Consider the following 288,358-nt stretch of genomic DNA (forward strand, 5'->3'; position numbering starts at 1 on the left):
CTCCCCCTAGTGGTAGCTGTATAAATTATATGCACTGAGAGCCCCCTAGTGGTGACTGTGTAAATCCAGAGCTCCCTACTTGTGGATGCAGGCAGCAAGAGCTTTATTTCTTACAATGTGAATGGTAAAAGGGAATTTATGTTAAAGGGGTTATATTATCTTCTTCCTTTAGGAGCGCACCACTCCCCTGCCCTCAGATTGCCAGGGGTGGGTACGCTCCTTAACATTGACTTGTTTGGACAGTGGCATAGTCGCAAGACTGGCCCGAACTGCGCGCTCCACCATGTTTCAAGAAGAAGGACCTTCATACAGCATCAAAAGAGCGTGGGGTCACTGAAGCAGGCCAGATCTAAAGCTTAGCACCTGTAGGTGCGCATTACTTGCTGAGGAAACAGGCCTCTATTATACTACAAAGTTATGTGTCGTGACCACTGTAGCCAATCAATGGCAGATTGGCTGCAGTGCTCACAGTTGACAGAAGCCCATCAGTGGCAGCAGGGCTGGCATGACACAATGTCACATGACCAGTGGAAATGCCACACTGACATCACCGGAGCGGTGGGAGTCACACAAGTGGGCCACCCCACCATAAGTGTGTGATTGCAGAGACCACACTGATCAGGAAAGTGTGAGACCTCCAGTGCTGGGCATGATAGATGCCAGGATCTGGCTATAGCCATCACTCCCTGAGAGGGGGACACCCTGTACATGAAACCCCTGTACATGAAACCCCTGTACATGAAACCTGTGTTTCCATTCACTGACAGAAAACAGAGCTCCTGACAATGGTGAGGAGCAGGCGCACAAGTGGTGCCAGAGCAGCCACCCTACACAAGTATACATATCTATATGACATGAGCCTGTACAGACACCGGCAGACTAGCGGTGGTCGCACGGCGGCCCCGGCCTCACCTCGGCCCACCTTCCCGGTCCCGGCCCTCCCCCGGGTGTTGCTGCAGTGTCTGCTCTGGGCGGGTCTGCTCCTGACGTCGCTTCCTTCCAACATGGCGAGGAGAGGAGCCGAGCTTCCCTGAGCACCGAGCCCCGTCACTGACAGCCGCCACCGGACCCGGTATACTGATCTGCCTGGGTCCCCTCCGCCGCCAGTGACAGGTGCAGCCCGGGCTGTGATGGGGCGGCCTCCACCCGGAGACCAACACACTGTCCGACATTAGCAGGGAGATAACGCAGCGCCGAGCCGGAGGAGGCGCATTACACAGCGGAATCACAACATGTTCCTGACCCGGGCCCTGGAGAAGATCCTCAGCGACAAGGAGGTGAAGAGGGCGCATCACAGTCAGCTGCGCAAGGCGTGCGAGGTGGCGCTAGGTGAGCAGAGGGCGCCGGGTGTGAGGAGGTGACAATGGGGAACACTGTCCGTGCCCTGCCTGTGACTGACGGGAGGAGGGGCGTGTGCTAGTGACAAGGGGAGACAGCACTAGTGTGTGTGTGCTAGTGACAGGGGGAGACGGCACTAGTGTGTGTGTGTGCTAGTGACAGGGGGAGACGGCACTAGTGTGTGTGTGTGCTAGTGACAAGGGGACACAGCACTAGTGTGTGTGTGCTAGTGACAGAGGGAGACGGCACTAGTGTGTGTGTGCTAGTGACAGGGGGAGACGGCACTAGTGTGTGCGTGCTAGTGACAAGGGGAGACAGCACTAGTGTGTGTGTGTGTGTGTGCTAGTGACAGGGGGAGACAGCACTAGTGTGTGTGTGCTAGTGACAGGGGAAGACGGCACTAGTGTGTGTGTGCTAGTGACAGGGGAAGACGGCACTAGTGTGTGTGTGCTAGTGACAGGGGAAGACGGCACTAGTGTGTGTGTGCTAGTGACAGGGGAAGACGGCACTAGTGTGTGTGTGCTAGTGACAAGGGGAGACGGCACTAGTGTGTGTGTGCTAGTGACAAGGGGAGACGGCACTAGTGTGTGTGTGCTAGTGACAAGGGGAGACAGCACTAGTGTGTGTGTGCTAGTGACAGGGGGAGACGGCACTAGTGTGTGTGTGTGCTAGTGACAGAGGGAGACGGCACTAGTGTGTGTGTGCTAGTGACAGGGGGAGACGGCACTAGTGTGTGCGTGCTAGTGACAAGGGGAGACGGCACTAGTGTGTGTGTGTGCTAGTGACAAGGGGAGACAGCACTAGTGTGTGTGCTAGTGACAGGGGGAGACAGCACTAGTGTGTGTGTGCTAGTGACAGGGGAAGACGGCACTAGTGTGTGTGTGCTAGTGACAGGGGGAGACGGCACTAGTGTGTGTGTGCTAGTGACAGGGGGAGACGGCACTAGTGTGTGTGTGCTAGTGACAGGGGGAGACAGCACTAGTGTGTGTGTGCTAGTGACAGGGGAAGACGGCACTAGTGTGTGTGTGCTAGTGACAGGGGGAGACGGCACTAGTGTGTGTGTGCTAGTGACAAGGGGAGACGGCACTAGTGTGTGTGTGCTAGTGACAAGGGGAGACGGCACTAGTGTGTGTGTGCTAGTGACAGAGGGAGACGGCACTAGTGTGTGTGTGCTAGTGACAGGGGGAGACGGCACTAGTGTGTGCGTGCTAGTGACAAGGGGAGACAGCACTAGTGTGTGTGTGTGTGTGTGCTAGTGACAGGGGGAGACAGCACTAGTGTGTGTGTGCTAGTGACAGGGGAAGACGGCACTAGTGTGTGTGTGCTAGTGACAGGGGAAGACGGCACTAGTGTGTGTGTGCTAGTGACAGGGGAAGACGGCACTAGTGTGTGTGTGCTAGTGACAGGGGAAGACGGCACTAGTGTGTGTGTGCTAGTGACAAGGGGAGACGGCACTAGTGTGTGTGTGCTAGTGACAAGGGGAGACGGCACTAGTGTGTGTGTGCTAGTGACAAGGGGAGACAGCACTAGTGTGTGTGTGCTAGTGACAGGGGGAGACGGCACTAGTGTGTGTGTGTGCTAGTGACAGAGGGAGACGGCACTAGTGTGTGTGTGCTAGTGACAGGGGGAGACGGCACTAGTGTGTGTGTGCTAGTGACAGGGGGAGACGGCACTAGTGTGTGCGTGCTAGTGACAAGGGGAGACGGCACTAGTGTGTGTGTGTGCTAGTGACAAGGGGAGACAGCACTAGTGTGTGTGCTAGTGACAGGGGGAGACAGCACTAGTGTGTGTGTGCTAGTGACAGGGGAAGACGGCACTAGTGTGTGTGTGCTAGTGACAGGGGGAGACGGCACTAGTGTGTGTGTGCTAGTGACAGGGGGAGACGGCACTAGTGTGTGTGTGCTAGTGACAGGGGGAGACAGCACTAGTGTGTGTGTGCTAGTGACAGGGGAAGACGGCACTAGTGTGTGTGTGCTAGTGACAGGGGGAGACGGCACTAGTGTGTGTGTGCTAGTGACAAGGGGAGACGGCACTAGTGTGTGTGTGCTAGTGACAAGGGGAGACGGCACTAGTGTGTGTGTGCTAGTGACAGAGGGAGACGGCACTAGTGTGTGTGTGCTAGTGACAGGGGGAGACGGCACTAGTGTGTGCGTGCTAGTGACAAGGGGAGACAGCACTAGTGTGTGTGTGTGTGTGTGCTAGTGACAGGGGGAGACAGCACTAGTGTGTGTGTGCTAGTGACAGGGGAAGACGGCACTAGTGTGTGTGTGCTAGTGACAGGGGAAGACGGCACTAGTGTGTGTGTGCTAGTGACAGGGGAAGACGGCACTAGTGTGTGTGTGCTAGTGACAGGGGAAGACGGCACTAGTGTGTGTGTGCTAGTGACAAGGGGAGACGGCACTAGTGTGTGTGTGCTAGTGACAAGGGGAGACGGCACTAGTGTGTGTGTGCTAGTGACAAGGGGAGACAGCACTAGTGTGTGTGTGCTAGTGACAGGGGGAGACGGCACTAGTGTGTGTGTGTGCTAGTGACAGAGGGAGACGGCACTAGTGTGTGTGTGCTAGTGACAGGGGGAGACGGCACTAGTGTGTGTGTGCTAGTGACAGGGGGAGACGGCACTAGTGTGTGCGTGCTAGTGACAAGGGGAGACGGCACTAGTGTGTGTGTGTGCTAGTGACAAGGGGAGACAGCACTAGTGTGTGTGCTAGTGACAGGGGGAGACAGCACTAGTGTGTGTGTGCTAGTGACAGGGGAAGACGGCACTAGTGTGTGTGTGCTAGTGACAGGGGGAGACGGCACTAGTGTGTGTGTGCTAGTGACAGGGGGAGACGGCACTAGTGTGTGTGTGCTAGTGACAGGGGGAGACAGCACTAGTGTGTGTGTGCTAGTGACAGGGGAAGACGGCACTAGTGTGTGTGTGCTAGTGACAGGGGGAGACGGCACTAGTGTGTGTGTGCTAGTGACAGGGGGAGACGGCACTAGTGTGTGTGTGCTAGTGACAAGGGGAGACGGCACTAGTGTGTGTGTGCTAGTGACAAGGGGAGACGGCACTAGTGTGTGTGTGCTAGTGACAGGGGGAGACGGCACTAGTGTGTGTGTGTGCTAGTGACGGGGGGAGACGGCACTAGTGTGTGTGTGTGCTAGTGACGGGGGGAGACGACACTAGTGTGTGTGTGCTAGTGACGGGGGGAGATGACACTAGTGTGTGTGTGCTAGTGACGGGGGGAGACGACACTAGTGTGTGTGTGCTAGTGACAGGGGGAGACGACACTAGTGTGTGTGTGTGCTAGTGACGGGGAGACCACACTAGTGTGTGTGTGTGTGTGTGTGTTTGCTAGTGTCGGGGAGATGACACTAGTGTGTGTGTGTGCTAGTGTCAGGGGGAGATGACACTAGTGTGTGTGTGTGTGTAAGCTAGTGACAGGGGGAGACGACACTAGTGTGTGTGCTAGTGACAGGGGGAGACGACACTAGTGTGTGTGCTAGTGACAGGGGGAGACGACACTAGTGTGCGCCATTGACTGGGGAGACGGCACGTGTGCCAGTGACAGGGGAGACTTCACTAGTGTGTGTGTGTGTGTGTGTGTGTGTGTGCGTGCTCCAGTGACAGGGGGAAGACAGCACTAGTGTGTGTGTGTGTGTGTGTGTGTGTGCGTGCCAGTTACGGGGGGAGACTGCACGTGCGTGTGTGTGTGTGCGTGTGTGTGTGTGTGCGCGCGCCAGTGACGGGGGGAGATGGCACTAGTGTGTGTGTGTGCGCGTGTGCCAGTGACGGGGGGAAACGGCACTATTGACAATGTGTATGATCAGGAGCCAGCTTTCATTCTTGCAGGGTCCATATATGAGGGGTGGACTGTGATTTGGGGTGTAGTGTCTGTGTGATCACCACATCAGTGAGGGGCTTCTTCTGTCCTGACTGATGTGACACAGGGGGGCTTTCTGCAAGTTTCTGTCCCATCCTGCAACGTCAGGCGATGGCGGCCTTGTCACTTGTAGGTTTGCTGATCAGTGGGTGCCGGGTGTTGGACCCTCGCCGATCTGATATTGATGAGCTACTCTCAGTGAATGTCATCAGTTTGCTATGACCGGATGTCCTCTGTAAAGTTTGTGGTAGTATTGGCTTCATGGAGGAGCCATCTCCCAAGTCATGGCAGTGGTAACAGCCTGACACTGTTGCTCCTCTTCTCCAAGGTTTTCATTGATTCAATTTAAAGAAGAAAAAAAACAAAACAGAATTTATTTTACACAGTTTACAACTATTTAGAGAAAATCCTGTGACCTGTGTTTTTAAAAGGCATTCTCAATTTTACACAGGGCTCTTTGTAGAGGTACAGAGGGTGCATTCACCTCTGCATAAGCCCTATCAGAACTCTATTCATAATGAGCCTTTAGACTTTATTAACATGTTGATGCTGTGTTGTTTTAATTTTTCTGTGAATTTCCAATATCATGGCAAAAACACTGCAGGTCTACCGAAATTACCCCCCCCCAAAAAATGCAACACGGCCTTAACTCATGAACACAGCCTCAGTGCAAGGTCAGACGCTAGTTTGGCTCACCAGCCATGATGTGCGGCTTGCAGCTGTCCGCCAGCTTGGTGCATCAGCACCTTGAGTAGCAAACAGTTGTGAAGAGCAGATCTCCAGGTGGTGGGAAAATGTTATGATACGGCCAGTTAGAGGGGTGCTTGGACTGGTTGCGATAGTGTGGTGAGCAGGGCTGTGGTGTTGGAGTTTGTGCCCATTTTGGTGGAGTCGGAGTCAGTATAAAATGGACTGCCTCCTAAAATGTATAATAAATTGGGTACAGTAGCACAATGCAGGGTGTGCTGTACATTTTTTCATAAGAATTTGGGATAGTTATGAAATGTCCTATAAATATCTTTTCTGTTCCTGATCTCAGGATCGCGGCTTTTAGTTGAGATGAATCTATGCTGCACTTTATGTACACGCTCAGTAGTGAGGCAGTGCTGTGGAGTCGGAGTTGTGGCATCAGGGAAATTGAGGAGTCGGAGGTTTGGCTTACCAACTCCACAGCCCTGTTGGTGAGTGTACTTTATGTAAGAATACTGGATTGGGGGTAAATTGGGTCCTCCTGGATATAATTATCCTGCCTATAAGGAAGGGGCACAGAATCACAGTGTGCTTTTTGTGGCTTTAGCTGTATTTATAACGTATCACTACTGTGGGGGAACAGGGTGCTGAACATGGCACTCACGGTAAGAACGGTTGGGGAGCGCTACCTTATGGAGTCACTGTAGTAGGAGGTATTGAGTACTGCTCTGCCCGGCCATTGCTCTTTCTCTGCATACCTTGCTGTGGCCTTCCTTGCACTTTGGCAGCTTTAGGGCTCTGACCCGAGCTTTACACCGTTATAGATGTATATGAAGAGGCCATGCTCTGGTCAGGAGACGCGCACAGTCCATGCATTGCGATCCAAACTATTATCACAGACTTCTGAAAGAGCCCTCAGGCTACGGCCCCACTATCAGTATTTGGTCAGTATTTTTTCTCAGCAGTGGGAGCCAAAACCAAGAGTGGGTGATAAATGCAGAATTGGTGACTTGTTTGTATTATACCTTTTCTCTGATTGTTCCTCACCTGGTTTTGGCTCCCACTCCTGAGAAAAAAAATACTGACCAAATACTGATAGTGGGGCCGTTGCCTTACTTGGTCTCTTTACACCTCCTTGCTCTAGTACAGGTGATCAGGCCATTTAGCATTATGTGCTTGTTATCTGACTTAAGCGATATTTTGGCCCATTTCCCTCTTTGCTGCGTCACCTATCCCAAAGACTGTCTTATATAGGGCAGTGGCAGTATGACGTTGTAAATGACATTGTTGTTGTACCATTTGTATGTTTTCTGACACCTGTACCTGTTGTATTATTGTTCATATGCATTTTCCACTTTGGAATTTTTAGCATATTTTGCCATGGTTTTTATTCTATGTATTAGGCCTCATTCACGTGTCCATGAAAAACTGTTGCCTGTGTCATCAGTGTACGGTCCGGTCCGTGTGTCCGTTTTTACCATCAGTGTCATCAGTCATTTTTCCTGGATGGATAAAGAAATAAATTACTAAGCTTCTCCTACTACTCCTATTTCTCCTGTACGCTGATTCCGTACGTGTTTCACGGACCCATAGACTTGTATTGGGCCTTATCACCCGTGATACCGGAAAAATAGACATGTGAGTTTTGCATGGATACACAATCTGTGAAAAAACATGGACATGTGAACAGCACCATAGATTATAATGGGTATGTGTTGTATCCGTGAAAAAAATAAAATAAAATGGGTACAACACGGACATCTGGATGAGGCCATAGGGCGCGATCACACGTTCAGTATTCGGTCAGTATTTTTTCTCAGGAGTGGGAGCCAAAACCAGGTAAGGAACAATCAGAGAAAAGGTATAATAGAAACAAGTCACCAATTCTGCATTTATCACCCACTCCTGGTGTTGGTTCCCACTCCTGAGAAAAAATACTGACCAAATACTGATAGTGGCCTTAGGGTATGTGCACACGATCCGGAGCCACTGTGTGTTTGAAGCTGCGTATTTATGCAGCGTCAACCCACAGCCGTCAGATGTTACCTCATAGTAGATGGATTTATAGAAATCCCATGTCCACTTTGCATCTCTGTGCACCTGCGGATCACCCACGGATCACCCGCGGAAACTGATATGCGTCGCGTCTTTCAGACCTGCAGCATGTCAATTTCTCTTCCGGATCCGCATGTGGACTTTCCCCATAGACTTAGGCTGTGTGCCCACGATGCAGAAATGCTCCGGATTTTTCCTGAGCGTTTCTGCATCTCCCTGGCAGAAAAAACGCATGCGGATTGTACATGCATTTTTCCTGCCAGGGGCAAGCGTAAGTGAAGCGTTTTTCACCTGCAATTTCGCATGCGAGTTGTCAAGCGCTTTCCAAGCGATTTTTCAGCATCACTTGGAAAGTGCTTGACAACTTGGTCACACTATATAAATCCATGCAACCGGCATGGATTTATATAGTGTGATCAAATTATAGTAAAAGAATGGTAAAAAATAAAAAAATAAACATTATACTTACCTTCCGATGGCCCCCGGTCTCCTCCGGTGTGTCCGGTGTGTTGGGCGGCTCGCAGTAGTCTAAAAGGACCTTCCATGACGTCATTTAGTCATGTGACAGGTATGTACTATTTTTTTTTTTTTGGTATATTCTAGCAGTTGTGAAGTTTAGGAGATCTTCCCAATTCTCACCCACATGCTGCCATTTATACAGTGGATCCGCCATACTTCACTTTCCTTTGGTGACTCTATTGATTTGATCCGTAATAAGGACAAATATTGTCCTGTAATTCTCCCTGTATTTAATATCTGCAAACCTAGATGGAACATGTGCATCATCTGCAATATTGTGGATCTATCCTTATTCACTGCAGGGCGTGAGGTTGTTATGAAGGGGGTTATCCTCTACTTTAAAAGTAAAACCTAATGGGCCCAGGTGGTAAAAAGAAAAGAAAAATTTGCTTGCTTCCCCAAAAAATGACACCATTCCTCTGCACCCAGTATGCTGTCCCATGCATCTTGTCTTTCATAAATATCCAGTGGGGATGGGTCACATTACCATTGTAGCCAATCAGTGGCCGCTGATTGTCTGCTGCTTTCACATTTTGTTTGAACAGGAAGAACATCTCTATTCTGTTCGGGCGAAAAGTGAAGGCTGCAGACAATCCGCAGCTGCTGATTGGTTGCAGCAGTCACTTGAAACACACAATTATCATTTTCAGAAATGATAGCTATTTATTAAAAACTGTTAGACAAGCCGATGGTTAGTGACTTTCTGTGGACGTATTGTGTTCGCTTTTAAACAATCCCAGAATTACGCAGAAGATTATGGCAAATTCTCATCAAAATAGTGCAGCTTTGTCATTGTGGATTGCATATAATAAAGAAAAATAACTATGCTCAAATTCCCTGGATTTTCTGTGGCCTCTTTAGTATGCCGACCTCGGTACACCGTCCTCCAGTCATGGCATGACCTCCCATGAGACCACTGCAGCACTATGGATGGTTCCTCACTGGAGGACGGGTGTACCGACCACACTGTGCTTTTTGTGGCTTTAGCTGTCTCTTTACCTGGTACTGGGCATCAATACTGTGGGGGGCAGGGCGCTGAATGGGGCTCTCAGGGTAAGAAAGGTTGGGGAGCACTGCATTAGGGGATCACTGTGGTGAGAGATATCCGGTACTGACCGGGCCTTGCTCTCAACACAGATCTTCCTTTCATTTTGTTCCTTGGCAGCATTACTTGGTCTCTTCACACCTCATTGCTCTAGTACAGGTAATCAGGCCATTTGGCATTACGTGATTCTTATATGACTACAGCGATATATTGGCCCATTGCCCTCTTTGCTGTGCTCTCCTAACCCAGTGACTGGCATATACAGGGCATTATGATGCTGTACATGACACTGTTCTCTCTAGTGCCATGTGTGTGTTTTCTGCCACCTGTAAGATCAGTGTAATGTGTGGTTTTTTTTTTTTTTTTTTTTTTTTTACCTTTTAGGATACTTTGTCCAGTACTTTATATTAACCCCCCAATGTATCCCCCCGTGGGGGATAGCACCGCTCACAGGCATCACGTGACCCCCAGCTGCAGCCGGCTCTGACATCCGCTGACGTCATGACAAATGCTGGCAGCAGCCGGGGGTCTCTGTCTTCTGCGGTCCACGGTGGATGCCAGGCTGTGGGTGGGGTTACCCCCCCGCGTCACACCCGGCATCCACCGCTCGCTCTTCCTCTCCCCATTCATTGGGAAAGCTCGCGGCGGATGCTGGGTGTGATGCGGGGGGTAACCCTGCCCACAACCCAGCAGCCACTGCGGGGACCCCAGCGCTGAGTCACGCCTCACTTGTCGTGACGTCAGCGCAGGGTCACGTGATGTCTGTGAGCGGCCACCGATAGCGCCGCTCACAGGCAGAAACAGCAGCGTAAGGTATTTACAAAAATCCTTAGGGGCCCCGGGGGGATACATTGGGGGGATAATATAAAGTACTGGACAACTTCTTTAATGACCACCAATACGTGTTTTTACGGACTTGCGACATAAGAGACTAGCATCCCCCTGATGGGTGACAATCCTGTAGCTATCAGCTGTACACTATAGCTGACAACTTGCTGCAACAGCCTTGATCAGTGTTTGGCGCCGACCATGGCTGTTTAACCCCTTAGATGCTGCTGTCAATAGTGAATACAGCATCTAGATGGTTAACAGAGTGTGGAGGCTCCCTCTTTAACCTCATCGGCACCCTTAGATTATGAATGTGTGCTACTGATGTTTGCCATGGCTATTAATAGCCAAATAATAGCCTTCGAGTCTGTCGGCTATAGAGACCTGTTCAGAAATTAGCATTATTTAGGTGGTACTGTACGTGTTTTTCATGGATCCATAGACTTAGGCTATTCATGCAAGAGAATTGGAAGATTATGCTAATGACAATCAGCTCAATCTCAGTTTGATCCGAGCGTCATCGGAGTGTGATTTGATTTTCTCGCATCTTCTCCATTCTCTGTGAGCGTACACCGGACTGCACTTGGATGGCATCCGAGTGCAGTCCGATGTTTCACACGTACTCATAGACTTGTAAAGGGTGAGTGTGATCCGAATTCCAGAGCAACTCTCGGCATGCTTCAAATTTTTTATTTTTATTTTCCAAATCAGCATGAGAAAAAAAATAGCTCCACTGCCCCATAGTATAACATTGGGCTGAGTGCTATCCGCTAAAAAAACAGATAGCACTCAGCCATGTTATACGCTCGTGTGTGCGAGCCCTAAGATGCTAGCCATTTACAATCCATGTGTTCAAGCTTTTTTTTGTGTGTGTGAATTTTCCTGCGGCTTTTATTGAGAAAGCAGGGAGGGTCACAGCGGAGATCCTGTGTGCTCGTAGCCTAATCTTTGCTATGCCTGTAAATGCTGGAGATCCTCTGATAATGTTACTTTGTGCATAAGGCTTTATTCATATGGGCGTCCACATATTCCCCCCCCCCTCCAAAATAATTGCAAAAAAATGTTTTAGCTAAGCAGCAATTGTGATAAAATAAAAATAACAAAAAACTGCAACACGGTCGCAACATGTGAGCACAGACTTGGGGCTCATGAAGACGACAGTTTTTCTTGTAGGAGTATTTTCTGTTTTTCACAGAACTTGTCTGCGGCCCTGAAGTGACGCCTCTGTCCACTGCCCGTCTTGGGCCTCATTCAGACATCTGTTTTTCACATACATGTCCTGTGTGTTCACACGCTGAGTTATTGATGAGTTTTTGACACTGTATTTTTGTACTTATTATGTAACTTAATTTACATAATGGGTGCAGAAAATCTGGAACATCAAAAATTCACCAAATGCTCATTGCGGAAACGTAGCTTTAGGCCACATTTATACATTCAGTATTTGGTCAGTATTTTACCTCAGTATTTGTAAACCAGAACCTGAGTGGACGATAAATGCAGAAATGATGAAGTGTTTCTATTATACTTTTCCTCTCATTGTTCCACTCCTGGTTTTGGCTTACAAATACTGAGGTAAAATACTAACCAAATACTGAACGTGTGAACATGGCCTTATAGCCTAAGGAGCTTTTCACATGTCCATGAAAAATCACAGAAACATATGATTTTGATCCAAGTAACAGTTCAAAATCACCCACCCATACAAGTCTATGGGTCCGTGAAAATTAGACCACAAATGGATGCCATCCTCCTGTGCTTCTATTTAATATTGAATTAGGTTACAATTTTTTTTAATTTTTTGTGTATGAGAAAAATGACTGGCGGACAACCCCAAAAAACCTCTTTACGCAAATTCTGCAAATACTTCTAGGCCTATTCACAGGAACTATGTGTAGGTGCGAGTGACGATTGGACACCACTCTGCCCAAACATTGATTTACTAATAGGCTGACTTCTACGTGGGATTTTCTGTGACGTGAGGAAATAGAAGCATCCATTTTTTGGAAAAGACTCCTCTCCCCCTCACCGCCCACCCCAGTCAATGGGTCTGTGTTCGACATGGGCACTAGCATAAAAACTGATGGACAATCCTTTTTTTTTTTCTACTAAAGAAACAGATGAGTTTTACATAGCATTTCAGAATGCAGCCAAATAGTTAATTTTTTGCTTAATTAAGCAAAAAAACAATAAGGTATCCCTAATGAGAGAAGCTTTGCCTTCTGGTCCTGAGAAAATGTTTGTATGGACTTGACGCGCCCCCTGTGCCAGTGTTGTTTGGGGGATACCCGGAGCCGGATCAGATGGGGGTTGTAGTCTCCGAGTGGCGGTGACCCGGTCCGTGCCCAGGGTGTCAAGCTCAGTGTGTGGCAGTCCTACAGATGTTGCTGGATGTTCTTTAGTGTCGACTACGCCACCCGTTGATTTGCGGTCACTACGGCCGCCGCTGCAGCAGGGTCCGCTGAGGCTGGTGGTGTGTGTGCAGCTCAGGTAGTATAACCCCCAACGGGAGGGGTATAGCCTCAGGGGGTCAGTTGTAGAGGGTGGTGGTTGTGGTGGTGCAGTGAGAGTGGTAATAAGACTCCGAGTCGGGCTGTGCAGTTCAGGGTTTTACTTACTGCTTTTGTGTTGGTCACTCCGGCCTTGAGTGACCACCCGAGCCGTGCTGCGTCCACCAGGTCCTGGACTCGGCCAACCCCCAGGTGATTCTGGAGCGTGGTCCTGAGCTCCCTTTCTGACTTGTCCTTCTCTCTGGCCTTCCCCACCAGGGATCCACCTAAGTCCGGCTCCCTCGGGCCTCTTGTTGGTAAAACCCTTGTCTCTGGGTTCCCTGACCCTATTCTTGGTTTGCCTTCCGGGTGGATTTAGTGGGTGGTCGTGGCAGATCCTGCCCACGACCTCCGGTCTCTGGCTAAGGATTAGGGCCCTCCACCAGCTTGGGATCCGGTACCCTTGTGCCAACTCTTCACCCTCTGGTCTAATTTTGGGTTCTTGGAGTTCCCTCTTCTCCCCCTCTGGGTCCTTTTTTCTCCTCTCTCTCTCTCTTGGCCTTGGAGCTGGCTGAGCTGCTCTGCTTCTCTGACTCAACTCTGACAGACTGACCCTGATCTAAGATGGTTCCCACCTTATATACTCCCTCTATGTGTGAGCTCAGGTGACCAGCACCCAATGAGCTCCTAGCATTACCCAGACTGCTCCCCCTATCTGCCCCTACACTACTGGGATGTTCCACCCCCCTCCCACTCCAGCCAGGGACAGACACTGTCGTACCTGCACATTTCTCTAGTGGGAGTACCATTGGTCTGTCCCCCGGAAATGGGATGTATGTAGTGCATGCAGCCTACTGAGCTCAGTTCCACACTCCATCCTTACCCGGGAGTGGAATACCACACCTCTGGCTTGAGGTGTAATACCCCTGTAGCAGCCGAATCCTCAGGGTGCTACATTCCCCCCTGGTAAATCACAGCACGTCCTCGGGCTGTAAGATACAAAAACATCCAAAACATACAATTTTTTTTCATAAACATAAACATATAAAACATCACATAAAACTTTTCATAAAAACTCTTCATAAATAACGTCCTTGTAAACACTCTTGCTCCTCCGGCCACGGTGCAACTTGTGACCGGGAAAAGCGCGACAGTCTCTTTAAGAAAAACAACAGTTTACTATAAAACCGGTAGGGGGCGCCTTAGGAAGCGCAACTATATACAAGGGGAATATGGCCGCTCTCAGTCCTCGGCCAGGTAATGGGAATAGGGACACACGGGTTAACAGTTCACTCTTGTCCCAACGGGGACTTATTTAAAGCAGCAACAGTTCACTGTACCCCGATGGGTAACTATTTACAGTCTCTTTACCGTACTTTAACGACGGCGTCCTCCTGCTCCTTCTTTGGATTTAGACCCGTCCGGGTCCTCCTGCTCCTCCTCACACCGCAGCTCCTCCTCCGTCAGGCGATGTACATGGAGGGCGTAGGGTCCTTTGGCACACTTGTGCCGGGTGAAGGTGACCTCGTCCCCTACGTACAGGTCACGACCTCTGTGTCCCTCCGGCAGATGGCTTTCTACGTCTCTGCGTGTGACAAAGACGTCGCCGGGGGTATGATGGTCTTTTATGAAGCCCCACCCATGCTGCAGGTTGAATTTAATCACAGTCCCGGTGGTACGGGGACCATGAGCTGCACGGGGGTTCCTCCTGGTCCGGCTCTTCTGCTCCGCGCTCCTTATCTGTGCTTGCTGTTCCCGGACCCGCCTCTCTCTCCGCTCCTTCTCGAAGACCTCGAGCTGCTGGTGGCAGCACTCTGCACGCTCCGCTGCGGCCGCCCGAGTCTCCTGAGTGAACCCCATGAGGTCTCCTCCGGTGGGGTCCCACTCAAACTGTGCCTCCTCTAGCGGGGGCTGGGTCCTCCTGACGGGCTTCGGAACCGGAATCAGGGGTTCATCTAGGGGTCTTTCTTTCCGGAGTCGGGGATGGTGAAACTCCGGTGGCCATATGAAGGGCTGCCCATCCGGGCACGTATGCTGGGCGAACAGGTCCTCACCCAGGTGCGGTACTTTAGGTGTTATGGGCGCTGTGGTGGTAGCGGCGCCCGGGTTGACCAGGCCTTGCGACCAGGCTTGGGGCACGCTAAAGGAAAAGGGCACCGTAAGAACGGCGGCGCCCGTGGTTACTCGGCCCTGCGACCAGGCTGGTAGCTCCGCGGAGGTAGGGGGCGCTGTTGGAATGGCGGCGCCCGGGGGTACTAGGCCTTGCGACCAGGCTGATGGTATTTCCTGCTTTGCCGCGCTCAGGGTCGAAGCGCGTGACGTCACAGGGGTCGCGGCCGCGGGTTCCGGTTGAGGCCTAGTCTGCGGCGGTGACGATGCAGCGACGGGCACGGCAGGGGGAATTTCGGGCTCTGCGACGGGGAGCTGGGGCAGGTACACGGTTTCCCGGCTCGGGGTAGAGACGTCCCCTTTACCTGCCTCCGTCCGTTCAGCTCCCTTCTCGGCGCCGTCTCCGGCCTTCAGTTCTCCTGCACCATCCTCAGAGGCGGTCTGTCTCCTCGTCTCGGGTGGCGTGCTCCGCTGACGGGTTCCGGTCTGCTGGGCCATCTCTCGGCTCCACTCCGCCAACGTCTCTCGCTGCACCCGGGCCATCCTCCGTGCGAGGCCCTCCAGCGCAGTCTGTGCACACTCCCGGTCTCGGGGGAGCTGTGCCAGGACCTCCACTAGGCCTAGTGGGGTTGTTGCTTGCAGCAGGCTCCTGACCACTGGGTCGGTGCTGCCTGACTCTCCCTCCATCTCCGGGTAGGCTTTCTCTGGACTCCTCTCCAGACTTCTTGTCTCCGGGTGCGCTCTCTCCAGACTGCTCCAGGCGACACCCATCTTTGCTCTCTTGTTCTGTCTCCGCCCACATTGAGGGTGGTCCCGGGGCAACTTTGTGATTGTCAGTTCCAGGGGCAGTTCTCTTACGCTGATGGACACTTCCAGCATCACAGTCTCTGTTGGTGGGCGCGGTTTCCGCTTTTGGCGCCATTCTTCGACCTGGCCCACGATGGGAGGTGGCCTTTTGCCACCCTCTGGCACGCCCATAATGGCGTCCGCTCTTCCAAGGCGGGAAATCTTTGAAAATGGCGGGAATCGTCTCCCAGTGGCGGGAAACTCCATGGATGGCGGGAAAAAGCTGCAAATGGCGGACAACCGGCGGGAAACGACCTGTGATGGGGTCCGTTGGCGGGGACCCTCCGGAACCGGCGGGAGACTTCTTTTTAAGGTAACGGTGAACTTTTCTTCAGGCACGCAGTACCCGGTTGTTGCGGGCACGTAATCCTGCCGACTACGCGAAAGTAGACGCGCCCCCTGGGCCAGTGTTGTTTGGGGGATACCCGGAGCCGGATCAGATGGGGGTTGTAGTCTCCGAGTGGCGGTGACCCGGTCCGTGCCCAGGGTGTCAAGCTCAGTGTGTGGCAGTCCTACAGATGTTGCTGGATGTTCTTTAGTGTCGACTACGCCACCCGTTGATTTGCGGTCACTACGGCCGCCGCTGCAGCAGGGTCCGCTGAGGCTGGTGGTGTGTGTGCAGCTCAGGTAGTATAACCCCCAACGGGAGGGGTATAGCCTCAGGGGGTCAGTTGTAGAGGGTGGTGGTTGTGGTGGTGCAGTGAGAGTGGTAATAAGACTCCGAGTCGGGCTGTGCAGTTCAGGGTTTTACTTACTGCTTTTGTGTTGGTCACTCCGGCCTTGAGTGACCACCCTAGCCGTGCTGCGTCCACCAGGTCCTGGACTCGGCCAACCCCCAGGTGATTCTGGAGCGTGGTCCTGAGCTCCCTTTCTGACTTGTCCTTCTCTCTGGCCTTCCCCACCAGGGATCCACTTAAGTCCGGCTCCCTCGGGCCTCTTGTTGGTAAAACCCTTGTCTCTGGGTTCCCTGACCCTATTCTTGGTTTGCCTTCCGGGTGGATTTAGTGGGTGGTCGTGGCAGATCCTGCCCACGACCTCCGGTCTCTGGCTAAGGATTAGGGCCCTCCACCAGCTTGGGATCCAGTACCCTTGTGCCAACTCTTCACCCTCTGGTCTAATTTTGGGTTCTTGGAGTTCCCTCTTCTCCCCCTCTGGGTCCTTCTTTCTCCTCTCTCTCTCTTGGCCTTGGAGCTGGCTGAGCTGCTCTGCTTCTCTGACTCAACTCTGACAGACTGACCCTGATCTAAGATGGTTCCCACCTTATATACTCCCTCTATGTGTGAGCTCAGGTGACCAGCACCCAATGAGCTCCTAGCATTACCCAGACTGCTCCCCCTATCTGCCCCTACACTACTGGGATGTTCCACCCCCCTCCCACTCCAGCCAGGGACAGACACTGTCGTACCTGCACATTTCTCTAGTGGGAGTACCATTGGTCTGTCCCCCGGAAATGGGATGTATGTAGTGCATGCAGCCTACTGAGCTCAGTTCCACACTCCATCCTTACCCGGGAGTGGAATACCACACCTCTGGCTTGAGGTGTAATACCCCTGTAGCAGCCGAATCCTCAGGGTGCTACAGACTCGTGCCATGTGGCGGGCGAGCAGAGCGTCCCCACACCCTGCGTCCAAACTGTGTGGATGTGACGTCCCGGAGGGAATACGTTAACCTTCAAAGGCCTGAGGTAACAGGTGGAGCAGGTTGTGTGATGAGTAATGTGCAGCACCATGGCGACGTCAGCGACGCCTACACCTCACCCCAGACCTAGTTTCTTTTATGACCAAGCAGCTCTCCATACTTAGACATGACGCTGCTCATTCTCTCAGAAAATACCAAGTGGTTGTAAAATTTTAATTCTTATTGACTGTGCTTCAGTTTGCTTTGTCTGTATTGTACAATCACCTGATGTGAAAAGGCTATGTTCACACTGCGGTCTTTTTCAGTAGTTGAGAAACCGTCCAAGGAAACGCTCCCGTTTTGGAGGAGTTTTTCTTCTCCTGTAGATAATTTGGAAGAGTTTTTTGCAGCCACTGGACAATGTCTAGTTCGGAGAGGGTTCCTTCAGGAGCTTCTTCAGAGACGTGACCTTCTTTTCTCCCACCAGGGCCCTGATTCATCAAAGCTCGTAAAATGCTTTGAAAAATCGTAAAATTTTGGCGCAATGAGAGCCTACACTAAGATTTGCAATTTTTGCCAATCTCACGCCATCTTTGCCCAGCTCCGACTAAGTGGTCTCCCGAAGCTTCGATGGGAGCGTGGCAACCCCCGCTCGTCAAATTCATCGTTTTTTTTTTTTTTTAGTTGCTACAATACTGCAAAAAATGCTGCAAGTAGTGATCAAAACATAAAACGGTATACTCTAAATAAAAATCTTGTTTTTTCCCACAAAAAAATAAGCCCTCACACAGCTCTAACAACCAAAAAGACATCACGAGTCTCGTAAAATGACGACAAAATAATTTTTTTTCTTTTCAAATTTCTTCGTCATAGTCGTACTGATGAGGAGAGTCATATTGCCAGGTCATTTTTACCACATGATGCTTTTGGGAATTGTTTTTATACTGTACAATGTCAGCATTTCTCCTCCTGTTTTCCAGTGCACTATATGGTAAAATGAAAGTGTAACTTGTTCTGCAACAAACAAGCCCTCATATGTTTCTATTAGGCTATGTTCACACATGTTGGGTTTTTCAGCGTTTTGTGCTGCAGATTTTTATGCAAATTTTCAGCTGTGTTTTTTAGTGCCAGCAAAGTCTATGAGAAACCAGAATTCTCCTTTCACACATCGTGTTTGTTTTGTTTCTGTGTATTTTGTGCCTTGGTTGGGTTTTTGGAAAATCTAGCATGTCACTTATTTCAGCGTTTTTTCACCCATAGGAAGTAATGGGTGGTGAAAAAACGCACCAAAATTTGCATCCGCGTTTTTTCAGCGTTTTTGATGGCAAAATAGATGGGGTTCTTTTTTTCACAGAACTTTATGTACATGCATAAATAGAGACAAAAGGGCAGTGAAAAAAATGCATAAAAAAGTAGCAAAACCTGCGTTTTTGACGCAGCTGATTTCCTGCCAGAGATTAAGTTTTGCTGCAGATTTGTGATGCTGAAAAATCCAACATGTGTGAACATAGCCTTATACTTTTCCTCTGATTTTGGCTTACAAATCAAATACTGATGTAATATACTGATTGTGTAAAAAAAAAAAAAAACTCCCAACGACCTCTCAAATGGAAAACAAAGTGTATTTCCCACAGAAATGAATTGCAAGTGTTTTTTTAATCCGTTTTAGATGGGGATTTTGGAGAGTTTCTTCTCAAAACCTCCCACTATGGCTTTGTTGCACACGGTGTAGTTTAGATGCCAAGGCAGCCGCTCAGTTTTCCCAGGTGAAGCCGCTTCAGGAAAAAGTTGGCGGTCATTTTCCGGCTTCTCAGGTGGCATGTTCACATGTAGCAGATTTGCTGCTGAGAAATCTGCACCAAATCTCCATTATAATCTGTAGCAAAATCTGCGTGTGTAGATTTTTCTGTGAATTTTGTTTCAAGTTTGCTGCGGATTTCACCCTTTACACTGCAGTAGCTGAGGTAAAATCTGCGAAAATTCAGCACAAGGAATTGACAAGTTACAGATATTAAAATCTGCAATGTGTATCAAATTCTGCATTGGATATTTCCGTAATGTAAAGGTGAAACGTAGAAATCTCAATTTTATTTATTTTTTTTCATTTTTTGTTCTGATGTGGATTTTCTCCACTCAAATCTGCGAGGAAAATTTTGCAGCAGATATGCAATGTGTGGACAATAGCATAAGGGGGTTGAGATGCGGCGCTATTGTAAAATCCATTTGGAAACTTTGCTGCGTATTACGGTATTAGACCATGGCCCCACTATCAGTATTTGGTCAGTATTCGGTCAGTATTTTTTCTCAGGAGTGGGAGCCAAAACCAGGAGTGGGTGATAAATGCAGAATTGGTGACTTGTTTCTATGATACTGTTTCTCTGATTGTTCCTCACCTGGATTTTTTTCCCACTCCTGAGAAAAAATACTGACCAGATACTGATAGTGGAGCTGTGGCCTTAGTGGGGAAAACTCGCAACGTAAGGCCGGATTCATACATCCGTGTTTCTGGGTCTGGGTAAGGACTGTGATGTCTGGACCGGCCGCACGTCTACTGACCTGAGCTTGACACCCTCATTGGCATATGTGAGGCTGCTGAGCTCGGATTAGGAGATGTGCCGGTGACCTGAGCATCGCGGTTACTAAACATGGATGAATCCGTCCTGCATTCCCTGACTTGATATTTGCCACAGATCTCATCTTTTGCAATATGTCGTCAGTTTTGCCACCACATTTGTGCAGCGCCTCGGCCGTACCAGCACAGTTCAGTCCAAATATTGCTGCATGATTTTGCTGTGGAAATTCCGCAGCAAAAAATGTGATGGTTGCCCTGGGATGGTCAGGGGGCTCTCACCACTTATTAGAGGGGTCTTTATTCCGCATTACGGTGTTCTGTGTTTCACGTGACGCCATATATATTTAGTGCCTCACTTGTGATACGAACAAGGTTTATAAGACACGGCAGGTGAATGGAATCAGGGAGAGGTCGGAAGAGGGAAGGAAACAAAGGGACGCGTCGCTCTGTACTTTCATTTAAAATTCATGCTTGGTATCAGGTATACGAGGCCGAGGTGCTCTGTACACTGGAGAGAGGCACATCAGTGGGGCAGGAGGACAAGGCTTTGTGAGGGCCGGAATTCGGGAAGGAGCCGAACAAACAATGCTGCTTTTATCAGCTGCTCTCATGCCCAATGTGCAGCCAGATTGCAGTAATACAAGGACGAGTGTGCGGATGAGATCTGGGGATGTTTGAGGCTGGCTTATATAGGAGCGCTGTAATAATTTGGAGAGGATATATATGGGCTTCTGCAGGCCCTAGAGCAGGAATTATGGGAAGAAAAATAAGGTTGCGAGCTCTGTTGGTTGGAGCTGTTGATGTCTTTTTTTTTTTTTTTTTTGTACAGTGCTGCAGATATGTTGGTGCTATACGGAGATTGTGTATTTTCCACAGTGGATAAGAAGCTGAACGTCTGCATGAGTAGATATAGTGTGCGGGTTTATTTCTAAGCTGGTTGTGTTTCTTCCCAGCGGAGATTTATATTAACTAGTGCTTACTGTGTACAGAGCCCTTCCTAATGCTGATATAATTATGAGCAGCAGACACAGCTTAGTGCCGTTCTGTGGCTCTAGTTTGTACAGTAAATTGGAGTTATAAATGGCCCTTTTCCTGTGCTGGGAGCAGTAAATAGGAGAAACCCATACAATGTAGGCTGGGTGCATACAGGGACATGGTGTGAGGTGGAGAAATGCAGCAATAAAGTCCTATTGTGTTACCAGGTATTACTAATACTCATGCAAAGGTTATTAGTAAAGAGTTATTCCACAAATGTTCTGTCATTCCTTATCCATATGGGATAATTTGGGATCGCTGGAAGTCTAACTGCTAGGAACCCTAAAAATCTAGAGATCGTGGCCCTGGGATCCGGGTATGGGTCTCTGCAGAGCCCTAGACAGAGGGTCGAAGGTGCATGCATGCGCGACCTCTCCTACATTCATTGTCTATAAGACTGCTAGAAATTACAGAGTGCGGGGCTATCTCTGGCAGTCCCATAGCGGACTCATGTTCCCAAAGTAAACTCCGGCCTCCAGATTGGGAAAGTCTTCCTCTAGTGTTATGTGCTTGAACTTCATAATCTGACGTGATGGAGCAGCTTGAAGAAACACCTCTGTCTAAAATTGCAGATGTTCAGAAATGCAGTAAGGTTTTTTTTTCTAGATATATTGGCAGTGCTAAGGCTCTTATTAGACCATAGGCATCTGGGGGAAGACAATGTTGCCTACCTTTGGCAGTATATATTTGGGTGGGATCTTTTGATTTTACTGTATCAGCTGCTTCTCTATTCCATACAGCACCATCCAGTTAAAAAGAAAGTATATTGCTTAGTATCTTTTTTTTTTTTAACATTTTAGTGTTCTAGGTGATGAACCACTGCTTCTAGTAAACGTATATGTTGGGGGCGGGATGCAGCAGCTATGGCTCAATACATAATAAAAGCTTCAGTTGGATTAAAAAACACCTCAAATAATAATAATTATAATAATCTTTATTTTTATATAGCGCTAACATATTCCACAGCGCTTTACATACATTATCGTCGCTGTCCCCATTGAGGCTCACAATCTAGATTCCCTATCAGTATGTCTTTGGAGTGTGGGAGGAAACCGGAGAACCCGGAGGAAACCCACGCAAACACGGGGAGAGCATACAAACTCCTTGCAGATGTTGTCCTTGGTGGGATTTGAACCCAGGACCCCAGCGCTGCAATGCTAACCACTGCGCCACCGTGCCGACTATGTTCACACGACAACTCTTAGATGCCGATGCAGCCGCCAAGTTTTCACAGGCAAAGCAGCTTTAGGAAAATGCTGGTGGTAGTTTTGCAGAAGTGGTTTCGCCAGCGGTCTTGCTGTCGTTTTTTGTGGCAGCGTCTTTTGCTGTATGCTGTGAAGCCTTTAGAAGAATGAACATGTCCTATCTTTTAACCTAAAATTTGTGAGAAGATGGAATGTGCACAGCAATGTCATTTTCAAATTGCAGTGCATGATGTTCATTTTATGTGGTCACTTTGTGATGCTTTTTCAGGTGGAATCCGACTGAAATAGACACCGTGAGCTTATATCCTTAAACTGGTTTCACACATCAGGTTTCGGCTCCTTACCGTGAATGTGCCATTTCACGTCATCGGTCTGCAAAAAAAAAACCAAACCAACCAGAGACATGTTCTACTTTGATCAGTGTTGCAGATCGAACTCGCCAATGCAAATCAATGCTCTCCCCCGCCGTGATAAAGACCAGATAGCACAGGGATGTAATCTGTGTGTTGTCTGTATTTTGCTGTATGACTGGTAGGAGACGCTAAGAATCCCCCCCACTCCCTCGCCCATCTCCATCAAAAAGAACGGAAGCAGCAAGGATTGTAAACACTGCCATAATCCAAAAAATGGATGGAGCACACTGGAACAAAATAGACCCTTTTTGTCACGTATGAGAAAAGCTTGTGCTTAACCATCCTTACTGATACACACATGAAAAGTTTAACTTTTTCCCAGTCAAGCCAGAAAAAAAATTTGTAATAGAAAGATTTAAGTGGCAAATAAAATCTTTTGGTAGGTGCCTTATTGTTTTATGGGAGATAAGTCGCATAAAGCGTTAGAAAGCAGCGTGTTGGCATTCTGATTCCCATCTTCATAAATGGGTGTTGTCGGAAAGTGCTTGTAAATGTAAAAAAATGTACTGCTTATTAAAATATTCAGCTGTTCTTAAGATATTAACACTTTTCTTTTGTTAACAGCTTTTTGCCATGGAAACCGACAAAGGCTGCTGGACCGAATATGTACAGTGCTTACAAGCTCTTTTTTATAGAGCAAGCACTAAAGTGTTACTATCTCAAGAACAGCAGCAAATTTTAGTTAGCAGTAAACTGAAAAAATGCTTTTTTTTTGCAAGCACTGTGTCCCCGATTCATCGAAGCTTTCACTTCAGATTTATGGCGTAAAAGCTTTGAAAAGTCACAATATTTTGCAACGTTTGGCGCCAGTTTCTCCCAGCTTCACTGAAATGGGCGGTGTGCAAGGGGGTGCACGCCGCTTGTCAGACGCTCCAAATTAGGTGTGCACCCCTTCATGAATCAGGAGCGTCTGACTCCAGCACGCCCCCTCATGAAGACTGGTGTGAACAACCCTGGTCTTGATGAATCGGGCCCTGTGTGACATTATCCGTCTAAGATGGGAATAACCCTTTAAGGCTACGTTCCCATGAAGAGTACTTATTGAGTTTTTCATGTTGCCGATTTTCTGCACATTTTGTGTTTTTTCCATATGTTTTTTGAGTGCACTTTAGGTTTTGATCTTGCGGTTTTTGTTTCTTTTTGGTATGTTATGTCTTACATTAATTAAGCAGCTTTGTTTTTTATACTTTTTGGAATTTGGCTTTGACAAAACTTCATCGATAATCATGGGAGATTTTAACATCCCAATTGGCGATTCTCTTTCCCCATCTGCCACGCATCTTTTATCACAAACCTCCTCCTTCGGCCTTTCACAGCTTGCTAATTCTCCTACACATGAGGACGGGAACACATTGGACCTGATCTTCTCCCGGCTTTGCTCAGTACATGACTTTACTAACTCTCCCCTTCCACTCTCTGACCATAATCTTCTTTCATTCTCTGTCAAGAACTGTGACTCTATTCAAGACACCCCCACTTTCCACACTTATAGAAACATATGCGCCATTAACAGCCAGAAATTTATGAAAAAGTTGCAATCATCATTGGCCCCAATCTCCTCCCTCTCATGTCCCGACTCTGCATTGAAGCATTATAACAAAATAATGCTATGGGCCCTGGATGAAGCTGCACCTCCTACACAAAGAAAAATTCAGCATAGACTGCGACAACCCTGGCACACGCCTCAAACACGCCTTCTCCAGAGGTACTCCAGGTGCGCTGAACGGCTGTGGAGAAAATCAAATCTGCCCGAAGATTTCCTCCATTATAAATTTCTGCTGAAAACATATAACTCTGCCCTTCACCTCTCCAAACAAACCTACTTTAACAACCTCATCATCTCACTTTCCAATAATCCTAAACGACTCTTTGACACGTTTCATTCTCTCCTCAATCAAACAACACAGGCCCCGACCACCGACCTCAGCGCTGACAATCTGGCCAATTATTTCAAAGAAAAAATTGACCATATCCGACAGGAAATTTTCTCCCAATCCCCAAATGTTATACATGCTCTCCCCCGCCACATTGTATCTTTCTCAGTTTCTGACTTCGAACCAGTCACGGAAGATGAAGTGATCAGGCTCCTTGCATCTTCTCGCCCTACCACCTGCACCAGTGACCCTATTCCCTCACATCTCCTTCAGTCCCTTGCTCCAGCTGTCACCACTCACCTAACTAAAATTTTCAACCTTTCCCTCTCATCTGGTATCTTTCCCGCTTCTTTTAAACACGCCATCATACAACCATTACTTAAAAAAACATCCCTTGACCAGAACTGCACGGCCAACTACAGACCTGTTTCCAATCTTCCCTTTATCTCTAAACTCCTGGAACTCCTGGTCCACTCCCATCTCATCTGCTATCTCTCAGACAACTCTCTTCTTGACCCTTTACAATCTGGTTTCCGCTCTTTACATTCTACTGAAACTGCCCTCACTAAAGTCTCTAATGATTTACTAACAGCTAAATCTAATGGTCCCTGCTCCCTGCTGATTCTCCTGGATCTCTCTGCAGCATTCGACACTGTGGATCACCAGCTCCTCCCCTCTGTGTTCCGCACTATTGGCCTCAAGGACACTGTTCTCTCCTGGTTCTCCTCCTATCTCTCTGACCGCTCCTTCTCTGTGTTTTTCGCCGGCTCCTCCTCCTCCCTACTTCCCCTTACTGTCGGGGTTCCTCAAGGATCTGTCCTAGGCCCCTTCTTTTCTCCTTATACACCGCTCCTATTGGATAAACAATCAGTAGATTCGGTTTTCAGTACCATCTCTATGCTGATGACACCCAATTATACACCTCTGCTACGGACATCACCCCTGCATTACTACAAAAGACCAGTGATTGTCTTTCTGCTGTGTCTAACATTATGTCGTCCCTCTACCTAAAACTGAACCTGTCAAAAACTGAACTACTCGTCTTTCCTCCCTCCACTAACCTACCTGTGCCCGATATTGCCATTTCCGTTTGTGGCTCAACCATTACTCCCCAGAAACAAGCCCGCTGTCTTGGGGTCATTTTTGATTCAGATCTTTCTTTCACTCCTCACATCAAATCACTCGCTCGTTCATGTCATCTACACCTCAAAAACATCTCAAGAATCAGGACTTTTCTCACCTTTGACTCAGCAAAAACTCTTACTGTAGCTCTTATTCATTCTCGTCTTGACTATTGCAACGCTCTACTAATCGGTCTCCCTCTTACTAAACTCTCCCCTCTCCAATCCGTCCTTAACGCAGCAGCCAGGATCATATTCCTCGCCAACCGCTACACCGATGCCTCTTCCCTGTGCCAGTCATTGCATTGGTTGCCCATCCAATATAGAGTTCAATTTAAACTAAACAATTTAAACTTATCACGCTTACCCACAAAGCGCTCCATGCTTCAGTACCCCCCTACATCTCCTCTCTTGTCTGTCTACCACCCTACACATGCCCTCCGTTCTGTAAATGACTTAAAACTAAAATCCTCCATAATCCGAACTTCCCACTCCCGTCTCCAAGATTTCTCGTGTGCTGCGCCAATTCTTTGGACTGCACTACCCAGGACAGTTCAATTAATTCCCAATACCCACAGTTTCAAGCGAACCCTAAAAACACATTTCTTTAGACTGGCGTATCACCTAAACACACTCTGTCCGTCTCAGTTTTCCCCTATATTAAAATCTTCTTCAACTTCAGGTTCATACCAACCATGCACTTAATAGCCTCTATCAGGACTGTACACATACTGGCTGGCGACCAGTCCATGTATTATTATTTATCCTATTTAGTATATTAAGGCTGCATTATACAATATATGTACTTTTTACCTTTTGTGTCTCCCCCATTTCCTCATAGACTGTAAGCTTGCGAGCAGGGCCCTCGCTCCTTTCGATATGAGATATGCTTATTCTGCATTGTCTGTATATGTCCCCCTTAAAATTTGTAAAGTGCTGCGGAATATGTTGGCGCTATAAAAATAAAAACTATTATTATTATCGATAGTCGTGCATATTACATGCATTTTTTTTTTATACCTGTGAATTTTCCACCTCTAATGCAATTGTATGAGGAAAATCAGTGTACCCGAAAGAGAAATTGACGTTACAGATTTCATATACGCACCAATGGTCAGTTTATGCTGCATTGAAAAAAAAAGCCCGCAGTGGCCATGAGATTCCTATAAATCTCCTCCACTTTGCTAGAACTGGAAGACCCTGCTTGGCTGGGATAGTATTGTGTTCCCGGATAAGTTTGTGTGATACTTTTTGGAAGACTACTGTAAAGTTGTGGAACCAGTTATTAGCTGGCACCATCCATCATGTAACCTGTAGAAACTGAAGCCACTATGTCAATATGGAGAAAAACAAATGGTGCAAGGTAGTTGTGGATGGGATCAGTTTTTACCTATCAGGAAAAAATGTTCAGGAAGTTTTCTTTGTATACCCGGTGAGATAAAACTTCCTTGTGTCATGGGCTAAATGTTGCTGACCTTTCCTTTCTCTGATTTGTCATGTGCAGGGCTGTCCTGGTACCACGTATGGTTTTAGTACGTTCACAACTAATTTACGGAAGGCTCCCGACACATTAGGTGAATGAGGCCTATGAATACACTCTGCAGACAGAATACCAAAGGGCGCTGGCTTTTCTGGTGGGGAGAGAAGACAACAATTTAGATGTAGCCTTCACTCCTTAACTTTCCTTGTGACTCCAAATATGAGACGAGTAGCGTGATTTGGCCAAGTTTGAGGGGGGAAAAATGACAATCCTCTGACGTTGTTTATGTTTTAAAATGCCTAAAAAAGGTATCAAATTTCCAGCAAGGAAAAATTGGAGTCTCTAAACTTTGAATGGCCATACAATGGCACAGATTTGGGGCCTTGTGTCAGAAGTATACACATCGGGGAATACTGATGTATATGTCTGATGGAAAGCTCAGATGTGATGTGATCAGACCTTAAGATGGCTGAATCAAAGCTGTTGCTCCAGAATTCTAACTGAAATCACTTTGAAAAAAAAATGCAAAATTTTACATTTTCACTCGAGTTTCTACCAGCTTCGCCAAAACAGGCAACAATTCATGACTAGCTGTGGTGTACCTTATGGCAGAAATCTTGCTCCAGTCCTTGACTGGAGTAAGCTTTGTATTGAGAGATACGACACTTATCAGACATTCGCGTGCGCCTCTTAATGAATCAGGAGCGTCTGACTCAAGCACGCCCCTCATCTGGACCAGCGTGAGAATCGCCGAGCTTGATGAATCTGGGCTTGTGTGTTTTTATAAGGGTCCTCGTCATGTCACCGAACAGCAGAAATCCATTTTATAGTTAATTTTCATTGAGTTTTGCCAATTGTACCGTAATATCTGTGGGCCGCTCAAGTCTATCTGGTATTTGGTAGTTTTTGTTTGTTCTTTTAGGCGATGTGCCCACGTTGCAGAAATGAAGCAGAAAATTTCTGCTTCATTTCCGCATGTCCTCTCCCGGAAAAACGCATGCGGAATTCCGCACGCGTTTATTGCGCGTTTATCGCGCGTTTACCACATGCGGAATTGCCTTGCGTTTTTAATGCATTGCACAAGGCAATTCCGCTTGCGGAAACGCAAAATTAATGAACATGCTGCGGATTTTTGAACGCAGCATAAACGCTGCGGAAAAATCCGCAGCGTGGGCATAGAACTTGCGGAATCCCCTTGGGGACCATGGGGAGCGGATTACCTAGCGTTTAACAAGCGTTTACGCTGCGGAAATTCCGCAGCGTAAACCCTTGAAAAACGCTACGTGGGCACGGAGCCTAAAAGCGAATATTCTGGAGTATATTTTCTTCTAGCTCTGTGTCACAGCTTTCCGCTGTTATTTACCCCCCACACTTTGAAGAGTAAAAGTATATTGACACATGGGTGTTGCCATTCTTTGTCCAATCAGGGCTGAATTTGTGGGCACACCCCACAACTGGTAACACCCAGTCGTCAATTTATTCATAAGTATCTAGGAGGAACAGCAGAGTAACAGCTCGGAGGTATAAGGAGAGATGCTCCAGAACGGTTATTTCAGGAGGATTACAAGTCCTCACTAGTACAGATGTGTCAGCGGTGTCTGACCTGCATCCTCTGTACACGTGGAGATATTTATTTCCAGTTGAACAGTAAAGCTCCATTACCTCCCGCACTGAGGTCTCCATCTGATCCACACTTGTACTATGATTGTGAGCACAGCGATCAGGGATGTTTTTCTGTAGGTCTGATAAATGATTACTGCAGATTATGATTATTTCTAAATCTCTGCCTACATTTACTAAACTGCTCCATTACATGTAACCAAGCTGATAGTTTTCAACATTTCTAATAGAAGCAGCTGATGAGATCACTGCCTTTACCTCGGCTTCTGCTTTAGGATTTGTTCACACATTGTGTTTTGGGGTGTAACATATGCTGCATTATACAGTACCAGCATAATCAATGAGATTTCTGAATTTAGTTTCCTTGCGTATTTTGAGCCCTGCTGTGTCTTTGACAATTCTTTCAACGTTTTTGCAGCACCTTTCACCCATTAAAATGAATGGTTAAAAAACGCAACCTGTGAACATACCCTTACTTGTCTGGTAAATGGTGGCTTATCTTCTATGGACACCACACTGGATTGGAAAGAATTTATAGCTGAGGATTTACTCCTGAAAAGATCTAATTTATATTAGTTTTTTTTGTTTGTTTGTTTTTGTTTTGGGCATTCTAAGAAGCTAAAGGAAGATACGTTTTTTCCAAAAGGAAATTGAGCGTTTTAATTCCTCAATATGTACTTATTGGAAATATAAGGGACAATTAAAAACCTGTGTATATTAATAATAGAAAATGCAAGGAATTCTGTTATATAGGAATGGCACAAATACCAGTTACTGCCTCCTCTGCTCCGGTTCCTCAGGACGGCCGGTCCTTCTCTTGACCTGCCGTGACGACGTGCCATACATGTGCATCAATGCAAGACGAGAGGAACCGGCAGAGGGCAGGAGGATTAATGGGTGAGTGTAAGTATTTTACAACACCCCCCCCCCCCCCTTTTTTTTTTTTTAAATATATCCTCCACAACTCTACCAGGGAATTGCTACATGTGCTTTTATTAAAAAAATGGGCCATATAACTACAGTACCATCCACAGACACTGGCTCTTTTGCCATATTTATGCAATGTATGTTATGTGATACACGATGGTTGCGGGGCTGTGTGCTACATAATGTAAGGTGTGTTGTGTACAATATTATTTATTATTATTTATTTACCGTGCCGGCAAAAAAAATCTTTACAAGTTCAATGAAACCACAAAATCTTAATATTCAAGTGGATTCAAGTGTTTTATTGTGGATATTTTATTACAATTAGTATTTTGTCATGTCACCCTTACATTTTATCACCATCACACTGTCAGGGTGTTTAACAGTCTTAACTGCATATTTTGGGTCATACCGTGACACGGTACTCGGACGACGCACAACCTTTGAGCCTCCCCTGACCAGCCTGAAAGTGCTCTCATCACTAAACATCACTTTCTTCCACTCTTCAGGTGTCCAATCTTGATATTTCTTACAAAAGGCAAGCCTTTTCTTCTTCATTGCTGCTGTGAGCAGGGGCTTCTTTGTGGCACGGCAACTTGGTAGACCCATGTCCTTCTGCAGGCGGTGACGAATTGTCCTAGTTGCGATGTTCTGGAGGAGCAATAGGGTACTTGTTTTTTAGTTCAACGGCAGTTATAGAAGGATGTGACATCACTTCACGCTTCAGAAGCTTATCAGTCCTTGGTGAAGTCTTCTTAGGTGTGCCAGAGCCTGACTTCCTCTGCGGTACCATCCCAGGAGGCAATGATGCCGCCAACCGCTTCAGTTGATAAATTGCTTCTCTTGACACTCCCAGATCTCTAGCTACAGCAATCACCGAATCCCCCTTCTCGAGCAGAGTCAAAGCACTGGTTTTCTCTTCCATTTTAAGCTTATTTTGACCCATTGTGGGAGATAATAAAAAACTGAGGAAGATAATAAAAGACTGCCTAATAACAAAACTGGCTGAGCTGCACATAACAACCAATCAGAGTGCAGCTTTCGCTTTACCAAAGAAGTGAAAACTGAGCGTTGATTGGTTGATATTTGCAACAAAGCCAGCTTTAATATTAGACAGTTTTTTATTATCTCCCCCATTGTGTACACTTTTAAAAAGTGAAATTATGATGTGGATTTTATATGTAAAGTTTTTTTTTTTGCTGCGCAAGTGTAAAGATTTTTTTTTGCCGGCACTGTATATAGCACCATTGATTCCATGGTGCTGTACATAAGAAGTTCATGAAGCTGAATGTTATACAAGTGACATCATTATTTACCACACTGCTCATTACCCGAAAACAGTCACATATACACAATGTGCATTATTATTTACCTCAGTCATATACAGTGTAACCCGGCCATGAGAGCGCACGGCCCCACAATCATCATGTATGGTATAACACAGCCATGAGAACTCATGTCCCACAATCGTCATGTACGGTGTAACATGGCCATGAGAACGCACGGCCCCACAGTCGTCATGTATGGTGTAACGCGGCCATGTGGTCGCACGGCCCCACAGTCGTCCTGTACGGTGTAACGCGGCCATGAGAGTGCACGGCCCCACAGTCGTCCTGTACGGTGTAACGCGGCCATGAGAGTGCACGGCCCCACAGTCGTCCTGTACGGTGTAACGCGGCCATGAGAGTGCACGGCCCCACAGTCGTCATGTACGGTGTAACGCGGCCATGAGAGTGCACGGCCCCACAGTCGTCCTGTACGGTGTAACGCGGCCATGAGAGTGCACGGCCCCACAGTCGTCATGTACGGTGTAACGCGGCCATGAGAGTGCACGGCCCCACAATCTTGTATGACGTGATGAGGCCAGAAGCTGTTGCAGAGATTTATCCACTGTCTGCCATAGACACGATCCAGTATGCCAGTCAGCTGCAGTCAATTCCAGGAGCACAAACAGCTCGTTTCATGGGGTTTGTGAAGTCTTTTTCTGCTTTGCTTTATACTTCAAATACCCTTTTGCTCTTTAATTAGTGAAAGCTGCTTGACAGACTGCCTCTTCATGGTCTTTAAGCCACGGCCCCACTATTCAGTTAGTATTTTTTCTCAGGAGTGGGAGCCAAAACCAGGTGAGAAACAATCAGAGAAAAGGTATAATAGAAACAAGTGCACCAATTCTGCATTTATCAACCACTCCTGGTTTTGGCTCCCACTCCTGAGAAAAAATACTGACTGAAGACTGATAGTGGGGCTGTGGCCTTAGGGTGACCCAGCCCAAAAAAACCCACCAACAGGTAATTTTACCATGGATCGTTTCATTTTTCAGTTTGATAGTTAAAGGGGTCGTCTACCTTTTGGGATTTTTTTTCCTTAAAAGCATACATTTGGGGCTAAAAATTATTTTGCATTTCGGTTTCATTTAAAATTTGCATCGTTTGGCTTTTACGGACTCTTTGATTCCTGCACATTCAACTTTAATGTAGTCTGTGGCCATATATCAGCTGAGAGGAGCTCTGTGAGACAGATGAGAGGTTACAAATAGTGTTGAGCGAGTATGTATCATTAAGCCTTTCCGGCAAGCACGCTCGGGTGTTAGGCTTTTCATTCACTGTCGCCGCGCCTGGAATTGTCACGCTGTTAGACAGCTGTGACACATGCAGGGATTGCCTGTCTGACAGTCAATCTTTGCATGTGTGACAGCTGAGCGTAGATGGAAAAGGTCCGACTCCAATGTGCACTTCATTGCATTCAAACAGTTCCTCACTACCTTCAAGTCCACACTCACTACAGCAAAACAAACATACTTCTCATCACTCATATCCTCCGTCTCCCAACCCCAAACAACTATTCAACACCTTCAATTCTCTCCTCTGCCCCCTAGCGCCTCCTCCCTCTCCTCTCATCTCAGCCGAAGACTTTGCCTCATTCTTCAAGCAGAAGATTGACATCATAAGACAAAGTTTTTGCCTTAAGTCCCCCCAGCCACTCCTCACACCTACTCAATCCTCCACCACAACCAGCTTCTCCACCATTACGGAAGATCAACTTTCCTCTTTACACTCCAAATCACACCTCACCACCTGTGAACTTGACCCAATCCTGTCCCACCTCATCCCCCAACCTTACCACTGTCTTCATCCCAACCCTAACCCACCTTTTCAACCTGTCACCAACAACTGGTGTCTTCCCCTCATGCTTCCAACATGCCTCGATCATACCCATCCTCAAAAAGCCCTCCCTTGACCCATCCTCTCTGACTAGCTATCACCCCATATCACTTCTCCCCTATGCCTCAAAACTACTGGAACAACATGTCCACTTTGAACTGTCATCCCACCTCTCCTCCTGCTCTCTCTTTGACCGCCTCCAATCTGGCTTCCGACTGCACCATTCTACTGAAACTGCCCTGACTAAAGTCACCAACAACCTACTAACTGCCAAATCCAAGCGACTCTACTCTGTCCTCCTCCTCCTAGACCTGTCATCTGCCTTCGACACAGTGGACCATTCCCTCTTACTACAGACTCTCTCATCTCGCGGCATCACAGACTTGGCCGTATCTTGGATCTCTTCATACCTAACAGACAGGACATTGTGTCTCCCACTCACACACCACCTCCTCATCTCGCCCCCTATCTGTCGGTGTCCCTCAAGGTTCAGTCTTAGGACCCCTCATCTTCTCAATCTACACCTTTGGCTTGGGACAGCTCATAGAGTCTCACGGCTTTCAGTATCACCTCTATGCTGATGACACACAGATCTACCTCTCCGGACCCGGCATCTCCTCCCTACTAACCAAAATACCACAATGTCTCTCCGCTATTTCATCCTTCTTTGCTAGATTTCTAAAACTTAACATGGACAAAACAGAATTCATCATCTTACCACCGTATCATTCATCCTAAAAACTGACCTATCCATCAACATCAATGGCTGTTCACTCTCCCCAGTCCCGCAAGCTCGCTGCCTTGGGGTAATAATGGACCCTGATCTCTCCTTCAAACCACATATCCAAGCCCTTTCCACGTCCTGCCGACTCCAACTCAAAAATATCTCCCGGATCCGCACATTTCTCAACCACGAATATGCAAAAACACTAGTGCATGTGTAGCACCCTGAGGATTCGGCTGCTACAGGGGTATTGCACCTCAACCCAGAGGTGTGATATTCCACTCCCGGGTAAGGATGGAGTGTGGACCTGAGCTCGGTAGGCTGCATGCACCACATACATCCCATTTCCGAGGAACAGGCCGACGGTACTCCCACTTAGAAATGTGCAGGTACGACCGAGTCTGTTCCTGGCTGGAGTGGGAGGGGGGTGGTACATCCCAAGTAGTGTAGGGGCAGATAGGGGGAGCAGCCTGGGTAAAGATAGGAGCTCATTGGGTGCTGGTCACCTGAGCTCACACATAGAGGGAGTATTTAAGGTGGGCACCATCTAAGAACAGGGTCAGTCTTTGCAGAGGAGTCAGTCTGTCAGAGTAAAGAAGCAGAGGTCCAGATGAGCCTGCAGAGAGAGAGTGGAGCAGAGAAGGAAAGACCCAGAGAGGGAAAAAGCAAGGACTCTGAGAACCCAAATTCAATCCCCGGGTGAAGAGTCGGCAATAGGGTACCGGATCCCAAACTGGTGGGGGCAAAAGCACACCCTAGCCAGAGACCGGAGGCCGTGGGCAGCGTCTGCCACGGCCACCCACCACATCCACCCCGAAGGCAAACCACGTGGAGGGTCAGGGAACCCAAGGCCAAGGGTCTCCCAACAGAAGGCCCGAGGGAGCTGGACCTAGGTGGATCACTAGTGGGGACGGCCAGAGGAAAGGACAGAAGGAGAGCTCAGGGTCACGCTCCGGACTTGTTTGGGGGTTTGCTGAATCCAGGACCTGGTGGACGCAGCACGGCTCGGGTGGTCACTTGAAGCTGGAGTGACCGGAACATCAGCAGTGAGTAAATACCTTAAACTGCACAACCCGACTCTGTCTTCACTTAACATCTATGCTGCACCACCACAACCCCCATCCTCTGCACCTGACCCCCTGAGGCTATACCCCACCCGTTGGGGGTTATACTACCAAAAGCTGCACCAACACCATCAGCCTCAGCGGACCCTGCTGCAGCGGCGGCCATAGTGACCGCAATACAACGGGTGGCGTAGTCGACATAAAGAACTTTATAACATCTGTAGGACTGCCACATACTCTGAGCTTGACACCCTGGGCACGGACCGGGTCACAGCCACTCGGAAGACTACAACCCCCATCTGATCCGGCTCCGGGTATTCCCCTAAAGAATATGGCCCAGGGGGCGCGTCACATGCCCTCATCATCTCCCGCCTCGACTAGTGCAACCTCCTGCTCTGTTGCCTCCCTTCCAACACTCTTGCACCCCAATCTATCCTAAACTCTGCTGCCCGACTAATCCACGTGTCCCCCCACTATTCCCCGGCCTCTCCCCTCTGTCAATCCCTTCACTAGCTCCCAATTGTCTAGAGACTCCAGTTCAAAACCCTAACCTTGGCATACAAGGCCATCCACAACCTGTCTCCTCCATATATCTGTGACCTAGTCTCCCGGTATTTACCTGCACGCAACCTCCGATCCTCACAAGATCTCCTGCTCTACTCCCCTCTTATCTCCTCTTCCCACAATCGCATACAAGATTTCTCCCGTGCATCCCCCTTCTCTGGAACTAATAAATACTAATAGTTACAAACTCTCCATCAGACCATCATAGTGAGCCAACTGACAGATTCTCAGGTAACTCATTCTGAAGCCAGCAATAGACAGCACAACACAGAGGCTATAGACGGCCAACAGTGCAACATTTTTAATGAAACCCTACTGGAAAAATAATTCTTTGCTCCAATTGCATGCATTTAAGTAAGAAGAAAAAAATTTGCCAAAGTTGTATGACCCCTTAAAGATGGCATGATTTGGCAAAATTGCTTTTTACCCACCTTCCACACGGCCATTGTCGTCAATTCCTTTGTGAGCTTGTAGGCACGATTTTCAGTAGTGTCTTGGCCACTGTGCTTGTCTGTACTTTTAGGCAATGGGCTAATTCACACAACCATATTACAGTCATATTTTCAAAACCAGATTATAGCAGTATAGACGTTGCTGCAGGTCGCATATCCAGAGGTCAGGCCAGTAATTGATCCCTGTAATATATGGCCGTAATATGGGCGCGTGAACTTTCCGTTGAGGCTTTAGGCTTTTTCTAGTTACTTTGATGTAACTTCTTGATTTTTAATGCAAATATTCCCTAATGGCTTCTGATTCTGCCCCCATTAGATCTCAGCGCAGTATAGCAAAGCTGAGCGATGCTCCTAATCCATGTTTGACCTCAAGGCTTGTCCTGGAGGCACGCTGCAGAGGACATGTCTAAACATTGCAGACGGAAAATATTAGCCCGGGTCCTCTCTACTTCATATTTAGGATTGATGCGTCCTTGAGGCACATCCCATGCATAGCCGGTGCATTCATTAATACATTAGTAAAAGGCTTACTTGACACCCGTGTACAATGCTCACAGGTTTCGGGGATCAGACGTATAACAGAAGAGGGTACTTTTGCATACATCTGGAAGCTTTACACCTGAATGGTTTTCAGAAAACCACAAAATAAAGTGTATGTGAAAGTCAGGCCTGGTCACACTGTATTTCTTGAAGGTATTCATCTATAGGGCACCGTACATATTGAAAGTTTGAATGCTGGATTGGTGCATGATGAACTGTCGTATATAGGATGCTGCAATGCCCTGTATAGATGAATGCTGTAAAAATATTCTGTGCCGTATACACGAAAGATGGGTGACAGACGGCTTTTTGAGCAATCAGACCAGAAATAGTTATGGACCAATCCAGGACCTTCATGGCTCCCCTTCATGGCTCCCCTTCATAAAAACACTTCAGAAATGCTACATGGGAACATAACTTGTGTCTCTACTGTAGTGATGGTCTATTTTGAATTGTGTAGTTAAAGGGAATGTGTCATCCAAAAATTAAATAGTGTTTAAATGAGATTTAACATAAAAAATAATTTTTTAATATGTCCTATATTGCTATCTGTATTGAAAGTATAAATACCCTGATGTTTTTCGATTATTGGGCTCATACTTCCTGTTCTGTACAGGTCTTTTTTTCTGCAGCCGTATGGACATAGTCCGCAATGGATCGGCTCTAACTCATTGATTTCTACAGGAGCGCTCTCTAGGCATGCTCTGAAGTCGAGGAGAGATGAACTGTGATATCACTTATTGTGAATGGTAGATCCTGCGTTAGTAAAAGGAATCTGTTGGTAATATCAAGACAGCCGACTGTCAGTCATTACATGTCTCACACTGGTAACGCACCTTTCATTTAAAATAATCTCTGGAAGCAGATTCTCAAGGAGCCCACAGATCTTAACAGCTCATTTTACATATGAGAAAAACGTGATTTCCCTGGAATAAGATATCGAATCACAGATATCAAGGTATCATTTCATGCAGCTTCCTATGACCTACATGCCCATATAGACGGTTTAGGAGAGATGATCCTACTGACAGATTCTCTTTAACCCCTTTCTAGCCCATGACGTATTAATACGTATCTGTGCCCTGGGACTTAAGAGCCAGAAACGTATTAGTATGTCATGGTGATTTCGCCCCCACTCAGGCTGTGTGGGCGAGAACGCCGCCGGGTGTCAGCTGATCGGCACAGCTGACACCCGATACTATGTGCAAGGAGTGGTCCAGCACATTAACCCCCGAAATGCTGAGATCGAAGTCGATCGGAGAATTCCGGAGGTAAGCGCCGATACTCGCCTCTTCTCCGGCGTCCCGTGCTGTCTGAGGTCGGGTCCTGTGGTTGTCATGGTGACCCGAATGTCATCATGACAACATCCGGGTCACCAGACGCAGTGCACGATCAAAGTATCTTCTGCTTGCAGCGCTAACAGGCTGCATATAACATAGGGATTCTGCTGCATTCCTATGCTAAATAGCCGATCAGGCTGTAAAAAGTGAAAGTCCCATAGTGGGACAAAGTGTAAAAGTAGGAAAACTGTCAAAAAGTGAAAAAAAAAAAAAATTGTAAAAATATTTTTTTAAAAAAAGATCCATAAAAAATAAAAATAATGTACCCATCAATAAATATTATTATGAAAAAAAACAAACATAAAAAAGTACACATATTTGGAATCGCCGCGTCCGGAACGACCTAACCTATAAAAGTATCCCACTAGTTAACCCCTTTAGTGAACACGGTAAAAAAAACAAATAAAAAAAACAAAGGACAAACGATACTTTATCATCATACCCCAAACAAAAGATGGAATAAAACGTGATCAAAAAGACGAATGTAAATAAAAATGGTACCGCTGAAAACGTCATCTTGTCCCACAAAAAACAAGCCGCCATACAGCTCCATCAGCCGAAAAATAAAAAAGTTATAGCTCTCAGAATAAAGCGATGCAAAAAATTATTTTTTCTATAAAAGTTTTTATTGTATAAAAGTGCCAAAACATGAACTATATAATTGTGTCAGAAAAGCTGACTTATCAATTTCACCACACGCGGACCGGCATAAAAAAATAAAACAATTCCTGAATTGTTGGTTTTTGTTTATTCTGCCTCCCAAAAATCAGAACAGAAAGTGATCAAAAAATGTCACGTACCCGAAAATGGTACCAATAAAAACGTCAACTTCTCCCCCAAAAAACAAGCCATCACATGACTGTCGGACAAAATATGGAAAAATTATAGCTCTCAAAATATGGCGATGCAAAAACTAGTCTTTGCAAAAAAAAAGAGTCTCTTAGTATGTGACAGCTGTCAATCATAAATACCTGATATGAATCTGGTATCGCTGTAATCGCACCAACCCGAAGAATAAAGTCGTCTAATCAATTATACCGCACGAGGAAAGGCGTAATAAATAAACTCTGGGGAGAGGGTTGTGCTGGGGTTAGGTTTGTGCTGGGGTTAGGGTTGTGCTGGGGTTAGGGTTGTGCTGGGGTTAGGGTTGTGCTGGGGTTGGGATTTTTTCAAAAGTAAAGAAAAAAAAAATGATGACTATATGGGGACTAGTGTTGAGCGCAAGTGCTCGCTACTTGAGTTTCCATTGGGTGCTCAGGTATGCACCGAATATAGCGGGTGCTGGAGTGACATGCTCAAGTCTCTGCCCCATATGCTTCGCGGCCAAAAAAAACCTCGCTGGGATTGCCTGCCATGCACGAGCGATCCTCGCATGTTTAGTTTTGAGTGTCTAACAACTTTGAAACATGCAAAGCGGGGACTCGAGCATGTCACTCCAGCACCCGCGATACATACTGCATACCCGAGTACCCGATGCAAACTCAAGTAGTGAGCACTTGCGCTCAAGACTAATGACAACTTATTCAATATGATGACCTAATGTTATCAATTACTGTGTCGTACCTCTGGGTTAAAATGTTCACTATACCCCTTGATAAAATCCTTGAAGTGTCTAGTTTCCAACATGGGGCCACTTGTGGGGGTTTCCACTATTTAGGCGCATCAGGGGGCTCTCCAAATGCGACATGGCGTCCGCTCTCAATTCCAGCCAATTTTGCATTCAAAAAGTCACTCAGTGCTCCTTCCCTTCTGAACCCTGCCGTGCTCCCAAATAGTGTATTTTCCCTACATATAGGATGTCGGCGTATTCAGAAGAAATTGCACAAATGTTTTTGGGGTCCATTTTCTCATCTTACCGTTGTGAAAATAAAAAATTTGGGGCTAAAACATAATTTTTATGGAAAAAGTTTGATTTTTATTTTTTTTATTTTCACAGCTCCATATTATAAACTTCTGTGAAGCACCTTGGGGGCTCAAGGTGCTCACCACACATCTAGATAAGTTCCCTTAGGGGGTCTAGTTTCCAAAATAGTGTCACTTGTGGGGGGTTTCCACTAGTTAGGCACATAAGGGGTTCTCCAAATGCAACATGGCGTCCGCTAATTATTCAAGCAAATTTTACATTCAAAAAGTCAAATGGCGCTCCTTCCCTTCCGAGCTCTGCCGTGCACCCAAACAGTGGTTTTCCCCCACATATGGGGTATCGGTGTGCTCAGGGGGAATTGCACAAGAAATTTTTTTGTCCATTTTTTCCTGTTACGAAAATAAAAAAATTTGGGTCTAAAGTAAAATTTTTGTGAAAAAATTTAAATGTTCATTTTTTTCTTCCACATTCCAAAAATTCCTGTGAAGCACCTGAAGGGTTAATAAACTTCTTGAATGTGGTTTTGAGCACCTTGAGGTGTGCAGTTTTTAGAATGGTGTCACTTTTGGGTATTTTCTGTCATATATACCCCTCAAAGTCGCTTCAAATGTGATGTGGTCCCTAAATAAAATGGTTTTGTAAATTTTGTTGGAAAAATTAGAAATTGATGGTCAACTTTTAGCTTTCAGCTTCTGCTGTAAATTGAATTTACCTTGGTGCAACACTGGTTATGGGGTTTAATGACGGAACGTGGTGCAATATATAGAAGGAAACAGGATTTCCTATTTGCATAGCACAAATGTTTAGCGGACACTAGAAGGTGACCAGAAACCTATTATGGATTATGCATAAAATCTACATTCGCCTTTAATAATTTGTTTCATTAACTTGTATAGTAAGTTCTTGGCCACCTTTGGTGTAAAAATAGATTGCAATATAGATGATCCATGTTAATTATATATAGTTGTGTATAGCTACATACATACATCGGGTGAAATAAGTATTGAACACGTCAGCAATTTTCTAAGTAAATATATTTCTAAAGGTGCTATTGACATAAAATTCTCACTAGATGTTGGTAACAACCCATCCAATCCACACAGTCAAAGAAATCAAACCATAGCTGTCCATAAATTAAGTTGTGTATTATTTAGAAAATTAATGTGTTCATTTCTTACACACAAAGCACTTGTGTATAATGTGTATATAATTATGTATATACAGTATGTACTGTGTGTGTGTGTGTATATAATACATAATTTTTTACAAGACCCAAGAAGAGAAACCAACAAAATGAGCATATACCCTGTAGTAAATGGTAATAGTACATGTAAATAACATAGGGTACTTGGTTAACACTATTTTGATCAAAAAAAGTGTAAAAGCCATCCCAACGCGACAAGGTGTACATAATTGGGACGGTCCTATCCTATCTCTGTATTTAACCTCACTTTGTGTCTGCCGACCTCAATATAGATGGGTCAGAGTAGGACAGGGACCGGACTGTTAACACACCTGCCCATGGGAAGCTATATAGAGGAAAGGCCTAGCTCAAAAAGTGGGAGTCACCTGTTTGTACAGAGTACAAGAAACTACAGCAAAACCAAAGAAATGAGCCGGAGTATAAATTGGTCATAGTAGTAGTAGCACGTTCACACTATGACCATTTCACAGACAAAACCCAAGAAGAAAAAAACAAAACAAAATGAGCATATATCCTGTAGGAAGGTAATAGTAGATGTAAATAACATAGGGTACTTAGTTAACACAATTTTGATTAAAAAAAAGCGTAAAAGCCATCCCATGTGACAAGGTGTACCCACTTTTTTTTATTAAATTTCGACCTGGGTAGAGTCCCATCGTCATAAATCATGTCCACATGGTAGGAAGAATGAGCCCAGGAGTTTGCACTTAAGGGTATGTGCAGATGTTCAGTACTTGTAGCACAAAAATCTGCTGCAAATATTGATCTATTGGCAGGAAAAATGCAGCATAAAGTGCATGCATTTTGACGTGGTTTTTGCACGCGCTTTCTCTTTTTTCCCCTATTCATTGGTATAGATAAAATCTGGAGCAAAAACGCTGACCGAATTGACATGATGCAGATTTAAACCTGCTGCAAATCTGCAAGGAAAAAATAAACAACATGTGCATGAGACTTCAGGGATCTCATTCACCTTGCTGCTACTAGGCAATCCTTCAGGATTTGTGACGAAGCCGCAATGTGTGACTAGACCTTAACAATAAGGTATAGCTGGCAAATTAGTGTGCTTAGTGGCTGTTCTGGTTAGCACATGTCTGCCGCGTCCTGAGACGGGACCCTTTACATTACACTGAAAGTAGTGATTGGCCAAAACTTTTTAGATGAGATACCTTCTGGGAAGTTTACATATACAACAAAGAGAATCTGTTACCAGAGTTGTCGTGACCCCTGATCCTGTTGTAGTTTTCATAAAACGACTGTTTTTCACCACCAGAAGAAAAGCTGCCGTCTTCCCCCCTATTTATGAGCAGCGGCTTTTCCACCCGTTCGTCCGCTGACTGTCCGCCTTCTCCTTGTGCATAGAGCGCAAGCTGTCAGTCAGCGATGGCAGAGTCATGAATCCTAGATTTCAGCGCTCTGCCCTTGAAAAACTATACATGACAATAAGTAATTAATACAGCCCTGGGATGAAGCGTGTGTTTTTTTTTTCCTTCTTCTTCCTACAAATATTGCTGCACTTATACATGTGTTGCCTAATATTGGAGCACAGCTTTACTGTAGTGAATGGAGATGAGCTTCAATGCTAGACATGACCTGTGTACAGGTGTGGCAATGTTTTTAAAGCAAGCAGCCATGTTTTTCTTCTCCTGGTATGCAAGTGGCTTCTTCAGAGGAAGATAACCGAGTCTATAGAGTTACTTAGAATATGAAGCCAACCTAGAATCTCTATTTGTATTCTGCTGTTTCGTGGCTCTTGCCCCTCATCAGTACAAAATATACTGCTTGGCTTGGTGAGAGGCTTTTGACTATGGGTCGAAGGAAAATAGTTACTTGTCAAGGAGACCAGCAATCTGCAGTAGGTAGATATAAGCAGTGATCCTTTGTAAAATAAATTATGCAAATAGCCTCTTTCTGGACAACCCCTTTAATTCACTCTTTCATTAAGGTCCCATACACATTAGACTAAAGTTGTCCTAGCCCGCCTATATCTGCAGACAGTCTGTGTATGGGGGCCTCCCGATTACCCACCGACAGATGGTATACTCATGAGCTCTCCACTGAGCTGAACGTTGTGTTTGGAGGAGGTGGGAGAGATGGCTGCCGGACAAATGAGTGCTCGCCTGTCTATCGGATGTGTATAGCAGCTTAGTTCTTGGAATGGTTTCATGGCTTTATTACTAGTCTTATCTACTGCACCATGAAAGTTGTCTCCCGTATTCTGTCTTTATGTATTACACAGCATTTACTGTTCAGGTGTGGACAAGGCGTCTATGATAAACTTCTGCCGATAGAAATGTCGTCATTATTATCGATGTAGAAGTATCTACAGCTTGATCAAAGAAAAATTTCCGCACTGCCTCAAAGTCCACAGCCTCGGGTCACGTGCTGCCATCTTGACTTCTATTCATAAGATTGTGCCGAACTTTTATCTCAGTCGCTAATCTGTCATTTTGTAGCTTCGCCCGCAGTGATGTTGCTGTAAAATATTAATGTTCAACCACGTTATGTGAGGGCTGATATCTCTGATTTCCATTTCTAGCAGTTATTACATTTGTCCATCAGGAAATTGAACCCTTTGTTGGCTATAATATTCAAAGAACTTGTCTACAAAGTCAACATTTTGTCACAATGCTACTAATAGGTTAAATAGGTGCCAGACTTAAAGAGGTGGTCCACTACATTGTATAATGCCCCCATCAGTTTACATCTTTTAACTAAGTATGTATGTAAATACCTTCTGCTGCCATATGTGCCTGAGAGTGGCGCTATCGCTGCTCGCTCAGTCCGCATCACGTGACCCCCGGCTGCAGCCGCCGCTGATGTCGCATGAACTTCTGGATTTCCTGGATTCACCCAGGAGTGACCCAGTCGCACGCATCTTCCCTGATTGACTGGGCTGTAGACGGCGTTTCACATCACAACCCAGTATCCAGCATGATGCTTGTTTTTTTTTTTTTCTTATAGCTGTACTAGGGCAGCCATAGAGATGCCTAATTGACCTCTAACTGTAGCACTTCAACAGGGAAAAAAAATGGTGACCTGCTTCTTCGGAGATTATCTCTACCCAACTGAGCCTGTTTGGCAGCGCACAGCACGCGTGCATCTTAGTGCATTCATGTGCTGCCATACTGTGCACTGTGTACTAATCCTTATGTATGTAATGACCCCTGTGGTGATGACACTTCTTTCTCAAGTGTTACTATAGAAATAATCACCTAATTCAATATACTAGGGCTGCAAGTAGACTTATCAACTGGTGCAAAGAAAAAGTGGAGTGGTTTCCCATAATAACCAATGTCATTCCTCCTCGAATTTCCCAGAGGCCCTGTGAAATTGGTTACTGTGGGCATATCCTCCACTTTTTCTTTTGTACCAGTTTTGATAAATCTGGCACAAATGCAGAGAAGCTTATCTTTTGCTTCACTTGCTCCATTTTTTAGTAAAATGTGTGAGGCAGTGAACGGGATTGTATACAAGGGACGTTATATATCCCCCAGAATGTGTACAGAGACCTATTAAATCCATTGGAGTGCATTGCAGTCACAAACTCACGTGCGGCTGCAATGCAGAAATGAAGGCCCTGCCAGGTTTTACTTAATCTGCCTTAGCCAGGTAGTCTGACCAGGTCATTGCTCACCTTCATTCCTGCATTGCAGGCGCAGGTGAGTTTGTGACTGCAATGCACTCCAATGGATTTAATAGGTCTCTGTACACATTCTGGGGGATATATAACGTCCCTCGTATACGATCCCGGTCACGGCCTCACATATGTCACATATCCCTTTTTAGTAAGCTTTAAAATGTAAAAAAAAAAAAAAAAAAACTGGACAGATTTTGCACTCAGTTAGGGTCCTGGAGTACAATGGCGCAAAAATTATGTAACATTCCAACAAGTCTCAAATGAGGAATTGGCTGATTAATATTGGGCAAATTGTTGGGCAGAACTAAAAAATGACAATGGACTTAAAATATGAACGTAAAAATTGTGCAAAAGCCATAAATAAATTGGTCTCTCAAATAAAAAATGACAACGTCCAAACTTGAGAATATAATTATCACCTATGTATTGGATGGGGCATATACCTTCCACTTGGATCTCTACCGATCCTGACTAATTGAGGCTCAGAAGAACCTGGTGTGGATGGTGCAATGGCTGATCATGCGCACTGCCGCTCCTTCTTATGGGAGTGCTGAAAAGCATCTGACACAGGGCTCAAATGGCGACCTCATCAGAGGCACTGACTGGGACCGCTTCCCTCCCACCACCTGACTGCTGCAGGGTTTAGGTTGTTTGTTAAAAAGTGTTCCTTGGCTGTTTTATTGGTATTGCCCGCCTGGGTTTCAGATCCTTATGTTTGTGCCCTAACATGTTGCAGAATCTCACCACCTTGGGGTCCTTCATGTCGCTCACTGTTCTTCACATTAGACTAAAATACTGCATATTTTGAAGCTTTATGTTTCCATTAGAATTGGGTTGTTTTTCTCCATATGCTAAGGCTGCTCATCGGAGCAGAACGTTATCACAGCCATCTCTCCCTGGTTGTTTGATGGGTATTAGGTATGCATGGTAGATGCTGTGGCAGGGCCGTCCGCAGGGGCTTCTCCTCCTCATTATTGTGGAGCTCCTTATAGCTCCTTATAGATGTGCCGATTAGTGCTGGATAAGCATATTGGACATACAGTAATGTGGCTGCTCGCCCACCTCTGTTTATAGTTAGAACATTACCAATATTAGTCAATGGGCGAAATGCAGCGCTGCCAATGCACATGAAACAGAGGAGAGCACAGATGGTGCTGCCACTTAGTAATGCCAGTTGTATTAACACTCAATCCTCAGGAGCTGAGCTCCTTGCTGGGCGCAGCTGTGTGTATAATACATATAGGTGGGGTCCATCAGCCATTACAGGTTCTGTGCATGTCCAGCTAATATCTGTCAGATGGAAAGACCGCAGCACTGGGCGAGCAGTGGCCTGTATGCCCACCAGTGTCAGGGCTACCCGGATGGCCTCGAAGGCTTGCAGTGGAAACGCCTGAGCATAGGAGCGGTGGCACTGCCTGCAATCTCTGCACGCCATATTTTGTATGTTTTGGATACATGTGCTTTTCCAATAGTCGTCAAACAATATTGTATTACAGGTATATAATTTGCAATGTGGGGGCAGAGTCTGTATCTGCATGCAGCTATACTCAGACAATGGCAGAAGAAGCAATGCATTCTGGGAAGGGAGAGCAAAGTCATTTTCAACACCTAGAGTGCTGGCAGTATGCTGATGAAGAGGATTCACCCACACAGATTGGCTGGCAAATTAGAGTATGAGATCAGGACAATTCCTGGATGTATTGGACTGGTTTGTGCATCAAAAACAACATTATCTTGTTATCAAGATTGTGCTTTTCTGCAGGTTTTCTGTGACCGGAAGGTATGCTTTACAAGGGTCGTCCCCTTTCAGAGAGAATTTTCATATGTGCTTCAGTAGTCTTCTTTTTTTTTTTTTGTCTTTACTCGCCCTGCCCTGGTCCAATGTTGAGTCTCTGCTGCTGCCTCCATTGTGTGTAGCACCGATATGTCCACAGCGCTGCCGCTGTAGAGGGCACAAGCCGCTGAACTCACTGATTGTCCGCACATCATGTCTTCAGCGCTGCTGACAATAATGGGCACCTGGAGCAATGGCGGAGACTCAACGCTGCACCTGGGGAGAGGAGGTAAGGCCAAGTTTATTTTTTTACAACTAGTGGGAGCCTATAGGAAAAACTTTTCTAAAAGGGGACAGCCCCTTTAAGCCTTTCTTAGAGCTGTGTGCATAGAAAAAAAGCAGCAGCCATTAGAGACCTAAATGGGCACCCCTTCATTACTGTGCCAGGTTTTGCCATCCAGGACTGACTGGCTTGGTGTTTCTCAAGAATAAGGTGAAACATCCAGGCTTTCACCACCCATTAGCTGATGGGATGGGCCCAATCTCTGGTGGTTGCCCTCTTAGGGCGCCCATCTGTGGTGTTTCTTGGTGCTGGTGACAGGGAATCATTCTGTACACAGACATAGACGTCAGTTAGTGCAGGGATTAGAGAAGTGTCGTGGCTGCAAAGATTCTCCTGTTTCCACCTATGGCTACAGAGTGGATCCCAGTAATTCAGTATATAGTGACTGGTTTCTTCGTGCTGCACGCTCACAAGATCAGCAATATAGACAGCAGAGGCGTCGGCTCTGCTGCATCTTACATGATAGCACTCCTGTGGATACATCTCCCCACCTGCTCCTACATTTTTTCAGGGTTCTGTCCGTGCAATGCATGTTGTACCATGTGCTGGTTTTCTGGTGTATGTGACTTGTGTCCTATAGATTTTCCCTCAAAAATTGCCTGTTTCTAGTGTCTCGCCACATTGAGGGCTTTATTACAATTGGGGTATTTTGTGTACAATTTTCGTAGACTTTTAAAAATCACTAGGAATTTATGCAATTTTTCCAAGCATTTGGTTGACTGGTTTTAATATTTTTTTATTTCCTGTGGAGAAGACTATTGGGAAATACCAGATAAGTGTCACCAAAAATGCAAAAAAATGCTGTGTGAAGGCATCTTCTACACCTGGTTCAGGTATAGGTCAGAGTCCACAGTCCAGGTTTTGGATATATTTAGATGAGCTCTTATAAAATCTCCTGTATTTGCCTTTCTGCACCTACGGTACATGAAGACGTGTGCAGTCTGGGCTACTTCTGTAGTGCAGATAGAGGGAAACACTGTCCGAGAGGTCGCAGCCCACGGAGCGAGCGCCCAGCATTAACATCGACATTGCCAAGGTCTGATTCACCCATTCTCCTCAGTTTTGCTATTGTCAGTAGGCAATGCTGTGTGTTTCTCCAATCTGAGACAGTCTTCATTATCCGATACTCAGGTGCTAGGGCTGAGCAAGACTTATCCTGTACAGCAGCCATATTTCGCTAGCTTTAGCAAAGGCTGTCCGCTTAACACCAATGGTTCACACATGTTATAGAAGTTTTTTACATTAAAATATATTATTTGTTATTGGGGAAAAAAGACTGATTCCTATGCATTCAGACCCCGACCGCATCCCTAAATGTATTCAGATCCAAAAGTTCACTGACACCCCGGCTAGGTCCCTAAATTCACTGGCACCCCAGGCTAGGTCCCTAAATTCACTGGCACTCCAGGCTAGGTCCACAAGGTTTTTATCCACAATTTGTTTCACCGTTGTATCGGCGCCTTTATCAAGTTAAAAAATTTTTTTTTTCACTTGATAAAGATGCCGATACAGTGTTGAAATGCGTTGTGAATAAAAACACTTATTCTCACCATTTTTGATGAATTGATTTACTCCAGCAGCGCAGCCCATCAATGTGTTCATCCAACTGGATCCAGTATCTCCTGGGGGATTTATCCACCAGCCACGGGGCAGCAGCAGCTGTGTTTCTTCAAGCCTACATAGGCTTTGTGCCTGCCACAACTCCACCAGGTGAGCGTTACCAGCCCTCTCTACTCTCCCTCCTTAGGGTATCACCTTTTGTGCGCTCTGATTTCCATTTCTAGATTTAATCAGTCATTTATGTGAAATTCTACGTATGTTCTTACAAAAAAAATTAAAACATCGGACGCGGCATCAGACGTGTGAGAGTCTTACATGACAGCACTAATGTTCTGCCATAGACTTTGTCTTGTGCGAAGCCGGGGTTATCTGTAGCCGGTCGTCCTCTGTATATTCATCTGTACATGATGTGTAGTACAGCAGTCGGCGTCGTGTATTTCTAAGGTTTGTATGAAAACAGTGATTCGCAGCAAAAGTCAAAGAAGAGGTTATAGAAAAGATGTCAGATCTGGTGGCTGCCGCTATTACAGCTCTTCTTCACTCCTGTCCTCATGTCACATAGGGCTCATTTATTGCAGGAGCCTTAGAGCTTATCAGAGCCCGTCTTTAGGTATTAATAGCAATGAATATGAATGATGCAGATTTTTCTTTGGGCTCAAAAGTGTGATAAAAGCAGGGCTGTGGAGTCGGAGTTGAAGCCCATTTTGGTGGAGTCGGTATAAAATGGACCAACTCCGATTCCTAAAATATATACTAAATTGGGTACAGTAGTTCAATGCAGTTTGTGGAGAATATTTTTTCATAAGAATTTGGGAAAGTTATGAAATGCCCTATAAATGTCTGTCCTATTCCTGATCTAAGGGTCTAGACTTTTAGCTGAGATGAATCTGTGCTACAGTAAATTTATCACTTAAACATGAGCCATGTATGAGGGAGTCAGAGTCGGAGTCATGAAGATTGAGGAGTCGGAGGTTTGGCTTACCGACTCCACAGCCCTGGATAAAAGTGGAGTAAACTTCATAACATTAATAGTTAAAGAGGATGTGCAACCGATTGAAAAAATAGCAGCACCCGCCTCTTAATTTCCTCACCTATCCAAAGGCTGAGGCTTGCTTCCCAAGATCAGAGTATTGATGGCTTATCGGTAGGATGGGCCATCAACATCACATCAGTAGGGTCCAGCATTCTGAAGGGGATGTGCTACCCGTGTGCACTGCTGCCTCCTCACTGTCTATATTGCTCCATTACCTGCACAACGTCTACATGGTAGCAGCGCTGCAAGGTAAGTGCTGAAGGGACAACACTGCGGTGCCCATCATAGCTGCTACCCGGGTACGATAGATTGTAGAGCGGAGTAAGCAATGGAGAGGTTTCAGAGCGTGGCTGATCTGCTGTTCGATTCCCAGTGATGGGTCATCAATATACTGATCCTGGAAAACCCCTTTATGACTTTCTGTATAATAACAGCCAGTATATAATATGTGTATTGTATGCACATTAGCCAAATAGAAGAAAGCCAGCTCTCTAGTGCCATCTATTGGAGGAAGCCACGAATAGGTCAATGTCGATCCTACAATGAGCCTCTCCGTATGACTTGGTATTTTCAGTTAAACCAGAGTCTTCTGCAAAAGGAAGAGACCTCCAACTCCAGGGAGAATATCCTAAAATTGAGTTTTTTAGAATTAAAGGGGTGTTCTAGCTACACCGGTTATTACCACCCCTCAAAACTCGGAAACAGGGCACCCGTGGCAGCTTTCTCTCGCAGTTCCATAGAGAATGATGGAGAGGCGATCTACCATGCACAATGCTAGTGGATTCAGACAAATATAAAAGATAGTGTTTCCAGGGATCTATTAGGATCTCAGAGGTCGGGGCCCCACAGATCCTATTTTTGTGGATAGTTGATGACTTCTTGTAACTATAACCAGAATAATAAAAATGCAACAGATGTTGGGATAAAGGTGATGCAAATAGAGAAGATAACCTGCTCACCTGTCTGTGAGTGCAAGGGATCCTCAATCCAAGATCTAGCAGCTGATCTAGCTCCTCAATAAAATCCTAAACTTTTATTTTCATCCAGTTAAAACATAGTATAGGATGGTAAACCCAAATTCAGAGGAAAAAGTCCCACTAAAGAACATACAACCTCTGGCAAAAATTATGGAATCACCGAGCTCGGAGGATGTTCATTCAGTTGTTTAATGTTGTTGAAAAAAAGCAGATCACAGACATGGCACAACACTAAAGTCATTTCAAATGGCAACTTTAGGGCTTTAATAAACACTAAAAGAAATCAAGATTAAAAATGTGGTACTCAGTAAGTGTAATTTTTTTCAAACCAAGCAGAGGGAAAAAAATATGGAATTACTCAATTCTGAGGAAAAAATTATGGAATCACCCTGTAAATTTTCATTTCCAAAACTAACACCTGCATCAAATTAGATCTGCTCGTTAGTCTGTATCTAAAAAGGAGTGATCACACCTTGGAGAGCTGTTGCACCAAGTGGACTGACATGAATCATGGCTCCAGCACGAGAGATGTCAATTGAAACAAAGGAGAGGATTATCAAACTCTTGAAGGTAAATCATCACGCAATGTTGCAAAAGATGTTGGTTGTTCACAGTGTCTAAAATCTGGACCAAATGCAAACAACATGGGAAGGTTGTTAAAGGCGAACATACTGGTAGACCAAGGAAGACATCAAAGCGTCAAGACCTGAAACTTAAAGCAATGTGTCTCCAAAACAGGAAATGCACAACAAAACAAATGAGGAACGAATGGGAGGAAACTGGAGTCAATGTCTGTAACCGAACTGTAAGAAACCGCTTAAAGGAAATGGGATTTACATACATAAAAGCTAAACATAAGCCATCATTAACACCTAAACAGGAAAAACAAAGTTACAATGGGCTAAGGAAAAGCAATCGTGGACTGTGGATGACTGGATGAAAGTCATATTCAGTGATGAATCACGACTCTGCATTGGGCAAGGTGATGATGCTGGAACTTTTGTTTGGTGCCGTTCCAATGAGATTTATAAAGATGACTGCATGAAGAGAACATGCAAATTTCAACAGTCATTGGTGATATGGGGCTGCATGTCAGGTAAAGGCACTGGGGAGATGGCTGTCATTACATCTTCATTAAATGCCCAAGCTTACATTGATATTTTAGACAATTTTCTTATCCCATCAATTGAAAGGATGTTTGGGGGTGATGACATCATTTTTCAAGATGATAATGCATCCTGCCATAGAGCAAAAACTGTGAAAACATTCCTTGAAAGAAGACACATAAGGTCAATGTCATGGCCTACAAATAGGATCTCAATCCAATTGAAAATCTTTGGTGGAAGTTGAAGAAAATGGTCCATGACAAGGCTCCCACCTGCAAAGCTGATCTGGCAACAGCAATCAGAGAAAGTTGGAGCCAGATTAATGAAGAGTACTGTTTGTCATTCATTAAGTCCATTCCTCAGAGACGTCAAGCTGTTGTTAAAGCCAGAGGTGGTGCAATGAAATACTAGTGATGTATTGGAGTGTTCTTTTGTGTGTTTGTTTTTCATGATTCCATAATTTTTTCCTCAGAATTGAGTGATTCCATATTTTTTTCCCTCTGCTTGGTCTGAAAAAAATTACCCTTACTGAGTACCACATTTTTAATCTTGATTTCTTTTAGTGTTTCTTAAAGCCTTAAAGTTGCCATTTGAAATTACTTTAGTTTTGTGCCATGTCTGTGATCTGCTTTTTTTCAACAACATTAAACAACTGAATGAACATCCTCCGAGCCCGGTGATTCCATAATTTTTGCCAGGGGTTGTATTAATCAGGTTAACGCGTTTCGAATTATAATATATAATGTTCTTCAGTGGGACTTTTTCCCTCTGATTTTGGGCTTACCATCCTATACTATGTTTTTACTGGATGAAAATGAAAGTTTAGGATTTTATTGAGGTGCTGGATCTGCTCCTAGATTTTGGATTGCATTAAAGGTGATGTGCGACCCTCAGATGGTGTGTATGACTCCCAGCAGATTAACCATCACCCCTCTTCTGCCATCTCTACAAATTGCCTCCAAATGTAAAATCTGTGTCCAAGTGGATCACACCGCCGCAGCTTCCTGCAAACTCAATTTACAGACACGTGTAATGGTGCTGACATTTCTTACAAGTTTTTAATTAAAGTGAATGGTGTGATGTTCCAGGGATGTGGAATCAGAAGTAAATAACCAATCTGCGGAGACTTTAATTAATCCTGAACTTATTTCAGTTAACACATCAGAAACGAGCAATTTGCTTATATTTACTGGATTTAGGAGGCGATGCAGGATTTTGGGGGGTTAATTACATAATGTCTGAAACGGCAGTCGCAGTCGACCACGATATAGAATATTTAGGTGTTATTAAAGACTTAACACAGAACTGCTGTTATAGAAATCCATAATATAGATCTTTTCTCCATTGTTTTCTTGTGGAACAGGAATCACAAGAACGGCGGCACCAAAATACTGTGTGTGAGTGAAGCGCTAGTGAGCATGTGCGACCATCGCTCCATTAATGACATGCCAGAGCTCCCCGAATAAAATAAGAAAACCTTACACTGGCCCTTCCACACAGCTGCTGTGTCAGCATTGCCAGCCCCAGTCTCCCAGTGTCCGCATTGCTATGCCACTTGAGCGCTGCAGCCAATCAGCGGCCACTGGTTGGCTGCTGCATTTAATGTTTTGTTGACGGAGCATTGATTAACAGCAGCTGATTAGCATCCGGTAACTGGCTGCTGGGCTCACGTGACATAACAATATTATGCAAGCAGCGGGACACTGCGCCAACATTGTTGGAACGATAAAAGGTTTTCCTATTTGATTCAAGTGACTTGGATAACCCCACCTGAAATGCCCAAGTAATGAAGAGCCTTTTTAACCATTAGCCATCGAGTGATGAATAATTTAGTCAGGTGGCAAGTAGTAGAGGTCAGAAAGGTACGGTGACTGCATGATCAGACTACAGAGAGCTTGTTTGTTGTCTGTTACCTAGGAGACACTTGCGTCAGCACAGGAGCTTTAGGACGAAAACAAGAAGCTGTTTCTAAATGCAAAATTGCTTTATTTTTAACTTTAAATGCATTACTACAATTTAAAAGGGAAGCACATATAGCCTAAGCGTACTTTATAATACTAATTAAAAAAAAGCCCAATGCAAAAATAGGTAAATGGCACAAGCTTTACTGTAAACTTAGTGCCACAAATTGAATAGGATTTTGGCAGAATTTTTTTATTTTTTTCTGGATAAGTACCTATGCTTGGCCCCTATGTCTTCGTAGACGTTAATGTGTTTTTGCATAAAATGTATATTTAGGGTACCTCTACGCGGGATGTATCTGCTGGTTATTGCGACAGGTGCGTTGTGCGAGGATCTGGATCATACGCGGACATGCTAAAAAATGTTAATTTCGTGAAATCTCATCCACATCGCCGATTCTATAGAAAATCGGCAGCATATCCTGCCAGTGTGAACAAGCTCTTAGTGTTATGAACAAGCCCTTAGTGTTACATACTTGATCTGATTTCTTCCTAATGGGAATAGGAAAATATTTCCCAGAAGGAAAGCTTTTGGACTAGCCTTCTGATGGACAGAGCCCCTCTCATGTCTTTACATGGCTCCTGCACAGTCTTCATCGGTGACCGGTCCTCTCTGCTCGGTCCTCTCTGCTCGGTCTTGTGAAATCCTAATAACCAAGCATTTCATTTCCTCTTTTTCCTCCTGGTTTTATTATCCGAGCGCTCCTGCACATGAAGCGAACAGATCCATTAACAAATATATTGGCAAATTGCTGTTTATGTGCGGTGGGCACCAGCAGGATGGCTGGGTCCGATTATACTGAGCCTTTATTTTCTGACCACTGGACTTAGGAAAACGAATGGATATGGTAATGAGTCGGCATTGTTAATAAATGAATAGCTTTGTCCTATTTACGGTGGTGTCATTGTGGTGCTGTAACTGTACTCTGGCTCCTTATTAGCAGCTGTACAGAGGGACACAGCCATGGTGCATTATTCATCATTTTCCTTTCTAGCTTGTCACTTCTCATATTCGTTCTGGTATCCGGCTCTTCAGAAGCCACTTTTCTATATGTTGATTGCATTGTGCTGTTTTACTAGTGGATTTTCTCTAGGAGAAACCTGAAATAATGACACTTCATCACCAGTAGTAAATACTAATCCTGTAAAAAATGTTCCCATCTGTTATTATACTAAAAAACATTTATATTTGTGGCCATTTCTCTCGTCATTGAGTGCCTGCTGCCGTGAACTAATATGTTTGCCTGAGGGACCTAAAAAATTAAATTTCTATAAATTTAAACAGTGCCACACTTGTCTATTGGTTGTGTCTGGTACTGCAGCTCGGCTCCAATCAACTAAATGAGCTTTAATGGCAAATGCAACCTAGTGTTTGTAATTCCAATCTACTAAGCTAAATGCAACAGGTATCTAGGAGGATTTGTGGTGAGAAAAACTCTTACCAAGCCTTGCGCCACATTTAAGTGTTTTGAACTTTTTTTTTTTTAACGATTCAACGGAAAAGCGGGACAGCTTAAGAAGGAGTGTGATATCACATGAAAGAGGCATGGCTCAAAATGTGAAACTCTGCACTTAAGCCAGAGAGTGGATGGTGCAAAGACAAGTATCTAAAATGCAACAAATTTATCCTCCAACCTGAGCCACTGAGACTAGCTTGTCACATTTTCAGATCGTGTAGTCTAAAAATAAGTAAATTTGCCCCGTGTGTCAATATTGAGTTTAGTGTATCACTTTATGCAGATAGATCCTAAGTTTCTTCTGGTGACTGTCGGGTATAGTCTTCTAAATGAATATCTACACCTGCTGGCCCCTATTAACATATATTAAAGGGAACCTGGCCACTAAAAAAACAAACTATATTCAACTCCAGTCATAGTGGTAATCTGCAGGTAAACAAAAAGTTTTAAAGACGCGTTCCCATGAATATTTTCCTTTCATTAAATGTGTGTATTTGTGTATGGTGCAAGTGTATTAATATACTCGCCTACCGCTCCTTTCTTCGGGATCCAGCGCTGTTCTGATCCTTTTCTCAGTGACCTCACCGGCTCTGCAGACTCTCCAGATCTCTGTGTGAGCCAGAAGTGACTTTATAATGTAATTCTCCAACTCGTCAGAAGGAGGCCCCATAGTCTTACATTATGAAAGAGACTTTCATCTAACACACACAGCACAGAGTGACCCGGTGACATCATGGAGAAGAGAAGCAGAAAAGCGCTGGCTCCCAGAGGAGTAGGCGGTAGGTGAGTATATTAATACACTCAAATTACACGCCATGCACATTATTAATGAAGAAAAATATTCATGAGTGCTTCTTTTAAAGGGACTGTCTGCACAGAATGACTGTTCAAACCAAGTGCAGGCGCTCGGTGCTTCACGGCATGGCCAATCATTTATATACACCTTCCCACCTGCTTGTTTTCCCTCTATCTAACACAAAGCTACCACCATTGATTAGCTGTAGTGGCCACATGTCCATTCAGACAGACCAGGACGTACAGAGCTGCTCTTCGTAGTTACAGCTCCTTTTAGATAGACACTAGCTATTGAACCCGTTCTACGCCCGGGTGGCGAGCATTTTTATTGGTATATGGTCTCCCATGTTGGTATGTGCTGCCCCCCTCCTGGTATTTGTGCTGCCCCCACCATCCTATCCCGGTATGCGTGGCACCCCTCATCCCCAATCCCGGTATGCGTGGCACCCCTCATCCCCAATCCCGGTATGCGTGGCTCCCCTCATCCCCAATCCCGGTATGCGTGGCTCCCCTCATCCCCAATCCCGGTATGTGTGGCTCCCCTCATCCCCAATTCTGGTATGCGTGGTACCCCTCATCCCTATTCTGGTATGCGTGGCACCCCTCATCCCCAATCCCAGTATGTGTGGCACCCCTCATCCCTATTCTGGTATGCGTGGCACCCCTCATCCCTATTCTGGTATGCGTGGCACCCCTCATCCCTATTCTGGTATGCGTGGCACCTTTCATCCCCAATCCTGGTATGCGTGGCACCTTTCATCCCCAATCCTGGTATGCGTGGCACCTTTCATCCCCAATCCTGGTATGCGTGGCACCCCTCATCCCCAATCCCGGTATGTGTGGCACCCCTCATCCCCAATTCTGGTATGCGTGGTACCCCTCATCCCTATTCTGGTATGCGTGGCACCCCTCACCCCCAATCCCAGTATGTGTGGCACCCCTCATCCCTATTCTGGTATGCGTGGCACCCCTCATCCCTATTCTGGTATGCGTGGCACCCCTCATCCCTATTCTGGTATGCGTGGCACCTTTCATCCCCAATCCTGGTATGCGTGGCACCTTTCATCCCCAATCCTGGTATGCGTGGCACCTTTCATCCCCAATCCTGGTATGCGTGGCACCCCTCATCCCCAATCCCGGTATGTTTGGCACCCCTCATCCCCAATCCCGGTATGCGTGGCACCCCTCATCCCCAATCCCGGTATGCGTGGCACCCCTCATCCCAATCCTGGTATGCGTGGCACCCCTCATCCTCAATCCCGGTATGCGTGGCACCCCTCATCCCCAATCCCGGTATGCGTGGCACCCCTCATCCCCAATCCCGGTATGCATGGCTCACCTCACCCCCCCACTATACACACATCCCCAGAAAAATAAACAGCTATACTCACCTTTCTTCTCTGCTCCAGCACTGCTGCGTCCTGTTCTGCCGGAGGCCGGGGGAGGAGTGCGGCGACAGCACCGCGCTGTCCGGCGCCATTTTGCTGAATACACACTGTAAATGTGTCTCCAGTAAAATGGCGCCGGATAGCGCTATGCGCACACGCCGATCCGACGTCTCACTCCGCCCCCGGTCTCCGCTGAAGAGAGGCGCCGCGGTAACGCTCTTCCCGGTCAGGTAAGTATGTAAGTATGGCGCCGGAGATCGCAGTGTGCGTTCAGTGCCTACGCATACCGCGCGATCTCCGACGCCATACACCTCCTCTTACCTGTAACGGCTGGATGCGGTCTTCTGTCTGGAGCCAGACTGCGCGTCACGCATGCGCAGTCTTTCGAGGCTTCGGACAGAGACACGCATCCCCGGTTATATTATAGATGTCACCACTGCTAACCAGTCACTCTGCAATGGTGACCAGCATTTCACCACAATAACCAGAGATTGGCTGCAACGTTCTCTTGTCCACTTGTCCATCTTAATGGAGCATTAAGTGCAGAGACTCGATCAGTATGGTATTACTTGTTTTACTTTATGCGATTGTGACAGGTTGTTTTTTTTTCTTATGAAGTTGGCTGGACTACCCCTTTAAATCTGCATGTATTTTGTCTATCCTGCGTAGATAGATTGTTGCAAAGCAACCATGTCTGCTGGTGGGCTGGCAGGAAAGCTGGGGGTAGTTTGGTTTTCTTGCATCTTCGTTGTACAATCAATCACAAGGGAGCTGTACTGATCGTAGACAATTATTGGGGAATTGTCATATGTGCGATTTCCTCATCATAAATTCACATCCGCCTGCATTAGACTTATATGCGCTTTTGTGATTTGGGAGCTGCCAGTTTCTTTATTGAACTGGTAGAAATCAGTGGACGTGAATCCTAAATGACTGTTTGCAGCTCGCTTATTTACAGTCACCCTCATTATTAGGTGTCAGATGTGTGCAAGGCTCAGGTATTAGTCCCACCTCGTGGCAGTCTGTATTCTGCCAGGAACTGTCCCTTTTTAACAATATTGGGCGATGATGTTCCCTTCATTCGACCAGCAGTATATTTGCCTGAGCTGTAAGAAAACTTCCATTGTTTGTATTGTCCGATAGTGGAAACACCAGATATTCTTGTTTTCTTAGAACAGGTTCTTACTTGTATATTGCATGTATTACATGTGTATTTAATCTGGTGCATCTCCCTTTATAATTGTATGGCATAATAATGAGGTTACGGTAATTAATTTGTTCTTAGATCTCTAGGTCCCCTAACAATTAACAATTTCTGCATTTACCATGGTGTCTCAGCCCTTCTTAATGTATCCATCATGGAGGCCGCACTGTAACATTATGCTGCAGAACTCCCTTCATGGTGTTTGAGGGAAAAGGATGTTTATGTAGCTGACATAAATTTAGAAAACAGTTTACTGGGTTGTACCTGGAGAGGAACACTAAAGATAGAGAAAAGAAAGCAGGAGATTGTCTGTCAGTCTGCAAGGTTTTCAGCATGTTCCTGAAACTGTCTTTTAAGTCCTGCAGAAAACACAAGGATTTCTAGATTCCTAAGGCTAAAAAAGAGCGGGCATATAAATAGTTTTTATTTAGGAGTTATTTAGATATTGTTGGAAAAGGTTCAGTATATTAATCTACTCTATACTATGCTGCCTGCATATCGGACACAGTGTTCAACGTAACAGGTTCTCCTTAACAATTTGTGTTTCGGCTGTACGCTGCACAATTATTGAGCAATTTGTATTTTTCAAGATTAATAACAATTAAACTACAGGGTGGGCCATTTATATGGATACACCTAAATAAAATGGTGCTGTTGGTCAATCCAAAAGGTTAATAAACCTGAATTCTAAATGTTTAAGAAAGTTAAAGTGAGGTTTTGTCTTTCTAAGGTCATGTTCATACGTTCAGTTCTAAAAACTGGCAGTAGGTTTGAGAGTTGATTTTGAGTCCATCTTCAATCCGAAATGGTCGATCTAGGTCATCGTTAATAATACCAGCCCATAGCAGTACCCCACCTCCACCTTGCTGGTGTTTGGGACGAAGTAGAGGTCTGTGGGCCCATCCATCTAGTCCGTCAAGAGTCACTGTCATGTCATCAGTCTATAAAACCTTTATAATATCTATCTTCAGATATTTCTTGGCCCAGTCTTGAGGTTTGAACCAATGTGTCCTGTTGAGTGGTGGTTAGGTTTCAGCCCTCCTTACCTCGACCTTGTCTCTGTGCCCTGACACCTTGTACTGCTGGGCCTCCAGGGAGGTTGCAGTTCTGGAATATGACAGCACTGGAGGATAATGGGATCCTGGTCGCTTCACATTGGATTCTTCTCAAATCCATCACCTGATCTACTTCATCCAATAAGCATTCAACTTTATTCAGTTTGGAGTTGAAAAATCTGCATAGAAATGATGATATAGTCAAAATACTCACTTGCCTAATAATTGTGCACAGAGTGTATAGGGGGAGGCTCCTACTGCAGCTAGTTGTCTCACGGATAGGCACAGAATGGTGGGTAGATTTCTTTTTAAATATTTTCTATAAGGGCTGTTTGTTGTGGTTCCCAGCAAAGGGACACTGATCAGTTTGTCGCCCTTCTAATAAGGAGGGATGGTGCAAGTGGAGAACCCCTTTGTTGAATGTCTTCGGTTGTATACACCTGGTTTAGCCTGGCAGCAATACATAGTTTACCAAGCACTGCTGTTGTATGACAGAGCGCACTGACTTTGTCTGATCATTACTGTCAGTGGCTGTATCTTGGCTTCACTCGGCTTTCCTCTGTCTTATGGCAGATGCTCTTGTACAGAAGCTCCCTCTGCAGATACACAGGACACCGGCATCAGACTGGAGATAAGCTGGAGGGGAAACTATTTGTCTAGCAACATCTTTTAATAGATTTTTTTTCACAACCCTTTTTCAATTTTACTTGTTTTTAATAATTGCAGTACTTCAAGTTCTAGCTTTCATCACTTTTACTTTTCTTTTGCCAGAGTGCTACTTTTTCAAAAATTGTTTTTTCTAGCAACATCTCAGTAAAGTCACAGAATGTTTTTTTTTGTTCATGCTGCATTTGCAAAAATGTTTTAATATTGTAAGTCATATAAAAAGAAGGAACATTTGTAAAATACTGGTTTCTAGTAGATGTTAAAATGGATATTAAAAAGATATTCTGAAGTTATTAAATTGCTTTAGTTTGCATGAAAATAAGCAAATTTGACTTGCTTTTTCTATCTGCTGTCATACTCCTGCAGTGAGAGCTTTTATCTTTCATAATGTACTGTTGGTTTCCATGGAGTTCAGCCACCAGTGCCTGCCCAGACCCTGGCAGAGAGCGCACAGTAGGTAGAGTCCAGGACAGGAGTCAACTCCTAACATACCAGTCAGCTCTCTCCAGGCAATTGATTTCTATACAGCAGTTAGCTGCTCACCTCCCTCTCAGCTCCTCATGACCTGCTTTTATAAAACTTGCAAAATCACTAGCCCGCATCTTCTCATCAGTTTTTGGAAAAAAAAATCGGCCATTGAAGTCTATGGAGTTTGGTTAAAACTACTGATATCTGTTTTAAATCCTTTTTAATAGATTTGTTGCTAAGTGCCATTTGAGAATAAAGATTTTACGCAGTCTAATGCCTTTTAGTTTTTATAGGAGGTAGCGGCTGCTACAGATACATTATTGTGATACAATTCTAACAGTCCGTCTTGACTGAATACAGATTTTACCTCCTGAATTGAGAATTTTGATAATGACTGATCAAGTTTGAAAAGTTGATTAGAAAGTTGCTTATTTTCATGTGTACTATGGTTACTCTTTAAGGCCTCATGCTCGTGGGTTTTGCTCACAACCTCATGTCTATGGGGGACCCATAACAGTTGATGGTCGGGGGAGTTAACAATCCGGCATATCTGATTTTGGACTGCCAATCTTTTTCTATTACTAGAAATGAGCTGCTGGCGGCTGCTCTCTCATGGAGAAGACTTGATCCTGCGGTCAATCGAGCGTTTCTGTGCACGGAAGACCCAGCCAAGATGGCTCCCAACCGTACAATTGGTTGAACCATTGTTTGCCACAGCTATCTAATGTGTATGGGGGTCTTAGCTAGGTGTGACGTCCTCAGAGCGGATGGTTGCAGGAACTACCTGCACTATGGACTAGAATAGACAATGCTGGGATTTTTCTCAGGTTTGCGTGGCATATCTCTCATGTGCACTTGTTCACCAGCTACCATTGGTCCAGGCTGTCCATGAGCGGTGCATTGCACACATGGATACAGAATACTCCTGTCTGAATGAGGCCTAAAACATGTAAAGGCACTATACCTATGTACAGAACATCCAGGCTCACCACTGGTGTAGTGTGAACGGTGTTGCGGCTCATATCAGTGGGTGTGCTCATCCCGCCAGTGACTGTCACCTTTACCATCTCTGACTGAAATAGTTGCCCCCCAGTTCTGGACTGAGGTCATCTACTTGTGGTTAATCTGACACACAAAAGGCCAGTTATTTTGCACAGGGTTATACCGACGGCATGGATGTCCTTCATGTATCAGTAGAGCTGTTACTTAATCCTGTCTTGCTCAGCCATGTGTAATTATAGAGGAAAGATTATTTTCTTATAACTTTGCTGCTCAGCATCAGCTGTAGTCAAATCCTGGACGTTACGTGGAAATCATAGGAAGCTTTATTCTTGGGGCTCATTTATGGCTGCTTCTTCTGATACTTATAGGGAACCTGACCGTGACTACATGCTGACCGAACCACGAGCAACGTGTATCTGACATCGGCTGTATGATTTCAGCCACGTATGTTTGAGTCTGAATTGTTGCAGCATTTCAAAGTCAAACATAAAATTATTATTTCTATAGCGCCAACATATTCCACAGCACTTTACAGTTCAGAGGGAACATGTGCAGATAATATCAGACATTACTGAGAAACACATACCATATTCTGAGGAAAATTTAGGAAGGTCAATAATGGAATAGTTATATTAGTAAGGTGAGGCGATAGGCCAGTCTAAAGAAATGCGTTTTTAGGGCACGCTTAAAACTGGATACTGGGAAATAATTGAATTGTCCTGGGTAGTATATTCCTGAAAACTGGTGCAGCATGAGAGAAGTCTTGGAGATGGGAGTGGGAGGTCCAGATTGTTGAGGATGTTATTCTAGGTCATTAACAGAACGGAGGGCATCGGTGGGGTGGTAGACTGAGACGAGGGAGGAGATGTAGGGCTGTGCAGAACTGTGGAGAGCTTTGTGGGTGAGAGTGATAAGTTGATATTGAACTCTGTAGCGCAGGGGTGTGTAACCTCAGGCCCTCGGGCCATTTACGGCCCTCATTGACCTTTTATCTGGCCCCCGGGCCGATTCCCGGTGACCGCAGTGCTTGGGCCGGCAGCTGTATTTTGACGGCCGTTGGCCCTTTTGGTTTCTGCTGGCTCTGTGAGCGCACGTAGTGTTCACTTCAGAGCACTGAGGCACGTGCAATGAAAGATTATGTCCTGACACCAGTGCCAGCGTCGAGATGTACTTTGTGGGCGGAATTACCTCACGATTTTTGAGGTAACCATATTGCCCAGAATTACAAGTGTAACAGTGGGGGGAGGTGAATTGTTCAGGAATAGTTTACCTAAGACACTGGCTGTGCATTGAGTTTGTAGGACACTATTTTAACTATATAGTCTGCCATTGAGTTGCTCAGATATTGTTCAATTTCACACCTTCATGGGCCACAGGTATTGTTCAATCTCACACCTAGTTCAGCCAATTCTTACATTGTACACATTACTAATTTAATTAAACTGTACTAATCCCAACTGCCATCTCATTGACCAAGACAAGATGGTAAAATTAAAAAAAAAAGCGTTTCACATACTGCTGTACTTTTTTTTTTCTTCTCACTAAAAATGCAGCAAAACCTGATGGCTATGTTTACACTAGGTGTTTTTTTCACCACCTATTACTTTCAATGAGTGAAAAGCGCTGAAAGAAGGGACATGCTCTATTGTGCGAAAAGCCTTGCAAAACACAAAATACTGATGACACAAAAACCAATGTGTGGGCATGAGATTTCTGAAATATCATAGACTTTGTTGGTACTGTAACACGCAGCTGAAAATTTGCATTAAAAAACGCCTAGTGTGAACATAGCCTTAGTCTTAAGTTACTAGTATCCAATAGACAGAGGCTCATAGTGGGAGACCCCTCTTTTCCTGAATAACAAGGCTTGAAGACAATATGTGGATTCTGAAGAACTCCTCAAGCATCAGAGTTATCCATTTTCTTCTGGGGGACATGAATGAGGAAGAAGAACGCTTAGTTCTCATCCATAGTTCTGTCCATGTTACTGTCTTCATAGTAATGTAATCATATAATATAAGACCGAAATATTACATTTGGAAAATGGTCTAGAGCTGCCCATTGAGGCAAATTTATCAAGCTATATGTGGCACAATTCTGGTAATTTGTGCTGAAAAAAACTGTCTTTAATGGCTTGCTCCTTATTTTAGATACTTTTTACAACTTGTCTGCCAAGAGGGAGTGTCCTTGCTGAGAAGGGTGTGGCTTTTAGGAAAATGGGCGTGGCTAGCACACAATTCAGCGTAAACAAAGTTGCCAAAATTGTAGTGCGCATTTCTAGCACAAAGTAAGCGTACTGACGGGTGGTGTAACCCTAGACCGACAGTCTTAAAATGAGTCAGATTTATCGAACAGCAGGAACCACTTTGGCGCATTTCAAGACAGTCAAATCTAAGTTTGCACTAAGAATTAGACATTTGTGATATGTCTGCCCCATGACATGCTACTTTCTATGTATTCTGTATGTAGACTTGTACATGTAGGTGTCTGTACACCCTCTCAAGTGTATAGTGATGGCTCTTGTACAATCCTCTTTATGAATACATCATATGAAGTATAGAATATTTTTCGCCTTTCTTTTTACTTCTGCACCTCTGTATAGAGTCTCCGAGTCACTCACATTTCCCGGTGAGCACAAGGCGATGTGTGATTATGTCAGGTCACTCCAACCTATTTACACTAGAGAATGATTTGTGTGTGGCGATATATTAATAAAAGTATCAGACCTTGAATGACCGGACTTCCCACCATATGATATACACGGTCCAAAAAGATGCATTAGGTTGTATGTACAGCGGGTGAAACAGGTATTGAACAAGTCACCAATTTTCTAAGTAAATATATTTCTAAAGGTGCTATTGACATAATGGCTGTATAATGCCAGATCTGTCAATCAAAGAAGGGGGGCAGAGATAGAAGGAAAAGAAGTACATCGAAGATGCACTTAAAGGGAACCTTTCATGGGAAAAAACGCTATTAACCTGCATGTATGGGGTTAATCTGCAGGATAATGGTGCTCTGAACCCGCCCTGTGCTGATTCAGTCACTGCTCTGTGTATGGAGCGGTAGCTGTAACCGCGCACTGACTGACTGATGGCTGGCTCTATTGCTGATCCTGCTGTCAGTCAATGCCGGGAGCGCAGTTACAGTCTCCGCTCACTATACACAGAGCGTTGATTGAACCCGCATCGGTGCCACCCCTTTGACTGAAACCCGAACGCTGCCGGGGGGAAAATAAAGTTCATTTTCTCCTGGCAGCGGGACTCTCAGTGTGGACATTGAGCAGATTCAGAATGCTATTAACCTTTAGATTAACCCATATCTGCAAGTTATTAGCTTTTGTTTTTTTTCACGTTACAGGTTCCCTTTAGATGTTTGGCTGCCTTACGAATCTTGTGCTTTACTTTTAGGCTAAGTTTAGATGAGCGCTGAACATTGTAGACCAGTCATGTCCTCAAATTGTGGTCACAGCTGGCCCCATATGAAGCTCCGCTTGCTTTTCCACATAGTGGACGGGCGCAGGGCCTGTCTACATGCACTAGTCTGGTGCGTAAATGGGATACGACTAACACATGCTGCAATATTTTTCCAAAGTTGGTTCATGTGACGGCACGTTTAGGGCCCAATTCATCAAAGCTTTTACGCTGGTGTAAAACGGTTTGAAAAGTCACATCATTTTCGTGTGACTCGAAGCACATCTCACACCATTTTAGGCCACCTTCGACAAAGTGGATAGAGCTGGGGGGAGGGCGTAATCAGTGTCGGCGTTTGCTGTGCCACATATCTTACTCCAGCAGCGAGTGGAGTAGGATTTGTGGTGAGGCGCGTATAGAGGTGCACACTACTCTTCTGACCCTCCTGATTCATGAAGAGGCGAACGTCGGGTATCAGGAACCTCTGACTCCAGCACATCTCCTCATAAAAACCAGTGTGACAACGCCAGTCTAGATGAATCGGGCCCTTAGTGTCCACATTGTTGAGTATGACTAAGATTTCAGCTTATTTTGTTCTCGGCATTGTGGGGTTCCTAGGAATCAGATCCCTGTGACCGTTAAGTGATGGCATATTCTAATGATGAGCTTATTGCTTACTGAGATGGGAATAGCCCTCTTATCGCAGGCGCTATAGTCGTACAGCCTGTCTAATCTGTGAGCCATTCAAGGCACCACCAATCCCATCCCTGCAGCTTCTGGATTATATGGGTGAGTCTATGGCAGTCCATGGTCTGTAGAGCAGGGTGTGAGACTGATCAGTGATGTCTACATCATGTGGAGCTCTCCTGCATCTACTAGGAACCATAAACCCTGGCATTTCAGAATTGTATTATTATTCTTGTAAAGATTTTATCTGTGGGATCTGAAAGAAGAGTCCCTGCAGTAAAAATACAGCATCGGTGCTCCTGAGATCTCCCTGGCAGCTGTCAGACGATGCCATTGACTCTTCTATAGAAGCGCAGTGTTTAGTTATGGAGACGACTTGTCAGGGTGGTAATGCTGGATATGAGAGATAAGGAGGAGACGCTATATAATATATTCTGTATCTATTGTAGTGTAAGCTACCAGGCTGCTCAGTGATCCCTGGCGGTGAGCGTCCTGCTACACAGTGACGGACATCTCCCCTGTATACACACTGAGGACTTATAAGCTTCACTGCCTACCTTATAGAGATAACATGGCCGTCTTCTTCACATTAGTTTTCCTCGTTTATCACATACGACCAGATAGTGCAGCGTAATCACTGTGGCGGTTCTGCTTTTAATAACAGATGATGCTGACAAGTACGAAAGGAGTTTGGGATCATAACCCGGTGCCAGAACCACAGATATTTCTAGACTCTGCAGATCACTGTGGGATCGGGTGTGTGATCAGCCATGGACATTTCCTCAGTGCAAGGGCTCGTGCACATGGCTGTATTTTCGGTCTAAGTTTGATCCGACAAAACATCGGATCACACTCAGACCAATGTTGGTCTATGAGGCCGTGCACATGTCCGATACTTTAATTATTTATTTATTTTTTAACCTTTCCTTGGTTCGAGGAAAAAATGGCAGCATGTCCGAGTTTGATCTGATATTGGAATTGCACTCGGCCATGCAAGTCATTGAGTGCTTGGAGAACATCGGACTGCACTTGCATGTCATCAGAGTGCAGTCTGATTTTCATGGACTGACAGAGTGGAGAGGATGGAGACATTTTATTTTTTTAATCTTCTCCTCCTTCGAGAGAATCAGATCCCACTCTGCCCTCATTCTGATTTGCATAATCAGCCCGATTTTCTCTGATCAGGGAATACAGTCGTCTGCACCTAGCCTTAGCGCCAGAAACACTAAATAGCTATCTATATTAACCAAAATGCTTCAGTACAAGCACTACATAATAAAGCATTGTCTGAATAATGCCATAATACTACCACCACATAGTGAGAACGCCACCAGTTTCATTTTTTTTTATTATAATTTTGTTCATCGTTGAAAGTCATGAAAATTGCAAATTGATAAGTCCTTTCCAAACCCCTGCTTTTCTTCCCCGTCTCTTCGCTTGCCTTCAGTTGCATTGATACCAGGACGTACTCGTGTGAGGTCATAGAGGTTAAGGCTGTGTGCCCACTATGCTTTTTTTAAGCGTTTCCGCAGCGGCAATTCCGCTGCAGAAACGCTTAAAAAACGCTTGGTAGAAGATCTGCCATGTTCCCCAATGATAATCCGCATGTGCTGTGTACATGCCGCGGAAATTTCCACTGCGGATTATCATTGCGGAAAAATATGCAGCACTACCAATTATTTTGCGGAAGCGCTGTGTTTTTGCCGCCATTGACTTGCATTGGAACGCATGTAATCCGCATCACTACATCTGTACATGCGGAATGCATGCGTTCCAATGTGTGGATGGTACCCGGGTCTGGAGAAGAGGAGACTCTCCTCCGGACCCGGGTACCATAGAACCTGTAAAAAAAAAGAATAAAATGAAAAAAAATTATTATTATTAATATTATACTTGCCTTCTGATGGCCTCCGGTGTGCTTGTCTCTGCTTGCCGGCAGATCGCGGTGGACTCAAGGACCTGCCATGACGTCATTTAGTCATGTGACGAGTCATGCGACCGCTGACGTCGGCAGGTCCTTCAGTGTACCGCGAGCTGCCGGCAAGCAGAGACTAGCACACCGGGGGCCATCAGAAGGTAAGCGTTTATTTTTTATGTTTTACCATTCTTTTACGGTCACACTATATAAATCCATGCCATTTGCATGGATTTATATAGTGTGACCAAGTTGTCCAGCACTTTCCACGTGATGCTAAAATCGCTTGGAAAGCGCTTGACAACCCGCATGCGGAAATATATGTGAAGAACGCTTCACTTCCGCATGTCCCTGGCAGGAAAAACGCATGTACAATCCGCATGTACAATCCGCATGCGTTTTTTTCTGCCAGGGAGATGCAGAAACTCTCAGGAAAAATCCAGAGCATTTCTGCATCGTGGTCACATAGCCTAATAGCAGTGAAAGGTTCATCACCTGTGTCTTCCAATGAGTCTTGTGCTTATCGGAGCAATCTTCTGCAGCAGCTTATTCCCAGTCAGTGAGACACACATGCTTCGCTGCCCCATCACTGCCATCATCTGTACAATAAGTATATTTTAATACCAATGCAGCTGAAGGCCAACAAACTGGGGCAAAGCAGGGATTATAAGCGACCTACAAACATGCATTTTTTAATATAGAAATTAAGACAAATCCCCTAATAACGCGATCTTCAAAGTTTAATAACTTTCCATGCCCAACAAAATTATTATAAAAAATAATCTTTTAGCATCATATATGATCCCTAAACACTGATCTCATTGGCGACCATTACACCAGCATTGGTACATACATCTATAGAAGTTTATGCTTCTGTTTTAGTAGTTGGAAGTTTTTGCCCAAACGTGACAACCGTTTCCCTAAGGCTCTGTTCACACCTTGTATGACTTCATATCTGTCGGGGGTGTTCAATGGCATTTACCACTGACGGACCGCTTCAATGCATGCCACGCTGTGGTATATGTCACCAATAGGCTCCAATGTAAAAAGTACAGCACATAGTATACACCATTTTGCATAGTTAGTTGGACTGCTTTTTCCTCTGCTGGATGAATGGGAGCCCATGGATACATTTAGAATATATGTTAGAAAAACTGGCAACAGAAATGTCAAATTTAAAGGCAAAATACTACATGAACGTAGCCTAAAAAAATCTGCCTCCACACAGTTTGTTCCCCAATAGTTTTCAGCGCTGCAGCAAATCGTACACCATACAAAGAGGGTATAGAAGTCCAGTGTTCTCTTGTAGTTTCCGTTCTGGCTGTACAGTGCAGGGGTGGGTGTACGGGTGCAGGGGTGGGCGTGTGCGGGCGCAGTGCAGGGGTGACTCTGCGGCCGCAGTGCAGGGGTGAGCATGTGCGGGCGCAGTGCAGGGGTGGGCGTGTGCGGGCGCAGTGCAGGGGTGACTCTGCGGGCGCAGTGCAGGGGTGGGTGTGTACGGGCGCAGTTCCGGCGGTGATTCTGCGGGCGCAGTGCAGGGGTGAATCTGCGGGCGCAGTGCAGGGGTGGGCATGTGCGAGCGCAGTGCAGGGATGGGCGTGTTTGGGCGCAGTGCAGGGGTGACTCTGCGGGCGCAGTGCAGGGGTGGGCGTGTGCGGGCGTAGTGCAGGGGTGGCTCTGCAGGCACAGTGCAGGGGTGGGCATGTGCGGGCGCAGTTCCGGCGGTGATTCTGTGGGCCTAGTGCAGGGGTGACTCTGCGGGCGCAGTGCAGGGGTGGGCGTGTGCGGGCGCAGTTCCGGCGGTGACTCTGCGGGCGCAGTTCCGGCGGTGACTCTGCGGGCGCAGTTCCGGCGTGACTCTGCGGGCGCAGTGCAGGGGTGGCTGTGCGGGATGGTGATTTATTACACATCTCATCTGATACACAATTATTACCTGTATAGTAATACTGCAGTCCCACAGACTGTGGTTGTATACGCGGTAGTGTGTGTGGCTAGCATTAATCTTTAATTTTGTGTTGCCTACAAATGAGGGAGAGGTGCATTACCTCCGCCGGAATAGTCCTCTCCGGGGACAGATTGGGATCTGCGGAGCTGGAAGCCTTGTGTTCCCAAGACGGCGCAGTAGTCTGACTAATGAGTCACCGCCACATAGTCCTTTATTCAAAGCTCTTATCCCCAGTGATGCACTGAGAGGTAGCAGGAATAGTCTACACTCGCGGTACAGACGGGATGTTTTTTCAGTAGTAAAGGACAGATCACAAGGAGTTTTGTAATATCACCGGCATTGATTGTGTGATAATCCCCGGCTGCATCTCTGAACACAACAGTTCTCCCTAGTTGTGGATTCTTACACTGGTAGCCCATATTACAGATTACACTTTACCATCAAGCGGACAGAAAGCAGTGGTTGCTGTCACAGGAGCTGACCAGTGATGGCTGACTGTCTCTACGATGTGTCCGTATTGTTGCTTATTTTCCTTCTGATTTGATTGCTTTTTATTGCTTCTTTTTTTCGTTCTAATTTTGTGCTTTTCTTTCTTTACAGAGGAGATCAAGTGTGAAGCCGAAAAACAAAGGTATTGTATATTGTTTGCATTTTACAAGTTTTAGGGCCCAATTCATTATTGCATTGGCGCCTGTTTTTTGTTGTCATCTTTCCATTTTCACCTCTTTTGAAGTCTGCTTTATGTGTTCGCCTGCTTTTTTTTTTTTGGTAGGCACGGATTAGTTTCCAGATATTTTCACCTGATTCATCATTTGCGACTATTTAAAGTTCCAAAATTTGTCTCAAACTTGCTCCAATACTACCCCCCCCGACCAGCACCGAGTTATTTTCTGTACATTAGGAATTTTTGAGCAATTTTTGGAACATTTTAAAGAAGATACGACTTTTGCTCTGTATGTCGCAAAAAATGGTGAAAGGCAGATAAAAAGGCCTTTTTTTAATTTGGGCAATATTCTTCAAGTTCCTGCAACATGTTGATGAATTTGGAGCAACATATGTCAGCAAAAACTAGATTAAAAAAAGAAAAGTGACTTAAAAGAAAACAAAATGGTGAATCAGGCCCATAGTGTTTCTACCTAAAATCAAAAATAACCTCAAAATATCTGTCCTAGAGTTGTCCAATATATTATTTAGTTAAAGGGGTCCGGTATGCGATATGCGTAGTCCCAGGCAGAACCCAACCCTAGAAGGGTTCTGTCTGGGAGAATGCATATCGCATACCTGACCGCCCTTCCCGGGGCAGAGAACAACGGATCCTCGCTGTGCTTAGTGCCTGCGCTGGGAGGATTCACAAGTCTGCAGTCACACAGAGAGACTTATGATCATACATTGTATTTATATCGAATATCATGGGGAAACGTATTTAAATAGATTTGTTTGTACATTTTTTGCCATAGAAATGGATACACCAAAACACCACACAAACTTGTTGTGAATAAGGCCTTACATGCCCAATTTCATAGCAGCTGGTGTATTAATTCTGTAGGTTTGGCTTTAGTATATGCATGTTTTGATTCTATATTAGAGGTTTCCTTGGTAGGGAGTGGTCCCTTGTGTTTCACTATAATGTGGTGATGTATTGCAGGACACGGGTGGCATGTTGGGCATAGACCATGTGATGGCGCACATACAGAGAAATGGGCTGCTTACTAATTGTCACTTATTTTCTTTCTATTCCCCCAGTCCTCCCCAAGGAGATGGAAAGGCCGGCTCCAGTACCCTCCCACCTGTAAAGTCAAAGGCAACTTTTATTGAAGCCGACAAATACTTTTTACCCTTCGAGCTTGCATGCCAGTCCAAATGCCCCCGCATTGTAAGCACATCTCTGGATTGTTTGCAGGTCTGTATTTTGCTTTCATTTATTATCCTGATTTTGTTGATCAGTCTTTGGTTTTCAGAGGAGTCTGTCTCATCTTCTTTATGATCACAAAAGCAATTACCGTGTTGCTTACAGTGATAAAACTCAAGTAAAAATACACTTTTCCCCCATATATGCATTTTTAATTGCAGAGAAAAAAAAAACTTTAATGCTTTATGCATATGTATTGTCAGTTGCTCTGAAGGTGGGCCTAACTTGGCTAATGCTCAGGGTCTCCACAGTAAACTCCACCACACACCTCCCCATTGGCTTTGATTGACTTTTGTACAATTCCCATAGGTTATTGTGTTTGATGTGACTACAAGAGCAGGTTTCACTGCAAGTGATGCCTTCAGAGTCAGAGTGATGCAGAGTTGGAGTCCTGTGCATGCACCAGGCAATGAGCTCATGGCGTGTGTATGAAAGACCTAGTGGACCTGCCCAGTGTCCGTCAAGGCCAAAGGCTGGCGCTAGGCCTTTAAATTTATTACATTCCCATATTTCTGCAAACTGCGCAACAGAACAACTGGCTAATTGTAATACACTCTTCAACATTGGAATTGTAACACTAAGAAGGAAAAGTTGTGGAATTATGCGAATCATATGATGGATAGACAAGTTTGTGATATGCCAATAATGAAGAAACAGAAAACAACATTGTCTTAACCTTTCAATTCATCAAATATTGAGTATGAGCACCATGTGCTGCGGGAACATGACATTTCTCCAAAGTGTCCCAGGATCTGTTCATCAGAATGACTACTCCAGGCCGCATGTTGCTTGTGCTACTGTGAGCAGCCTGTATGGTCTAAATGGGCTGCAGCATCTCCAGACTCCTCTCCCATCAAACATATCTAGGACATCATAGATCAGCAATTACAAAGGGAACTGCCATCCTGACTATTTGCTTGCCTATTTCCATTATTCAGCATTCCAACAGACAACCATTAAAATAGAGCTCCAAAGACCTTTTTTTTTTATTTACCTAGACCTATATAGACCTTTATCGTCTTGTCCTACTCGCCTGCCGTCGTCTTGTCCTACTCGCCTGCCGTCGTCTTGTCCTACTCGCCTGCCGTTGTCTTGTCCTACTCGCCTGCCGTCGTCTTGTCCTACTCGCCTGCCGTCGTCTTGTCCTACTCGCCTGCCGTCGTCTTGTCCTACTCGCCTGCCGTCGTCTTGTCCTACTCGCCTGCCGTCGTCTTGTCCTACTCGCCTGCCGTCGTCTTGTCCTACTCGCCTGCCGTCGTCTTGTCCTACTCGCCTGCCGTCGTCTTGTCCTACTCGCCTGCCGTCGTCTTGTCCTACTCGCCTGCCGTCGTCTTGTCCTACTCGCCTGCCGTCGTCTTGTCCTACTCTCCTGCCGTCGTCTTGTCCTACTCGCCTGCCGTCGCCTTGTCCTACTCGCCTGCCGTCGCCTTGTCCTACTCGCCTGCCGTCGCCTTGTCCTACTCGCCTGCCGTCGCCTTGTCCTACTCGCCTGCCGTCGCCTTGTCCTACTCGCCTGCCGTCGCCTTGTCCTACTCGCCTGCCGTCGCCTTGTCCTACTCGCCTGCCGTCGCCTTGTCCTACTCGCCTGCCGTCGCCTTGTCCTACTCGCCTGCCGTCGCCTTGTCCTACTCGCCTGCCGTCGCCTTGTCCTACTCGCCTGCCGTCGCCTTGTCCTACTCGCCTGCCGTCGCCTTGTCCTACTCGCCTGCCGTCGCCTTGTCCTACTCGCCTGCCGTCGCCTTGTCCTACTCGCCTGCCGTCGCCTTGTCCTACTCGCCTGCCGTCGTCTTGTCCTACTCGCCTGCCGTCGCCTTGTCCTACTCTCCTGCCGTCGTCTTGTCCTACTCGCCTGCCGTCGTCTTGTCCTACTCGCCTGCCGTCGTCTTGTCCTACTCGCCTGCCGTCGTCTTGTCCTACTCGCCTGCCGTCGTCTTGTCCTACTCGCCTGCCGTCGTCTTGTCCTACTCGCCTGCCGTCGTCTTGTCCTACTCGCCTGCCGTCGTCTTGTCCTACTCGCCTGCCGTCGTCTTGTCCTACTCGCCTGCCGTCGTCTTGTCCTACTCGCCTGCCGTCGTCTTGTCCTACTCGCCTGCCGTCGTCTTGTCCTACTCGCCTGCCGTCGTCTTGTCCTACTCGCCTGCCGTCGTCTTGTCCTACTCGCCTGCCGTCGTCTTGTCCTACTCGCCTGCCGTCGTCTTGTCCTACTCGCCTGCCGTCGTCTTGTCCTACTCGCCTGCCGTCGTCTTGTCCTACTCGCCTGCCGTCGTCTTGTCCTACTCGCCTGCCGTCGTCTTGTCCTACTCGCCTGCCGTCGTCTTGTCCTACTCGCCTGCCGTCGTCTTGTCCTCTTACAATGTAGTGTTGCTTCGTTCTGACACTCCATAGACTTACATTATAAAGTCACGTCTGGGTCACACAGAGCCAGTGTTATCTGGATAGTCTGTAGAGAGGTGACGTCACCGAGAAGAGGAGCAGAACGGCGCTGGATCCCAGGGAAGATGGCGATAGGGAAGCATATTAACACACTGACAGTACATTACATATACAGATTTAGGGGGAAAAGAGTTCAAAGTTCACTTAAAGGGTATATCCGGGACTTTGTGAAGAACTAAAAAATCTGCCTAAGCACTAACAGGCAGGTAGTTGCTACCTATCTACCTGTTGTGTTCGGCTCCATTATCCGCTGGTAGAAAGCGGTCACAGACTTCGCTGACATCACGTCAGCAGAGCTGCAGTTTCTCTTCCTGTTGACAGGGCGGGATTACTGGCGTCCTGCTGATTGACAGCCTGCTCTTCACTGCCTAATTGGGGGAAGCCGGCTGTCAATCAGCAGGACGCCAGTAATCCCGCCCTGTCAACAGGAAGAGAAACTGCTGTTCTGTTGGCAGGGAGCAGCTGAATCTCTTGCAGGAGGGGTCAATGCCCGGCGCCGGGTACAACAGACAGGTAGCGGCCTCTGATACCAACTACATGCCTTTTGGTGTTTAGGCACATTTTTTTCCGGCTATATCCTTTAATACAATCATTGATGGCAGCCAAGATGTGTAAGTGTGGGGATTTCTGTGTCTAGTGCTCATACTCGATGGAAAAATGGGAACAACATTTTCAAACCATCTCAATTTATTCGGTATCAATTCCATATTATTTACTCGTCTATCCATCCTGTGATTTCCATAATTCCAAGGCTTTTCCTTTTTGGTGGTGTAATTTCTAAATTCCTGAATGAGAAATTAATATTTTACATTTCTGTATCCTAAAATCTGAATTGCTTAAAGAAGTTGTCCAACCATGAAGTACACTTTTTTTTTTTTTTTTTAAAGAGAATCTGTCACCCCCCTGGGCGATATCAGACCTCTACTATGGGCATACAGGTGATAGAAAAGTAAATCTGTTTTATAAAGTCTGTTTTCCAGAGGACGCCAAGCAAACCCCTTTTAATTAACTTTCCCCTGTTCCCTCCTTCTAAATATTATTCAGAATCTGTTCCCTTCTCTTCATCTGTCTACACACCCTCCAAGCAAGTACTTTTCACCTATTGTGTCCCCCCATTTCCTTGTAGAATGTAAGCTTGCGAGCAGGGACCTCACTCCTAATGTAACTGTTTAAACTGTCTTACCTTATATTGAATTTATTGTCTGTATATGCCCCCGCTTAATTGTAAAGTGCTGCGGAATATGTTGGCGCTATATAAATAAAAATTATTATTATTATTAAACCCCTCCTATCTCCTTACTATTCCCCCTAAATCACCACCTCTGTGCTAAATTACCATATTCCCCCCTCCCCTGCACATCACAGGACCTTGTGACGTGCTCTGCTCTGCCACCCCTCCCACGCATGCGCAAAGCGCCGCTCCCATGGGTCGCGCTTTGTTTCCCTCCGGCTGCCTCAGGGTCCCGCACCGCCCTGCATCTTTACTCCAGTATTGGAAATAACAGAGCAGTGTCCTCATCTGCGGAGAGCGGCAAAATCACTGCACTGCACATATATACACTTATACCACATAATACACCTTAGCTGCTGCAGAACCTGGATGGCTGGATGAGGGAGGGATGGATACACACAGCACAATATACTCACCCATGTAGAAAGCGAAGCCTTCTCTTTCCTGGTTCGTCCAATCAGCTGAGTCATTCCCTTGCTGTTGGACACTGTGAGCTGCATCGGAGGCTGGAGCCGGAGGCTGGTGGAGGGTCTGGCAGAGACTGGGGGAGATGTCTGTTGTGACCTCACCGACCAGTCTCCGTCAGACAGGAAAAGACTAGTCGAGGAATGAGCAGCTCCTCCAGAGTCAGGGGAGAGCTGCTCACATGACTAGGTGTGCTGGTGTCCTAACACCATGCAGAATGCTGACCAGGAGTATATTACAAACTGTCAGCATTCTGCAGCCTAGATACACACACAAATTATACAGAAAGCCCAGACAACCACTTTAAATGTAAGATTTTACACATTCTAAAGCACATGATGGAGTTCAATTCATATAATGAGTATTTTTTTTTTTTTTTCCCCTTTCCCCCCAGAAACTTATTGCATATGGACACTTGACTGGCAATGCTCCTGATAGCACAACACCCGGCAAGAAATTAATTGACAGAATTATCGAAACTATATGTGGCTGTTTCCAAGGCCCCCAGACAGATGAAGACGTCCAGTTGCAGATCATAAAGGTGATGTCCCTGGTGTAAAAGCTGCGGCTTCTCAGCTCTGGTCTGTAGCTTATGATCATCTAAAGTGGAACAGCTTTTCCAAAATGAATTTTTTATTTTTTTATTTTTTTCATAAAATAGTGCAAAAAAAAGTCCAACCTGTTTTGCTGTTTCTCCTGGGATTCGTGGAATGAAGTGTAGTAATGCATATTTAATAAGGACGTGTGTTTCTCTGTTCCTCAGACATAATAAGTTGTGATAATTGCAGCCGTGATGTGCTGTCATTTCATACAGAGAGCGCAGCTTCTCCGCGTAACAGAGCTGCGGATTTCATACAGACTCTGTTATCGAGTGTTACTTTTTGATCATAGTTTTGCGGGGCGTTACCCCAAAAAGCTGCACGAAGTTGTGCATCACAGAATGAATGTAAGTCATGACCTGAGATAAATTCACTGCATCTGTGCAAAACTGACACCTTGGTACGGTGTTGAACTTGATGAAGAATGGAGCTCATTAAAGGGGTCTTACATAGAATTGAAAAAAAAAAACGCATATATCATTTGGTGCCACCCAATGATCAAAGTTGGAAGCAATGTACATGTCCATATATTGATTATGGTCACACATGCTCAGTCCCTCTCTCACAGCCAGTTCTCGGAGTAGTGATCCCCTGATCCTGATCACTGCAAATCAGCCAATAAGAAAATCTTTCGCTCCTGAAGGAGTAGAGGCCCGGCATCAACATGACTGTACAGCTGAGAATATTCCTCCTGGGGAAGGAGGAAGAAGGGACTATATTATCAGCTGCCAGAGGGGAAAGGAGACTGATTTTGTCCACAGCCTGCCAGAAACAAACACCAAGGGATGTACATATAATTTTTTTTTTATTAAAGTTTTATTTCCTTTTTGCCGAAAACACTGTAAATTACTCAAAGATGGCTATTAATAGATGTTTGGTATAAAAATGATCCATTAATACCCCCTTTAATGAATGCATTATTAATGATCCCCAGGATCGTGCGCTCTGAGACTTATGGCTCACCTACTTGCTGTGTGTCTACCTACACATCCATTTTTCAGTGCATTTATGGATGCAATCTGTTCTAATTACCTTGATAAATAAGTCCCTCTGTGTTGGCGAAGTTATGTTAGGTAATGGCAGCACTGGCACATCCAGACCAAATTGATAAAATAGCAGTCAATTTCTTGTGCTAATCCTACTCAATTATTTTCTTTTTTCTTAGGCGCTGCTCACAGCTGTTACTTCACAGCACATCGAGATTCACGAAGGAACCGTACTACAAGCAGTGCGAACATGCTACAACATCTACCTAGCCAGCAAAAATCTGGTCAATCAAACCACAGCCAAGGCCACCCTGACACAAATGCTCAACGTAATATTTGCACGTATGGAAAACCAAGCGGTAAGTGTCTGAACTGGTCGTACCATGCGCGGGACATCAACCCTGCTCTGCATCACAGCATCTAGTACCCAGGTTCAGACGGGCACATCATTGTGGCTTAGGTTTCACAAGAGGGCCAGGCTGTAAAGTTGTCCCGTATACGACACGTGTCATGAAAGGGTTAAAGGGGTATTCTCATCTCCAAGATCCTATTCCAATATGTAGTAGATGTAATAATAATATTAGCAAATATATCCAATTAGAAATGTAGTATAGTTTTTCTGATTCACTGTGTCTCTTTCCTCATGTGCAGGCATTACAGAACCTTAGGTATCCATGGTTACGACCACTAGCAACTCGCTAACTCACTAGATCTGTGGTCGTAACCATGGATACTTAACCGGTTCCCGACCGCCCACTGTAGATAAACGTCCGCGCTGCCTGGGCTCTGTGCAGCGCCGACGTTTAAAAACGGTGGGTGGTCTCGCAGTGCTCAGGACCCCCAGGGTCCTGCAAGCACTGCGATTCCGGTGCAGAGCGTTAGCTCTGACAGGGTACATCATCGGGACCTGATTAGATCAGGTCCCAGTGATGTTAACCCTTTGCTGTCTTCTATATGCTGCGATCTATAGTGATTGCGGCATATAGGAGACAGCAAGAGGAGAGGGGGTCGTCTTACTTACCTCCGAAGACCTCCGTTTCGTTTGAGGACCTGGGGTTGCTATGGCAGCTGGAGGTCACATGACCGCCTCCAGCTCTGCCATATATGGTGTCCTTCCTGTCTGGCTTCAGCCTGTATGTAGCTGATTCCAGACAGGAGACTGAAAGAGTCAGTGAAGATCTCATGTAATGTAATATATGTCTATTACATTACATGAGATCAGTGATCAGAAAAATAAAAATTAATGTCCCATACAGGGACTAAGTAAAAATGTAAAAGAAAGTAAAAAAAAAAGTTTTTAAACTATTAAAAAAAAAAACCACAAAATAAATAAAAATAAATAAATAAAATAATAAACCAATAAATCCGCATATTATTACAAAACCAAAAAAAATACACATATTTGGTATCGCCGCGTCCGAAACAACCCGAGCTATAAAACTGTCACACTAATTAACTCCTTCTGTGCACACCGTAATAAAAATAAATAAAAAACGGAGCAAAAAAATATGCTTTTTCATCATATCGCCAAACAAAAAGTGGAAAAAAAATGCGATCAAAAAGCAGAATAGAAATAAAAATGGTACCACTGAAAACTTCATCTTGTTCCGCAAAAAAAAGCCGCCATACAGCTCCATCAGCCGAAAAATAAAAAAGTTATAGCGCTGAGAATAAAGCAATGCAAAAAAAATATTTTTTTTTCTATAAAATTGTTTTATTGTGTAAAAGCGCCAAAACATAAAAAAAATACAGTAAGTGTAGTATCGCTGTAAACGTACTGACCCGAAGAATAACGCTGCCTGATCACTTTTACTACACGCAGAACGGCATAAAAAAACCCTCAAAAAACAATTCCTGAAGTGTTTGTTTTTGTTAACTTTACCTCCCAAAAAACAGAATAGAAAGCGATCAAAAAATGTCACGTACCCAAAAATGGTTCCAATAAAAATGTCAACTCGTCCCGCAAAAAACAAGCCGTCACATGACTCTATCGGCCGAAATATGGAAAAATTATAGCTCTCAAAATATGGTGATGCAAAAACTAGATTTTGCAAAAAAAAGCTTATTTTAGTGTGTGACAACTGCCAAACATAAAAACCCGATATAAATCTGGTATCTCTGTAATCGCACCGACCCGAAGAATAAAGTAATCTAATCAGTTATATCACACTAGGAACGGCATAAAAAATAAATAAAACAAATATTATTCACCTGCTACTGATTTGTTTATTATGTCTCCCAAAGATCCCAGTAAGGCTCTGCCCACATTTATCCTGCGCTCTGCGCTGAGCACTTACACCAGAGTTTCCGTGTAAATCTCTGAAATACGTGATTCAGCCAGAACCCATGATGGAAGATTTCCTGTAATGAGGCAGATATAGGCCACTGTGGACGCCGTCTAGCCTGGGATCCCACGGTGTCATTTGTTTTAGGCGTGCATAAAAGTGCGGTTGGCCACAGTTTTGTGCACTTCTGAAAAAAATGACACCACTAAACAGAGGCCAGACGGAGTCCAGAGTAACTCTGCTGCCTCATTATAGTGAATGGATCCCGCAGGGGTTTCATCTGAATTACATCACTTGGAAATTTAGATGGAAACCCCGATGTAAGTGCTCAGCCTAGAGCGCCGGATAAATGTTACGTAAAATGTTCCCAATAAAAGCTTCAACTCAGTCCTCAAAAAAAGCTAGTCCCCACTCAGGTCCATCATCTGTTAAAAATATAAGGGACTTCCAAGTTACTGGTAGCAGAAAGGCTCTGGAAAAGCAAAATGGTCCTTGCCCCCCAAAAGAAATTCAGAAAATTTTGTGCTCCCAAATCCAAATGCCTATTCTACAATAATTTGTTCTCCAATTGTCAAATAGCGCTCCGTCCCCCCAGATCTCGCCATATGGCTGAGCGGTACGATACAGCCACATATGGGGTATTGCCACTTTTAGAAGAAATTGAGTGACACATTTCGGCACCATTTTTACCCATTGCCCTGTGTGAAAATGTAAAATCTGAGGGTAAAACATTTTTTTGTGGTAAAAATATAATTATGCTTTTTTCACTGCCCAATGGTATAAATTTAAAAATTAAAAAATGCTCACTACTTCCCTAGATGAATTCCTTGAGAGGTGTAGTTTACAAAATGGGGTCACTTGTGGGGGTTTCTGCTGTTTTGGCATGTCAACGACTCTTCAAATGTGACATGGTGTCTGCTGCCTATCCCAGCCAACATAGCGCTTCTTTCTCTTCCGAACCCTGCCGTACACCAAAGCAGTGGTTTTCCCCCACATATGGGGTATCGGTGTACTCAGGAGAAATTGTACAACAAATTTCATGGTGCAATTTATCCTGTTACCCTTATGATAATGCAAAATTAGGGAATGAAAAACATTTTTTATGGGAAAAATGTGAAAATTTTATTTTTACGGCTCAATATTATAAACTTTTGTGAAGCAGCTGGGGGTGCAAGGTCTCACCACACATCTAGATAAGTTCCCTAAGGGGTCTAGTTTCCAAAATGGTGGCACTTGTGGGGGGTTTCCACTGTTTAGGCACATTAGGGGCTCCCCAAATGTGACATGGCGTCCGCTAATTATTCAAACAAATTTTACATTCAAAAAGTCAAATGGCGCTCCTTCCCTTTCAAACCCTGCCATGTGCCCAAACAGTAATTTGCCTCCACATATGGGGTATCAGCGTGTTCAGGAGAAATTGCATGACAAATTTCATGGTGCAATTTATCCTATTACCCTTATGATAATGCAAAATTAAGGGATGAAAAACGGTTTTGTGGGAAAAATGTGAAAATTTTATTTTTACAGCTCAATATTATAAACTTCTGTGAAGCACCTTGGGGTTCAAGGTGCTCACCACACATCTAGATAAGTTCCCTAAGGGTCTAGTTTCCAAAATGGTGTCACTTGTGGGGGGTTTCCACTGTTTAGGCACATCAGGAGCTCTCCAAACGCAACATAGCGTCTGCTAATTATTCAGACAAATTTTACATTCAAAAAGTCTAATGGCGCTCCTTCCCTTCCGAACCCTGCCGTGCGCCCAAACAGTGGTTTTCCCTCACATATGGGGTATCAGCACGCTCAAGAGAAATTGCACAAAAAAATTTGGGGTCCATTTTTTCATGTTACCCCTGTAAAAATAAAAAAAATTGGGTCTAAAGTAACATTTTTGTGAAAAAAGTTAAATGTTAATTTTTTTCTTCCACATTCCAAAAATTCCTGTGAAGCACCTGAAGGGTTAATAAAGTTCTTGAATGTGGTTTTGAGCACCTTGAGGGGTGCAGTTTTTAGAATGGTGTCACTTTTGGGTATTTTCTGTCATAAAGACCCCTCAAAGTGACTTCAAATATGATGTGGTCCCTAAAAAAATGTTTTTGTAAATTTTGTTGGAAAAATGAGAAATCGCTGGTCAACTTTTAACCCTTATAGCTCCCTAACAAAAAAAAATTTTGGTTCCAAAATTGTGCTGATGTAAAGTAGACATGTGGGAAATGTTATTTATTAACTATTTTGTGTGACATATCTCTCTGATTTAAGGGCATGAAAATTCAAAGTTTGAAAATTGCAAAATTTTCAAAATTTTCGCCAAATTTCCGATTTTTTTACAAATAAACACAAGTTATATCGAAGAAATTTTACCACTATCATGAAGTACAATATGTCACGAAAAAACAATCTCAGAATCAGGGGAATACGTTGAAGCGTTCCAGAGTAATTACTTCATAAACTGGCAGTGGTCAGAATTGAAAAAATTGGCCCGGTCACGAAGGCAAAAACAGGCTCTGGCGCGAAGTGGTTAAAGCCCTACTACTCGGGTGTGGCGTACACTGCATCTCTAGGAGAACAATGGAGTATTCTTGCCCTACAGTCACTGAGTTTTTTTTGTTTTCAAGGCAGATCGGTCTGATAATGACTGCTCTGCCCATTGAAAACACTTGAAAGCTCAGGCATTGGGCGTCAATAAGATCATGATAGAAGTAGGGATGTTTGCTTTGTCTCGATTTTACTAAAAGCAATTTCACTTCATATTAAAACATTTTTTTTGTCTAAAATCTGAATAGTTTTTGTATAATATGATCTTTCATTTTAAGCTCCAAGAAGCCAAACACATGGAGAAGGAACGTCACAAACAGCAGCATCATCTGCAGCACTCGCCGCTGAGCCACCATGAGCTGGAACTGCCGCAGATGAGACACATCATGGAGCAGCCCGATCCGCTAAGCCGGGAGCAAGAAGGTGAAATGGACCACCATTCCTCCTATGTAGAAAACACTCTTCAAGAAGAAGCAGAACAGGAAAATGGATACCATGCTCAAACCACAGAGACGCCTGATGTGGATCAGTCTGCACACACTGAAGGTAGGAGGCCAAAACTTTCCTCCAGACCATGTGTGCTCCTGTGGCTGAGGGATGTCAAGTATGTAGAGATTGTTTAGTAACTAAACTTTACTATATTCAAGATTTATTAGCGCCGTCCATTCAGTTACTAAACGATGTCCTCATTACTAAGTGTAACCCCTTGCATTATTTTTCTTTTTAGATCACGCAAAATCAAATTTGGCTGTAGTGATAGATGGTGGTAATGAGCATGAAGAAAATTCCCAAGCAGTTATTCAGAGTATAATAGAGGAAATGCTTCACTCCGTAGTAGGAGGTAAGATCTGATATAAAGCTGTTGTGCTAGTCTGTAAAGAGGACCTGTCACTTTCTCACAAAAATTTAGTTGAATACTTTGTAAAAATCCCTGAGCTCCTCTGATTCTGCAGCATTTTTTTTCCATTTTTTTGTTTGTTGTCGCTCCACTGCAGAGATACTGCACTACAAAAGCAACAAATATGGGTATTGGAAATCTAAAAATACCCGGAAAAACCTCTTAAATAAAAGAGATATCAATTTATTAGAAATTCTATTAAAAATTAACGAAGGCAGAATGGCAAAACGTATCTTACGCGTTTTGACCACTCGGTCTTAGTTGACACATAGAATACACATGACCAATTTAAAGCCACTCCGCAAAGATGACCGCAAACAATTAGTCAACATACCTACAAATTAGAGCGAACCAGTGAAACATTGCACATTACTGATAAACATGCATTAAATCATTGCAGAAATTCATGCGCTGAGGGCCTCTAGTATTTAATTTCATTACCCATGTTGCCTCTAATCTTTAGCAGAACTTTTTTTACAATCCCCCCCCACAACCCCTCCCAGACACACTTTTAGGTTTATTAACTCTCCTTCTCCCAAAAAATGCAAAACAGTCGAAACCACCGGCAAGAACTTTCAGACATTCTTCTTATAGAGATCCGTCCTGCAATTCTTTTCAATTTCCTAATAGTGCCTCCAATATTGATTTAACTGCATTGTGTGCAAATCATCGCCTAAACACTGAGTGGTATCACAGGCGATAAATGAGTTGATATGGAACATTTTATATCTTTTGTTGTTAGTTATACCTGTTTTGGTAGCAAATTTGCACACATTGCACTTATTGACACTGCATTTAAAAAAAAAAAAAAAAAAAAGCCTGCGTAAGATAAGCACATTTTTTTGTTATTGATATTTGTACTGTCAAACAAACTTGGGGGAAAAATATCTCTCAAGGACCTCCCTTTTTTGACTATTACTCCAAAACCTAATTTGAGGATTTTTTCCAAAACATTACCTCTGTGAATGTTGTTATAGAGATATGAATTGGGGAACTGAAAATATTTTTTTTGCTGTTATGTGAAATTTCTTATTTCTGTTCAACTGGGCGTTTCTTCAGTCTTCTCTGTGGGCGATCGCTTTCATCTCTCCTACCTAGATGCTGCTCGGCAGCGCCTGAGACTGCCAGACCACCAGGTTAGCTGCTAAGCTGTGATTGGCAGTATCTGGGAAGGAAGGGTCAAAGCGATCGCCCACAGAGAAGACTGAAGAAATGCCCAGTTGTACAGAAAGCAGAGATTTCTCATACTGCACTCTAGAAGAATCAAATTTCAATATCTCTGCAATGGAGCAATGTAAAACAGAAAACAGTGGCAGAATCAAGGGCGCCCAGGCAATATTACAAGGTATTTTACTCAGTTTTTTTAAGCAGGCGCCTGGTTTTCTTTCATATTGACTATATATGTGGATGCTCTTGTTCTATTGAGGCGCCCATACATCTTCCAATACCTATTATTTCCCCCTCCATACACATGAAGGCTCATATATGCTTTCTCTATGAAGAGAGGAAATATGATGCTGTCAGACATCTCTGGTGGAAGCTTGTGACTTGTGGGAACAGTGGATTGGGTAACTTAAACCAATTCTTCTGCCGTCCTCATAAGTAGAACTCCAAACTTTTCTGAATTTGGCCTACTTTCCATGTGTGTTTGGTCACATTTAAGGCCCATAATGGCATTAACATAATCCAGATTGGGCATGTATTGCCAATAACTATATATGCTTTCTCTATGAAAAGAGGAAATATGATGCTGTCAGACACATCTCTGGTGGAAGCTTGTGACTTGTGGGAACAGTGGATTGGGTAACTTAAACCAATTCTTCTGCCGTCCTCATAAGTATAACTCCAAACTTTTCTGAATTTGGCCTACTTTCCATTTGTGTTGGGTCACATTTAAGGCCCATCATGGCATTAACATAATCCAGATTGGGCATGTATTCCCAATAACTATATGTTACGGGCATAGAGCAATCATTTTATTGATTGTTCTGTGCACTTGAGTGAGATGAGCCTGCCTACACATTCCTGTAAGCGATTGCTGATTGGCTTGTATATTGCCGATTAGTTGTCATTTTGTGGTCAGCAGGTGTAAATTTACCTTATGTACGTTTTATCTAGTATTTTACTTTTTAGACCAGGATTTCTTCTAATGTAAGTGGTAATGAGAAGATGCATCTTTAGCCATTTTGCCAATATGTAGTTGCTTTCTGCCCTCGCTCCCATAGTCATACCTTGTCTTTTGCACCTAATTGGGTTAGTACACTTGGTATTGAGCCCTGGCTCATTACACCAGCATCATCATGTCTAAGAGATGCATATAAAATTGTATTTAGTAATATTGTAAAATCTGGTGATAGATCATCTCTAAGTTCATTACAGACTGATTATTTTAATAAACCTTCATTTACTCCACTTTGCACTCAGGTGATGAGGCTGTCCATAATGAATGTACTGCAAGAACTACTGAAGACGTCAGCGATGGGGATGCTATTCATGCCAATGGCATTCCTGGCACACCGATATCTATGGCATATACACCCTCTCTACCAGATGACCGGCTTTCCATCTCCTCCAATGACACTCAGGCAAGGATGAGTTCTCTGCTGAAGTCCGTATTCAGAAGACAATACTGCTGCCGATTTTGGTATTGTAGATGCCTTTCTGTCCTCTCCTTCAGTGGGATGCTACGGTAGGAGAACACTCAGTCATACAGGCTTGCCCGGAGCAGTTTCAGTCACCGCTCATTGCACTGGTAGCGGCTGCTGTAATTTCACAGCGGGAATGATTGACAGCAGGCTCTACAGTGCTTCAGTGCGGGGCCGGCTGTCAGTCAGTGCTGGGGCTGCTTGGAGCAGTCGCTCTCAGTTCAACGAGCTGTGACTGGCATTTCTCTGGCCACAACTGTATAACTAAAAGCCGGCGGCTCCTGGGAGAAATAAAGTCCATTTTCTCTGGGTGCCGCACTTTCAGTACTGCGGCCGGGCACCTTTATAATACTATTACCCTGCAGATTAACCCTGTATCTGCAGATTAATTTCTTTTTCTGACTGTACAAGTCCCCATTTAAGTTAAAAAAAAAAAAAAGTCTCAAAGTGTTTATATCCTTTTCTAGCATTCGACCAGCGGTAGCCCTGTTTGTCTATGTACAGTTTTAGAAGAGATTATGGCTCTTCTCTAAGCCAAAGTCAGATTTCCCTGTACCTTAATAGTGAAAACGTAGTGGTCTGGTTTGTTAATACTGATCTGCTAAAATCATAAGGTGAAGCATTTCATAACATGAGCCTTTCTTCTTTATAGGAATCTGGAAATACTTCAGGACCTACTCCTGGTGCTAAATTTTCTCATATCTTACAAAAGGATGCCTTCCTAGTTTTCAGGTCACTATGTAAATTATCTATGAAACCGTTATCTGATGGGCCTCCAGACCCCAAGTAAGTATTACTGCGATTTCGTGTACTGAACCAAAGGTGTTAATCACTCATTTTCCTTGGCATCAAATGTATAAAAGTAAGTTATCCAGCGTTCATTGTCAGTATGCTGCCAATCCATATAGCTATTGTCATCGGACTCCACATTGGACTCCATACATTTGCCTATACCTTTTTAAAGAAAAAAAAAAATAACGATGCAAAGGAAACATGAGGGGATTCCTTTTAATAACTTTAAGTGCCAGAATACCAGAATACTTCTAATTATAAGTAATTGAAGCTTAATCAGTTACTAAACATTTGTGGAATTTTAGATATATTGTAGCCCCCTAAAAGACCTGTAGATCGGTTGTGGTGCGGGTCCTGAGAACCCAGACTGCTTGAACAACAGGACAGAAGCATTCAGCTCCTCTATAAGCATGCACACAGTGGTGTATGGACCATAGGCTCCTTGAGTCCATATACCACTGTGTGCGTGCTCGTGCATGAGCTGAGAACTCCTGCTCTGTGGTTTGAGCAATCAGTGGGGGTCCGAGGACTCGGGGCACCCACTGATATACAAGACTTTTAAGGGACTACTATATATCAAAAATGTTGCCAAAGTTTAGGTATACTTTATTTATTTTACTCACTCATTAATTCCACAGCGCTTTACAGACATTATCAGCACTGTCCCCATTGGGGCTCACAATCTAAGTTCTGTCAGTAGGAATTGTGAGGGAGGAAACCGGAGGAAACCCACGCAAACATGGAGAGAACATACAAACTCCTTGCAGATGTTATCCTTGGTGGGATTTGAACCTAAGGACCCCAGCGCTGCAAAAGAGTGCTAATCACTGAGTGTACCAAGTTGTAAAAAAAAAAATGTGCTACTGGTTTAAGAAAAAGATATCTGGAAAGGAAAAATGAAATAGTGGAATATGTTGGAAAGTCCTGAGTCAGTACTGTATTGAGTAATTCTGTTTTAGTGACTTGGTAGCATGTGGCCGTCCGTCTGAGTTGTGGTATCATGTCTTTTATACCTGGTGGCAGTATATTGGGCTGAGAAATCATCACTTCTCTTTGACAATCCCATACACAGTGATTGGGGCTGAGGTGAAGCATGAGCGCCACCGCACCATTTACACAGGGGACATGGGACCGGATAAAAAGACTTTTTACTAATATTCATCTATGCACTGGGCAAGTGACAGCTACTAAATTAGTGGTGGTCCAACCACTGGGCATAAAGTCTTTATAACCTGAATACCTCTTTGATTTCAATTTCTTCCTTTTCACTCTCTCCTTCAATTCTTAATGCTTGCTTGTCACTATCACTGTTGAGTCTACAATTTCATATTGGGAATTGATAAAGGGTTTCTTTGCTCATGAGAGATTGGTAACCTGTCCTTAGGAGAAGTCATCAATTTCAGGTAGGTGGGGGTCCGACACCTGGGACGTCCAATGACCACCATCCAGTGGTGTCAGGATGTAAATTCAAGAGCCTTGCCCTTGTTCTGCAGTACCCAGCGGTGACCTCTACACATTGGAGGAGGGACACATTGCAGCTTCGGCCATTGTGTTTACTTCCGGCCATGGTTATAGCTAATCAGTCATTTTTGTTCTTTTACATTGGTCTGTAAGCCCCCATTTAGCAATCTTTTTTCATTTTCCCTATGAAGCATATACAGTCATGGCCAAAAGTATTGAGAATGGGACAAATAGTAATTTTTCCAAAGTTTACTGCTTCATTTTTTGTAATGGCAATTTGCATATACTCCTGCATGTCAAAGAGTGATCAGCTTAACAGCAATTACTGTACTTGCAAAGTCAATATTTGCCCAGAAAATGAACTTTAACCCCCAAAACACATTTCAACATCATTGCAGTCCTGCCTTAAATGAGCAGCTAACATCGTTTTAGTGATTGATCCATTAACACAGGTGTGGGTGTTGATGAGGACAGGGCTGGCGATCAATCAGTCATGATTAAGTAAGAATGACATCACTGGACACTTTAAAAGGAGGCTGGTTCTTGGTATCATTGTTTCTCTTCAGTTAACCATGGTTATCTCTAAAGAAACACGTGCAGCCATCATTGCACTGCACAAAAATGGCCTAACAGGGAAGAGTATCACAGCTACAAAGATTGCACCTCAGTCAACAATCTATCGCATCATCAAGAACTTCAAGGAGAGGGCTTCCATTGTTGTCAAAAAGGCTCCAGGGCGCCCAAGAAAGACCAGCAAGCGCCAGGACCGTATCTTAAAACTGTTTCAGCTGCGGGATCGGACTACCAGCAGTGCCGAGCTTGCTCAGGAATGGCAGCAGGCTGGTGTGAGTGCTTCTGCACGCACTGTGAGACGGAGACTCTTTGAGCAAGTGCTGGTTTCAAGGAGGGCAGCAAAGAAGCCACTTCTCTCCAGAAAAAACATCAGGGACCGACTGATATTCTGCAAAAGGTACAGGGAGTGGACTGCTGAGGACTGGGGCAAAGTCATTTTCTCTGGTGAATCCCCTTTTCGATTGTTTGGGACATCTGCAAAACAGCTTATTCGGAGAAGAAGAGGTGAGCGCTACCACCAGTCTTGTCTCATGCCAACTGTAAAGCATCCTGAAACCATTCATGTGTGGGGTTCCTTCTCAGCCAAGGGAATCGGCTCACTCACAGTCTTGCCTAAAAACACAGCCATGAATAAAGAATGGTACCAGAATGTCCTCCAAGAGCAACTTCTCCCAACCGTCCAAGAGCAGTTTGGCGCCCAACAATGCCTTTTCCAGCATGATGGAGCACCTTGCCATAAAGCAAAGGTGATAACTAAATGGCTCATGGAACAAAACATAGAGATTTTGGGTCCATGGCCTGGAAACTCCCCAGATCTTAATCCCATTGAGAACTTGTGGTCAATCAAGAGACGGGTGGACAAACAAAAACCAACAAATTCTGGCAAAATGCAAGCATTGATTATGCAAGAATGGACTGCTATCAGTCAGGATTTGGTCCAAAAGTTGATTGAGAGCATGCCAGGGAGAATTACAGAGGTCTTGAAGAAGAAGGGGCAACACTGCAAATATTGACTTGCTGCATTAACTCATTCTAACTGTCAATATAACCTATTGGTACTCATAATATGATTGCAATTATATTTCTGTATGTGATATAAACATCAGGCAAACACTAATAAAAACCAGAGGCCAGCAGATCATGTGAAAATATAATTTTGGTGTCATTCTCAAAACTTTTGGCCATGACTGTAGATGTCACAGGAGCCCCCTCGCTGGTCATCTCCATTCTCGCCCCTGTAGCCTGTATGTTTATGCTGTAGTTTCCGTTTCCCGGCAGTGCAGACTGTTCTGATTGACAGAATGTGATGTAGTAAAATAGCAGTTATTGTGCTGCCGTTTATTACGGTTTATACGGTGATTGCAGATAATGCCGTGTCAGGCCGCGCTGCAGGCTGTGCTGTAAATAATAGGACTCGCTGATTGCAGGGTTATGGCTCACACCTGAGATAGGAAACCATTGTAATCATCACTTAGCAACCGCCATGGTCTTTTATCCTGTGGAAATGTATTTCATCAACTAGAGGAACGTTAATGCATCTCTTATCATTAGCCTTGAAGATCCGGATTGTGTACAGACGTCTGTGAGCAGCTTCAACCTTCATCAGAATATTTATTCTTAAGCTTTTTTCTCTCATCTATAATAGAATCTAAATGTAACTACATTAGAACTTCTTGTAGGATCCATTCACACCTGGGTATTTAGCCTTATTGGTGGTATGTACGTTGGGAATATTTCCCTGTGTGCAGTCACTCTGTAGCCATATGCTAACCACTGACTACTCCACACTTGTCTATGCACATAAAAGGATGCAGTACTAATTTATATTTCCACGGGGAGGTGAAAAGGGCACTTTTTTTACCTCTCTTTAATGAATTGAGCCCTATGGATGAACCAGTTTTGTTTATTCAGACTTACACAGCAAATATAGGGGAGAATTTCCTGATCGCTGTGTATCCGACTGCTGGGACCTCCATGGATCCCGAGTACCAGGGGTCTAAAGAGCCATGTGTGAATGGAGCAGAGGTCGATCATGCACACTGCTGCTCCATTCATTCCTAAGGGAATGCCGAAGACCAGCCGAGCTCAGCGGCACTCCCATAAGAGTGAATGGAGCATCAGTGCTCATGATTGACCTCCGCTCCATTCACACAGTTATTGGGATCAGTGGAGGTCCCAGCGATCAGACCGCCAACGATCTGGAATGGTATAGGGGTAGGGGATAACTTTTATTCTTGAGGATACCCCTTTAACAGAGGTTACCCAATAATTAAGGACCAAAAAAAATGTACTGTCGTAAAAGAAAAAATTTTTGGGAGAAAAAATATGTAGAAGTATCTTGTTCTAATTATTAATATTGCTATAGGTGATCAGATTGTAGCGCTATACTACATAAAGCTTTTATCATTTGAAAATCCAGAAGAGTAACATTGGCGCAATCACCTGGCTCTATTATACAATGCCTGTGTTAGTCATTTCCATTCTGCCGTCTTAAACACCTTCACCCGTCTCTTGGATTTCTTCACATCTGAATTACTTCACGCTTTAACTCGCCCAAGAATTGTTCTTTGCTGAATAAATATTTCACAAGATGCCGCATCTTTTTTCCTCTACATAAAATGATACGCTTTTATATGATTTACTTATCTGAAAAGAGGAGTTCAGGACATATTTAACAGGCATGTAATAGTTCACAATTCAATTATCTGAAATATTTCCAGGTTTATATAAAGCACTGATCATCGGTGAAACAGTAGATCGGGCATCAGTTACTACACTATCTTACAGTAGGGTCAGTGCCGTGCTGCGCTACAAGGGGATACAGCAGATTTGTTATCAGATTCCACAATAAAGGCTGCATACATTGTTAATTAGATCTCATCTGCCCGATGATGCTAATGTACTTACTATGTAAAATTCATATCAAAATGGCTAAATAATTCTGGTATGAAGATGAGCATTTATTGGGTCCAGCTAGACCTGGACTCCTAAAATGCTCATTTTGAGATCAGGCCGGACTGTACTGCCATTCAGATGTGGATTTTCAAAGTAAATATACCAGCCTCACGTTTAAGAGTTATCCAGTAAAGTGTGCAGTTTGTATTGTGAAAATTGACGACACATCTGCTTCTACAGAGGGACAGTCCTAAATTTGTGTGCTGCGTGACTGCTCCGTGCAACGTGGAGCTCTTATGTAGGTATGTGTATAAGACCCACGCTAAGGGACCCAATGCTACTCTAGAAAATTATTCTTATTTTTTTGTAATTTTTATTGTGCCACTGAAAGCGATTGACGCTTTGCCCAATTCTCATCTTGTTATATGGCCCTATTTTCTCTCTTGGTAGCATGTTAGTTTTTTGAGGCACTGGGAAGCTCTTTTGATGCTTGGGGTCTTTTCCCAGCATATTGTGAAATGTTTCTGCTGATTGTTCCCTTTTCCCACATGATCCGTTTGATGTGCTGCATTAGGGTATCTGTGCGCAGGAGAGCTGTGCGCATACAATGGATTTGTTCTGCACAGCTGGAAAGCCACAGAGCTGTGATGTTTCTCATTTGTATGCCGAAATGTTGCTTTGCAGCTTCACATCACATTTCATATAAACATTGGGGCCGTCCATTGGGGATAGTAATGGTAAACTGCTACCAATAATGCGGAGTAAATCACCAGCGACTCAGGATGTGACCAAATAGTGCTTCATATCCACAAAGCAAATATACTGCAAGCTTATAGATCTGAAACTTTGGCGATGACTATGCCTTGTTTCTTAGGATATAACCCTACTTTGCTTCATCCTAGGTCCCATGAGTTGCGCTCAAAGGTTTTATCGCTGCAGCTGCTCTTGTCGATCCTGCAGAATGCAGGCCCTGTCTTCAAGACCAACGAGATGTTCATCAATGCAATCAAGCAGTACCTTTGCGTTGCGCTCTCTAAAAACGGTGTATCCTCCGTCCCTGAAGTCTTTGAGTTGTCTCTTTCTATTTTCTTAACGCTGTTATCAAATTTCAAATTACACTTAAAGATGCAGATTGAGGTAAGGTAATATGTATGCTAATTAATATAATATGTGTGCTAATTAATACCGCAAAATTGGCCACATGGAGACAAAAGAGACAATACTGATCGCCAAATGTATCCAATAAACTATATACACTAGGAGCTTTCCTGTCACAGCAAACAAGATGTGACTGCAGCCTAAGGTGCAATTTCAATATACAACGCCAAAATCTATTGAAGCTCAAAATTTGGACACCCCTCTACCTGATCTCCCCAAAAACCCATTCCCACTGTCAAATGAGTGGTGCCGCCAATTACCGCTTTTTGTTGGAGTGGAGTGCCGTCCATAAAGCATGGTGATTCACTCACTGTGTTCATTAGTAAGAGCTACTTTTACGGTTTTACATTTTCTAACCATAATTAGGGTTAGGGCTATAGTTAGGTTTATCATTAGGGCTAGGGTAATAAAATGGTTACAGTAACAAGATGTATAAATGTAAAAAAAAAAATGTAGAACCTTTTTTATTTTTTTATTTTTTTACTTTTATTTCTGGTTTTAGGAAAAGTAGAAGAAAATAGAGGGTGAAACAATATTAACCCCTTCACGACATGCGCCGTACATGTACTGAGCATGCCGTGTCCCCCCCTTTGGTGCGGGCTCCGGCGCTGAGCCCGCACTTTTCTGGGCATATGTCAGCTGCTTCTTACAGCTGACATGTGCCCGCAACAGCCGCGGGTGGAGTTGCAATCCACCCGCGGCTGTTAACTAGTTAAATGCCACTGTCAAACTCTGACAGCGGCATTTAACTCGTGCATTGTTGGCTCTGCCCATCGACGACCCATTCAGAATTGCCTGATCTATCAATATAAAAAATAATTAATCAGATCAGAAACGGCGTAACGATAAAAAAAAATCTTAAAGCCATAATTACTTTTTATTGTCATCGTAACATTGCAGTAAAAATGCAATAACAGGCGATTAAAAGATTGTATCTACCCCAAAATGGTATCAATAAAAACGTCAGCTTAAGTGCAAAAAATAAGCCCTCAACCGGCCCCAGATCCCGAAAAATGGAGACGTTGCGGTTCTTGGAAAATGGCACCTTTTTTTTTAAAACAAACTTTGGATTTTTTTCACCACTCAAATAAAAAAGAACATATACATGTTTGGTGTCTACAAACTCGTAATGACTTGGAGAATCATAATGGCAGGTCAGTTTTAGCATTTAGTGAATATGAGGAGCAAAAAATGAAAATGCAAAAATGGAAAAGGGCTGCGGCATGAATGGGGTAAAGATCAGTATTTTTCTTAATATGCTGTATAATACATCTGCTCGGGGTATAAAGAGTTCAGTACTGGACTGGTGGAAGAGATTCGAGGAGTGCTAACAGTCAATGGGTTAAGGGGCACAATATATTCGCCTTGCCCCGGGCACTGGCAACCCACGCTACGGCCTGCCAGTTCATAGTTTTGCCTGGGCACCACCATTTGTCATGGTCAGAATGGTCACCTAGCTGCGCCACATCTCTTCGTTTAGACACGCTAATATAGACCATTGCTAGTTGGTAGATAATGCATGCAGGTTTACAGCACATGAATAATGGGGGAGACTGCAGACTGGCTGTGACATGCTTGCTGTGGTATACACACAGAGCTCAAGCCCACCACAGACATGCCATTCCAAATGCCCTGGTGATGCAATGGGCGGGCGCCGATGGGTTGTCTTGATGGTCAGTGATCTGCTGAAGATCCTGATGCCCCTCATGGTTCTCCTGTGAATTTGTACATACAGGTGCCTCTCACTAAATTAAAATATCATCAAAAAGTTTATTTATTTCAGTTTTTGAATACAAAAAGTGAAACTCATATATTATATAGAATCATTACAAACAGAGTGATCTATTTCAAGTGTTTGTTAATGTTGATGATTATGGCTTACAGCCAATGATAACACAAAAGTCATTATCTCAGTAAATTAGAACACTTGAAAAATGATTTTAAAATCCGAAATGTTGTCCTACTGAAATGTCTGTTCAGTAAATGCACTCAATACTTGGTCGGGGCTCCTTTTGCATCAATTACTGCATCAATGTGGCGTGGCATGGAGGCGATCAACCTGTGGCACTGCTGAGGTGTTATGGAAGCCCAGGTTGCTTTGATAGCAGCCTTTAGCTCGTCTGCATTGTTGGGTCTGGGGTCTCATCTTCCTCTTGACAATACTCCATAGATTCTTTATAATAGATCCTCTATATATATATTATATATATATATTATTAATTTTTGCCCTTTTTTATTCCAGGGTGCAGCCAGGCCCATCATTGCTGACATTGTAAACTAGGGTGTCTGTTCTCGTGGGGTGCACTTGGACAGCACTGGACAGCCCGCCTAATCTAATAGTGTGGGTGTAACTAATAGGCTGTAAGCCAGATGATGTGCACTACCCAAGTGTGAACAGCGCCCTATACAAGCCTCTTTGTGTGCGATCTTAATACTAAGCAATCACCCCCTCCATTAAATGGTAGGTTGTGAGTGATTGTCTTATCAGTATTTTGCACCTGTATAGCCGCCATCTTTGTTATATGGTTTTGCTGAATCCTGGTACTGCATTAGGTCTGAAGATCTGAGCAAGCATGAAGTGCTCTAAAATGTCCTGGTAGACGGCTGCGCTGACTTTGGTCTTAATAAAACACAGTAGACCTACACCAGCAGATGACATGGTTCCCCAAACCATCACTGATTGTGAAAACTTCACAGTAGACCTCAAGCAGCTTGGATTGTGTGTCTCTCCAATCTTCCTCCAGACTCTGGGACCTTGATTTCCAAATGAAAATTGGAGCTCTGGGACCTTGTGGAGTGTGTCAGTGACTGCCTTCTGGACATCTGTCAAGTCAGCAGTCTTCCCCTATATTGTGGAGCCTACTGAAACCGACTAAGTTAACTTTTTAAATGCTTAGGAAGCCTCTACAGGTGTTTTTTGTTAATTATTCTATTTTACTTAGATAATGACTTTTGTGTTTTCATTGGCTGTAAGCCATAATCATCAACATTAATAGAAATAAACACTTGTAATGACGCTATATAATATGAGTTTCACTTTTTGTATTGAAAAACTGAAATAAATTAACTTTTTGATTATATTCTAATTTAGTGAGATGCACCTGTATATATCTTGTCAAATTGTTGTCAAGACACATGACTGCCAGGCAGCCTAAACCACAGCCCACAGAGTATACCTTATTTTATGTTGGGGTCACAACTGCTGAGAAAATTGGGGTTGGGGGGTTTATTGCCATGCATCCCCTTCAGCACAGAGTGACTGTTCAAACCAAGTACAGGCGCTCGGTGCTTCACGGTGCGGCCAATCATTTATATACACCTTCCCACCGCTGTAGCCCAGGGACTTGGTTTAAACGGCCAACCTGTGCTGACGTCGTCCCTTTAATCTATGTTCTGTTGTAGCTGAACCATAATTGTGGGAATGGATTGTAATGTAAAATGTGGAATGATGACTATAAATCCCTGTCATTGTTGGGTCATTTCTGCATTGCAATGATGTAATATAATTTATATTTGCATATGAATACATGACATAACTCTGGGTTACATTGTATGGTTTCTAAATGCATGTTTTTTCACTTCTTTCAGGTTTTCTTCAAAGAAATCTTCCTTTATATTCTGGAAACATCAACTAGTTCGTTTGATCACAAATGGATGGTTATTCAGACCTTGACAAGAATCTGTGCAGGTATAAAATGCCCGTTCCTCCTACCCCCATCCCTGTTGTGTATGGTGAGAGTATGACTGGTTCTGATCCGCTTGGCACCTCATCTCTTACAGACGCACAAAGCGTGGTGGATATTTACGTCAACTACGACTGTGACCTGAACGCAGCAAACATCTTTGAAAGATTGGTTAATGATCTCTCCAAGATTGCTCAAGGAAGAGGCAGTCAGGAACTTGGCATGTCAAATGTTCAGGTATGTAATTGCTAGTTAATATATAATTTTTCCTGCACTTGACGTTTTTAGGCCAAACGCTTCAAATCTAAGGATTTCTATTAATTTTCTAGTCATTTTTATCTGGATGCCTGCAGAGCATTTCCATATGGGTTTTTAATTTTATGTGAAGGTCGGTTAATGATGCATTTCTTGTGCCTTGTATATTCCAGAGAAAAATATGGTGGAAAGAAAAATATGTTTAGCCATAGATAACCAACTACTTAATTTTATTGGGCATATTCCAATGGCTAGAAGGTCACAATTAAAATATTGTGCTTTGATTAACAGTCACAAGTTCTTAAAGGGGTTATCCAGCTCGGCAATATAATGTTGAAAATTGCTTAGAAGGTTATAATATAGTAAAAAAGAAGCTAAACTCGCCTTACCGATGCATCACCCCCCGCACTCTGGTTCCAATACTGTCAGTGTGCCCCGCTGCTCTGGTTCCTTTGCTTCCTAGGTCCCCCAGCTGTTCTGGTTCCAATGCTTCTGGGGTCCCAGCGCTACCCGCTGCTCTGGTTCCTATGCTTCCAGCACCCCCCTGCTGCAATGGTCACGCTGTTTTTAGAGACCCCCCCCCCCCCCTCAACAACTCCCCTCTGCTCTGGTACTGTTGCTTCTGGGGTCCCCGTGGTCCCCGCTGCTCTGGTTCTGATGCTTCTGGGGTCCCCCTGTTCCCCGCTACTCTGGTTCTGATGCTTCTGCGGTCCCACTGCTCTGGTTCTGATGCTTCTGGGTTCCCTTTGCTGCCATTGCTCTGGTTCTGATACTTCTGGGTTCCCCCTGCTCCCCGCTGTTCTGGTTCTGATGCTTCTGGGTTCACCCTGCTCCCTGCTGCACTGGTTCTGATGCTTCTGGGTCCCCCTGCTCCCTGCTGCTCTGGTTCTGATGCTTCTGGGTCCCCCTGCTCCCCGCTGCTCTGGTTCTGATGCTTCTATTTTCCCCCTGCTCCCCTCTGTTCTGGTTCCGATGGTTCTGGGGTCCCCCTGCTACCCGTTGCTTTGGTTCTGATGCTTCTGGGTCCCCCTGCTCCCCGCTGCTCTTGTTCCAATGCTTCTCAGGGTCCCCCTACTGCTTTAGTTCTGATGCTTCTGGGGTCGCTCCGCTCCCTGCTACTCTGGTTGTGATGCTTCTGGGAGCCCTGCTCCCAGCTGCTCTGGTTCTGATGCTTCTGGGGTCCCCCTACTCCCCGCTGCTCTGGTTCTGATGCTTCTGGGGTCCCCCTACTCCCCGGTGCTCTGGTTCTGATGCTTCTGGGGTCCCCCTGCTCCCTGCTGCTCTGGTTCTGATGCTTCTGGGGTCCCCCTACTCCCCGGTGCTCTGGTTCTGATGCTTCTGGGGTCCCCCTGCTCCCCGCTGCTCTGGTTCTGATGCTTCTGGGGTCCCCCTGCTCCCCGCTGCTCTGGTTCCGATGCTTCTCGGGGTCCCCCCTACTTCTCTGGTTCCGATGCTTCTGGGGTCCCCCTGCTCACCTCTGTTCTGGTTCCGATGCTTCTGGGATCCCCCTGCTCACCGTTGCTCTGGTTCTGATACTTCCGGCGTCCTCCTGCTACTCTGGTTACAATGTTTCTGGAATTTCCCTGCTGCTCTGGTTCTGATGCTCCCAGGGTCCAAAGCGGTCTCTGCTTTCTCCTCCAGCGATAAAGCCCCCATAAGTGACAGTCAGTGATCACAGTGGTGACCCACAGCTTTTGATTGGCTACGCTGATGACATCGGTGGCGCTGTCATCTCTGGAGAAGGAAGTAGAGACCGTGGAGGAATGGTGGGTCGGCGAGGTTAATATGGTTTATTTTGTTAATTTATAACCACCTAAGCTGTTTTCAAAATAATTTTGTGAGCTGGATTTCCCCATTGAAAGGGTTATTTTAATCTTACACTGTGATGGCATATCGGTGCCAAATCTGAGAAAATCTGGTAAACTTTCCACCATAGATTTTTATTACAAATCTTCAAAAAAAAAAAACTATAGCGATATCCGTATACAGATTTTTACTGGTGATTTCACACCATCTACATATGAAATATGTGACAAATCTTCAAGAAAATGAACATGTTGAGCAGGAAAAAAGTCAACTGCATATGAATAAGATTTCTAAAATCTCATCCACTTATCTGCCGGCATTATCCAATGCAGATTTTACTGGTGTGAATCTGCAGATTAAAGTGGTGGCAGTTCCATCCCATGTGAATTTACCCTTAATGCCTTTCCCTGTGTAGCAGGACTGGGGGCTTCTTCAGGTCCCCGCACTACCGGGAGCACAACCATGGAGGAAAGGGAGCGGTGCCACTCGGTCCTTTTACTTCTTTTCTGCACTCTGACAGTGCGGTCCTCCTAGAGAGGATATCATGTATAACTGATAGCGCTGTCCAGGGATCACAGCCCCGATGTAAGGAGGTGCCCCATACTAGAAAGAATAAAATGATTGCAAAGCTTTTGTCCTATTATATCTTCCCCCGAAGCGAATTAGGCAAAAAGCCTAAAAAAAAATTACTGAGAAATTGTGACAGATTACGTTTATGTAGAAATCCAGACAGTTGTTTCAGGATCAGCCTTTCCTTTCTGTACATGATATCAGACAGACTAATTACCGTGTTAATGGCGGCTTGAAGGGAGGTTAATGGAACGGCAGAGTGATTTCTGGAGATGAAATTGACAGTAATGTGCATGTGTTTGTTACAGAGTGATGGTGTTTTTACAACCGGTAATGCATTTATTTTTTTCCATTTTAGGAATTAAGCCTGAGGAAGAAAGGCTTGGAGTGCCTGGTTTCCATTTTAAAATGCATGGTGGAGTGGAGTAAAGACTTGTACGTGAACCCGAACTCTCAGACGACCCTTGGTGAGGATACCCGTACATGGGAAATTATCTGCTAGGATGGATGGTTTATGTGGGAGACTTCTTTAATCTGGGTTTTAGTAGGTGTCACTTTATTGAATGGTCGGAATGGCTAAACTGCCTTAGGAGGGTTTTCACAATGTATCTAATAGGGTTATAGGAAGTTTCGCCCCCAGCAGTTCGCCCCCATCATTTCGCCCCCAGGAAGATTCGCCCCCGCACGTTTCGCCCCCGAACATTTCGCGGGGCGAAACATCCGGAGCGAACTGGGGGAGATATGTGCCGGGCAAAACATCCTGGGGGCCAAATGCTGGGGATGAAATGTACCCGGGGGCGAACTGCTGGGGGCGAAACATCCAATTCCCATCTAAGAGAGTAGGAAGACCACCCTAAGCTCCAACAGTTGACCCTCTGCCCGAAAATGCCTGCACTAGAGAATGGCAGTGTAGTCATCTCTTATGTGCAGGGTCTGGAGGTGAAGTCGCCCGTCTCCCGAAGCCTGCGGAGACCTTATCCAGGTGGAGGACATGGCATCAGTGATCCGTTGACGTCCGCTCACATCACGCTTTCAGCCCTACATTTGTTGCATACACCAAATGTGTAAGTGGGGCTCCATTTACCTGACAGGGGCCACATACATTGTGTATATCAGAGGGCCCTTATCACGACCTGTTTGATGGAATGATCATGACATGATGTGCACAAAGCCTTCACGTTCCAGTAGGACTTAGTTACAGTAGTTGAAAGTCAGCAAGGTAGAGCGTAATATAAAATATAACTTTTAATAAGATATTTCTAAAAGAAGCCCTCAGGCTAAAAACCATATGCACAGACCATACACCACATAAAATGACAGAAACAAAAACCGAAAGAGCCCTCAGGCTCCATTCACAAAAATGTACGGAGACAACAACACATTTAAGTGACCAGCTAAGGTATAGGTAACAAATTCTCAAATTCAGCCGTAACGTCTGATAAACCAGACCCCTTTCGATTTTTGGTTCTTTCTCCCCTGAGGATTCGCCAGATAAAAAGCGTCGGAGGCACTATGGGGCATTCACCTATGTGTAGTGTTGAGCGATACCTTCCGATATCAGGAAATATCGGATCGGATTGGATCGGGCCGATACCCAAAAAGTATCGGATATCGCCGATTCCGATACCGGAAACCAATGCAAGTCAATGGGACACAAATATCGGAATGAAAATAAACCCTTTCTTTCCTTGTAGGTTAATTCTACATGAAGGAAAACAACTAAGAATAATGTAGAATGTATTGGGGGAGGTGGTTGCCCAAATCGATGGGAACATTGCTCACAGTGAAACATGAAAAGCCGGCAATTCAGCAGCGGCATACATCGGTACCCGACAATTTAGAACAGAAAGAATAGAGCTTCACACATAGATTAGATAGATAGAAACATGTCAGTCACATATATATGAAGTACAGTGACAGTGTTGCTTACTGTACTTGTCATTTAGTGTAAAGGATTTATTAAAAAAAATAATAGTGTTTTCATGCACCGTCTCTTTAAAAAAGCCGGCAGGCAATTCAGCAGCGGTACCCGACAATTTAGAATAGAAAGAATAGAGAATCACACATAGATTAGATAGATAGAAACATGTCAGTCACATATATAATAAGTACAGTGGTAGTGTTGATTACTGTACTTGTCATTTAGTGTTAAAATAAAGGATTTATTAAAAAAAAATTGGCGTGGGGTTCCCCGTAATTTTAGTCTCTAGCGGAGGTAAAGCAGACGGCTGGGGCAGATGTTTGAAGCCTGGGAAGGGGGTAATACCCACGGAGCTTCCCAGGCTACTAATATCAGCCCCCAGCTGAATACCTAGCCTTTACTAGCTATTAAAATGGGGGACCCCCCCAAAAAATGACGTGGGGTCCCCCCTATTTTAATAGCTAGTAAAGGCTAGGCAGACAGCTGGGGGCTGATATTAATAGCCCAGGAAGGGTGCCATGAATATTGGCCCCCTCCCAGGCTAGAAACACCAGCCGTCAGCTGCCCCAGAAATGGCGCATCCATCGGATGCGCCAATTCTGGCACTTAGCCTCGCTCTTCCCACTGCCCTGTAGCGGTGGCAGTGGGGTAATAGGGCTGGGGTTGATGTCAGCTTATAATGCCAGCTGACATCAAGCCCAGGTTAGTAATGGAGAGGCGTCTATAAGACACCCCCATTACTAACCCCATAGTCAAAATTAAAAAAAACACAACACCCAGAATAAAGTCCTTTAATTGAAATAAACACACAATTCTTTATTGTTCTAAATTAAACCATACTTACCATCACGCCCATTCCAGCTGAAGCAAACGATCTCCTGCAATAAAAGAAAAATAATAAAGCAACATCATCCTTACCTTTCCATGGTTCCCAGGATAGCTTCAGCTCTGCTACATCGAGATGACAGGCTGGACCGCAGCAGAAAGCTGCCATCCAGCCTGTCATCCCGCAGACACTGAGAAGAGCAGGCATGCTTGCGCTCCTCAGTGTCTGGCTGTGACGGCATCCAGATGAGCCGACAATGAACTCAGCTCACCTCATGCACGTCACTGACAGCGTGGGAGAATTCTCCTGCTCATGCGGTGAGCGTGAGAGACTCGGCTCATCTGGATGCCGTCACAGCCAGACACTGAGGAGCGCAAGCATGCCTGCGCTTCTCAGTGTCTGCAAGATGACAGGCTGGATGGCAGCGTTCTGCTGCGGTCCAGCCTGTCATCTCGATGTAGCAGAGCTGAAGCTGTCCTGGGAACCATGGAAAGGTAAGGATGAGGTTGCTTTATTATTTTTCTTTTATTGCAGGAGATCGTTGGCTTCAGCTGGAATGGGTGTGATGGTAAGTATGGTTTAATTTAGAACAATAAAGAATTGTGTGTTTATTTCAATTAAAGGACTTTTTTCTGGGTGTTTGTGTTTTTTTTAAATATTTTACTAGAAATTCATGGCGGTCATGTCTAATATTGGCGTGACCCCATGAATTTCAGGCTTAGGGCCAGCTGATAATACCAAGCTGGCCCTAACCCCTTTATTACCCAGTGTGCCACCGCACCAGGGCCCTGGATGAGTTGGGTACAGCGCCAGAAGATGGCGCTTCTATGAACGCGCCATTTTCCGGGGTGGCTGCGGACTGCAATTTGTAGCCGGTGGGGCCCAGAAAGCTTGGGCCTCCCTGCGCTGCAGATTCCAGCCCCCAGCTGCCTAGTTGTACCTGGCTGGACACAAAAATGGGGCGAAGCCCCACGTATTTTTTTTTAAATTATTTCATGAATTTCCTGAAATAATTTTAAAAAAATGACGTGGGGCTTCGCACTATATTTGTGTCCAGCCAGGTACAGCAGGCAGGAACGGGCTGCCCCCTAACCACCAGCTGCCTATTTGTACCTGGTTGGACACAACAATATAGGGAAGCCCTTTTTTCTTTATTATTTCATGAATTTCATGAAATAATTAAAAAAAAAAAATACGTGGGGCTTCTCCCTATTTTTGTGTCCAGCCAGGTACAACTAGGCAGCTGGGGGCTGGAATCTGCAGCGCAGGGAGGCCCGAGCTTTCTGCCCCCCCCCCGCTGCAAATTGCAGTCCTCAGCCACCCCGGAAAATGGCGCGTTCATAGAAGCGCCATCTTCTGGCGCTGTACCCAACTCATCCAGGGCCCTGGTGCGGTGGCTCACTGGGTAATAAAGGGGTTAGGGCCAGCTTGGTATTATCAGCTGGCCCTAAGCCTGAAATTCATGGGGTCACGCCAATATTAGACATGACCGCCATGAATTTCTAGTAGAGTATTTAAAAAAAACACAAACACCCAGAATAAAGTCCTTTAATTGAAATAAACACACAATTCTTTATTGTTCTAAATTAAACCATACTTACCATCACGCCCATTCCAGCTGAAGCCAATAATCTCCTGCAATAAAAGAAAAATAATAAAAAACCAACATCATCCTTACCTTTCCATGGTTCACAGGACAGCTCCAGCTCTGCTACATCGAGATGACAGGCTGGATCGCAGCAGAAAGCTGCCATCCAGCCTGTCATCCCGCAGACACTGAGAAGCACAGGCATGCTTGCGCTCCTCAGTGTCAGGCTGTGACGGCATCCAGATGAGCCGAGTCTCTCACGCTCACCGCATGCGCAGGAGAATTCTCCCACTCTGTCAGTGACGTGCATGAGGTGAGCTGAGTTCATTGTCGGCTCATCTGGATGCCATCACAGCCAGACACTGAGGAGTGCAAGCATGCCTGTGCTTCTCAGTGTCTGCGGGATGACAGGCTGGATGGCAGCTTTCTGCTGCGATCCAGCCTGTCATCTCGATGTAGCAGAGCTGAAGCTGTCCTGGGAACCATGGAAAGGTAAGGATGATGTTGCTTTATTATTTTACTTTTATTGCAGGAGATCGTTGGCTTCAGCTGGAATGGGCGTGACGGTAAGTATGGTTTAATTTAGAACATTAAAGAATTGTGTGTTTATTTCAATTAAAGGACTTTATTCTGGGTGTTGTGTTTTTTTTAAATACTTTACTAGAAATTCATGGCGGTCATGTCTAATATTGGCGTGACCCCATGAATTTCGGGCTTAGGGCCAGCGGATAATACAAAGCTGGCCCTAACCCTTTTATTACCCAGTGAGCCACCGCACCAGGGCCCTGGATGAGCTGGATACAGCGCCAGAAGATGACGCTTCTATGAACGCGCCATTTTCTGGGGTGGCTGCGGACTGCAGTTCGCAGCAGGGGGGGCCCACAAAGCTTGGGCCACCCTGCGCTGTGGATTCCAGCCCCCAGCTGCTTAGTTGTACCTGGCTGGACACAAAAATAGGTCGAAGCCCCACGTATTTTTTTTTTTTTTACTTATTTCATGAAATTCATGAAATAATAATAAAAAAAAAGGGCTTCCCTATATTGTTGTGTACAGCCAGGTACAAATAGGCAGCTGGGAGTTGGGGGCAGCCCGTTCCTGGATGCTGTACCTGGCTGGCATACAAAAATATGGCAAAGCCCACGTCAAAATTTTTGGGAAAAAATAATTAAAAAATAAATAATAATTTAGGGACTGCATCTTTATTAACCCCTCAAGTGTCATTTAGTGTTAAAATAAAGGATTTATAAAAAAAAAAATTGGCGTGGGATCCCCCATAATTTTAGTCTCTAGCGGAGGTTAAGCAGACGGCTGGGGCAGATGTTTGAAGCCTGGGAAGGGGGTAATACCCACAGAGCTTCCCAGGTTGCTAATATCAGCCCCCAGCTGAATACTTAGCCTTTACTAGCTATTAAAATGGGAGACCCCCGCCAAAAAAATGACGTGGGGTCCCCCATATTTTAATAGCTAGCAAAGGCTAGGCAGACAGCTGGAGGCTGATATTAATAGCCCAGGAAGGGTGCCATGAATATTGGCCCTCTCCCAGGCTAGAAACACCAGCCGTCAGCCGCCCCAGAAATGGCACATCCATAGGATGCGCCAATTCTGGCACTTAGCCTCGCTCTTCCACGCTGCCCTGGTGCGGTGGCAGGGGGTAATAGTGGTGGGGTTCATGTCAGCGCCAGCTGCCATGAAGCCCAGGTTAGTAATGATGGGCGTCTATAAGACCACCCCCATTACTAACCTACAAAGTGTTAAAAAGAAAAAACACACACTACACCCCGAAAAAAATAATTTATTTGAAATAAAACACACCATTTTATTTAATTCTTAGTTTACTAAAAAAAAATAGTTACCTGTCCACGTTCCTGCTCTGATCTCCCATGCACAGCTGTCACATCTGGAGATGGTGACAGCTGTGCATGGCTGCTGTAAGCTCACACTGCCGGGAACACGTCCGCTCCCGGCAGCGGGAGCCACTGACTGAGGTCACCGGAGTGCATTCAGTCAGCGCAGCTCCGGAGACCTCCTTTACGGCACTGCTGTACCGTGGGAATTTCTCACGGTACAGCAGGGCCGTAAAGGAGCTAACCGGAGCAGGGCTGCCTGAACTCCGGCGAACCCGCTTATGCAATGACGGGGACGCTTTACGGCCCCGTCATTCTAGCGGCGGCAGCTGTTCAGAGCGGTCACATTCTATGTGGCTGCTCTAAACTGGAGATCTTCGTGGGACACTCGTGGACTAATACGGAGGGGTAAGGATAAGGTTGTGGTTTATTATTTTATATTTTATTACAGGAGATCGATGGCTTCGGGGAATTAGGTGTCTAGGTGAGTATAGGTGTAGTTTTTTATTTTTTACTTTATTTTAGGTGGCGATCGGCGGGGACAGGTAATGTATTAACTAATTTATTTTAGGTAACCACTGGCCACCAATGACATGTATTTAAAATTTATTGGGGACCAAAAACAAATGTATATGGGGGCCTAAAAAATAAAACACTTATAGGGGCAAAAATAACACATGAGGCAGTTTAAATAGCAGGATCAGGCTGATGGGAACTACTGCTCCCATCAAGCTGATCCTGCTGGCACGAGTGGACGGGGGACAGACATAGGCCGATGGGAGTAGTAGTGTCACATCGGCCTATGTCTGCCTGCACGCAGACACCCACAGACATCGCACACACTCGCAGACATCGCACAGATACCGCGCACACACCAATCATGACCGGTCTGATGGTCTGGGAGGTGAGGCTGACCTGTGTGGCCGTGGGAAAGTTCATGTGAGTTCATGCAGTCAAGCATGAACTCACATGAACCCTCTGAGGGCACCGCGTCTACTTCAAATGAACAGCTGATCGGCATCACCTGATACCTCAACTGTTCATTTGAAATAACTGGCGGGAAAGCGCAGCACAGAACGGGAAAGCCGGCGGTGAAGTCTTTTCACTGCCGGCTTCCCCGCCCGGGTCTTTCGCTCCCCGCTCCTTGGTGCTGCGCTCCCCGCCCGGTCCTAACTTACGATGAGGATGGGGGAAGCGGAGGATCGGGGTGGGAGGCTGCGGGGAAGCAGTATGGGGCTGTGTGATTGTTTAAAAGCCGGCGGCTTTTTACCGCCCGCCGGCTTTTGAACAATCAGGAGAATTCTCTCACGCTGGGATGGCATTCTGATGACAGGCTGGATCGCAGCTGAGCACTGCCATCCAGCTTGTCATCCTTCAGAGACACTGCAGCGCACAGGCATTATGGAAACTTCAGATTCCGGTATCCGATATTCTAAAAGTATCGGAATTCCGATACCGCGAATATCGGCCGATACCCGATATTTCAGTATCGGAATGCTCAACACTACCTATGTGATCTTGGGAGTTCCTTTTGGTGGAGTATTGTGTGGCTTTTTGGAGATCGCCCCTCCTCCCTCCACAGCCCCTTCAGGATTCACATTTATACCTAATCAGCATAGGGATCGGACCTGGAACCCATTAGTGAGGCTCAGCACCTGGACGCACAGTGAGACTGTTCCTTTTACTTTGTGTTTGTGGAGTTGAGTTATATGACAAGAATTGGTGTAGTAAGAGGTATTGAGAGCGATCACACCTTGTCTCCGTATATTTTATGTGATTGGACCCTGAGAGCTCTTTCGCTTTTTGTTTGTGTCATTTTATGTGGTGTGTGGTCTGTTCCTGTGGTTTTTAGCCTAAGGGCTTTTTTTTTTTAGAAATATCTTATTAAAAGTTATATTTTATATGACGCTCTACCTTGCTGATTTTCTATTGTCTATCGATTGGTAGTCACTCGTATATTTCTTAGTTGCAAGAGTTCAATAAAAAAAAAAACTACAATTCAAGATTAAACGACATAAAAAAAAATTGTCATTGACTAAATAAAAATGTGGCCGAATCTTCATGTAGATAAGAGAAGCAGCTTTCTTCACCCAGCAAGCTTAAACATTTTCTAAATGGAGACCTATTGGCAGTCGGCTGGTTACCACTGAAATCCCGGAAAGCCACATCGTTAAAGTCCTATGTTAAGGCCATTCACATGAATGGACAGCCATGTAAGATATATAAGGCCTGCCTGAGTGCAAGGGGCTCCCTACATAACATATGTATATACATTATGGGGACTATGGAAAGTTTTTAAAGAAATTCTCACTAAAAAAAAAAAAGTGTGATTTCAGCTCCATCTCTCCTTTCTATGGAGACAGAATCCACGGTTTAATGAGCGGGCAGCCAGTCCTGGAGTATGTGGAGTTATGATTAAGAACCCAGGGACAAGGCTTTGAAATGCCCAATAGTCTGTACACATGTATTTTTATTTTGTTTTGTTAGATTTTAAATATATTTAATAGCAATATTTTTTAATTGAACCTTGGGTGCTGTATACATCTTTTCTACAAATATATTCTCTACCAAGCTGATGACTCTTCGGAGCCATTTGCTTCCTTTATTCCAGTTAATGTGGAAAAATGTCACAATTTTAATGTCCTATACTTAGGCCAGCATTACACAGTAACCTGGTCACACAACCAAAAACTGTACGGTTTTGCTGGCTTTTGCATGTTTTAGCTTGGGACTTCTATGACCTAAAACTCTTTGCTGTGAACGTCTCTTGTAATTTGCAATCTGCTCCCAAACATCCAGCCGGTTTGGATCCTTCACAAGTAGGGTCACGGTCCTTTCACATTGTTTGTGGCATTCACTAGCGATTATGTTGTTTGCCTTTTCTATTTTCTTGCAATTTATTTTATTCTCTTCATGCAACAGGCCAGGAGAAACCCATCGAGCAAGAAACAAACGAGACCAAACACCCAGAGACCATCAATCGATACGGGAGCCTGAACTCCTTGGATTCCACCACTTCTTCAGGCATCGGCAGCTACAGCACCCAGATGTCTGGCACCGATAATCCCGAGCAGTTCGAAGTCTTGAAACAACAGAAAGAAATCATAGAGCAAGGCATAGATTTGTGAGTGGCACTGGCTGGAAGTGATCTCACTGCTTTTTTTTCTTTTCTGGCTGTGATTCTTAATAGCTCGTTTTATTGGCAGCTAAATATAAAGAAAAATATCTCCTCCTTTAATCTAATTTTCTAGCAATGAATGAACTGCAGACTTAGGGGCTGTCTACTTTTATCCAGGGAGGGAAGATATACATATATTTAATCTTTTTTCTTATTGCCATAAACTACTGCAGTTTTTAATTAAGTTGCTCTTCATGTTCTTAACGTATGTATAATGCCAGAATTTAGTTGGTAACAGATCCTAAAAAGTTTTTACTGATTCCTTTCACACTGCGGAAACTTCTGTCTTCTTCTACCAGCCAGGCGGTGGCCTAGAGGACACTTTTCTGGCCTCTCCGTGGTAAATGGGGGCCTATAGATCTGTCACATTTGGTAAACGTACACTGCAGACAAAGTCTGAAAATAAATATTAATTTACTTTTATTAGATCTAAATATCAATTGACTCCACAATATCATGTTTTCTGTATTCATACTCTTTATGGCGCCCCCTGGTGTTAACTTCATTTTTCCAGTACTGTTGTGAAGCTGCTTCTAGTATAACCGTTGTTATTGTCAAGCCTGTTTGCTAGGAATAGTAGTGTCACAACTGGAGTGCTGCAGCTTACTGACCTCTCATCCAGACTGGACATATAAGGTGGACATTCTCACACCAAATCCAGAGAACTATAGGGGGCGCCATAACAAGCATGCTGCCGGTATGTCTGGGCACAGGGGCTTCTTTATTCTAATTAAAGAATTGTTATGTGTTGGGTGACAATTCGACTAATATACAATGTAAATGCTTAAAGGGTTATTCTCATCATAAAAGGCTAAAATTGCAAAGTGATTGTAAAAAAAAGAAGCAATTTTGTAAATATACTTGTTGCTAACAATGTTCTCTGTTCACGAGAACAATGGGATTTATAGTCCTATTGTTTACTGCTCATTGCCTAGGTCCATTGGCCACTGCTGCAGCGTAACAATAGTGGCCAGTCTCCTAGGTAAGGAGTGTAGCGCTTACAGGCTCTTTGCTTGCACGTGCTGCTGTGAAGTTGGCTGAACTGCTGGATTTGGAAAGTTTCAGGGCCTCTGCACTTTTCAGGTGCTGCAGAGGTAAAGCTGTCTCTGCGTAGAGCTTTTTGAACAGCAACATAATGATTCTGCTGGTCTGAACTGTCAATCATGAGAGGCACACCACTCCCCAACGAGCAGGAAGGCCTGAGGAGTGGTGTGCTCCTGAAAAATCTAGATGGGACCACCCATCCGCCTCCAGAACACTACTTTTATTTCTTGCAGTACTTTTCATGAAATGATTGTTAATTAACTGGTGCGGGGGAGGCGAGCACGCCTGATATGTGTAAGTGCAGTGGAGTCCTTGATTTTCACAGCTTTCTGGCTATGCACAGTATTGGGGGGGAAAACCACCAATCATGAATAGGAGGCCTCTGCTGTGTGCTGGGGTGCCAGATGAAAGTGACTCCACCTGTTCTGCCCTGTATACTCTCTGATATGCATCTTGTTTTTGAGTGTTTATGGGACAGACCATTTTTTATAACGTGTATTAGTTTACCTCTATGTTCTTCTGTGTTGCTGGTTCCTCACAGTAATGATGAATTTCACTAAAGTTTTATCTGTGAAGTCTATTGAGTAACCGGTTTGTACATATAGAAAGTACTGTAGATGTCTCACTTTGGAATTACACAAAATTACTTCAAAAGATTCCGGATGGAGGTCGGGGGTAGTTTTTACTATTAAGCCGTATCCAAGCAACAAGCTGCGACCGGGCCGACAAACGAGCACTAAAAGCCTCGCAATGATTAATATCTTTGATGGCTGGAATGAGGCCCTTGATTTAATGTCATCTAGCTGAGTGCACAGCGCACGCTGCTCTGGAGCTGAACTATACAGCTTGTCTTCACATTCGGTTTTCTTACTTATGTTCCAGGATATTTACAGTTCAGAGACATTGACTTCCAATTTTGTCTAAGTCTCAGACTGATTGCACCTGATCTTTGAAGTTAAATGTGTTATTTGCAGCCTAGTCTGACTTCATTGTGTGGATGTGAGCATCTCCTTTGTTATTCATTGTGCAGATTTAACAAGAAACCAAAAAGAGGAATCCAATATTTGCAAGAGCAAGGGATGCTGGGTAATACCCCCGAGGATATCGCCCAGTTCCTGCATCAGGAGGAGCGCTTGGATTCTGTAAGACTTTCCTTTCTATCAGACGTGTTTTGGAATTGGTGTAAAATATCTTTTTTGATAGTGTTAGCCCACTACATTGTCATCTAAAGCGGGTGCAGCAGCAAACTAGGGTTTGCTTAAAATGGTGGCAGGAGCTCGGCACGGCTGATTTATTCCATTGCATCCTCCTCTGTAAAGTATGGATACAACTGAATAAAGCAGTAATCTGTAAGAAGCCAGATTCAGACTCCTGCTCCGCGCTCGACGACGTCATTGTGCCACCAGCGTCCTGCAGGAGAGCGGGCAACATACTTGGCTGCACTGAAGCATCCAATGCCAGGTGAAGAATGTTTCTTTCTTTCTTTTTTATTTATTTTTCTTCATATATTTAGGGCGCAATGTATATTATTTATTAAAGGAGCACCGTGTAGAATAATATATTCAAGGGGTACAGTTTATATTCTGGGGGTGCATTTTCTATTAATATTTTCAGGTGGCACATAGGTATACTCACACTCTCTCTCTCGCGTACTCACACACGTGCTCAGACACGCTCTCTCTCTCACACACACACGTGCTCGCACATGCTCTCTCTCACGCCGCTCACTTTGCTTCCTGAATATATATAGTAATACATGTGTCCCCTGAAATATATTAATAAGCATACACTCTGCCCTTGAATATACTAGTATACAGTGTCCCCTGAATATACATGCATGCATACATAAATACATATAGATGCACACACCATATGCCCCTTGAAATATTAATATACACTGTGCCCCTGAATGTTGTAATATAACTAATATACAGGCTCCACAGCATACAGCGTATATATACATGTTTATTACTACTATATATTCAAGGGGTGCACTGTGTATTTTTTGTATGTATGGAGAATACTGTATTTTAATATATATTTAGTGGGCACAGTATGTTTTTAGGTCATTTGTAAAAAAAAAAAAAAATTATATTGGTTTCATAGTGTTGAAGATAGACATAAATCCACAGAGTTCAACCCATGCCCTAACACAGTGATTTTCAACCTTTTTTGAGCCGCGGCACACTTTTTATACTTAGAAAATCCTGGGGCACACCACCAACCAAAATAGCACAAAATGATACTAAAACAGTCATATTATACATATAGTTAATAATATAGATTCTAAATTTATTTTACTCACTCAGTGTGAAACCTGGGCCTGTTTCGATAAACACAAAAGGGATATCCTGGCAGGAATGGTGGAAAGACACACACGAAGCTCTTCCTCAACAGTTCTCAGTTTCTCCCTGTTTTTAGTTTTTATTGCAGTCAAGCTTGAGAAGCCCAGCTCACATAGATATGTGGTTGAAAATGGGAGCAATGTCAAAATAGCTTTGTTGGCCAGAATGGGGAACTCCTTGGCAACAGATAACCAAAAACTGTCCAAAGGAAGATCAGCAAACTTTAGCTTTAAACTGCGATCTTGCTTCAGTTCAACGAGTTCCTCTTGCTCCTTTAAAGTCATGTCCTTTCCAGCAACGGATAATGAGCTGTATGGGTCCCTAACCCAGTCAAGGCATTCTGTGAAGGCTGAAGAGAAATAGAACGATAACTTCTCCTCAAGAGTTTTCAAATGTCTGCCAATCGCTTCGCACATTGCAGCAGTATTGTCATCATGCAGTTTCTCGGTGAGTGGGAACATCTGAAGGTTGCCACCCTGCACATGTTGTTGCCAGAGCTGCACCTTTAAACGGAATCCGTTCATTTTATCAGTGCTTGTAAGCAGGTTTTCATTTCGACCTTGCATCCGTTTGTTTAGTTCATTCAGATATTGAAATATATCAGCCAGGTATGCCAGCTTTGCACACCACTCATCACTTGCAAGCAGCTTTGAATAATCGGACCTCTCGTTTGTAAGAAATATTTTAAGTTCCTCTCGCAACTCATACACACGGGCCAGCACTTTGCCGCGTGACAGCCACCTGACCTCCGTGTGGAGCAATAAGATTTTATGTTCCGCTCCCATTTCAATACACAAAGACGCAAATAAGCGACATCTCAAAGGTCGCGTCTTCACAAAGTTCACTATGCGCACAACATCATCCAACACAGGAGCTAGATCTGCTGGTAAGGTCTTTGCAACGAGGGCCTCACGGTGCAAGAAACAGTGGGTAGCAAGAACATCTGGGTTTCTTTCTTTAACCCTACTTACAAAGCCTTTGATGCGCCCGACCATGGCTGCGGCTCCATCAGTGCAGACACCTGTGCAGTTTTCCCATGTAAGTCCACTTTTATCAAGATATTCCGATGTGACTTGAAATATTGCCTCTCCTGTTGATTTTTCTGTCAGTGCCTTGCAAAATAGGAAGTTTTCTCTAATGGCTTCACCATCCACAAAACGCACATTGGCCAACAACTGACAATGTCCACTGATATCCGTCGACTCATCAAGTTGCAAGGCAAATTTCTAACTGATGCGCACCTTTTCCAAAACAACTGTTTCAATGTCCGCAGACAAGTCATCAATCCGTCTGGCAATTGTGTTATCAGAGAGAGGCACTTTAGCTATCTCTTTAGCTGCTTCAGGGCCAAGCATCTCATTTACAATAGCTTTACAAGCTGGTAGTATTAATGTTTCTGCCACAGTGTGGGACTTTTTTGATTTACCTATGAGGTCAGCAACAAGGTAGCTAGCTTTGAGGACTCTCTCATTTACCTTTGTGCTTTTTCTCAAAAAAGTTGCCCCTTTCTCATTGTTTGTACGTAAGCGTACAAAATACTCCATCGGTTTATTTTGAACGGAAGGGTGTTTCGTTTGGAGATGGCGTTTAAGTTTGCTTGGCACCATAGCGCTATTGGAAAGCTTCTCACCACACACCAAGCACAGTGGTGTTGGTGCTGTCGCATCCCCAGTGGAAGTAAATCCAAATGAAAGATAGCTTTCACTGTATTGCCTTGAGCTCACCGTCTTGTCTTTTTTATTTTGTCGAACTCTCATACTAGGGCCTTCATTTGGGTTAGAATTGTGTCCAGGGTCCTGTTCGGCATTTGCCTTTTCCATTCTCAAATACTTCTCCATCACTGCTGAGATAGTGTGCGCAGCCACACACTAAAATAGAAGAGTATTACATTATCTGCCACACTTAAAGGACCTCTGCTAGGCATATTTCATTCCTGAGGGCTTAAAAAGCAGCTCTCGTGGTGACAAGAAGCTGATTTAAACCCCCCAAGAGTGAACTTCGCGAGAGCTGTATGTGTGTGATAATAACTTATATTACTACGCTCTGCATTTCCTGCTTGAATTGACACTAGTGACATAGCACTCAGCTTTCTCTATAAGTAGAATAGAGCCGGCTGCCAAGTGCTACGCCACTAGAGTCAATTCAAGCAGGACATGACTGCTGAAGAACGGTACTAATATCATTTATTATTCCATACATACAACTCTCACGGAGTTCACTCTTGGGGATTTTAAATCAGCTTCTTACCACCACAAGAGCTACTTTTTTAGCCCTCAAGAGTGAAATATGCCTGGCAGAGGTCCTTTCAATAAATTATTTATTTTAAAAAAGTGAAATAAAAAAGGATAACCCCCTCATATATTCAATCCCATGTAACCTCATAAATACAGTCCCACGTATATGAGCACATGATTATCAGCATCATATACTGTGGTGATGTGCACTGTACAGCGCCACAGTATATGGTGCTGATTATTATGTGGCTCATATACTGCAATATAAAGGGGTACAATGAGAAGTACTATGGCCATGAGGCCAGAGTACAAGTGCCAGCTCATATACTCAGCATATGAGCTGGTACTTGTAGTACTCCAGCCTCATGACTATAGTATTTCTCATTTTACATTTCTCATTGTTATATGCAGTATACTGCTGGAGTACTAAAAGTACCAGCTCATATGCTGAGTATTCTGCCAACAGTTCATATACTCAGGCAAAAGCTCATATAGTCAGCATTATTGGCGGGCATTACCTTGGCGGCGGGCAAATGCGAGAGTCTCTCCGCTCTCAGGATGACGCGCCGGCCTCGGTGACGTCATTAAGTCGCGCGAGGTTCAAAGCTTGCGCATGTGTTATTGTACACGTCTCCTACATTGTAAGAAGGCGTGACTGCGCATCGAGCGCATTGCCGGGAAACAAAACACAGGGGGCACCATAGTTTGGGGAACTTTCCCCGCGGCGCACCTGACCATGTGTCGCGGCACACTAGTGTGCCGCGGAACACTGGTTGAAAATCACTGCCCTAACACATTGATCCAGAGAAAGGTAAAAACTGTATGCTAATTGCCCCATATTACAGGAAAAAATCCTGACTCCATGTGATGATCTGAGGTTGTGGGTTGTAATAATCACCTAGGCAGGTTAACGATGCAACAATATTTCATTCCTTACATGCATGGTTTTACAACAATTCCAGGTAAAATGGCCAAAATACAATGCTCTCAGTCCTCAAGTTCCCAACCTGGGATCGGTAGTTCCATTGCCTTTGTACCAGGCAATGCTCACTGTCTCCCCCAACTTTTGGTTGGCCCCTAGATATCGTATCTCCCGCCAGTATAGTCTGTAGCCACAGTCCACACTCCTCCAGACGACAGATAACATGACTGAAGCCCATGTATCGTGCAACAATAGCCCTTAAGAAAGTTCATCAACTCCAGACGACAATCCCACAATTGTAGCACATGTCCAGCCCTGCCGGCAACCAATCTCCAAATTCCATAGGCCATCCATCCATGGCTCCAGGACCTCAGTCTAGATCCTCTCCCTTCAACATGACTCTCCCAACTCTGACTAAAACATGTATCTTCTTCCTTTCTCCCTGGGATCAGCCCCCTGAATGGCTTAAGTGTTCACACCCTCCCCCTTAAACATTTGCTTTTAGCTCAAAGAATGAAGAAAATTCCAGAAGCCCATCATCTGGGACTGCATTTGAGACCCCCTGTGGTGACTGCTCCCATGACTTTTCTATCCCCATCCACACAATGGGACTAGTGGCTTGGAGAACAAAGGCTTAAGGCCCCTGAGACACTAACGAGATTAATGGAATTGATTATTTTACATTTCCCTTTAGCAACCTCCTGGCTGACCCTATATATACCCAAGATACAACGAGCACGTCTTCCTCTGCTTACTATCACTGAATGGAAGCATTGATTCCTGAGGCTGAACTGACAAGCAAACAAATTACTAATAAAACACAGCAAGCAAATCTCTAATAAAGCACAATAATAAAATCGACGGAACCTGTGCTCCCTTAAAAAAAAAAAAAGTCTGCATCCCTTAGAGCCGTACATTCCGCTCTACGTGCATTGGTAAAATAGTCTTTAGTAAGTGGCCAGCTCCTCACACACCACATCTGACAATCAGACTGATTCCCTGGATCAATGCCCCATCACAGAATCTAGTATCCATAAACTGTAATTGCAGTGAATCAAGCATCACGTGGGATAAAATTTTATAGTCTCACTACTCTTACAGTAATGAATCTGTGATTGTGATTAAACTATTTTTCCTCTAGACATAGAGGATGCCCCTTGTCACTGCCGCAGGCTTTATTATTTTTTTTTTTTTTGCCAGGGCTGCCCCAAAGCCAAAAAGGTTGAAATAGTTGGGAAATATCTCTAAATGTTTCCAATGTTCCAGTTTGTATTTTTCTCCATTCAAGTCAATAAGGAAAAAAATAAAAAAAATCACTGACTTAGGGCTTGTTACAGATTTACATTTCTGTTCTACGTCCTAAAATTTGTGATGTTTTCTGTATTAAGTGAGTGAGATTTTAAGACTGTATATTAGCGTGGATTTCCAGCACGCAATGAATTGTTTGGGCTTCGAAGTAAAAAAAAAAAAAAAAACTTGGCATTTTCCTTCAGTTCTCTCATTAGCAGTGAGGCCTGGTGATCTAAGCCCCACACCCAGATTAGCTCAACCTCACACCCAGCAAATGTTCTAAGTCATGATGGAGAGAACTACGAGCTGCGGCATCTCCTTCTCTGCTACATTTCTACAACACTAATTTAAAACTTGCAGAAAATCTTGCAAATGAACAAATATGATTTTGCTTTTTTTTTTTTTTATTTGCTTTTCTTCAGTTTATTTTTGGGGGGTAAATTACTACTCAATATTTAAAAGTTTTGACCTCTTAATCTTATAATCTTTCCACAGGATAGGTAATAAGTTGCTGTTAATAGTCAGATAATGAATGAAGTTGTGCTGTGCATGTGGGTCCATCACTCCAATGAAATTGTGGACACCAGTGCCCCCCTCTACTTGGAAATCGGTCACTGATCCAACCCCTGCTCCCCAGTGATTAAGTGATCAGAACTTATCACTCATTACAGGGATTGTCCACTACTAGGACAACCAATTCTCATTCTGAACATTTAACTTCAATAAGATAAAAAGGCCTATACTCTCCTCCTGTGTTGGCGCCGTTGCAGCTGTGTCAGCCATCGCATTTCCGGGCTCATGTGAGTTTGTCATGTGAGCCCTGCGCCCAATCAGAGCTGGCATCACGGTCCACCCACCATCACCTTCAGATGTATCGGTTGCTGGCTCCCTCTTGATTACTTATATGTCTGAAGGTGGGGACAGTGACCCAGCGCTGATTGGGCGCAGGGCTCATGTGACACAACAACCTCTCGTGAGCCCTGGGAGTGTGAGTGCCGACACTGCTGCAACAGCATCGGTATGGGAAGCGAGTATAGGCTTTTTTATTTTAACTGGGGCCAAACATTCAGATTGTGAGGGGGTTATCCTAGTAGTAGAACAACCTCTTTAAGTTGCTAATGGTTGTCAGACCTCTTTAAAGGGAATCTGTTGCCAGGTTTTTGCTATGTAATCTGAGAGCACCATTATGTAGGAGCAGAAACCCTGATTCCAGTGATTTGTCACTTAGAAGCCTGTGTTTTACTGTTATCAATACAATCAGCATTTTATCAGCAGGAGATTATCACTTCAGGACAAACTAGCCTCATGCCTCCTGGTCCAACCACCCCCCCCTGCACTGATTAGCAGCACTCTATCACTATACACTGTACACAGAAAGCTGTTGTGTGGTGTTATACACAGCTCAGCATCTGACTTCTGCTACGTCTTCCGCAGGGAAAACTCTGACTCTGTCACAACTGTGGCACCCAGTAAACTAGGTGATACATTGCTGGAATCAGGGTCTCTATCCCTACCTCTTGGTGTTGTCAGATTACATAGCAAAAACCCGCAGACAGATTCCCTTTAAGAGGTAGTCCACCATGACAAACCCTTTCATTTTAGGGGGACACCCACCAATAGTCTTATGACAACATATTCCGCCCCTGACAACCTCCACAGAGAGCTGTAATATGTGGGGGAACTCAGTAGTAACTGTTCATGTTCCTTACAGTGCCAACGCAGGGTTAATGAAACATTGCACAGTTCTTATTGACGGTATTGATCTGATTCTATGGAAGGGCCTCCATAGTAAGATTTCCCCTTTCCTTCCTGACTAATAGATTAGGTCCTGGCTGGAAGACCATTCAGTATTAAATAGGAATTCCCTAAATCCATCCATGTGTTTTCTGATGTCAGATATTTTGGGAGAATATGCTGCTGAAGGCATTATAACTCCTTTCCTTCAGGAACGTGTGTCTGGCTTTGGAGTCGGTTTACCAACCTTTTCATTTGCTCAATATTTTCTGTTACAGACTCAGGTTGGAGAGTTCCTAGGAGACAATGATAAATTTAACAAAGAAGTCATGTACGCATATGTGGACCAGCATGACTTTTTGGGGAAGGACTTTGTGTCTGCCCTGAGAATGTTTCTGGAAGGCTTCCGCCTTCCTGGTGAAGCCCAAAAAATTGACCGACTTATGGAGAAGTTTGCCGCTCGATACCTGGAGTGCAATCAGGGGTAAGCTCCACTGTTCTTTAGAGATGGTACAAAGCGATATTACAGGACAAGGTCAGGTCAGTAATCTGTCACCTATGGAGATCAGTTAGCATGTTATTACGTGCCTCAGTAGGCGAGTCTGGGATCCTGCTTACTGTGTGGGATCCAGAGGTGGCCCTAATATTCTGTGGCTAGGCCATAAATTACAAGTTGTGAATAGTCCTTTATGGACAACGATGGCTGCAGCTTTAAAGGTATGTTCACACAGAGTAAATTTCATGTGGAATCCAATATACTGAAATCCTTGTGTGCTCCATCTTCCATTGATTTTATTAGAAATCCTTGGAGGATGACTTAAATCTTCAAATCCACGGCAGAAGTCGGAGTCTCTCACATTTCTACTGCAAATTCTCAGGCAAATACTGCTCTAATTTATCAACTTGAAAAATCATTTGAATATCCCTAAGGGTTTAAAATGATGTACTAATAGGTCACTTTCTAACGATTCCTTTGAAAGGAAGCAATTGTTTGCTGAAAAGTAAGAAAAAATATCAGGTGGGGTCTGCAGTGGAGAATCAGAGGCTTGTGACTATGTGACCATTGCTTGGCTAGGTATGGCTGACGTTACTGGACACCATTACTGTGGATATAGTCAGTACGTCCAGTATAAGCTGCCATCCTCTCCAGCTCACTAATGTCACGTGTGATTTATAGCCTCTGAATGTAATTAGACTTCAGCACACACATCCGGCTTTATGTGATTTCTTATCAGAGCCACTACTGCAGATGATTGCAGTTAGGGAAAAATATAGCTGGTGCACAACACAAACCACAAGGACTGAGTCCTGATTACTTTTATTACAGCATTCAAGGACACTATTCACATTAGACTAATGTCGGCCAAAGCCGCCAATATTGATGAGTTCAGCCTACCATCTAATGTGTTTGGCGGCCTACCACAGATGACTATTGGGGAAGAGGAAGATCTGGCATGGCCGGTTCGGATTGCAGAGCCTTTTTCATACCTAGATCATCTGTATGTTATGGTGAATAGTTTATATTGCAATGTACCTTGTAACCTGGCAGAGGAGGGCCGGTGGTTCCTTACTATGGGTACACCTGATTGATATGTATAGTCTAGTGCCTTTTAATTGTTTTTTATTTCTTTTTTATCCTTTTAATGTTTGTACAATAAAATTGGACATTTTTAGTCGATTCCTATGTATTTGCTTATCCATTTTTCTTCTTTGTTACTTGCTTAGTATGTGTTAGGATGATCCCAATTATCTGGTGGTGCCCTCTTTGCTAGCATTTTTGGTTCTCTAAGGGATAAGCCACAGCCAGAGATGACTGGCAGCGACTCTCTCTCATAGACAACACAGAATGGCTCGGCCAAGTGAATGCTCCTTTGTATAGGGGAGGTCGGGAGAGATAGTAACCGGCTGAACCATCATTCAGCTGATCACTATCTAAAATGTATGGACGGCTTTAGCCTCCTATTAGTGTCACCTTTCATCCCCCCCCCCCTTTATTTTAAGTGCAGTTTTATGTTTTCAATATCACTTCTTTTTATTCCGCAGACAGACCTTGTTTGCCAGCGCTGACACGGCTTACGTTCTGGCGTACTCAATCATTATGCTGACAACAGATCTTCATAGCCCTCAGGTATGTGACGGGTAACTGATTTCTGGAAATATAACATAATAATAATAATGCAGAGCTTGATTACAATAGTAGTAAATCCTAAATATGACACAGCAAATACAGAAAATATCTCCAATCTGGGGTGTGGGAGTACGAGTACAGCATACAAAGTAGCCACAGTCAACCGAGAAAAAAAATGAACTGGAGTATAAGTTATGTATGGAAAATATAAGTGCATGTTCGCACTGGCCACTAAACAGACAAAACCTAAGATGGAAACAAAATGAACATATACCCTGCTGTAAGTAAAAGCAATAGTGCGTATAAATCACATAGGGTACTTGGTAACCACCGTTTTTCCATACAAAAAAAAGAGTAAAAGCCATCTCACCAGAGTGAAGGTGTACCCAAATCGGCATGTGCTAACCTCTAGTATTTAAAGGTTAAGTTTGACACATGGTAAGATTTTAATACTAGAGGTTAGGACCATCCTGTTTTATGTGCACCTTGACGCTGGTGGGATGGCTTTTACCTTTTTTTTTTATTTCAAGAATGGTATTTACTACCTACCCAATGTTAAAGTAACCACAGTGAATGTGATGTCTTTATTTATTTATTTTTTAATATAAAGAAGATTCATTTGCTCAAGAGAGAATATGTGACCATGTCAGATCCCTTTAAATAAGTTAAAGGGGTCTTTCTCCTAATAAAAATGCCAGTAATAACTGCCCTGGTAATACTATGGCACGCCATAGAGTTATTGATGTGTCATTCTCGGCACATGGCCACACTGACATCACCGCAATCGGTTATTGTCTGCCATGGCCATTTGACTGCAACAGACTAAATAAAAACTAACGAGGGACCTTGTTAAAAATGAAAGTCACCAAAGGGATTCCTCTAGTGTCCTGAGCACCTACAAGGTCACGTAACTCAACCCAAGGAAATACGTTCACAAAATAACTGAAGATAAATTGCGGCTTTATTGGTGAATTTCCATGAGCTTCATGGGGAACTCTAAATCCACAACATAGCCAGTTCTTCATAGATTTCTCTACAGGTCACCTGTGGGTTTGCAGCAAAATCCACAAGACCAAAATTTAAGTAAAAAAACAAAACTGCAAACAAAAAAACGTCAGAAATCAAATAAAATCCTGATTATCCCCTATGCTGCTGATTTCTCTTATCCTAGCAGACTTTCAGTGACGTTCTCCCTGCATCCCAGCCTCCTGTGGTGACATTGCATTCTATGTGAACGCTGCAGCCAGTCTTAGTCTCTAGCAGTCACATAGGGGGCATTGTGTGTTGTGGATGGAGACGGCCTGATTCATGAACTCATCCGTTCAGGTGGTATACTTTATTAGCTCTATTCCGCACTTTTAGGGACACGTACTGGATACTTTGTCAATAGCAAAATGTAAGCAAGCTTTTGATCACCTAAAGTCGAATTATTGATCACTGAAATAATGGTTATTGCCATGGAGGGTGATATATGGATGCATATACATTCTCACTCTCATAGATATAGATCAGGGTTCCTTTCCTAAACCCTCATAAATATTGGCTGTCTGATTTCTTATACTGATTATTCTTCATTTTTACCTTTATGGCCTTTATTGTAATGTAGGTGAAGAATAAAATGACAAAGGAACAGTATATCAAAATGAACCGCGGTATTAACGACAGCAAAGATCTTCCTGAAGAGTATCTGTCTTCTATCTATAACGAGATTGCGGGAAAGAAAATTTCCATGAAGGAGACAAAGGAGCTCGCAATCACAACCAAATCCTCAAAACCAAGTGAGTGAAATGAACCACATCCCATATGATTTCAATACGTACAGCCATACCTACATTCTCTGAGCCGAGATGTCCATTTTTGTGACTGCCATTTATCTGATTGAGACTTGCAAAAACCCGTGTGCTTACAGAAAACCGTGTGCTTTCTGTAGAAACAACCTCTTTCAGATGTATTGAATAGATATCAAGCCATCAGATCTGCCATGTGGGAGCATGCCCTAATAGTGTACCCAAGGATATGTATGTGCTCACAGTGGTTACCCCATTTAGACCTTGCCTTATCCTGGATCTCCTCATACCTTTCCAACTGCACATTTAGCGTTTCCCACTGCCATACTACCTTCTCACCTCGCCCTCTCTCTTTTGGAGTCCCTCAAGGCTCTGTCCTAGGACCCATACTTTTCTCCATCTACACCCTTGGCCTAGGAAAACTCATAAGGTCCCATGGCTTCCAGTATCACCTATACGCTGACGACACCCAGATCTACCTCTCTGGCCCAGACATCATCTCTTTGTCCAGAGTCCCAGAGTGTTTATGAGCCATATCGTCCTTCTTCTCCTCTCGCTTCCTTGCTTCCTCAAGCTCAGTGTGCACAAAACTGAACTCTTCATCTTTCCTCCATTTCACGTACCCTCCCTACCTGATCTATCTATCGCAATAAACGACATCACGCTTTCCCCTGTACCGGACATCTGCCTCGGAGTAACCCTTGACTCTGCCCTGTCCTTCAAACCACACACCCAAGCTCTTTCCAACTCCTGACGCCTCCAGCTCAAAAATATTTCCAGAATCCGTCCTTTCCTCAACCCTCAAACTACTAAAATACTCGTGCATGCCCTCATCATCTCCCGACTAGACTACTGCAACATCCTCCTCTGTGGCCTACCTTCTAACACTCTCGCACCTCTCCAGTCCGTTCTTAATTCTGCCGCCCAACTAATTCATCTCTCTCCTCGTTACTCCTCCGCTTCCCCCCCTCTGCAGATCCTTTCACTGGCTCCCATTTCCTCAGCGTATCCAATTCAAACTACTAACACTGACCTACAAAGCCATCCATAACCTTTCTCCTCTGTACATCTCTGAACTAATCTCCCGATATATTCCCTCACGTAATCTCCGGTCCTCCCAAGACCTCCTTCTCTCCTCCACACTTATTCGTTCCTCACCCAATCGCCTCCAAGCTTCTCCCGAATATCCCCCATTCTTTGGAATTTTGTGCCCCAACACGTCCGACTATCCAACACATTCAGATCCTTCAGACGGAACCTGAAAACCCATCTCTTCAAGAAAGCTTACAGCCGGCCATGACCCTGCTGCCTCATCAACACCACTGGAGCTGCCTCCTCACCAACACCGGAGCTGCTGCAACCCCCCACCTACTGTCTCCTTCCCCACCATCCTGTAGAATGTAAGCCCGCAAGGGCAAAGTCCATTTCCCTCTGTACCTTTCTATCATTGTTAGTTTGTTTACTGTAAGTGATATCTGTATTCTGTATGTAACCCCGTCTCATGCACAGCACCATGGAATCAATGGCGCTATATAAATAAATAATAATTTAATGATGTTTTTGTGGGTAATTTGGTGATGATAAGATCTGATGCCTCTTTCAGGTGTTGCTAGTGAGAAGCAAAGAAGATTATTGTATAACTTAGAAATGGAGCAGATGGCAAAGACTGCCAAGGCTTTGATGGAGGCAGTGAGTCACGTGCAGGCGCCCTTCACCAGTGCCACTCACCTGGAGCATGTCAGGCCGATGTTTAAGGTGAGACTTTCTTCTATCTACATCTCTTAATCTCTGTTGGGAGCCTGACATTGTTCTTCTCCTTTCTTTTTTGGTTACTTGTTTAGTCAAATCTGTCAGTTCTTTATGGTGTTTGTGATTTAGGTACAAAATATTTAGGCATAAGAATTCAGCAATAAATAGTCATGTGTGCATTTTCTCTCCAGCTGGCATGGACGCCGTTTCTTGCGGCTTTCAGTGTGGGCTTACAGGACTGCGATGACACTGAAGTCGCCTCTCTGTGTTTGGAGGGAATCCGCTGTGCGATAAGGATAGCATGCATCTTCAGTATCCAGGTAAATGCGCTCAATGTCTTCAAAAGATTTTCTGGATTTAAAAAAGAAAAAAAAAAAAAAAAAAACGACCTGACACCAAGCAATGTAATGAAATTAGATCCAAAAAAAAATCATCACTCACCTGTTAAATTCCTCTGCCGCTGTAGGTCCAATAATCCAGTCATTGTTAACTTTGCAGTGATGATGTGCCATACATACATCCACGAGAACTTGCCTCAGTGGTGAAACCTGCATGTATGGTAAATGACCGCTGAAGCCAGTGATTGGCTACTCATGTGGATGTACGTGAAGTCATCCTGCAGGACAAGTAAAGAAAGACCAGTGGGGACCTCCAGGGGGTCTGTGCTGAGATATATTTCTTTTCATATATATTTCTGTAAGCTCGTCATTGCAGACCCCTCTGCTTCTCGAGTAGATGCATTTCATATGTCTATACACCTTTATTTCTTACACATGGAGGAAAAATCTGCAAGTTCCGTGCACTTTATTTAGCTTCTTGCTGCTGGAAATATTACCTTAAGGAAGGAATTTAAAGGAAATCTTTAGCCCCACATTACATTTTAAACGGAGCACAAAGCCCATACTTTTCGCTACCTCCCTTGAGAGTAAAAAAAAACAACTTTATGCTGTGTGCAAATTAGGATCCTTGGAGCACCCTAGCAGTGCCTGAGAACTTGAATGCATCAGTCCATCCACTGTTTTTAGCTTTTTCCCTTGCCTCCTTCTCTGGTGATTGACGGCACTTGCTTTCCTGAAGTGAGCGGTGTCTGCAGCCTAAGCTCATGCATGCGAGTGTGTGTGTGTGAACACATCCATTCACTCCATTCACACATCCATTCACTCTCCGCTACACTACTGCCTATAGCGAGCAACTTCAAAAGACAGGAGAGAAGATTGTGTGTGTTACACTCGCATGCAGGAGCTCAGACTGCTGACAGCGCTTGCTCCAGGAAAGCAAGCAAAGACAGTCACCACAGAGGGATGCAAGGAGTGGAATGGTGCACTCTAGCGCTCGGCCGAGGGTGTGACTTTGATAAGTGTTATGTCCCCTATCAGGCTTTATGCTCAGTTTAACTTGTAATTTGGGGATGACAGCAATTTGTTACCTAGATAAGACAATTTCTCCTTTCCGCCCACTTTAGTTACTTCCTCAGGTCAATGTAGACTCCAGTCCCAGATGTCATTCACTATTAATGAATGAACTCACATTCTGTAATTATTTTACATACATGGGTGAAGTTGTATAGTTAATTGTTTAAGATAAATTGTACAATTATCATGTCGTAGACAGCAAGTCATCCACAAACTGTCAGGAAGCTATTTCTGGTATAGTTTTATTTTAGATCTCATTTTCAATTATTACCCCAAGGCATTTACAGGATAAGAATTAGGTGTAATTAGTCCAGAGCTGGAGAATTGGACAAAAAACTCTGAAGAGTCTTTAGTGATTATTAATTATTAAAGCAACACTCATTTTTTTCTATAACTGCACCTCCTCTGGATTATCACACTTTGCACAACTTATATGTACAATGTACTTTCTTCTATGCATTATCGCCTCCATCTTGACGCCTAGCTCTCATCTTGCATTTCAGCCCTTTTATGCTCTGTTTTCAGTACCATAATGCATCAATCAGTACAGCATCACCTGGGCAGCTAGTGACAGTACCATCTCTGTTTGCTAAAATAACTCTGATTATCCTTCCCTCTATATTCTTTCTATTCTTCTAATATGTCATAAGTATATAGTCATGAGGCTGAACTGTGTTCTCCTACATTATAATTATTTAAGTCACTGCGTAGTTATCATCATGCAAATTGCCTCTTCAGAGAAAAAGAGGACTTGAACTATAGCGCCACCTATTGGAAGCAGCAATCCTGCAAGTCACAATCCACCGTTTAACGAGTCGTGCAATATGACTTAGGATAATAGCCAAATCAGAATCTCAGTTTGCAGACACGGTGTTTCAGGCTGTTGGCCCTCGTCAGTACAGATTTCAAGTCCTCTTTTTCTCTGACGAGGCAACTTGCATATTAAATTTCCCAGAGGAGCATTGTACAATGAATAAGCCCCTTACTTTGACGTGCCAAAGCTGGTATATCTCTCTCCACAAGGAGAAACTTTACCCCTTAGACCTCAGTCCAGAGCCTCTCACCTAGCCAATCAGTTCTCATACTTTGCAGTGACAAGGGCCAACAGCCCGAAACACCATGTCTGCAAATTGATATTCTGATTTGGCTATTATCCTAAGTCATATCGCACGACTCGTTAAAGGGTCGATTTTGACTTGGATTACTGCTTCCAATAGATGGCGCTATAGAGTTCAAGTCCTCTTTTTCTCTGAAGAGTCAGACGTTTTTTGCAGTTAATGATGAGGGTTGTGCATATGTCAGGAGGAATTTTGGTCCACTTCTCTTTGCAGATCATCTCTAAATCATTCAGATTTTGAGGCTGTCTCTTGGCAACTCAGGGCTTCAACTCCCCACATAATTTTTCTATGGGATTAAGGTCTGGTGACTGGCTAGGCCACTCCATGACCTTACTGTGCTTCTTTTTGAACCACTCTTTTGTTGCATTGGCTGTATGTTTTGTGTCATTGTTTTGCTGGAAGACCCAGCCACGACCCTTCTTCAATGCTCATACTGAGGGAAGGAGGTTGTTGGCCAAAATCTCGCGATACATGACCCCATCCATCTTCCCTTCAGTACGGTGCAGTCGTCATGTCCCCTTTGCAGAAAAGCACCCACAAGTATAATGTCTCCCCCACCATGCTTAACGGTTGGGACGATGTTCTTAGGGTTGTACTCATCCTTCTTCCTACAAACACGGCGTGTTGAGTTAATGCCGAAGAGCTCAATTTTTGTCTCATCTGACCACAGCACCTTTTCCCAATAACCCTGCACATGTGCCTTCTTGAGCAGGGGGACCTTGCGGGCACTGCAGGATTTTAAAACTTTAAGGTGTCATGTGTTACCAATGGTTTTCTTTGTGACTGTGGTCCCAGCTGCCTTGAGATCATTAACCAGTTCCCACCCCGCGTAGTTTTAGGCTGATCTCTCACCTTCCTCATGATCAAGGATACCCCACGAGGTGAGATTTTGCATGGTGCCCCAGATCGATGTCAATTGACAGTCATTCTGTATTTCTTCCATTTTCTTACTATTGCACCAACAATTGTCTCCTCTCACCCAGCGTTTTACTTGTGGTTTTGTAGCCCATTCCAGCTTTGTGCAGGTCTATGATCTTGTCCCTTACATCCTTAGAAAGCTCTTTGGTCTTGCCCATGTTGTAGAGGTTAGAGTCTTTTATACAGGTGAATATGTAAGACAGCTGTCTTTAATGCAGGTAACGAGTTGATAAGGAGCGTCTAACTGGTCTGTAGGAGCCAGAACTCATAATGGTTTGTAGGGGATCAAATACTTATCTCTCACTGCAAAATGCAAAAAATTTATACAGTATGATTTTCTTCATTTTTTTTTGGATATTCTATCTCTCAATGTTAAAATTAACCTACCCTTAAAATTATAGACTGTTCATGTCTTTGTCAGAGGGCAAACTTACAAAAACAGCAAGGGATCAAATACTTATTTCACTCACTATGTATATATTCAGTGTGTGTGTGTATATATAGATAGATAGAGAGAGAGATACATCTATATATCTATCTCTTTCAGACAACTAGTAACATGTTGCAGAGACTTGTCAGAGGTTTTGATTGGTGGGGATCCGGGTGCTGAGACCACAACCAATTGCTAAAATGAAGGGTACAAGCGCTCCAACAAGCACTGATTTCCTCTGAGAATCATGGTGGGACTTTTACATTGAACCGGGCCTCCGTTTCGGAAGAGAGCAGTGTTGGCTGATGTGTTTGGGCAGCTTTACCAAACATGTAATGGGGGAAGTCAGGAAAATTGTGACTGCAACACACTGGTCTTCAGTAATGCATGCAGTAAGGCTACATTCACACCTCCGTGTGAAGCGTTGCTGCGCTCTCTGATTTTTTTTTATTAGACAGCACACAGACCCCTTATATATGTTCTGCTCTGATCCTCAAAATCGGATCCAAGTAGGACATGCTCTGAGTCTCGTGGCTCTCACATTCTGATTCCTGATTTTGACAGGTGTGTCCATCTGATAAAAGATCAGGCAGCACACGGACATTTTCATGTGTGAATGCTGCCTTAATCTAGGTAAACGTGAGATACATGACGCAATGTATATACAAAGCTGCTTATTTCTTGTGTAGATGCTCAGTTACTATGGTACATGAATGCATTTCTTAATTTTTTGCCTCTTCCAGAATCTCTTCCATCCCACTGCCAGTCTACGATATAAAGTGGTGGGGTTGAAAACATATTGATGTGTTGTTCTTTACCTTCCAGCTGGAGCGAGATGCCTATGTACAGGCCTTAGCGAGGTTTACATTATTGACTGTGAGCTCTGGCATTACGGAGATGAAACAGAAGAACATAGATACCATCAAGACTCTAATCACCGTGGCCCATACTGATGGAAACTACTTGGGAAGTTCATGGCACGAGGTATTTGCCGATTTCACTGATTCTGAGAACGTAAACTGTGAGCTTGATACACCCCACAGTGTGATAAACAGCAGCTACAGACGTAGTCATTACACGTATGGGTAGCAGTGTAGCTGGAGGGGACATTTCCATGTAGTATTTTCAGTCACCTGCTGTTTCCCTTTGGAATTAATGGAGAAACTATACAGTAAAACTAATAAGCAACTGCATTTGGTTTTAAAAATACAGTGCTACCTTTTCTTAAAGGGAATGTATCATCAGAAAGCGACCTATTGTTTAAGTCAGGTGATTGTGTTATGTATATATTTTATTCATACATATTTTATTTATATATACACCTAGTGTGAACTGGTGCCAGCTGCCGTAACTATAAAATATATCAAAAAAATGCAGCAGAACTCCATATGGCCAAGATACGTCTTAACAATGAAAATAGTGAAAAAATTAGATCTAAACTGTTTTGCTTAGCAACAAGTACTTACAAACAATCAAGGTTTTTAGCGCATAAATTGGCCAATTCATGAGTGCCCATCTCTGCCTAACATGCCACTTTTGGGCTACAAGTCTACAACTAAACGGACCATTAACCAGCAGGTGTTGTATAAACAGCTCTGCTTGCCCTTTAAATGTAGGTGTTTTTAGCCCAGAAGAAGACATGTTTTGTCTTTTTAGTTGTGGGCTTCTAGCCCCAAAGTGGCATGTTAGGCAGAGTAGTTACCCATCAGGGGGAGGTTACCTTGCCGTGGTTGATGGGCACACATGAATTGGCCAATTTATGCGCTAAAAACCTTCATTGTTTGTAAGTACTTGTTGCTAAGCAAAACAGTTTAGATCAAATTTTTTCATTATTTTCATTGTTAAGACGTATCTTGGCCATATGGAGTGCTGCTGCATTCTTTTGAGATATATATATATATAGTACAGACCAAAAGTTTGGACACACCTTCTCATTTAAAGATTTTTCTGTATTTTCATGACTATGAAAATTGTACATTCACACTGAAGGCATCAAAACTATGAATTAACACATGTGGAATTATATACTTAACAAAAAAGTGTGAAACACCTGAAAATATGTCTTATATTCTAGGTTCTTCAAAGTAGCCACCTTTTGCTTTGATGACTGCTTTGCACACTCTTGGCATTCTCTTGATGAGCTTCAAGAGGTAGTCACCGGAAATGGTTTTCACTTCACAGATGTGCCCTGTCAGGTTTAATAAGTTGGATTTCTTGCCTTATAAATGGGGTTTGGGACCATCAGTTGTGTTGTGCAGAAGTCAGGTGGATACACAGCTGATTGTCCTACTGAATAGACTGTTAGAATTTGCATTATGGGAAGAAAAAAGCAGCTAAGTAAAGAAAAACGAGTGGCCATCATTACTTTAAGAAATGAAGGTCAGTCAGTTCGAAGAATTGGGCAAACTTTGAGAGTGTCCCCAAGTGAAGTTGCAAAAACCATCAAGCGCTACAAAGAAACTGGCTCACATGAGGACCGCCCCAGGAAAGGAAGACCAAGAGTCACTTCTGCTTCTGAGGATAAGTTTATCCGAGTCACCAGCCTCAGAAATCGCAGGTTAACAGGCAGCTCAGATTAGAGACCAGGTCAATGCCACACAGAGTTCTAGCAGCAGACACATCTCTACAACAACTGTTAAGAGGAGACTTTGTGCAGCAGACCTTCATGGTAAAATAGCTGCTAGGAAACCACTGCTAAGGACAGGCAACAAGCAGAAGAGACTTGTTTGGGCTAAAGAACACAAGGAATGGACATTAGACCAGTGGAAATCTGTGCTTTGGTCTGATGAGTCCAAATTTGAGATCTTTGGTTCCAACCACCGTGTCTTTGTGCGACGCAGAAAAGGTGAACGGATGGACTCTACATGCCTGGTTCCCACCGTGAAGCATGGAGGAGGAGGTGTGATGATGTGGTGGTGCTTTGCTGGTGACACTGTTGGGGATTTGTTCAAAATTGAAGGCATACTGAACCAGCATGGCTACCACAGCATCTTGCAGCGGCATGCTATTCCATCCAGTTTGCGTTTAGTTGGACCATCATTTATTTTTCAACAGGACAATGATCCCAAACACACCTACAGGCTGTGTAAGGGCTATTTGACCAAGATGGAGAGTGATGGGGTGCTACGCCAGATGACCTGGCCTCCACAGTCACCAGACCTGAACCCAATCGAGATGGTTTGGGGTGAGCTGGACCGCAGAGTGAAGGCAAAAGGGCCAACAAGTGCTAAGCATCTCTGGGAACTCCTTCAAGATTGTTGGAAGACCATTTCCGGTGACTACCTCTTGAAGCTCATCAAGAGAATGCCAAGAGTGTGCAAAGCAGTCATCAAAGCAAAAGGTGGCTACTTTGAAGAACCTAGAATATAAGACTTATTTTCAGTTGTTTCACACTTTTTTGTTAAGTATATAATTCCACATGTGTTAATTCATAGTTTTGATGCCTTCAGTGTGAATGTACAATTTTCATAGTCATGAAAATACAGAAAAATCTTTAAACGAGAAGGCGTGTCCAAACTTTTGGTCTGTACTGTAGATATATTTCACAATCTGCATAGAAAAATATTGGAATCTGAGAGTCCTCAGTTGATACCTTTTAATGGCTAACTGAAAAGATGGTAACAAATTGCAAGCTTTCGAGACTACTCAGGTCTCTTCATCAGGCATAGTATAAGACAAAATCTGAAGAGTCACATATTTATATGCAATAAGACACACAAGAAAAAGAAAAAAAAATGCAATAGGTAAGACAGGTGATGAAAAGCAGAGTTATTATGGAAGAGATGAACTGTTCTGGTTATAAATATTTTAGCAGTTAATAGATAAGGAGTGTGAAGGTTTTATTGTCTTGTGTCCAGTGTTGTGATGACCTCACAGGTCCTTAAGGAATGTGTTCCTCAGACTCTCAGACGTTTCACTGACTTTGCTCTGATGTGCTTGGGGCCTTACAGAAGGGCACCAGAAAAAGCTAAAAGTCAGCAGCACTAATGGTAAAGGTTTCAGAGATGTGTTGTCGTCTCTAACATGCACAAGCCAATATACAAACTGTTATATTTGTACATATATTGGAAAGGGAAACCTCGGCTTCTACAGAGTAGGAAACCATGATGATTTTCCCTGGAACAGCATTAAACATTGCAGAACCTGCCACTATCTACTTGTTTCCTTTTTCCTCCATAGATTTTGAAGTGCATCAGTCAGCTTGAACTTGCACAGTTAATCGGCACCGGAGTGAAACCTCGTTATATCTCTGGGACCGTGAGGAATAGAGAAGGGTCATTCACTGGAACCAAAGACCAGGCCTCAGATGAGTTTGTTAGTCTTGGCCTAGGTGAGTGCATGCTCTGTGGGATGTAGCCTTGTGAGCTGAAACTTTTAATTAATCGTTTTTCCTTTTTTTTTTAAAGTTGGAGGAAATGTTGACTGGAAGCAGATAGCAAGTATCCAGGAATCCATAGGGGAGACCAGCTCTCAAAGTGTTGTGGTGGCTGTGGACAGGTATGCGTTACTTCTGTCATTGTGGAACATTCCCCAATATGTTAGGTTATATAAACCCCTGTCCTTGGCTGGAGTATGATTAAAGAAAAACTTTCCTGCTGCTCTTGGTTTTTGTCAGATGATTGTATCATTGCCACTATGTCAGTATGAGGAAGGAGCGTATTCTTTTCTCATTCGAATAAAAAAAAATCTTAAGGGTGTTTTCCAACGAACAAGGTACATTTTAATCTAGAAATCTTGGAATAAAAATAGTTTCCACAATTGGATATGTTAAAAAAATGTTTCTGTCCTAAGATAATCTTATAAATTTGCATCTGCTCTGTACTGTGTAATGGCTGTGTCTGACCGTACAGGAACATGGTCTGATCATACCACAGCTCCTGGGCAGGGGAGGGAGCAAAAGAGTACACAGACATTACAGCATGGGATCAAAGATGCTGCTTTCTGTGAGGTAATGCTTTTGCTGCTTATTTTTAAAACCTGTTTTACCTCACAGAAAGCTGCAGCTGCAATCCAGTGCTGTCCTGTCTGTATATTTTCTTTTTTAACACATCAAATTGTGGAACTTATTTTTATTATTAGGTTTAGTGGCCAGTGTGAATATTGCAAGAATTTTTTAACATATTATTAATGATATAAAACATTTTAAAAAAAAAACTGTATACAAAATTTTAAATACATTCTTTAAAAACTTCTGTCTGCTCCCTGACATGGGAGTTAGTAGTACATCCTATATCAGGTGCCCATGTATACAGCAGGCTCAGGAGATGTTGGCTGTGTTGGAAAGCCGATATTGCTTAAAACAGCAGTGACCATGGCTTTTTAAATGACAGTGGCATTTATATGTCATAATTGACGTTATGCACACACACTGGCTTCCATCGGCCCCCCCATTGCGGTGAGATTGCAGGCAGCCAATGGTTTGTCAAAGCAGGCAAGGACCTGCTGAAGAACGCGTGGCAGGGCTTCATAGGAGGACATCATTTTATCTATATACTGTAATACAGTTACGTTCCGGTATATAGAACCAATCAATCAACGATTCAAGTCTCCTAAGGAAACTAAAAAATAAAGTTTAAAAAATTTTTTTTAAATCATTTAGGCCCTATTCATCATTGTCTACGCGTCTGTTTTTGGTCTAATTTGCTGTAGTGCTTTTTTTTTTGGGCGTCCAATTCATTATTTTTTTTTTTTAATTATTATTATTTTTTATTTATTTATCTCTAAGTATTTTATATTCTCACCTGTGTTTATGGTTTTGTTTTTTTTTTAAATTGCAACTTTATAAAAAGTTGCAAAATTTCACGCAATTTGATTCATTCAGTCCCCTCTGAAGTGTATTTTTGAGTATGCAATTTTTACGCCTTTTGGCACCAAAAGTCCCCCCCAAAAAATTTCAAGACAAAAAAGTCCACTTTTGATTTTATGGCAAATTGATGAACTGTGTGTGCCATATTAATAAATTTGTCACAAAGAATGGCAACTAATGCCATAAGTAAAAAAAAAAAAAAAAAAAAAGGTACGTCACTTAAAAAAAAAAAATGCAAGTGATGGATCTGGGGCCTTAAAGAAAATATAACAATATAACATTTTAAATCACCTCTCTTTTTCCACTATAAAAATAATAAAGAAATAAAAAAGTGAGAAGATTATGGATCTCTCTATTACAAGATGTTGTGATGCTCCATTCACAAAACAAGTTCATGGAGGGCCTGGGCACTTTTCTTGAAAAATATAATATTACAGGTTATGAGATTTTGATCCAGGGAATTAGTCTGATTGCTGTGTGTGGAGTTGGGAAGGAATTTTTTTCCTTCATTTGAATCAATATGTTACGTTATAGGCTGAGCATGATGGACTTAGGTCTTCTTTCAACCGTATAACTTGGGTTAGTTGCATTTCTTTTTTCTTAAATTATAATTTTTGAAATCAATCTCTACGGGAAAGGTTAGTTGCATTTGTAAAAAATACACCTATATATGTAAAAAATATACATATATATATCACACAAGTTAATTGACCCCTATGGTAATGAGAATGAATAAAAAAGAAAAAAGCACCAGAATTGCAGTTTTTTGGGGTTGCCATGCTGACGTAAAAAAAAGGAATAAAAAAATAACCAAAATTTTTGTACCCTAAAAATATTAGTGAACATGTAAGCAGGGCTGTGGAGTCGGTAAGCCAAACCTTCGACTCCGACTCCTCAATTTCCATGACACCGACTCCCTCATACATGGTTCATGTTAAGTGATAAATTTACTGTAGCACAGATTCATCTCAGCTAAAAGTCCAGACCCTTAGATCAGGAATAGGACAGACATTTATAGGACATTTCATAACTTTCCCAAACTCTTATGAAAAAATATTCCCCACAAACTGCATTGAACTACTGTACCCAACTTATTATATATTTTGGAACTCGGTCCGTCTTATACCGACTCCAACTCCGACTCCACCAAAATGGGCTTCGACTCCACAGCCCTGCATGTAGGCTCAACTGGGAGATAAAAAACAATGTGGTGGGTGGATAAAGTTATCAATCTCAGAAAATGGAAATGCTATTTTTTTCAGATTTTTTTTAACTGCAAAAAAAGAATACTGATGCAAAAAATCTCCAGGATTGACCAGGAGAATCATGTTGCCAGGACATTTTTACTACACAACAAAGTAAAAATAAAATCCAAAAAATAATTGCAGAATTGCGTTTTTTTTTTTTCCATGTACCTTGAAATTTTTTTTTGGGGAGGATAAAATGAATAGTATCTTCCAAAATTAGAACTCTTCCTCTAAAAAAAATTAAAAGCCCCCATGCTGCTGTGTCAATTTAAAATGAAAAAGGTTATGATTCTTTTGAAGAAGGTAAAGCAAGATCAGTAGCATTAAAATGAAAATTGTCTGCAGTGGAAAGGGGTTAAGCAGTAGGTCATTTTGTGATGACTCCTTCCCTTTACAACAGTAGTATTCATTTTGAGGTTTTGAAATCTATATGGGAATGTAGCGAAAGTTTAGGAGAATGTTCTCCATGCTGAGAGATCTAACTTGGCATGTGTCATAACAGAAGAGTTTCAGCTATGGTGGATGCTCCTCAGTATAAAGATAGTCCATCAAACTTTTACTTCCAGAAGACCCTTCTTGGTTCCAAAATAAAGCATATTGCAGAACTATAATGTATACAGTGAACCAACACGATAATGCCACCTCCAAATGTGCAACAAAACATCCATCAAGACATAAGAGATATGCGCAAGTTAGGGCTTTCCATCACTTTTGATGACAAAATTACTGCAGAATGCAATACTCTTCTTGCTGTTAAGATGACAGAAGCCTTGACAAATCCCGGCAGACTTTAGTCTTTAGAGGGATATTTGTATCAGTCATATGATGTATTCAAAACCAAAGAAATGAGCTGGGACACATGTTGGCATAAGTGCAGTGTATATGTGCACATTTACACTGTGACCATTTAACAGACAAACCCTATGATAAAAACATTTTTAACGGCCTTCATCTCGATCTCGAGCCATGGCGACTTGATGGATGAACGCTCTGTAGGAAGATCAATCTTGTGTATGCCTAGATAGGTCCACCAGGGTCTTCTCTGCCGTTATATTGATTGTATCAAGCCATCGAGTTGCTGGTCTTCCTCTTCACCTTGTTCCTTCTATTTTTCCGACCATGATGGCATTTTCCAGTGATTGCTCTCTTCATATGATGTGTCCAAAGTAGGCAAGTCGTAGCTTAGTGATCCTTGCTTCCAGTGACATGTCTGGCTTACTTTGTTCCAAAACTGATTTGTTTGTTCTTGCCATCCATGGTATTGATAACATCCTTCTCCAGCACCACATTTCTAAGGCGTTGATTCTTCTTAAATACCCTAAGTAAACAAACAGATAAGTAAATAGTAATAGTACATGTAAATAACAAGGGGTACTTCGGTTACACTATTTTGATCCAAAGAGCGTAAAAGCGAAAATGTGTACCCAATCAGGATGGACCCAAATTCTTCTATTTCACCTCGCTATGTGTTAGTGGACCTCAAACTAGACTGGAGCAGAGAAGGATCCAAACCTGACTGGTTTGCACCTGCCCATATGATGCATTCAGCACAGTGTCTCTGCTTCCATTATGGGCCCCTTTTGAACTAAAGTCTTGACTAATCCAAAGTCTTGACATAGAAACTGTGAGGTTATTATCTGTTTCTGCGTGTGCTATGGTATATGTGAACATTGAATATATGAATTTTGAACTGCAATTTCTGCTATATAGATTACATTTATAAAACTTGGACTTATGTTTTTTGGAATACTGATTTGTAATTTTTAATACATACTTTTTAAAAGGAGTCTGTCAGCAAGTTTTTGCTACCCCATCTGAGAGCAGCATGATACAGGGAGGCACAGTCACTGATTCCAGCGATGTCACTTACTGCTGCTTGCTGTCATTTTGATTAAATCACATTTTCTTTACTGAAGATCTTGCAGTTCCCCTGAATGCTGAACTCTGCATAGCCTCGCCCACACCACTGCCATCTTTCTGTGTACTCTGTGCATAGTCAGAAAGCTGCTAATCAGTAGTGGGGTCGTGTTTGCACTACCTGTCAGCAGGTTTACTAGTCCTCTAGTGATAATCAACTGCTTGTAAAACAGTGATTTTATAAAAACTACATTAAGCAGCCCAGTAATTGACACATCACTGGAATCGGGGTCTCTACCCCTACATTACGCTGCTCTCAGATTAGGAAGCAAAAAGCTGGTGACAGATTCCCTTTAAAGGGCTTATACACTGCTCAAAAAAATAAAGGGATCACTCAAATAACATATACTAGATCTGAATTAATGAAATATTCTCATTGAATACGTTGTTCTGTACAAAGTTGAATGTGCTGACAACAAAATCACACACAAATCCTCAATGGAAATCAAATTTATTAACCAATGGAGGCCTGGTTTTGGAGTCACCCCCAAAATTAAAGTGGAAAAACACACTACAGGCTGATCCAACTTTGATATAATATGCTTAAAACAAGTCAAAATGAGGCTCAGTATTGTGTGTGGCCTCCTCGTGCCTGTATGATCTCCCTACAACGCCTGGGCATGCTCCTGATGAGGTTGCGGATGGTCTCCTGTGGGATCTCCTCCCAGACCTGGACTAAAGCATCCGCCAACTCCTGGACAGTCTGTGGTGCAACGTGACGTTGGTGGATGGAGCGAGACATGATGTCCCAGATGTGCTCAATTGGATTGAGGTCTGGGGAATGGGCGGGCCAGTCCATAGCTTCAATGCCTTCATCTTGCAAGAACTGCTGACACACTCCAGCCACACAAGGTCTGGCATTGTCCTGCATTAGGAGGAACCCAGGGCCAACCGCACCGCAAGGGGTCTGAGGATCTCATCTTGGTACCTAATGGCAGTCAGGCTACCTCTGGCGAGCACATGGAGGGCTGTGCGGCCCTCCAAAGAGATGCCACCCCACACCATTACTGACCCACTGCCAAACTGGTCATGCTGAAGGATGTTGCAGGCAGCATGTCGTTCTCCACGGCGTCTCCAGACTCTGTCACGTCTGTCACATGTGCTCAGTGTGAACCTGCTTTCATCTGTGAAGAGCACAGGGCGCCAGTGGCAACTTTGCCAATCCTGGTGTTCTGTGGCAAATGCCAAGCGCCCTGCACGGTGTTGGGCTGTGAGCACAACCCCCATCTGTGGATGTCGGGACCTCATACCACCCTCATGGAGTCGGTTCCTAACCGTTTGTGCAGACACATGCATATTTGTGGCCTGCTGGAGGTCATTTTGCAGGGCTCTGGCAGTGCTCCTCCTGTTCCTCCTTGCACAAAGGCAGAGGTAGCGGTCCTGCTGCTGGGTTGTTGCCCTCCTTCGGCCCCCTCCACTTCTCCTGGTGTACTGGCCTGTCTCCTGGTAGCACCTCCAGCCTCTGGACACTATGCTGACAGACACAGCAAACATTATTGCCACAGCTCGCATTGATGTGCCATCCTGGATGAGCTGCACTACCTGAGCAACTTCTGTGGGTTGTAGAGTCCGTCTCATGCTACCACAAGTGTGAAAGCACAACCAACATTCAAAAGTGACCAAAACATCAGCCAGAAAGCATTGGTACTGAGATGTGGTCTGCGGTCCCCACCTGCAGAACCACTCCTTTATTGAGGGTGTCTTGATAATTGCCAATAATTTCCATCTATTGTCTATTCCATTTGCACAACAGCATGTGAAATTGATTGTCAATCAGTGTTGCTTCCTAAGTGTACAGTTTGATTTCACAGAAGTTTGATTTACTTGGAGTTATATTCTGTTGTTTAAGTGTTGCCTTTATTTTTTTGAGCAGTATATTTTTACTTTCATTGGTCTGGGCTGCAATATCAGAAAATGACTCTTGGACCTAGCTATAAACTGTTACTTTATTAGTAGTGTGTGTAGCTTTGACTGTAAAATGAGGTAAAACCAAAGTGAATAAAGCCCGTTATTAACAGCCATAGCATGGGGCTTCTGTGTCACTAGCTAGCTCTAAATGAGCTGTCCCCATTATTTCTGCATGCCTTTTTCCCATTACCCATTGACGTATGAAGACTATTACAGCTTTACTGTAATATTTATCAGAAATGAATCTTTCATCAGGACTGGATTTTCCAGATGGCTGAGCACAAGCTAGCAGGAACATTTTGTAAGCGTGTCAGGGAAAGGCCAGAGAGCGTGCAATGTAGGAAAGCTCTGAGGGGGCTAGCGTCAGAGTAACACTTCCCGGTCCCCGACCTCTCTATCTCTGCCTGTCAGAGAGTGACTCACAGTGGAGAAGCTGCAGCCCGACTCCGTAAAGACCAAAGTGATTTTCTGCCTGACATGGCATCAAACGTGGGGTCAGGCTTTCCCGACTTCTAATGTTTCATTTTCCAAATGATTTCCGCTTACTAGAACGTCATTGCTGATAATGGGCTCCGAGGCAGCACAAGTTAGAACGGGCCGGATTTACAAAGGTGGTTGTAGCAGATTAGTCAGGTTGTGAGAAGTGAGGACGTAGACTGTCAGAAAAGCTTGCTAGAATTGCCCCATATACACAATCACCTGTCCACCACATGTATGAACGCTGAGGGTCCAGCATTTACAAAAACAGGATGTCCAAAGTCCACTCTATGAATGGAGCATTACTGAGCATGTGCGACCACCAGTAGACACATGAGGTCACACGTGCTCACTACTGCTCCATTCAGGGGGGACTTTGGAGATTCTGTTCTAGCAATCTGTGGGACTCCAGTGGTCAGACCCCCAGTAATCATGCACTTATCACCTATCCTGTTGATTAGTCATTTATAGGACAGTCCCTTTTGGATCTGCTTAAATCAGTAAATTATGCAATTTCTTAATATATTTCCAATCTCATACAGTTCCCCTATACTTTAGTCCCTGCACGTACTCTTCAGGTGACAGGTTTCCCTCTATGGGCATGTGACAAGGGCGGCGGCTAAATGTGTTAAGCCTGCCCCCTTCTCTATCACAGGCAATATATGGGCAGAGGGGCCTGGCCTAGCTATTGAAATGAGCAGTAAGCCAGCCCCTCACACTCTGCTCTTGTCACATGCCGACACAAAAAGAAGAAAGATGCCATGTTTTTTTTAAAATATTACACAAGCCATGTTACTGGAAATGGTCCTGGGGGTGTATTACTTTATCTTTGCAGTGTAAACTATTTTTCCATTACACTCTACATGTCATTTATTAGTAACATGCAATACATCTCTTTACAGAATATTCACTGGATCTACAAGGCTGGATGGCAATGCTATAGGTAAATATTTCATGCCCATAACCAACAATCTAGGTGACCTCTACTCTTCTTCTCCACCCTGGTCCCGTCTCTTGCGTTCACCATTGTTCACGGTTACACTTGTTGTCCAACATTAAATTGACCCCATTCTGTGCTTGCAGTGGATTTTGTGCGCTGGCTTTGTGCAGTTTCAATGGATGAACTGGTGTCCCCCACACACCCACGTATGTTTAGCTTACAGAAAATTGTAGAGATATCTTACTACAACATGGGGCGGATCAGACTCCAGTGGTCCAGGATATGGGAGGTTATTGGAGATCATTTTAATAAGGTAAGATTAATATTGTGCACATTCTTATTGCACAACCATACATTTATTTAGCATTGAAGAGGTCGTCCACTACTTTGCTATTGCTAACGTATTCACTTCAATAAAAGCTGGAGAATGACAATAAAACATGTACAAATCTGCGCTATTCCGACTCCATACACTGTGATTGGCCGAACAGATGATCAGGAGTGCCAAGAGTCGGACCCCCCACCAATCTGATATTGATGACCTATCCAAAAATTGATGACCCCTTTTAAAGCTTCATTGAGCACAAATGCTGGGTACAGAATCATGTATATGCTTTCTACATAGGAGAGGATTATAGTTTATTCTCCAGAACTTTCTATTGTTGTAAAGAGAAACCAAAAACATGGACCGGCACACCTGTCGGTAAGTGTAACATGTAGGTGCACATTCACACTGTGGCCATTAACCGACAAATATAACCTAGAATAAAAGCAATGAATAGAAACCGAGCTGTAAGTAAATAAATAGTAATAGTAGTAATCTTTATTTTTATATAGCGCTAGCATATTACGCAGCGCTTTACACACATAATCATCGCTGTCCCCATTGGGGCTCACAATCTACATTCCCTATCAGTATGTCTGTGTGGGAGGAAGCCGGAGAACCCGGAGGAAAACCATGCAAACACGGGGAGAACATACAAACTCCTTGCAGATGTTGTCCTTGGTGGAATTTGAACCCAGGACCCCAGCGCTGCAAGGCTGCAGTGCTAACCACTGAGCCACCGTACATGTAAAAAACATAGACACACCTACTCTTCTCAAATGGGACACAAGTCCCTCGAGAAAAGAAAACGAGTATTTAAACCTTAAAAAATCAATATTTTATTAAGACAGCATTAAAACATGGTAAAACAAATCACAGTGCTTCACATATAAGAACGGGCTTATATATATATACACAACTACTGTTGCTATGGATATGGAGTTGCAAATTTGCAGTATACTACTCACAAATGCGACCATGTTGCTTGTTCAAAGATATAAGTGAAATTAAACATAGTAGTGCCAATAAAATTATCTATCTTTGTAAAGCCATGGTCGCTAGTGAAAGGAATGTTATAAAATATTGTGCAAAAAGATGCAGGAAAAAGCCCATAAGCATCAAAACATAGACAACAGTGGAAAAACCTAATTAGGTCACGCCAACAGGGAAATACAAAATGTAATTACCTGAATCTGTATATTGACGCTAGAGCCCGTCTGTCGCCCCGACGTACGTTTCAAATATCTTTCCTCAGGGAGCTAGAGTTGATATGTGCGTGGTGGTATATATATGGGCGGGTGTCCCTCATGGATGAGCGTGTTGCCGTTTCCGGTTACCTTAGACCTTGGATGACGCATGCGCAGACTGTCACCCCCTTTAGAGCGGAACTTCCGTTTTCGGCCGGTGGAACGCAAGCCACAAGTTGCCAAGCGGCACTGGTGCGCTCGCGAGCACAGTGGCCGAGTCAGGAAGTATCCAAGGAGCCGCAGTCCAACGCATGCGTACAGGCCACGGGCAGAGTGGCCGGATCAGGGGGTATCCAGGGAGCCGCAATCATACGCATATGTGCAGATCCAGGAATGACAAGTATATAAAAAAATATATGTTGTTATGATATTGTGGAAATTAGATGTTTATCTAATATATGAGGTATATAGATTATATATTATGCTTACAGCCTAGACGCGCTCCTCCTGCACGTGATCCTCTTAGTATAATGTTTGCTAAATGAGAGATGTATCAAATAATTAACAGTTTTTATGTCCTCATTATACATTCTGCTTACAACTAGGAAGTGTCCTTCCTGTGTATATTCCTCTTAATATTATATTTACGTGCATTAAAAAAATATATACTAGAAGAAAAGTGTATCCCAAAATTGACATTTTATATCCAAATTAAATGTGAAGTTGTGTGAATTGTGTGTTGTATATGTGCTAAAAGGTAAAAAAAAAAAAAAAAAAAAACACAAAGCGTGATGACAAGTGAATGATACTGCATGTGTATGTGAATGGTGAGGGTATGTGGTGCGTCTACTAATATAAATAGATAGAAAAACAATCACGTAAATAAACTGTTTATGAAAATACAATGACTAATACTACTCGTGAGAATGTGAAGTGATCAATTTGTTAATGGGAAATCCATGTTAATGTGTTTGTGTGTCAATAGTGAAAGTGTATGGTGCATAAAAAATTCTGTATTGTTGCTTATATATGTGAGTGGTGAAAAATTTGCAGGTGCATGTGTGTGTGTGAATGGTGAAGGTGTATTGGGAAAAAAAAAAAAAAATAAATAAATAAATTAATAATTTTTTTTTTTTTTTTTTTTTTTCCCAATACACCTTCACCATTCACACACACACATGCACCTGCAAATTTTTCACCACTCACATATATAAGCAACAATACAGAATTTTTTATGCACCATACACTTTCACTATTGACACACACACACATTAACATGGATTTCCCATTAACAAATTGATCACTTCACATTCTCACGAGTAGTATTAGTCATTGTATTTTCATAAACAGTTTATTTACGTGATTGTTTTTCTATCTATTTATATTAGTAGACGCACCACATACCCTCACCATTCACATACACATGCAGTATCATTCACTTGTCATCACGCTTTGTGTTTTTTTTTTTTTTTGTTTTTTTTTTTACCTTTTAGCACATATACAACACACAATTCACACAACTTCACATTTAATTTGGATATAAAATGTCAATTTTGGGATACACTTTTCTTCTAGTATATATTTTTTTAATGCACGTAAATATAATATTAAGAGGAATATACACAGGAAGGACACTTCCTAGTTGTAAGCAGAATGTATAATGAGGACATAAAAACTGTTAATTATTTGATACATCTCTCATTTAGCAAACATTATACTAAGAGGATCACGTGCAGGAGGAGCGCGTCTAGGCTGTAAGCATAATATATAATCTATATACCTCATATATTAGATAAACATCTAATTTCCACAATATCATAACAACATATATTTTTTTATATACTTGTCATTCCTGGATCTGCACATATGCGTATGATTGCGGCTCCCTGGATACCCCCTGATCCGGCCACTCTGCCCGTGGCCTGTACGCATGCGTTGGACTGCGGCTCCTTGGATACTTCCTGACTCGGCCACTGTGCTCGCGAGCGCACCAGTGCCGCTTGGCAACTTGTGGCTTGCGTTCCACCGGCCGAAAACGGAAGTTCCGCTCTAAAGGGGGTGACAGTCTGCGCATGCGTCATCCAAGGTCTAAGGTAACCGGAAACGGCAACACGCTCATCCATGAGGGACACCCGCCCATATATATACCACCACGCGACATATCAACTCTAGCTCCCTGAGGAAAGATATTTGAAACGTACGTCGGGGCGACAGACGGGCTCTAGCGTCAATATACAGATTCAGGTAATTACATTTTGTATTTCCCTGTTGGCGTGACCTAATTAGGTTTTTCCACTGTTGTCTATGTTTTGATGCTTATGGGCTTTTTCCTGCATCTTTTTGCACAATATTTTATAACATTCCTTTCACTAGCGACCATGGCTTTACAAAGATAGATAATTTTATTGGCACTACTATGTTTAATTTCACTTATATCTTTGAACAAGCAACATGGTCGCATTTGTGAGTAGTATACTGCAAATTTGCAACTCCATATCCATAGCAACAGTAGTTGTGTATATATATATAAGCCCGTTCTTATATGTGAAGCACTGTGATTTGTTTTACCATGTTTTAATGCTGTCTTAATAAAATATTGATTTTTTAAGGTTTAAATACTCGTTTTCTTTTCTCGAGGGACTTGTGTCCCATTTGAGAAGAGTAGGTGTGTCAATGTGAATTGAGTTTAATAACCAGTAACAATTTTCAGGATTCCAAGTGCGGAACTTTGTTTTTAATGTAAAAAACATAGACCTCGACAAGGTGTACCCAATCAAGATGGTCCCTAACTCTAGTATCTCACCTCGCTATGTGCCAGCAGGCATCAAAATTGTTGAAAAGAGTTTAAAGGAGTCGTCTAAAACAGGGCTTAATCCCCCTTTACTCTATTCTCCAGTAATCCCTCGATGGTCTTCTTTTCTTCTCAGATGCCTATAACCCATGCAGCCAATTACTCACCTCAAGGGCCAGGCAAGTTAGTCGATATGCGACTACTAAGGCCACTGATTTAATAGGGTCATCTAAAAATAGAAAAAATAAATGAACTGGGTATCTGTGACTTCAAAAAATATTGCTCTCTTCTGAAAACGGCACAATACCTGTCCATGGGTTGTGTCTAGAGTTGCAGTTCAGTACTATTTACTTCATTTTGTATATTGTCGTTTACTGCAACCGCTGGTGACCAAACATGTGCAGTGCCTAAAAGCTCTTGTCTACTGAGCTTGTAAGCACTACCTGAGGCTATCTGGATATGTGCATGTGTGTGTGCGCAGAGCAGGGTGCCAGACATGATTAACCCCTTAATGACCAGGCCAAATTTTTGAAACCTGAGGTGTCACTTTATGTAGTTGTAATGATGGAATGCTTCAACATATCCCATTGATTTTGAGATTGTTTTTTCGAGGCACATTATACTTTGATAGTAAATTTAGGTTGATATGTTTTGTGTTTATTTATAAAAATATCAGAAATGTGACACAAATTTCAAAAAACTTGCAATTTTCAAACTTTGGTCTGACTAGCTGGTTTAAAGGGATAATCATTCACGCAAAAAACATTAATAAATAACATTTCCCTCATGCCTGCTTTACATCAGCACCATTTGTAAAATGTTTTATTTTGTTAACATTTTAAAAGGTTTAAAAATGTAGCAGTAATTTTTATTTTTTTTTTCAAGAAAATTTACAAAACTTATCTTTTTAGGGACCTATTCAGTTTTGAAATTACTTTGGGGGTCCTATATATTGGAAATCCCCAAAAGTGATAGCATTTTAAAAACAGCGCCCCTTAACGTATTCAAAATTGCTTTCAGGTAGTTTATTAACCCTTCAGGTGCTTTTCAGGAATTAATGCAAAGTGACATGACAGGAATGAAAAAATGTATTTCAACCACCTAAATGTTTCTAACATCTGAACAGGCCGCTATAGCTTGAAGACTTTTAAGGCAGTTTATTTGGCTTTGAACTGCCATGGCCAACCTCAGGACCACACAATCAAGATCTCAGGGTGCTGATGGGGTTAAAGAGGGGGCCCCCACACTCTAACCATCTAGATGCTGTTGTCTGGTCTTAAACTACAAGTCTGCAGTTACTTTATGTGACTGCAGAGTTGTGAATCCTCACATCATGCGCATTGCGAGGATTATCTGGTGCCAACGCTGGGAGCTGGAGTCATATGACCACAAGTATACGGCCACATTCCAACTAGATGGCCGCGGTCCAGATCAATGCAAGTGTATTGAGCGAGGCCAGAAGTAGTCTAGTCAGAATGTGGCCGAGAGTATGCAAATCGCATAATTGTGGTCACATGATCTCCGCTCTCAACGCTGGCCCCAGAGAATCCTCGCAATGCGTGCAATATGAAGATTCACAACTGCACATAGAGTAACTCCAAACTTGTAGTTTAAGACCGGACAACCTCTATAAACTTACATTTGCCTCCAGATTGTGCTGTGTTCCTACAAGGCTGTGCCCTCTGCTGGCACCTCACAGCATTTTGCATCTTTCACACAGCACAATATTTATACACCACAGTATTATAAAAACATTTAATATATATTCTCTTTTTTTTTAGGTTGGTTGCAACCCTAATGAAGATGTCGCCATCTTTGCAGTAGATTCCTTAAGACAGCTTTCTATGAAATTTTTAGAAAAAGGGGAACTTGCAAATTTCCGCTTCCAGAAAGATTTCTTAAGGCCGTTTGAGCACATTATGAAACGGAATCGGTGAGTTTGCGTTATCTTCCTTATTTGATTTCTAGTGTGGAGCTTACATACTGTGATCCTGCAGTCATCATTTGCTGATTTTCCATGCAGTGATACTCTGGCAGTGCACAGAAGTGTTTACAACCGTAGGGAAAAGAGCCTCTTTTTGCACTTCCTCTAGGGTCTTGGTTGAGGAACCCTTAAGAACCCTTATATCACATCCGCATGACATAATATAACATTTGGATTTAGGTATAATAGGCATTAGTCGAAGACTGAGCATTGAATTGTGTCCACATGACGTAAGACAGCAGAGTTTTGCTGCTCAAATTGCATCCGATAGTCAGTGCAGTTCATAGAAACCCAGCAGATTTACATTTCTGTCTCAAACGAGATAACTCTCAAGTCACAACGAGACTACCGTCACTGATTAGTTGTGATGACCTTTGATTTTTTTGTTGCAACCCCTGTTCGCATGTAGCCCCAGTTTTAAAGGGAATCTGTCAGCAGGATTTCACCCCCTAAACTATGCCCATGTAGCTCTTTCACAGACAAGTCTAGCAATACCTATACATGGCCATTCCGTTCCTCCGTTACTGAGAAATCAGTGTTTGAACTGATAAGGGGAAAATATATATTCTTGTACCGTGTTAGCCAGTAGATAGAAAAATATTTAGATTTGAGTGTCCTCAGTTGTTGATACCTTTTAATGCTAACTGAAAAGATGGTAACAAATTGCAAGCTTTCGAGACTACTCAGGTCTCTTCATCAGGCTAGTATAACCCAAAATCTGAAGAGTCACATATTTATACACAATAAGACACAAAAATAATGCGATAGATAAGACAGGTGATAGAAAGCAGAGTTATTAAGGAAGAGATAAACAGTTCTTGCTATAAATATTTTAGCAGTTAATAGATAAGGAGTGTGAAGGTTTTATTGTCCTGTGACTAGGTCCAGTGTTATGATGGCCTCACAAGTCTGAGGGGCACATTCCTTAGTTGATGTAGAATGACATAAATCCATGCGACACGTTCATTCCTGCTCTGAAAGTGTTAAAGGTCATCATCAGTTTATATTCTGATATATGATGAACTGATATGCAAATGGATATGGTAGATCTGCAGCCTCTGTCACTCCAGGGGAATAGAGCCAACAGTGACAGAGGCTTCAGATCTACCATAGCACTTCAGTCTCATTTGCATATAAATTCAGATGCTGATTTCTCAATAACGCACTGAGCATGTAGGTATTGAAAAAAGGAAAAGGTTTTTGTCAGCTCACTGAAGGTAAATCACGGTAACATGCAGTCCAAGAGGTGATGTTCTGAATCAACAGGGTCAGTATTCCCAGCACGGAAACCAAATACAAAGGGGAAGAATTCCAACACCAATGAAAATAAAATATAAAAATGTGTTAACGGGTCATTAAAATAGCATATTAAAAAAAAATTGTAAAAAAGGGAAGAGGGAGGAAAAAACAATAAGGAAAACCTTAAGCGTTTCGGACAGGCATTTTTTTATTCCAGTTTTTTTATGTTACTTTAACGACCCGTTAATACATTTTTACATTTAATTTTTTGTTGGTGCTGGAATTTTTCCCATTTGTATTTGGCTTCTGTTGCGGGAATACTGACCCTGTTGGTTGCGTGCATCAACTCTTGGACTACATGTTACCGTGATTTACTTTCGGTGAGCTGATGAAAACCTTTTTCCTTTTTTCAACACCTTTACATACAGTCATATGAAAAAGTTTGGGCACCCCTATTAATCTTAAGCTTAATGTTTTATAAAAATTTGTGCTTTTGCAACAGCTATTTCAGTTTGATATATGTAATAACTGTTGGACACAGTAATGTTTCTGCCTTGAAATGAGGCTTATTGTACTAATAGAAAATGTGCAATCTGCATTCAAACAAAATTTGACAGGTGCATAAGTATGGGCACCCTTATCATTTTCCTGTTTTAAATACTCCTACCTACTTTTTACTGACTTACTAAAGCACTTTTTTTGGTTTTGTAACCTCATTGAGCTTTGAACTTCATAGCCAGGTGTATGCAATCATGAGAAAAGCTACTTAAAGTGGCCACTTGCAAGTTGTTCTCCTGTTTGAATCTCCTCTGAAGAGTGGCATCATGGGCTCCTCAAAACAACTGTCAAATGATCTGAAAACAAAGATTATTCAACATAGTTGTTCAGGGGAAGGATACAAAAAGCTGTCTCAGAGATTTAACCTGTCAGTTTCCACTGTGAGGAACATAGTAAGGAAATGGAAGAACACATGGACAGTTCTTGTTAAGGCCAGAAGTGGCAGGCCAAGAAAAACATCAGAAAGGCAGAGAAGAAGAATGGTGAGATCAGTCAAGGACAATCCTCAGACCACCTCCAGACAGCTGCAGCATCAACTTGCTGCAGATGGTGTCACTGTGCATCGGTCAACTATACAACGCACTTTGCACAAGGAGAAGCTGTATGGGAGAGTGATGCGAAAGAAGCCGTTTCTGCAAGCACGCCACAAACAGAGTTGGCTGAGGTATGCAAAAGCACATTTGGAGAAGCCAATTTCTCTTTGGAAGAAGGTCCTGTGGACTGATGAAACCAAGATTGAGTTGTTTGGTCATACAAAAAGGCGTTATGCATGGTGGCAAAAAAACACAGCATTCCAAGAAAAACACTTGCTACCCACAGTAAAATTTGGTGGAGGTTCCATCATGCTTTGGGGCTGTGTGGCCAATGCTGGCACTGGGAATCTTGTTAAAGTTGAGGGACGCATGGATTCCACTCAGTATCCGCAGATTCTTGACAATAATGTTCAAGAATCAGTGATAAAGTTGAAGTTACGCAGGGGATGGATCTTTCAGCAAGACAATGATCCAAAACACCGCTCCAAATCTACTCAGGCATTCATGCAGAGGAACAATTACAATGTTCTGGAATGGCCATCCCAGTCCCCAGACCTGAATATCATTGAACATCTGTGGGATCATTTGAAGAGGGCTGTCCATGCTCGGCGACCATCAAACTTTACTGAACTGGAATTGTTTTGTAAAGAGGAATGGTCAAAAATACCTTCATTCAGGATCCAGGAACTCATTAAAAGCTACAGGAAGCGACTAGAGGCTGTTATTTTTGCAAAAGGAGGATCTACTAAATATTAATGTCACTTTTCTGGTGAGGTGCCCATACTTATGCACCTGTCAAATTTTGTTTGAATGCAGATTGCACATTTTCTGTTAGTACAATAAACCTCATTTCAAGGCAGAAACATTACTGTGTCCAACAGTTATTACATATATCAAACTGAAATAGCTGTTGCAAAAACACCAATTTTTATAAAACATTAAGCTTAAGATTAATAGGGGTGCCCAAACTTTTTCATATGACTGTAGTCGGTCCATTACTGAGAAATCAGCGTTTGAATTGATATGCAAATGAGAATGAAGTGCTATGGTAGATCTGAAGCCTCTATTCCCCTGGAGTGACAGAGGCTGCAGATCTACCATATCTATTTGCATATCAGTTCAAACCCTGATTTCTCAGCAACGGAGGAGCGGACTGTACATGTAAAGGTATTGCTGGACTTGTCTATGAAAGAGCTACATGTGCATATAAATAGTTTGGATGGGGGGGTGAAATCCTGTTGACACATTCCCTTTAAGATTGTCTTTAATAGCACATTATATCGTAATCCAATGTGATAGTCTTGTAAATGAATAGCACATTAACGATGACTGCGATCTCAATAGTAACATTTTCATGTGTCATAAAGAGCAATAGAGTAAAGTTTTCCTGTACATGCTCAATCCTTCCCATATGTGCATTACTAATGTGCCTCTAGACATGTCTCCAGTCACTCATGGGTTAATGGAGAACGCATTTGATGATAACATGGAGCAATTTTTATGTTTTAGAATAATGTCATCTTGATCTTAAATTTCTTCCTGCTGGATTGCATATCCTTGATCATGCACACACACCTCGTGTATATCCCATGGCTGGAGCATCACTCTCATGTAATTTGTGTTCTTTCTTTTAAGGTCACCGACCATTCGGGACATGGTTGTCCGCTGTATTGCACAGATGGTAAATTCCCAAGCTGCTAACATTCGCTCAGGTTGGAAAAACATATTCTCGGTTTTTCACTTGGCTGCATCAGACCAGGATGAAAGCATAGTGGAGCTCGCCTTCCAGACCACCGGGCACATAGTCAGTAAGTATCAGTGTGGTCTCTGTATGTGACATCATTTCATGGTAATTGTACAAGTAATACAATGACCTTGTCCTTAGATTTGTACTCTGAGAATGAGGTGTAAAGAGTATCTGTCTCTAACCCTCTGTATGGGGCTAGGGATAAATCTCACAAGCTTTGCTTATAGCAGGGGATAGACAATGAGGCAGGAAGCATCAGATGTCAGTCCTAAATGGGAGCGGTCAACACTGAAGAAACTCCACCTGGACACTTGGAGATTAATTTGCATGTGACACAGGAAGTGTTAAACCTATAGCAGTTAATGTGGATTGTCAAAACTGACAAGTGAAGCTCCAAGAATTATAGACTTTTTTTTCCCAGCACTCCAGATTGTTCCCCACTACCCACTCCATCAGTTGTGTTCAGCTTATGCTCCTTACATATACACTGCTCAAAAAAATAAAGGGGACACTCAAATAACACATCCTAGATCTGAATGAATGAAATATTCTCATTGAATACTTTGTTCTGTACAAAGTTGAATGTGCTGAGAACAAAATCACACAAAAATCATCAATGGAAATCAAATTTATTGACCAATGGAGGCCTGGATTTGGAGTCACCCCCAAAATTAAAGTGGAAAAACAAACTACAGGCTGATCCAACTTTGATGTAATGTCCTTAAAACAAGTCAAAATGAGGCTCAGTATTGTGTGTGGCCTCCACGTGCCTGTATGACCTCCCTACAACGCCTGGGCATGCTCCTGATGAGGTTGCGGATTGTCTCCTGTGGGATCTCCTCCCAGACCTGGACTAAAGCATCCGCCAACTCCTGGACAGTCTGTGGTGCAACGTGACGTTGGTGGATGGAGCGAGACATGATGTTCCAGATGTGCTCAATCGGATTGAGGTCTGGGGAACGGGCGGGCCAGTCCATAACTTCAATGCCTTCATCTTGCAGGAACTGCTGACACACTCCAGCCACATGAGGTCTGGCACTGTCCTGCATTAGGAGGAACCCAGGGCCAACTGCACCAGCATATGGTCTCACAAGGGGTCTGAGGATCTCATCTCGGTACCTAATGGCAGTCAGGCTACCTCTGGCGAGCACATGGAGGGCTGTGAGGCCCTCCAAAGAAATGCCACCCCACACCATTACTGACCCACTGCCAAACCAGTCATGCTGAAGGATGTTGCAGGCAGCAGGTCGTTCTCCACGGCGTCTCCAGACTCTGTCACGTCTGTCACATATGCTCAGTGTGAACCTGCTTTCATCTGTGAAGAGCACAGGGCGCCAGTGGCAACTTTGCCAATCCTGGTGTTCTGTGGCAAATGCCAAGCGTCCTGCACGGTGTTGGGCTGTGAGCACAACCCCCATCTGTGGACGTCGGGCCCTCATACCACCCTCATGGAGTCTGTTTCTAACCATTTGTGCAGACACATGCACATTTGTGGCCTGCTGGAGGTCATTTTGCAGGACTCTGGTAGTGCTCCTCCTGTTCCTCCTTGAACAAAGGCAGAGGTAGCGGTCCTGTTGCTGGGTTGTTTCCCTCCTACGGCCCCCTCCACGTCTCCTGGTGTACTGGCCTGTCTCCTGGTAGCGTCTCCAGCCTCTGGACACTATGCTGACAGACACAGCAAACCTTCTTGCCACAGCTCGCATTGATGTGCCATCCTGGATGAGCTGCACTACCTGAGCAACTTCTGTGGGTTGTAGAGTCCGTCTCATGCTACCACGAGTGTGAAAGCACAACCAACATTCAAAAGTGACCAAAACATCAGACAGAAAGCATTGGTACTGAGATTTGGTCTGTGGTCCCCACCTGCAGAACCACTCCTTTATTGAGTGTGTCTTGATAATTGCCAATAATTTCCATCTATTGTCTATTCCATTTGCACAACAGCATGTGAAATTGATTGTCAATCAGTGTTGCTTCCTAAGTGGACAGTTTGATTTCACAGAAGTTTGATTTACTTGGAGTTATATTCTGTTTAAGTGTTCCCTTTATTTTTTTGAGCAGTGTAGTTACAGTAAACTTAATGTCAGCTGTATATAGAGTGAACTTCTTTCTACAGAGCGATCTGATCCTCAACTGGGCAACTATGACCGGCTTTTGGTTAAAAAAAAAAAATATCAGCTCTACCTTTAAAAAGGACCTGTAACTTGCTCAAAAATATTGCATTAACTACCTTATAAAATAGCCTGAGATCCCCTTATTCTGCCGCGCTTTCTAATTTGCACAACAACACATTCACATTTGTTGTTTTTGGGGCACAGTATGTGAAATCTCTGCTTATAGTGCATAGTGCAACTGGGCATTTCTTCAGAGTCTCTTCTGGGGGTGGAGTACACTTTCACCCCTCCCACTCCTGGGGGTGGAGTACACTTTCACCCCTCCCACTCCTGGGGGTGGAGTACACTTTCACCCCTCGCTCGTCTGGGGGTGGAGTACACTTTCACCCCTCCCTCTTCTGGGGGTCAAGTACACTTTCACCCCTCCCTCTTCTGGGGGTGGAGTACACTTTCACTCCTCTCTCCCACATGCTGTCAATCACAGGTTGTCAGCATTTGAGACAACTAGACTTCTTGATCAATTGCCAAGCTGTGATTGGCATTCTCTGGGATGGAGGGGTGAAAGTGCACGTCCTTTGAGAAGTTGCACTACAAGCAGAGATTTCGCATGCTGCACGCCAAAAGCATCAAATGTGAATATCTCTGCAAGAGAATGCAGAGGTATTGTACACAACGGAAAGAGTGACAAAATCATGGGAGCGCAGGGATTTTTTTTTTACAAGTTATTGATCTCAATTTTTTTGAGGAAATGACAGCTCCTGTTGTAAATAGTGATTCTCATGTTTAATGTAAAAATTCTTCTGTTCTTAAGAACAGACAATTTATAATAAGAAGAAAAGTGGAAAGTTTCTTGATGTTTACAAGCAAATTGCAATTTTAGCCATTTATGATGATGAGAAAAACCCTTTCAAGGAAAAAACTCTTGACAGTTAATTCTACGCAACCCATCATGGACTTCAATGTAGTGTCCAAGTTTTGTAATACGATACTGAAAATTCAGAACTTTCTGAGGGCCACATGCATCTGCCATATAAATTGAAGCAAATGTTTTAAATATTACAAATATTTGCCTACTTTGGAAATACAGCTCCTACGTGAGTTTGTGTTTCTGCGATTACAGACTGGAGACAAAGCCTGTACAGTCTGATCCTGCAGTCTTACTCCTTTCCATTTTTTTACCACTTCTTGAGTACTTCCATTAATCCTTGTGCTGCTTGCAGACAGAGGAGGATGCCAGGGCTGCACTACTTGTAATGCAGACAGGAGAGCATGCCAGGGCTGCACTATTTGTAATGCGGACAGGAGAGCATGCCAGGGCTGCACTATTTGTAATGCAGACAGGAGAGCATGCCATGGCTGCACTATTTGTAATGCAGACAGGAGAGCATGCCAGGGCTGCACTATTTGTAATGCGGACAGGAGAGCATGCCAGGGCTGCACTATTTGTAATGCAGACAGGAGAGCATGCCAGGGCTGCACTATTTGTAATGCAGACAGGTGAGCATGCCACGTCTGCACTATTTGTAATGCAGACAGGAGAGCATGCCATGGCTGCACTATTTGTAATGCAGACAGGAGCGCATGCCACGGCTGCACTATTTGTAATGCAGACAGGAGAGACCATATCATGGCTGCACTACTTGTAATGCAGACAGGAGAACATGTCATGGCTGCACTATTTGTAATGCAGACAGGAGAGTATGCCAGGGCTGCACTATTTGTAATGCAGACAGGAGAGCATGCCACGGCTGCACTATTTGTAATGCAGACAGGAGAGCATGCTAGGGCTGCACTATTTGTAATGCAGACAGGAGAACATGTCATGGCTGCACTATTTGTAATGCAGACAGGAGAGCATGCCAGGGCTGCACTATTTGAAATGCCGACAGGAGAGCATGCCAGGGCTGCACTATTTGTAATGCCGACAGGAGAGCATGCCAGGGCTGCACTACTTGTAATGCAGACAGGAGAGCATGCCAGGACTGCACTATTTGTAATGCAGACAGGAGCGCATGCCAGGGCTGCACTACTTGTAATGCAGACAGGAGAGCATGCCAGGGCTGCACTACTTGTAATGCATACAGGAGAGCATGCCAGGGCTGCACTATTTGTAATGCAGACAGGAGAGCATGTCGTGGCTGCACTATTTGTAATGCAGACAGGAGAGCATGCTAGGGCTGCCCTACTTGTAATGCAGACAGGAGAGCATGCCAGGGCTGCACTATTTGTAATGCAGACAGAAGAGCATGCCAGGGCTGCACTATTTGAAATGCCGACAGGAGAGCATGCCAGGGTTGCACTATTTGTAATGCCGACAGGAGAGCATGCCAGGGCTGCACTACTTGTAATGCAGACAGGAGAGCATGCCAGGACTGCACTATTTGTAATGCAGACAGGAGAGCATGCCAGGGCTGCACTACTTGTAATGCAGACAGGAGAGCATGCCAGGGCTGCATTACTTGTAATGCAGATAGTGCAGCCCTGGCATGCTCTCCTATTTGTAATGCAGACAGGAGAGCATGCCAGGGCTGCACTATTTGTAATGCAGACAGGAGAGACCATGTCATGGCTGCACTATTTGTAATGCAGACAGGAGAGACCATGTCATGGCTGCACTATTTGTAATGCAGACAGGAGAGACCATGTCATGGCTGCACGACTTGTAATGCAGACAGGAGAGCATGTCATGGCTGCACTATTTGTAATGCAGACAGGAGAGCATGCCAGGGCTGCACTATTTGTAATGCAGACAGGAGCGCATGCCAGGGCTGCACTATTTGTAATGCAGACAGGAGAGCATGCCAGGGCTGCACTATTTATAATGCAGACAGGAGTGCATGCCAGGGCTGCACTATTTATAATGCAGACAGGAGCGCATGCCACGGCTGCACTATTTGTAATGCAGACAGGAGAGCGTGCCAGGGCTGCACTATTTGTAATGCAGACAGGAGAGCATGCCAGGGCTGCACTATTTGTAATGCCGACAGGAGAGCATGCCAGGGCTGCACTATTTGTAATGCAGACAGGAGAGACCATATCATGGCTGCACTACTTGTAATGCAGACAGGAGAACATGTCATGGCTGCACTATTTGTAATGCAGACAGGAGAGACCATATCATGGCTGCACTACTTGTAATGCAGACAGGAGAGCATATCATGGCTGCACTACTTGTAATGCAGACAGGAGAGCATGCCAGGGCTGCACTACTTGTAATGCAGACAGGAGAGCATGCCAGGGCTGCACTACTTGTAATGCAGACAGGAGAGCATGTCATGGCTGCACTATTTGTAATGCAGACAGGAGAGCATGCCAGGGCTGCACTACTTGTAATGCAGACAGGAGAGCATGTCATGGCTGCACTATTTGTAATGCAGACAGGAGCGCATGCCAGGGCTGCACTATTTGTAATGCAGACAGGAGAGCATGCCAGGGCTGCACTATTTGTAATGCAGACAGGAGAGACCATGTCATGGCTGCACTACTTGTAGTGCAGACCGGAGAGCATGTCATGGTTGCACTATTTGAAATGCAGACAGGAGAGCATGCCAGGGCTGCACTATTTGTAATGCAGACAGGAGCGCATGCCATGGCTGCACTATTTGTAATGCAGACAGGAGAGCATTCCAGTACTGCACTATTTGTAATGCAGACAGGAGAGCGTGCCAGGGCTGCACTATTTGTAATGCAGACAGGAGAGCGTGCCAGGGCTGCACTATTTGTAATGCAGACAGGAGAGCATACCAGTACTGCACTATTTGTAATGCAGACAGGAGAGCGTGCCAGGGCTGCACTATTTGTAATGCAGACAGGAGAGCGTGCCAGGGCTGCACTATTTGTAATGCAGACAGGAGAGCGTGCCAGGGCTGCACTACTTGTAATGCAGACAGGAGAGCGTGCCAGGGCTGCACTACTTGTAATGCAGACAGGAGAGCGTGCCAGGGCTGCACTACTTGTAATGCAGACAGGAGAGCGTGCCAGGGCTGCACTATTTGTAATGCAGACAGGAGAGCGTGCCAGGGCTGCAGTACTTGTAATGCAGACAGGAGAGCATGCCAGGGCTGCACTATTTGTAATGCCGACAGGAGAGCATGCCAGGGCTGCACTATTTGTAATGCAGACAGGAGAGACCATGTCATGGCTGCACTACTTGTAGTGCAGACCGGAGAGCATGTCATGGTTGCACTATTTGAAATGCAGACAGGAGAGCATGCCAGGGCTGCACTATTTGTAATGCAGACAGGAGCGCATGCCATGGCTGCACTATTTGTAATGCAGACAGGAGAGCATTCCAGTACTGCACTATTTGTAATGCAGACAGGAGAGCGTGCCAGGGCTGCACTATTTGTAATGCAGACAGGAGAGCGTGCCACGGCTGCACTATTTGTAATGCAGACAGGAGAGCATACCAGTACTGCACTATTTGTAATGCAGACAGGAGAGCGTGCCAGGGCTGCACTATTTGTAATGCAGACAGGAGAGCGTGCCAGGGCTGCACTATTTGTAATGCAGACAGGAGAGCGTGCCAGGGCTGCACTATTTGTAATGCAGACAGGAGAGCGTGCCAGGGCTGCACTACTTGTAATGCAGACAGGAGAGCGTGCCAGGGCTGCACTACTTGTAATGCAGACAGGAGAGCGTGCCAGGGCTGCACTATTTGTAATGCAGACAGGAGAGCGTGCCAGGGCTGCACTACTTGTAATGCAGACAGGAGAGCATGCCAGGGCTGCACTATTTGTAATGCCGACAGGAGAGCATGCCAGGGCTGCACTATTTGTAATGCAGACAGGAGAGACCATGTCATGGCTGCACTACTTGTAGAGCAGACAGGAGAGACCATATCATGGCTGCACTACTTGTAGTGCAGACAGGAGAGACCATGTCATGGCTGCACTACTTGTAGTGCAGACAGGAGAGCATGCCAGAGTTGCACTATTTGTAATGCCGACAGGAGAGCATGCCATGGCTGCACTACTTGTAATGCCGACAGGAGAGCATGCCATGGCTGCACTACTTGTAATGCCGACAGGAGAGCATGCCATGGCTGCACTACTTGTAATGCAGACAGGAGAGCATGCCAGGACTGCACTATTTGTAATGCAGACAGGAGCGCATGCCAGGGCTGCACTACTTGTAATGCAGACAGGAGAGCATGCTAGGGCTGCATTACTTGTAATGCAGATAGTGCAGCCCTGGCATGCTCTCCTATTTGTAATGCAGACAGGAGAGCATGCCAGGGCTGCACTATTTGTAATGCAGACAGGAGAGACCATGTCATGGCTGCACTATTTGTAATGCAGACAGGAGAGCATGCCAGGGCTGCACTATTTGTAATGCAGACAGGAGCGCATGCCAGGGCTGCACTATTTGTAATGCAGACAGGAGAGCATGCCAGGGCTGCACTATTTGTAATGCAGACAGGAGCGCATGCCACGGCTGCACTATTTGTAATGCAGACAGGAGCGCATGCCAGGGCTGCACTATTTGTAATGCAGACAGGAGAGCATGCCAGGGCTGCACTATTTGTAATGCAGACAGGAGAGACCATGTCATGGCTGCACTACTTGTAGTGCAGACCGGAGAGCATGTCATGGTTGCACTATTTGAAATGCAGACAGGAGAGCATGCCAGGGCTGCACTATTTGTAATGCAGACAGGAGAGACCATGTCATGGCTGCACTACTTATAGTGCAGACCGGAGAGCATGTCATGGTTGCACTATTTGAAATGCAGACAGGAGCGCATGCCAGGGCTGCACTATTTGTAATGCAGACAGTAGAGCGTGCCAGGGCTGCACTATTTGTAATGCAGACAGGAGAGCATGCCAGGGCTGCTCTATTTGTAATGCAGACAGGAGAGCATGCCAGGGCTGCTCTATTTGTAATGCAGACAGGAGAGCATGCCAGGGCTGCACTATTTGTAATGCCGACAGGAGAGCATGCCAGGGCTGCACTATTTGTAATGCAGACAGGAGAGACCATGTCATGGCTGCACTACTTGTAGTGCAGACAGGAGAGACCATGTCATGGCTGCACTACTTGTATTGCAGACAGAAGAGACCATGTCATGGCTGCACTACTTGTAGTGCAGACAGTAGAGACCATGTCATGGCTGCACTACTTGTAGTGCAGACAGGAGAGCATGTCATGGTTGCACTATTTGAAATGCAGACAGGAGAGCATGCCAGGGCTGCACTATTTGTAATGCAGACAGGAGCGCATGCCATGGCTGCACTATTTGTAATGCAGACAGGAGAGCATTCCAGTACTGCACTATTTGTAATGCAGACAGTAGAGCGTGCCAGGGCTGCACTATTTGTAATGCAGACAGTAGAGCGTGCCAGGGCTGCACTATTTGTAATGCAGACAGGAGAGCATGCCAGGGCTGCTCTATTTGTAATGCAGACAGGAGAGCATGCCAGGGCTGCACTATTTGTAATGCAGACAGGAGAGCATGCCAGGGCTGCACTACTTGTAATGCAGACAGGAGAGCATGCCAGGGCTGCACTACTTGTAATGCAGACAGGAGAGCATGCCAGGGCTGCACTACTTGTAATGCAGACAGGAGAGCATGCCAGGGCTGCACTATTTGTATTATCTCCACTTTTCTTGATTTTAGAGACTTTTTATCGTATTGGCAGGATTATGTATTAAATATGTCCCTTCCTTTTGTTCCCACAGCTCTCGTGTTTGAAAAACATTTTCCCGCCACCATAGATTCTTTTCAAGATGCAGTAAAATGTCTGTCTGAATTTGCATGTAATGCAGCATTCCCGGACACCAGCATGGAAGCCATACGTCTCATCCGCCATTGTGCTAAATATGTCTCTGACCGGCCACAGGTAATATGACATACTGAGAGCTGCATAGAATTATAGCAGTGTTGCAATTATATAGCGAATGGAAGGACTCCATTGTCATAAAACTAGCTGGTTTCAAATAGAACCTAGGGCCCCAAAAGCCTCCCCATATGCATTAGATTAACCCTATACTGAGCTGATCTGAGTGAGTCTTATTGAACGTTCCATTTTTATTTCCGATTTTGCCTCTCCTCTCCATGAGCCATAAGTTTTTTAATTTTTTCATTGATGTGGCTGTTATGAGACTTAATTTTTCCCACATAAAACCAATATTTTAGCATTGTTTTGGGTTACTTTGCAAAGAAAAAATATTTAAATTAAATGTATTTTTTAATGATCTAATTCTCCAGGTTATTATGGTCATATGGATGCTGAATGTGTGTAGGTTTATATATATATATATATATTATATTCTAATTTTTTTTTGTGTATGTAATGCACGTCATATAAGAAGTGTTATGTTCTGCTACCAGAGCTAAGGAAAGAGAGGAAATCTGTCCCTACGATAGAACTCAGCTGAATCCCTACGATGTAACAGGGAACCTGATCCTGCGATCAGACCTGCTAAAGTCCTAAGCTAGTCTGTACGGAGACCTATAGATGTGGGGAAGGAATCCCTACAAGTACTAAGGACTGGGAGGAAAATGGGACACCTCCTAACAGAAATAGTAGCAGACAGAAAAACAAACAAAATATATAGAACACTGAGGTCCGTAGACCAAGCAAACTAACAGAGTTAGATACAGAGCACAGGCTAGCTAGAAAGTAGTTATACAATGAAGTCCAGCAAAGCCAGAAGGGCGGAGCAGGATTAAATAGGCCAACGAGGTCATGTGACCAGCAAAGGATAAAACCTAAGAGCAAGGTTCTAACAGTACCCCCCCCTTCTAAGAGGATCCTCCGGATCCCCTAGGACCAGGCTTATCAGGAAATCTCCTGTGAAACGCTCTGATAAGTCTGGACGCGGAAACATCATCTGACCTCACCCAAGAGTTATCCTCGGGTCCGAAACCTTTCCAGGCCACCAGATACTGCAAACTACCTCTATACCGTCTAGAGTTAAGGATGCGAGAAATTTCATATTCCCCGTCCTCCACCACCGGAGGAACAGAGGCAGAGGCGTCACCATCCGACACAACAGCTTTTTTTAACAGAGAGACATGAAATACCGGATTAATTCTCCAGGAGGTAGGAACCTCCAACCTAACAGCAGATTGGTTGACAACCTGAAGCACCTTAAAGGGCCCTACAAACTTGGGACCCAATTTCTTAGAAGGAATCCTCAACCGCAGATTCCTAGAGGACAACCAAACCATGTCACCAACAGCGAACAAAACCTCCTGTCGTTTCCTATGAAAGTAGTCTTTAGATTTTCTGTTGGCCTCCTGAAGATTACCACGCACATCCGTCCAAACTCTCTCCAAACCACCGGAAAAATTCTCCTCCTCAGGCACGGCAGATCCCAACTTGGAGAACGACCCAAACGACGGATGTCTCCCAGAACAACAAAAAAAAAGGCGAACAACCAGCAGAAGAAGATGTATGATTGTTCAGAGCAAATTCAGCAAGTGGCAGAAACTCAGACCACCCCTCATGATTGTCTGCCACAAAACAACGCAAGAACTGCTCAACATCCTGGTTTTTCCTTTCTGTCTGGCCATTAGATTCAGGATGATATCCGGACGAGAACGACAGATGAACTCCCAACCTGTCACAAAAGGCACGCCAAAAACGAGCCACGAACTGAGGACCCCTATCAGAAACAATGTCAGTAGGAACGCCATGAAGTCTGACAATTTCCTTGACAAAGGCCTTAGCGAGAGTTTTAGCGCAGGGCAGTTTGACGAAGGGAACCAAGTGACACATCTTGCTAAAACGGTCCACGACCACCCAGATGACAGTAAAACTCTCAGAGGGGGGAAGGTCAGTTATAAAGTCCATAGCCAAATGTGTCCAAGGAGCACTGGGAACCTCCAAAGGACAAAGCAACCCCGCAGCAGGAGTATGTGAGGACTTAGATCTAGCACATATAGTACATTGACGCACCCACTTAATGACTTCCTTCTGCCATCCAGGCCACCAAAAACTGCGACCCACCAGTCTCTTGGTCTCAGAGATTCCGGGATGACCTGCCAACCGAGATTCGTGACACTCAACAAACAAATCTCTCCTAAAGGTCCCAGGCACAAACAACCTCCCATGAGGAGTGTTAGATGGGGCATTCTCCTGTGCTTTAAGAATCTCATCTTCCAAAACGGAGTCCAAAGCAGCTATCACAACACCTTCTTGTAAAATGTTCTCCTCTTTCTCAGCACCGACTATGGGAGAAAAACTGCGAGACAAGGCATCCGCCTTAACATTCTTAGTACCAGGGATGTAAGTAACGGAGAAATTAAACCGCGAGAAAAACAGTGCCCACCCAGCCTGACGGGCATTCAGGCGCTTGGCAGCATCAAGATATATCAGATTTTTATGATCCGTAAGAACCTGAACGGGAAATTCCGCACCTTCCAAGAAGTGGCGCCAGTGTTCAAATGCGAGTTTAATAGCCAATAATTCCCGATTACCAATATCGTAATTCAGTTCAGTCTCCGAAAATTTTTTTGAAAAAAAGGCACAGGGATGTAATCCATCCCCGTTATCCTGAGACAATACTGCGCCAACCCCCACCGAAGAAGCATCAACCTCAACCAAAAACGGCTTAGTCACATCAGGCTGCATAAGGATGGGAGCAGAGGTGAACCTCTCCTTGAGATACACAAAAGCTTCAATGGCCTCAGAAGACCACTGAACCGCATCAGCACCTTTCCTGGTGAGATCGGTAAGAGGTTTGACAATACTAGAAAAAATTTTTATGAATTTTCTGTAATAATTGGCGAAACCTAAAAACCTCTGTATCGATTTCAAACCAATAGGCCTAGGCCATTCCTGTACAGCTTGAACTTTAACCGGGTCCATCTCAAAACCTTCGCTGGAGATAATGTAACCCAAAAAACTAATTCTCTGTACAGCGAACTCACATTTCTCCAGCTTAGCAAAAAGCGAATTGTCCATTAACAATTGTAATACCTCACGTACGCTCCGCCAATGAGACTCCAGATCCGGCGAATAAATCAAAATGTCATCCAAATACACAACCACATTTTTGCCGATCAAAGGTCTAAGGATGTCATTAATAAGATTCTGAAAAAATGCAGGAGCATTAGGAAGACCAAAAGGCATAACCAGATTCTCAAAATGACCCACAGGAGTGTTAAAAGCAGTCTTCCATTCGTCACCCTCCTTCATGCGCAACAGATTGTATGCCCCCTTAAGGTCAATTTTAGAGAACCACTTGGCCCCCATTAACTGATTAAACAGATCAGGAATCAATGGCAGTGGGTAAGGATTGCGTACAGTAATTTTGTTAATCTCCCGAAAATCCAGACAAGGACGTAAACCGCCGTCCTTTTTTTTTACAAAAAAAAAATCCAACCGCCACAGGAGACTTAGAGGGCCTAATGTGACCGGCGGCCAAACTTGTCTGTATATATTCATCCAAAGCCTTCCTCTCAGGAATAGTAAGGTTAAATAAACGACTTTTAGGAAGAGTCGCTCCAGGGACAAATTCAATAGAACAATCATAGTCTCTATGGGGAGGCAAAACCTGCGATTCCTTCTCAGAAAAAACTCTCCAAAAATCCTGAATAGGAACAGGCAATTCTCCCCTATCCAAAGCTGCAATACGCCCGTTACAACACTTGTCATAACATTTATGGCTCCAGGATTTAATTTCATTGGTAGACCAATCCAGTACAGGATTGTGACATTTTAACCAGGGCAATCCCAATATTACTGGAGAAGGCAAGTTATTCAAAACTACCAAATCCAATTTCTCATGGTGAACACCATTAATAGTGAGAGGAAATTCACAGACCTTGAGAGTAATATTCTTCAAAGGGGAACCATCCACAGAAACCACAGCAATGGGGGATGATAAAGGTTCGGGTTTTAAATTGAGTCTTTCCAAGAATCCCCCATCAATTACATTCAGAGTAGATCCACAATCAACAAACACCCGAAATTCCATTAATTTTTCCTGAGCAATCGTGGAAGCAGCTAAAAATACACCCTTGGAATTTAAACAGGCAATACGGGCATGACTGACCTTTTTTTTTTTCTTTCTTCATACGAAGCTCACAGCCTTTAATCAAATGACCAGATTTTCCGCAATAGAAACACAAGCCTTCAGAAAATCGACGGTCTTTTTCTTGAGAGCGAGGTGCCACCGATCCAATCTCCATCGGTTCACCACTGTTAGTACACACATTCTCATAACCAGAAACTGACATAGCAGAGGATTTGTTCTCATTAACCCTTGCACGCAGTCTCCTATCCACCCGTATAGCTAATTGCATAGCCTGTTGCAAATCTTCAGGTGTAGGATAAGCAATTAGCAGGTCTTTAACCCTTTCATTGAGCCCAGCAAGAAATAGACTTTTCAGAGCAGAATCGTTCCACCCTGTTTGAGTAGACCAACGACGGAAATTAGTACAATATTTTTCCACATTACCTGATCCCTGTCTCAAACGTCTTAACTCAGTCTCAGCTGATGCGACACGGTCAGGATCATCATATAATAGTCCCAAAGCAGAAAAAAAACTATCCACTGATCTGAAGCATGTATCACTAGGTTGCAAAGAAAAGGCCCACTCCTGAGGCTCTTTGCGCAAAAGTGACATTATGAACCCTATGCGCTGGGATTCATCCCCAGAGGACTTGGGTCTCAAACGAAAATACAATAAGCAAGCATTTTTAAATGAAAAAAATTCTCGGTGTTCACCAAAAAATAAATCCGGCAAACATACCTTAGGCTCCAAGAAATGTGCTCCAGAACAGTTACTCACGTGCTGACGGAGCTCGGCCACTTCCAGAGAGAGTCCCTGCAGGCGATGAGCCAAATCCTGAACTGACACCATGATGGAACAGAAAAATCTTTCCTTAGAGAATTTGCAGGCTGGACTTACTGTTATGTTCTGCTACCAGAGCTAAGGAAAGAGAGGAAATCTGTCCCTACGATAGAACTCAGCTGAATCCCTACGATGTAACAGGGAACCTGATCCTGCGATCAGACCTGCTAAAGTCCTAAGCTAGTCTGTACGGAGACCTATAGATGTGGGGAAGGAATCCCTACAAGTACTAAGGACTGGGAGGAAAATGGGACACCTCCTAACAGAAATAGTAGCAGACAGAAAAACAAACAAAATATATAGAACACTGAGGTCCGTAGACCAAGCAAACTAACAGAGTTAGATACAGAGCACAGGCTAGCTAGAAAGTAGTTATACAATGAAGTCCAGCAAAGCCAGAAGGGCGGAGCAGGATTAAATAGGCCAACGAGGTCATGTGACCAGCAAAGGAAAAAACCTAAGAGCAAGGTTCTAACAAGAAGCAGATGGTGATTTTTTCATATTTTATTCCTTTTTTTTATTTACTTTATTTGGTCATTGTCTAGATAGTCAGCCAAACCCGCCTGTATTGGTGGTGATGTATTGGTGATGGAACACCTTGTGGATTTGTTTGACTTCAGCCCTTGGCAATGGCTGCATCAAAGCCTGATTCTCTGTGGATTACTTACCCACTTATGACACATGCCCATTAGGATATTCCCAACACAAGTTGAAGAACAATATGGCAAAGTTTTAGATCTTTACCTTTATGAACCCATTTATGTGAATACTGGAGTCCTTTTTTTTAATCAGATACATTTTTATTAAACATAACAAAACTTAGAACAGATATTACAGCAAGTCCCCCCCCCTTTCTTTCTCTTTCTTTTTTTTTTGCTCTTCCTTCCTTTCCTTTTTTTCCCTACTTTACTCCTTTCCTTCCCCTACTCCCTTTCCTTCTCTTCCCCTTCCTTCCCCTTTTCTTCTTTCCTTCTTCCCTCTCCACTCCGCCATACAGTTTACCAAGAGTTTTACGCTGCAGTAGTGTATGAATACAGGAGTCCTTAGATGGTCCATTGATGACATTTGCTTACACTTTGCAGGCATTCAAGGAGTACACAAGTGATGACATGAATGTGGCGCCTGAAGACCGAGTCTGGGTGAGAGGATGGTTCCCCATTCTGTTTGAGCTGTCCTGCATCATCAACAGATGCAAATTAGATGTAAGAACCAGGTAACAATCCGTATTTGCAATTCAAGATTTAAAGGTATTTATTCTGTTCTGATTATTTGCGTTTATACTGTCAGGGATCTTAAAGGGAGGTTAAAGTCTCTGATGTGATCACAAATGTGGACTCTCATGAGTATAAAATCCATCTTTATTTTGTAGAAAATGTTAAAATGGCAAAAGGCCAGGGAGGCATGGACAGGCAGAGTGGAAATGGCTGGTTTCATGCTGCCTGGTTGTGCCTCCCCTTTTTGCTGTTTTAAAATTTTCTACAAAATAAAGATGATGTATTTTATACTCCGGTGATGATTTTTATATTGCCGTGATGGATTTTATACTCTGGAGAGTGCCTATATTCTTTATCTTATGGATTTCCCTTTTTGTTTGTTCACCGTAAGAGTCCAACCAGTTAATTGAGACACTTTGTGACCGCTGAGCTTCCACTACGGATGGTCCACCACAGTAGTTACACTAAAGATGGTGCCAAACCGTGTGCCTTTTTTCACTGGACTGTGTTCTTCAAAGGCTGTGATGGCATTATGGCAACTGGTGTCTGCCAATCTTCAGGCATGGCCAGCAGATAGAGTATTCATTAGAATAGGAGGCATCCATGATGGTTGCCAGCTGTTCACACATTTTAGCAGTGGAGGAGATGTCCTCAACTCCTTTCACCTTGAAGCAGAAGGGGAACCCTTTAAAGTGTCTCTAGAATGAATTCCCACTCTAGGAGGTATAAGATATCTTTTGCCTGAAATATCTTGTGTAAGGGTCCAATTAATTCAAATAGGAGCCTTTAAGGAGACGATCCATGCGCCTTCTAGGCAACTATGTGAAAAGATGCAAAAAATGAACACTTTAGTCCACCTGTGATAATGTTGTGATGCTCCAGCAAATGCGGTGGCTCTGTCACTATGTGAAAAGATGCAAAAAATGAACACTTTAGTCCAACTGTGATAATGTTGTGATGCTCCAGCAAATGCGGTGGCTCTGTCATTCCCATGATGTACATTGCAAGTGTGAAAACCGTTTTATAAAATCTTCTATTTAGAAAATAATATTGCTTAAAGTTACAAGTCTGCGGCTGCGCTACGGAGTCCAATCAAATGTTTCTTTTCCTGTTGCATAGACCATGTGTTGAATCCAAGCTATCCATCAGATCTAGCAATGTATGCAGAGAAGGGTGGTCTTCTGTAGCTAACAGAAGTCAGAGGGGCATGTTGGTCATCATACTCTCTCAGTAGTGCAGCCTCAGACTTTCGGCTAGTGACTGAAAATCATCATCTGTCAACATAGAAGTAAGAAATACATTATAGATGAGTACTGGCTGCTGTTATGGCAGAGGAAGTTTCCGTCTTGTCTGTTGGGCGGATTAGACACGTTGCCTTATGAAACTGTATGGGAGGCAGATATAGTGAATGTCTGCCGACAGGTTCCCTTAGTATTTTGGCTGAGAAAGTAGGTCGCTGCTTTTGTATGCTGACAGGTGACCAGCATTTTTATGTAAATAAAGAGCTTATTTTTTTCCTTGACGCTGTGGGATGAAGATTGTTCTCCCTAATCTTTCCTTTTATTGGCAGGGGCTTGACCGTCATGTTCGAAGTAATGAAAACTTATGGACACACCTTTGAGAAGCACTGGTGGCAGGATTTATTCAGGATTGTCTTTAGGATCTTTGATAACATGAAGCTGCCAGAGCAGCAGACTGAGGTGAGGATGTCTGGGTACCTGATCGAATACCGCGACAGTGACCGCATACCGCGACAGTGACCTCATACCGCGACATTGACCACATACCGCACAGGTCTCGCTGTGGCTGCATCATGCCTGATATAGCAGCAGAACGCTCTCCTTATCTACCTATACTCACCCCCTCAGGGGCGCAACCAGTTTTATTTTTGCACTTTTTTTTTTTTCCTCTAAAAGCTGTACTTTTTTATTTTCTCATCTCCATAGCCTTATGAGGGCTTGTTTTAGGCGAGCTAAAATTCTAGTTTAAGAATTACACAATTCATCTTACTTAATAGAAAAAATAATTTAAACTGAAGTGAAATTGAGAAAAAAAAAGTGCCCTATTGTTTTTTTGGGTTTCATTTTTACAGAATTCATTGTGCAGCAAACATGAACTGGCAACATGATTCTACTATCATTTCGGCAATGCCAAATCTGTGTGTTTTATATTTTAGTGGCTTCATTTTTTTTATCCTCGTAACGAGTAGGTCCCAATACTTGGGTACTCAATATGAGTAGCGAGTCCAATGTAAGTCAATGGGAAAAGCGAGTAAGCAGAGTAATTGTCTGCTGGAGCCTATAAAGCGGTCTGGGGGCTGAGGAAAAGGCTGAAATGGGTGCATGATTGTTTAAAAGCCGGCGGTAAAAAGCCGCCGGCTTTTAAACATTCACTCAGTCTCATACTCGCTTCCCCGCACCCTCCCATCCCGATCCTCCGCTCCCCCCGCCGCCTCCCATCTCGATCCTAAGTTAGGACTGGGCGGGGAGCGCAGCACCAGGGAGCGGGGAGCGAAGGACCCGGGCGGGGGGAGCGGGGAGCGAAGGACCCGGGCGGGGAAGCCGGCAGTGAAAAGACTTCACCGCTGGCTTTCCCGTTCGGTGCTGCGCTCCCCGCTCCCTGATGTATACTCCCCCGCTACCTGGTGCTTCGCTCCCCGCCCGGTCCTAATTTAGGATTGCGATGGGAGGCGGCGGGGGAGCGTACATCAGGGAGCGGGGAGCGCAGCACCGAACGGGAAAGCCGACTGTGAAGTCTTTTCACTGCCGGATTTCCCGCCGTTTATTTCAAGTGAACAGCTCCTCAGCTGTTCATTTGAAGTAGCCGAGGTGCCCTCAGAGGGTTCATGTGAGTTCATGCTTGACTGCATGAACTCACATCAACTTTCCCACGGCCGCACAGCTCAGCTACATCTCTGGTAAAGAATCTCTACCAGAGATGTAGCTGAGCTAAAGAAGAAGAAGACTCCATTGGACTACATCGAACGGAAGATAATTTTTTTAATTTCTAATAAAATATTTTTTTCTATGTGTTGTGTTTTTTTAAATGCTTTACTAGAAATTCATGGCTGTCATGTCTAATATTGGCGTGACTCCATGAATTTCGGGCTTAGGGCCAGCTGATAATACAAAGTTGGCCCTAACCCCTTTATTACCCAGTGAGCCACCGCACCTGGGCCCTGGATGAGCTGGATACATTGCCAGAAGATGGCGCTTCTATGAACGCACCATTTTTTGGGTTGGCTGCGGACTGCAATTTGCAGCGGGGGGTGGGGGGCCCAGAAAGCTTGGGCCACCCTGCGCTGCTTATTCCAGCCCCCAGCTGCCTAGTTGTACCTGGCTGGACACATAAATAGGGCGAAGCCCCACATCAAATTTTTTTAAATTACTTAATGAAAATCATAATTAAAAAAAAAGGGCTTCCCGATATTTTTGTTTTCAGCCATCTACATTTAAGCAGCTGGGGGTCGGGGGCAGCCCGTACCTGCCTGCTGTACCTGGCTGGCATACAAAAATATGGCGAAGCCCACGTCAAATTTTTGTGAAAATTTAAAAAAAATAGGGCTCACTTGTATCTTCATCACATCGAATAGAGAAGTCAATAAATAACATCAGGGAAACTTTTTTTTAACAACAAAATATCTTTCTTCACTGTCTAAGTGTCTAAGTGGACAGTGCAGAAAAATATGTATACATAAAAAAAAAGGCAGCGTGTGTGCGCAGCTGTAATGTGTAAATGTTTCAAGAAATGTATGGTGTAAATGTATGTAACATGGGGGCACCTAGTCAGGGGCTGCATGAGTGTACAAACACTGTTTGAAGTACTGTTATTTATTGCCGGCAGACCGTGACTCGTATGCCATGTACGCACTGAGCTATCATAAGTGACGTAGGAGCGAGTGATGATCGAGGCGATCTTCTGACAGCTCAATGTGTAAGTGGCATAAAGATAGCTAACTGCCCTAGGGATTGTGTGATGGTTAACGCAGGAAGAAGCCACTCATCATCATCAGTAGTAGGGCTTCACAATTATAAAAGTTGGACTACAGTCCTTGTTGTTCCACTGCCACTGCACAATGTGCAGGCATAGGCATGTTGCTTCAAAAAATTAGCCCAAGGGGCTGTCTGATGGTTGATGAAGGAAGCTGGCCTTATAGGCCAGACAATCATGAAGCTAGGACTTCTAGCACAGTACTTCCACTGCCCAATGTGCAGGCATTGGCATGGTGCCTCAAAACAATAGCCCAGGGGGCTGCCTGATGGTTGATGAAGGAAGCAGGCTTCATGAGCCAGACAATCATGAAGCTAGGACTTCTAGCACGGTACTTCCACTGCCCAATGTGCAGGCTTAGGCATGGTGCTTCAAAAAATTAGCACAAGGGGCTGTCTGATGGTTGATGAAGGAAGCAGGCCTCATGGGCCAGACAATCATGAAGCTAGGACTTCTAGCACAGTACTTCCACTGCCCAATGTGCTGGCATAGGCATGGTGCCTCAAAAAATTAGCCCAAGGGGCTATATCATGGTTGATGAAGTAAGGAGGTCCCATCACAAGTGCTTCCGATGGGAAATATAAATTAATGGAACAGTGTTTCTAGGGTTTTGACCATGAGGAACATGTGGCAGGAGCAGGAGTAGGGTACTCGTGTAAGATTAAGGAAATTGTTTTTGTATGGAAAGGGATGGACGTGAACACCTGTAGCATAAAAGAACATTTTGTGTGACTTTAGCTTTGGATCATGTCTTGTGGAGGGCTTAAGAACTGTGGTGAAATCCAGTCCTTGTTGAATTTTATCAGTGTCAGCCTGTCTGCATTCTCTGTAGTCAGCCGTGTCCGTGTATCGGTGATGATTGCCCCAGCGGCACTGAAAATGCGCTCTGACATCACACTAGCTGCAGGGCAGGCCACCTCCTCCAAGGCATATAAGGAGAGCTCTGTCCAACTATGAAGCTTGGATACCCAGTAATTAAACAACAGAAGCGTCAGTAAGCAGGGCCGTAACTACAACCGGGGCCAGTGCCCGGGGCCCCAACCACCCAAGGGGCCCCAAACTGATGGTAAAAAATAGTATTTTAATACTTTAATTTCTCATAAAATACCCAGCTCCTATATTCCTGTCAGACAGTGTCACCCGGAGGACAGGAGAGACTATCATTTCAATAATTTCCAGAAGCTCTGCCTGAACAAATTGGTAATGTTTAAGTAATGTCATGTTTAAGTGAACAAAGTTTAAATATATACTGTTTAAAACTACTTAATATTTAATAAACATATACAGTTATTTGAAAATTGTGCAATATTTGGGATTATTCACCTTATTAATTTTCCAAACATATTCACTGAATATTTAACTTCTAAAACTTGCATCATAAACAACAAAATCTATTAAAGGTCTTGCGGAACGTGGTGAAGCCTGTGTGTTGTATACAACAATGTGTAGCAGGCTTCACCACGTTCCGCACAACCTCTAGTGATTGAAATGTTGAGGGGCCCCACTATGAAGTTTTGCCCCGGGGCCCGAAGTTTATAGTTACGGCACTGTCAGTAAGGAAGCAGGTATGGTCACTTACATACTCGTTGACCATGTTGTTCAATTTCTCTTTCCTTGACATGGTTACCGGACCACCAAGCCCTTGCTGATGAGAAGGTTTATTGAAGATGGCCCAGTTTGTGGACATCTTCCCCCCCACCTCTTTTGGACATGCTGGGCGTGTCTCTCCCCATGAATGACTGCTGTTGCAAAGAGCTGGTACCTCTGCTAACAGCGGTGTCTGAGGGTGATCTTGTCATCATATTGTCGACAACAGCCCTCTTGAAGTATTCAATTGTAAAGCCCCTTGGTGACTGCAACAGTAGCAAAGGAAATTTGTCCTTGTACCGTGGGTCCAGAAAGGTGGCCAACCAGCATAGGTTGCTGTTCAAAATGTTGATCACGCAAGGGTCTTGGGACAGACAGTTAGACATGAATTGTGCCATGTGTGCCAAGCTGCAAAGACTCAAATGTTCTGTGTCCCAGAGCGAGGAACAATACCCATCGTGGCCTCACACTGACTCTCCTCCTCCTCCTCTCCAGCCCACCCATGCTGGACAGACATAAAGCTGGGGTTGGGAGTACCCTCGGTAGCATGAGGGTTCCCCTCGGTACCACAGAAAAAGAAGTCATCTCCCTCCTCGTCTTCCTCATCATCTTCATCCCCCAATGTTGGCTGATGACATTGGCTGGGCTGGCTAGGATCAGCGAGTGTGAAATCTTGCTCCATCCCCAGCTGCTGAGCACTCAAAGATTCCATTTTTAGATTCTGCAGCGATTCTTTCAGCAGACATAGCATAGGGATCGTTACACTGATAATAGACTGATCACCGCTTACAAGCTTGGTGCAGTACTCAAAGTTATCAAGCACCTCACAAATGTCAGCGATCCACACCCACTCGACAGTTGTTATGTGTCTTGGCTGAGTCTCAGTCTGACGGGCATGTTTGAGCTGGTATTCTGCAAGTGCCCTCTGCTGCTCACTAATCCTTGCTAACATTTGATATGTTGAGTTCCAGCGTGTGGACAGGTCACAAATGAGTCTGTGGTTGGGAAAATTAAATTGCATTTGAAGCGCTGCAAGACTGGCAACAGCTGTTGATGAATGTCTGAAATGGACGCAAATCCGGCACACCTTGTCAAGTAGGTACGTCAAGTCCGGGTAGGTTTTGAGAAATTTCTGCACCACTAGATTCAGCACGTGAGCCATGCATGGCACGTGTACCAGCTTCCCGAGCTTTAAAGCTGCCACGAGGTTACGCCCATTATCGCTGACGACCAAACCGGGTTGGGGTTGCAGTGGGGAGAGCCAATGATCGGTCTGTTGCTTTATACCTTTCCAGAGCTCTGCTGCAGTGTGCGGTGTTTGAACGAAAAAGATCAGCTTGAGCAGAGCGTGTTGTCGCCTTGCTGATGCGCTGCTGCAAAGCTCCCAACTTGGGCGTGATTTTGAGGGTAATTCAGCATTGGATGAGGAAGCGGAGGAGGAAGAGTGTGGACTGGATGTATATGATGAGGCGGACACCCTGAATGATGTTGGGCCCGCTATTCGTGGCGTGTGTAGTATATGTGATGGTCCACTTTGAGAAGTTGTCCCACTCTCCAGCAGGTTGAGCCAGTGTGCCGTGATAGAGATGTATCGTCCCTGTCCACAGCTACTTGTCCAGGTGTCCGTTGTTAGGTGGATCTTCCCGGTTACGGCATTGGTGAGAGCACGCTTTAGATTGCTTAAGACGTGCTGGTGTAATGCGGGGACAGCACACCGGGAAAAATAGTGCCGGCTGGGAACAGAGCATCGTGGGGCAGCCACAGCCAACAGATTGCGGAAAGACTGTGTCCCCACAAGCCTAAATGGCAACATCTCCACGGCTAGCAACTTGGCAACGTGCGCGTTAAGTATTTGTGTTTGTGGGTGCGAAGCTTGGTATTTCCGCTTCCTTTCATAGATCTGGGGCACAGACTACTGGACGGTTGGCTGTGACAAACAAGTGGATGGACTTGTGTCCAGTCTCTCTACAACCGCAGTATGAGCAGCACCTGCTTCCTGGCCAGAAGATTGGGACGGACGGATCGCAGGTAACATGGCAGTGTTTTGACCCGAAGACACAGATTTTGTACCCTGTTGTTCCGCCCACCGAGTAGGGTGCTTAGCTGCCATGTGCTTCCGCATACTCGTGGTACTCTGGTTGTCTTTGACCTGGCCTTTGCTTAGCTTTGTATGGCAGATGCTACAGATTACAACATTTGGTTCAGAAGGAGTATCCGAAAAAAATTTCCAGACTACGGCTGAACGCACTCTTGCCTTGATTTGGGCCACAGACGGATTGCTCTTGGCAAGAGTTGACACACTTAGCACTCTGCTCAAACCAGTAGCCCTTGGTGCCTTTGTAGGTGCTACGTATCCACTTTTTTCCTCTGTGCTGCTGTGCTGGCTATGCATGCCAACATTCCTGGTCGGATCAGTGGTCTTATCAACCACCTCATCGTCTATTTCATCCTGATTCCGGGTTGATTTAGTCGGCTGGCCAGATGACAACTGTCTCTCATCATCATCAGCCTCCACCTCCTCAGATGGTATATGACGTGGCTGAAAGTGGCTTTCTTCGGGCCGTGGTTTTTCAAATATTTGGCCATGAACCGAGAATACATCCTCACTTTCCTTGTCAATGTTGCAGGCTGAGAGGCCAGAGTCAACCAAAGGATCATATGTACCAAACAAATCCTCAGAGTGGCCAAGCTTTGGGTCAGATGTTTCCTGTGACTGCTGACGGGGTGAGGAAATAGGAAGAGGTTGAGGATTGGATGACCCAGCGTTCTTTCTATTGACAGGAGACTGTGTGTTCAAGGAAGATTGGGTGCTGCTAGAATAATTCGTTGAGGTCTTATCAGCCATCTAAGACATTATCTGGTCTTGCTCTTCCGGCTTAAAGACACGTTTACGTTCCAGACCGGGAAATTTAGACAGGAACATAGATGCATCAATCTTCCTCTGTCTCCCAGACTCAGTGCCTTGTTGGGCACGACTGACAAGCCCACGCCCACGTCCCTTCGCAACAGTCTTTTTCGGATTTTGTGGTTTTTGTGACATGGTTGCAGATGTTTAGATGCAGATATTGACAAACAAGTAGCAGTTACTGTTTTGTGGAAGGATAATACTACAGGCTACTAATGCTTGGTGTTTAATAGTGTTGAGCGAGTATGTTCTATTAACCCTTTCTCCGAGTATGTTCTATTAACCCTTTTGCCGAGTATGCTCGGGCCAAGCTTCGAGTATTTATAGCTGCTCGGTAATATGGTTGAATCGCTCCCGTGTGCATGATTTGCAACTGTTTGACAGCTTTATTACATGTGAGGAATGTCTATTTCTTACACATTCCTCACATGTAATAAAACTGTCAAACAGTTGCAAATCATGCACACGGGAGCGATTCAACCATATCACCGAGCAGCTATAAATACTTGAAGCTCGGCCGAGCATACTCGGACAGAACATACTCGCTCAACTCAACCCTAGTGTTTAACAAACAGCAATGCAACTGCACACAAAAATTGGCCAGAGGTTACAGGCGGGATTACACAAAACCAGTCACCACCCTGGACAGAGGTGCTGGCTGCGTGTCAGACCTGAGGTACCATGCGTGCCATTTGTTAGAACAGCAATGCAATGGCCCAAAAACTTGTGCCTGGAGGGGTAAATGTGACCCCAAAATTATCTGGGAATACAAACTAGTCCCTAAGCTTATACTTTCAGCTCTGAGAAGAGCTGAGTCAGCTCTGCTATTGAGGTACTATGTGGAACTGTAACGCTACCTCCTGCCAATCTCCCTGCACTACAGTCCGTTACTACAACAATACTCCTCCTGGTAGCTCTGAGAAGAGCTTTTGGGTTAAATATAGTTTTTTTTTTCTGGTTTTTCACGACTCTAACTCTCCCTAGCAGCTGCTCACACTCTCCCTACACTAGCTGTGTTCTTCATGCAATGTGCACAAAATGGTGGGGGCTAGGCTTATATAGAGCCTATGAGTCATGTATGACTTATGTATGATGCTAGGCGGCCAGCCAATCATAGCAATGCCACAACCAAGAAGGCTGCGGCATTACTGTGATTAGCTAATGCTGGGCGGGAGGTTCAAATATTGCGAGGAGAGTATACTCGCTCATGACAGCAGCTGTCCCGTGGGCAGTGGAGCTGGGGCACACAGCGCTGTGTACGGCGGTAAACAGACCGCAACAGACAGAGCTGTACATACACCGCCAGGAAGAGCAGGGAGCACAGCGCCGTACACAGCGCGGTGTGCCCCAGCTCCAGCCGCTGTCATGAGCGAGTCACCGCTGACTGAGCAAGGTGATCTGCTCTACCACTTTTTCCCGCTGGTTATTTCAAATGAACAGCTGAGGTATCAGCTGATGCTGATTAGCTGTTCATTTGAAGTAGCCGCGGTGCCCTGAAGAGGGTTCATGTGAGTTCATGCTTGACAGCATGAAATCACATGAACTTTCCCAGGGCCGCACAGCTCAGCTACATCTCTGGTAGAGAATCTCCACCAGAGATTTAGCGGAGATAAAGAAGAAGACTCCATTGGACTACGTCGGACGGAAGATAATTTTTTTAATAAAGATGGAGATTCTAAGTGTTTGTTTTTTTCTAATAACATTTTTTTTTTCTGTGTTGTGTTTTTTTTTAATATTTCACTAGAAATTCATGCCGGTCATGTCTAATATTGGCGTGACCCCATGAATTTCGGGCTTAGAGCCAGCTGATAATACAAAGCCCCATAAGATGGCGCTTCTATGAACGCACCATTTTCTGGAGTGGCTGCAGACTGCAATTCGCAGCGGGGGGGGGCCCAGAAAGTTTGGGCCTCCCTGCGCTGCGGATTCCAGCCCCCAGCTGCCTAGTTGTACCTGGCTGGACACAAAAATAGGGCGAAGCCCCACGTATTTTTTTTTTAAATTATTTCATGAAATTTATTGTTGTGTCCGGCCAGGTACAAATAGGTAGCTGGGGGTTGGGGGCAGCCCGTTCCTGGATGTTGTACCTGGCTGGCATACAAAAATATGGCGAAGCCCACGTCAAAATTTTTGGGAAAAATTAATTAAAAAATAAAATATAAAAAAAAATATTTAGGACTGCATCTTTATTAACCCCTCAAGTGGAGGGGTTAATAAAGATGCAGTTCCTAAATGTGTGTTTTTTTTTTTTAATTTTTAATGAATTTTTCGCCAAAAATTTGACGTGGCCTTCGCCATAATTTTGTGTCCAGCCAGGTACAGCAGGCAGGAACGGGCTGCCCCCAACCCCCAGATGCCTATTTGTACCTGGCTGGAAATAAAATACAGGGAAGCCCTTTTTTAATTATTTCATGAATTTCATGAAATATTTTAAAAAAAATTGACGTGGGGCTTCGCCCTATTTTTGTGTCCAGCCAGGTACAACTAAGCATCTGGGGGCTGGAATCCACAGCGCTGGGAGGCCCAAGCTTTCTCCCCCACCCCACCCCCCCCACTGCGAATTGCAGTCTGCAGCCACCCCAGAAAATGGCGCGTTCATGAAAGCGCCATCTTCTGGCGCTGTACCCAACTCATCCAGGGCCCTGGTACGGTGGCTCACTGGGTAATAAAGGGGTTAGGGCCAGCTTTGTATTATCAGCAGGCCCTAAGCCCGAAATTCATGGGGTCACGCCAATATTAGACATGACCGCCATGAATTTCTAAGTGAAATATAAAAAAAAACACAACACAGAGAAATACATTTTTTATTATAAATAAAACAAAAAAACACTTAGAGACTCCATCTTTATTAAAAAAAAATTATCTTCTGTCCGATGTAGTCCAATGAAGTCATTGGATGTAGTCCAATGAAGATTCTCTACCATAGATGTAGCTGAGCTATGCGGCCATGGGAAAGTTGATGTGAGTTCATGCAGTCAAGCATGAACTCAGATGAACCCTCTGAGGGCACCGCGGCTACTTCAAATGAACAGCTAATCCGCATCAGCTGATACCTCAGCTGTTCATTTGAAATAACCGGCAAGAAAGCCGGCAGTGAAAAGACTTCACCGTCGGCTTTCCTGTTCGGTGCTGCGCTCCCCGCTCCCTGATGTACGCTCCCCCGCTGCCTCCCATCCCAATCCTAAGTTATGACCTGGCGGGGAGCGAAGCAGCGGGGAGCGTACATCAGGGAGCGGGGAGCGCAGCACCGAACGGGAAAGCCGGCGGTGAAGTCTTTTCACTGCCGGCTTCCCCGCCTGGGTCCTTCGCTCCCCGCTCAATGGTGCTGTGCTCCCTGCTCCCTGGTGCTTCGCTCCCTGCCCTTTCCTAACTTAGGATCGGGATGGGAGGCTGCGGGGAAGCGAGTATGGGGCTGATGGATTGTTTAAAAGCCGGTGGCTTTTTACCGCCGGCTTTTAAACAATCATGCACCCATTTCAGCCTTTTCCTCAGCCCCCAGACCACTTTATAGGCTCCAGCAGACAATTACTCGGCTTACTCGCATTTCCCAATGACTTACATTGTACTCGTTACTCCTAGCGAGTAATCACAAGGAAACTCTGGGAGTAACGAGTAGCCCGAGTACCGAATAGTAACGCGTATACTCGCTCATCCCTATGCACGATACCTACCAGACATGTGTGATACCTGGCAGGCACCTATTGACACCATGTCATCAGTGCCCCCTACCTCCCAATGTGGAAGTGAGAGGCGCCAAAGAAACCTTTTATTCTTACCTAGATTCAGAAAAGGAAAGACAAATTAAGGTCATTTTTTGTTGTATACAATTTTGCCATATACTACAACTAACAGTGAGGGGCAGATGTAACCATGAGTAGGTTGGTGAGGTCCTGGTAGAAAAACATTGAGCAGCCACAGTTTAGAGCATTCATTTTCGTTTCCTGGAGATAAATGAATAAAGTAACAGCTATTACCATTCACCTGGTCATTGCTGTATTTGCCTACACAGATTGTCACTGTCCAAACGGACGGTGCAAAAGGGGCAATGGTTACACCCAGTTGTCTAAGTATTCATTTATTTCCAGGAGTAATAACAAAAGAATGAGCTAATGAAAGAAAGTACAGAATTGTTAATCTGTGAATACAAGTATTCACTAATCCAGAAATCTTTAATTCATTCCCAGCAAAGGATTTAATAGTACTTTCTATGTCAGGTTTATTTGTCTGAAGGATTGTATGCAGATACCGGCTGTGTTATACTGCCGGCATCAGCTTGAAATGGCAGAAACCAGATCTGCTGTTTAACCATTTACACTGACAGTGGCATTTAAGTGGACTGATTGTCTGCGTACTTGTGCACTGTCTCCCATCGCCCCACCCGTGATGCGATTTTTTAAATGTAAAAGTTTTAATCATCCCCTTTTTTTCCACTTTAAAATAATAAAATATATATTTGATTTCACTGCTATAAAACTATGATATATCAAAATATAAAAATTAAGTAATCTGTACGGAAAATGCGGTAAGGATTGAAGGATAATCAACATTTTTACTTTTTTTTTCTTTTTTCACCCACCTTAAAACAAAAAAAATATCCACATGTTGTATAGCAGGATTGCTGTATTTTTTTTTTTGTTCCATTTCACCACACTTGGATCTTTTTCCCCCTGTTTTCTATTACATTGTATGGTAAAATGTATGGTATCATTCAAAATTACAAGTCTTTCCCCAAAGAAACAAGCTGCCATATGGCTGTGTGGTGGGAAAAATAAAAAAAATTATGACACCTGGACGATGGAAGGAAAAAATAAAAAGGCAAAGAATGAAAATTGGCTGCAGCAGTAAGGGGTTAAATATCTTATTCTCGTTTTGTCTTTCTTACAAAAAAAGCTCAGGTCCTAAAGGAGGGATAAGAGCACCGCAGTCTCTGGAGTGTCCGTCATCCAATCCAAGCTGGTTTGGGATAACAAAATCTTTTTCTGCATCTGAGATGTTTTTGCTTTTCCCATTGGCAGAAAGCTGAATGGATGACCACAACGTGCAATCACGCCCTCTATGCAATATGTGATGTCTTCACCCAGTACTTTGAGGTGCTCAGTGACGTCCTCCTGGATGACATCTTTTCTCAGCTCTACTGGTGTGTACAGCAAGGTAAGATCTGTCTCCTACAGATGGAGCCATCAGCGCTTGTATGAAAAGTGGTGCCGTACTGTTATGATGATTAATGTGGCCATCCATGTAATATGTATAAATATGCCTGTATATGTGCAGACATTGGACCTCGATGGTAGTTGATAGAAATCTTCAGTCTGGTAACGGACCCCAATCTCCTCATCCTCCCTAATAAGTATTGTAGGGTTCATCTCATCTTCATAAATGGGGATTGTCAGATAGTCCTTGTAAATTCAATTTACTGAATACTAAAATTTTCAGCCGTTCTTGAGATATTAACACTTTTTTTATTATTATTTTTATCAGCTCGTTGCCTTGACGACCGACTACCACTTCTAGACAGCAGAACAAGCTCTTTTCTGTGGAGCTTATAGCACTGCTTTGAGGCTGGCCAGGATCGCTGGAACGCGCTGTTACCTCCTAACCACGGCGAGTTTCAGCACAGTGCTTGCAAACTAAGCAGTAGCGGTGGTCGGTCTCCTAGGCAACAAGTTGTAAACCAAAGAAAAGTGGTAATGTCAAGAACCGCTGCAAATTGTAATAAGCAATAAATTGCAAAAGTGCTTGTTTTTTGCACTCTGACAATATCCCATCTATGAAAATGGTTGTATCAAGGTTTAAAGGGTTATTCCCACGTTGTCCTCATGCAGAACATGTACTTCACTAATAGATCAGGGAAATCAATATTATATGGACACATGACATTTAGACTTGTTCTTTGGGGCTTGTTAAAGGGCTACTTCTCCAGTTCAAATAAATTATCACCAGTCCACTTAACAGGTTATAACTATTAGATCGTTATGGGTCTGACTACTTGGGCACCCATTGGTCACGAGAACAAGGGTCCCAAATCCCCCGTTCTCCAAGGACCTGGCTGTTCATGTCAGTATCATAGGCTTGGAATATGGAGCGACAAGTCATGTGCCAACCAGCGTTTCATTCGGCTTCACCTGGCTGCTGCCTTGTGCAAGGAAGAAACAGGACATAGAACTCCCATTCTGGCGTTTGATGGGGGGCCCAGCAGTTGGACCCTCTGCAATTTAATGATTATTATTACCGTTGGATAGGTGATAATCTAGTTGAATTGAAATACGCCTTTACTTAAGAAACTTTTTGCTATAATTCATGGCAAGAAAAACTGGTAGTTGCTATTTTCTATGCAACATAAAGTGATTAGGTGTATTAATTTCACGTTCGTGCGCATCCAGATGTAATTTCTAAGTTGCCGTACACATCCAATAAATGTCGGCCAAATGTTCATCGGACCACCATATCTCCTGACTCCTCCATACACATAAGTGCACTGCTCAGCCAAGCGCTCATGGTTTTTTTTTAGTGGGGAGACGCAAGAGATCTGTTGCTGGACACGTCTGGTAGAGGCTTAAATTCCATGAAAATAGGAGAATCGGGTACTGAAATTCCACCTGCAGATCCTTCTCTCCCCCGATATCATCTGTAGGGGACAGTTGGGAGACCCCCATACATATTAGATAGTTGGCTATTGGTGTCAACATTGACAGGTTCAACTTACTTAAATCTAATGTGTATGGGGCACTTGCTTGTATTCCTCACAGTATTCTTCAGTCAGCAAATGTAATGGTTAAATCCAGTCTCTGTTTCTCAGCGATGCAATTGTATTATTTTCTATGGCAGACAATGAACAACTCGCTCGCTCTGGGACTAATTGTCTAGAAAATGTGGTTATTCTAAATGGAGAAAAATTCACCCTGGAAATCTGGGACAAAACCGGCAACTGCATGCTAGATATCTTCAAGACGACCATTCCACATGCGTAAGTGCGCTGATCTGTGTCTCCAAGGAGTAGAACAAGGAGAACTTTCCAACCATTGATTCACTTCTATCTCAAACGCAACTATAGAAATACACAGAAAATGAGTAAAATTTTCTGTCTAAATAAATGTACAAACAGTACAATGTACTAAGACGCATTTACACTGCAAGAAAATTGTGAATGTGTTCTTAAAAACACTCATTTCACAGTTATCTTTCAGTGTAAACAGGCTGCTGCCGATCATCCGATGAATGAGCAAAAAACGTTCCATTTTCAAGTAAAATGATTTTTTTGTGAAGTACTGCTGAGAATTATGGCAGCCTATGTGCACTGCAGAATCTATTACCGATTGCTCAGTGCACATTGTTCACTTTAGTCTGCCTGTGTAAGCAGGCTATTAAGCATCCGCAGATCGGTGGTCCTATCGTGCTGCTGTTCGGTCTGTGTAAATGGACCCTTTAAGGCTGTGTTTCCACTTTCATTTTCGCCTTCCATTAGGTGGATGTCCCAATATATCACTCTGATGGAAGTCTGTGACCTATGCCTCTGTATTGGCATATAGCTGCACATACTGGGATTTTATTGTAAAAAAAAAAAATTAAATTGTACTACTTTTTTTTTTTTTTTTTTTTTTTTTTTTTTTTTTAAATACTGTATGCCTTTGCATAGGAAAATGTATTAAGCTACCTTTTCCTATATGCCAAAACAAGTAAAATAAAAAAAAAAAAAAAAACTGAACAGAGCCTAATTTTATGGAGTGTTGCTTTGGTCTTACCCTCCTTTCTCTACTTGCACAGGTTGTTAACGTGGAAACCAGCCGCTGGAGAGATTGATCTAAGCACTGAAAAGCAGCTGGTAAGTTTTATATTGACTTCAAAAGCTGCAATGCATCTAGTTATATTTCTCATCTTATCGATCAGCGATATAAAACCTACAATTTTATGTTTTATGCACTATGCAATTAAAACCACAGTTTTCGGTTCAAAATCCCCCATATCCACTTAAAATCCATATTAAGTCTAAACTGAGAAGGCAGAAGCGGTGTATTTTAACTTCTGTCTTCTCCGGCTACGTATCACTCAATGAGCACTGTGCAGTGAGCAGTGTATCCGCACCGCCAGTGCTTCTGTAAGATTTTGCCATTATGACTGCTGGGGGTCTGGTGGATCATACCAGACCCAGATCACCCCTGTGACGTGTGGCACAGCAGGGTGGTTGTTTTTCCATGGATCCTCCCCCCCCCGAAACACACAGCACAGACAGAGCAAATCTCTGACATACATATTTGTATGTGTGTATATGTTCTCCAGAGATCTATTTTGATTTTATTCAACGAGCTATTTCGTGTGGAATGTGACCAGTAAAAAATCTAAACCAAAAATAGCTTTTTTTTTTAGATATTTGCATTAAAAAAAAAAAAATTGCATAGTAATTTATATATACACCAAGACAGCGTTAAAAAATACATTTGGTTCCCTTTAAAGCAAAGCCTCATGCAGCCACATCCGTGAACAAATATAAAATAAATTGTCTGTTTCTTAAGGCCTTTTCAGGCTCGGTCATTGAGTTTTAACTCTAAAAATACATAGTGGATTATGAGCCCTGCATCAGGACGATGGGGCTTTGAATTTTACGGTACACCCCTTTTTAAAAGCAGTGTTTCACTTTAATCCTAGGAGTTCATCAGAGGATTTTTTTTTTCATTAATGTTTTTTGGGTTTCTGAAATGATTTTTTCCTTATCTTTATAATTTTTTTTTTTATTTTACTTAGATATTTGCAGATTGGTCTATTGTAATTCATAGTTGGCTTTTTGTTAAAGCCTTATGAGGAAGGACAGTTCATCGATGTTTTACCTATTGCGTTTGTAAAATATTTTGAATATTTTGTTGGCTTTTTTTTTTTTTACATAAAAATTAAAATCTTTAAAAGAGTGCAATTTGTGTCTGTCAGGATTCAATATCTCAGAAGTCTGTCGATATCCATGACTCCATCCAGCCCCGGACAGCTGACGGCAGACGCAGCACCCAGCCTGGCATTACAAGTGTAGCTAATGATGACTTCTACCTGATCAGATCTGGAGCAAGTAAGTCATACAAAGGGCAAGATGTGAGGAACAGAGACGAGCAGTATGTGAAGTAACAAATAATGGAGATTAATAAAGTCGCTACTTTTATGTCTGCGCCGCGCAGACGGCTCGTGTCATTGGTTTCAACCTCTGGTTATTTTTTATTTTTATGTCCCTGAGTCACAACAGATTGTCAATAATTACCTTGTGAGGGTGGCAGATAACAAGTGTCTTTGATCTTGAAAAGGATTTTGACGACGTCTACGAGATGAATAATTTCCTTGCCGTTTTCTGTTTTTTTATATACTCGTTTCTTTTTAGAACTTCCAGAACAGAAGCTTTTTTCGGCATTGTTAATTAAATGTGTGGTGCAACTAGAACTCATTCAGACCATCGACAATATCGTGTTTTTCCCCGCAACCAGTAAGAAAGAAGATGCCGAGAATCTGGCTGCAGCTCAGGTATGTGTTGTCTTATTATAGGGAACATAAAACAACGGTGAAGACCCCCGACCCCAGTGCTGTGTATCGAAGGCCTTGTACGGATGGGTAAATTGTAATCCTATGTTACAGATACTACAACTAAACTATACTACTATGTTACAGATACTACAACTAAACAGAACTTGCAGACCACAGGTACCGTAATAGTCACGGGGTTGCAAGTGTCATATCTGGAATTGGGTGACGGTTTGTCCATGTGTATAAAGTCTTGTATCTCTCTTTTTGTGTCAGTAGAATTCGTCCACATGCCCTTTAATGAAAGTTTAACCTCTAGTGTTCATTGCTTTTATACCGTGAGCTCGTGACCATTTATTTATCAATGCACTGAATTCGTCCTGGATGTCACTAGGACTGCGCACAATGTTAGATGGCATAGCATGTCGATAAATGCTCTGAGGTCTAAAACCTGCTAGCGTGACTTGAGGAACTTATGTTCATTTGTTACCACATATCCCTATACTAGAAAATTCACTTTTTTTGCAAGAAAAAATGTTTTGCAGTAAGATGGGCTCGGCAGCACCAGATCCTTCCAGTCCGCTTTCTTATTGATCAGGCAGAGCGTTCTGTTCAGCCTGATAATTATTACAGGCGTTAAGCTTAGGTTATCTCAGGATTGGGTGTCCGGACAAATACTCAGGCTGTCGATGGCTTCCTTCTAACACTTCAAGCAGGAGTTGGCTGCCCAACAGTTTCTCCTACCCCCTTATGATCTAGGGACCTGTCTAGTATGTCAGCTTGTCACACGTATCAGATCTGGTCTGAGCCTTCTTCAGCCCTGCTCTCCTAGCTGCAGCCCACCCTGGTCTGCAAGTCCTGAGCTTTCCTGAGGCTTTTCCAGATGGGGGTCTGGCTTCTGGCATCCTCCTGCAGACTGTAATCCGGGATGGAGGCTGGTGACTTCCCCCCCAGGCCCACTGAACCGAAAATGGGGAGAATGTAGTGTGAGATAAAAACATCAGTGGAGGAACGGAGGGAATGTGGTGTCTGTACTGTGGAGAGGAGGGAAAGCTGAGACCCTACTCCTTCAGGATACTATACTCTGGTGACATGACTACTGCACGTTAATGGCCTCGCAGTGATCCGCTGTTGTGCTGCACAGCTGCTTATTAATAATGTAAGTGCTTTTAGCTGCTGTTATGTACCAGCCCGTCTGCACCCCGGTGCTGTTTCCAGCTCTGTTGTGGCTGCACCTTGCTAGTGGTGCTGCCACCGGTGTGAATGCAGCATGGCCGATCAGCTGTGAACTAGACGGGAGTGTGTTTGAGGAATATTACTTCTATTCTGGTAAGGTCATTGCAAAAAGGCCAACAAAAGGTGTCCATGCAAAAGTATTAAACATTACTCCCTCTTTTTCTTCATAGTAATAAAGACAGATAAATATCAATTACTACATCATACTTGCCATAGATACATAGACTAAGCCCAGATGAAGCAAGTAATTTCTATCAGTTGTATACAATCAGTATGAATACTCTTTGGTTTGATCGGAAAAGCTGTGACAATATGGCCCCTAACACTCGTTACATCTAAACCTACAGATGTATGTTATGGGGCTATTTTGTATCCAATCAGCCTTTAAAAAGAAAAAATCCTCCCTCGTAAGGACTGAGTGACATCTGCAGATATAAGACCGTCCCCTTGTGTTATCCGCAGAGAGACGCTGTTCATTTTGATGTCCACATTGACACTCAGGATCAAGGCATGTACCGCTTCCTCACATCTCAGCAACTCTTCAAGCTCCTGGATTGTCTCCTTGAATCTCACAGATTTGCAAAAGCTTTTAACTCCAATAATGAGCAAAGAACTGCACTGTGGAAGGCAGGTTAGTATCACTGATGTCTCTGTTCTGCATAGATTGATTACCGAGTGCACAAATCATGAGTTAATTTGCAGAAATATTAATAATGGGCATTTTAAAATTGCTTGGAAAGAACCTGCAGTGATATGTTACTGCTCCATTGGCACCTACTAAATAGTCGATAAGGTAGAGTACATAGCATCCCATCTGTTTATTCAGAAAATGTATGATGGCTTCTTTCAAAGAGTCTGTACGGCCCTTTTTAAAAGGATATTCCGTGTGAGCTCCCACTGCTGGAAGCCCTACTGATAGCCAGAATTTGCACTTACGCTTTTCTATTCACCCTTGTCCACAACCTGCAGGAGTTGAATGGAGCAAGAGGTCACACGTGAGCCCTGCCACTACATTCACAGTCTATGGATCTGAAGAAAGACAATCATTGTGCTCCACTGTCGTCTTCTTTGTTATAGACTTGAACGGAGCGCCATTTAACTCCTTCTGCTTTTCTGTGAGGTCCCAGTGATAGTCTGCTGAGACCGGACTAACTCTTTGGTAGAGCTGGTGCAAGTGGATTTGCAGGACCCCCATTCAGCAGCCAGGTCCGTAATCTGTGTCCGTCGGATGGTAGCCCTGATAACCTCCACCTACCTCCCAGAATCCGCGGCTCTCTTTTTGATTAGACGGCCTGGCATGACATCATTGTTATAGATTGACGCATATGTGACATCCCGTCATACTGGTTAATAAAAAGAAGACTCTTGGATGCAGGAGGTAGCTCTTCGGGCCCCTGTCTATCTGTCAAAGATTACTGACATGGCAGCTGGAATGGAACCTGCCAATCGATTCATACCAGCTCTACTCTTCAGTCATAGCAATGGTATAAATGCATTGTAACATGTAGTAGAGAAAGTGAAGGGACTTTACATGGGTGCAATAGGTATTGCATCTGCAATCCTGAACTCACAAATAGGAGAATCAAGTCTCTATTTGGTCCTGAGAATGATGGATAATAATATGTATTTAAAGGGACTATCAGCACAGAATGACTGTTCAAGCCAAGCACAGGCGCTGGGTGCATCATGGCGGGGCGAAACATTTAAGTGCACCTTCCCACCTGCTTGTTTTCCCTCTGTCTCCACAAACTCCCTCCTCTTCTTTGATTGACGGCTCTGGCTTCATAGAGCCAGAGAACGGTGGCGATAAATGGAAAACAAACAAGTGGGAAGGTGTATATGAATGTTTTGCCCCGCCATGATGCACTGAGCACCTGAACTTTGTCAGCACAGAATGACTGTTCAAACCAAGTCCCATTAATCTAGGATGATGAGCATGCTATGCACAAAACTAAACCTGAAGGAGCACTTGATGGGTATTGTAGTCTTACAAAGACAACATATTACCAGTTCCCCAATGTCCCTGCTATATAAGTGCTGTACATGTTCATGATCTAATCCTTATGTAAAGTTTTGTTCAGAAAAATGTCACCCAACGTATCGACAGTCAGGATAAAGCATCATCAGCAATCATATAGTTCTGCCGGCGAAATTGAAAGTCTATGTTGTCTGTTATAAATGTATCCAACTAATGAAACTAAATGCATTTTCTATATTCCTATAAGGTTTCAAGGGCAAATCAAAGCCAAACCTCTTAAAACAAGAGACTAGCAGCCTCGCTTGCGGTTTGCGGATTTTATTCCGCATGTACATGGATGAGAGCCGCAAGAGTGCTTGGGACGAGGTTCAGCAACGATTACTTAAGTAAGTGTATATCACTAGGTACGTTGTATGGTCACACTGAATTCGGGTTCTTCCCTCATTTCCCCCAGTGTTCAGTATGCAGCTCCTCGCCATGCTATCTGCCTTTTACTAACTTGTGGCATGATGGCTTGTTCTAAAGAGCTCACTGATAACTGTGTGGTAATATAATACAATGTTACTGATGTATGATCAGCTGTAAGTGGTATTACTGAAAAGTGGATGGAACATCAGCAACTCGGCCATGAAGTGGAGATCACGTAAAGTTACAGAGCGGGGTCGGCGAGTTCTGAGGCGCATAGTGCATAAAAGTTTCCATCGCTTTGCTGACTCAGCTGCGTGGTAAGCCTTACATCACCATGCTTAATGCCAAGCGTCGGATGGAGTGGTGTAAGGCCGCCACCTCTGGATTCTGGAATGGAAAATGTTTTGTGTTAGAGAAGTGTGATCACCAATACATCTGGCATCTGATGGACCAGTCTGGGTTTGATGAATACCATGAGAACATTACCTGCCTGACTTAACTGTGCCAGCTGTAACATTTGATGGAGGAGGGATAATTACAGTATGTGAGGTTGTTTTTCAGGGATTGACCGAAGCCCCTTTGTTCCAGGGAAAACAAATCTTATTACTTCAGCATACAAGACATTTTGGAAAATTGTAGATTCCATCTTTGTGAGAACATTTTGGGGAAGTCCATTTTCTGTTCCAGCATTACTGTGCCCCAGTGCACAAAGCAAGGTCCATTAAGGCATGGTTGGGGTAGTTTTGTGTGAAAGGACTTGACTGGCTACACTGAACACCATTGAACACCTTTTGGGATAAACTGGAGAAGAGATTGTGACCCCGGGACTCTCTTCTAGTATCAATGTCTGACCTTACAAACACCATGTCATAAAAGCTCCTGTAGATGTAATATGTAGATGTCTCAATACTGTGGTCCATATTGTATATTTATCATATAATATTTAGCTGGTTAAATGCTCCAAGAAAACCATACCAGCAGCCACGCATTATTGTGAAGGAGCATAACCTCAAAGCAGGTGACAACTTCACCCACCTTGGCAGCACACACTCCCGCGTAGTGACCATAGATGTTGAGATCAACAACAGAATTGCCAAAGCCAGCACCGCCTTTGAGAGACTGCGTAAGAACTTCTGGGAACGAAGGGGTCCAAGCCTTACCACGAAGCTGAAGGTCTACTCTGCAGTGGTCTTTACCACACTTCTCTGTCAGCTAGGCCTGGACTGTCTACTGCCTGCATGACAAGCAGCTCAATCGCTTTTACCTAGCTGTCTCTGCAGTCTTCTCCACATCAGGTGGCAAGACAATGTCCCTGACATGGCGATACTGGAACAAAACGGGCTCTGCAGCGTTTACAGACTCCTGCTGAATGTCCAAGCCAAGTGGGTTGGACATGTGGTCAAAATGCCAGACAGCTGATTGCCTAAGCAACTGTTGTACAGAGAACTGTGTCAGGGAAAGCTAGCAGTTGGGGGCAGAAGGAACGTTACAAAGACTGCCTTAAAGTGACTCTCAAAGACCTGGAAGTCAAACATCAATGAATGGGAGAAGCTTGCCCTGGACCATCCAGCTTGGTGAGGCAGGATCACCTCAGGAGCAGGTGCAGCTGCGGATAGGAGAATCTTTGATGCAAAAAGAAAGCGAGCTGTGCGCATGACACAAGCGGTATCTACTGTCCTGACCATGCCTAGTTATGTCATGTATGTGGGCGAGCCTTCAGGGCCAGGATTGGCCTCATCATTCACCTCTGGACTAACAGCCACTGATCCTCCTCTAAACCCTGAAGTCATGGTCATCTTAGACTACGAAAGACGAACGGCATCATATTTAGCTAGCTACAGCATATGTTACTGCCTGTGTATGTCTGAGATACGCTACAATGTACATATATCTAAGATTCACTACGTTGCATATATACCTGAGGTGCACTACCATTGCACATATACCTGAGATGCACTACCATTGCACATATACCTGAGATGCACTACCATTGCACATATACCTGAGATGCACTACCATTGCACATATACCTGAGATGCACTACCATTGCACATATACCTGAGATGCACTACCATTGCACATATACCTGAGATGCACTACCATTGCACATATACCTGAGATGCACTACCATTGCACATATACCTGAGATGCACTACCATTGCACATATACCTGAGATGCACTACCATTGCACATATACCTGAGATGCACTACCATTGCACATATACCTGAGATGCACTACCATTGCACATATACCTGAGATGCACTACCATTGCACATATACCTGAGATGCACTACCATTGCACATATACCTGAGATGCACTACCATTGCACATATACCTGAGATGCACTACCATTGCACATATACCTGAGATGCACTACCATTGCACATATACCTGAGATGCACTACCATTGCACATATACCTGAGATGCACTACTATTGCACATATACCTGAGATGCACTACTATTGCACATATACCTGAGATGCACTACTATTGCACATATACCTGAGATGCACTACCATTGCACGTATACCTGAGATGCACTACCATTGCACATGGGCCTGGGATGCACTACCATTGCACATATACCTGAGATGCCCTACCATTGCACATATACCTGAGATGCACTACCATTGCACATATACCTGAGATGCCCTACCATTGCACATGGGCCTGGGATGCACTACCATTGCACATATACCTGAGATGCACTACCATTGCACATATACCTGAGATGCACTACCATTGCACATATACCTGAGATGCACTACCATTGCACATATACCTGAGATGCCCTACCATTGCACATGGGCCTGGGATGCACTGCCATTGCACATGGGCCTGGGATGCACTACCATTGCACATGGGCCTGGGATGCACTACCATTGCGCATGGGCCTGGGATGCACTACCATTGCACATGGGCCTGGGATGCACTACCATTGCACATATACCTGAGATGCACTACCATTGCACATATACCTGAGATGCACTACCATTGCACATGGGCCTGGGATGCACTACCATTGCACATGGGCCTGGGATGCACTACCATTGCACATGGGCCTGGGATGCACCACCATTGCACATGCGCCTGGGATGTACCGCCATTGCACATGCTCCTGGGATGCACTGCCATTGCACATGCGCCCGAGATGCACTAAAATGTACATTTCTCGTTACAGTGTTTGCAGTGAAGCATTGAGTTATTTTTTAACCCTTGCATCTGAAAGTCACCGAGAAGCCTGGACTAATCTTTTGCTACTGTTCCTAACCAAGGTCCTGAAGATCAGTGATGAACGGGTAAGTTTTAGCCCTTCTCCCTCCTCCCCCTATAATATCCACCATGTACCTCCCCCGAACATGTCAGATTCATCAGATTAATATTCTTTTCCTTTTTGCAGTTTAAAGCTCATGCCTCCTTCTACTACCCTCTGCTGTGTGAAACCATCCAGTTTGACTTGATCCCAGAACTGCGTGCTATTCTCAGAAGGTTTTTCCATCGAATTGGGCTTGTTTTTAAAATCTCTCTACCCCCAGAGCTGGACCAGGACAGATCAGGACAAAGTGCGGAAGCTACTGATTTTAAGTCCGCAGAGGAGGACATTCAGAGGCCTGCTTCTCAAGAGAACCTTTGAATTCTGGTTCTCTATTGCGGTTTTAATGGTACAGCTGCTTTAGATGACGCTGTCACTTCATTACACTCCAGACTGTCTTGTGGTGAACGCCGTCTCTGTACAGATTTTCTTTTCTCCAGCACAAAGCTGGTTTGTCTCTTTCCATTCCCCGTATTGCTGTACAATACAGCAGATCCAGGGATGTAAAACTTGTATACAACATATATCATTACCATGATGATTTCAAGGCCTTTACAAGTTGTTTATCAGCTGCGTAAGTGATTAAATGGCAAAATTCAGTTTTCCTCCCTGTCCTTACTTGTCATGTGGAAGGATTAACCCTTTTATGGGCTGTGAAGGTTAAAGGATCCTGATGTGCTATTTTATGTTGCACTCTGTTTATCGATGAACTTTTTACATCTATGGGGTAAAATGTAGAGATGTGCAGGTCTGTAATATAAACCATGAAACACTATATGCCGATCTTCCTGCAATATTTGATTTTCCTCATTTTCTCACTGATTTGCTGCAGATCCCATTATTTTATCATTTATGGAATGCACTAGGTTTTTTTGAGATTTAAGAAAAAAATTTAATATTTTTTTAGTTTTTCTGTAATACTCTCTTTTAGCCCTGGCGTTACTGCTGCTGACTTTTCAAAGCAGAAGCTGACAATGTCGCATTTGACTTATCTGTAAAATAAGAGTAGGGCTTTGAATAAAATCTAGAGCAATTCCTTCAGTGACCTGGAACTTGAATCATCGTAGCAAGTCTAGGTAGTGTCTGCTGTTATAATTACGTTCCTCTGTTTGATGTAGATTTCACTCTGTACAGAAATTAATGTTAAATATATAAAAAGAAAAAAAGCAAATTCGGCTTGGTTTAGCCTGTGGGAAAATTAAGGTTTTTTTTTTTCGGGAACTATATCACTACTGTGAATTGTGATTCAATGGTAACAATACAAAAATGGATTAAAGTGTCGAGCATTCCTTATTGCAGTGGATGTAGAGTTATTGGACAAGATGTATATGGTACAGACCTGTAAAGTTTTCTATGTAAAATTCTGTACAACTTTCTGTACTATATTGGTTCTCATCTGGCATAATCTAATCAGGTTATAGGTCAATAAAGTTTTTGAATTCTTTCATCATTGCAAACCAAGCTGGACTCATGGCACATGTCCTATGTATCATCTGGGGCAGTAAATATCAGCTAGCTCACTCTACCATACCCCAAAGAATTAATGTCCTGTGTTCCCATGCTTCAGAGATATCCATTGTTTTCCCTATTGTCATAGAGATCAATGAAAATCCATAAGACCTTTCTGGAAAGGGTAGCTGGGGAAGAGAGAACAAACACTTCAACCTCCATTAAAGTAGGACTCCACATTAAGCATATGGGATTAATTATAGCTGGTGAAGAGAAAACAAATTATAACTGGAGAAGTGGAAGTGAGCTGACACTTCGACCACCATTGAGGTCAGGCTTCCTGCAGTGACCAGGTAATGACCACATGAGATTTGTTCTGGGAAAATGACACCAAGACTGAGATCCATTGACACAGAGGCTGGGGAATACACTTCCCAGGCACACGCTTACTCTGGCTTCAAAAGGTCTCGGAGTCCGGCTTTGATCAGTCAGTGACGAATATTGGGGAGATATATTTTCAGTGTCAGAGCGAAAGGATGAACATAATGCATTCACTCACATCACCTTAAGGACAGCAGAACCTCTCCAACTTAATATTGGTTTGATGGATGCTGCTATCGATGCCATGTTTCATCTGATTTTACCTACCACCTGGGACCTCCAGGAGCGAATATATCCTGTAAGTTGGGGATCTCATAAAATTCTAACAAAGGGGAGGTATGTGGGCATAACCTTGACCTAATAAAAGCCAAAGTTTGTGTTTCTGTCACTTGTCGGTCATGGAAGGTACAGCATGCTGTGAGTTCTATCCGTTTTCCTAAGGAGTACCACCCGCCACTAAGCTCGGAGCCATTTCCGTGAGATCAGGTATAGTAACTTTCTTTTGTTATCCCTTTTACTTTATGTAATTGTATATACTGTATTGTTTCCATTTTGTATCATCTTTGTTTATTTTTATAAACACTACCTACCTTTTCAGATTACATATATAAAATGTAATGCCTCTGTTCCTCTTGCTCTGTAAACCGTACCCCTGAAGCCATACGCTACCTGTAACTCGTGTCCAATTGGCCTCCATTGGTGGAAGCGGCCTTGTCCATTGCTCGTCAGTCAATTTCGTAATTGGCCAGAAAATCGGAGGCAGCGGAGTTGCGTCCCCTTACAAACTTGTGACAGTGGTGGGATCTGCGTGACTCCCCCTGCTGTTATCTTGAACAAAGTGGTGGGATTTGTTCCAAACCCTTCCCGGCTTTTATCCTTGACAATTGGTGGCAAGCGGTGGTGTATCACAGAGCATTAGTGATCATTCCTGTCACTAAAAACTTGCCCGGCCCCTGCAAAGATTCTGTGCATAGTTTTAAGGATCAGACTCAATGTTTATCAAAACCTGGTACAATACTGTGCGTGTAGCAGTTACAACCCTTCCCTCTAGTTTTTTTGTGCTACCTTTTATTTGAAATGTGACTGCTAAGATAGCAGCTGCTTATAAGAACCAGAAGAAAGCTGTTCTGATCTATTTGTCTGAGGAACAAGATCTCGATGGGTCTGACAAGACCAAAGAGATGTTGATCTGTGCCTAGGTGGAGGATGATGCCAGGCACCAACATGATGTGGCACCAGAGCCTGGGACCAGTGGAGCACCAGAACTCTCTGACACAAAAGGGGCCAGCAGCAGCCATAGTCCCCAGAGTGGAATGGACTCTTGCTTGCCACTCATTCTGCAGCAAATGGGAGTATGTGACACTCAAATGCGGATGCAGCTTGCGCTATAAGAATGCAGAGCGTGATTTTGCAGAGCGGCAGGCTTATGCCAAGCGAGAAACACGACAGGCCAAGCGAAAGGCTACTAGGTGACAGGTTGAAAGAGCCAAGCGTCAAGCCAAGTGGGCTGAAAGAGCTGAGCGACCGGCCCGAGCGAGAGCACCAGCTTGTGTTAGCCTGACTCCAGAAGAAGCAAACTACCCCACTGAACAGTGAGTCCAGAAATGTCAATACCTTTAAAACCCGTCTCGAGTATTTTCTTGTCATGGGCAAGGACGCGGATCTGGACACCTTTTTTGAGGGGGTTTGAAATGGCCTGCAAACACTACCAGTTGCCTGATGACCAGTGGGCGCTATATTTAACCCCAGGGCTACAAGGTAAAGCTCTGGAGGTGTTCATCGCTCTCCCTCGAGAACAAGATGGAAACTGAGGCAATCAAACAGGTCCTGTAAAGGAAATATCAGCTGACTCCTGAGGTGTATCGGAAAAATGTTCCGGACTCTCCAACGTGGTTGATGGGATCAAACCCAACTTTGAGCAGTGGGTCCAGAGACCATCAGTTCCCGCCTTCGAGGAATTGAAAGACCAATTTCTTCATCTTTGCCCTGTGGAGGTGTAACAGTTTGTGATAGATCGGGAGCCAAAAGAGGCTGCCAAGGCTGCACAGAATGCCGACACTTATGAGGCTAACCATACACCTGAGGTGTTGAAGTCAGCCGTCGCCAACTGGAAAGTGGGTAAGCCGAAGCCCAATGCCCCTGCCAGCTGGTCCTCGGGGGAAGGGGAGTGAGTTGTCTCGCCCCATATTCCAGCACCCGGCCTGCATCTGATTCCCGCCGGTGCTATACCTGCAACTAAACTAGCCACATCAGGCAGAAGAGAAACCCCACATCTGAGGCCCAGGGGCCTAATTCAGCAGTCCTTTTTGTGGGTGGGTTGGTTGGGAGGGCCCATGAAAATTTGCAACCGGTTATTGTTGGTGACACTGTAACTGTGGGGTTCCAGGACAGTAGTGCAGAATGAACTCTCATCTGCCCTGAGTTTGTGTTCCCTGAAGAACTTATCCCTGGAAAGACCCTGACTGTCACTGGGTTTGGGGGTGTTTGCCGACCTTCACCGATTCCCCTGGATTTTCCTAGACTGAGGTGCCGGGAGAGGGTTAAGGGAAGTGGGGGTGTCCGAGAACCTCACCACAGATGTTTTATTGGGGACCAATCTGGGACGTTTGGTCGCTCAATACGTTCATGACAACCCTCCCAGATCTGGTAGTTAATGTGTTTCAAATGTCGATAATGTGGATGTCAATGTCATGCATGATGATAATGTGTTTTGTTGTACAGGAGAACTCATATGTCACGCTGTGGGGTGATGTTTCTGAGGATTCCCTAAAAGGAGCAAGCATCAGTGCTAAGAGCAATAGGAACAGGCACGGGTATCATGAAGCAGGTGGTCCTGTGCAGCTGACCAGTGTCATGACAGACTGTGACATGGCCGGTGGTAGCTGCCCCATGATCAGCACTGCTCCTGAGGTATCAGGGGTGGTGGGGAAAGTTTTATGCCCAGCCTGTCAAGATGGTGGGAAAGTGTGTCCCATAGCCTGTCAGGATGGTGGGAAGGTAGTATCCCCAGTCTGCTAGGGAGAGGGGAAAGGGTTACTCACAGCCTGTCAGGCTGATTGGAAAGTGTTATCCCACGTGAAGACGAACTACATAGCCACTGTCACCCGCAGTCAGAGTGCCCAGAATGCAGGTAACGCGTTACCTTCTGGACCCACATCATCCAGCGGAATAACAACTAGTTACTGACCCATAGCAGGTCCCAGAGGGTTCCTGTGAGGTTGGGGCCTAAACATCACTTCTGGCTACCTCTAGCCAGGAGTTCCAGACTGCAGTACCCATAGATGCCAGTCTTGAGGCGCTGAGTGACCCTACGGGGAAACCCAACTCTGAGTCCAAGAAGGAGAGGGTATTGTGGGATCCCAGGAGGTTGTGCCGTAAGGTGGGCTTGGTAGACAATCTGTAAATCAGTCTCCCATGCCACCTCTAAAAATGGGAGGTGTCAGATAAAAATTTAAATCCATAATCTCCAGAGAGGGGACACATCATCCTCACATTAACCCCTTTACCCCGGAAGGCTGTTAGCATGTTAATGACCAGGCCAATTTTTACAATTCTGACCACTGTCACTTTATGAGGCCATAACTGGAACGCTTCAACGGATCCCACTAATTGCGAGAATGTTTTTGTTTTTTTTCGTGACATATTGTACTTTGTGATAGTGGTGAAATTTCTTCGATATGACTTGCGTTACTTTGTGAAAAAATCGAAAATTTGGTGAAAATTTAGCAATTTTCAAACTTTGAATTTTCATGCCCTTAAATTATATCAATATGTCACATAAAGTAGTTAATAAATAACATTTCTCACATGTCAACTTTACATAAACACAATTTTGGAACCAAAATTTTTTTTTGTTAGGAAGTTATAAGGGCTAAGAGTTGACCAGAGATTTCTAATTTTTCTAACAAAATTTACATAACCATTTTTTTAGGGACCACATCACGTTTGAAATGACTTTGAGGGGCCTTTATGACAGAAAATACCCAAAAGTGACACCATTCTAAAAACTGTACCCCTCAAAGTGCTCAAAACCACATTGAAGAAGTTTATTAACCCTTCAGATGCTTCACAGGAATTTTTGGAATGTGGAAGAAAACCATGAATATTTAATTTTTTTCACAAAAATGTTACTTTAGACCTAAATTGTTTTATTTTTACAAGGGTAACAGGAATAAATGGATCCCAAAATTTGTTGTGCAATTTCTCCTGATACCCCATATGTGGGGGAAAACCACTGTTTAGGTGCACGGCAGGGCTTGGAAGCCATTTAACTTTTTAAATGTAAAATTTGCTTGAATAATTAGTGGCTACCATGTCGCGTTTGGGGAGCCCCTGATGTGCCTAAACAGTGGAAATCTCCCACAAGTGACCCCATTTTGGAAACTACACCCCTCAAGGAACTTATCTAGATGTATGGTTTATAACATTGACCTGTAAAAAAAAAAAAAAAATTTAAAATTCACATTTTCCCACAGATATGTTTTTCAGCCTTAAATTTTGCATTTTCATAAGAGTAACAGGAGAAATTGCACCAAACTATTTGTTGTGCAACTTCTCCTGAGTAAGCCGATACCCCATATGTGGGGAAAAAACACTGGATGCATGGCAGGGTTCAGAAAGGAAGGAGCACACTGTGACTTTTTGAACGCAAAATTGTCTGGAATTGAGAGCGGACACCATGCCTCGTTTGGAGAGCCCTTGATGCGCCTAAACAGTGGAAACCCCCCACAAGTGACCCCATTTTGAAAACTAGACCCCTCAAGAATTTTATCAAGGGGTATAGTGAACATTTTGAACCCAGAGGTATGACACACAATTTGATATTAGCTCATTATATTGAATACGTTGTCATTAGTCTTGAACGGAAGTACTCGCTACTTGAGTTTGCATCGGGTACTCTGGTATACACCAAGTATCGCAGGTGCTCTAGTGACATGCTCCAGTCCCCCCCCGATATGTTTCACGGTTGTTAGACACCCAAAAAAAAGCATGTGGGGATTGCTCGTGCATGGCAGGCAATCCCCGCATGTTTTTTTTGGCTGTATAACAGCCGTGAAACGTATGGGGCGGAGACTCGAGCATGTCACTCAAACACCCGCGATACTCAGTGCATACCCGAGCACCCGATGCAACTCGAGTAGCGAGCACTTGCGCTCAACACTAGTTACCATATCGTCATCTTTTTTTTCTTTCTTTACTTTTGAAAAAATCCTAACATAAACCTAAAACTTACTCAACCCTAATACTAACCCTAACACAACCCTAACCTTATGCCATGTTCACATAAGGCCACTAGACAGAGAAAAACCAAAGTGGCCTTATGTGAACATGCATTTACATATTGCATGCACATCAATTTACATTTCAGTTCAGACTCCCAGGTTTTTTCTTTGTAGTTTAGTGTGCTTCAGTGCATATAAGGGTGTGGCCACCCTTTGTCTGAGCTGAAAGGTTCATTCTGCCTCTCAGGTCTATGCTTCTACTAGGGGTTCAGTCTCTCTGCCCTTATCCATATGTATGTCACTTGACAAATGGTAAGGTTTTAATATTAGAGTTAGGACTGTCCCATAAGGGTTGCCGTGATGTGGCGGGATGGCTTTTACATTATTTTGATCAAAATTATGTTAACTAAATACCTTTTATTATTTATTATTTTATGCACTGTGCGATTTATTCATTTACTTCCAGTTATTTGGGTATTTTGCTTGTCTTTGGTTTTTCACAGACTAAGAGAAGCCTGATATGTCATGGACTCAGACACCCCACCCTGGATGTGTCCCTATCCCCATCCCCCCCATTTTACAACTTGCTTTAGCAATGCTAACATGTACTTAGTCCTGCCAATAATGACCATTTGATTTGATTTATCTATATCCCTATAGATAGATATCGATATACATACAGTTGAAACCAGAAGTTTACATACACTATATAAAAAGACACATATGCATGTTTTTCTCAATATCTGACATGAAATCAGAATAAACCTTTCCCGTTTTAGGTCAGTTAAGATTACCATAATTTTTAATATTTGCCAAATGCCAGAATAATGAGAGAGAGAATGTTTAAGGCATTTTTATTACTTACTGCAAAGTCAAAAGTTTACATACAGTAAGATTACTATGCCTTTAAACAATTCTGGACTGCCCATATCATGTCATGTGTTTGGATGCTTCTGATAGTTTTTTTTTAGCAACATCTGCATTAACTAGAGCCACACATGTGGATGTATTTTCATGCACACCTGAAACACACTGCTTCCTTGTGTAGCATCATGGGAAAGTCTAAAGAAATCAGCCAAGATATTAGGAAGACAATTGTGGACTTGCACAAGTCTGGCTCATTCTTGGGTACTATTTCAAGATACCTGAAGGTGCCTCGTTCATCTGTACAAACAATTATACACCAGTACAAATGAGACGGGAATGTCCAGCCATCATACTGCTTAGGAAGGAGACCGGTTCTGTGTCCCAGAGATTAACGTGCTTTGGTCCTACATGTGCATATCAACCCAAGGACAAAAGCAAAAGACCTTGTGAAGATGATGGCATAAGCTGGTAAGATTGTGTCAATATCAACAGTGAAACGAGTACTGTATCAACATGGGCTGAAAGGCCACTCTGCCAGGAAGAAGCTGTTTCTCCAAAAGAAACATAAAAATGCCAGATTAATGTTTGCAAATGCTCACAGGAACAAAGACCTTAACTTTTGGAGACTTGTCCTGTGGTCTGATGAAACTAAAATGTAACTTTTTGGGCATAATGACCATCGTTACATTTGTAGGAAAAAGAGAAGCTTGGAAGCCTAATAACACTATCCCAACTGTGAACACAGTGGTGGCAGCATCATGTTGTAGGGTTGTTTTGCTGCAGGAGAGACTGGTGCACTTCAGAAAATAGATGGCATCATGAGAAAAGATTATGTGGCAATACTAAAGCAACATCTCCAGACCTCAGCCAAGAAGTTAAAGCTTGGGTGGAAATAGGTCTTCCAAATGGACAAAGACCCGAAGCATACTGCCGAAATGGTAACAAAGTGGCTTAAGGATAACAAAGTCAGTGTTTTGGAGTGACCATCACAAAGCCCTGATCTCAATCCTATTGAAAATTTATGGACAAAGCTGAAAAGGCAGGTGCGAGCAAGGCGACCTAAGAACCTGGATCAATTACACCAGTTTTGTCAGGAGGAATGGGCCCAAATTCCAACCAACTATTGTGAGAAGCTTGTCGAAAGATATCCTAAACGTTTGACCCAAGTCATTCAGTTTAAGGGCAATGGTACCAAATACTAATGAAATGTATGTAAACTTTTTGACATTACAGTAAGTAATAAAAATGCCTTCAAGCATTCTCTCATTATTCTGGAATTTGGCAAATATTAAACATTATGGTTATCCTAATTGACCTAAAACTGGAAAGGTTTATTCTGATTTCATGTCAGATATTGAGAAAAACATGCATATGTGTCTTTTTATATAGTGTCACTGTCCAGTAATTGTGATGCTAGTCACTACCCATTAATAAGCTGTGAGGCTGGGTAGTCAAGATGTCCAAGGTTAAAAGCCAAGACAGTACGTCATAGAGGGGTGAGACGAAGGCATAGTCATGAAATAGTCTGAGGTCAATATTCCAATAAGGTAGCGGATCACAACAGAAGGGCTAGGTAAGCAGATGGTCAAGACATCCTAGGTAGAGCATCAAAGATCAGAATACCAGACAAACAGCACGGATCAAACACACACCTCATGAGCAAAGCTACAACTGACAGCAATCAAAGACAAAGAGCTGGTTAAATAGCCAGGTAATTTCTCTGCAACATGGATGAAGCCCTGGCATACCCTGGTCCTGAATGGATGGCTAAACTGTCACTCCAGACACTGACTGGTCATCACTTCCCAGTATCCAATTAGGTGGCTAAACTGTCCATCACTATACTGACAGCTCAGCACGCCCCATTCCTATGTTGGACAGCAGAACTGTCATTCACTGCATCCGGCCACTCAGGAGGAATCACGACAGTAATGCCCTGTGTGATGAAATGCCGGCCGGTGGGTGCAGCTCTCTGGCGCCCCCTTACCTCTCAGGTGAGTCAAGGTACTGCACCTAGAGTAAGTAGTGCCAGGAAGCTGCTACCAGCGGGGGAAACACGGTGGTGTGTTGTCCCTTACACGTCACCAATCCGTGACGCCACGATACAGGCACAACTCTCTGGCACCCCCTTGCCTCTCAGGTCAGTCAAGGTACTGCACCTAGAGTGAGTGGTCGCCGGAGAGGCCGTCCTGTAGCCCTCTGGGTATTTGAGGCCCTCTGCAATGAGGGCGGTATATACATTTCCCTGGATGCGCCAGGAATATATATCCACACCTCCGACCATCACTGCCAGCCTTCCTCAAATCCCCCAGATGGTATGCTGCCACCAGTTCTCGTTTGATACAAGCCCAGTCTGTTAATAGACTTGTATCGGGTCAGGAACCAACCCAGTAGCGTTTCAGCCAAGCGTTTCCGGACCAATGCATTCGTATAAGCAGAGTAAAGGATACAGCCCACGATTAATTTATGATTTAATCGATTATAAGAATACACTAGATTACAAGGCTATACAATTAACTATACAACGGTATTTGGCCAGAATAAGAGATATAACAATTAGAAATACAAAACACAGGAATAACAACGATAAATCAGTTACCGTTCTTGTGGTGCAAGGGAGGCGTTGCTATCCCACAGGTTCAAGCTTAGTTGCAGTCATCCAGGCCTCAGTAGCACATGGCAAAGGTGCTCCTCCCACTCAGAGACCTGGACCCGACGTTAGGAGTTGTTCACATCATCTCCTGGGTCCGAACTGAGGAGGTTTCTGGCTGTCGGCTATACTAAAGTCCTGTCACGCCCACTCTTGGTGATGTCAGTTTACTAAGCCTCCCCACCAATGCCAGTTTTGGCTCCATTTGGGAAAGGTACCCATAACTTTCCCTGGGGTGATCTCATCGTATCACCAGAGGTCTCGTCGTGATCCTACTCTTCTGGGGAAGCCATTGTCTCTAAACATGCCTCCCCTGGGACCTTGGATATGGTTCTTCTAAATATCTAGCTTTCCAGGCCACTCATGGATTTATAAGTCCCATGATTGTGTCCGCGGGCACCTTCCCCACATGATACATTTTATTCGGGTTCCCTAACTTGTTTCGTGTGGTTATGAATTGATAGTGTATCTGTAGCTTTTGGTGGCCATTTTCCACAAAGAAAGCACATGGTTCCTTGGGACAATGGAGAAGTTTGCAGGCTTGCACGAATGGTTTGCTTCTGGTTTCAAGTGACATCAAGGTGTTAATTAACCCCCTGGGGCCTAGCTAACTCTGTCCTGTTTGGACACAACAGAGCTGGCCCATCTATTTACCATATCAAAGAAGTTCCTGGGGACTGATCTCCAGAGGTGGGGGCGGATTGCTCTGTTTACCAGGGGCTGGAGAATTGTGACATGGTAGGAGCTGTGTGAGGGATTTTTAGAAATGACAATAGGGAATATCTTCAGGTATGACGTATTATACCTAAGATGGCGGCTAACTTTCATGACACCTCCCCCTATAAGATGTCGTGAGGGGGTAACACATTCCTGTGTTCTCCCATGTGTCCTTCTGCACCCTCCCCTTGCCGGGATAACCCATCAGCGTTACCGTGGTCACGGCCTCTTCTGTGGCGAATGGAGAAGTGATACTGCTGGAGAGCGAGGCTCCAGCGTAGCAACCTTCCATTCGACCCAGAGACCGTGTGTAACCAGCTGAGGGGGTTGTGGTCCATCTCCACGGTGAAATGGCTCCCGTACAAGTAGGGCTACAGAAGCTGCAGGGCCAATACAATTGCCAGGCATTCCTTTTCCACCATGGAGTAGGCCACCTCCCGTGGCAGTAGCTTCCTGCTCAGGTACAAGACAGGATGTTCCTGGCCTGTCGGGTTGACCTGACTTAGCACAGCACCGAGGCCAAAGTCACTGGCGTCGGTCCGTACCACAAACGGCCGGAAGTCAGCAGCTTGAAGTACAGGGGAGCTACTTAGGGCGGTCTTGAGTGCCCTGAAGGCTGTCTCGCAGGCGACAGTCCAGTCGACTGCGACAGGCAGCTTCTTGTTGGTGAGGTCCGTCAGGGGCTTGGCCAAGGTGCTATAGTGTGGAACGAACCTCCTGTAGTACCCGGCAGTCCCCAAGAAGGACATCACCTGCTTTTTGGTCCTGGGGGTGGGCCAGGATGTGATGGCATCCACTTTTCCAGGTTCTGGCTTCAGAACACACCCGCCTACCCGGTGACACAGGTAGAGGTCCTCACTCATGCCCAGCTGGCACTTTTCCGGCTTGATGGTCAAGCCTGCCCGGTGGATCCGACCGAGCACCTGCTGCAGGTGCTCTAGGTGATCCTCCCAGGTGGGACTGAAGACTGCAATATCGTCCAAGTACGCCGCTGCGTACCCTCCAAGTCCCTCAAGCAGTGTATTGACCATCCGCTGAAAAGTGGCAGGGGCATTCCTCATGCCAAATGGCATCACCGTGGACTCGTGTAGTCCAAAAGGGGTGATAAAGGCAGAGCGTTCCCTTGCCGCAGGGGTCAGGGGAATCTGCCAGTATCCCCGGCTCAGATCCATGATGGTCAGGTACTTGGCCCCGGCCATACGATCGAGCAGGTTATCGATGCGTGGTATGGGAAACGCATCGGGGACCGTCACCGCATTGAGCCCCCGGTAGTCCACGCAGAACGGCGTAGTTCGGTCCTTTTTAGGAACGAGGACTACAGGTGAGGCCCACGCGCTGTTGGATGCCTGGATCACCCCCTGCTTCAGCATCTCGTCTATCTCTTGACTCAGGTTTTCCTGCACCTCGAAAGAGACCCGATATGCTGAACGCCGGATCGGGGGGTGATCGCCGGTGACCATCTCAGTCCTTCCAGGCAGGCTGCTGAACAGCTCCCAGAAGGAATGCAGGGTGGCCTCCAGCTGGGACCGTTGGTCCTCCGTGAGCTGGTGGCCAACCCTCACATCCTTGATGGCTCCACCCGCCTTGGCTTTGGCGAGCAGATCCAGGAGGGTCTCTACCTCTCCCTCCTCGGAAAGGTTGCACACTGGGTGGGCATACGCTTCCCGCTCATGATGAGCCTTCATCATGTTCACGTGGAAGGCCTTCCTCCTTCCACAGGCGTGGTCCAGGGTGTCCAGATAGGTGATGGCGTTGAGTTTCTGGTGCACGAGGTATGGACCTTCCCAGGCTGCCTGAAGCTTGTTCTGTGGTAAGGGGACCAGTACCCACACTTTTTGACCCACCTGGTAAGTCCTCTCACAAGCATTCTGGTCATACCACCGCTTCTGGTCGGCCTGGGCCTGGGCCATATTGTCCTGCACCAGCTTTGCCAAGGCCATCATCCTGTCCCAGTGGCGCGTGACATACTCGATGACCGACACTTCCGAGGTGGCTAAATCCCCTTCCCATGCTTCCTTCACCAGAGCCAGGGGTCTCCGTACACATCGCCCGTACAGGAGCTCAAAGTGGGAGAACTCCGTTGAGGCCTGCGGAGCCTCCCGGTAAGCAAATAGCAGGTGCGGGAGAAGACGTTCCCAGTCGCTCCCGTAGGAGTCGGCGAACATCTTAACCCTAGAAAGCATGACCATAAAAATCTACACTTTCACATACCTGGGGCCTTTTAGGCCCGTGTGCAAATAATAAATAAATGACCAACTGGAAATGACAAACAACAAAATACCTGAGGAATACCTAGAGTTTCAAAATTCTAACTAAAGAAATCTTGCAGAAAATAGAAAACAATTAACAGGGCGGGCCTGCGAGGCCCCAGGTATGCGTTCTAGGGTTAAGCATCTGTGTCAAGGTGCCATTGAACCGCTCACACAGGCCATTAGTCTGTGGGTGATATTGGCTGGCCACCAGGTGTTGCACCTGTATTTGCTTACATAGGGACTCCATCAGCTCCGACATGAACTGGGTCCCCTGATCGGTGAGCATTTCCTAGGGAAATCCTACTCTGGAGAAGATCTCCAATAAGGCGGTTTCCACTTTGTCGGCCTTAGTGGACGACAAGACTACCGCTTCCGGGTACCCGGTGGCGTAGTCTACTACAGTCAGTATGAAGCGTTTCCCGCGGGGGTCAGTGGGCAGGGGTCCCACGAGATCCACAGCCACCCTCAAGAAAGGCTCTCCAATGATTGGCAGAGGTATCAGTGGGGCTTTGGAGCGCCGCCCCGACTTCCCCACCCTCTGACAGGTGACACACGACTTGCAGTAGGTCGTCGCCTCGGCTCCCATCCCAGGCCAGTAGAAATGCTGAGCTATCCTGGCCTTGGTTTTAGCGATCCCCAGGTGTCCGGCCATCGGAATCTCATGTGCGAGCTGCAACAATTCCGCCCTGAACGGATAGGGTACAACTAACTGTCGGTCCCTGGGCCACGCCTCCGGTGAACCCTGCTGGACCGTCATCCAGTACAGCCGTCCCTGGTCCCAGACCACATGCTCGCCGTCTGAGTCCTGGGGAGTCTGTGCCGCCCGCTCCTTGAGTGCTTTAAGGCTGTCGTCGGCTTCCAAAGCAGCCCGAAACTCCTGACTCGATGGGGCAAGAATCGAAGAAACTGCCACATCTTCCGTCAGCACCTCCGGACATGTCTCCTGGCCGCTGTCTGACCCAGCTGCCACTTGGTCAGAAATGGGGAAGCCTTCGGACCTTTGCGAGGCTCCTTGGGCTCCGGCGCTCCCACTCCTGGTGACAGCGGCTATGATCGCTGTGACCGTGGGTAGTGCCCGCTTCCCCTCGGTTTCTGACCCAGCCGCCAGATCAGGCAGGCTTCCTCGGCCTGTCGACATCCTGGCCGTGGGGAACTCCTGCTCTGGGGTCTTACCTGGCGGTTCCTCTCCAGGGACACCCCCACCCCCCATGGCTCGCTCCCCCCCCTTCAGAGGCCCTAGACTCAGCGGCCTGAATTCTTCTGGAAGCCCTACACTGCCGGTAGCATCCTTCCTCTCCATCCCTGAGCCTCCCTCTACAGGATCCCGCCCCCCTCCTCCCTCACCGGAGAACAAGAGGTCCCTGTGCGCTGGCTGAGCACCTCTGGGGGCATCCTCACCTTCCTCACCTGCTCCCACTAACAACCCTGTTTGTGTTGTGTCTGTGTGTGGGTTACTCTCAGGTTCCACTCCCTCCTCCTCCGCAGGAGACACACGCCATACAACATTATTGGTGTTAGAAGCAGATAAGTCAAGACATTCTGGGGGAGCCGAACTTGGGGGTTCAGTGGGTACATACTACGACACTAGCCGCCCCAAGTCGGTCCCTAATAAAACGTTTGTGGGAATATTTGGTGTTACACCCACCTCCCGCATCCCCCTCCCGGCACCCCAATCCAAATACACCATGGCAACGGGAAGCGCCGGCTCCACGCCTCTAATCCCGGAGACGGAAAGGGTCTTTCCCGGTACAAAGTCTTGAGGGGACACCACCTCAGGCCGTACCAGGGTTCGTTCAGCGCCAGTGTCCCGCAGTCCCATGACCGCAGAATGGCCTATGGTGATGGGTTGGATATTGTCCAGGGACCTAACACCACCCCTTCCCACACACAGAACATTGGGCGCTCTCTGGGACAGGGATGGGGCCTTTTGGCGCTGGGGACACTCAACCCTAAAGTGTCCTGGCTTGTTGCAATGATGAAAACGTCTTACGTCTGTTCCTTGCCTGGAGAGGGCAACAGGGGGATACACCCCTTGTGTTCTGGGGGCTGGGGAAACAGGGGCAGGATTGGGATTACCCCCTCTCCAGGTGCTGCTGGCAGACTTCTTCGGCTCAGGTGCTCTGTTATTGGCATACTCATCTGCCAGGGCGGCTGTAGCAGAAACCCCCGTTGGTTTTCAGTCACGGAGGAACTGTCGGAGGTCCTCTGGGCAGTTCCACAAGAACTGCTCCGTGACGAATAGTTCCTGGACCTCCTGGCGGGTAGTAAGCGCTAGACCCGAGGTCCAGTGCTCTGCGACTCTCAACAGCGCCCGCATATGATCGGTCAAGGTGTCCTTGGGGCCATGCAGCAGGCTCCGGAACTTCTGGCGGTACGACTCCGGAGTGAGGTTGTACTGCAGGATCAGGGCCCGCTTGATGCTGTCGTAGTCCTGTACCTCCCAGGTAGGTAAGTCCCCCAAGGCATCCAGGGACTTACCCCTCAAACGGGGGGTCAGGTATCTTGTCCACTGATCCCGGGCCAGTTGGTGTTGAAGGCAGGTCCTTTTGAATGCCAACAGAAAGGAGTCCAGGTCTCCATCTTTCTCAAGCAGGGGGAAGTCCTCAGCTCGGACTTTCCAGGTCTTCGCCTCCTGCTGTGGTGGAGGTGCTGGAAGGAATCCACGCTGAGCCAGGTCCAGTTGATGCTTGCGCTCCGCATCTCGTTCTGCACGCTCCGCAGCTCAATCTGCACGCTCCGCCTCTTCTATTCGCCGGCGTTCAGCCATGAGGAGCCGAAAAGTGGCGGTGTCCCCAGACCGCTGACTGACCAGGGCTGATTGCAGGAGGGCATCCATGCTGGACAGGCTGTGGTGGGCAGGTGGGGGGCAGTCCACTGTGGGACCGGATACTGGGGACTGGCTCCCTGAGGTGCCCAAGCAGAGCTCCTCCCCACCATGAGTAACATTGTCCTCCCCCAACTGCTCACCGACCAAAGCATTGGTCTTCTCCTTCACCTTGTTCCTGGTGCCTTCCGCCATCTTGGTAACCTTGTGTCACTGACACCGCTGCAACCCTGAGTTTGCACACACCTTGTTATAATTTTACTCTGACCGTCTAGTGTTGGGCTGACCTTAAGACTCCAGCAGTGGAAATTACCACTGGCAGTCTTTAGTGTCTGTGAGTAGGGATCCCACGTACACTATACTCTGCAATCCCACCGCTCTGCCACCAATGTGATGAAATGCCGGCCGGTGGGTGCAGCTCTCTGGCGCCCCCTTACATCTCAGGTGAGTCAAGGTACTGCACCTAGAGTAAGTAGTGCCAGGAAGCTGCTACCAGCGGGGGAAACACAGTGGTGTGTTGTCCCTTACACGTCACCAATCCGTGACGCCACGATACAGGCACAACTCTCTGGCGCCCCCTTGCCTCTCAGGTCAGTCAAGGTACTGCACCTAGAGTGAGTGGTCGCCGGAGAGGCCGTCCTGTAGCCCTCTGGGTATTTGAGGCCCTCTGCAGTGAGGGCGGTATATATATTTCCCTGGCTGCGCCAGGAATATATATCCACACCTCCGACCATCACTGCCAGCCTTCCTCAAATCCCCCAGATGGTATGCTGCCACCAGTTCTCGTTTGATACAAGCCCAGTCCGTTAATAGACTTGTATCGGGTCAGGAACCAACCCAGTAGCGTTTCAGCCAAGTGTTTCCGGACCAATGGATTTGTATATGCAGAGTAAAGGATACAGCCCACGATTAATTTATGATTTAATCGATTATAAGAATACACTAGATTACAAGGCTATACAATTAACTATACAACGGTATTTGGCCAGAATAAGAGATATAACAATTAGAAATACAAAACACAGGAATAACAACGATAAATCAGTTACCGTTCTTGTGGTGCAAGGGAGGCGTTGCTATCCCACAGGTTCAAGCTTAGTTGCAGTCGTCCAGGCCTCAGTAGCACATGGCAAAGGTGCTCCCCCCACTCACAGACCTGGACCCGACGTTAGGAGTTGTTCACATCATCTCCTGGGTCCAAACTGAGGGGGTTTCTGGCTGTCGGCTATACTAAAGTCCTGTCACGCCCACTCTTGGTGATGTCAGTTTACTAAGCCCCGCCCCCCCTACCAATGCCAGTTTTGGCTCCATTTGGGAAAAGTACACATAACTTTCCCTGGGGTGATCTCATCGTATCACCAGAGGTCTCGTCGTGATCCTACTCTTCTGGGGAAGCCATTGTCTCTAAACATGCCTCCCCTGGGACCTTGCATATGGTTCTTCTAAATATCTAGCTTTCCAGGCCACTCATGGATTTATAAGTCCCATGATTGTGTCCGCGGGCACCTTCCCCACATGATACATTTTATTCGGGTTCCCTAACTTGTATCGTTTGGTTATGAATTGATAGTGTATCTGTAGCTTTTGGTGGCCATTTTCCACAAAGAAAGCACATGGTTCCTTGGGACAATGGAGAGGTTTGCAGGCTTGCACAAATGGTTTGCTTCTGGTTTCAAGTGACATCATGGTGTTAATTACCCCCCTGGGGCCTAGCTGACTCTGTCCTGTTTGGACACAACAGAGCTGGCCCATCTATTTACCATATCAAAGAAGTTCCTGGAGACTGATCTCCAGAGGTGGGGGCGAGTTGCTCTGTTTACCAGGGGCTGGAGAATTGTGACATGGTAGGAGCTGTGTGAGGGATTTTTAGAAATGTCAATAGGGAATATCTTCAGGTATGACGTATCATACCTAAGATGGCGGCTAACTTTCATGACACCCTGGTTTGGAGTCTACTCCATTTTTAAGCAATGAGTTAAATTATGATAGCTCAGCTTCACTTACTTGAATATTGTTGAGCTGTAGAACCAAGCTGAGCGGAACAAAAATTGTGATCTGATATAGGATTAAATAAGCCTATGTATTGTATAAAACTTTTTATTCTTTTACATAACACAATTCCAAGCATGAAAAAATAGTCTCCTATCTGGGATCAATGTTCTTCTTTTCATTCTATTCAAGTTATTTTCCATTTCTTCCATTTTGTCTGCTGCTTGATGTTTTTTGGAAGGTCAGGATTCCTGATCCTGATGCTTCATGAGAATCTATATCAGGTTTGAAATGGCAGGCAAGTTATTTTAGTAGAACTGAACAGAATTGATAGAAATTCTCGTTTGTTATGGCTTTAGAGAAATCTCTGCAAGTAATGTCATATCTTTGCAAGTAATGTCAAGGTCTGAGAAAATGAATGCATTACATAGCACGGATAAAATCCTTGCGAGGATGAGCAAAAGATTGATTGCAGACACGTTTATTATATGTGTCGTACTTGAGGATTCTTATAAAGTTTTATTGAAAACCAGCTACCTGAAACATTCATGCCCAAACAAGTGGGTTCATGTATTAGGTCTGCTGTCCTAGGCAATGAACACTTGAAGCATACAGTGCCTTGAGAAAAGTATTCATACCCTGTGAACTTTTCCACATTTTTTCCCATTACAGTCACAAACTTAAATGTATTTTATTTGGATTTTATGTGATATACCAACACAAAGTAGTAAGTATTTGTGAAGTGTAAAGGAAATAATACATGGTTTTCTAAATATTTTAAAGACAAGCTTGAAAATTGTGACGTGCATTTGTATTCAGCCCCCCTGAGTCAATACTTTGTAGGACAACCTTTCGCTGATATTACTGCTGCAAGTCTTTTTAGGGTACATCTCTACCAGCTTTGCACATCAAGAGGCTGACATTTTTGCCCATTCTTCTTTACAAATTTGCTCCAGCTCAGTGAGATTGGACGGAGAGCGTATTGAACAGCAATTTTCAAGTCTTGTCATGGATTCTCGATGGGATTTAGAGGGGAAAATATAGCTACACTCTGAAATGCTAAGTATAATAAATTTAGAAAGTTGGAACTGCATTACTGCCATAGAAAATAGGTAAAAGCTACATTATATACATATTTATATACCCGGAGAAACAGAGTCTTAGATGGCATAAAACAAATATCTTTATTAAATATTATTAAAATGTAATCCACAGAGGTGGTGTCACAATATAAGTTATAGAAAGCCCACATCTATAGTGGCGAAACGCGCGTCGAGGTTTCTTCTTGGCCAGATGGCGACCTGATCTTGCTGTTTTCCTCTAGTCTACCTGCTTTTCCCTCCTGACGTCCCCCTGTGTAACTGATCGGTAAGCAGAACCTTGCAGTGAATATGATTTCACCCTATCTGCACACAGGTGCGGATAGTATTGTGTGGTAGCTTTACCGTAGGTGCTATATAGTTTACCAGGGTTTAAACTGTGTACTAGTCAGCTGGGTCCTCATTACCCACATTTAGATTGTATTTCACCATGTGCTGTTTTCTATAACTTATATTGTGACACCACCTCTGTGGATTACATTTTAATAATATTTAATAAAGATATTTGTTTTATGCCATCTAAGACTCTGTTTCTCCGGGTATATATGTATTATTGAGTAGGCACATAATTGATAGACACTATGCATTGCCTAGGTGTCTATCAAATCTTTTTCTTAAAATGAAGGCCGCTTTTTGTTTATTTATTATATACATATTGAATATTGGAAAAACGGAACTTCAATATTGCTGTAGAAAAATTACAGTAAAAAGAAGGTACTTAGACCATAAATTGGCCAATATATGTGAGCCCAAAAGCCATCGTCAAGGCGTACCTCATTGTTAAGTCCCTGTCCTGATAAGATTTTGCATCAGTAGAGTAAAATCCCCACACTCACATGTTTTCAATGCTTATTTTAACGAACAACCACAGAAGACGTTTCAGCACATCCCGAGCTTTTACCTGTCCTGATAAGACACCTCTCCTGGAATAAAAAGCCTACAATTTATGGGGCAGGAAGGAACCAGCTAATTAAAACCGAACAAAACAGAAAAACTGACGAGCACATCCAAACACAATGGGATTTAGGGCTGGACTGTGACTGGGCCATTCAAACACATGAAGCTGTTTTGATGGAAACCATTCCATTATAGATCTGGCAATATATTTAGGGTCTTTGTTCTGCTGGAAGGTGAACCTATGGCTCAGTCTTAAGTCTTTTGCAGTCTCTAACAGGTTTTCTTCCAGGATTGCCATAAATTTTCCTGTCAACTCTGACCAGCTTCCCTGTCCCTGCTGAAGAAAAACATCCCTACAGCATGATGCTGCCACCACCATGTTTAATGGTGAGGATGGTGTTTATAATAATAATTTTTATTTCTATAGCGCCAACATATTCCTCAGCACTTTACATTTTAGAGGGGACTTGTAGAGACAATAAAAACATTACATATATATAACACGTAACTCAAAAGATACCAAAATAAGTGATGGCCCGGCTTGCAAGCTTACAATCTATGAGAAAATAGGGACGACACAAAAGGTAAATGGTAAAAAGTGCTTGTATTGTTCGGTCCAGCCATCAATATAATAAATATGGTATTCACATAATGCTGCATGAACCGGTCACCAGCCAGAATGTGTATAAGTACAGACACAGGGGCTATTAAGTGTATGGGGTGTGTGAACAGATACTATGAGGGTCCTCATTTTGAAGAAAATATTGTATGAGCAAAACTGGTATAGTTTAAATAAGTGAGGTGAGGTGATAGGCCAGTCTAAAGAAAGGCGTTTTAGGCCATGCTTAAAACTGTGGGTATTGGGAATAAATCAAACTTTCCTGGGTAGTGTATTCCAAAGAATTGGTGCAGTGCACGAGAAGTCTTGGAGATGGGTGTGGGAAGCTCAGATTATTGAGGACGATTGATGATGGGAATGGGTGATCGATAGCACTGCCCAGGAACCGATGCCACAAAGGCGTGATCTTGAAAATTCATATTTATTTGCTATGCGTTTTGAGGCTGTTCTAGCCTCTTCATCAGGCATACTTATAGGCTATTATATACACCCACCAGGGTATTCCCTGACAAATCAGGTGCTCACATTCATTAATTGGCTGCTGTGCTGCGTCTCTATAATTAATGAATGTGAGCACCTGATTTGTCAGGGAACACTCTAGTGCAGGGGTCTCAAACACGCGGCCCACAGGCCGCATGTGGCCCTTCAGGCTGCTTCATGCGGCCCGCAGGCACCATAGACCCCGATCGCGGCCCGGTCCAGGAGCTGCCGGCAGCTGCGCTTCAGTTCAGTGTATTGCCGCGCAGAGTCTGGCTCTCTGCACAGCAATACCAGTGCCAGCCGCCGGCCTATCAGAGGCCAGCAGCTGACATCTGCGTCCCAGTGCAGCAGCGTATGACGTCACTGACACACGCAGATGTCATCTGCTGGTCTCTGATAGGCCGGCGGCTGCCACTGGTATTGCTGTGCAGAGAGCCGGTCTCTGCGCGGCAATACACTGAACTGAAGCGCAACTGCCGGCAGCTCCTGGACCGGGCCGCGATCGGGGTCTATGGTGCCTGCGGGCCACAGGTGCAGAAAGGACGCCGAGGGAACGGAGGACAGGTGAGAAGAATCTTTTTTTTCTCTTGTATGTGTAGAACGGCACAAGGGACAGTCCTCCAAGATGGGGACCAGGCTGGGGACAGTCCTAAAAGATGGGGACCAGGCTGGGGACATTACTACAAGAGGGGGACCAGGATGGGGACATTCCTAGAAGATGGGGACATTACAACAAGATGGGGACCAGGATGGGGCATTACTACAAGATGAGGACATATCTACAATATAGGGACCGGTATGTGACATTACGACAATATGGGGCCCAGTATGGAATATTACGACAAGATGGGGACAAAGATGGGGGACATTATAAGATGCAGACCAAGGTGGGGCACATTGCTACAAGATTTTGGCAGAAAAACTTCAAAATAAAGCATGAAAAAATATTTTGCCACTAAAAATGCTGCTTTATATCTAAACAAAAGTAAACAAAAAAAGTGCATGTTTTATTATCGCCACATCCATAACGACCCAAGCTATAAAAAATAAAACAGCAAAAATGTTCAAAAGGTGTATAGAAAAAAAAATGGTATCACTAAAAATGTCACTTTGTCCTGCAAAGAATGCGGCCCCCCAAATTAAATTTTTTTCCGTGTGCGGCCCATATACCCAGCCAAGTTTGAGACCCCTGCTCTAGTGGGTGTATTTAATAGCCTGTAAGTAAGATATCTTTTTATATATATTTTTGCCTGATGAAGAGGCTAGAACAGCCTCGAAACGTGTGGCAAATAAATATGGATTTTCAAGATCACTCCTTTGTGGCAACGGTTCCTGGGCAGAGCTATCGATCATCTATTCCCATCATCCGTCATCCGAATTTCTGGACTCCCATTGGAACCCAGTGGGTAAAGCTGCAGCAATCAGGGAGCATCTTATTTCATACTTTTGCGGAGTTGTACCTTTGAGCACAACCTCAGGTTGAGTAATTATCACCTTAAAGTATTCCATCCACCTTGTATGATTTGCACTAGGGGCGCTTCCCCTTTTTTTTTTAAGAATGAGGATGTTAGTCTTAGGTCATTAGCAAAATGGAGGGCACGTGTAGGGTGGTAGACTGAGATGAGGGAGATGTATAGTGGTGCTGAACTGTAGACAGCTTTGTGGGTGAAAGTGATGAGTTTATATTGAACTCTGTAGTGGATGGGCAACCAGTGCATGACTAGCACAGGGTAGAGGCATCACTGTAGCAGATGGAAAGGAATATGATCCTGGCTGCTGCTTTCAGGACGAATTGGAGAGGGAAAGTTTAGTAAGAGGAAGACCGATTAGTATAGTCCAGGTGAGAATGAATAAGAGCAATACTAAGAGTTTTTGCAGAGTCAAAGGTAAGAAAAGGTCGAATTCTTGAGATGTTTTTGAGGTGTAGGTGACATGAGTGAGCAACTGATCGGATGTAGGGTGTGAATTAAAAATCGGAATCAAATAGGACCCCAAACAGCGGGCATGTTGGTGAACAGTAATGGTAGAACCACACACGGAAATGGCAATATCAGGCATAGGTAGGTTAGTGGAGGGAGGAGTCACAAGGAGTTCAGTTTGTGACAGATTCAGTTTCAGATAGAGGGAGGACATAATGGTAGAGACTGCAGAAAGACAAACTCTGGTATTTTGTAGTAATGCAAGGTTGATGTAAGGAGATGATGTGTATAATTGGGTGTTATCAGCATAGAGATGGTACTGAAAACTGAATCTACTGATGGTTTGTCCAATAGGGGCAGTATATAAGGAGAGGAGAAGGGGGCCTAGGACTGATCCTTGAGGAACCCAGACAGTAAGGGAAAGAGGAGCCAGCAAAAGACACAATGAAGGAGTGGTCAGTAGTGATAAGAGAGCCTGCTCGCCACTACTCGGTACTCGCCTGAGCATCACTGTGCTCGACATGCTCAGCATGTGGCGAGCTCTGGTCCCCACCCTGCATGTTTGCTGCTCTTTAGAGAGCCAATGAACATGCAGGGGTTATCTGCCACGCACTGTAATGGTGTAGCCATGTTGGTTGTGGTATTACAGTGATTGGCTGGCCACATAGCGTCATCCGGTCTATATAAGACCTTGTGCCCCTACGTTCCTCACAGTCTAACCCGGAAACAGGCAGAGTAGGAAGAGCTGCTGCTGAGTCAGGGAGAAATTTGCTTGTTTATTAGTTAGTATAGGTATTCCATAGGTTCAGTGCAAGAAAAACATTCCGGCACCATGCTGTTTTTTCAAATAATGAATCACCAGGGCTTACTTCAGACTTCGTGCTTCAAGACTGAAACGGTGGTGCACATCCAAGAAATATATCAATCACAGGCAAGAGTGAAAAGAAAGGCAGCACTCACCCAGTCGTCTTAAAACGTTCCTTTATTTGTGTGTGCGGAGCATATCAGCATGCAGCATTGGACTGAGACCCCGAAGGGTGTGCGGGGGAGAGGAAAAAAAGGACGACGGCTGTTTCGCTGCCTTCCGGCGCTTCAACGGGTGCAAAGTAAGTGACACACCTGTTCACTTCCTTTTAAACCAATACAAACACGTGTGAATAAATTAAAACATAATTATGCGCATAAAAACATTTTCCATCATTAAGCTGAAAAAGCATTATAAGATGAGGCAAACAAATAAATAGCGGTATCATAAGAAAACTGACAGATCGACCTTCTCATTCAACCCTAATGGGCCCTGGGCTTCAGATTTTAATATCCATCTGGCCTCATGTTGCAATAGTGTTTTTTTGCGGTCTCCTCCTTCCCTTGGCAATCTAACATGTTCTAACCCTGCAAAACGTAGCACAGTCGGGTCGGCATTATGGCATTCAGAAATATGCTGGATTAATCTGGGGGAACCTTTCTTTGATACTATAGAATTATAGTGTTCCCTGAACCGAATGAATAAAGGTCTAATAGTTTTACCAATATAATAAAACTGGCAGGGACATGTAATCATGTACACTACATAATTCGTTCTACAAGAGATAAAATCCTTGACTATGTGTGTTGAAGGTCCTATTCTGAAGGACCCCTCAATTCTGTGAAATTTGCAAAAGGAGCAATGTCCATACTTAAAATTCCCCTTTGGGGTACTACTTTCTAACCAGTTAGAAGAGTCCTCTTGGAATTTGTTGTGCACCAGGATATCTCCCAGATTGCAGCTTCATCAATAAGAAACAATTGGTTTCTTACTGGCTTTCACAGTCAAATCTTTGTCACTCTCCAGAAGGTGCCAATTGTTGTTAATGGCTTTTTTAACCGATTCCCGACCGCCCACTGTAGATAAACGTCGGCGCTTGCTGGGCTCTGTGCTGCGCCGACGTTTAAAAACGGTGGGTGGTCTCGCAGCGCTCAGGACTCCCAGAGTCCTGCAAGCGCTGCAATTCCGGTGCAGAGCGTTAGCTCTGACAGGGGACATCATCGTGACCTGATTGGATCAGGTCCCAATGATGTTAACCCTTTGCTATGTTCTATATGCCGCGATCTATAGTGATCGCGGCATATAGAAGATAGACAGAGGAGAGGGGGTCATCTTACTTACCTCTCCGACGGACCCCTGATACCTTCCAGGACCTGGCATTGCTATGGCAGCTGGAGGTCACATGACCGCCTCCAGATCTGCCATATATGGTGTCCTGCCAGGCTCAGCCTGCAGCTGAAGCCTGGCAGGACACACTGACTGTGAAACAGTCAGCAAAGATCTCATGTAATGTAATACATATCTATTACATTACATGAGATCAGTGATCAGAAAAATAAAAATTAATGTCCCATACAGGGACTAAGTAAAAATGTAAAAAAAAAGTAAAAAAAAAATTTTTTAAACTGTTAAAAAAAAAATCACAAAATAAATAAAAATAAATAAATAAAATATTAAACCAATAAATCCGTATATTTATGCAAAACCAAAAAAAGTACACATATTTGGTATCGCCGCGTCCGAAACAACCCGATCTATAAAACTGTCACACTAATTAACTCTTTCTGTGCACACCGTAATAAAAATAAATAAAAAACGGAGCAAAAAAATATGCTTTTTCATCATATCGCCAAACAAAAAGTGGAAAAAAATGCGATCAAAAAGCAAAATGGAAATAAAAATGGTACCGCTGAAAACGTCATCTTGTTCCACAAAAAAAAAGCTGCCATACAGCTCCATCAGCTGAAAAATAAAAAATTTATAGCGCTCAGAATAAAGCAATGCAAAAAAAATAATTTTTCTATAAAATTGTTTTATTGAGTAAAAGCGCCAAAACATAAATAAAATATACAGTAAGTGTAGTATCGCTGTAAACGTACTGACCCAAAGAATAATGCTGCCTGATCACTTTTACCACACGCAGAGCAGCATAAAAAAAACCCCTCAAAAAACAATTCCTGAATTGTTGGTTTTTGTTAATTTTACCTCCCAAAAAACGGAATAGAAAGCGATCAAAAAATGTCATGTATCCAAAAATGGTACCAATAAAAATGTCAACTCGTCCCGCAAAAAACAAGCCATCACATGACTCTGTCGGCCGAAATATGGAAAAATGATAGCTCTCAAAATATGGCGATGCAAAAACTAGATTTTGCAAAAAAAAGCGTCTCTTAGTGTGTGACAGCTGTCAGTCATAAAAACCCGATATAAATCTGGTATCTCTGTAATCGCACCGACCCGAAGAATAAAGTAATCTAATCAGTTATATCACACGAGGAACGGCGTAAAAAATAAATAAAACCAATTCTTCACCTGCTACTGATTTGTTTATTATGTCTCCCAAAGATCGCAGTAAGGCTCTGCCCACATTTATCCTGCGCTCTGCGCTGAGCACTTACACCAGAGTTTCCGTGTAAATCTCTGAAATACGTGATTCTGGCGGAACCCATATCGGAAGATTCTCTGTAATGAGGCAGATATAGGCCACTGTGGATGCCGTCTGGCCTGTGATCCCACAGTGTCATTTGTTTTAGGCGTGCATAAAAGTGCGGTTGGCCACAGTTTTGTGCACTTCAGAAAAAAAAGACACCGCTAAACAGAGGTCAGATGGAGTCCAGAGTAACTCTGCTGCCTCATTACAGTGAATGGATCCCGCAGGGGTTTCATCTGAATTACATCACTTGGAAATTTAGATGGAAACCCCGATGTAAGTGCTCAGCCTAGAGCGCCGGATAAATGTTACGTAAAATGTTCGCAATAAAAGCTTCAACTCAGTCCTCAAAAAAAGCTAGTCCCCACTCAGGTCCGTCATCTGTTAAAAATATAAGGGATTTCTGGAAAAGCGAAATGGCCCTTGCCCCCCAAAAGAAATTCAGAAAATTTTGTGCTCCCAAATCCAAATGCGTATTCTACAATAATTTGTTCTCCAATTGTCAAATAGAGCTCCGTCCCCCCCAGATCTCGCAATATGGCTGAGCGGTACGATACAGCCACATTTGGGGTATTGCCACTTTTAGAAGCAATTGTGTGACACATTTCGGCACCATTTTTACCCATTGCCCTGTGTGAAAATGTAAAATCTGAGGGTAAATCATTTTTTTGTGGTAAAAATATAATTATGCTTTTTTCACTGCCCAATGGTATAAGTTAAAAAATTAAAAAATACTCACTACTTCCCTAGATGAATTCCTTGAGAGGTGTAGTTTACAAAATGGGGTCACTTGTGGGGGTTTCTGCTGTTTCGGCATGTCAGCGACTCTTCAAATGTGACATGGTGTCTGCAACCTATCCCAGCCAACATAGCGCTCCTTTCTCTTCCGAACCCTGCCGTACACCAAAGCAGTGGTTTTCCCCCACATATGGAGTATCGGCGTACTCAGGAGAAATTGCACAACAAATTTCATGGAGCAATTTATCCTTTTATCCTTATGATGGAAAATTAGGGGATAAAAAACATTTTTTGTGGGAAAAATGTGAAAATTTTATTTTTATGGCTCAATATTATAAACTTCTGTGAAGCAGATGGGGGTGCAAGGTGCTCACCACACATCTAGATAAGTTCCCTAAGGGGTCTAGTTTCCAAAATGGTGTCACTTGTGGGGGGTTTCCACTATTTAGGCACATCAGGGGCTCCCCAAATGCAACATGGCGTCCGCTATTTATTCAAACAAATTTTACATTCAAAAAGTCTAATGGCGCTCCTTCTCTTCCGAACCCTGCAGTGCACCCAAACAGTAGTTTTCTCTCACATATGGGGTATCAGCGTGCTCAAGAGAAATTGCACAAAAAATTTTGGGGTCCATTTTTTCCTGTTACCCCTGTGAAAATAAAAAAAATTGGGTCTAAAGTAACATTTTTGTGAAAAAAGTTAAATGTTAATTTTTTTCTTCCACATTCCAAAAATTCCTGTGAAGCACCTGAAGGGTTAATACAGTTCTTGAATGTGGTTTTGAGCACCTTGAGGGGTGCAGTTTTTAGAATGGTGTCACTTTTGGGTATTTTCTGTCATAAAGACCTCTCAAAGTGACTTCAAATATGATGTGGTCCCTAAAAAAATGTTTTTGTAAATTTTGTTGGAAAAATGAGAAATCACTGGTCAACTTTTAACCCTTAAAGCTCCCTAACAAAAAAAAAATGTTGTGCTGATGTAAAGTAGACATGTGGGAAATGTTATTTATTAACTATTTTGTGTGACATATCTCTCTGATTTAAGGGCATGAAAATTCAAAGTTTGAAAATTGCAAAATTTTCAAAATTTTCACCAAATTTCCTATTTTTTCACAAATAAATTGTTATGCACACGCCCGGGCTAAGCGGCGTGTGCGTGTGATTGGTAGTGATTCCACTGGACCGTGCCGGAGAGTGAATGCCTGGAGGGGCGTGACTAAGTATTCACCCGATCCGACCAGGGTCGCACGACGGCATACGACGCCAGTGCACCAAGGAGGAACCGAGCAGAAGGACCAGGTGCTACTCCAGGACAGACCCCGGACACGGCTGTTGACCCACACAGGGGAATACAGGAACAGGCTGGTAGGCTGGCACACAGACTGGAGGGTATAGGCAGGCACGACTGGTATGCAGGCAGGCGGGTATGCAGGCAGGGGGGTAAAGGCAAGCACAGCTAGAGTGCAGACAGGGAGGCACTAGCAGGTAGGAACACAGGCGGGATAGGACCCAGTACACACCGGGACTCAGGAACAATACAGGCAGAGGGTTACAGGCAAGCACAGCTAGAGTGCAGACAAGGCTGAGCAGGGAGGACAGGGCTCTGTTCACACGGAACAGACAGGAAGGGAAAGACAGAGCCAGATACTCACACAGTACTTGCAGAGACAACAAGCAGGAGTTAGGTACGAGTTCAGACTCTGCAGAAAAAGGAAGGGAACGGACATAGAGGCAAAACAGGTAACGGACAGGAGAGAGTTCAGACTGGAACTGAGTGTACGGAGGAGACCGACACTGCAGAGGGATACAGGAGCGGGTCTGGGAATACGGCCCCCAGAGAGGCGGAACGAACAGGCAAGGAGCGTGTTCAGACAGGACAGACCAGACGCAGGAGCGGGTCTAGGAAATCGGCCACTAGAAGGCGGAACGAACAGGCAAGGAGCGTGTTCAGACAGGACAGACCAGACACAGGAGCGGGTCTAGGAAATCGGCCACTAGTAGGCGAGAGGAACAGGCTAGAGAACACAGAAAGGAGTCAGTTCAGACACGGGAGCTGATACCACAAAGCAGGAGACATACAGGACTCAGTTCAGACACGGGAGCTGATACCGCAAAGCAGGAGACATACAGGACTCAGTTCAGACACGGGAGCTGATACCGCAAAGCAGGAGACATACAGGACACAGTTCAGACACGGGAGCTGATACCGCAAAGCAGGAGACATACAGGACTCAGTTCAGACACGGGAACTGATACAAAAAGCAGGAGACAAGAGACGGGACCTGGCACCTTCAGAGTGCAAGCACACACTGAAGGAAACACTATGCTCAGGCAGGGATAGAAGGGAGCTGCTGAGCTATATACCAAGTGACAGACAGCAATAGGCTGAGGACGCACAAGGGGTGTGACCCACAGCAGGTACAAAAGGCAGGAAGTGATCGGGCGCCGCCCTTAAGCAGCAGAAACAGACACAAACAGACAGCATGGAGGGAAGCCAGAGAGACATTCTGGACAGGAGATCAAGTGCGCCCTCTTGCACAGTGGGAGATGGACCACCATGCAAGGACGCCGCCAGGTATGTTACAGTACCTCCCCCCTTACGCCCCCTCTTCTTCAGGCCTGCCAGAATCTTCCGCAGGGAATTCGAGGACCAGTCGTTCACTGGGTTGGAGGGGGACAGAGACTTAAGGGTAATCTCTGCTTCGAGGTACATCTTGTCAAGCTCACAGGAAGAAATAGACGGGTTATCAGGTACATAATGAGGAAAAGTCACTGTCTCTTTGTTATCTGGTGGTATCCCGGAGGATTCAGGAAACAACTGGAGGTCCTCCGCCGGGTCAGAAGAGTGCAGAGGCTCAGAGAAAACAACTGCTTCAGAGTACACTAGGTCGGACTCACTGGAGGAAGCAGGCGAGGTATCGGGTACCGAGTATAGGAAAGTCTCTGTCCATTCACCACCAGGTGGCACCCCGAAGGGTTCTGGAGACAGCTGGCGGTCCTCCGCCTGGTCAGAGGGGTGTAGAGACTCACGGGTAACCTCTGCTTCAGAGTACACTAGGTCGGACTCACTGGACGAAGCAAGCGAGGTATCAGATCCAGGATATAGGAAAGTCTCTGTCCATTCACCACCAGGTGGAACCCCGAAGGATTCTGAACACAACTGGAGGTCCTCCGCCTGGTCGGAGGGGTGTAGAGACTCAGGAGTAACCTCTGCTTCGGAGTACACTAGGTTGGACTCACTGGACGAAGCGAGCGAGGTATCAGGTACAGAGTATAGGAGAGTCTCTGTCCTTTCGCTACCAGGTAGCACCCCGAAGGGTTCAGGAGACAACTGGAGATCCTCCGCCTGGTCGGAGGGGTGTAGAGACTCGGAGGTAACTACCACTTTGGGGTACCCATTGTCAGGCTCACAGGACGAAGCGGACAAAGTATTGAGTACCGGGTGTAGAGAAGTCTCTCTCCATTTGTCATCGAGTGGTATCCCGGAGGGTTCAGGAGGCAACAGGGGATCCTCCGCCAGGTAGTAGAGGTGCACAGACTCTGAGGTAACCACAGCTTTGGAGCATCCTTGGACATGCACACCGGTTAAAGAGAAAGAAGCATCTGATGCCGGGTGCAGGAAGTTCTCCTGTGTGGAGTCTGGATGGGCAGAAGTCTCTTCGGCCAGGAGAACTGGTGCACTACCCACGCACATTACCCATTGGGGTTTCTCCGGGATACAGGGAGATGAAGCTTCAGTAGGGACTTCAAGGTTGGGGTCAGGAGGTCTCAGGGAGGACAGACCCTGGCGTGACGGCTTGCCTCTAAGTCTAGCACGTCTGGACTGCCTCTTGAGGTTGAGAGAAGTATTCCGGAAAGCGTAGTCACCCTGTGAGGATTCTGGGTGGGCAGTAGTCTCATTGGGCTGGAGGACTATTGCGCTACCCACACACATTACCCGTCGGGGCTGCTCCGGGATATTGGGAAGTGAAGCTTCAGCAGGGGCTTCAGAGTTAGGGTCCTCGAAGACCATACGAAAGGCCACCAGGAAGGCCTGCAGGTCAAGGATGACAGGATCCCATGCTTCCCATAGGGGGGTGACCCATTTCAAGGCATCACCCGCTAGGTAGTCAATCATAAAGGCCACTTTAGCCCAATCGGAAGAAAAATAGAGAGGGTAGGCCTTAAAGTGTAGCATGCATTGCTCCACAAATGCACGACACTGTCTTGGATCCCCATAGTAACGTGGCGGATCCGCAGGAACGAGGGCTGATAGATCCATCTGGACGGGTGCGTAATTCGCCTGGAACACAGCTAAAGGGGGAAAAAAAATTTATTTATTTATTTTAATGCATGTATTCGCTGGAAAAACTTCTCAAAGAGCGAAGGCCGTGGGGCTCAACGGGAACCATGGCCTGAGCATGCTGTTATGCACACGCCCGGGCTAAGCGGCGTGTGCGTGTGATTGGTAGTGATTCCACTGGACCGTGCCGGAGAGTGAATGCCTGGAGGGGCGTGACTAAGTATTCACCCGATCCGACCAGGGTCGCACGACGGCATACGACGCCAGTGCACCAAGGAGGAACCGAGCAGAGGGACCAGGTGCTACTCCAGGACAGACCCCGGACACGGCTGTTGACCCACACAGGGGAATACAGGAACAGGCTGGTAGGCTGGCACACAGACTGGAGGGTATAGGCAGGCACGACTGGTATGCAGGCAGGCGGGTATGCAGGCAGGGGGGTAAAGGCAAGCACAGCTAGAGTGCAGACAGGGAGGCACTAGCAGGTAGGAACACAGGCGGGATAGGACCCAGTACACACCGGGACTCAGGAACAATACAGGCAGAGGGTTACAGGCAAGCACAGCTAGAGTGCAGACAAGGCTGAGCAGGGAGGACAGGGCTCTGTTCACACGGAACAGACAGGAAGGGAAAGACAGAGCCAGATACTCACACAGTACTTGCAGAGACAACAAGCAGGAGTTAGGTACGAGTTCAGACTCTGCAGAAAAAGGAAGGGAACGGACATAGAGGCAAAACAGGTAAAGGACAGGAGAGAGTTCAGACTGGAACTGAGTGTACGGAGGAGACCGACACTGCAGAGGGATACAGGAGCGGGTCTGGGAATACGGCCCCCAGAGAGGCGGAACGAACAGGCAAGGAGCGTGTTCAGACAGGACAGACCAGACGCAGGAGCGGGTCTAGGAAATCGGCCACTAGAAGGCGGAACGAACAGGCAAGGAGCGTGTTCAGACAGGACAGACCAGACACAGGAGCGGGTCTAGGAAATCGGCCACTAGTAGGCGAGAGGAACAGGCTAGAGAACACAGAAAGGAGTCAGTTCAGACACGGGAGCTGATACCGCAAAGCAGGAGACATACAGGACTCAGTTCAGACACGGGAGCTGATACCGCAAAGCAGGAGACATACAGGACTCAGTTCAGACACGGGAGCTGATACCGCAAAGCAGGAGACATACAGGACACAGTTCAGACACGGGAGCTGATACCGCAAAGCAGGAGACATACAGGACTCAGTTCAGACACGGGAACTGATACAAAAAGCAGGAGACAAGAGACGGGACCTGGCACCTTCAGAGTGCAAGCACACACTGAAGGAAACACTATGCTCAGGCAGGGATAGAAGGGAGCTGCTGAGCTATATACCAAGTGACAGACAGCAATAGGCTGAGGACGCACAAGGGGTGTGACCCACAGCAGGTACAAAAGGCAGGAAGTGATCGGGCGCCGCCCTTAAGCAGCAGAAACAGACACAAACAGACAGCATGGAGGGAAGCCAGAGAGACATTCTGGACAGGAGATCAAGTGCGCCCTCTTGCACAGTGGGAGATGGACCACCATGCAAGGACGCCGCCAGGTATGTTACATAAATGCAAGTGATATCGAAGAAATTTTACCACTATCATGAAGTACAATATGTCACGAAAAAAAAATCTCAGAATCAGGGGGATCCGTTGAAGCCTTCCAGAGTAATTACTTCATAAAGTGACAGTGGTCAGAATTGAAAAAATTGGCCCGGTCACGAAGGCAAAAACAGGCTCCGGTGCGAAGTGGTTAATTATCTCTGACATCAAACTAAATTTGAAAGTTTGAATGAATTTTTGATCTTCTTTTTTGAGCAACCTTTTTTGTCCTTTTAATAGTTCTTTTTGAGTTTTTTTATCAGCTTTAACACGGGCTGAGTTTATTTCTTGAATGGGATAATCTCTATCCAGAAATCTTTTTGACAGGTCATCTGATTGTTGTAACAGAATCATTTCGGAAAGATACTGCCACTAATATGTTACTACATTTCAATAGCTATCATCCGTATCATGCAAAACGTCGACTACCTTACAGTCAATTTTTAAGACTTCGAAAAATTAATAATTCTAATAAAAAATTTAAAGAACAATCAGATGACCTGTCAAAATGATTTCTGGATAGAGGTGATTGATATATTTCTTGGATGTGCACCACCTTTTCAGTCTTGAAGCAGTCTGAAGTAAGCCCTGGTGATTGATTGTTTGATTGTTTGAAAAAACAGTGTGGTGCCGGAATGTTTCTCTTGCACTGAACTGATGGACCTTAAGGCCCCGTCACACATAACGAGATCGCTAGCGAGATCGTTGATATGTCACGGTTTTTGTAACGCAATAGCGATCTCGTTATGTCTGACAGGTAGCAACGATCAGGCCCCTGCTGTGAGATCGCTGATCATTACAAAGCTTCCTGGACCATTCCTGGGTCGTTGCGCTCCCGCTGAGCAGTGTGCATCGCTGTATTTGACACCTTATCAACGACCTCGTTAGCGATTCAGAACTGAGACAGGTAGGCGTGCATAAATTGGACTTTTCCGCGCCCCTCGTCCCTGATTGGTGGTCGCTACAGCGTTCTCATTTTCCGCGGTGCATAAAGAAGGCAACAGAATAGCGATTCCATCCTTTGTTTCTGACCTCGTGCTGGATTGCAGATCCTAGCAGAATTCTCCGGACTGTTGATATCCGTTCATTCGACTGAGTCCTGATTTTGCGGATCGTTGTAGCAACCAAGGCCGCCCAATCAGAACACAGTAGCGTCCACCAATTGGAGATGAGGGGGCGCGGAAAAGTAATTTTATGCACGCCTTTGTGACACAGTACAGTCCCTATCAAGGTGTGGATCGTTGAAACAGCTGCTGTGTGAAAGTGTCCCAACGACCGCCGAGATCGTTAGTTAGATCGCTGGGGTGGCCGAAATCGTTGGGAAGTTCTGCATGTTTGACAGCTCCCCAGCGATCACGAAACGACTCTCCAGCGATCCCAAAACCGTGACGTAATAACAATCTCACTAGCGATCTCGTTATGTGTGACGGGGCCTTTAGACTTTGAAACAGGCACACCCTGTATTGTTAGGGTATGTGCCCACGTAGCGTTTTACAAGCGTATTTGATGCGGAATTTCCGCAGCGGAAACGCTTGTAAAACGCTAGGTAATCCGCACCCCATGGTCCCCAATGAGTTTCCGCAAGTTCTATGCCCATGCTGCAGATTTTTCCGCAGCGTTTTTGATGCGCACAAATATTCGCAGCATGTTAATTAATTTTGCGTTTCCGCATGCGGAATTGCCTTTGCAATGCAATAAAAAACGCAAGGCAATTCCGCATGCATTTTTCCGGGAAATGACATGCAGAAATGAAGCAGAAACTTTCTGCTTCATTTCCGCAACGTGGGCACATAGCCTTAAAGAGCACATTCTTAAGGTAAAATCCTGAAGGCTCTTTATTCACCATGGACTCAGAAGCTTCTTTCGTTTCTAGCAGTTTGTCAGCTGGACGTGAGAATGCGGGGGAGTTTTTTGCTGAATGCAATAACAAAGATGAATTAGAGATTATTGGCAGTACATCTCTAGAATTAAAGATTACTTCTTTAGTGGAAAAAGAAATCAGACTCTTTTGGACGGTCAAATCCCTAAAATCTTTTATTGACTCAGACAGAGTTCCACGAGGACTCCAAGTCTATAAGGAGATTTCCCAGTTTAAAGAAGATGAAACCTTCCAGAGAAAATGGGAAAAGGCACATCTGAACTGTTCCTTAGAATTGCTAAGGTTAGTTTTGGCCAGAAATGAGCAAGAATTAATCAATATCACCACACTTTTAGATAAAGCTAAATCAGAACTTGCATCCAGACTTATGGAAAATCAAATGAAAACTTTTCTGACCAGACTTGATAAGAAATTAGTTCCCCTGCAAGCGGATATAAAACAGAGGAAAAAAGAAAAATTCCTCAGAGATAAAAAGGACTATGAAACGAATATGGTATTTAAATGGAACAAAAACTTACAAAATACAAATAAGAAGACGTTCAGAACACACAGATTTTCGAATGCTACTTTCAGGAAGAAGAGAAGAATGGATTATGATGGTTGGACCACTGATTCAGATTCAAGTGGTCTCGAGGAAAATCATCAGATGGAATGTATGGATACAGCGCAACTAGAATCTGGCTCAAAAAACTTCAATTCCCCTCCAAGCGGATCCGGAGAGGAGGGAAACATTGGAAAAGGAGGAAGAAATATACTAACAGGTGGCACGAAACGCAAGCAAGTCTCCTGGAGGAAATAGCGGACACAAATACAGCGAATAATGAAATCATTAATTTAACAGACCGGACATTATCTTCTAATCATCTGAGCATACTAAAAAAGGGTTTGAACTTCTGTATCCCCGAACTGTTCGATTTAACGGACTTTAAAATTGACCTGTATAAAGCCACGCGAAAAATGCATCTGCATAAATTGTTTGTAAATAAAGATCAGAACACAATAACCCCCGCTATAGGTGAAATTCCCACCACTATTGATCAATTTGGTTATAGTATGCTAGCTCAAGATCACATACCACGAGAGGAAGTAGAGTTGCTACTTAGTTTGAATGATCCCCCTTTTATAAATAACAAAAGCCCTGCATCTATACAACACACACCATTCACAGGTGGAATCAAATCCACTTTTGTCCCACCAGTGAATCCAGGCAATGTGATTGACCTATTCCAAGAGGAAGTTATCACAGATGTACAAGCATTGATTTATAAAAAACCGCTAGATAATTTAACCATAAGAGAAAAAGAGGCCTTAAAAGAATTAAGAAATTGGAATGATGTGATATTCCGTAAAGCGGATAAAGGGGGAAACATAGTTCTACTAAAAAAATCAGATTACTTAAGTGAAGCTCTGAGACAGCTATCAGATGGAAACACTTATAAAAAATTGTCAGGGGACCCTACGCATAAATATAAAGACCAGTTACGGTCACTATTGAGGAGGGCTATTGAAAACGGGACTTTATCGAAAAAAGCGGCTGATAAATTATTACCAGATTTTCCACACAAACCACATTGGTATTATTTGCCTAAAGTCCATAAAAATTTACATAAGCCCCCGGGACGTCCGATAATTTCGGGGATAGGCTCCCTCACAGAACCTCTATCAAAATATGTAGACTGGTTATTGAAACCATTATTAAAAGAGATACCTACATACAGTATGTAAAAGACAGCGGAGATTTTTTAAACATCTTGCAGGAGATCGAATGGCAAGATGACTGGTCGTTAGCATCCCTTGACGTTGAAAACCTGTACACGCGCATTTCTCAGCTTGCGGGTGCACAGGCGATTGGTAAAATCCTGGAAATGGCTGGCAATGAAATGAGCTATATAGATTTTGTAAAAAATAGTCTCTCTTTTATACTTACCCACAATGCTTTCAAATTTGGGACTGAATGGTATACATAAACAACGGGCACTGCGATGGGTACGCCCGTCGCATGTACCTTCGCTAATTTATTTTTAGCCGTTTTGGAAGAAATATTTATCCAGAATGGGGTTAACCCTTACCTGAGATATATTAAGGCTTACCATAGATATGTCGATGACATTTTCCTGGTATGGGCTGGGACAAGAGTACAATTTGAAGAGTTCATGACTCTTCTTAACTCAGAGAATTTAGAAAATATGAGGTTCACCTCCACTTTTGGAGGTCATGTGTTAAACTTTCTGGATGTACATGTGTCCATTCAGGAAGGTACTATTGTAACAGAATAATTTCGGAAAGATACTGCCACTAATATGTTACTACATTTCAATAGCTATCATCCGTATCAAAGATTTGACTGTGAAAGCCAGTAAGAAACCAATTGTTTCTTATAGACGAAGCTGCAATCTGGGAGATATCCTGGTGCACAACAGATTCCAAGAGAACTCTTCTAACTGGTTAGAAAGTAGTACCCCAAGGGGGAATTTTAAGTGTGGATATTGCTCCTTTTGCAAATTTCACAGAATTGATAAGTCCTTCAGAATAGGACCTTTAACACACATAGTCAAGGATTTTATCTCTTGTAGAACGAATTATGTAGTGTACATGATTACATGTCCCTGCCAGTTTTATTATATTGGTAAAACTATTAGACCTTTATTCATTCGGTTCATGGAACACTATAATTCTATAGCATCAAAGAAAGGTTCCCCCAGATTAATCCAGCATATTTCTGAATGCCATAATGCCGACCCGACTGTGCTACGTTTTGCAGGGTTAGAACATGTTAGATTGCCAAGGGAAGGAGGAGACCGCAAAAAAAACACTATTGCAACATGAGGCCAGATGGATATTAAAATCTGAAGCCCAGGGCCCATTAGGGTTGAATGAGAAGGTCGATCTGTCAGTTTTCTTATGATACCACTATTTATTTGTTTGCCTCATCTTATAATGCTTTTTCAGCTTAATGATGGAAAATGATTTTATGCGCATAATTATGTTTTAGTTTATTCACACATGTGTTTGTATTGGTTTAAAAGGAAGTGAACAGGTGTGTCACTTACTTTGGACCCGTTGAAGTGCCGGAAGGCAGTGAAACGGCCGTCGTCCTTTTTTTCCTCTCCCCCGCACACTCTTCAGGGTCTCAGTCCGATGCTGCATGCTGATATGCTCTGCACACACAAATAAAGGAACGTTTTAAGAAGACTGGGTGAGTGCTGCCTTTCTTTTCACTCTTGCCTGTGATAGGTATTCCACAGCATATTTATATATCCATGTGCGCTAACAGTTCTTCTGAGGACTAATCCAGTTGCTTATATTAAGTGGTGATAGCAGGAGTTAGGCAGGCAGGGTTTGTGGCAGTGTATACAGCACAAGAGGGTCCATTGCACGTTCTGTCTGCTGCTGCTGTTACAGATATCCATAGACATAGCCCCAGATATCAGGGGCCAGTGCTAATTTTTATCCTAATCCTCATTATTTGCTTAAAATGCAAGCCAGAGTACACAATTTTAGTGCTCTTTTTGCTGGTTAGCACTGCAGAATACAGCCAGATCTTTTCCATCATCAGAGGTGATCCCATATTACAGCGATAAAAATCCCAAAATTTGTACTGAACGTGGAAAATATTGTTCTCCAGTTAGAGTTTTGCATCAGTGTGTCAGTGAAGCTATTAACACGTGATCATTGTGAAGAATAGTAAACTACAGGGCCGCTATTTAAAACCGTGGGTGTCCGTCAGACATATCACATATAACTGCAATACAAATCCAAGCATTTGTAGTGAATGTGGAAACTATTGTCCTCCATTTACAGTTTTGCATAAGTTTGTCAGTGAAGCTATTCACACGTAATCGCTGTGAAGAATAGTAAACTACAGGGCCGCTATTTAAAACTGTGGGTGTCCGTCAGGCGTATCACATATAACTGCGGTTCAAATCCAGCCATTTGTAGTGAACGTGGAAAATATTATCCTCCATTTAAATTGGGCAAGGCTTGTGGCAAGGGAAGTGGACGTGATGGTGCATGCAAAGTCGTAGGCCAAGCTGAAATTGTGCCACAACAAACACCCACATCTTGTCGCTCGACCTTCCTGTCCCAATTACTAGTGGACCACAGAACTCCACTATTGAGCAAAGAGCAGTGTAAAAATGTTGTTGGTTGGGTAGCAGCTAATGCTTCCAGTCACTTTGCCACTACCATCACCACCCTGTCTTCCACACAGTCAAGTCTCAGTAGCCGTGAGTCTGGACCGCATATTCCTCACCCTTATCCTCCTTCCTCCCACCGTGCCGAGTGCCCGTAGACAACTGATCACACACTTGGACACTCCAAAGAGCTGTTCACTTTTCCATTTATAGATTCGGGCCTCTCGCCCTCCCAGCTTTAAGTGGGGCAAGAGAAGAACGCGTGTAGCGATGCCCAAATATTTGAGCAGCCACGGTCACAGGAAGGTGACGGTGGGAAAATGCCATTACTGTTGCAAGAGGTGGATGATGATGAGACACAATTGCAAGAAAGTAAGGAGGAGGACCAGGGTGCGGAAGTGGAAGACGAGGTGGTGGACGATATAGTCACTGACTCAACCTGGCAGGGGGACATGCAGATTGAGGACAGCAGCACACAGGGGGAGCGAGGCATAGCACCACAACATGCAGGAACAAGCAGTATGGTGGTCGCAGACACAAGCGGGCAACCGTTCCCCGGAACACCAACATGACAGAAGTTGCCACTACGACTGTTAGGTGTTCCTGAGTCTGGTTGTTTTTTAAAGACTCTGCAGATAACCCCAAAAGTCCATTTGCACCATCTGCCAGGCCAGCATCAGCAGGGGTAGCAAAACTAGCAGCGTGACCACCACCAGCATGATCAGGCACATGACAGCCAAGCATCCGACTAGGTGGACCGAACTCCAGGGTCCAGAAACATTGTCTACGGGTGACACCACTGCTTCATCCGCTGTTGTGCGTGCGCGCCAATCCCCTGTCCATGGCGCATTCAGAGATGCCTCCCGCCCTGCACCTGTCATTGCACACTCTCAACTAACACCATCAGCAAGCACGTCCACGTCCTTTTCCCAGCACAGCATTCAGTTATCTCTACCCCAGTCCTTGGAACGCAAGCGCAAATACGCAGCCAATGCCACACTACTAAATTTACACATTTCACGACTGCTTGCCCTCTCAACTAACACCATCAGCAAGCACGTCCACGTCCTTTTCCCATCACAGCATTCAGTTATCTCTACCCCAGTCCTTGGAACGCAAGCGCAAATACGCAGCCAATGCCACACTACTAAATTTACACATTTCGCGACTGCTTGCCCTCTAAGTGTTTCCTTTTAGGCTCGTGAAGACTGAAGCTTTCTGCAACCTGACGGCGGCGGCCGTCCCTCGGTACTCGGTCCCCAGCCGCCACTATTTCTCCCGGTGTGCCATCCCCACATTACACAAGCACATGTCCGACAACATTAGTCATGCCCTCAACAACGCAGTTACTGGGAAAGTCCACCTATCCATGGACACATGGACAAGTGCTTGTGGGCAGGGATGGTATATCTCGCTGACGGCACACTGGGTTAATATAGTGGAAGCAGAGACCCAGTCGGACTTTGGGACGGAACATGTCCTCCCGACGACGAGGATTGCAGGCCCTTGGTCAATCAGGATTTCCCCCACATTCTACAGCTCCTGCACCTTCTCCTTCTCCTCCTCCTCTTCAGCCTCCATCTCTGAAATGACCACATCAGTCACAAGCTGTAAGCACTGCAGCACTGCCTCGGCCAAGAGGTAACAGGCTGTGCTGAGGCTAATATGCTTAGGTGACAAACCGCACACCGCTGAAGAGTTGAGGACAGCTCTGAAAGAGCAGGCAGATCTGTGGCTGACACCGCTGAAAATACAGCCAGACATGGTAGTGTGTGACAATGGTCGGAACCTGGTGGCAGCTCTGAAGAGAGGCGAGCTCACACACGTATCATACCTGGCCCATGTGCTTAACCTCGTGGTTCAGCGGTTTCTCAAAACCTACCCAGATCTGCAGGATCTGCTTGTCAAAGTACGCCGTGTGTGTGCCCATTTTAGAAAGTCAGCTACAACCTCCGCCGCCCTTGCCATGCTTCAGCAGCATTCGCAGTGTCCAGCTCACAGACTGGTGTGCGATGTCCCCACGCGTTGTAACTCAACGTTGCAGATGTTGGGAAGGATTTGTGAGCAGCAGAGGGCAGTTATTGACTACCAGCATCAACACGGCCATCGGTATTCAGGTCAGCCTTCACACATAAGACCTCAGGAGTGGGCACGGATGTCAGACATCCTATAAAAACTTTGAATAGTCCACAAAGATGGTGAGTGGTGATGACACCATAATTAGCGTCACCATCCTGCTTCTCTGTCTTCTGAAACGCTCGCTGCTCACAATTAAAGAGGAGGCATTGCAGGCAGAGCACGATGAGATGGAGCAAGGAACCATACAAGATGATTCCATACAGCCTCATCTCATCCCAACGTGGATTGGGTGACAATGAGGAAGAGGAGGAGGAAGAACAGGGGCTAGTTTCCTGCACTATAGACAGTACTACCCGCACAACTGTCATACCGTCTGTTCAGCGTGGATGGCCTGAGGAGAGGGAGGAGGAGGAGGAGGAGAGCATGGTCAGTTGTCCCCTTGGTGAGGACATTGGAAGTCTTGCCTGTTAGCAGTCTGGCACAATTGGCTGTGTTTATGTTACGCTGCCTTTCCTGTGACCCTCGCGTTGTCCAAATTTTGGGTGACAGTCATTACTGATTGGTGACACTTCTAGAACCACGCTACAAGGAGAACTTTCTATCTCTTAATCCCGTGGCGGACAGGTCTGCTAAAATGGGGCAATACCAGAAGGCCCCTGTTGCGGAAATATTAAAAAAAATTCCCATCTGAAAATGCTGGCGGCAGAGGTCACAGTTCGTTGGACGACCAAGGAGTACAGACGAGAGAGACACAAATCCAATCCAGCAGAGGCAGGGGAACACTGTCAAAGTTCTGGGACAGTTTTCTCAGACCCTACCATCGCAGAGGTAGTCTCACAAGGAGGGAAAAGTTTGGAAGATGCTGAGGGAGTACCTTTCCGACCGTACCAATATCCTCCGTGATTCCTCTGTGCCTTATAATTATTTGGTATCCAAGTGGACATGTGGCATGAACTGGCTTTCTATGCCTTGGAGGTCCTGGCCTGCCCTGCCGCTAGAGTTTTGTCAGAGTGGATTTTTAGTGCCGCCGGGGGAATTATAACTGATAGGCGCATCGGCCTGTCAACTGAAAATGCTGACAGGTTGACTCTTATAAAAATGAACAAGGGCTGGATTGGGCCAGACTTCTCAACACCACTGAATGATAGCAGCGTAACCTAAACTCAAATACAGTGTCTTTTTTTTGGGAGGTCTAACTCTATTCCCATGCACCTCTGTCTTCACACCCAGACATGGGTGTAAGCTTCCGGATTTTGTCTATTTGCTCTTGTCCTCCTCCTCATCCTCATCCTCCACCACCATATCACCATACCACCGTATCACCACCATGTCTACCATATCACCATATCTACGTCTCTTGCAAGTGGCATTGGAATGCCTCCAAATTTTTGGTAGCCGTTGCCTTCACTGCATAGGCAATAACAGTATGGGAGACCCACTTCCTAATAAAGGAAACATTTTTTTCATGAGGCCCTCTTTTATGTCTCTTCCAAGGGGCATTGAAGTGCGTCCAAATTTTTGGCAGCCATTGCATTCACTGCATAGACAATAACAGTATGGGAGACCCACTTTCTAATGATGGGAACATTTTTTTCATGATGCCCTCCTCTACGTCTCTTGCAAGGGGCATTGGAATGCCTCCAAATTTTTGGCAGCCAGTGCAGTCATTGCATACCCTATAACTGTATAGCAGAACCGCTCCTTTCTAATGGGAGCATGTCATTACTGAGGCCCTCCTCTATGTGTCTTTAAATTAGTATTGGTTTTCTTCCAAAATTTTGGCAGCCGTTGTACTCACTTCATACCCTATAACTGTATAGCAGAACCACTCCTTTCTAATAGGAACATGTCGTTACTGAGGCCCACCTCTATGTGTCTGATGCACCCCCTGGGCCGTGGGGTACTCGGTGCCTGGCCGGTCGTTGCTAGGGGAGATGTCACAGTGGCGGTGACCCGGTCCATGATCCAGGGTGGTCAGTAAAAAGGGGATTTTATAGTTTTTATGTATGCAGTTCGTGAAGCCACCTGTGGTGTGCGGCTATATGGAGCCGCCGCTGCAGCGAAGGTCCTCTGAAGCTGGTGTTTAATGCAGCAGAGTTGGTTTGGCTCTCCACAGGTAGAGCTTAGCTCCAGGGCAGTGTAGATGTTATAGGTGATGCTGGGCATTGTAGCGCTGGGGTGATGGCGCAGATAATAATCACAGAGACAGTGGGGTGCAGTCCTCAGGGTTTTTACTCACGGTTATTGCAATCCAAGTTACAGGTACCAGTGTAACTTTCCTCGTCGTGCTGTGCTTACTCAGGGAGGGGTTCAGTCCACCCCCAGATATCTCCGGAGTACTTAGCGGGACCCCCTTCTGTGTGTCCTCTCTCTGGCCGTCTCCCTGCACCTCATACCAAGTGTCCCAATCCGGTACCTGCGGGCCTTGTCGGCGACGTCTGTTCCGTCCCCTGGGTCCTCTATAGCTACCTTCTTGGTGAGACTGATATGGACCGTTGGCTGCAGGACTTGAAATACTGCAGCCTCCGGTTTCTAGTTGAGACATAAAGTGCTCTGCTAGTTGAGCAACCGGTCCCCTTTGTGTGGCCTGACCCCTCCACCTCCTGGTAGATTCGGGCGTATGGGTGGCCTCCAGCACTGCCCGTACCCCTGGGATCCCTTCTTCGTTCCTTGAGCCCTTCCTACTCCTCTCCTTCTCTTTCAGTCTTGGGCCTCTCCTCAGGCCCTCCTCCTGAGCAGAGCTCCTGCAGAGCCTCTGCTCCTCCACTTCTCCTCTGACTGACTGAACTGTCACTGTCCTGACTAAACAAGATGGCTTCTCTATATATACCTTCCTCTCATGTGCTCCCCTAAGCTACTTCCTCCACCCACACCCACTACACAGCACCTCCCCTCAGCTAGGGACCCGGGACTGTGCTCTCCCTTAGGAGCAATCTCGCCCTACCCCCACTGCGGGTATGTGTTGGATGCAGGTGTTAGGGTCCCGAGCTGTACTTCTTCCTTACCTGAGAGTGAGATACCACACCTCTGGGTGAGATGCAGTACCTCTGTGGCGACCGAACCCTCAGGGGCGCCACATGTCTTTAAGTTGGTGTGAAGAATATTCAAGACAATCCCATGTCAATCACTGTGCCCTGTTTGGAAGGTTTTATAGAGATCTCCATGTACAGTGTAATTTGACACTGCAGCTTGCAAAGGAGGGGGCCGACAGGCCGTGAGTGACAAAATTCTCCACCAGCAGCTGTGCAGCTGCTGCAGCCCGGCCATATGTCCCTTTGTTTAAGAAACTATAACTCAACACCAAGTTATGGGAATACGATATCTCTCAGAGATAAACCAACCCGATTTTTGGGAACCTGTGATAATGGGGAATATCACCCTAGCTCTCAGCACACTCCAGCGCCTACGGATGAGGAGATACCCGGCACAGCCTTGCAGGGGCCCCTAGGACCCTAGTGCTTGGTATCCACGCGTAGCAGGGGCCCAGAGCGTCCAGTAAGGACATATGGCCCATTTTAGTTTTGGGAGTTTCATAGCTAAGAGAGACCATGGGAGGAGATTTGGGTGCAGCCAGGAGGCACGCTGTCTGCGTGACAGCGTGGCAAATCAGGGATGTTCATTGGCGGAGCCGATTTTTTGGCGCGAACAACCCGGAATCCCGAACACGAACCCGAATTTGAAATGCCAAACAAATGGCCACTTCAAAGCCATGTGTCCCCAGTGCCAAAAGGGCCCATCCCCATCCCAGAAACCCTCCACTGTTTTGTGTGTGAGTGGAAGTGGTGTGAGGTCCCTTTATAACCTTCAGACTGTCACCATAGGCCAGGCCAGGGTCATGGGACTGCTTGACACCAGAGCTGAGATGACCTTTGTGCCGCCCGAATTGGTGTCACCCCAGGATCTGATACCTGGGAAGACTCTCGCCGTCTCCGGAATTCGTCGGGAGGGGAGTATGGGAGTTGGGGGTAACTCCGAACATTCCTGTGAGTGTTTTACTTGGGAGAGACTCTGGGCGGCTAGTGTCCCACTATGTAACCGCTAAACCCCCAAGGCCTAACTCTCCAGACAATGTCATGTCCACCCCTATTGCTGCTAATTTTATTAACTTCAGTACTGATGGGGATATGGGGGTGGGTCCATGCGTTGTGTCCCTCGGGTGGGAGGAGGTTAATCAAGTCAGCTGTGATAAGGCCTTAGAGTGTGGCCAGTCGGCAGGCTGTAACGGTTGTCACAGAAGTGACAGACAGGGGAAAAACAGCTGTGGAGGAGGAGCATGCCATGAAGGGCGGGGCAGTCCCAGGAGAGGTAGGGCTCCCAGGTAAGACCGCATGGCAGGGTTCCCCCCACAACCAGGATGTCAGAGGGCCAGAGTAGTCCGTTTAGACTGGAGGCTTGGTCAGAAGCAGAGGAGAAGAGAGCGCTACCTGCGGTCACCGGCCATGGCCGATGTCACACGCAGTGGTGGCACCCGGGCCCAGGGGCCCCTTGGGAGTCCGATGGCTTCTCCCCTTCCAACCAAGTGGCTGCCGGGTCAGACAGAAGCCAGGAGACAGGTCCCGGGGAACTGACAGAAGATGTGGCAGTTTCGTCTATTATGGCCACGTCCAGTTAGGGGTTTCAGGCGGTGTTAGAGACTGATGACAGCCTGAAAGCTCTTAAGGAACAGGCGGCACAGCCTCCCTCGGACTCAGATCTCGAGCAGGTGGTCTGGAACCAAGGACGGCTGTACCGGGTAATGGTCCAACGAGGTTCACCGGAGGTGTGATGGCGCATGACATTCCAATGGCTGGACATCTAGGGATCACTAAGACCAAGGGATCTACTGGCCAAGGATGGGGGACGAGGTGACTGCCTACTGACGGTAATGTGACACCTGTCGGCGGGTGGGGAAGGCGGGGCGGCGCCCCAAAGCCCCTCTGGTAACTCTGCACATCATTGCAGAGCCTGGAGGATGGCTGTGGATTTGATTGGCCCGATGGCCACTCCCAGCAGCTTCGGGGAACGCTTCATACTGACGTTAGTAGACTATGCTACCCGGAAGTGGTAGCTTTGCCTTCCATTCGGGCAGACAAGGTGGCGACTTCCTTACTGGAGATTTTCTCCCAAGTGGGTTTTCCCCAGGAATTGCAGACTGACCAGGGGACCCAGTTCATGCCGCAGCTGATGGAGGCCAACTATAATCAAATACAGGTGCAACATCTGGTGACCAGCCCGTACCACCCACAGACTAATGGCCTATGCGAGTGGTTCAATGTCACTCTGATGCAAATGTTATGATCTGCAACAAGTACTAAGGAAAGATAGGGGAAGCTGTCCCTACAGTAAGACTAAGCTGAATCCCTACGATGTAGCGGGCTGCCTGTTCCTAGCGAACAGACCTGCCTTAGTCCTCGGCTAGTCCGAACGAAGACCTATAGCATTAAGGGAGGGGTCCCTAAAAGAACTAAGGACTGGGACAAAAATGGGACACCTCCTAAACAGAGAAGTTGTTGCAGAACACAAAAAGACAAACTGACAAAAAGGTACTAGAGGTCCCAGAAGGACCAAGTGAACTGACAGAGAAAAGCACCGAAGCACCAGGATAGAGAAACAGTCAAACACTGAAGTCCAGCAAAGCCAGAAGGGCGGAGCTGGAATATAAAGGCAGATAGTCACGTGACCGCAAAACACAAGACGGAAAAAACAAACAGGAGGGTTCTAGCAGCAGAAGCTTAAGATGTTGGTCGACTCCCATGGGCACGACTGGGAGCGGTACCTCCCACACCTGTCATTTGCCTACCGGGAGGTTCAACAGGTCTCAACAGGGTTCTCGCCCTTTGAGCTCTTGTACGGCTGGAGTGTTGGTCATCGAATATGTCGTGCGCTTCCGTGACAAAATGCTGGCCTTGACGCAGCTGGTGCACGACAATATGACGCAAGCCCAGGCCGACCAGAAGCAATGGTATGGTATGACCAGAATGCTTGTGAGAGGACCTACCAGGTGGGTCAAAAGGTGTGGGTACTGGTCCCCATACCTCAAAACAAGCTTCAGACGGCCTGGGAAGGCCCGTACCTCGTGCACCAGCAGCTCAATGCCGTGACGTACCTGGTCACCCTGGACCACGCCCTGGGAAGGCCTTCCACGTAAACATGATGAAGGCTCATCATGAGCGGAATGCCTGCACCCTCCCCGTGTGCAACGTGCCAAAGGAGGGAGAGGCGGAGACCCTCCCGGACATGCTCGCCCAGGCTAGGGCGAGTGGGCCCATCGAGGACATGGAGGTTTGCCACCAGCTGTTGTCGGACCAACGGTCCCAGCGGTGGGCAACCGTGCACCCCTTCCGGGATTTGTTCAGCAACAAGCCCGGAAGGACAGTGTCGGCTGTCCATCACGTGGACACCGGGGATTACCCCCCAATCTGGCGTTCAGCATATCGGGTCTCCCTGGAAATACGGCAGCACATGCGCCAGGAGATTGACGAGATGATGAATCTGGGGGTCATCCAACCCTCCAGCAGTGCTTGGGCTTCGTCTGTGGTCCTCGTCCCAAAGAAGGACCGGACAACCCGGTTCTGCGTGGACTACTGGGGGCTCAACGCTGTCACGGTCACCGATGCGTACCCAATGCCGCGTATTGATGACCTGCTCAATCAGTTGGCAGGGGCCAAGTACCTGACCATTATGGATCTGAGCAGGGGATATTGGCAGATTCCCCTGACCCCCGAGGCATGTCAACGCTCTGCCTTTATCACCCCACTTGGACTGTATGAGTGCCAGTGATGCCATTCGGCATGAGGAATGCCCCTGCCACTTTTCAGCAGATGGCCGACACGCTGCTCAAGGGACTCGAAGGGTACGCGGCCACGTACCTGGATGACATTGCCATCTTCAGTTCCACCTGGGAGGATCACCTAGAGCATCTGGCGCAGGTTCTCGGGCGGATCCAATGGGCAGGCTTGACCATTACACTGGAAAAGTGCCAGCTGGGTATGAGTGATGTACACTACCTGGGACACCGGGTAGGTGGGGGAGCTCTGAAGCCAGAGCCCAGGAAGGTGGATGCCATCGCATCCTGGCCCACCCACTGGACCAAGAAACAGCGGATGTCCTTCCTGGGCACCCGCTGGGTACTATAAGAGGTTCGTCCCTCACTATAGTAGCCTGGCGAAGCCCCTGACGGACCTCAACAAGAAGAAGCTGCCCTCCGCAGTCGATTGGACAAACGACTGTGAGATAGCCTTCTGGGCACTAAAGATCGTTCTTTCTAGCCCGGTGCTACTGGCAGCCGACTTCAAGCGGCCGTTTGTAGTACAGACCGACGCCAGTGACTTTGGCCTCGGTGCAGTGCTCAGCCAGGTCGACACTACGGGCCATGAACACCCTGTTTTATACCGGAGACGGAAACTCCTGCGAGGGAGGTTGCTTATTCCATGATGGAGAAGGAATGTTTGGCAATTGTGTGGGCCCTGCAGCATCTGCAGCCATACCTTTACGGACGCCAATTCACCATAGAAACAGACCACAATCCCCTCAGCTGGTTACACACCAAGTCCGGAACAAATGGGAGATTGCTGCACTGGAGCCTCACGCTCCAGCAGTACCACTTTGCCATTCGCCACAAAAAGGGCCGCGAACATGGCAATGCCGACGGCTTATCCCAACAAGTTGAAGTTGCGGACGGGCGCGCGAGGGAACACCGGGTGCAGTCCGATGATTCACACCTACCATAGACTTGTTTGAGTGCGCGTGATCCGAATTCCAGAGCCATGAGAAAAAAACAGCAGATTTGAACTGCCACATAGAATAACATATGTCTGAGTGCTATCCGATAAAACATCAGATAGCACTCGGCTGTGTTACATGCTCATGTGAGTGAGCCCTAATAGTTGTCTTGTGGACAGATTCACCCACCTGAGCTATGGATCTCTGAAGCTACTCCAGAGTGAGCAAGGGCCTCTTGGCTACTTCTTTAATTAGTGCTCTCCTTACTTGGGATGTCAGTTTAGGTGGACGGCCATGTCTTGATAGGTTTCCTGCTGTGCCATACTCCTCCCATTTTTGGATGATGAAATGAACAGTGTTCTGTGAGATGTTCAGAGCTTGGACTACTTTTTTATAAACTAACCCTGCTTTAATCTTCTCCACAACTTTACCCCTGACCTGCCTGGTGGATTCCTTGGTTCCTGATGCTGTTTGATCTCTGATGTTCTCAAAAAACCTCTGAGTCCTTCACAGCTGTAGTTATACTGACAATAAATTGCACAAAGACGGACTCAATTTTTCTGGAAGCAGTTGGTAACTAAGGATTTTATTTAGAGGTATCAGACTACAGGGGGCTGAATACAAATGTACGTGACAATTTTCAGATTTATATTTTTTAAATAATTAGAAAAACATGTATCATTTCCTTTACACTTTACAAATACTTGATACTTTATGTTGGTAAATCGCATAAAATCTCAATAAAATACATTTAGGTTTGTGGGTGTAACGTGAAAAAATGTGGAAAAGTACACGAGGTGTGAATACTTTTTTCAAGGCACTGTACACATAGATATAAAGGATTAAAGGGGTAACTCAAAAGCTTTTCTGCAAAATCTGTAACGGTGCTCCCCAGTTTTACATGCATCTTATAGTGCTGAAATCCACTATTGTGGCAGAAGATCCAGTGATGGGCTGTATAGGCATCGGTTCCCAAGTACTACTGCAATATCTGCAGCCCATATTACTTAGGGGTTTCAAAATGGGTACAACAACTGTGAATGTGCCACAATACAGGTCACTCTATATGCTCCGCCTGCAGCTGTTAACCAGTTAAATCCCGCTGTAAATCACTGACAGTGGCATTTAACACGCGCCAGCTGGAAGCGTGTGATACAACCATGATCAAGTGACAGGGGCACCAATGGGTTGTCATGGCAGCCGGTGTTCTGCTGATGACCGTCGAAGCAGATCGTGATTTCTTCTTTACATAGCACTGTTGATGCACTGCTATGTGTAACACAGGCGCAGTTTCAAGTCTCCAAAGGGGACTATTAAATAAAGTTAACAAAAAAAGTTTTTAAAAATAGGAAAAAAAATCCACAAAGTGCAAATCAACCCCCTTTTGCCTCACTGAAAATAAAAAAAAACACAAAAAACACATATTTGGTACTACTATTTCCAGAAATGTAACATCTATCAATGCTATCAATATATAAAATAAATTAATCCGATTGGTAAATGGCATAATGAGAAATAAATTGAAATTAATTATGTGTTTTTGGCTTCTGCAACATTGCAATAAAATGCAATAACACACAATCAGAGCATTGTATCTACTCCAAAACAGTATCAGTAAAAACATCAGCTCAGGGCGCAAAAATGAGCCCTCACTCAGCTCTATATCCCGAAAAAATTAAAATGGTGACCAAAGCAAAAACATTTTTTCATAATAATTTCCACATTTTTTCCCACTTAAATAAAAAAAAAACTATATATGTTTGGTAGCTGCAAACTCGTACTTACCTGGGAAATCATATTGCCAGGTTAGTTTTACCATATAGTGAACATAGTAAATAAAATACAATTGTGGAATTGCACTTTTTTTTGCAGTTTCACTGCACTTGGAATTTTTCCTGTTTTCCAGTACAATATATGGTAAAATAAATGGTGTCATTCAAAAGTACAACTTGTTTAACAAAAACAAGCCCTCATATGACCATATGATGTAAAAATAAAGTTATGGCTCTTGGAAGAAGGGGAGGAAAAAAAAAATGAAAAAGCGAAAAATTTCCCAGAGGTCAAGGAGTTAAAGAGTAAAAACTTTTTTTTTCTTGACAATTGATCAGCCAATGTAATGTTATGACTCTTTATAATATTCTTCATCATCTTATTTTGCTTCCTTCTTTAACAACGTCCTTTGATTTCCATGTATGCCTCTACATGATTAATATTAAATAATGAGCCCAAACATTTTTATAGTAGACCAAACATGACCTCCCCACATGGCAATAAGACAAGAGCGAATAATAGTCATTTGATTTTATTTAAAAATTCAGGAACATTTTTCAAATATTTAGCTCCATCCAATGAATAATATTTTATCTTGTAGTCTGTTGCCATCTAGTGTTCAGTCTGGAAATCTGTGCTACAGTATATCAGGATGCAAAAACTTGTCACCAAATACAAAGTAACTGGGCTGGTTTTATAAAAAATAAATTTAAAAAATTGGTCACGGGGCAACAAGCAAACTAGATTCCCTTACCACTTTTAGGCTGTGTGCCCACGATGCGTTTTTTTTAAGCGTTTCCGCAGTGGCAAAAACGCTGCAGAAACGCTTAAAAACGCATGGTAGAAGGCCTGCCATGTTCCCCAATGTGCACGTGCTGCGGAAATTTCCACTGCGGATTATCATTGCGGAAAAAAACGCAGCACTACCAATTATTTTGCGGAAGTGCTGCGTTTTCGCCGCCATTGACTTTCATTAGAACGCATGTATTCCGCTTCACTAGATAAGCACATGCGGAATACGTGCGTTCAATGTGCGGATGGTACTCAGGTCTAGAGAAGAGGAGACTCTCCTCTGGACCTGGGTACCATAGAAAACTGTAAAAAAAAAAGAATAAAATAAAAAATAAATATATACTTACCTTCTGGCGGCCCCCGATGCGCTCCTCCTCTCATGCCGGCAGATCGCGATGGACTGGAGGACCTGCGCTGATGTCATAGTCATGTGACGGGTCATGCGACGCTGACGTCGGCAGGTCCTTCAGTGTACTGCGATCTGCCGGCAGCCGGGACCGAGTGAAGCAAGACACCGGGGGCCATGGGAAGGTAAGTATAGATTTATTTTTTATTTTTTGACATTCTCTCGGGTCACACTATATAAATCCATGCTGTTTGCATGGATTTATATAGTGTGACAAAGTTGTCAAGCACTTTCCAAGTGATTAGTGTTGAGCGAGCATGCTCGACACTGCTCGGTACTCGCCCGAGCATCTCACTACTCGGGATGTTCGGCGAGCACCGAGCATTTCCGGGTTACTCGGGCGGGAGCTCGGGTCTCCGCCCTGCACGTTTGGCGCTCTTTACAGATTGCCAGCCAGTCACTGTAATGCCGCAGCCATGTTGTTTGTGGGCATTACAGTGATTGGCTGGCCGCACAGCGTCACCTCAAGTATTTAAAACCGGGCGCTGCCATCTTGGACACAGTCGCCCGGGATCAGACAGTGTAGGGTCAGTGCTGCTGAGTTAGGGAGAGATATATAGTGCGAAATAGGTAGTGTAGGGTCTCTAAAGCCTGCCAAATCAAACAAACAGTCCTTCTCAGGACTAATATCCATCCCAGATATCAGGCAGGCAGGCAGGCTGTATAGGAGACGCAGTGGTTATACCAACAAACAGTGCATTACAGTCCTGTGTGCTCCTGCTGGTCAAATTGCTAGACTTATCCCCCGGTATCAAGGGCCAGGAACAATCCTTTTTTTTTCATCTAAATCCTGTATTTTTTTTCCCCTCAGTCAGACTGTACAAATACCCGTCTCATTAACCTTTTGGTGTTCCCCCCCCCAAAAAAAAATAAAAAATTTGAGTGTGTCTGTGACTGTTCAGACACAAATATATCTGTTTAAAAGAGTCTGGTGTAGGCCAGATAACTAGAACTGTGGTTTTGCAGTTACACGGTTTAAATTTCTGTATTATCCTGCTTTTGGCATTTTTTCCGTAAAAATAACAGTAATAGTGTCTCCCTGACTGTTCAGACACAAATATATCTGTTTAAAAGATTCTGGTGTAGGCCAGATAACTAGAACTGTGGTTTTGCAGTTCCACGGTTGAAATCTCTGTATTATCCTGCTTTTGACATTTTTTCCGTAAAAAAAACCCAGTAATAGTGTCTCCCTGACTGTTCAGACACAAATATATCTGTTTAAAAGATTCTGGTGTAGGCCACATAACTATAACTGTGCTTTTGCAGTTCCACGGTTCAGATCTCTGTATTATCTACCTTTTTGCCTTTTTTACATAAAAAATAAAAAAATTGAGTGTCTCGCTCAGTGTTCAGACACAAATATATCTGTTTAAAAGATTCTGGTGTAGGCCAGAGAAATAGAACTGTGGTTTTCCTCTTCCACGGTTCTAATCTCCTTTTTATTACCCTTCTTCCATTGATAGTGCGAGTGTAAGCTATTTTACTTCATTTACAATGGGCAAGGCGCGTGGCAAGGGACATGGAACTGGACGTTTTGGTGATGGTGCATGTAGAAGATGGGGCCGTGGCTAAGGTGAAAATGTGCCACAACCAACAGCCGCATCTTCTCGCTCCCACTTCTTGACCGAATTACTAGGGAAGCACACTACAACACCAGTATTGCGAACTGATCAGTGTGAACAGATTATTAATTGGATAGCAGATAATACTTCCAGTTACCTGGGCACCACCACCTCCGGTCTGTCTTCCACACGGTCAAGTTTTAGTAGCCATGAGTCTCGACCACATACTCCTCCTCACCCTGATGCTCCTTCCTCCCACCATGCCGAGTGTCGTCAGACAGCAACTGATCCCACACTTGGACACTCTGAAGAGCTGTTCACTGGTCCATTTCCAGATTTGTGCCCCTCGCCTGCTCCGCTTGAATTGGTGGAAGAGGAGATCCCATGTAGCGATGCCACGGCCACAGGATGGCGATGCTGGCAATTTGTCACAAGAGGTGGACGATGACGAGACACAATTGCCAGGAAGTGAGGAGGAGCATCGTGGTGCGCAAGTGGAAGAGGAGGAGGTGGTGGATGATCTAGTAACTGACCCAACGTGGCAGGAGGACATGCAGAGTGAGGCCAGCAGCACACAGGGGGAGGGAGGCAGAGTACCCCAACAGGCAGGAAGAAGCAGTGTGGAGGCCACAGACGGAAGGCAGGCAACCGTTCATCGTAACACGAACACGATGGACATTGCCAGTACAAGCGGTAGGTCTTCCAGAGTCTGGAATTTTTTTAAAGACTCTGCTGATAACCCCAAATAGGCCATTTGTACCACCTGCCATGCCAGCATCAGCAGGGGTGACAAAACTACCAGCCTGACCACCACCAGCATGATCAGGCACATGGCAGCAAAGCACCCGACTTTGTGGGGCGAACCCCAGGTTCCACGACCAGTGTCAGTGGGTGTCACCACTGCTTCTTCCGCTGTTGTGCGTGTAATAGAACCCCCTGTTGTGCGTGCAAGGCAATCCCCTGTCCATACTGCATGCAAAGATGCCCCCTCCTCTCAGTCTTCACTTGTTATGGCAGTTTCTCAAGAAACAGCATCAACGTCCACGTCCACGTCCCACCGCAGCGTTCAATTGTCCATATCCCAGACCTTTGAACGAAAGCGCAAATTCGCAGCCAACTCCCCACAGGCCACAGTCCTAAATTCGCACATTTCACGACTGCTTGCATTGGAAATGCTGCCTTTTAGGCTGGTGGAATCCTTCCACAACCTTATGGCGGTGGCCGTCCCTCGGTACTCGGTCCCCAGCCAACACTATTTTGCTCGGTGTGCCATCCCCGCACTACACAAGCACGTGTCCCAAAACATCTGCCGTGCCCTCAACAACGCAGTTACTGGGAGAGTCCACCTGACAACGGACACGTGGACAAGTGCTTGTGGCCAGGAACGGTACATCTCCCTGACAGCACACTGGGTAAACATAGTGGAAGCCGGGACTCAGTCGGACCTTGGAACGGAACGCATCCTCCCCACACTGAGGATTGCGGGCCCTATGTCAGTCAGAGTTGCTCCCACAGTGTACAGCTCCTGTGCATCATCCTCCTCCTCATATTCAGCCTCCATCTCAGATATCACCACATCAGTTACAAGCTGGAAGCACTGCAGTACTGCCTCAGCCAAGCGGCAACAGGCTGTGCTGAAACTCATAAGCTTAGGTGATAAACCTCACACTGCTTGTGAGTTGTGGACAGCTGTGAAAGAGCAGGCAGATCTGTGGCTGAGACCGCTGAACCTACATCCAGGCATGGTCGTGTGTGACAATGGCCGTAACCTGGTGGCGGCTCTGAGGCGAGGCGAGATCACTCACATACCATGCCATGCTCATGTGCTTAACCTCGTGGTTCAGCGATTTCTTAAATAGTGCCCCGAGTTGCCAGATCTGCTCGTCAAAGTACGCCGCCTGTCAGCTCATTTTAGGAAGTCGGCTACAGCTTCCGCCGCCCTTGCTGTGCTGCAGCAGCGTTTGCAGCTTCTGGCACACTGACTGGTGTGTGATGTCCCCACACGTTGGAACTCTACCCTCCACATGTTGCAAAGGATTTGTGAGCAGAAGAGAGCAGTTGTGGAGTATCAGCTGCAGCAAGGCCATCGATATTCAGGTCAGACTCCACACATAAGACCTCAGGAGTGGACCTGGATGTCTGACATATGTACCATCCTGACAAACTTTGAGGAGTCCACCAAGATGGTGAGTGGCGATGATGCCATCATTAGCATCAGCATCCCACTTGTCAGTCTTTTGCAACGCTCTCTGCAGAGAATTAAAGAGGAGGCATTGCAGCCAGAGTATGATGAGATGGATCAAGAAGCCGTAGCGGGCGAATATGCCCAGCCTCATCTCATCCCAACGTACATTGGGGGACAAAGAGGGAGAGGAGGAGGAAGAACAGGAGATGGTATCATGCGCTGTAGATGGTAGTACCTGTACAACTGTCATACCGTCGGTTCAGCGTGGGTGGCCTGAGGACACGGGGGAGGAGGAGGAGGAGGAGGAGAGCATGGTCAGTCGTCATCTTGGTGAGGACACGGAAGTCTTGCCCATTACCAGTCTGGCACGCATGGCTGACTTTATGCTACGCTGCCATAACCATGACCCTCGCGTTGTCAAAATGTTGGGTGACAGTCATTACTGGTTGGTGACACTTTTAGACCCCTGCTACAAGGAGAACTTTCACTCTCTAATTTCTGAGGTGGAGAGGTCTACAAAAATGTGGCAGTACCAGAAGGCCCTTGCTGCAGAACTGTTAAAAAAATTCCCATCTGAACACGCTAGCAGCAGAGGTCACAGTTCGTTGACCAACCAAGGCGTACAGGCAAGAGAGACGCAACTCCAATCCAGCAGAGGCAGGGGAACACTGTCAACATTCTGGGACAGTTTTCTGAGACCCGCCCAGCTTACAGGCCCTGAGGCACGGGGTACTCTCACAAGGAGTGGAAAGTTTCAAAAGATGGTGAGGGAGTACCTTGCCGACTGTACCAGAATCCTCCGTGATTCCTCTGTGCCTTTTAATTATTGGGTATCCAAGCTGGACCCTTGGAATAAACTCGCTCTGTACGCCTTGGAGGTCCTGGCCTGCCCTTCCGCTAGCGTGTTATCGGAGCGTGTTTTTAGTGCCACTGGGGGAATTATAACTGATAAGCGCACTCGCCTGTCAACTGACAAAGCTGACAAGCTGACCCTTATCAAAATGAACATAGGCATAGGCAAAGACTATGGGAGACCCACTCCCCAATAATGGGAATAATGTTTTGAATATGCTGTACTGTATGGCTCTTGTTTGCCAGCATTGCAAGTTCCTCCGTCCTAATTTTTGGCAGCTTTTGCTTGGAAGGCATAGGCAAAGACTATGGAAGACCCACTCCCCAATAATGGGGATAATGTTTTGAATATGCTGTACTGCATGGCTCTTGTTTGCAAGCATTGCAAGTTCCTCCGTCCTAATTTTTGGTGGCTTTTGCTTGGAAGGCATAGGCAAAGACTATGGGAGACCCACTCCCCAATAATGGGAGTAATGTTTTGAATATGCTGTACGGCATGGCTCTTGTAAGGGGCATTAAAATAGTCTTGTTAAGCTATTGCGACCTCCACCACTCTTTCAAGGGGCATTGATATTGTCTTTTTATTCCACTGTGACCTCCACATCTCTTCCAAGGAGGGGCATTAAAACTGTCTTGTTAAGCTACTGTGACCTCCACCACTCTTCCAAGGGGCATTAAAACCATCTTGCTAAGCTACTCTGACCTCCAAGTCTCATCCAAGGGGCATTAAAACCATCTTGTTAAACCACTCTGACCTCCACATCTCTTCCAAGGGGCATTAAAACCATCTTGTTAAACCACTCTGAACTCCACGTCTCTTCCAAGGGGCATTAAAACCGTCTTGTTAAACCACTCTGACCTCCACGTCTCTTCCAAAAGGCATTAAAACCGTCTTGTTAAACGACTCTGAACTCCACGTCTCTTCGAAGGGGCATGAAAACCGTCTTGTTAAGCTATTGCAACCTCCAGGTCTCTTCCAAGGGGCATTAAAACCGTCTTGTTAAACCACTCTGACCTCCACGTCTCTTCTAAGGGGCATTAAAACCGTCTTGTTAAACCACTCTGAACTCCACATCTCTTCCAAGGGGCATTAAAACTATCTTGTTAAACCACTCTGACCTCCACGTCTCTACCAAGGGGCATTAAAATCGTCTTGTTAAATGTCTCTGAACTCCATGTCTCTTCCAAGAGGCATTGAAACCATCTTGTTAAACCACTCTGAACTCCACGTCTATTCGAAGAGGCATTAAAACCGTCTTGTTAAGCTACTGCGACCTCCACGTCTCTTCCAAGGGGCATTAAAACCGTCCTGTTAAACCACTCTGAACTCCACGTCTCTTCGAAGTGGCCAAAAAACCGTCTTGTTAAGCTACTGCGACCTCCACATCTCTTCAAATGGACATTAAAACCATCTTGTTAAACCACTCTGACCTCCACGTCTCTTCCAAGGGGCATTAAAACCGTCTTGTTAAACCACTCTGACCTCCACGTCTCTTCCAAGGGGCATTAAAACCGTCTTGTTAAACCACTCTGACCTCCACGTCTCTTCCCAGGGGCATTAAAACCGTCTTGTTAAACCACTCTGACCTCCACGTCTCTTCCAAGGGGCAGAAAAACTGTCTTGTTAAACCACTCTGAACTCCACGTCTTTTCAAAGGGGCATTAAAACCACCTTGTTAAGCTACTGTGACCTCCACCACTCTTCCAAGGGGCATTAAAACTGTCTTGTTGAGCTACTGCGACCTCCACCACTCTTCCAAGGGGCATTGATATTGTCTTTTTATTCCACTGTGACCTCCACGTTTCTTCCAAGGGGCATGAAAATCGTCTTGGTAAGCTACTGTGACCTCCACGTCTCTTCCAAGGGGCATTAAATCCATTTTGTTAAGCTACTGCGACCTCCACCACTCTTCCAAGGGGCATGGATATTGTCTTTTTATTCCACTGTGACCTCCACGTCTCTTCTAAGGGGCATTAAAACCGTCTTGTTAAGCTACTGTGACCTTCACGTCTCTTCCAAGAGGCATTAAAACCATCTTATTAAGCTACTGCGACCTCCACCACTCTTCCAAGGGGCATTAAAACCATCTTGTTAAACTACTCTGACCTCCACGTCTCTTCCAAGGGGCATTAAAACCATCTCGTTAAAACACTCTGAATTTCACGTCTTTTCCAAGGGGCATTAAAACCGTCTTGTTAAACCACTCTGACCTCCACGTCTCTTGCAAGGGGCATTAAAACCGTCTTGTTAAACCACTCTGAACTCCACGTCTCTTCAAAGGGGCATTAAAACCGTCTTGTTAAGCTACTGCGACCTTCACCACTCTTCCAAGGGGCATTAAAACCATCTTGTTAAGCCACTGCGACCACCACCACTATTCCAAGGGGCATTGATATTGTCTTTTTATTCCACTGTGACCTCCACGTCTCTTCCAAGGGGCATTAAAACCATCTTGTTAAGCTACTGTGACCTTCACGTCTCTTCCAAGGGGCATTAAAACCATCTTGTTAAGCTACTGTGACCTCCACCACTGTTCCAAGGGGCATTAAAACCATCTTGTTAAGCTACTGAGACCTCCACGTCTCTTCCAAGGGGCATTAAAACCATCTTGTTAAACCACTCTGACCTCCATGTCTCTTCCAAGGGGCATTAAATTCGTCTTGTTAAACCACTCTGACCTCCATGTCTTTTCCAAGGGGCATTAAAACCGTCTTGTTAAAGCACTCTGAACTCCAGGTCTCTTCCAAGGCGCATTAAAACCGTCTTTTTAAGCTACTGCAACCTCCTCGTCTCTTCCAAGGGGCTTTAAAACCATCTTGTTAAGCTACTGCGACCTCCACCACTCTTCCAAGGGGCATTGGTATTGTCTTTTTATTTCACTGTGACCTCCACGTCTCTTCCAAGGGGCATTAAAACTGTCTTGTTAAGCTACTGTGACCTCCACGTCTCTTCCAAGGGGCATTAAAACCATCTTGTTAAGCTACTGCGACCTCCACCACTCTTCCAAGGGGCATTAAAACTGTCTTGTTAAGCTACTGTGACCTCCACGTCACTTCCATGGGGCATTAAAACCGTATTGTTAAACCACTCTGAACTCCACGTCTCTTCCAAGGGGCATTAAAACCATCTTGTTATACCACTCTGACCTCCACGTCTCTTCCAAGGGGCATTAAAACCGTCTTGTTAAACCACTCTGAACTCCACGTCTCTTTGAAGGGGCATTGAAACCGTCTTGTTAAGCTACTGCGACCTCCACCACTCTTGCAAGGGGCATTAAAACTGTCTTGTTAAGCTACTGCGACCTCCACCACTCTTCCAAGGGGCATTGATATTGTCTTTTTATTCCACTGTGACCTCCATGTCTCTTCCAAGGGGCATTAAAACTGTCTTGTTAAGCTACTGCGACCTCCACCACTCTTCCAAGGGGCATTGATATTGTCTTTTTATTCCACTGTGACCTCCACGTCTCTTCCAAGGGGCATTAAAACCGTCTTGTTAAGCTACTGTGACCTCCGTGTCTCTTCCAAGGGGCATTAAAACCGTCTTGTTAAGCTACTGCGACCTCCACCACTCTTCCAAGGGGCATTAAAACCATCTTGTTAAGCTACTGTGACCTCCACGTCTCTTCCAAGGGGCATTAAAAGCATCTTGTTAAACCACTCTGACCTCCACGTCTTTTCCAAGGGGCATTAAAACCATCTTATTAAACCACTCTGAACTCCACGTCTCTTCCAAGGGGCATTAAAACCGTCTTGTTAAACCACTCTGACCTCCACGTCTCTTCCAAGGGGCATTAAAACCGTCTTGTTAAACCACTCTAAACTCCACGTCTCTTCCAAGGGGCATTAAAACCGTCTTGTTAAACCACTCTGACCTCCTGTCTCTTCCAAGGGGCATTAAAACTATCTTGTTAAACCACTCTGAACTCAATATCTCTTCGAAGGGGCATTAAAACTGTCTTGTTAAGCTACTGTGACCTCCACCACTCTTCCAAGGGGCATTGATATTGTCTTTTTATTCCTCTGTGACCTCCACGTCTCTTCCAAGGGGCATTAATACCATCTTGTTAAGCTACTGCGACCTCCACCACTCTTCCAAGGGGCATTAAAACCGTCTTGTTAAGCTACTGCGACCTCCACCACTCTTCCAAGGGGCATTAAAACCGTCTTGTTAAGCTAATGCGACCTCCACCACTTTTCCAAGGGGCATTGATATTGTCTTTTTATTCCATTGTGACCTGCACGCCTCTTCCAAGGGGCATTAAAACATCTTGTTAAACCACTCTGAACTCCACGTCTCTACCAAGGGGCATTAAAACCGTCTTGTTATACCACTCTGAACTCCACGTCTCTTCCAAGGGCCATTAAAACCGTCTTGTTAAACCACTCTGAACTCCAAGTCTCTTCCAAGGGGCATTAAAACCGTGTTGTTAAACTACTGTGACCTCAACGTCTCTTCCAATGGGCATTAAAACCGTCTTGTTAAACCACTCTGAACTCCACAGCTCTTCCAAGGGGCATTGAAATGTTGTTTTTAATTAACTCTAACCTCCACGACTCTTCCAACGGGCATTGCATTTCCTCCTAATTTTAGTCAGCTTTTGCTTTTCAATGCATAGGCGAACACTAAGGGAGACCCACTCCCCAATAACGGGTAGAAGGCTTTTAGTACGCTGTAATCCATGTCTGTTTCAAGGTGCATTGCAGTTCCTCATAATTTTTGAAAAGCTGCTTAGGCCAACAGTGACAAGACATGTGTGGTTGACTGGCCTGATATTGATGTGAATGGTCCCTGTTAGTGTTGAGCCACCCCCGTAGTGTTCGAGTTCGGTTCGGTTCGTCGAACACCCGTGTGTTCGCCGAACTGTTCGTCGAACTGTTCGTCGAACACCTTCGAACACCGTTAAAACCAATGGCAGGCAAACAAAAACACATAGAAACACATAGAAAACACCTTCAAAGGTGTCCAAAAGCTGACAAACTGCTCAGAAGACACAACTAACACATGGAAAAGTGACAAGTACATATAGTCATGCGAAAAGAAAAGAGGTGGAAGAGTAAAAGGAGGGGGAGACACAGATATAGGCATGTCATGCCCTTCTAAAATCCAAAAAGTGAGAAGCCGAGATGGCCAGTCCGCTCCTGCCCGTGCCACCTCCGTGTCGCCGGGTTTGTGCCAGAGCCGCGGTGAACCCTGACGGCCAGCCCCCCTCTCCCAATACTGGTGCCTGTCCGCTGGTGGGTCGAGAGAGCCCCCCTGTGGTGGAGGCAGCTCTAAGCTTTTTAATTTAAATTGTCCCTCTAATTTGAATGAATACACTTTAAATCCATTTACAAGGATCTATTGGAGGGCAAGTCTCATGCCAGCAGCCGCGTAATTCCAGCTCCAGTAGCGTCCACTAAAGCTGCTGCAGTTAAAAAGCTTTTATAAGGATCGAGCTCGGCTGTCCACCGCAAGGCATCCTAGTGCCAGTCCCAGCCCCTATGCCTTGGGGTGCCTCCTGATGCTCTTCACTAAGTATCCCGTGGTCCTGAAGCATTTCCTTTGAAAAAATTAAGTGTCCAAACTACAGGTGGTGTAGCTTGCTTAACAGCCGGGATAATCCGCTGACTAGCAGACACTGCTACTAGGCACAAAGTATTTCCTGGGCTAGATGCAGTTAAAAATTTGTAAGTAGATACTCTCGTTGGATGCTGAGAAAGCATTCCATAGAGTCTCCTGGCACGCCATATATGATTCTCTTAAAAAGCTTGGGGTAGGGGTCTAGGGGACCCTTTTATAGCCAAAATCACGGCCCTGTATCACAATACGTCACCTAGGCTGAAGATAAATGGAACTGTAGCACCGAGGGCTCGGTTGCTACAGACGTATTGCACCTCACCCAGAGGTGTGATATCTCACTCTCAGATAAGGATGGAGTGTGGATCAGGACCCGACACCTGCATGCATTACACCACATTGCCGTGGGGCAGGGCGACCAATATGCCCCTGAGATGGGCACGACAGTCCCTGTCCCTGGCTGGAGTGGGGGGAGGGAACACTGAGGAAGGGGAACCCTGCAGTGCAGGAGCAGGGAGGAAGCAGTTCCTGGGTGCATTGAGAAGGGAGTATAAAAGGTGGGCACCATCTTAGTTCAGTGCAGAGAAGTCTGAGCAGAAGTGGCAGGGAGCAGGGGCTCTGCATGAGCTCTGCTCCGGAGGCGGGCTTAGTAACAGAGGCCCAGGCCTGCAAGAGGGAGAAGGAAGGAAGAGGAGCGGAGAAGGCTCCAGGAACGAGGAATGAAGGGATCCCAGGGGTGCGGACGGGCGAGTCGCCACCGCACGCCCGAATCCACCTGCGTGGAGGGGTCAGGCCAAAGGGGGAGACCGGTCCCCGAACTAGTGGAGGCAGGAAACGACCCTCAGCTAGAAACCGGAGGCTCTGACATTTTATGTGGCGCAGCCCCTTGCTCCACCCGCTAGGAAGGCACCACATAGGGTCAGGGAAACTGGCGCCAAGTTTACCAAGAGGAGGCCCGAGGCAGCCGGACAGAAGTGTTGGTAAGAAAGGCCAGACAAAGGACACACAAAGGGGGTCCTGTGAAGCGCTCCAAAGTTATCTGGGAGTTGTCTGAGCCCCTCACCTGGTGAGCACAGTACGACGTGGGCAGCCGTTACCTGCAGACGTGGTCTGGATAATAAGAACTGTGAGTAAAGGCCCTGAACTGCATCACTGACTCCGTGTCGTTACTGCTGCTGCCCTGCACCATCACCCCCATCCTCCGCATACACTGCCCTGAGGCTATACTCCTCCCGTGGGGAGTTATGCTACGCTCTGCTGCACCCACAACACCAGCCTTAGCGGTCTGCCCTGTAGCGGCGGTTCACTCTGACCGCAATCCACGGGTGGCGTAGTCGGACATTTAAACATCAAAACCACATAAATAGTTCCGCCACTGGTTTGACCGCCCTGAGCCACGGAACCGGATCGCCGCCACGAAGACTACAACCACCAGCATCCACCAAAAAGGGTCCGGCTCCGGGTGTCCCAAGGCCCAGGGGGTGCGTCAGAACATTTTCATCACCTTTCACAATCACCAATGGGACAAGGCAGGGATGTCCTCTGTCCCCTCTCTTATACATCCTAGTGACGGAGCACCTGCTCTCATCAATTCGCCATAACCCCAATATTAGGTGGATTGAGGTGGGAGGCACCGAGTACAAGTGCTCTCTATTTGCTGATGATGTCCTAGTATATATCACTCAATCACATATATCCATCCCTGCTGTTATGGCTGAAATAGATCACTTTGTTACATGGTAAAATTTTAAAATCAATGCAGCGAAGTCTGAGGCCCTCGATGTCTCCCTCCCTAAATCCATATAGGATTCCATCCAGTCCAACTTTCCCTTTGCCTGGCCCTCACAGGGTATCAAATACTTAGGAATTCCTATTCATAGAGACCTCTCCCATCTATGTTATCTTAATTTTGGGCCCTTTATTGAACAATTCCATACAGACCACGGTTGGCAAGTTAGAACTGTAAGATTCACTACGTGAACCACTGGTGTTTTGTGGAAAAGCACATGTACACCGCGTTCCAAATTATTATGCAAAAAGTGTTTAGGAGTGATAAGGGAAGAATTTGTTTGTTTGTCAGTTAAACTCATTGATGGTGATGTGTGTCAGGGCTCTTTATATCACTGTAAGCAATTGCAGACACCTGTGCTAATTAGTTTGGCAGGTGTGTCCAATGAAAGGCAAGACTACTTAAGAAGGCTCTCTCACATTATTAAGCAGCCTACATTTTCTGCCAAAATGGGAAAGAAAAAGGATGTGTCGGCTGCTGAGAAGCAACAAATTGTGGAGTGTTTAGGTCAAGGCATGACTACAATCAACATTGTGCGATGATCAGGATGAAGTGTCTTGGCAATCAAGAAGTATGTAGCTGATTCACAGTACACACGTGTGCGTGCTGATAAGGGCAAATTGAGGACTCTTTCCTACAGGCAATTACGTCAGGTTGAAAGAGCAGCGGCAAAAAAGCCTTGTCATAGCAGCAGACAAGTTTTTGAAGCTGCTTGTGCCTCCAACGTCCCCCGAACAACAAGATGCAGGGTCCTTCAGAGGTTTGCAGCTGTGCATACGCCATCCTGTCGACCTCCTCTATCCACTTCACACAAGCAGAAACGGCTCCAGTGGGCCAAACATTACATGAAGACTGATTTCAAAACTGTTTTGTTCACGGATGAGTGCCGTGCAGCGCTCGATGGTCCAGATGAATGGAGTGGAGGATGGCTGGTTGATGGACACCCCACGCAAACACGGCTACAGCGCCAACAAGGAGGAGGTGGAGTAATGTTTTGGGCTGGAATCATGGGGAGAGAGATTGTCGGCCCCTTTAGGATCCCTGAAGGCGCTAAAGATGAACTCCATAATGTATGTGGATTTTCTCAAACAGCACTTCCTGCCATGGTTCAAGAAGAAGAACCGTGTATTTCACAGCAAGATCATTTTTCTGCATGATAATGCACCATCTCATGCTGCACATAAAACATCTGCATCTCTGGCTGATATGGGCATAAAAGGGGACAAACTTATGGTGTGACCCCCATGCTCCCCTGACCTCTACCCCATTCAGAACCTTTGGAGCATCATTAAAAGGAGTGTCTATGATGGTGGGAGGCAGTTCACATCTAAGCAACAGCTCTGGGAGGGTATTCTGTCCTCATGCAAAACAATTGAAGCAGAAACCATCCAAAACCTGACAAATTCAATGGACGAGAGAGTTCAGAAGCTCCTTTCGAACAAGGGGTCCTATGTGAAAATGTAACATCACCTAGAATAAAGTTTTGAGTTGAAAACTGTTTGATTTCAGTTTCTAACAACCTGCTAATGCTTATAATTTCAAAAATGACCATTTTTTTGGTCTTTATTAAAATGAAAAGGTTGATCGAAAAGTTTGGGGGATCTAAGAGTGTGGCAACCCAGTAGTCATGATTACTTCGAATTCTGACAATATGAGGGTCATGCTGCAGGTAGTGCAGCAAGAAGGCACTTATGTGTCTTGCGCATCTCGGAGCCCCAAAATTATTTTCCGGGCTAGATGCAGCTAAAAATTATTTTTAATTTTAAATCTGGTGAAGCTTATTATAGATGGCCTAATAGGATCAGTGCTGCACACTGCTACAAAGCCCAAATTATTTTCCAGTCAAGATACAGATAAACATGATTAGTAATTTGAAAGCTTAAAACGGTTGGTAGGGTGATTTTAACCAATCATCAAGCTTTTACTCTCCCCAGGATGACACAGGGGTAGAAAAGTCGTTTCGGATCCATGATTTGTTCATCTTTATGAACGTGAGTCTGTCTACATTATCAGTGGAGAGCCGCGTGCGCTTATCTGTCAGCACACCACCAGCAGCGCTGAACACACGTTCAGACAGAACGCTGGCTGCGGGGCATGACAAGATCTCCAAGGCGTAAGTGGCTAGCTCCGGCCATTTATCCAGATTGGAAGCCCAAAAAGAGCAAGGGTCCAGTGACACAGTCGTGGCTTCAATGTTTACTTGGAGATACTCCTGTACCATCGTCTCTAGGCGTTGACTATGTGTGAGACTTCTTGTCTCCTGTGGCCTTGCAAAGGATGGGCTAAAAAAGTGGTGAAATGATTCCGCAAAATTGATGTTACCAGCAGATACTGTGGTTCTGTTACGGTTTGAGTGCTGAACACTTGACGGTCCCACGGTTGGCAAGTTGGAACTGTGAGATTCACTACGTGCACCACTGGTATTTTGTGGAAAAGCACATGTAAGATTCTGCAACAGTCTCTGCTGATACTCCTGCATGCGTGCATCCCTTTCTATGGCAGGAATAATTTCTGCAAATTTACTTTTGTACCGGGGATCTAACAGTGTGGCAACCCAGTAGTCAGGATTATTTCTAATTCTCACAATTCGAGGGTCATGTTGCAGGTAGTGCAGCAAGAAGGCACTCATGTGTGTTGCGCATCCAGGAGCACCAAGTCCCTGTTGTGTTGGTGGCGAGGTAACAATCATGCTTCCTTCCTCTGTCCTCTCCCCCCAACCTCGCACAACAGAAATGTGATCAAGGTCTCCCTCATCTGATGAGTCTTCCATCAGTTCGTCCTCCACTTCTTCCTGGGCTCCTGCACCTTCCTCACTAGTTTGGCTGCTACCATGCGCCCTGGTAAAATCATCTCCCCCACCCTCACATGCCTGCCGCCCTGGTGCTGCCGACCGTCTGGACCTTGCAGATGTTAGCCCTTCCGCATACAACTCCTCCTCCTCTACTTCCTCCACCTCCTCTTGTGCCACCACCTGACTCCGAATTCTGTTTAACATGTGCTCCAGCATGTAAATCACCGGAATAGTCATGCTGATAATGGCATCGTCAGCACTAAACATCTTCGTCGCCATTTCAAATCTGTGCAGAAGGGTGCATAGGTCCCTGATCTGAGACCACTCCTCCAGCGTGATTTGCCCCACCTCTGAATCTCGTTGGCCCAGGCTATACGTCAGAACGTATTGCACCAGGGCTTGTCGGTGCTGCCACAGTCGCTGCAACATGTGCAGAGTTGAATTCCACCGGGTAGGCACATCGCATTTTAGCCGGTGAAGTGGCAGGCCCAACGACTTCTGTAGAGATGTAAGTCGCTGAGCTGCGGGATGCGAACGGCGGAAGTGAGCACACAGCGACCGTGCCCTCTGCAGAAGGCCATCTAGTCTGGGATAGTGGGCTAAAAATTGCTGGACAACCAGGTTCAACACGTGAGCCATACAAGGCACGTGTGTGACATTGCCCCGGCGAAGGGCCGCACCCAGGTTTGCAGCATTGTCGCACACGGCCTTCCCTGGTTTCAGGTCCAGTGGAGACAACCATTCATGAAATTGGTTCTCCAGAGCTGACCACAACTCCTCAGCTGTGTGACTCACATTTCCCAGACATTTCAATGTAAAAACTGCCTGATGACGTTGAGCCCTACTGCCAGCATAGTAAGGAGGTGTGCAGGATCCCTTCTGCGCAGTTAGAAAGCTTGTGGCATGACCAGACAGGCTTTGGGTGCAGGTGGAAGACCGAGAGGAGGTTGAGGAGGCAGAAGCAGTGGAGGAAAAATGACATAAAGAGGATTGACGCACAACTCGTGGGGACGGCAAGACTTGGACAGCAGCCCCTTGTCCTGCTGTCACCATAGTTACCCAGTGCCCAGTCAGCGACATGTAACGCCCCTGTCCATGCCTACTCGTCCAAGTGTCTGTGGTGAAATGCACCCTGTCACACACAGAGTTTCTCAAAGAAGCGGTGATGTTGTGTGCGACATGCTGGTGGAGCGCAGGCACACCTTTCTTTGAGAAGTAGTGCCGACTGGGCATCTGGTACTGGGGCACTGCGACGGACATAAGGTCTCGAAAATCCTCTGTGTCCACCAGGCGGAAAGGCAGCATTTCTGTAGCCAAGAGCTTGCAGATGGTGAAATTCAACCTCTTAGCTTTCTCATGGCTAGGAGGAAATGGTCTTTTACTTGTCCACATCTGAGGGACCGAGGGCTAGCTATTGTGCTTAGACGGGGTTGATAAGGGTGTCCCCGGCAAACTGCCGGTCTGTGAGGAAGATGCAGGCGGACATGTTAGGTTGCCTTGATCCAAAGGTGGTGCTATCGATGTTGGACAGCGCTCAAGACCAGCTGGTGTTACCACCTCCAAAGAAAATGATGACCTGCCAATCACGCTGGCTGTTGCGGGTAAAGAGGTGGCAGGTCTGCGCCCCAAAACAGGTGTGACTGCTGTCCCCCCAGTCACAGAGGATGAAGAGGCCGCGGATGCACAAGATATGGCAGACGGTGGTTGGCCCGGCCGGCTAGACCGCATTGTAGCACACTGAGCTTCCCACTGCAACTTATGCTTCATGTCCATGTGCCGGTTCATGCATGAAGTACTCAAACTATGTATTTTTTGGCCTCTACTTAGCTTTTGCTGACAAATGTTACAGATAACACGAGTTGGGTCATCTTTATCGATCTGAAAAAATGCCCAGGCTATGCAAGGCTTAGCACCCATGCGACCTGAAGAGCCACCACGACTTGTGGTGAGAGGCAGAGTTGTGTTTGAGGATGCAGTTGTTGACGTGCTTCCAGTACTACGTCTCTGTCCAGGAAGGCGCAACCTGACCTCGTCGTCACTAGCATCTTCCTCCACCTCCTCTGCTGACCTCATCTCTTGGCTGACTGTGGGTTGACAGTAAGTGGGATCTCCGACCTCATCATCATCACCCTGTGCGTTATCACACCCGTCGTCCTCAGAGCCAACCTGTTCCTGCCCTGACAAAAAACTAAAGTTGTCGCTCCAATCAGGTATTTGAGTCTTATCATCGTCTTCCTCATTGTCTCCACCAACAGGAGTTACAGTTTGGGAATGAGGGTCTACATTATGGTCAGAACCTTCTGCGTCTGGTCCTGGATCCGACTCATAAAGATTCTGGGCATCAGTGCAGATCATTTCCTCGTCTGGATTCACAGAAGCGCTGGAGTCGACCTCTGATTCCCAGGCTATAGTATGAGTAAACAGCTCTGCAGACTCAACCATCTGTTCTACCTCATACTCAGACGGGCAGCTGGAGATTTGGGAGCTGTGAGGAAGCAAGTGCGATTTGGGTGACACCTTTGAGGACTGGAGTATTTGTGATGTTGAAGTTGATGTGGAGGAGAGCCCACTTAAAGGAGCACTTGATATCCGTTGAAGCACCTGCTGTTTTTGTGCCTCATCTGGAATTTGTAGCGATTGGCGTGGCCGTAAGAAAGGGATCTTATCACATTGTCCGCTAAAAGAAGTAGACATTTTAGTTTGGCTGGAAGATGGTCTTTCTTCTGCACCTACCCCACGGACACAACCTTTTTTCCCCTTCCCAACACGCCTATTCCCCTTTCCACCAGCAGCAGGCCTTTTTCCACTCATTTTGGTGGTTAACTAATTCACAACTCTGGAGTTGTTTGCACAAAAAAACAATGGATGGTAACCGAGCAGAGCTGAGTGGCCAAACTGTGGTATTAGGCCAAAACTATTGGCTGGGTTAGATGCAGAAAAAAATTATTTTTAATTTGCAACCTGATGGAGGTCAGTATAGATGGACTAATAGACCAAGTCCCACACACCGCTAGAAGCCCAAATATTTTTTCAGAGCTAGATGCAGAAAAAAATTATATTCAATTTGCAACCTGCTGGAGGTCAGTATAGAAGGACTAATAGAACAAGTCCCACACACTGCTAGAAGCCCAAATATTTTTTCAGAGCTAAATGAAGAAAAAAATTATTTTTAATTTGCAACCTGATGGAGGTCAGTATAGATGGACTAATAGACCAAGTCCCACACACTGCTAGAAGCCCAAATATTTTTTCAGAGCTAGATGCAGAAAAAAATTATATTCAGTTTGCAACCTGATGGAGGTCAGTATAGATGGACTAATAGAATGATGCTATGCCCAAAAGATTTTACTTCACTAGGTGCAGTAAAAAAATTGGTATTCTATACACAGGTGGTAAATCTTGCAACACAGATAGGCTACTCCACTGACTAACACACTCTGCAATAGGCGAAAAAGGATTAGCTTTGCTAGATTCAGCCAAATGCTGTGAAAAAAACTTGCACAGCACTGGCACAGACCTGCCTGGCAAAAACTGATAGGAACTGATGTAACCTAGTCCTGAAAAGGACTCCAATTACAATTAGTCTTTACTCCCACAATCTATCTATTTAAGAGCACAGACCTGCCTGATAAAAGTCGTAGGAAATGCTGTAACCTAGTCCTTAAAAGGACTGCAATCACAACTATTCCCTACTCCCAAGCTATCTGTATATTTGTGCGAAAATTGGCTTGAAATTAACAAGGTATAGCGCACACAGCAACAGCGGTGCCGTCTAACACGCAGCTGCAGCAGTGAGAAAATGGTGGCGACGGGGAAAATGGCTTGGTCTTATAGGGCAAGGACATGTGACATACACTGCCAATCACACATGCCCTTGCTTGTGTGAAAAAAAGCACTTCGCTCCGTGTGTGCGCTGCTGATAGGCTGACAGATTGCACCTCCCCACTGCAAATGCGGGAAAGAGAAAAAAAAATGGAGATCTTCATTGTTCCTGCAGAGATCCATCCCCTGCCCCTCCCCCCGCCCCGCTGTACACTCAAACTGCGTATTAACATTAATTTTCATCATTACTGAGAAAAAATCCAGTTATGATTTTGGTGCACGAACAGTTATCGAACATAACCTCGAACAGCCGAATTTTTCTCAAATTGTTCGTGTTCGCCGACCGGCTCGAACACCGCCCAAAACAGCTCGAATTTGAGATTGGCGAACAGTTCGAGTAGAACAACGCTCATCTCTAGTCCCTGTTCCTCCTGCTCTTTCTCCTTTGCCACCACCTCATCCATCATTCATCACCTGAAGCTTTGTTTTAATGGGAGTCATAGAACTGGGATAGTAGCAGGAAAACATCCAGCAATCCTCAGAGGAGGTAGGATATGCGCCAAAACGCTGACCACCTCAGGCCTAGCCGCTACTACATACATGCGCTTGCATTCCAAGGAACAGAAAGTTAAGGAGATGGATGGCCTCATGATCATGAATAATTTACTCGTTGTGTAGGAAGCCGACCACTGGTGCTGTCTACCTTCTGAACTTTCTGTTAAAGCCTGATTGACCCAGGACTCGCAATACTCTATGTATGGAGGACGTGTTCCATCCCAGTGTCCGTGTCCCGGCTTCCACAATATTAACCCAGTGTGACGGCGTCAGTCAGATGAACCATCCCTGGCCACATTCACTTGTCCACGTGTTTGTGGTTAGGCTGTCCTTCAAATAGGGGTGGCTGGGGACCGTTTAAGGACACCCGGCCGCCCCCAGGCAGCTGGGGACCGTGTATGGGCACCTGGCCGCGGGGCGGCTGGGGACAGAGTATGGACACCCGGCCGCCCCCTGGCGGCTGGGGACCAAGCGTGGACACCCGGCCGCCGGGCGGCTGGGGACTGAGTGTGGATACTAGGCAGCCGACGCAGCCTTGACGTGGTGGCCAGATTCCGCCTCCACATGCCTAAAAGGCCCAATTTCAAGTGCAAGCAAGCAAGCAGTATGGCATTGCAGCCTTTGGGTGGGTGGGTGGCAGGCTGCATACTTGCGCTTGCATTGCAAGGAATGGGGGAGGTACAATTGAACACTGCCCTGGGACAAGGACTTGCAAGTCTGATGCGGCAAGAATCACTTCTGATGGGCACACTTTTAGGTAGTGACCTGGGTGTCAGAGATGCTTCCAGGGGTCTTCCCCATGCTGTTCCCATGTCTTTTCAGCAATGTATGCATGTGTCACACAGTACATGGGCAGATAAGGTTGTAAAATGTTAAAATTACATTTCCCGGTGAATGCATTTGTCACGGTTGAAAGCAATACAAAAGTGCAAAAACGCATAAAAAATGCTACTTGTGAACATAGCCCAAGGTGTGGAGGAGTATTTTTGTTTTTTGGTTATTTATTTTACCTTATACACAAGTCTTTACCCTGGAAAGGAAGCTCCTTAACATATTTCACAGGAAAGCAGAACGACCTGGAGGGGTTAATGCAGCAGAGCTGGATTTTCCAGACTGGCTTTGCATGATGATATCAAAGCTGTATGTAGGGTTACCGTAGTATACTTATATATAGGGGCATTAGGTGAAGGAAGTACAGGAGCCAGGACAAGTGAGTAACATTTGCTATAATACATAATACTTTTCTTTGGTTACAATATGTTTATGCCATAATTTTTTTCTCATATTTCTGCAGATGGTGCTGTTTCAGGGCTTGTTTTTGTAGTTTTTACTTGTATCAATTTTGGGTACATATGTCTTTTTGATCACTTTTTAATTCTTATTTTTGTAGGAGACGTTAAAAAATCCCCAATAAAGCTGAATATGTTTTTTAATTTCATTTTTACGGAGTTCACTTTGAAGTATAATTTACGTGTCACTGATATTCTGCAGGTTGGTACAATCACATTGATTTATATAGTTTTTTTGTTTATATTTCATTACTTCTGCCCAAGAAAAAACTTTTTTCATTTTTCTGTTTAAAGAACTGAGGGCTTGTTTTTTTTGCAAATAGAGCTGTAGTTTTTATTTGTACCATTTTGGGAAAGATACAACTTTTTGATCACTTTGTATTTCATTTTTGGTTAGGTGATAGGTGAGATAAGCAAAAACAGCAGTTCTGGGACAATTTTATGAATATTTCTTCACGGAGTTCACCATATGTGATAGATCATAATATAGTTTTATAGTACGGGTTGTTTTGAACATGGTGATACCAAACATGAGTAATTTTTGCAGAAAGCATTCTTGTGAGGGGTATATGGTTGAATGAAGAGAAATCATTTATACAGTGGGGAGAATAAGTATTTGATACACTGCTGATTTTGCAAGTTTCCCACCTACAAAGAATGGGGAGGACTATAATTTTTATTATAGGTAGACTTCAACTGTGAGAGACAGAATCTAAAAAAATCCAGAAAATCACATTGCATTATTTTTAAATAATTAAATTGTGTAGCGTCGGCGTCCCTGCCTCCTGCTAGGCAGGGACGCCGTTCCCCTCACCCCTCCGCTCCGTGCCCGGCGTCTTCCTCCCGCTCTGCTGGCAGCGCGCGCTGCTTCCCGGCCACTGTGCTTAGGGCGAGCGCGCGCGCGCTCCCCCGCTCTTAAAGGGGCCGCGCGCGCCGTCCTAAGGAGTCCCCGGCCAATGGCCGGAGGATCTCACCATATATAAGGCACCTCCTCCAAGATGGACGTGCCCGAGCAATGTTGTTGCAAAGCCTTTCAACTCTGCTTCAGCCCTCAGGTCCCGTTACCAGTTACCTGCCAGTCACCTGCCAGATTCCTGCTTGATACCTGCCTGATACCTGCCTGATACCTGCTACCTGCCTGCTAGCCTACCTGGAGGCTTAGCCGTCACTTGCCGTGACCACCTGCCTGTCAAGAGACTCTTACTCGCTCACCTGGGAGCGCTCACCTGCTACCTGCCTGCTAGCCTACCTGGAGGCTCAGCCGTCACTTGCTGTGACCACCTGCCTGTCCAGAGACTCTTACTCGCTCACCTGGGAGCGCTCACCTGCTACCTACCTGCTAGCCTACCTGGAGGCTTAGCCGTCACTTGCTGTGACCACCTGCCTGTCCAGAGACTCTTACTCGCTCACCTGGGAGCGCTCACCTGCTACCTGCCTGCTAGCCTACCTGGAGGCTCTGCCGTCATTTGCCGTGACCACCTGCCTGCCTAGAGACTCTTACCCTGTTGTCACTTGCCGTGACCACCCGCCTGTCAAGAGACTGTCCCCGTCACTTGCCGTGACCACCCGCCTGTCTACAGACTGTCCCCGTCACTTGCTGTGACCGTCCTGCCCTTCTACCCTGAGACTGTCCTTGTCACTTGCCATGTCTACCTACCCGCCTTCCCTGGGAGCCACCCGCTTCCTTACAAGGACTGCCCCTTGTATAGTAGCTCAGAGGTTCCACCTCCCAGACCCGTTACAGTTTGCTCGGGCCATGGAACCCGGTGGCACCCAAGCTCCCTCGCTCTCGGACCTATGTCATGAACTTTCCCGTCAGAGGTCCCAACAGGAGTCCATCCTGAGTCACCTGCATAGTGTTAACTCCCGCCTGGACACATTTACTGCCTCATCGGGAGCTGCCTCCACTCGCACACTTACTACCCCGGCACCGCCGCTGCCCATCAATACCATGGCATCTCTTCCCGGTCCCCGCCTCTCCGCCCCGCCTCGTTTTGGCGGAGATCCCGTCCAGGCACGGGGCTTCATTAATCAGTGCACTCTGCATTTCGAACTGTTGGCACACCAGTTTTCCACCGACCGAGCCAAAGTAGCCTTCATCATGTCCCATCTCACGGGGGAGGCGCTGGCTTGGCTAAATCCTCTATGGGAGAGAGGAGACCCCCTGGTGTTCAACCTGCCAGCCTTTCTCACGGCTTTCCGGAAAGTCTTCGACGAACCAGGACGGAAGACTTCATCCGCCTCATCTCTGCTACGCCTCCGTCAAGGGGGTCTCACCGTGGGCCAATATGCCATACGGTTCCGTACCCTTGCTTCAGAGCTTGCCTGGGATAACGACGCCCTGGTGTCCGGCCGTATTAAAGATGAACTCGCTGGTCGGGACATTCCTACCACTCTCGACGACTTAATAACGCTTGCCACCTGGATTGACATCCGGTTCCAGGAGCGCACCAAAGAGGTCACCCGTGAGAGGAGGTTTCCTCCTTGCCCCTACCTTCCAGAGACCCGTCACTTCCTCCGTTACTCCCCAGGCGCACTCTCCCGAGCCTATGCAGGTTGACCAGACCAAGATGGTCAAAACCCGTCAAGAATTACGCTGTGCCGAGGGGAGCTGTTTCTACTGTGGCAGTAAGGAGCACCGGATCCGTTCCTGCCCAGAGAGGTCGGGAAACGGCTGTGTCTAGGATCGCTCAGAGAGGTCGCCCTAGACAAAAGTAAACCCTCTCCATCTCTGATGCTGTCGGTCTCTATCATCTGCGGAGAGAACCGTTATTTTGAACTGGCTCAACTTCACTCTGGAGCTGCTGGAAATCTCATTTCTCAGTCCCTGGTAGAAAAATACCGCATTCCCACCAAACCCCTGGCTGTACCCTTATCTGTCGCAGCCGTGGATGGGGGTCTCTTACCACATCCCATCCAACTCATCACCGAATCCATAACTCTGCAGGTGGGAATGCTGCACTCTGAGAGCATCTTCATCCATGTTCTGCCTGGACTCTCTCACGCCCTCTTGCTAGGCCTACCTTGGCTTCAGAAACATGCACCCGTGCTTGACTGGCAGACCGGAGAGGTCCTTCGCTGGGGACAGGACTGTCATAAGACTTGCTTAGTTCCCATTCATCCTGCCCGTCCTTCTCCTACCCCAGCCAATCTACCCGGCCTACCGGTTCCCTATTGGTCTTATGCGGACGTCTTTAATAAAAAAGAAGCAGAGACATTACCCCCTCATAGACCATATGACTGCCCAATCGACCTGATACCCGGCGCTACTCCTCCCCGTGGGCGTATCTACCCTTTGTCCGCTGCTGAGACCCGGTCCATGTCTGAATATATTGAGGAGAATCTGGCCCGGGGATTTATCCGGAAATCTACCTCCCCGGCGGGAGCAGGCTTCTTCTTCGTCAAAAAGAAGGACGGCTCACTCCGTCCCTGTATAGACTACAGAGGCCTTAACCAGATCACAGTGAAAAATAAATACCCCTTTCCGCTCATTCCTGAATTATTTGACCGTCTGAGGGGGGCTAGAATCTTCACCAAGCTGGACCTCCGTGGGGCATATAACCTGGTCCGTATCCGTCAGGGGGATGAGTGGAAGACGGCATTCAACACCCGGGACGGCCACTATGAATACCTTGTAATGCCCTTCGGTCTCTGTAACGCTCCCGCCGTCTTTCAAGAGTTGGTCAATGACATCTTCCGTGACCTTCTCTACTCCTGCGTGGTGGTGTACCTGGACGACATCTTGGTCTTCTCTCCGGATCTTCCCACTCACCGGAGGGACGTTCGTCAGGTCCTGCTCAGGCTCAGGCAGAACCACCTCTATGCTAAATATGAGAAGTGCCTCTTTGAGCAGACCTCACTTCCGTTTCTGGGCTACATAATCTCTCAGACTGGCCTACGAATGGATTCTGAGAAACTATCTGCCATCCAGAAGTGGCCCCGACCAGAGGGGTTGAAGGCTATTCAGCGGTTCCTGGGCTTTGCCAACTACTACCGCCTCTTCATACCGCACTTTTCTTCCCGGACTGCCCCTATCTCTGCGCTCACCCGTAAGGGCGCTAATCCCAGAGAATGGCTGCCCGAAGCAGAGGAAGCCTTCCTTTCCTTAAAACAAGCTTTCTCCTCCGCTCCGGTGCTGCATCATCCGGACGGCAACAAACAATTCTTCCTAGAAGTTGACGCTTCCTCCTCAGGAGCCGGAGTGGTACTTACCCAAAAGTCGTCTTCTGGAAGAATGGTAACCTATGGCTTCTTCTCCAAACTTTTCTCCTCTTCTGAGCGCAATTATTCTATAGGAGACCGAGAATTATTGGCTATTAAGCTGGCACTGGAGGAGTGGCGTTACCTGCTCGAGGGGGCTCTTCACCCGGTAATAATTTACACGGACCACAAGAACTTGGCTTACCTCCAGAGCGCCCAGAGACTTAACCCGCGCCAAGCCCGGTGGTCCTTGTTTTTCGCCCGCTTTGATTTCCTTCTTCATTTTCGCCCGGCAGATAAAACATCAAAGCTGATGCCTTGTCCCGATCCTTTCTGGTCTCTGATCTAGATGAGGAGACTAAGCACATCATTGACCCCGCCAGAGTACTGCAGGTGGCCCCCGTGAATCTAAATCGTCTTCCTCCCGGTAAGACATTCGTAACAGTACCTGATCGTGAGAAGGTCCTACACTGGGGTCACTCGTCTAAGCTAGCTGGCCACGCTGGTCAGAAAAAGACTCTCCAGCTTATTACCCGGCATTACTGGTGGCCTACCCTGCACAAGGACGTAATAGACTTTGTTTCAGCCTGTGTGTCCTGCGCCCGCAACAAGGTTCCGAGACACCTGTCAGCCGGTCGCCTCCTTCCTCTTCCTGTACCTGCTGCCCCGTGACAGCATATAGCTATGGACTTTATAATGGATCTCCCTGTCTCTGCTGGCTGTATGGTCATTTGGGTGGTCGCTGACCGTTTTTCCAAGATGGCTCACTTCATTCCCCTGCCGGGTCTCCCATCTGCATCTGAGTTAGCTAAAGACTTTATCCATCATGTTTTCCGTCTTCATGGTCTACCTCTCCACATTGTATCCGACCGAGGGGTTCAATTCACCTCTCGCTTTTGGCGAGCCATGTGTAAATTGCTGGGGGTCACCTTGGACTTTTCTTCTGCCTATCACCCACAGTCCAATGGCCAAGTGGAGCGGATCAACCAAATTTTAACCAGTTTCCTCCGGCACTTTGTTAATGCTCACCATTCTGACTGGGTGGATCTTTTACCGTGGGCCGAATTTTCCTACAATAATCACGAGAGCGAATTTTCCTCCAAATCCCCGTTTTTTGTAGTCTTCAGTCAGCATCCTCGGATCCCGTTTCCCGTCTCCACCTCGGTGGACAATCCGGTTGCGGAATCTCTCGTTAGTGAATTTTCCTCCATTTGGGAGAGTACCCGATCCGCACTTCTTCAGTCATCCGAGCGGATGAGAAAACAGGCTGACAAAAGACGTCTGGATCCACCACAATTCCGTCCTGGAGATAAAGTCTGGCTCTCGTCCAAATATGTCCGGCTCAAGATTCCTTCCTACAAGTTAGGGCCTCGGTTCATCGGCCCACTGGAAGTTATCAAACAAATCAACCCGGTGGCCTATAAATTGAAACTCCCGGCCATCTTGCGGATTCCTAACTCCTTCCATGTATCTCTACTCAAACCCATGGTACTTAACTCTTTTTCCAAGTCTACAGGTACGCCTCCTGCTCCGGTTTCCGCTGAAAACGAGTTTGAGGTAGAGAACATTCTGCCCACCAAAAGGGTAAGAGGAAAGACCTTTTTTCTAGTAGATTGGAAGGGGTTTGGTCCTGAGGAGAGAACGTGGGAGCCCCGGGAGAACATCCATGCCCCGCTCATCCTTGATAAATTTCTCTCTGGCCTAAAAAAGGGGGGGCCTAAAGGGGGGGTACTGTAGCGTCGGCATCCCTGCCTCCTGCTAGGCAGGGATGCCGTTCCCCTCACCCCTCCGCTCCGTGCCCGGCGTCTTCCTCCCGCTCTGCTGGCAGCGCGCGCTGCTTCCCGGCCACTGTGCTTAGGGCGCGCGCGCGCTCCCCCTCTCTTAAAGGGGCCGCGCGCGCAGTCCTAAGGAGTCCCCGGCCAATGGCCTGAGGATCTCACCATATATAAGGCACCTCCTCCAAGATGGAGGTGCCCGAGCAATGTTGTTGCAAAGCCTTTCAACTCTGCTTCAGCCCTCAGGTCCCGTTACCAGTTACCTGCCAGTCACCTGCCAGATTCCTGCTTGATACCTGCCTGATACCTGCCTGATACCTGCTACCTGCCTGCTAGCCTACCTGGAGGCTTAGCCATCACTTGCCGTGACCACCTGCCTGTCAAGAGACTCTTACTCGCTCACCTGGGAGCGCTCACCTGCTAACTGCCTGCTAGCCTACCTGGAGGCTCAGCCGTCACTTGCTGTGACCACCTGCCTGTCCAGAGACTCTTACTCGCTCACCTGGGAGCACTCACCTGCTACCTACATGCTAGCCTACCTGGAGGCTTAGCCGTCACTTGCTGTAACCACCTGCCTGTCCAGAGACTCTTACTCGCTCACCTGGGAGCGCTCACCTGCTACCTACCTGCTAGCCTACCTGGAGGCTCTGCCATCACTTGCCATGACCACCTGCCTGCCTAGAGACTCTTACCCTGTTGTCACTTGCCATGACCACCCGCCTGTCAAGAGACTGTCCCCGTCACTTGCCGTGACCACCCGCCTGTCTAGAGACTGTCCCCGTCACTTGCTGTGACCGTCCTGCCCTTCTACCCTGAGACTGTCCTTGTCACTTGCCGTGTCTACCTACCCGCCTTCCCTGGGAGCCACCCACTTCCTTACAAGGACTGCCCCTTGTATAGTAGCTCAGAGGTTCCACCTCCCAGACCCGTTACAAATTGCATTTTATTGCATGAAATAAGTTTTTGATCACCTACCAACCAGCAGAAATTCTGACTCTCACAGACCTGTTCATTTTTCTTTAAGAAGCCCTCTTACTTTGCACTCATTACCTGTATTAATTGCAGCTGTTTGAACTTGTTACCTCTATAAAAGACACCTGTCCACACACTAAATCAATCATACTCCAACCTCTCCACGATGGTCAAGATCAAAGAGCTGTCCAAGGACGCCAGGGACAAAATTGTAGACCTGCACAAAGCCGGCATGGGCTACAGGACAATACGCAAGTAGTTTGGTGAGAAGGCAATAACTGAGGGCACAATTATTAGAAAATGGAAGAAACACAAGATGACTGTCAATATTCCTCGGTCTGGGGCTCCATGCAAGATCTCGCCTTGTGGGGTAAGGATGATTCTGAGAACCTGGTCAATGACCTGAAGAGAGCTGAGACCACAGTCTCAAACATTACCGTTAGTAACACACTACGCTGTCATGGATTAAAATCCTGCAGGGCACACAATATCCCCCTGCTCACGACAGCACATGTCCAGGCCCATTTGAAATTCATCAATGACCATCATGGATGATCCATAGGAGGCATGGGAAAAATGTCGTGTGGTCAGATGAGACCAAAATACAACCTTTTGGTATCAATTCCACTTGCCATGTTTGGAGGAAGAAGAAGGATAAGTACAACTCCAAGAACACTCTCCCAACCATGAAACATGGTGGGAGAAACATCATACTTTGGAGGTGCTTTTCTGCAAAGGGGACAGAACGACTGCACCATATTGAAGGGAGGATGGATGGGGTCATGTATAGCGAGTTTTTGGCCAACAACCTCCTTCCCTCAGTAAGAGCATTGAAGATGAGTCGTGGCTGGGTCTTCCAGCATGACAATAACCCGAAACACACAGCCAGGGCAATTAAGGAGTGGCTCCATAAGAAGCATTTCAAGGTCCTGGAGTGGCCTAGCAAGTCTTCAGACCTGAACCCAACAGAAAATCTTTGGAGGGAGCTGAAACTCAATGTTGCCCAGTGACAGCCCCAAAACCTGAAAGATCTTGAGAAGATCTGTATGGAGGAGTGGGCCATAATCCCTACTGCAGTGTGTGCAAACTGGGTCAAGAACTACAGGAAATGTCTGACCTTAGTAATTGCAAACAAAGGTTTCTGTACCAAATATTAAGTTCTGTTTTCTATTGTGTCAAATACTTATTTCATGCAATAACATGCAAATTAATTATGGAAAACTCATACAATGTGATTTTCTGGTTTTTATTTTTAGACTCTGTCTCTGACAGTTGAAGTGTACCTACGATAAAAATTACAGACCTCTCCATTCTTTGCAGGTGGGAAAACTTGCAAAATAAGCAGTGTATCAAATACCTATTTTCCCCACTGTATGTCACATGATACATCGGGTTCTGGGAGGGAACATGCCCACTACGCTGCCCGGGGCCCTGACTAATCTTAATCCACCCCTGACTGCAATAGTATATATTTTATATCTGTCATTAACCTCACTACCAGCTTCACAAATCTATAAAAATAACAAAATTGCTAATTTATGTTCTTTTTGTCTGTATCCTTTGAAACTGTATTCTGTTCATTATGTGCTCAAGCATCTCTAAATGGTTATCCACTACATATTTGTCCTGAACAGTATTTGTACGCCTTCAGTCAGAGCCAGCGTCAAGGTGGGGGGGGGGGGGGGCTGGGCAAATGCCCAGGGTTCCCAGCAGTAGTGGAGTAGAGTGGGTGGTCGCCCTGGGCTCACATACACGTTGGCCCACCCATAGTGATTGCCACTTACAACTACATTAACATGTACAGCACGCTGATACAGTTAAACTCTGTGTTAGGACATGGTCTCCCTGTATTACCTATCACCGTTCTGTAAGCTTGCTTTACGCCTGACAGTACACAGACTGTAGAACGTCAGCGTACTGACGCAGGTGGCATAATGAGGTCACCGTATCGCTCCTCCCATGCTCAAATGCTGAATGTGCCACTAAACTCAGGAATAGGTAAGTATATAGGCTTTAGTTTTTTTATTTGATAAGTCAGTGTTTATAGAGTAATGTGGGGACAGTATACTGTATATAGTGGGTTGTGGGGGAGCCATACTGTATATAGGGGCTATGGGGGACATATTTTATTTAGAGGATCTGTGGGGGCCTCATAGTGTGTATAGGTAGCCATGTGGACATTATACTGTAAGTTGGGACTGTCTAGGACATCATACTTTATACAGTGGGCTGAGGGGACCTCATATTGTGTATAGGAAACTGTAGGTACAATATCTTATATAAAGAGGACAGTGGAGGCCCCATAATGTTTATAGCAGGATATGGGGAACATTCTACTGTATATAGGGATCTGTGGGGCCATCATACTATATATAGGGAGCTGTGGGGCCCCATGCTGTATATAGGGGATCTGTGGGGAACATGATACTGTATATAGGGGAGCCATATGGACATCATATTGCATATGGAGAGCTGTGGGGCCATCATATTGTATATAGAGAGCTGTGGAGCCATTATACTGTATATAGAGAGCTTGGGAGACATCATACTGTATGTAGAAAACTGTCGGGGACATCATATTAATTTTTCTTGCTATGATTTTTTTGCATAACAAAAACCTGGCATTTTAACAGGGGTGTGTAGACTTTTAATATCCACTGTATGTATGCTACCAAATGTTTTCATTGCAGCTGTGTGGGTCATTATAAACATTATTTTCTTTTATATTATATTATATTTATATTATTTTATATTAAAGTTAAAGGGGTATTTTATTTTCACACTTTAATAGCATAAAGGTTTGCTCTTATTGATCGGCATAATACAAACACTTTGCAATTTTGTCCACTTGGGGTGATGAGACAACCCCTTTAAAGAGCATAAAGGATGGGTGGAGTATTAGACAATCTGTAACTATAGACTCCTGAGCTATAAATCTCATTCTCATCTTTGTTGCTGCAAGTTTTCAGTTGTGTGATACAAAAATAGGATGAGAGGGAACAAAGGTAGGTAGGTAGCAGCTCAGGAGTTATGCTGAAATGTGGGTCCCGATGGACAATTCAGAAGAAGTGGTTGATCCAACATAAAGAATTTATTCCAAACAAGATCAAAATATACATGATGATAGCATGATGTGGTAGTGTAGGTAGACAAAAGACATATTAGGGGTGGGAGTAGACGCGTTTCTACCTGGTTCTTAATCTGTAACCGGCTAAGTATTAATTTTACAGTAGGAAACTTACAATAAGGGAAAAGCAGATTGTCTTTCACCTTTTCTACCCGCAGAGCCCTATAGCCATGGGGTGATATGTCACTATGGCTGAAGTAAAACTAGTAGGAGATGTACTAAGTTTTATATGGATTTGGAATATTCCCAGTCATGCCATTGCACTGCGGATTTGCAAAATCATTGGCATAGTGGGTGAACTGGGCAACAAATTGATTGATTAAAAAATACTATGACTTATCCAGGAAATTGACTTATTAGATATAGGTATATATAGTTATGAGTTCTATTCCAACATGTCTGCTTCTACTTTGTATATATTCCATTTACAAAATACCAGTGGAGAAACGTCATAAACACATTTGCACAAAATTGCATTAACAAATGTACCAAAGACAATTTTACATACATAAACTATGGATTGTTCTTCAAGGCTTTCACATAAGAAAACCTAATCATTTTAGTATCGATTATATGTCCAGGGCTAGATCCCTGTTGGTCTGTTTACTTGAAATTAGTTTATCAAATGTAGTTCTGTCTCTTACAGTTACAAGGTTGAACATTGATGAAAACACCAAAAATCTAATTTAAAAAGACCTGAATGACTGGTAAAAGTGATGTAAATGCATATATACTAAGAAGAATAGGGATATGTTAAAATGTATTGGAGCCTGACACTGGACTGGAGAAATGTAGAGGTGGAGGACCTGCAAAAGATAAGAAACGTTAACATTTTTTTATTGCATGACTGGTCCCTTCTCCTGGCTGACAGCTTAAAAGAACTAGCTTTTGTGTAATCTATAAGACCTTTTAATGCAGCAGAGAGTATCACCACTTAATGTTGTAGAAGGAAAATGGAAACCTAGTACTAGGTGCCACTGTTGCAATCACAGTAGCAGTGCCCCGTTTTGATAATGACAACCCTGTATATACCTCCTACTTTGATCTGTGCTAGGTATTACAGTGACTATAAGAAAATTATAGGGCACTGAAAATTTAGGAGATGGGCTTTGAAAAGAGGACAAAGGAGGAAGGTATGTGCTGTGGGGGGGAGGGAGATCATGATGTGAAAGCGGTAACCTCTGTGATGGCAGTACAGAGGAGAGAGGCTACTATATTGACCGAAGAGTTGGAGTGTAGGATGGGTCACTACTATAATTGCTTGGAAATGGGAGGCACTGTTTACACTACTGGGAAAATTGGCACAAGAAATAGGCTGAACTGGATGGACGCTTGTCTTTTTTCGGCCTTATAAACTATGTAACTATGTACTATGTAACTTGTTACACATCTGTCCCAGATCCGGGCTTTGTTCCCCATACCCTGATCCATTGAACTCTGTTGTGCTCCACATCAGGCTTTACAGATTTCATGGCGTGATTTCATGTAAGCATAGCCTGGGCCTATATAAGGCCTCTATAAGGCATTATGAGTTTTAAGTGTTCCCTCTCTCTTTCTTACCTGTTCCTGGTCTTACAGTATCTCTACTAGCTGTTTCCTATCTCTTTTCTGCCTGCAGATTCCATGACTTCTACTACCTGTTTCCAATCTTCCTGGACTTCTGCTACCTGTTCCTGGTCTTCCAGGACCTCTTATACCTATTCCCGATCTTCCAGGAACTCTGCTACCTGTTCCTGGTCTTATAGGACCTCTGCTACCTCATCTCAGTCTTCCAAGACCTCTGATACCTGTTACCGACCTTCGAGGACTTCTGCTACCTGTTTCTGGTTATCCAGAACGTCTGGTACCTGTTCTTTGGTCTTCTGTCAGCTTGTGTCTTCCAAGACCTCCGCTACCTGTTCCCAGTCTTCCAGGACCTTTGCTACCTGTTACCGGACTTCTAAGACCTATGCTATCTGTTCTCCTGTCAGCCTGCGGCTTACAGGACCTGTTACCTGTTCCCTGTCTTCTAGGAGCTCAGCTACCTGTTCCCGGTCTTCTAGGACCTCTTATACCTGTTCCCGATCTTCCAGGAACTCTGCTACCTGTTCCTGGTCTTATAGGACCTCTGCTACCTCATCTCAGTCTTCCAAGACCTCTGATACCTGTTACCGACCTTCGAGGACTTCTGCTACCTGTTTCTGGTTATCCAGAACGTCTGGTACCTGTTCTTTGGTCTTCTGTCAGCTTGTGTCTTCCAAGACCTCCGCTACCTGTTCCCAGTCTTCCAGGACCTTTGCTACCTGTTACCGGACTTCTAAGACCTATGCTATCTGTTCTCCTGTCAGCCTGCGGCTTACAGGACCTGTTACCTGTTCCCTGTCTTCTAGGAGCTCAGCTACCTGTTCCCGGTCTTCTAGGACCTCTTATACCTGTTCCCGATCTTCCAGGAACTCTGCTACCTGTTCCTGGTCTTCTAGGACCTCTGCTACCTGTTCTCCTCGTCTCCAGTCAGCTTGCGGCTACCAGAACCTCTGTTACCTGTTCCTGGTCTTCCAAGAAATCTGCTACTTGTTCCCGGTCTTCCAGGATCTCAGTTACCTGTTCCCGGTTTTTCAGGACCTCGACTACCTGTTCCCAGTCCTCCAGGACCTCAGCTACCTGTTCCCGGCCTTACAGGACCTCTGCTACCTGTTCCTGGTCTTCCAGGACCTCTGCTACCTGTTCCATGTCCTCCAGGACCTCTGCTACCTCTTCGCAATCTTCCAGCGCCTCTGCTAGCTGTTCCTGATCTTCCAGGACCCCTGCTCCCTGTTTTCCTGGTCTCCAGTCAGCTTGCGGCTCCCAGAACCTCTGTTACCTGTTTCCAGTCTTCCAGGATCTAGGCTAACTACTCGGTTACATGTTCCCAGTCCTCCGGGACCTCAGCTACCTGTTTCTGGTCTTTCAGGCAGTCTGCTACCTGTTCCTGGTCTTCCAGGACCTCCGCTACCTGTTCCTGGTCTTCTAGGACCTCTGCTACCTCATTCCAGTCTTCCAAGACCTCTGATACCTGTTACCGACCTTCGAGGACCTCTGCTACCTGTTTCTGGTCTTCCAAAACGTCTGGTACCTGTTCTTTTGGTCTTCTGTCAGCTTGTGTCTTCCAAGACCTCTGCTACCTGTTCCCAGTCTTCCAGGACCTTTGCTACCTGTTACAGAACTTCTAAGACCTATGCTATCTGTTCTCCTGTCAGCCTGCGGCTTACAGGACCTGTTACCTGTTCCCTGTCTTCCAGAAGCTCGGCTACCTGCTCCCGGTCTTCCTATCTGTTTCCTTTTCACAGTCTTCCAGGGCGTCTGCTACAGGTTCCCAGTCGCCTGTCCGCCTGTGGTTTCCAGGACCTCTGCTATCTGTCTGTGGTCTTTAGGTCCTCTGCAACTTGTCTGCGGTCTCCAGGAACTCTGCTACTTGGCTGTGGACTCTAGCACCTCTGTTACCTATTCCAGGACTCCTATTGGTCTGCCTGCTCAACTGCCTGCTGCACCGATGCTGTGGACCTTGGCTTTGAGGATCCACCTCACCTAATAAGCCTAACATCGTTGAATGATAGTAAACATGTTTATATTTGACAAAGACTGTTGTAATTACTGATGGGCAAAGGCAGTACAATGTTTGGCTGTGGGACACTATATTTGTTGGAGTAGTGGTAAGTAGTGTTGAGCGAATTTGTTTGGCATTTCAAATGCTATGTTATCTGCGTGACAGTGTGGCAAATCAGGGATGTTCATGGGCGGAACCGATTTTTTTGCGCAAATAAGCCGGAACCCCGAATATGAACCCGAATTTGAAATGCTGAACAAATTCGCTCAACACTAGTGGTAAGCCCTTTTAAATACTTATTATACAATGGCCCTTGGTGGTAATAATTGCAGGTTATAAACTTACACAGAAAACAGTTCAGGAGCAAATTTTCTAAGAAAAAAAAACAAGCTTGATAGCTACAGGATCTCTCAAGAGGCAATGTACTTGGTCGTTATAACAATTTCGCAATAGGAATATAAGTAGATAGCTGCTATTACAACAACAGTGGACTTGATCTTTCACCACTTTACACCACCTGATACCAATCTCTTCAGCAGCTTTTCTCTCACTCTGGCACAACCTTTGTGTCACTCTTGCATACACTTGCGATTTACACACATGCTGCATATCAGGCCCTAACACTGAGGCAATAGTCTTTTCGATGTCTCTGTTCTGGCAAGTTTTTTTACTCAGAGGCATCAGTATACAGACTCCCTAAACATTTTTTTACCTGTTATGGGCTCCTATTCTTAAAGGGGTTGTCCTGTCCAAATCAATAAGTCTGCAGACACTAAATTATAACAAAAGTGTTAAATATTAAAGGACAGCCACATTAATGACTGTTTCATGGGAGAAAAGCTCCTGGTCAGTAAAGTCAGTAAAGCCTTATAGGATGGCACTGGTCTACTACCAGTAAAATTTAGGGAGCCACTCATTAGGAGACAGGGATGCGCTGGTTCTTAAAGAGTTAATGCACTAAGTTATTGGTGACATGGCTTGGTCAGGGCATTGGGTTCCAGCGCCATCCTATCAGGCTTTACTGACTTTACTGACCAGGGGCTTTTCTCCCATGAAACAGTCATTCACTTGCATCATGCATGTGGCGGTCCACTAGTATTTCACACTTTTGTTATAATTTAGTCACAGCTCCCTCATCTCAAGCTGCAATAATATACATTAATATACATGTGCATATAAATGCCATAAAACTTGCAAGTAACAGGCTTGAAGCTGCCTATCAATAGTGCTTGGCTGATGGTACGCAGCGGAGGAAACACAACTTAAAATAGCAGGTAGCATGATATAACATTTGCATAAATATGGCGTATGCCTAGCAATAAGGAAACTTAGGTAAAAAGGTTATGTCTCCACCATAACAGGGGCAATAGTAACCTATGGCAACAGCAAAGGATATATGAGTCCTTTAGGGTCTAGAACTTACCAGTTGATGTGGCAAAAATCATTAAAGGGAATCTGTCAGCAGGTTTTTTGCTATGTAATCTAAAGACAGCAGGAGATAGAGGCTAAAACACAGAATTCAGGGATATGTCATTTGTCAAGGTGTGTGCAGTTGTTTACTTACTGTGAAGGATTTATCACTAAAAGATTAACATTCCAGGACTACATTAGTCCAGTAGCGCCCCTTACCTCACTGTCTATGGACTTTGTACATGGAGAGCCTGGTGTGGGTGGGGTTAGCTTTCACAGCACTGCTTCATTCTAAATTTAAAAGCTCTGATTGTGTCAGAACAGCTGCACCCAGTAAACTGAGTGATACATCATTGGATTCAGATTCTCTATGCCTATATCATGTTGCTCTCAGATAATGTAGCAAAAACCTGATGACAGATTTACTTTAATTTTAGTAAGAGGGTGGTGGACCCATTTTCAATACATATTGACTAGTTCTAGGAGAGCACTGCTGCAACTACTGCAGGTAAGAGCAACCACTCAGAGCCACAGGAAATGACACTTGTTGGAGGAGAATATCACAAGACCTGTTCATTAGCCTCCTCCAATAGAAAAAAACTCTGCACATGGGAAAGCTGCTTTTTAATTGGAGGAAGCTGATGGAAAGATCTGGTAGCACAATCCTCCATCAGCAGTCAATTTGAGAACTGGAAAGCAATGCAGTCTGTGAGGAAAGCTGTACTAACAAGAGCAGGAGTAATACAGTTAGGTCCATATATATTTGGACAGAGACAACATTTTTCTAATTTTGGTTCTAGACATTACCACAATGAATTTTAAACAGAACAATTCAGATGCAGTTGAAGTTCAGACTTTCAGCTTTCATTTGAGGGTATCCACATTAAAATTGGATGAAGGGTTTAGGAGTTTCAGCTCCTTAACATGTGCCACCCTGTTTTTAAAGGGACCAAAAGTAATTGGACAATTGACTCCAAGGCTACTTCATGGACAGGTGTGGGCAATCCCTTCGTTATGTCATTCTCAATTAAGCAGATAAAAGGCCTGGAGTTGTTTTGAGGTGTGGTGCTTGCATTTGGAAGGTTTTGCTGTGAAGTAAATATGCGGTCAAAGGAGCTCTCCATGCAGTTGAAACAAGCCATCCTTAAGCTGCAAAAACAGAAAAAACCCATCCGAGAAATTGCTACAATATTGGGAGTGGCAAAATCTACAGTTTGGTACATCCTGAGAAAGAAAGAAAGCACTGGTGAACTCATCAATGCAAAAAGACCTGGGCGCCCATGGAAGACAACAGTGGTGGATGATCACAGAATAATCTCCATGGTGAAGAGAAACCCCTTCACAACAGCCAACCAAGTGAACAACACTCTCCAGGAGGTAGGCGTATCAATATCCAAATCTGCCATAAAGAGAAGACTCCATGAAAGTAAATACAGAGGGTTCACTGCACGGTGCAAGCCACTCATAAGCATCAAGAATAAAAAGGCTAGACTGGACTTTGCTAAAAAACATCTAAAAAAGGCAGCACAGTTCTGGAAGAACATTCTTTGGACAGATGAAACCAAGATCAACCTCTACCAGAATGATGGAAAGAGAAAAGTATGGCGAAGGCATGGTACATCTCATGATCCAAAGCATACCACATCATCTGTAAAACACGGCGGAGGCAGTGTGATGGCTTGGACATGCATGGCTGCCAGTGGCACTGGGTCACTAGAGTTTATTGATGATGTGACACAGGACAGAAGCAGCCAAATGAATTCTGATGTATTCAGAGCCATACTGTGTACTCAGATCCAGCCAAATGCAGCCAAACTGATTGGTCATCGTTTCATACTACAGATGGACAATGACCCAAAACATAAAGCCAAATCAACCCAGGAGTTTTTTAAAGCAAAGACGTGCAATATTCTTGAATGGCCAAGTCAGTCACCTGATCTCAACCCAATTGAGCATGCATTTCACTTGTTAAAGACTAAACTTCAGACAGAAAGGCCCACAAACAAACAGCAACTGAAAACCACCGCAGTGAAGGCCTGGCAGAGCATCAAAAAGGAGGAAACACAGCGTCTGGTGATGTCATTGAGTTCAAGACTTCAGGCAGTCATTGCCAACAAAGGGTTTTCAACCAAGTACTAGAAATGAACATTGTATTTACAATTATTTAATCTGTCCAATTACTTTTGGTCCCTTTAAAAACAGGGTGGCACATGTTAAGGAGCTGAAACTCCTAAACCCTTCATCCAATTTTAATGTGGATACCCTCAAATGAAAGCTGAAAGTCTGAACTTCATCTGCATCTGAATTGTTTTGTTTAAAATTCATTGTGGTAATGTCTAGAACCAAAATTATAAAAATGTTGTCTCTGTCCAAATATATATGGACCTAACTGTATATATGATGAATATATTAAAAATGCTACAAAATCATGTCCACAATACATTTGTTGAAATAAAGATAATTTGGACAAGTCATTGAAGTCCACAGGTGTACATACTAATAAGAAAGACAATGCAGGCCATGAAGAAAGACTGGTTGTCCATCTATTTTCATATTACATGATGAGATCCTGTGTGTTGACAAATTAGGAGGTGATGAATTGGCTGAAGGACCATGGAAGATGTGTGGAGAGGGAAACAAGCACCAGGCTATTTGTCTTGTGTGATAGAGCCTTAAATGGGTGGTTCGAAACTAATATTGATTTTAATCTTAAATGTAATTTATTTTAATGATATAATAGTTTTTCTTTTTTTTACCTATTTCCGTTTTGATGATGATTCGCTTGAGAATCCCCAGTACATGCTGGGATACTCAAATGAGAAGTCATCAGGGGGGCAAAAGCTGCAATCACTGCCACAGCCTTTGTTCCCACCCTGAAATGAAGCATCATCAGTGACGTCCATTTCATTGGCTGGGCTAGTCCCTAGCGATGTGAACTGTTTGATGTGCACAATGACAGCACTCTCTCTGTTGTTGGCTCAGATCAGCAATAATGAGCCAACACCTCTACTGATCATGCGTCGATGTCAATTCTGACATATGCTCAGTACGAGCTCCCTTTTGCTGTGCGATATTCTTCTCAGTGCACAGTGACAGTGTGCCACCTCGCCACTCCTTTTAAGGAGTGATGAGCCCGAAAGAGAGCACAATGTCAGTGAGCATTGTAAGGAGATAACTTGGTGAGCAGGGAGAACAGAAACCAGGCCCTCCCCCAAAAGGGACCTCACCTGCGGAGGCATGCTGGACATTGCTCTCCGGAGAGTCTCCTTACAGTACGCACTCACGATGTGCTCTCTTGCCTGCTCGTCACTTCCCATCAGGTTGGCGAGGGCGTGCACTGCCACTGTGCACTGAAAAGACTATTGCACAGTAAAAAGGGAGCTCATACTGAGTACTGAGCATACATAGGAATTGACAATCGGTGCATGGAGGGACTAGCCCAGTCCCTGGAAGAGATTTCACTAATGGGACTTTGTTTGAGGGTGAGGGAAAAGGCTATAGCAGTGACCACAGCCTCAGTCCCTTGATGTTGTCCTGTTTGAGTATCCCAGCATGTGTAAGTGACGTGCCCCCTGGGCCCTGGTGTAATCGGTAGCTGGGCCGGTCGATGCTGGGGGATGTCACGGTGGCGGTGACCGGGTCCGTGACCCAGGGCGGTCAATTAAAGGGGAAAAGTAAAAGGTGAAATAAAGTTTTTAGATAATGTTCGTGATGCCACCAGTGGTATGCGGCCATATGAGGCCGCCGCTGCGGTGCAGATCCTCTGGAGCTGATGGTGACGCAGCAGAGTTGGTTCAGCTCTGCACAGGCAAAGCTTAGCTCCAGGGCAGTATATAGGGGTTTTATGAGGTAGATGTTGCTGGTGCTGTGTAGTGCAGGACTGGTGATGGCGAAGTAATAATTCCAGGACACAGTGGGGTGCAGTCTTCAAGGTTTACTCACAGTTTGTTCAAGACTCCAGGTTACCAGGGCCAGTGTGTAACCTCCCACGTCGTCCTGTGTTCACCAGGGAAGGGGTTCAGCAACTCTCAAGTCTCTCAGGAGTACTTAAACGGGACCCCGTTCTATGTTCCTTTCACGGTCGTCTTCCCTGCGCTGCCTCTCCCCCTCCTGCCATGCGCCTCGCGATCAGTGTCCCAAGCCGGTAGCCTCGGGTCTTGTCGGGCGTCGTGCAGTCCCCTGGACCCTATGCGGCCACCTTTTTGGCAATATAATCGGGGTGGTTGGCTACTGCACCTTGCAAATACAGCAGCCTCCGGTTATCTAGCTGAGCCTGATTATTCTCCACTAGTTTAGGGGCCGGTCCCCTCTGCGGCCTGATCCCTCTACGTCCATGTAGATTCGGGTGTACGGGTGGCTTCCTGCACTCACCGCGCCCCTGGGATCCCCTCTGATTCTGGAGCCTTCCCTCTTCTCCCGTCCTCTCTCTCAGTCTTTCCTCCTGGGCCTCTGAGACTGGGCCCTGCTCCTTTCTCCACTCCTCCTGAGCAGAGCTCCTTCAGAGCTCCTGCTCCCAACTCTCTCTCCTTTCAAGAACCTTCCACCCTTTCTTTTAAACTACTACCCTGACGGTACTCCCCTGACTGCTTCCTCCACCCACACCCACTACATGGTTCCACCCTCCAGCTAGGGACTAGGGACTGTGCTCTCCTTTAGGAGCAATCTCGCCCTTCCCTACTTAGGTGAAGTGTATTGGATGCGGGTGTGTGGGTCCCGGGTAGTACTCCATCCTTACCTGAGAGTGGGGTACCATACCTCTGGGTGAGATGCAGTACCTCCGTGGCGGCTGAACCCTCAGGGGCGCCACATACCACCCTCGTTAAACACAGCACGTCCACGGGCTGGAACAGAGTAAATCAAATTTTTAAGACATACAAAATTTTAGATGCATCACATATAAGAATAACCATAACTCTTTTTCTTCCCTTTATGAGAGGCACTTTTTCTTGAACGTTACATGTTATTATATAAAACTTCCTTTTAAATAACATTTTTCTTCACATATATATAAAACATTTTTCATATAAAACACATTTTGAGCAAGCTGCAGTGAGATCTGTAACCAGGTGTCCATCTCACTGGAGAAGGTGCAAAGTTGGGGGACCCGTCCACAACAAACCCCCAACGTAGGACCTGGGCGTGGCTGCAGGGCATAACTGATCTAGTTGTTTTACCACATCTTCGGCCACGCCAAATGGGTTTTTGTTCAGTGGTCATGATAAAACCAACAAGAAGCACTTTAAGAAGTGCGAACTATGTACAATGGAAAGTTTTTTTGGCTGTTCACTGTCCACAACCTAAGTGTCTTTTTAACTAGTTAACTATAAAATTGTAAGCACACATTTCAACTGATTATTTTCAATACCCTTCCGGGTAACTATATACATTTTTCAAACTTTAAAGAAACAGTTCAGTTCTTTAATAGTGGTATCCCCTCCGGGGAAGAGTTTCACCACTGTATGACCCAGCCGGGTCGTCAGCCTCAGACGGCAGAGGCATGTCCTCCTCTTCCACCACTCTGTGCATGTGGAGGGCGTACCATCCACGCTCTCCCTTATGCCGGGTATAGGTGACCCTGTCAACAGGGTACAGATCCCGTCCGGGATGTCCTTGTTGCAGGTGAGATTCCACGTCACGCCTGTTGACAAAGAGATCCGTGGCCAGTTGCAGCTCCCTGATGAAGCGCCATCCAGCTTCCAGGTCAAATTTGACCACGATCCCCTCTGTGCGTGGACTGGGTGGCATGCTTGGTTTTGCGGGCCCGGGTTTTAGCTTGCATATTGCGGGCCTCCATCGCCTCCCAGCATAACCTCCATTCCCGCCACTCTACCTCTAGCTTGAGGAGTTCCCGCCGGCGTAGGGCCTCTGTTTGGGTCTCCCTGGGGAATCCCATCAGGTACCCACCGGGTTGTCCCACCTATACTCCTCTCCTTCCTTCTTGCAGGCAACCGGGGGTGCGAGCAGCAACGGGAGACTCTGGTCCTCGATTTTCGTGGACCAATCCCATTCGGCACGTCCATACACCCATTCGGGTGTGGGGGCAGGTGGTTCCTCTAGGGTGCCCAGGAGTGTGTCAGCGCTGTCGGTGCGCGGGGCAGGGGAGCTGGTATTACCTGCTCCTGCGGCCGCTCTGGTACTGCATGTCACCTCCAGGTCCAGGATAGGATCCGCCGGGGCTGGGATGCTGATGGTGGAACGCAGAGTGGATTGCTGCCAGGTCATCAGCTTCCCCAGCAGCTCGTCTTTCCATAGCGCGACGGTGGCCTGCTGGGCCTCTTCCATCTGCCGGTCCAGCTCCTGTACCTCGACACAGAGGTTGAGGGAAGATTCAGTTGGCTGCAGGTCACGGACGGGAGTCTGGTGCTTGTCTCCATCCATGTTGCCTGCCGGGTGCGTTCTGTCTTCACTGCCTGTGACTCCGCCCTGTCTGTAAGGTTTTTCTTCTCCTCTCCCCTTTCTGGGGCGGTTCCATGGCAGCTTGCTGTCGGCCACACCTGGAGGCGGCTCCCTCAGACTGATGGACAAGTCTAGTTTTATGGCCACAAGTGCATGGGGCGGGATCCGCTTTTGGCACCATTCTGGGACCTGGCCCACGATGGGAGGTTTCTTATCGTCCTTTATCACACACATAATGGCCGTTCTTCTGGGGCAGGCACCGCTTTCAGTATCAAACACAGTCTATAGGCGCACGGGACCTGTGATAATGGGTCAGTTCATCCTGTTCATGACGCCAAGATGACGCGCCCCCTGGGCCGTGGGGTACTCGGTAGCCAGGCTGGTCAATGCTGGGGGATGTCACGGTGGCGGTGACCTGGTCCGTGACACAGGGGGGTCAATTAAAGGGGAAAAGAAAAAGGGGAAATAAAGTTTTTAGATAATGTTCGTGACGCCACCTGTGGTATGCGGCTATATGAGGCCGCCGCTGCGGTGCAGGTCCTCTGGAGCTGATGGTGACCCAGCAGAGTTGGTTCAGCTCTCCACAGGCAGAGCTTAGCTCCAGGGCAGTATATAGGGGTTTTATGAGGTAGATGTTGCTGGTGTTGTGTAGTGCAGGGCTGGTGATGGCTCAGCAATAATTCCAGGACAGAGTGGATGCAGTCTTCAAGGTTTACTCACAGTTTGTTCAAGACTCCAAGTTACCAGGGCCAGTGTGTAACCTCTCATGTCGTCCTGTGTTCACAAGGGAAGGGGTTCAGTAACTCTCAAGTCTCTCTGACTGAACCCGCAGGGGCGCCACATAAGGATATGGACATGCTGCCCATATTTTCCCCCGTGAAGAGACAAGTTCATTGTTGAAATTTGCTATTGTGATGTAATGTGAACTGTTTTGCATTGTAATGGTGGTAATATATAATGTAGGATTTGATAATGTAATGCATGATAGAAATAGGTGTTATAATGTTTGCATAGAACTGTGTGATAGGTTAAGTATGCCCAGCAACAGACTGCAGAGTGAGAGATAGTTAATGTTGGGACTAGCCCACAGTGAGAGGTGTTAGGGCAAGTGACTGCTTCCTGGGAGTTAGGGAGTTGGAGTTTAGAGTATCAAGTGAGCAATGCTGCCAAAAGGGGTGATCCATAGAAAAGGAGACTTAAGGCCAGAGATAGCAAGATCCTAGGGAAGAAGTGATTGACTAGTTACAGTGGCCTGTGGATAATATGCTGAGTCACGAACCCCCAAGCCTGGAAAAGCCCAAGATACTGGGCCAAACTGGAAAGCAATGTAGTCTGTGAGGAAAGCCATACTAACAAGAGTAGGAGTAATATATATATGATGAATATATTAAAAAATGCTACAAAATCATGTCCCCAACACATCTGTTGAAATAAAAATAATTTGGCAAGTCCTTGAAGTCCACAGGTGTACATACCGATAAGAAGGACCATGCAGCCCTTGAAGAGAGACTGGTTGTCCTTCTATTTTCATATTACATGGTGAGATCCTGTGTGTTAACAAATCAGAAGGTGATGAATTGGCTGAAGGACCATTGAAGATATGTGGAGAGGGAAATAAGCTCCTGGCCATTTGCCTTGTGTGATAGAGCCTTAAATGGGTGGTCCGAAACTAATATTGATTTGAATCCAAAATGTAATTTATTTTAATAATATAATAGTTTTCCTAATGTGGCTTACTTAAAAAGTCCCTACCGTTCCCTCACTAATCTAACTGCTTTATTTTCTTTACCTATTTCCGTTTTGATAATGATTTGCTTGAGAATCCCCAGTACATGCTGGGATACTCAAATGAGACGTCATCAGGGGGCAGAAGCTGCGATCACTGCCACAGCCTTTATTCTCACCCTGAAATGAAGCATCATCAGTGAAGTCCATTTCATGGGCTGGGCTAGTCCCTGAGCTATGTAAACTATTTGATGTGCACAATGACAGCGTGCTCTCCGTTGCTTGCTGAGATCAGCAATAATGAGCAAACATCTCTACTGAGCATGCGTCGATGTCAATTCCGACATATGCTCAGTACGAGCTCCCTTTCACTGTGCGATATTCTCAGTGCTCAGTGATAGTGTGCTCATTCGCCACCCCTTACAAGAAGTGATGAGCGAGAAAGAGAGCGTACTGACAGTGCGCATTGTAAGGAGATAACTCGGTGAGCAAGGAGAACAGAAACCAGGCACTCCCTTGAAAAGGACCTCACCTGTGGGGGCAGGCTGGACATTGCTCTTTGGATAGTCTCCTTACAATATGCACTCACAAAGTGCTCTCTTGCATGCTCATCACTTCCCATCAGGTCAGTGAGGGAGTGCACTGCCACTGTGCACTGAAAAGAATATTTCACAGTAAAAAGGGAGCTCATACTGAGCATACATAGGAATTGACAATCGTCACATGCTCAGTACAGCAGGGAGTAGCCCAGCCCCTGGAAGAGATGTCACTGATGAGATTTAATTTCAGGGTGAGGGCAAAGGCTACAGCAGTGACCACAGTCTCTTTCCCTTGATGATGTCCTATTTGAGTATATCAGCATGTGTAAGGATATGGACATGCTGCCCAAGAAGAGACAAGTTCATTGTTGAAATTTGTTGTGATGTAATGTGAACTGTTTTGTATTGTAATGTTTTTAATATATAATGTAGGATGTGTTATTGTAATGCATGATAGAGATAGGTGTTATAATGTTTGCATAGAACTGTGTGATAGGTTAAATCTGCCCAGCAACAGACTGAAGGGTCAGAGACAGTTAATGTTGGGACTAGCCCACCGTGAGAGGTGTTAGGGCAAGTGACTGCTTCCAGGGAGTTAGGGAGTTGGAGTTTAGAGTGTCAAGTGAGCAATGCTGCCAAAAGGGGTAATCCATAGAAAAGGAGACTTAAGGCCAGGGATAGCGAGATCCTAGGGAAGAAATGACTGACCAGCTACAGTAGCCTGTGGATAGGATGGTGAGTCACGAACCCCCAAGCTTGCAACGCCCAAGGTACCAGGCTTAAACAGGACTAAGTTTGTGGGACTAGTGGGGTCCCGAGCAGTAAAATCAAGGCGCCAGTAGTAAAAGAAATAGGACATGGAGCCACTGAGCGAGTAGAGAGACTTGCTAATCTGGACTGGTGTTCAGGCTGGATTGTGGCAAAATAGGACGAAACAGTGTGTCTGCAAAAACCTAGAACTGTACTAGAACTACAGAGGAAGATACGGTGTGAGGGTGGATACTTTATACCGTAGAGGAAACGACCATATCCCTTGAATATAACCTTTGCCAAGTTATCATTCAGTAAAGATTGTATGTTTTAACAATGTCTCCTTTATTCTACTGTGGAACCTATGGTCCTTGCAAGTCCCCACCACCGGCTGCATGCAGCCTGCATAGACGTGATGTCCACACAGCACAAGTCCACACACCCAGCCAGGACCCACACTTTCATGTAACGCGTCTGGAGACGAGTGCTACACCCGCAGCTACTGCCCTGCTCCACGCTACACATGCACTGAGGTTTTTCAAATAAAGTGTCATCAATACAGAAATAGGTAAAGTAAAAATAACATAAAGCAGTTAGATTAGAGAACGAAGGATAGGGACTTCTTTTATTAAACCATATTAGAAAAACTATTATATTATTGTCACGCCAGGTGTGGGAAAGACTTAGTGCAACACAGAGGGAAGCGGGAAAGGGAGCCCAGACACTAGGGAAAAGGGGGAAGTGGAGACTAGTGTTGAGCCACCCCCGTAGTGTTCGGGTTCGGTTCGTCGTACACCGGGATGTTCGTGGAACTGTTCGTCGAACACCTTAGAACACCGTCAAACACCGTCGAATACCGTTAAAACCAATGGCAGGCAAACAAAAACACATATAAAACACATTCAAAGGTGTCCAAAAGCTGACAAACTGCTCAGAAGACACTTTCTTTAAAAAAGCCGGCCGGCAATTCAGCATCGGTACCCCACAATTTAGAACAGAAAGAATAGAGCATCACACATAGATTAGATAGATAGAAACATGTCAGTCACATATATAAGAAGTACAGTGACAGTGTTGGTTACTGTACTTGTCATTTAGTGTTAAAGGATTTATTAAAAAAAAATAATAGTGTTTTCATGCACCGTCTCTTTAAAAAAGCGGGGTTAATAAAGATGCAGTCCCTAAATTATTATTTTTTTTTATTATTTTTAATTAATTTTTCCTCAAAATTTTGACGTGGGCTTCCCCATATTTTTGTATGCCAGCCAGGTACAGCATCCAGGAACGGGCTGCCACCTACCACCAGCTGCCTATTTGTACCTGGCCGGACACAACAATATAGGGAAGCCCTTTTTTTTTTATTATTTCATGAATTTCATGAAATAATTTAAAAAAAAAATACGTGGGGCTTCACCCTATTTTTGTGTCCAGCCAGGTACAACTAGGCAGCTGGGGGCTGGAATCCTCAGTGCTGGGAGGCCCAAGCTTTCTGGGGCCCCCCCGCTGCAAATTGCAGTCCGCAGCCACCCCGGAAAATGGTGCGTTCATAGAAGCGCCATCTTCTGGCGCTGTACCCAACTCATCCAGGGCCCTGGTGCGGTGGCTCACTGGGTAATAAAGGGGTTAGGGCCAGCTTGGTATTATCAGCAGGCCCTAAGCCCGAAATTCATGGGGTCACGACCAATATTAGACATGACCGCTGTGGCACCCTGCTGCGCACAGGTACCACAGGACCCAGGGTGCATGGACGGACTTCTCCACAAGAGGCCCTCATTACAAACAGACACCTCAACCCTTCCACCTCATACCACCAGAGGGAGCCCTGATAGGGATATATATACTGGAGGGTGGAGCCAGGTAGTGAGTTCAGTTCAGTTTAGTCAGAGAGCGTGCTGACACTGAGAGCAGTGAAGATGCAGCATGCTGGCTGCTGTGCTTAGGCGAGCCAAGGCCTACAGCTCGAGTTGAGTTCTGAGGGC

At 45.2% G+C, this 288,358-nt stretch overlaps 1 protein-coding gene across 2 annotated transcripts; it reads left to right on the forward strand.

Moving 5' to 3' along the window:
* Window positions 1–943: 943 nt before the first annotated feature.
* Window positions 944–190,754, forward strand: ARFGEF1 (ARF guanine nucleotide exchange factor 1). Of its 2 annotated transcripts, XM_073679428.1 has the most exons (39): window positions 944–1,329; window positions 69,549–69,579; window positions 70,692–70,848; window positions 75,381–75,527; window positions 76,751–76,930; window positions 81,667–81,934; window positions 82,116–82,229; window positions 84,711–84,871; window positions 85,584–85,717; window positions 91,555–91,789; window positions 95,399–95,498; window positions 95,591–95,730; window positions 98,483–98,591; window positions 107,226–107,427; window positions 109,556–109,667; window positions 117,329–117,534; window positions 119,094–119,178; window positions 120,785–120,956; window positions 122,569–122,720; window positions 122,906–123,034; window positions 127,418–127,576; window positions 130,772–130,922; window positions 130,999–131,089; window positions 138,850–138,890; window positions 139,031–139,200; window positions 144,972–145,123; window positions 149,140–149,312; window positions 158,046–158,206; window positions 164,256–164,386; window positions 165,958–166,087; window positions 177,885–178,020; window positions 179,695–179,833; window positions 180,631–180,688; window positions 181,786–181,918; window positions 182,222–182,361; window positions 184,057–184,225; window positions 185,820–185,958; window positions 189,166–189,283; window positions 189,385–190,754. In XM_073679428.1, the coding sequence occupies exons 1-39, from the start codon at window positions 1,233–1,235 to the stop codon at window positions 189,616–189,618; spliced, it is 5,556 nt and encodes a 1,851-aa protein (XP_073535529.1). In that variant the 5' UTR covers window positions 944–1,232; the 3' UTR covers window positions 189,619–190,754. The 2 variants fall into 2 exon arrangements, with proteins under 2 accessions (XP_073535529.1, XP_073535530.1); XM_073679429.1 differs by lacking the exons at window positions 184,057–184,225; window positions 185,820–185,958; window positions 189,166–189,283; window positions 189,385–190,754 and adding an exon at window positions 182,506–182,562.
* Window positions 190,755–288,358: the final 97,604 nt, after the last annotated feature.

The sequence above is a fragment of the Phyllobates terribilis genome, unplaced genomic scaffold (genome assembly GCF_046119375.1).
Source record: "Phyllobates terribilis strain yellow unplaced genomic scaffold, ASM4611937v1 Scaffold_4__5_contigs__length_816908805, whole genome shotgun sequence".
NCBI lineage: Eukaryota > Metazoa > Chordata > Amphibia > Anura > Dendrobatidae > Phyllobates > Phyllobates terribilis.

What these genes read in the sequence shown, in the direction of transcription:
- ARFGEF1 (XM_073679428.1), top strand. Translation starts at nt 1,233, where the DNA reads ATGTTCCTGACCCGGGCCCTGGAGAAGATCCTCAGCGACAAGGAGGTG. An exon ending in CATGCATCTTCAGTATCCAG is followed by an intron (nt 123,035 to 127,417) that starts GTAAATGCGCTC and finishes TTTACCTTCCAG; the next exon opens with CTGGAGCGAGATGCCTATGT. An exon ending in AGAATCTGGCTGCAGCTCAG is followed by an intron (nt 182,362 to 184,056) that starts GTATGTGTTGTC and finishes TGTTATCCGCAG; the next exon opens with AGAGACGCTGTTCATTTTGA.